Below are 248,392 nucleotides of genomic sequence, written 5' to 3' on the forward strand. Positions count from 1 at the left end.
CAATTCACTCGAATATCACCGATACAAATGTTAAAACAAAAAACAATGGACCTCAAAACATCATATTTGTTAATGATTGGTTAAGTTACGTGACAAGCTAGCTAACGTTACCGGGAGCCGCTGCGCTATTAACGGGAGCTTGTCTGCTTGCATCCGACTGTAGTTATTTATCCTTGGAAAGTAACGTTTGATGTCTTCACTTTCAAACCTCAGAGGTTGACTAATATCTTACTGAGATTGTGACGATTTTACAGATGATTTATACTTCATATCATGTACATAAACGGACCAACAGGAGCTCAGGTAGACCGGTTGTGAACCTGAAATATCACTTTCACAGTCCGGTAACGTTACAAACGTTGAGATTAACTACACGGATAAACTGAACTTGAGTATTTTGCCAACGTAGAGCAACAGAACAGTAGAACGATGGAGCAAGCTAGTAGCTTTGAAGAACGATATTAGTCCTTAGTAATATCTCCATTTAACGATCTTGTTCCTAAGGTTACAGTTAAATTAGCTCTCATCCTATTCAAAGCCTTTATTAATAAGACAAAGAAAGTACAATAGTCTTTTTATTTGTGTTTGTTGTGTAGCTCCATCACATCACTGATCAAAAGGCTATAATCACAGATTGACACTAAATAAGAATTTAACTGGCGCCATCTTTTCTACAACTAAAGTAAAAGTAACAGAATAAATCCATAAATAGCTACATTTAAACTCATGAACCCTGTCAGAAACAATCACATGAACACTTTAATATTCATATTAATAAACTGAGACTTTGGTAAACAAACATATCTCTAAAGAGTGTTGTTTCAGACCTGGAGGGCATTCCTTACTGCCTCTTCTTTTCCTCCATGTTTCTGTTCAGAGAACAAATCAATTCATTATTCAGAAACAATACAATTAGCTGAACATCAACAGAGCTAACGCGAATAATAAAGGATTAAATGAATGTGTTGTGTTCTCGTTATCAAACAGACTGCTGTGACGTCATCACACCAGGTAACAGATGAATGAGCCTGTACAGCTGTGACGTCATCACACCAGGTAACAGATGAATGAGCCTGTACAGCTGTGACGTCATCACACCAGGTAACAGATGAATGAACCTGTACAGCTGTGACTGTCATGCGATTAATCGCGATTCAAAATTGTAATCGTTACCCAGCACTAGTATATATATATACATACAGTTTTATATATAAATATATATATACATATATATATATATATATATACATACATATATATATATATATATATATATACATATATATATATATATATATATATATATACATATATATATATATATATATATATATATACATATATATATATATACATACAATTATATATATATATAACTGTATATTCAGTGTGTAGCTCCATCACATCACTGATCAATAGGCTTTAATCACAGAGTGACACATTCTTAAACTGAGCCATCTTTTCTTCACCTAAAATTAAAGTAACAATAAATCCATAAATAGTGACATTTAAACTAATGAACCCTGTCAGAAACATTCACATGAATACTTTAATATTATTAATAAACTGAGACTTTGGTAAACAAACATTATATCTCTAAAGACCCAGATAGCAAAATTCATCCGGCCCATTGTTGGGCCACATGATTGCATTTCTTCTGGCCCAGTATACGCCCTGGTAACTGGCCAATATACAGCATGACTGTCAGATGAAACGTAAGTGGGCCTGACCTGGCCCGATGCGTTTAAACATATTGTAAAATGCTGTGGCCCAGTTCTGGCCCACATACTACAACATTCTAACTTTTTATAATTAACCCCAGCTTTGGCCCACATACTGATATCAGATTACGGATGTGCTGCTGGCCCAGACCTGGCCTATGTACTGCATTATGGGTTGTCTTGTTGCCATGGAGACCTAAAATCCCACCCCACCTCTGGGCTAACCTCTGTTCGACAGGGTATTTTTGCATTTCTTTCATCATGTGTCTTAAAAGCTGAAACGTGATACTCGTTTTTTCTGTAAATTAATAATATTAATACAATTTCGCTGAGCTGCAGTTTTTAAATGCTAAAATGTTGCCATGATGTGTTTATATTCACACAAAAACATTAGCAAGTGCTAATATGTTGTAGATTGCATCTTGCTTAAAATATAAAGAAAATACCCAGTATCATATTTCAGCTTTTCACAAAGACAGACTAAAGAAAAAGCAAAAACACATTGAGGAACAGAGGATAGTGCAACACAAATTACCCCTGATAGGTGCACAAATATGTTGCACCCATTTTATGTAGCACCCCAACACTCTATAGAGAGTAGACTTACACTGGAATGATGGGGTGTTTGGGTTCTGAACTCCTAAGGTAGTTACCACGAAGGTTTACCTGATTATTGTGAATTTATATTACCCTCCGAATAACAAAGAAACTGTCAAACTTAGCAATAATTAAATAACTGACCACAGACAACTGATTGGGATGAAAAAATAAATACAAGTTTACTGACAGCTTTTGTAAATGTTCAAATAATAATTACCCTTTCCGGGGACAAGAAAAACAAAACAACAATAACACCTTACAGTATGACAGAATACTCAAATTGACTTTAAAACACTCATGGGCCCACACACACTCACTCACATTACAATAACAACACTTTACAGGCCTGTGTAGCTCGGGTGCGGTGCTGCCTCTCGAATCCTCGTCCTCAGCAGAAACAGTTACACAGAAAATCCAAATTCAATGTCAGTCCTTGAGAAAAAACAGTATGTCGTCCAAAAAACCACGCCGACAGCGGAGGTGACGGCCACGGCGGTGAAATCCTCACCAGGAACACACCAACAGTCTGTCTCGGTCCGCAATCGGGTCCTCAGGTCCAGTGACTCAGCAACTTGTACTTTACACAGCAATACTTTTACAAACTCTCCGGGTCGGCGTAAAGGACAAAGGAATCTGTAAAGACAATATATATGCAAATTAGTTAAAAATGTATGACAAACAATTTGCAGATGTGCACTTAATTTGTTTAACGAAGTTTTAAATCATATGAGAAAGTCCTGCGATCATTTTTGTAGCCTGCCTGCTGAGTTCATTGACCAGACACTTTAACACATTTAACTATACATGTACAGCTTTCAATGACATATTCTGACTACCTGGAAAATTATCATCTTACATTAATAGTTAAACTACCTGCATGTTATTTTCTGTAACTGATCGGTGTTAACAATGTCCCTAATCCTATTCCATAACACACAATAACTGGCAGAACGTCTTTCCCTCTCACGCCAACTTTCCACAACAGGCCCACATTGTGTTACTTACTACTGGGCTGTTGTCGGTACATCGTATGTGGCCCGCACCCTTACAGCAGGATTACATTTGATTTAAGTACATTTGCCGCCAAATTTGTCAATGTCCTCAACCAAGAAAATAAAGTAATTATCATGTAAAAGTTAGCGTTTTATAATATGTCATGCCAAATTCAAGTAGCCCTCTGCTTACTTAATGCCTTAACCTTCATTTCTGATTCACAAGTATTGAATTTTACCGACAAACTAAATAATCGTGAGCTAACCGGTGTCTCAAACGACGGCCAGGGGACGCTCACATTTTGGCATGACACCGGCAGTTTTTAATGAGATAGTGTACGTAGCGAAGTACTGAACTAGCTAGCTAGCTAGCTAGCAAGAGTAGCTGCCGCTATTTCAGCTAGCTAACTAGCAATTTCACAATTTCAGCTGAGAAAGAATAGGGATCGAAACTGCAGTTCAAACACACACACACACACTACGAACAGACAACCTTTTGGCTGTGGGAAATAAAATATATATTTTTAACAAATGTGTTTGTACTCACCGATAGTGGACTGACAACTGATGAAATTCACTGTGCACTGAAGGCAAACTGTCGTTTCCCAATCACGGCGAGGTTTTGAGGAGCGCTTGGTATAATTACAAGGGTCTCCCGCACAGGCGGTGGCGTTTGATGTTGTCCTCCGAAGGATTTCACACGATAATCTTTACTTTCTTTTACGACTGTGATTAACTAAATACAAACTAATGGAATAAAACATAGGTAGATGTGCTATTTTATAATGTGTATTTAACTGGTAGTTGGTTGGACAAGACAAATGCATTTTGTGAAACGTAGACATGAGTGCGTCAATTCGGGACAGGCTGTAGTTAAAAACAATGTAATCTTTCCTGTTGCACCTTGCGTAAAAAAATGCCGGGTGATGTTGGTGTAATCGGTTCTGGCCCAGCAACTACATGTATACTTCACAGCAAGTTGCATTCAGTCAGTGTTGTGGGCCAAAAACTAACAACATAGTATTGGGTCATGACCTATGTAACAACCTTTGGCCCAGTAATAGCTTTACTACCAACATATTGTAATGCTACGTCCACCTCTGGGCCAATTCTGGCATATACACAGATAATCTGTCCGTCAGTCAGCCGACACTGGCGGAGGTCAGCCAGAGTCGGCCCAGAACTGACTGCTATCTGGGGAGTGTTGTTTCAGACCTGGAGGGTGTGCCTTACTGCCTTTTCTTTCCCTCCATCTTTCTGTTCAGAGAACAAATCAATGCATTATTCAGAAACGATCAAATTAGCTGAACATCAACAGCGCTAACTAATGATGACGTAGAATCAGCTCAATATCACACGAATACTTTAATATTCATATTAATAAACAGACAAAGTAAACCCACTGGGTGTTTCTCTCTCCGCCATCTCAGCTGCGATCAACACGTTCAACTCTCACAAGTGGAAAACTTTCACCCAAAATAACATCTACTTCCGGTCTAAAAATAAAGCTCCACATGACTGCAGATCTGTCAGAAATAGAAGAAAAATAAAAACAACAAACGCATTTCAGAATAAATCCAAGCAAAAAGTAATCTGCTGTTGAGACAAATCAATAAAATATCAGAACAAACTTTCATCACAAATCTGAGAGAAAAAGACAAATTGGGGGATTTTATTTTGAAGGCCAGTTCAGGAGGTGGCGCAGCTGAATGTGAAGCGTTTTTATTGTGAAATGTGCGGAAATACTTTATTATCTCTGGACTCTGGATACAAACAGCAGCTGCTCTCAGGTCCGTGTCTGTATGTTTTCTGTTTGTTTATCTGTTTTCTGTTTGTTTATCTGTTTGTTTATTTATTTGTTTTATAGAATACTTGATGTTGTAATGTCATAATTCATAATTCATATTTAAACTTGTTTACTTTCTGATATAAAACCTTGACTTCTGTCTGCAGCATGAACACATCCTTTAGTCTAAATTAATGTATATATTTGTATTTATATATTTGAAGTTCATAGTTTCACTTTTCTTTTTCGGTCCTTCCTGTTGGTTCTTTGTTCTTTCAGACGTCTCTCTGTTAAAGGTGGAGAAGTAACACATTCCATCAGAACTGATCAGACTCCATTTTGTTCCCGTCTGACTGTTATCTGAGCACGTATCAGCATGTTGATACACAGAATAAAAAAAAGATGTAAATCATTCTTCATGTAAACATCAATTAAATTAGTTTATCTCTTGAAGTTGAAATGTGGTTTGAAACAAAGTAAAAGCTCTTTTCTCTGCATCAAGCAGCAGTAAATGCTACTGCGGTCAAGTCAGCAGACACTCAGATCTCCGTGGTCAACTCAGCAGACACTTAAATTGTAGTGCACATATACGCTGAAACTTACGGTAAACGGCACAGATCGGGAGCGAGCGAAGAACTTTGCAAAGTTAGCGGAAAGATTAACGTGAGACAACTTCCGGTTTTCTACAGACGAACATCCGGTTTTCAGAATAAGATGGCAACAAAGTATACATATTGCATAATGAAATGAGATTAAATGAATTATATTCACAGTCTAAAACATGCTACCTGCATCTCCTGAGTTAAAGGGAAAATACACCTAAATTGTGCGTAAAGTGTCCTTATTCTTTGATTTGAGGGTTGCTGGAAGTTAATAATACCTGACTGACGGTCAATTAAGATATTTTACAAAGCAAAAACTCTGAACTGAATTTGTATCTTCAAATGGCACATTTTTTAAATGTTTAAGGTGCTATAAAAATGTTTTTCTCAATAATTCCACACAACGACAAATGCACATATGTTCAGGACAAAAATGGGTAATATCACAATATTTAAGGTGCTACAAAAATATTTTTCTCAATAAGTCCAGACAGTGACTGACATATATGTGTTGAGGACATCGTTGACTCCACCCATACTGAATATTAGACATTTTTACTGTCCCAATTAAGAGATATTTCAAATTAAAACTCATACATTTGAACCGAGAAAAAGTATAATAAATGGATATTTGAAGTGTAATAAAAAGTTTTTTCTCAATAAGTCCAGACAATGACTGATATGTATGAGTCGAGGACATCGTTGACTCCACCCATACTGAAAATTAGACATTTTTACTGTCCTAATTAGGAGATATTTCAAATTAAAACTCATACATTTGAATTGAGAAAATATACACACAAGGTGATATATTTCGAGTGTTTATTTCTTTTAATGTTGATGATTATGGCTTACAGCTAATAAAAAACCCAAATTCTGTATCTCAGAAAATTTGAATATTACATAAGACCAATTAAAAAAAGGTTTTTTAATACAGAAATGTTGGCCTACTGAAAAGTATGTCCATGTACAGTATACAGTATGCACTCAATACTTGGTCGGGGCACCTTTTGCATGAATTACTGCATCAATGCGGCATGGCACGGAGGCGATGAGACTGTGGCCCTGCTGAGGTGTTATGGAAGCCCAGGTTGCTTTGATAGGGGCCTTCAGCTCATCTGCATTGTTGGGTCTGATGTCTCTCATCTTCCTCTTGACAATACCCCATAGATTCTCTCTGGGGTTTAGGTCATTCAAGAATTTGGTTGAGAATCACAAGGAGTGAACTGCGGCTGGAGTCAGTGCTTCAAGAGCCACCACACACAGACGTATCCAGGATATGGGCTACAACTGTCGCATTCCTTGTGTCAAGCTACTGAACCAGAACCAGAGACGAACCAGAGACGTAAGAAGTGTCTTACCTGGGCTAAGTTGCCTGAGCTAAGTTACCTGGACTAAGGAGAAAAAGGACTGGACTGTTGCTCAGTGGTCCAAAGTCCTCTTTTCAGATCAAAGTCAATTTTGCATTTAATTTGGAAATCAAGGTCCAGAGTCTGGAGGCAGAGTGGAGAGGCACACAATCCAAGTGTCTTGAGGTCCAGTGTGAAGTTTCCACAGTCAGTGATGATTTGGGGTGCCATGTCATCTGCTGGTGTTGGTCCACTGTGTTTTATCAAGTCCAAAGTCAGTGCAGCCTTCTACCAGGACATTTTAGAGCACTTCATGCTTCCCTCTGCTGATAAGCTTTATGGAGATGCTGATTTCATTTTCCAGCAGGACTTGGCACCTGCCCACACTGCCAAAAGCACCAATACATGGTTTAATGACCACGGTATCACTGTGCTTGATTGGCCAGCAAACTCGCCTGACCTAAACCTCAGAGAGAATCTATGGGGTATTGTCAAGATGAAGATGAGACATCAGACCCAACAATGCAGACGAGCTGAAGGCCGCTATCAAAGCAACCTGGGCTTCCATAACACCTCAGCAGTGCCAGTCTCATCGCCTCCGTGCCACGCCGCATTGATGCAGTAATTCATGCAAAAGGAGCCTTGACCAAGTATTGAGTGCATACTGTATACTGTACATGGACATACTTTTCAGTAGGCCAACATTTCTGTATTAAAAATCCTTTTTTTAATCGGCCTTATGTAATATCTAATTTTCTGAGATACAGAATTTTGGGTTTTTATTAGCTGTAAGCCATAGCCTAATCATCAACATTAAAAGGAATAAACACTCGAAATATATCACACTTTCGATGATATTCTAATTCATTGAGATGCACCTGTATACATCAATCATTGTTTGGAATTGTTGAGGGAATACTTTTTATAACACTTCAAATATTCAGAAATTACCTGTTCCTCGGTACAAATGTATGACATTTACTTTTAAATATCTCTTAATTGGTACAGTAAAATTGTTTAATTTTCAGTATGGGTGGAGTCAAAGATGTCTTGAACAGATATGCATCAGTCATTATCTGGAATTATTAAGAAAACCCTTTTTATAGCACCTTAAATATTAAGAAATTAACTTTTTGAACGTTCAAAAGAAGGACTTATATTTTGGAAAATCTCTTAATTGGGAAAGTAAAAATATTTGATTCTCAGTATTAGTATAGTTAGAGATGCACTAGTCATTGTCTGGAATTATAAAGAAAACTCTTTTTATAGCATCTCAAATATTCAGTTATTGGATATTTCTTGGAACAAATTAATTAATTAACTTTAAAAAAATGTCTTCATTACCACAGTAAAGATTTTTCATTTTCTGTATATGTGTGGTCAGAGATTTCCTCAACTTATATGCATTAGTCATTGTGTGGAATTATTGAGAAAATAGTTTTTATAGCACCTCAAATATTCAGTTATTATACGTTTTCTCAGTTCAAATGTATGAGTTTTAATTTGAAATATCTCTTAATTGGTACAGTAAAAATGTCTAATATTCAGTATGGGTGGAGTCAACGATGTCCTCAACACATACATGTTTGTCATTGTCTGGAATTATTGAGAAAAATATTTTTGTAGCACCTTAAATATTGTGATATTACCCATTTTTGTCCTGAACATATGTGCATTTGTCGTTGTGTGGAATTATTGAGAAAAACATTTTTATAGCACCTTAAACATTTAAAAAATGTGCCATTTGAAGATACAAATTCAGTTCAGAGTTTTTGCTTCGTAAAATATCTTAATTGACCGTCAGTCAGGTATTATTAACTTCCAGCAACCCTCAAATCAAAGAATAAAGACACTTTACGCACAATTTAGGTGTATTTTCCCTTTAATTCAGGAGATGCAGGTAGCATGTTTTATACTTAATGTGAATATAATTCATTTAATCTAATTTCATTATGCAATATGTATACTTTGTTGGCATCTTATTTTGAAAACCGGATGTTCGTCTGTAGAAAACCGGAAGTTTTCACGTTAATCTTTCCGCTAACTTTGCAAAATCTTTCGCTCGCTCCCGTCCTGTGCCGTTTGGTTGCGTTTACCGTAAGTTTTAGCGTATAGGTGCACTACAATTTAAGTGTCTGCTGAGTTGACCACGGAGATCTGAGTGTCTGCTGACTTGACAGCAGTTAAATGCTGTGGTGTGATTTCATCTCAAACACATTGAACATTAGACTCAGGGTCACATGTGACGGATCATTTAGATGTAGCGATCGCATTAATATACAATAAACCTGATTTAGTGCAACATTCACCTCATCATCACACTACAGCTGAACTCTGACTGATAACCAGCAGAGATAAAAGCTGCTCATGTTTTTATTTAATGCTGCGAACCCGGAACTAAAAGAGAGTTCTGTGTTTCCACCACTGATCCACCAGAGGGCGACACTGTATTTAGTCTGTCATGCTTTCAGATATTTCTGCTTGAAGTCGTCCTTCTGAACAAAACAAAGAAGAGCACTCCATGGATTCACTTCACAGCTTTGCTTTGAGCAGCTGTTTATATCATTTATATTTCATTATCATATATATTATTACATCTCCATGACAACAACATCTTGAGACCACCACTCTGTCGCATTCAGCTATTTGGGCTACTATCTATTAGTCTGACATTGTTCCTCACCCTGAGCATCATGTCTGATTCATACTTTGTATGGATGAGCTTGTGAATTGAACAGCCGTCACGTTAAAGAAAGTACAGAACGACTAAACACAAACCTCACCAGCAACATTCAGTCTGCACCCGAGAGATCTGCTCCCACTAATGATGGACTCTTTCTTTCACGTTTTGTCCAGCAGGTTTTGTGTCGCTCAAACATGGATCCAGGTCTCACCATCGTCCTTCTGGGAAACTCAGGCGTTGGTAAAAGTGCTTCAGGAAACACCATCCTGGGACGATCAGCGTTTGAATCAAAAAAATGCTTCAGATCGGTGACAACACAAATCTCTGAGGTCCCTGAAACTGTGTTTGGGAAACAGATCTCAGTGATCGACACTCCAGGAATAATAGGATCTGAGAGGGAGGTTCAGACACGGTGTCAGGACCTCCTGAAGTCCTCCAGACCTTGTGTGTTCCTGGTGGTGGTTAAAATAGATCGCTTCACCATCGAGCAGAAGAACGCTGTGGAGAAAGCTATCAGTGCCGTTGGAGATCAGGACTTCAACAAGTGCTACCTGCTCTTCACAGGAGGAGATGACTTAGACAACATGTCGATACATGATTTCATCAACGAGGATCCAGAAGGTCCACTTCCACCACTTGTTGAAAGGTTTGAAGGGAGACATCATGTGTTCAACAATGTAAATGGAGGACCGGAACAAGTCAAAGAGCTGCTGATGAAGTCAGGCCACCTCGGAATCAGTGAGTAACATTTAAACCACCAATCGGGGGAAGTGTTGCATGTCTCTAAAAATATCTCTAACAAGACATGTCATTACCGCCAACGTGAATAACAATCTTACTGTATTTACGCTTATCCTTAGCCAGCAGTTTTAAATAGGACTCAATGTCGTGAAACTTGAATTAGTTGGTGGTGAACCGTGTGCTTCTGCTTAGACTTATGCTTCCTTCGGACAGTCACCCAGCCTCCCGGCTGCTCGGGGGACGGCTATACCTGAGTCTTTATACCTGACACTCCCACCAGGCTCAGGTGTGTCCCATCCGCTGATAAGCAACAACCTGAAAGACAGAAAGAGACAAACAGGTCACAGACCCTTAGTGGGAGGGAGAGGTCGTCACACGAGCAAGAGAGAGCAGGAGAGGTAAAGCTAAAGTACGGTAGCTAACGTTAGCAGAACTGAACAACGTGTTAACAACTGTTGGATTAAGCGAGAAGTTGCTTAATCCAACAGTCCAACAACCATGTTATTAGCCTTATGTGTTCTTGCTCACTGACCACAGTTTGTTTGGATCAACTCTGTTCTGTTGGTTAAAACCAACACAGAACAGGTTTGTACTGGTTGAGTTCCATGTTGAAAACAAAGGTACACAGAATTTTCCTGCACCACATGAACTACTTCCATCCAGCCGCTGCTCTGAAACTCCTATTGACCTTTTAAACTGTTAACCCCTCATGTCCACTGGATGTGTCTGTCTCTGGGTTAAAAGTGTTTCAGAAACATTTCTTTATTGTTTAGGAGATGTTTCACTGACATGTTCTCATGTTGCAGACTGTAGTAATGAGAAGGTAAACTCATCTGTTTTTAAATGTTGTCTTTCTTCCAGCTAAAGTCTCCAAACAAAGGAGGATCGTCCTGCTCGGTGTACCTGGAGCTGGAAAAAGTTCCTCAGGCAACACCATCCTGGGATCAGATCAGTTCAAATCAGCCTGTAACTTTAATTCAGTCAGTAGTGTGAGTGTTTCTAAGTCAGCCATTGTGGAGGGTTGTAAGGTCACAGTGGTCGACACTCCAGGGTTCACTGATGAAGTTCTGACTCCTAAACAGCTGTACCTGGAGATCATGAAGATGACGGTAATAGCCAGTCCTGGACCACATGCCTTCGTCTTTGTGGTCAAAATGAACAGAATCACCACCGCTGACATCCAACTGTTTGAGCTGCTTCCAAAACTGTTCAACAGTGAGGCTTTGAGGTACTCCATGGTCCTTTTCACTTATGGAGACGAGCTGAAAGACCAGAATGTGGAGGATTTGATCCAGTCCAACTCTCAGGTGTCAAAACTGATCTCCTTGTGTGGTGGTAGATACTGTGTGTTTGACAACAGAGCAAAAAGAAACAGAGAGCAGGTTAGAACCTTCCTGAATAAAGTAGATGAGATGGTCACAGCTAACGGTGGACAACACTTCACTGATGACATATTCAAGATGGCTGAGACGTACTTAGATAAAGTGAGGAAACTGCTCTCCAATGTCGACAATTACATGGCCGAAGCATGGAAACAATTTAGAACTCATTTATGGGATGCAGTAGGCAGAGTAGTAATAGGAGCAGTAGTAGGAGCATTAATCGTAGCAGCAATAGGAGGAGGAGTAGGATGTATAGTAGGAGGAGGAGCATGTGTAATAAAAGGAATATTAATAGGAGCAGTAGCAGGAGCAGTAGTAGGAGCAGTAGCAGGAGCAGTAGTAGGAGCAGCAGCAGGAGCAGTGGGATCAGAAGCAGCAGCCCAAATAAAAAAAGGCCAGAAACAAAAGAAACAGTGATACAGTTGAACTCTCAATGAAGACCACTGACCTTTAGAACAACCTGACACGTTCAAACTCAAACCAGTTTCTCATTGGTCATCTCTCTTATATCAAGCCCAGCAGGTGTCAGGTGTATTTTTAGATTTAAAATCTGTTTGCAAAACATAACCATATTGTTCTCAAATGAAAACGAAGTCAGTCTACAGTGACCCGTTAGTCAGTCTATAGTCACATGACCCGTTAGTCACTAGTCATGTGACTCCCACCGTTATGTCCCAGGATTGTTCTGCTCTCTTTAACATGTGATCAGTTGTATTAATCATCAGGACCCGTGTGTGTTAATAACTTGATCTTTATGAGTTTATTGTTTTTGTCCTTTGACTTCTGCTGTGTTTTTACAATCAGCTGCACTATGAGACATTTAAAACTGTTCACATATATTCATATTACTATGAATTTGTTCATCGTGTATTTACAAGTTGTTGATTTGAGCTTGAAATTAATGATCCGTAATGAATCAATAAATTAATAAATGTTCAGTTTTTAGATGTTTGTTTTATCTAAAATCACTTTGGCTCATTTGTTAAAATGTTTAACATGAATAAAGTTTAACATGAACCTTTTATTTTCCTCATGTCAGTCTTAATAAATAATGATGTCATCACAATATCAACAATGTCAGATTTTGATTATTGATCATTAAATTGGATGCAATCTGACATTTTCTCACTTTGACGACAAAGTTTCTGATTTAATATACTAATAATTCAATAACGTATAAAACTGAAAATGTTCAACTTTTTATTCTGTTGGAGGATTTGTTCAACATGATTCTGATATATTGATAATCTGCTGATCAGTTTGTTTGATTTAATATTTCTTTTACAAATAAACAGAAGTATGTATCTACTTTGTTTTACTTTTCTTAATAAATTGTTTGATTTGAAGCACTGAGGTTTTGATGATCATTTTAAGGTTTATTTATTAGTGCAACAAACTTTAACAGTTCAAAATGTTTAACGTTATGATATAAAACTACAATAAATAATAAAACTACATAAAGTACTTGAAATTAAAGAAAACATTAAACACATTTTAATTGTTGTTTAAGCATAAATAGAGAAGCAGTAGTGAATCTGAAACCATCTGTTTCCACTTCATGTGGACTTGGAGAGTCCTGTGTGGGGTACTGCAGGAATATGGACCTGGGTCGTTGCTACATTTAAACATCACAAACACGTCGACCAGTTTAAAAAGATCAAGTATGAATCAGGACAAATCAAACTTAATTTGAGCAAATATTTGAAACAAGTAGTTTTTAATTTTACTGTCAGATTTCATCAAAGAAAATGAATGTTTAAAAAGTTAGTTCTCATGTTTTTTACAGTTCAGTCCTCCTCTAAACATCGAGTGTAAAACTGAAACACAAACAGAAGCTCAGCTAAAGATATTTTACAGATTAAATTCAACGAAAACTTTTACCCTGACAGTAAATAATCATGTACTTTTACTCTGCTGTGAGTACTAGCACTGAGTATTACTGATACATATCTGAGAGAGGACTTCAGGTTCAGTTTCAGGTTCTGGTTCTGGTTCAGGTTCTGGTTGAGGTTCTGGTTCTAGTTCTGGTTCAGGTTCTGCAGGGCTCATGAGGGTACAAGTAAACAGGTGAGTCTGAGGACACCTGGTGGACGAGTGAAGGATAACAACACAGAGACACACTGCTGTAATAGTACTGCTGTGTTAGTAAGAGTTGAGGAAAACATCAGTGGGAAATATAAAAAAATGATTAGAAAAATATCCAAAAAATATTATTAAACTATAATAATATATTAGTAACATATCCAAAAAGAAATAATGAGTGAAAAATATCTGAAAAGTAAAAAAATAAAATAAAATGAATAGCAAAACATGTGAAAAGTGTAAAATGAACGGAAAATGATATGACAACATACAACAAATAATTAAAAATATAAAAATATCGGAAATATGTGAAATTAAATATATCCCATGCTGCTGTTATTTTTGGTGGTAGTACTTTTCTTTTATTTCTGCTATTAGTATTATTATTATTATTGTCATATGGACATCACATGACATCTATTGCACTTCTATCCATCCTGGGAGAGAGATCCCTCATCAGTTGCTTTTCCTGAGGTTCCTTCCATTTTTCCCCCAGAGTCTTTTGTCCTGTTCTTGAAAGGGTGCAAGAACAGGATGTCATATGTTGCACGGATTGGAAAGCCCTCCTAAGGCACATTTATGATTTGTGATGTTAGGCTATATGAACAAATTGAATTGAATTGAATAGATTATATATTAATGTTGTGTAGTAAAAACAGGTCGAGAGCTTAATTCAGTTGAGGTACGGTATATTTATTTAAAACACAGAAAAAGAGAACAACCAACCACGTTAATGCAAAATATATCAAGAACATAGTGAGCAGATTTTAATTTAAAAGTGTTTTTTCTTTAATGGTTGATGATGGATGTTTACATTTAATGATGCCTATGAACAGTATGAACAATATTTAGTTACCAACGAAAGCCATAATTACGTGTAGCTGCAAGAGGTTTGCTAATTTCATACTAGCACATTAACACAAAGCATTATTTATATGAAAGGAATTGACATAATGCATACATGAACAATTGCATGATACCGGGGCTACTGTCTCCACCAGACAAAGTTATACGCTCATGTTCAAGCCAGAAAAACTACCTTGCCATCAGGTGTTTCTTAGTGTTTTTCTCAGGCCTCAAGAGAATGATGAAACATTTGGGGGCAAAAATGCAGAGCAGTAAACCATAGCTAGAGGCCAGGATTGCAAAAATCTCCACAACAACAACGTACTTCCCAGGAGAGCTAATGTAGGCAGGGACAAAGGCCACCCAGACAGCACAGAATATCAGCATGCTGAAGGTGATCAGTTTGGCCTCGTTGAATTTGTCAGGGAGTTTCCGAGCAAGAAAGGCCAGGAGGAGACAGGTGCAGGCCAGCAGACCAATGTAACCCAGAACCAGAGAGAAGCCCACCACAGAGGCCATGGCACACTCCAAGGTGACCGTTGACCCTTGGAAACCTAGATCACGTTGAGGCACAGGGGGGCTGAGGGACAGCCATGTCACACAGATGATAATCTGGATGAAAAGTAAACACATGTCAGTGTTATCATTTTTTATATCAAGTGAAGAAATGTTCTCATCATTGAATCAACAAAACAATATTCACACCTGTATAGATGTAAAGAGGCAGACACTTCCTCTCTGTTGGCCTGGACCAAACCACTTCATCAAGGCTCCAGCACCAGGCCGAGCTGAGCGGAAAACAGCAAGAACTACTACGGTTTTGACCAGCAGGCAGGAAACACAAAGTACAAAGCTGATCCCAAAAGCTGCCTGTTGGAACCGACAAGACCAGACTGATGGACGACCAATGAAGACCAGTGAGCACAGGAAGCACAACGTCAGGGACAGGAGAAGCAGGAAGCTCAGTTCTGAATTGTTGGCTCGCACCTTGAGGGGAATCAGATTACCAGACAAATACGTGACCACTTAAACAATACAATACCTTTGCACGGACAAAAACAAATTAAAGAAAGGAATGTGGAATGCATACAACACACTCATGTGTTATATTAGTATAGGCTCTTACCACAGGTGTTTGACGGTAACAGAGAAACATCACAAATACAGCTGTTGTCACCACTGCACCAGACACAGCTGCTGTAGTCAGGGTGATGCCCAAGGTTTCATTAAAGGAAAGGAAGTCCAGCTGGCGAGGGATGCAGGCAGTTTGTTTAGCATTGGACCAAAACTCAGATGGACAACGCTCACAGTGAAGGGAATCTGGGAGAGAAAAAAAGAGGAGGTAAGAAAAATAAAACACAAAGAGCTACATTAAGGTTGTTTTATAATTTCCTCACCAGTTTGATTGCTAATCTCCCCTTCAGCACATTGGATACAGTCAAAGCAGCAGAGAGGTTCTCCTTTCCTGTTGGCCTTTCGGGTACCTGGGGGACAGCTCTCACTGCACACTGAAACAGGCACCTGCACAAAAATCTCAATATTCAACATTCTCAATGACATAGTCTGGTGAATCGACAAATCAACAGCAACTTTGTTAGTAGACATGAGACGACTTGTTGATCTGACTACCTGGTTGGATCCTGTGCTCCACTGAATGGTTGATTCATTAAGGTGGAGGTCAAACCCGTCCACACGACCGATCAAAACCAGTTTGAGTGACCCCTCGGGGGTTTCTTGCCAGTTGACAAGGTCATACTTTGCTGGAATGTCGGCACCTTGGAAATAAAACATATCTCCTTGTGGTGTGGTGAAATTCAATTTGTTCAAGTGCTGCAACAGCTGAAATTACAAAATGTTGAAAAGTCTGTTAACATTTAAAATTCTGTATACTGTTTATAAAAGATGCATTGACGATATTAAAAGACCCTTGTGAATAAGATGACTCAGGGACAATACTGTTTACCTCTTTGGGTTTTATGTGTTTTGGAGAAGAGCAGGTGGAGCTGTTGTTTCTGGATGAGCTTTCTCTATCAGGGCAGGAGAGAAGGCTGTGAAGAGCATGAGCTGCAGCATAAACAGCAAGGTAGACGTTATATGCCACCCTAAGCTGGGAGACATCAGTGAAGGGATTCTTCACTCCCTCCAGGGACTCCGTCCCACTGCAGAGTGGCAGAGAACCTTTCTGAGAGGACCCTTTAGCAGGAAAGAGAGAAGCTGCATGTGATCGTGTAGCTCCAAGACTGCATCCAAACTCCATTTCCCAGAATTCCCATAAGAATTTATCATCAGGACGACGCATTGGGTGCAAACTTCTAAGATAATTTTCAAATCCGGGTATTGTTGAACTTCGAATGGCCACACCAACAACACCACTTGCCACTTTGGAGATGTCAAGATCTTGAAGAAGATCATCACTGGTGCTCCAAGCCTCACTGGCCAGAAACTGTCTGTCAGTCACCTACAGTAAAAGGACACTGAAATAAATTACGACAAGAAAAATACATGTCTTTGTTTAGTGATGAATCCCTCAGTCTATACAAATTTTCACAGCGGTTGCTCACATTTATCTTGGCCAGTTCCAGAAACACTTTCTTAATCTCTGTATACCAGCAAAAGACCAGGATCACCCTGGCAGTCGAAGCTTGAATTGTGAGGGCTACACGACTGGCATCACTCACAATAGTTTCTTTAAGGACAGTCTCTATGAATTCGAAACACAGCCCTTTCCCCCGAGTCTCTTCCTGAAATGCCTGGAGACCAAAGCAACAAACATGTTCATGCATATATTGTTACATATTATATATAAAGGATATCCATGCAATACTTTTTTTAAGGCGATTCACTGTAAAATATCAAAGACATACACCTCTATTGCCAGACGGCCATAATCCTTATTTTCAATCACAGCTCCTATCCAAGTCCAGCGGAAGCGAATGGCCATTCGTGCCATGGCCCGGGCTTGGTAAATATCACTGGGGATTGTTCTGAAGACGTTAGGAAAGTTAAGCCTGTCACTCAGACAAGGGCAGCTTGCCATGTAGCTGATCTGAAAGAAAGATGCAGAAATATAATTTTGACACATGCTTTTACAGCAATAGCACCATTGTATCTTTAATCAATATGTTTTCAAATAGTATCAGCCTCTTGATGTATAAAAAAATTAAAAATAAAGGTTTATTTCTTTAGGTAATGAAACTCACCAGCGGCACAGAGAGAGGCCCCAGGACCCTGGACAGAACTATGGTTGATGTTGACGAGGCAGTACCAATGAGCAAAGGAACAGGCTGACCAGCTGCTTATAGCATTAGACATATCATTGCATGACGTTAACCTTTTTATACTTTAATCATATGAGTTGTTGTTGTCATCGACATGGTACACGTTCACTGCATACTTTATTTTATCAAGTCATACCTGCTGTCTCTCCAGGTTGTCCATAAGCTGCGGAACGAGGCGTAGAGGGTGTTAAGTTGCAGCTGCGTGCGTCTCCTCCGACCAGTGACAGTGCAACTTGCTGAGCCCAGTAGGAGCTGGCACAGCTATCAAGTATACGGTAGCCCAGCTTCACTCCTGGTAGCAGGGTGCTGTTTCGATTGATTTCCTCCACTGCAAACGTCATAGTGTATGCATTTTTTAATGACTCTAGATCTAAACTGAGACCACAGGAGATGAAATTAATTAAATAAACTACAATATCAGTGAAATATATATTCACATATATATTCACCGTGGATATGTATATAAAAACAGCAAATATCAAAAAATGTCATTGAGACCAACATAAAGGTATTACAGCAACATTTGTTGAAATCATTCTACTATACTTCTAAATTATACTAAAATGTGCTTATCTCAAATAAATGCAACTTTAACATTTTTGTTATTAATGAAACAATTATAAAACATAATGCATATTATAAACATTATATAACATCATAGCTCAACATTTCTGTATTTTAACAGAAATATATGAGCATGACAATACATATATATATTAATTACAACATAATAATAATAATACATGTTGGGTTTACCCTGTGCAAGGTTCATAATGAGGCAGCATGGTGAATCCATGCTCTACAGCTGAACTTTTGTAATAAAGATTAAAAAGTCCACCAATAATCACATCTCCATCCTGGGAGAGGCTCTTGTTGATCGGCGCTCCCCACCTGGAGCACACTATCGCCTGAACCACCTCCAGCCCTGTGTGTCGCTCCATTACACTGAGAAGCAGCAGGGACAGGGCTGAGGGCGACCACGGAGTGAAGAGCCAGGGGAACCAAGACATCGATGCAGCTGTTCAGAACATTTAACACATATAGGTTATCTGAAAGTCAGAATATGCATCAATACATCCAGTCTGTGTAAAACACCAGTCACATCCAACCTACACCATGAAACCTGACAAGAGTGAATTAAATTCAGAACAAATACCTCAGAGACCAAATTCAACAGCTCCTGTTACCAAAGACAAATCCCATTAAATGTCACAATCCAACATCATGTCAAAAACAGAGAACAGAAACAGATTTAACTTGGTTAAAAAGCTCCTATCACAAGGTAAATAGATAACTCTGAATATGACCTGAACATAACCACCCCCCTACTCTGCACAAGTGAAGTGTTGTGAATATTTATAATAGGTGTAAAGCCTTTTGCAAGGAAGTAAAACTGATGACACACAAGCCAAAATTACTCCTCTCTAGAGTGATGGTGGAAAAACAATTGAATGCTTGCAAGTGATTGGCATGTAAGGTGTGTGTGTGTGTGTGTGTGTGTGTGTATGTGTGTGTGTGTATGTGTGGTGTATATTATGTTTCCTATAATAATAAATAATAATAATACATCGATTTTCTATAGCGCTTTTCAAGATACCCAAAGATGCTTTACAGGGATAGATAAACTACTGGGACGATCAGCGTTTGAATCAAAAAAATCCTTCACATCGTTGACAACACAAATCTCTGAGGTCACTGAAACTGTGTTTGGGAAACAGATCTCAGTGATCGACACTCCAGGAATAATAGGATCTGAGGGGGAGGTTCAGACACGGTGTCAGGACCTCCTGAAGTCCTCCAGACCTTGTGTGTTCCTGGTGGTCGTTAAAATAGATCGCTTCACCATCGAGCAGAAGACTGCTGTGGGGAAAGCTATCAGAGCCGTTGGAGATCATGATTTCAACAAGTGCTACCTGTTCTTCACAGGAGGAGATGACTTAGGCAACATGTCGTTAGATGATTTCATCAACGAGGATCCAGAAGGTCCACTTCCACCACTTGTTGAAAGGTTTGAAGGGAGACATCATGTGTTCAACAATGTAAATGGAGGACCGGAACAAGTCAGAGAGCTGCTGATGAAGTCAGCCCACCTCAGAATCAGTGAGTAACATTTAAACCACCAATCAGGGGAAGTGTTGCATGTCTCTAAAAATATCTCTAACAAGACATGTCATTACCGCCAACGTGAATAACAATCTTACTGTATTTACGCTTATCCTTAGCCAGCAGTTTTAAATAGGACTCAATGTCGTGAAACTTGAATTAGTTTGTGGTGAACCGTGTGCTTCTGCTTAGATTTATGCTTCCTTCAGACAGTCACCCAGCCTCCCGGCTGCTCGGGGGACGGCTATACCTGAGTCTTTATACCTGACAGTCCCACCAGGCTCAGGTGTGTCCCATCCGCTGATAAGCAACAACCTGAAAGACAGAAAGAGACAAACAGGACACAGACCCTTAGTGGGAGGGAGGGGTCGTCACACGAGCAAGAGAGAGCAGGAGAGGTAAAGCTAAAGTACGGTAGCTAACGTTAGCAGAACTGAACAACGTGTTAACAACTGTTGGATTAAGCGAGAAGTTGCTTAATCCAACAGTCCAACAACCATGTTATTAGCCTTATGTGTTCTTGCTCACTGACGACCACAGTTTGTTTGGATCAACTCTGTTCTGTTGGTTAAAACCAACACAGAACAGGTTTGTACTGGTTGAGTTCCATGTTGAAAACAAAGGTACACAGAATTTTCCTGCACCACATGAACTACTTCCATCCAGCCGCTGCTCTGAAACTCCTATTGACCTTTTAAACTGTTATCCTCAGGCAACACCATCCTGGGATCAGATCAGTTCAAATCAGCCTGTAACTTTAATTCAGTCAGTACTGAGAGTGTTTCTAAGTCAGCCATTGTAGAGGGTTGTAAGGTCACAGTGGTCGACACTCCAGGATTCACTGATAAAGTTCTGAATCCTAAACGGCTGTACCTGGAGATCATGAAGATGACGGTAACAGCCAGTCCTGGACCACATGCCTTCGTCTTTGTGGTCAAAATAGAGAGAATCACCAACGATGACATCAAACTGTTTGAGCTGCTTCCAAAACTGTTCAGCAGTGAGGCTTTGAGGTACTCCATGGTCCTTTTCACTTATGGAGATGAGCTGAAAGACCAGAATGTGGAGGATTTGATCCAGTCCAACCCTCAGGTGTCAAAACTGGTCTCCTTGTGTGGTGGTAGATACTGTGTGTTTGACAACAGAGCAAAAAGAAACAGAGCAGGTTAGAACCTTCCTGGATAAAGTAGATGAGATGGTCACAGCTAACGGTGGACAACACTTCACTGATGACATATTCAAGATGGCTGAGATGTACTTAGATAAAGTGAGGAAACTGCTCTCCAATAAAGAAGGGAACCAGAAGGTCGACGATGATGACAAAGAATGGAAAGGATTTATACCTTCTTTATTTAATGCAGTAGGCCGAGAAGGAGTAGGAGCAGTAGTAGGAGCATTAGCAATAGTAGGAGTAGGAGTAGGATGTATAGTAGGAGGAGCAGCAGCAACAGCAGCAGCAGCAGCAGCAGCAGCAGCAGCAGCAGTAGCATTAGTAGGAGCAACAGCCCAAATACAAAAAGTCATGAAACAAAAGAAACAGTGATACAGTTGAACTCTCAATGAAGACCACTGACCTTTAGAACAACCTGACACGTTCAAACTCAAACCAGTTTCTCATTGGTCATCTCTCTTATATCAAGCCCAGCAGGTGTCAGGTGTATTTTTTGATTTAAAATCTGTTTGCAAAACATAACGATATTGTTCTCAAATGAAAACGTAGTCAGTCTACAGTGACCCGTTAGTCAGTCTATAGTCACATGACCCGTTAGTCACTAGTCATGTGACTCCCACCGTTATGTCCCAGGATTGTTCTGCTCTCTTTAACATGTGATCAGTTGTATTGATCATCAGGACCCGTGTGTGTTAATAACTTGATCTTTATGAGTTTATTGTTTTTGTCCTTTGACTTCTGCTGTGTTGATTATTGATCATTAAATTGGATGCAATCTGACATTTTCTCACTTTGACGACAAAGTTTCTGATTTAATATACTAATAATTCAATAACGTATAAAACTGAAAATGTTCAACTTTTTATTCTGTTGGAGGATTTGTTTAACATGATTCTGATATATTGATAATCTGCTGATCAGTTTGTTTGATTTAATATTTCTTTTACAAATAAACAGAAGTATGTATCTACTTTGTTTTACTTTTCTTAATAAATTGTTTGATTTGAAGCACTGAGGTTTTGATGATTATTTTAAGGTTTATTTATTAGTGCAACACACTAACAGTTCAAAATGTTTAACATTATGATATAAAACTACAATAAATAATAAAACTACATAAAGTACTTGAAATTAAAGAAAACATTAAACACATTTTAAATGTTGTTTAAGCGTAAATAGAGAAGCAGTAGTGAATCTGAAACCATCTGTTTCCACTTCATGTGGACTTGGAGAGTCCTGTGTGGGGTACTGCAGGAATATGGACCTGGGTCGTTGCTACATTTAAACATCACAAACACGTCGACCAGTTTAAAAAGATCAAGTATGAATCAGGACAAATCAAACTTGATTTGAGCAAATATTTGAAACAAGTAGTTTTTAATTTTACTGTCAGATTTCATCAAAGAAAATGAATGTTTAAAAAGTTAGTTCTCATGTTTTTTACAGTTCAGTCCTCCTCTAAACATCGAGTGTAAAACTGAAACACAAACAGAAGCTCAGCTAAAGATATTTTACAGTTTAAATTCAACGAAAACTTTTACCCTGACAGTAAATAATCATGTACTTTTACTCTGCTGTGAGTACTAGCACTGAGTATTACTGATACATATCTGAGAGAGGACTTCGGGTTCAGTTTCAGGTTCTGGTTCTAGTTCAGGTTCAGGTTCTGGTTGAGGTTCTGGTTCTAGTTCTGGTTCAGGTTCTGCAGGGCTCATGAGGGTACAAGTAAACAGGTGAGTCTGAGGACACCTGGTGGACGAGTGAAGGATAACAACACAGAGACACACTGCTGTAATAGCACTGCTGTGTTAGTAAGAGTTGAGGAAAACATCAGTGGGAAATATTAAAAAATGATTAGAAATATATCCAAAAAATATTATTAAACTATAATAATATATTAGTAACATATCCCAAAAGAAATAATGAGTGAAAAATATCTGAAAAGTAAAAAAATAAAATAAAATGAATAGCAAAACATGTGAAAAGTGTAAAATGAACGGAAAATTATATGGCAACGTACAACAAATAATTAAAAATATAAAAATATCGGAATAGTTATTAATAAATATGTGAAATTAAATATATCCCATGCTGCTGTTATTTTTGGTGGTAGTACTTTTCTTTTATTTCTGCTATTAGTATTATTATTATTGTCATATGGACATCACATGACATCTATTGCACTTCTATCCATCCTGGGAGACAGATCCCTCATCAGTTGCTTTTCCTGAGGTTCCTTCCATTTTTCCCCCAGAGTCTTTTGTCCTGTTCTTGAAAGGGTGCAAGAACAGGATGTCATATGTTGCACGGATTGGAAAGCCCTCCTAAGGCACATTTATGATTTGTGATGTTAGGCTATATAAACAAATTTAATTCAATTTAATAGATTATATATTAATGTTGTGTAGTAAAAACAGGTCGAGAGCTTAATTCAGTTGAGGTACGGTATATTTATTTAAAACACAGAAAAAGAGAACAACCAACCACGTTAATGCAAAATATATCAAGAACATAGTGAGCAGATTTTAATTTAAAAGTGTTTTTTCTTTAATGGTTGATGATGGATGTTTACATTTAATGATGCCTATGAACAGTATGAACAATATTTAGTTACCAACGAAAGCCATAATTACGTGTAGCTGCAAGAGGTTTGCTAATTTCATACTAGCACATTAACACAAAGCATTATTTATATGAAAGGAATTGACATAATGCATACATGAACAATTGCATGATACCGGGGCTACTGTCTCCACCAGACAAAGTTATACGCTCATGTTCAAGCCAGAAAAACTACCTTGCCATCAGGTGTTTCTTAGTGTTTTTCTCAGGCCTCAAGAGAATGATGAAACATTTGGGGGCAAAAATGCAGAGCAGTAAACCATAGCTAGAGGCCAGGATTGCAAAAATCTCCACAACAACAACGTACTTCCCAGGAGAGCTAATGTAGGCAGGGACAAAGGCCACCCAGACAGCACAGAATATCAGCATGCTGAAGGTGATCAGTTTGGCCTCGTTGAATTTGTCAGGGAGTTTCCGAGCAAGAAAGGCCAGGAGGAGACAGGTGCAGGCCAGCAGACCAATGTAACCCAGAACCAGAGAGAAGCCCACCACAGAGGCCATGGCACACTCCAAGGTGACCGTTGACCCTTGGAAACCTAGATCACGTTGAGGCACAGGGGGGCTGAGGGACAGCCATGTCACACAGATGATAATCTGGATGAAAAGTAAACACATGTCAGTGTTATCATTTTTTATATCAAGTGAAGAAATGTTCTCATCATTGAATCAACAAAAAAAATATTCACACCTGTATAGATGTAAAGAGGCAGACACTTCCTCTCTGTTGGCCTGGACCAAACCACTTCATCAAGGCTCCAGCACCAGGCCGAGCTGAGCGGAAAACAGCAAGAACTACTACGGTTTTGACCAGCAGGCAGGAAACACAAAGTACAAAGCTGATCCCAAAAGCTGCCTGTTGGAACCGACAAGACCAGACTGATGGACGACCAATGAAGACCAGTGAGCACAGGAAGCACAGCTTCAGGGACAGGAGAAGCAGGAAGCTCAGTTCTGAATTGTTGGCTCGGACCTTGAGGGGAATCAGATTACCAGACAAATACGTGATCACTTAAACAATACAATACCTTTGCACGGACAAAAACAAATGAAAGAAAGGAATGTGGAAGAATTTCAAATGCATACAACACACTCATGTGTTATATTAGTATAGGTTCTTACCATAGGTGTTTGACGGTAACAGAGAAACATCACAAATACAGCTGTTGTCACCACTGCACCAGACACAGCTGCTGTAGTCAGGGTGATGCCCAAGGTTTCATTAAAGGAAAGGAAGTCCAGCTGGCGAGGGATGCAGGCAGTTTGTTTAGCATTGGACCAAAACTCAGATGGACAACGCTCACAGTGAAGGGAATCTGGGAGAGAAAAAAAGAGGAGGTAAGAAAAATAAAACACAAAGAGCTACATTAAGGTTGTCTTATAATTTCCTCACCAGTTTGATTGCTAATCTCCCCTTCAGCACATTGGATACAGTCAAAGCAGCAGAGAGGTTCTCCTTTCCTGTTGGCCTTTCGGGTACCTGGGGGACAGCTCTCACTGCACACTGAAACAGGCACCTGCACAAAAATCTCAATGTTCAACATTCTCAATGACATAGTCTGGTGAATCGACAAATCAACAGCAACTTTGTTAGCAGACATGAGACGACTTGTTGATCTGACTACCTGGTTGGATCCTGTGCTCCACTGAATGGTTGATTCATTAAGGTGGAGGTCAAACCCGTCCACACGACCGATCAAAACCAGTTTGAGTGACCCCTCGGGGGTTTCTTGCCAGTTGACAAGGTCATACTTTGCTGGAATGTCGGCACCTTGGAAATAAAACATATCTCCTTGTGGTGTGGTGAAATTCAATTTGTTCAAGTGCTGCAACAGCTGAAAGTACAAAATGTTGAAAAGTCTGTTAACATTTAAAATTCTGTATACTGTTTATAAAAGATGCATTGATGATATTAAAAGACCCTTGTGAATAAGATGACTCAGGGACAATACTGTTTACCTCTTTGGGTTTTATGTGTTTTGGAGAAGAGCAGGTGGAGCTGTTGTTTCTGGATGAGCTTTCTCTATCAGGGCAGGAGAGAAGGCTGTGAAGAGCATGAGCTGCAGCATAAACAGCAAGGTAGACGTTATATGCCACCCTAAGCTGGGAGACATCAGTGAAGGGATTCTTCACTCCCTCCAGGGACTCTGTCCCACTGCAGAGTGGCAGAGAACCTTTCTGAGAGGACCCTTTAGCAGGAAAGAGAGAAGCTGCATGTGATCGTGTAGCTCCAAGACTGCATTCAAACTCCTTTTCCCAGAATTCCCGTAAGAATTTATCATCAGGATGACGCATTGGGTGCAAACTTCTGAGATAATTTTCAAATCCGGGTATTGTTGAACTTCGAATGGCCACACCAACAACACCACTTGCCACTTTGGAGATGACAAGATCTTGAAGAAGATCATCACTGGTGCTCCAAGCCTCACTGGCCAGAAACTGTCTGTCAGTCACCTACAGTAAAAGGACACTGAAATAAATTACGACAAGAAAAATATATGTCTTTGTTTAGTGATGAATCCCTTAGTCTATACAAATTTTGATGGCGGTTGCTCACATTTATCTTGGCCAGTTCCAGAAACACTTTCTTAATCTCTGTATACCAGCAAAAGACCAGGATCACCCTGGCAGTCGAAGCTTGAATTGTGAGGGCTACACGACTGGCATCACTCACAATAGTTTCTTTAAGGACAGTCTCTATAAATTCGAAACACACCCCTTGCCCCCGGGTCTCTTCGTGAAATGCCTGGAGACCAAAACAACAAACATGTTCATGCATATATTGTTTCTTATTATATATAAAGGATATCCATGCAATACTTTTTTGAAGGCGATTCACTGTAAAATATCAAAGACATACACCTGTATTGCCAGATGGCCATAATCCTTATTTACAATCACAGCTCCTATCCAAGTCCAGCGGAAGCGAATGGCCATTCGTGCCATGGCCCGGGCTTGGTAAATATCACTGGGGATTGTTCTGAAGACGTTAGGAAAGTTAAGCCTGTCACTCAGACAAGGGCAGCTTGCCATGTAGCTGATCTGAAAGAAAGATGCAGAAATATAATTTTGACACATGATTTTACAGCAATAGCACCATTGTATCTTTAATCAAAATGTTTTCAAATAGTATCAGCCTCTTGATGTATAAAAATAAAGGTTTATTTCCTTAGGTAATGAAACTCACCAGCGGCACAGAGAGAGGCCCCAGGACCCTGGACAGAACTATGGTTGATGTTGACGAGGCAGTACCAATGAGCAAAGGAACAGGCTGACCAGCTGCTTATAGCATTAGACATATAATTGCATGACGTTAACCTTTTTATACTTTAATCATATGAGTTGTTGTTGTCATCGACATGGTACACGTTCACTGCATACTTTATTTTATCAAGTCATACCTGCTGTCTCTCCAGGTTGTCCATAAGCTGCGGAACGAGGCGTAGAGGGTGTTAAGTTGCAGCTGCGTGCGTCTCCTCCGACCAGTGACAGTGCAACTTGCTGAGCCCAGTAGGAGCTGGCACAGCTATCAAGTATACGGTAGCCCAGCTTCACTCCTGGTAGCAGGGTGCTGTTTCGATTGATTTCCTCCACCGCAAACGTCATAGTGTATGCATTTTTTAATGACTCTAGCTCTAAACTGAGACCACAGGAGATGAAATGAATTAAATAAACTACAATATCAGTGAAATATATATTCACCGTGGATATGTATATAAAAACAGCAAATATCAAAAAATGTCATTGAGACCAACATAAAGGTATTACAGCAACATTTGTTGAAATCATTCTACTATACTTCTAAATTATGCTAAAATGTGCTTATCTCAAATAAATGCAACTTTAACATTTTTGTTATTAATGAAACAATTATAAAACACAATGCATATTATAAACATTATATAACATCATAGCTCAACATTTCTGTATTTTAACAGAAATATATGAGCATGACAATACATATATATATTAATTACAACATAATAATAATAATACATGTTGGGTTTACCCTGTGCAAGGTTCATAATGAGGCAGCATGGTGAATCCATGCTCTACAGCTGAACTTTTGTAATAAAGATTAAAAAGTCCACCAATAATCACATCTCCATCCTGGGAGAGGCTCTTGTTGATCGGCACTCCCCACCTGGAGCACACTATCGCCTGAACCACCTCCAGCCCTGTGTGTCGCTCCATTACACTGAGAAGCAGCAGGGACAGGGCTGAGGGCGACCACGGAGTGAAGAGCCAGGGGAACCAAGACATCGATGCAGCTGTTCAGAACATTTAACACATATAGGTTATCTGAAAGTCAGAATATGCATCAATACATTCAGTCTGTGTAAAACACCAGTCACATCCAACCTACACCATGAAACCTGACAAGAGTGAATTAAATTCAGAACAAATACCTCAGAGACCAAATTCAACAGCTCCTGTTACCAAAGACAAATCCCATTAAATGTCACAATCCAACATCATGTCAAAAACAGAGAACAGAAACATGTTTAACTTGGTTAAAAAGCTCCTATCACAAGGTAAATAGATAACTCTGAATATGACCTGAACATAACCACCCCCCTACTCTGCACAAGTGAAGTGTTGTTGTGAATATTTATAATAGGTGTAAAGCCTTTTGCAAGGAAGTAAAACTGATGACACACAAGCCAAAATTACTCCTCTCTAGAGTGATGGTGGAAAAACAATTGAATGCTTGCAAGTGATTGGCATGTAAGGTGTGTGTGTGTGTGTGTGTGTGTATGTGTGGTGTATATTATGTTTCCTATAATAATAAATAATAATAATACATCGATTTTCTATAGCGCTTTTCAAGATACCCAAAGATGCTTTACAGGGCTACTATAGATAAACTACTGGGACGATCAGCGTTTGAATCAAAAAAATCCTTCACATCGTTGACAACACAAATCTCTGAGGTCACTGAAACTGTGTTTGGGAAACAGATCTCAGTGATCGACACTCCAGGAATAATAGGATCTGAGGGGGAGGTTCAGACACGGTGTCACGACCTCCTGAAGTCCTCCAGACCTTGTGTGTTCCTGGTGGTCGTTAAAATAGATCGCTTCACCATCGAGCAGAAGAATGCTGTGGGGAAAGCTATCAGAGCCGTTGGAGATCACGCCGTTAACGATATTGTTCTCAAATGAAAACGTAGTCAGTCTACAGTGACCCGTTAGTCAGTCTATAGTCACATGACCCGTTAGTCACTAGTCATGTGACTCCCACCGTTATGTCCCAGGATTGTTCTGCTCTCTTTAACATGTGATCAGTTGTATTGATCATCAGGACCCGTGTGTGTTAATAACTTGATCTTTATGAGTTTATTGTTTTTGTCCTTTGACTTCTGCTGTGTTGATTATTGATCATTAAATTGGATGCAATCTGACATTTTCTCACTTTGACGACAAAGTTTCTGATTTAATATACTAATAATTCAATAACGTATAAAACTGAAAATGTTCAACTTTTTATTCTGTTGGAAGATTTGTTTAACATAATTCTGATATATTGATGATCTGCTGATCAGTTTGTTTGATTTAATATTTATTTTACAAATAAACAGAAGTATGTATCTACTTTGTTTTACTTTTCTTAATAAATTGTTTGATTTGAAGCACTGAGGTTTTGATGATTATTTTAAGGTTTATTTATTAGTGCAACAAACTTTAACAGTTCAAAATGTTTAACGTTATGATATAAAACTACAATAAATAATAAAACTACATAAAGTACTTGAAATTAAAGAAAACATTAAACACATTTTAATTGTTGTTTAAGCGTAAATAGAGAAGCAGTAGTGAATCTGAAACCATCTGTTTCCACTTCATGTGGACTTGGAGAGTCCTGTGTGGGGTACTGCAGGAATATGGACCTGGGTCGTTGCTACATTTAAACATCACAAACACGTCGACCAGTTTAAAAAGATCAAGTATGAATCAGGACAAATCAAACTTGATTTGAGAAAATATTTGAAACAAGTAGTTTTTAATTTTACTGTCAGATTTCATCAAAGAAAATTAATGTTTAAAAAGTTAGTTCTCATGTTTTTTACAGTTCAGTCCTCCTCTAAACATCGAGTGTAAAACTGAAACACAAACAGAAGCTCAGCTAAAGATATTTTACAGTTTAAATTCAACGAAAACTTTTACCCTGACAGTAAATAATCATGTACTTTTACTCTGCTGTGAGTACTAGCACTGAGTATTACTGATACATATCTGAGAGAGGACTTCGGGTTCAGTTTCAGGTTCTGGTTCTAGTTCAGGTTCAGGTTCTGGTTGAGGTTCTGGTTCTAGTTCTGGTTCAGGTTCTGCAGGGCTCATGAGGGTACAAGTAAACAGGTGAGTCTGAGGACACCTGGTGGACGAGTGAAGGATAACAACACAGAGACACACTGCTGTAATAGTACTGCTGTGTTAGTAAGAGTTGAGGAAAACATCAGTGGGAAATATTAAAAAATGATTAGAAAAATATCCAAAAAATATTATTAAACTATAATAATATATTAGTAACATATCCCAAAAGAAATAATGAGTGAAAAATATCTGAAAAGTAAAAAAATAAAATAAAATGAATAGCAAAACATGTGAAAAGTGTAAAATGAACGGAAAATTATATGACAACGTACAAAAAATAATTAAAAATATAAAAATATCGGAATAGTTATTAATAAATATGTGAAATTAAATATATCCCATGCTGCTGTTATTTTTGGTGGTAGTACTTTTCTTTTATTTCTGCTATTAGTAGTATTATTATTATTGTCATATGGACATCACATGACATCTATTGCACTTCTATCCATCCTGGGAGAGAGATCCCTCATCAGTTGCTTTTCCTGAGGTTCCTTCCATTTTTCCCCCAGAGTCTTTTGTCCTGTTCTTGAAAGGGTGCAAGAACAGGATGTCATATGTTGCACGGATTGGAAAGCCCTCCTAAGGCACATTTATGATTTGTGATGTTAGGCTATATAAACAAATTGAATTGAATTTAATAGATTATATATTAATGTTGTGTAGTAAAAACAGGTCGAGAGCTTAATTCAGTTGAGGTACGGTATATTTATTTAAAACACAGAAAAAGAGAACAACCAACCACGTTAATGCAAAATATATCAAGAACATAGTGAGCAGATTTTAATTTAAAAGTGTTTTTTCTTTAATGGTTGATGATGGATGTTTACATTTAATGATGCCTATGAACAGTATGAACAATATTTAGTTACCAACGAAAGCCATAATTACGTGTAGCTGCAAGAGGTTTGCTAATTTCATACTAGCACATTAACACAAAGCATTATTTATATGAAAGGAATTGACATAATGCATACATGAACAATTGCATGATACCGGGGCTACTGTCTCCACCAGACAAAGTTATACGCTCATGTTCAAGCCAGAAAAACTACCTTGCCATCAGGTGTTTCTTAGTGTTTTTCTCAGGCCTCAAGAGAATGATGAAACATTTGGGGGCAAAAATGCAGAGCAGTAAACCATAGCTAGAGGCCAGGATTGCAAAAATCTCCACAACAACAACGTACTTCCCAGGAGAGCTAATGTAGGCAGGGACAAAGGCCACCCAGACAGCACAGAATATCAGCATGCTGAAGGTGATCAGTTTGGCCTCGTTGAATTTGTCAGGGAGTTTCCGAGCAAGAAAGGCCAGGAGGAGACAGGTGCAGGCCAGCAGACCAATGTAACCCAGAACCAGAGAGAAGCCCACCACAGAGGCCATGGCACACTCCAAGGTGACCGTTGACCCTTGGAAACCGAGATCACGTTGTGGCACAGGGGGGCTGAGGGACAGCCATGTCACACAGATGATAATCTGGATGAAAAGTAAACACATGTCAGTGTTATCATTTTTTATATCAAGTGAAGAAATGTTCTCATCATTGAATCAACAAAACAATATTCACACCTGTATAGATGTAAAGAGGCAGACACTTCCTCTCTGTTGGCCTGGACCAAACCACTTCATCAAGGCTCCAGCACCAGGCCGAGCTGAGCGGAAAACAGCAAGAACTACTACGGTTTTGACCAGCAGGCAGGAAACACAAAGTACAAAGCTGATCCCAAAAGCTGCCTGTTGGAACCGACAAGACCAGACTGATGGACGACCAATGAAGACCAGTGAGCACAGGAAGCACAACGTCAGGGACAGGAGAAGCAGGAAGCTCAGTTCTGAATTGTTGGCTCGCACCTTGAGGGGAATCAGATTACCAGACAAATACGTGACCACTTAAACAATACAATACCTTTGCACGGACAAAAACAAATTAAAGAAAGGAATGTGGAATGCATACAACACACTCATGTGTTATATTAGTATAGGCTCTTACCACAGGTGTTTGACGGTAACAGAGAAACATCACAAATACAGCTGTTGTCACCACTGCACCAGACACAGCTGCTGTAGTCAGGGTGATGCCCAAGGTTTCATTAAAGGAAAGGAAGTCCAGCTGGCGAGGGATGCAGGCAGTTTGTTTAGCATTGGACCAAAACTCAGATGGACAACGCTCACAGTGAAGGGAATCTGGGAGAGAAAAAAAGAGGAGGTAAGAAAAATAAAACACAAAGAGCTACATTAAGGTTGTCTTATAATTTCCTCACCAGTTTGATTGCTAATCTCCCCTTCAGCACATTGGATACAGTCAAAGCAGCAGAGAGGTCCTCCTTTCCTGTTGGCCTTTCGGGTACCTGGGGGACAGCTCTCACTGCACACTGAAACAGGCACCTGCACAAAAATCTCAATATTCAACATTCTCAATGACATAGTCTGGTGAATCGACAAATCAACAGCAACTTTGTTAGCAGACATGAGACGACTTGTTGATCTGACTACCTGGTTGGATCCTGTGCTCCACTGAATGGTTGATTCATTAAGGTGGAGGTCAAACCCGTCCACACGACCGATCAAAACCAGTTTGAGTGACCCCTCGGGGGTTTCTTGCCAGTTGACAAGGTCATACTTTGCTGGAATGTCGGCACCTTGGAAATAAAACATATCTCCTTGTGGTGTGGTGAAATTCAATTTGTTCAAGTGCTGCAACAGCTGAAATTACAAAATGTTGAAAAGTCTGTTAACATTTAAAATTCTGTATACTGTTTACAAAAGATGCATTGACGATATTAAAAGACCCTTGTGAATAAGATGACTCAGGGACAATACTGTTTACCTCTTTGGGTTTTATGTGTTTTGGAGAAGAGCAGGTGGAGCTGTTGTTTCTGGATGAGCTTTCTCTATCAGGGCAGGAGAGAAGGCTGTGAAGAGCATGAGCTGCAGCATAAACAGCAAGGTAGACGTTATATGCCACCCTAAGCTGGGAGACATCAGTGAAGGGATTCTTCACTCCCTCCAGGTTCTCCGTCCCACTGCAGAGTGGCAGAGAACCTTTCTGAGAGGACCCTTTAGCAGGAAAGAGAGAAGCTGCATGTGATCGTGTAGCTCCAAGACTGCATCCAAACTCCATTTCCCAGAATTCCCATAAGAATTTATCATCAGGACGACGCATTGGGTGCAAACTTCTAAGATAATTTTCAAATCCGGGTATTGTTGAACTTCGAATGGCCACACCAACAACACCACTTGCCACTTTGGAGATGACAAGATCTTGAAGAAGATCATCACTGGTGCTCCAAGCCTCACTGGCCAGAAACTGTCTGTCAGTCACCTACAGTAAAAGGACACTGAAATAAATTACGACAAGAAAAATACATGTCTTTGTTTAGTGATGAATCCCTTAGTCTATACAAATTTTGATGGCGGTTGCTCACATTTATCTTGGCCAGTTCCAGAAACACTTTCTTAATCTCTGTATACCAGCAAAAGACCAGGATCACCCTGGCAGTCGAAGCTTGAATTGTGAGGGCTACACGACTGGCATCACTCACAATAGTTTCTTTAAGGACAGTCTCTATGAATTCGAAACACACCCCTTGCCCCCGGGTCTCTTCCTGAAATGCCTGGAGACCAAAACAACAAACATGTTCATGCATATATTGTTACATATTATATATAAAGGATATCCATGCAATACTTTTTTTAAGGCGATTCACTGTAAAATATCAAAGACATACACCTCTATTGCCAGATGGCCATAATCCTTATTTTCAATCACAGCTCCTATCCAAGTCCAGCGGAAGCGAATGGCCATTCGTGCCATGGCCCGGGCTTGGTAAATATCACTGGGGATTGTTCTGAAGACGTTAGGAAAGTTAAGCCTGTCACTCAGACAAGGGCAGCTTGCCATGTAGCTGATCTGAAAGAAAGATGCAGAAATATAATTTTGACACATGCTTTTACAGCAATAGCACCATTGTATCTTTAATCAATATGTTTTCAAATAGTATCAGCCTCTTGATGTATAAAAATAAAGGTTTATTTCTTTAGGTAATGAAACTCACCAGTGGCACAGAGAGAGACCCCAGGACCCTGGACAGAACTATGGTTGATGTTGACGAGGCAGTACCAATGAGCAAAGGAACAGGCTGACCAGCTGCTTATAGCATTAGACATATAATTGCATGACGTTAACCTTTTTATACTTTAATCATATGAGTTGTTGTTGTCATCGACATGGTACACATTCACTGCATACTTTATTTTATCAAGTCATACCTGCTGTCTCTCCAGGTTGTCCATAAGCTGCGGAACGAGGCGTAGAGGGTGTTAAGTTGCAGCTGCGTGCGTCTCCTCCGACCAGTGACAGTGCAACTTGCTGAGCCCAGTAGGAGCTGGCACAGCTATCAAGTATACGGTAGCCCAGCTTCACTCCTGGTAGCAGGGTGCTGTTTCGATTGATTTCCTCCACTGCAAACGTCATAGTGTATGCATTTTTTAATGACTCTAGATCTAAACTGAGACCACAGGAGATGAAATGAATTAAATAAACTACAATATCAGTGAAATATATATTCACCGTGGATATGTATATAAAAACAGCAAATATCAAAAAATGTCATTGAGACCAACATAAAGGTATTACAGCAACATTTGTTGAAATCATTCTACTATACTTCTAAATTATACTAAAATGTGCTTATCTCAAATAAATGCAACTTTAACATTTTTGTTATTAATGAAACAATTATAAAACACAATGCATATTATAAACATTATATAACATCATAGCTCAACATTTCTGTATTTTAACAGAAATATATGAGCATGACAATACATATATATATTAATTACAACATAATAATAATAATACATGTTGGGTTTACCCTGTGCAAGGTTCATAATGAGGCAGCATGGTGAATCCATGCTCTACAGCTGAACTTTTGTAATAAAGATTAAAAAGTCCACCAATAATCACATCTCCATCCTGGGAGAGGCTCTTGTTGATCGGCACTCCCCACCTGGAGCACACTATCGCCTGAACCACCTCCAGCCCTGTGTGTCGCTCCATTACACTGAGAAGCAGCAGGGACAGGGCTGAGGGCGACCACGGAGTGAAGAGCCAGGGGAACCAAGACATCGATGCAGCTGTTCAGAACATTTAACACATATAGGTTATCTGAAATTCAGAATATGCATCAATACATTCAGTCTGTGTAAAACACCAGTCACATCCAACCTACACCATGAAACCTGACAAGAGTGAATTAAATTCAGAACAAATACCTCAGAGACCAAATTCAACAGCTCCTGTTACCAAAGACAAATCCCATTAAATGTCACAATCCAACATCATGTCAAAAACAGAGAACAGAAACATGTTTAACTTGGTTAAAAAGCTCCTATCACAAGGTAAATAGATAACTCTGAATATGACCTGAACATAACCACCCCCCTACTCTGCACAAGTGAAGTGTTGTGAATATTTATAATAGGTGTAAAGCCTTTTGCAAGGAAGTAAAACTGATGACACACAAGCCAAAATTACTCCTCTCTAGAGTGATGGTGGAAAAACAATTGAATGCTTGCAAGTGATTGGCATGTAAGGTGTGTGTGTGTGTGTGTGTGTGTGTGTGTGTGTGTGTGTGTATGTGTGGTGTATATTATGTTTCCTATAATAATAAATAATAATAATACATCGATTTTCTATAGCGCTTTTCAAGATACCCAAAGATGCTTTACAGGGATAGATAAACTACTGGGACGATCAGCGTTTGAATCAAAAAAATCCTTCACATCGTTGACAACACAAATCTCTGAGGTCACTGAAACTGTGTTTGGGAAACAGATCTCAGTGATCGACACTCCAGGAATAATAGGATCTGAGGGGGAGGTTCAGACACGGTGTCAGGACCTCCTGAAGTCCTCCAGACCTTGTGTGTTCCTGGTGGTCGTTAAAATAGATCGCTTCACCATCGAGCAGAAGACTGCTGTGGGGAAAGCTATCAGAGCCGTTGGAGATCATGATTTCAACAAGTGCTACCTGTTCTTCACAGGAGGAGATGACTTAGGCAACATGTCGTTAGATGATTTCATCAACGAGGATCCAGAAGGTCCACTTCCACCACTTGTTGAAAGGTTTGAAGGGAGACATCATGTGTTCAACAATGTAAATGGAGGACCGGAACAAGTCAGAGAGCTGCTGATGAAGTCAGCCCACCTCAGAATCAGTGAGTAACATTTAAACCACCAATCAGGGGAAGTGTTGCATGTCTCTAAAAATATCTCTAACAAGACATGTCATTACCGCCAACGTGAATAACAATCTTACTGTATTTACGCTTATCCTTAGCCAGCAGTTTTAAATAGGACTCAATGTCGTGAAACTTGAATTAGTTTGTGGTGAACCGTGTGCTTCTGCTTAGATTTATGCTTCCTTCAGACAGTCACCCAGCCTCCCGGCTGCTCGGGGGACGGCTATACCTGAGTCTTTATACCTGACAGTCCCACCAGGCTCAGGTGTGTCCCATCCGCTGATAAGCAACAACCTGAAAGACAGAAAGAGACAAACAGGACACAGACCCTTAGTGGGAGGGAGGGGTCGTCACACGAGCAAGAGAGAGCAGGAGAGGTAAAGCTAAAGTACGGTAGCTAACGTTAGCAGAACTGAACAACGTGTTAACAACTGTTGGATTAAGCGAGAAGTTGCTTAATCCAACAGTCCAACAACCATGTTATTAGCCTTATGTGTTCTTGCTCACTGACGACCACAGTTTGTTTGGATCAACTCTGTTCTGTTGGTTAAAACCAACACAGAACAGGTTTGTACTGGTTGAGTTCCATGTTGAAAACAAAGGTACACAGAATTTTCCTGCACCACATGAACTACTTCCATCCAGCCGCTGCTCTGAAACTCCTATTGACCTTTTAAACTGTTATCCTCAGGCAACACCATCCTGGGATCAGATCAGTTCAAATCAGCCTGTAACTTTAATTCAGTCAGTACTGAGAGTGTTTCTAAGTCAGCCATTGTAGAGGGTTGTAAGGTCACAGTGGTCGACACTCCAGGATTCACTGATAAAGTTCTGAATCCTAAACGGCTGTACCTGGAGATCATGAAGATGACGGTAACAGCCAGTCCTGGACCACATGCCTTCGTCTTTGTGGTCAAAATAGAGAGAATCACCAACGATGACATCAAACTGTTTGAGCTGCTTCCAAAACTGTTCAGCAGTGAGGCTTTGAGGTACTCCATGGTCCTTTTCACTTATGGAGATGAGCTGAAAGACCAGAATGTGGAGGATTTGATCCAGTCCAACCCTCAGGTGTCAAAACTGGTCTCCTTGTGTGGTGGTAGATACTGTGTGTTTGACAACAGAGCAAAAAGAAACAGAGCAGGTTAGAACCTTCCTGGATAAAGTAGATGAGATGGTCACAGCTAACGGTGGACAACACTTCACTGATGACATATTCAAGATGGCTGAGATGTACTTAGATAAAGTGAGGAAACTGCTCTCCAATAAAGAAGGGAACCAGAAGGTCGACGATGATGACAAAGAATGGAAAGGATTTATACCTTCTTTATTTAATGCAGTAGGCCGAGAAGGAGTAGGAGCAGTAGTAGGAGCATTAGCAATAGTAGGAGTAGGAGTAGGATGTATAGTAGGAGGAGCAGCAGCAACAGCAGCAGCAGCAGCAGCAGCAGCAGCAGCAGTAGCATTAGTAGGAGCAACAGCCCAAATACAAAAAGTCATGAAACAAAAGAAACAGTGATACAGTTGAACTCTCAATGAAGACCACTGACCTTTAGAACAACCTGACACGTTCAAACTCAAACCAGTTTCTCATTGGTCATCTCTCTTATATCAAGCCCAGCAGGTGTCAGGTGTATTTTTTGATTTAAAATCTGTTTGCAAAACATAACGATATTGTTCTCAAATGAAAACGTAGTCAGTCTACAGTGACCCGTTAGTCAGTCTATAGTCACATGACCCGTTAGTCACTAGTCATGTGACTCCCACCGTTATGTCCCAGGATTGTTCTGCTCTCTTTAACATGTGATCAGTTGTATTGATCATCAGGACCCGTGTGTGTTAATAACTTGATCTTTATGAGTTTATTGTTTTTGTCCTTTGACTTCTGCTGTGTTGATTATTGATCATTAAATTGGATGCAATCTGACATTTTCTCACTTTGACGACAAAGTTTCTGATTTAATATACTAATAATTCAATAACGTATAAAACTGAAAATGTTCAACTTTTTATTCTGTTGGAGGATTTGTTTAACATGATTCTGATATATTGATAATCTGCTGATCAGTTTGTTTGATTTAATATTTCTTTTACAAATAAACAGAAGTATGTATCTACTTTGTTTTACTTTTCTTAATAAATTGTTTGATTTGAAGCACTGAGGTTTTGATGATTATTTTAAGGTTTATTTATTAGTGCAACACACTAACAGTTCAAAATGTTTAACATTATGATATAAAACTACAATAAATAATAAAACTACATAAAGTACTTGAAATTAAAGAAAACATTAAACACATTTTAAATGTTGTTTAAGCGTAAATAGAGAAGCAGTAGTGAATCTGAAACCATCTGTTTCCACTTCATGTGGACTTGGAGAGTCCTGTGTGGGGTACTGCAGGAATATGGACCTGGGTCGTTGCTACATTTAAACATCACAAACACGTCGACCAGTTTAAAAAGATCAAGTATGAATCAGGACAAATCAAACTTGATTTGAGCAAATATTTGAAACAAGTAGTTTTTAATTTTACTGTCAGATTTCATCAAAGAAAATGAATGTTTAAAAAGTTAGTTCTCATGTTTTTTACAGTTCAGTCCTCCTCTAAACATCGAGTGTAAAACTGAAACACAAACAGAAGCTCAGCTAAAGATATTTTACAGTTTAAATTCAACGAAAACTTTTACCCTGACAGTAAATAATCATGTACTTTTACTCTGCTGTGAGTACTAGCACTGAGTATTACTGATACATATCTGAGAGAGGACTTCGGGTTCAGTTTCAGGTTCTGGTTCTAGTTCAGGTTCAGGTTCTGGTTGAGGTTCTGGTTCTAGTTCTGGTTCAGGTTCTGCAGGGCTCATGAGGGTACAAGTAAACAGGTGAGTCTGAGGACACCTGGTGGACGAGTGAAGGATAACAACACAGAGACACACTGCTGTAATAGCACTGCTGTGTTAGTAAGAGTTGAGGAAAACATCAGTGGGAAATATTAAAAAATGATTAGAAATATATCCAAAAAATATTATTAAACTATAATAATATATTAGTAACATATCCCAAAAGAAATAATGAGTGAAAAATATCTGAAAAGTAAAAAAATAAAATAAAATGAATAGCAAAACATGTGAAAAGTGTAAAATGAACGGAAAATTATATGACAACGTACAAAAAATAATTAAAAATATAAAAATATCGGAATAGTTATTAATAAATATGTGAAATTAAATATATCCCATGCTGCTGTTATTTTTGGTGGTAGTACTTTTCTTTTATTTCTGCTATTAGTATTATTATTATTGTCATATGGACATCACATGACATCTATTGCACTTCTATCCATCCTGGGAGACAGATCCCTCATCAGTTGCTTTTCCTGAGGTTCCTTCCATTTTTCCCCCAGAGTCTTTTGTCCTGTTCTTGAAAGGGTGCAAGAACAGGATGTCATATGTTGCACGGATTGGAAAGCCCTCCTAAGGCACATTTATGATTTGTGATGTTAGGCTATATAAACAAATTTAATTCAATTTAATAGATTATATATTAATGTTGTGTAGTAAAAACAGGTCGAGAGCTTAATTCAGTTGAGGTACGGTATATTTATTTAAAACACAGAAAAAGAGAACAACCAACCACGTTAATGCAAAATATATCAAGAACATAGTGAGCAGATTTTAATTTAAAAGTGTTTTTTCTTTAATGGTTGATGATGGATGTTTACATTTAATGATGCCTATGAACAGTATGAACAATATTTAGTTACCAACGAAAGCCATAATTACGTGTAGCTGCAAGAGGTTTGCTAATTTCATACTAGCACATTAACACAAAGCATTATTTATATGAAAGGAATTGACATAATGCATACATGAACAATTGCATGATACCGGGGCTACTGTCTCCACCAGACAAAGTTATACGCTCATGTTCAAGCCAGAAAAACTACCTTGCCATCAGGTGTTTCTTAGTGTTTTTCTCAGGCCTCAAGAGAATGATGAAACATTTGGGGGCAAAAATGCAGAGCAGTAAACCATAGCTAGAGGCCAGGATTGCAAAAATCTCCACAACAACAACGTACTTCCCAGGAGAGCTAATGTAGGCAGGGACAAAGGCCACCCAGACAGCACAGAATATCAGCATGCTGAAGGTGATCAGTTTGGCCTCGTTGAATTTGTCAGGGAGTTTCCGAGCAAGAAAGGCCAGGAGGAGACAGGTGCAGGCCAGCAGACCAATGTAACCCAGAACCAGAGAGAAGCCCACCACAGAGGCCATGGCACACTCCAAGGTGACCGTTGACCCTTGGAAACCTAGATCACGTTGAGGCACAGGGGGGCTGAGGGACAGCCATGTCACACAGATGATAATCTGGATGAAAAGTAAACACATGTCAGTGTTATCATTTTTTATATCAAGTGAAGAAATGTTCTCATCATTGAATCAACAAAAAAAATATTCACACCTGTATAGATGTAAAGAGGCAGACACTTCCTCTCTGTTGGCCTGGACCAAACCACTTCATCAAGGCTCCAGCACCAGGCCGAGCTGAGCGGAAAACAGCAAGAACTACTACGGTTTTGACCAGCAGGCAGGAAACACAAAGTACAAAGCTGATCCCAAAAGCTGCCTGTTGGAACCGACAAGACCAGACTGATGGACGACCAATGAAGACCAGTGAGCACAGGAAGCACAGCTTCAGGGACAGGAGAAGCAGGAAGCTCAGTTCTGAATTGTTGGCTCGGACCTTGAGGGGAATCAGATTACCAGACAAATACGTGATCACTTAAACAATACAATACCTTTGCACGGACAAAAACAAATGAAAGAAAGGAATGTGGAAGAATTTCAAATGCATACAACACACTCATGTGTTATATTAGTATAGGTTCTTACCATAGGTGTTTGACGGTAACAGAGAAACATCACAAATACAGCTGTTGTCACCACTGCACCAGACACAGCTGCTGTAGTCAGGGTGATGCCCAAGGTTTCATTAAAGGAAAGGAAGTCCAGCTGGCGAGGGATGCAGGCAGTTTGTTTAGCATTGGACCAAAACTCAGATGGACAACGCTCACAGTGAAGGGAATCTGGGAGAGAAAAAAAGAGGAGGTAAGAAAAATAAAACACAAAGAGCTACATTAAGGTTGTCTTATAATTTCCTCACCAGTTTGATTGCTAATCTCCCCTTCAGCACATTGGATACAGTCAAAGCAGCAGAGAGGTCCTCCTTTCCTGTTGGCCTTTCGGGTACCTGGGGGACAGCTCTCACTGCACACTGAAACAGGCACCTGCACAAAAATCTCAATGTTCAACATTCTCAATGACATAGTCTGGTGAATCGACAAATCAACAGCAACTTTGTTAGCAGACATGAGACGACTTGTTGATCTGACTACCTGGTTGGATCCTGTGCTCCACTGAATGGTTGATTCATTAAGGTGGAGGTCAAACCCGTCCACACGACCGATCAAAACCAGTTTGAGTGACCCCTCGGGGGTTTCTTGCCAGTTGACAAGGTCATACTTTGCTGGAATGTCGGCACCTTGGAAATAAAACATATCTCCTTGTGGTGTGGTGAAATTCAATTTGTTCAAGTGCTGCAACAGCTGAAAGTACAAAATGTTGAAAAGTCTGTTAACATTTAAAATTCTGTATACTGTTTATAAAAGATGCATTGATGATATTAAAAGACCCTTGTGAATAAGATGACTCAGGGACAATACTGTTTACCTCTTTGGGTTTTATGTGTTTTGGAGAAGAGCAGGTGGAGCTGTTGTTTCTGGATGAGCTTTCTCTATCAGGGCAGGAGAGAAGGCTGTGAAGAGCATGAGCTGCAGCATAAACAGCAAGGTAGACGTTATATGCCACCCTAAGCTGGGAGACATCAGTGAAGGGATTCTTCACTCCCTCCAGGGACTCTGTCCCACTGCAGAGTGGCAGAGAACCTTTCTGAGAGGACCCTTTAGCAGGAAAGAGAGAAGCTGCATGTGATCGTGTAGCTCCAAGACTGCATTCAAACTCCTTTTCCCAGAATTCCCGTAAGAATTTATCATCAGGATGACGCATTGGGTGCAAACTTCTGAGATAATTTTCAAATCCGGGTATTGTTGAACTTCGAATGGCCACACCAACAACACCACTTGCCACTTTGGAGATGACAAGATCTTGAAGAAGATCATCACTGGTGCTCCAAGCCTCACTGGCCAGAAACTGTCTGTCAGTCACCTACAGTAAAAGGACACTGAAATAAATTACGACAAGAAAAATATATGTCTTTGTTTAGTGATGAATCCCTTAGTCTATACAAATTTTGATGGCGGTTGCTCACATTTATCTTGGCCAGTTCCAGAAACACTTTCTTAATCTCTGTATACCAGCAAAAGACCAGGATCACCCTGGCAGTCGAAGCTTGAATTGTGAGGGCTACACGACTGGCATCACTCACAATAGTTTCTTTAAGGACAGTCTCTATAAATTCGAAACACACCCCTTGCCCCCGGGTCTCTTCGTGAAATGCCTGGAGACCAAAACAACAAACATGTTCATGCATATATTGTTTCTTATTATATATAAAGGATATCCATGCAATACTTTTTTGAAGGCGATTCACTGTAAAATATCAAAGACATACACCTGTATTGCCAGATGGCCATAATCCTTATTTACAATCACAGCTCCTATCCAAGTCCAGCGGAAGCGAATGGCCATTCGTGCCATGGCCCGGGCTTGGTAAATATCACTGGGGATTGTTCTGAAGACGTTAGGAAAGTTAAGCCTGTCACTCAGACAAGGGCAGCTTGCCATGTAGCTGATCTGAAAGAAAGATGCAGAAATATAATTTTGACACATGATTTTACAGCAATAGCACCATTGTATCTTTAATCAAAATGTTTTCAAATAGTATCAGCCTCTTGATGTATAAAAAAATAAAAAATAAAGGTTTATTTCTTTAGGTAATGAAACTCACCAGCGGCACAGAGAGAGGCCCCAGGACCCTGGACAGAACTATGGTTGATGTTGACGAGGCAGCACCAATGAGCAAAGGAACAGGCTGACCAGCTGCTTATAGCATTAGACATATAATTGCATGACGTTAACCTTTTTATACTTTAATCATATGAGTTGTTGTTGTCATCGACATGGTACACGTTCACTGCATACTTTATTTTATCAAGTCATACCTGCTGTCTCTCCAGGTTGTCCATAAGCTGCGGAACGAGGCGTAGAGGGTGTTAAGTTGCAGCTGCGTGCGTCTCCTCCGACCAGTGACAGTGCAACTTGCTGAGCCCAGTAGGAGCTGGCACAGCTATCAAGTATACGGTAGCCCAGCTTCACTCCTGGTAGCAGGGTGCTGTTTCGATTGATTTCCTCCACCGCAAACGTCATAGTGTATGCATTTTTTAATGACTCTAGATCTAAACTGAGACCACAGGAGATGAAATTAATTAAATAAACTACAATATCAGTGAAATATATATTCACCGTGGATATGTATATAAAAACAGCAAATATCAAAAAATGTCATTGAGACCAACATAAAGGTATTACAGCAACATTTGTTGAAATCATTCTACTATACTTCTAAATTATACTAAAATGTGCTTATCTCAAATAAATGCAACTTTAACATTTTTGTTATTAATGAAACAATTATAAAACACAATGCATATTATAAACATTATATAACATCATAGCTCAACATTTCTGTATTTTAACAGAAATATATGAGCATGACAATACATATATATATTAATTACAACATAATAATAATAATACATGTTGGGTTTACCCTGTGCAAGGTTCATAATGAGGCAGCATGGTGAATCCATGCTCTACAGCTGAACTTTTGTAATAAAGATTAAAAAGTCCACCAATAATCACATCTCCATCCTGGGAGAGGCTCTTGTTGATCGGCGCTCCCCACCTGGAGCACACTATCGCCTGAACCACCTCCAGCCCTGTGTGTCGCTCCATTACACTGAGAAGCAGCAGGGACAGGGCTGAGGGCGACCACGGAGTGAAGAGCCAGGGGAACCAAGACATCGATGCAGCTGTTCAGAACATTTAACACATATAGGTTATCTGAAAGTCAGAATATGCATCAATACATTCAGTCTGTGTAAAACACCAGTCACATCCAACCTACACCATGAAACCTGACAAGAGTGAATTAAATTCAGAACAAATACCTCAGAGACCAAATTCAACAGCTCCTGTTACCAAAGACAAATCCCATTAAATGTCACAATCCAACATCATAGCCTCATGTCAAAAACAGAGAACAGAAACATGTTTAACTTGGTTAAAAAGCTCCTATCACAAGGTAAATAGATAAATCTGAATATGACCTGAACATAACCACCCCCCTACAAGTGAAGTGTTGTTGTGAATATTTATAATAGGTGTAAAGCCTTTTGCAAGGAAGTAAAACTGATGACACACAAGCCAAAATTACTCCTCTCTAGAGTGATGGTGGAAAAACAATTGAATGCTTGCAAGTGATTGGCATGTAAGGTGTGTGTGTGTGTGTGTGTGCGTGTGTGTGTGTGTGTGTGTGTGTGTGTGTGTGTGTCTGTGTGTGTATGTGTGGTGTATATTATGTTTCCTATAGATAAACTACTGTATGATCTCATTCAAAAGACCTCAGGTAACTGAGATACTGTACCTCAGGATAAACAAGTGAAAGTGCCAGAAGGCTGATTATCTTTAACCTAAATGAGCTGAAAAGTGGAGATAAAACATGAAAGAAAACATCCAACTTCATGGGTCCTTTTCTCTTAGATGTCTAAGGAATATTGTACTATGATTGATCCAAACAACTTAACAAAGTGCGGCAGTCTGGTATGGGGAGTTGTATGCCCAGAGCAACAGGTGTGCTGTTTGTCAGCTCTATTATACAGTAATTTCATGAGCAATTACACCCCATTATGGTTTAGGTGGCATATGGGGAAAGATTAGGCTGTTTTTGAGCTTGAGCTTCATTCTTGATAAATTATCTGTCGAATGTTCTGTGTAGCATTTTGAGTGAAACAGAAAATAAACATGGAATTTGTTGAAATCAAATATTTCAATATTTTATTGCATTGGTAGGAAAATGCTCAGAGTTCGCCGATGAGCAACAATACAAAGAAAATAGGATGGCGTAACACTGTAACAATAAAAAACAAACTGCTGCTTTGGCCACCCTCCCCTCCTCAGCTTGGCCCACTGTAGTTGTCACTCTGTTTTTTCATTTCATTAAGTTATACAAAATTAAACAACCATAACCAACAAGAGATTATTTTTGCAGTCTGTATCAAAGCAATTATAAAAATAAAACCTTTAAACTCCAAATCTTTCAAATTTGCAATCATGTTTTCAAATTCTACAAATCATAGAGATCAACAAGTCCAAGCAAGGAAGTTAACGTACTGTATTGCACCTAATGCAAAACAAGCCTACATCCTCGGTTGTTTCCAATGCAGCTACTTGTTCTGTGCAAATGTTGTTAGGCGATGCAACATCTATTGTATGAATTGGTGCATAGTCATGCTTGACATGTTCACAGGTAACATGCACAAACAAAAATGTACAGTTAGAATTGGTTCTCAACTAAAACCCATCTCAGATTTAAAACAATGACACATTTACAAATCACACATAAAGGAATACCACTGAAAAGAGAAGGAAGACTTACATCTTTGAAAAGATCAACCCCATCTATTAAAAGTAGCTGTTTGATTATACTACACATTCAAATGATACAAAGAAAGACATTCCCTCTCTGCTTAAAACCCAACTCTTCTTTTTTTTTTGCTTCATAGTCAATGTTCGCAGTTTGAAAAGTACATCACAGGGACAAAGATAACAAGTATCTGTACAATCAGTCTAGGAAGCCATTTGGAGGGAATCAAAGTTCCCAAGTACATTTACACATTAAGCAGAATACAGACAATACACTGCCAGACTAGACCATTCACTTGAATAGAGGACATTTCATACAAGAAATTCATGCTGTCAGATCCAGCTATGGATGACATGTGATGTTTCACATACATTGTACAGACTATATCTTTCTCTAGAAATTGCCCAGAATAAGATTTATTTAACTGTCATGATGGAATCCTACTGGTCTTTGAACATGGGAAAAAACAATGGCTAGTATTTATTTCCTTGGCTTTTGGTGTAATTGAACGTCATCAAGGATCACAGCTTGATCATTAATCTCATTTTAGGTTATGGTCAGATCTAGAGTCTGAGCAGAAAGTAGACCTCAGGCTCTGACTCAGAGTGGTTGGAGTCAGCAGATGGAAGAGAGTCATCTGTGTAGAAGTGATCTCCATAATGATCCCCATTTCCATTACGCAATGATGTACAAGCTCCCTCAGGAAGTCCCCTGTCTTCCAGCTGACCAAGGTAGCCTGCTATGTAAGAACCTGTCGAGTGTCTGTTTGCTGGTGGATTTTGTGAGGCTGGTTTATTCCTCAATACCACCCCACCAATGCTGGCAGTACTATTGATCACCTCACCTGCCCGAGGCTTTAGAGCCTCTTGCAGTCTTTCACGAGCGCGGATGTTGATGTGACGCACTCGGCTTTGGCTCCGAGAAGATAGGCGCCGGGTAAGGAGTGGAGGGGAATCATCTACATCCCTGTGAACAACAGATGCTACACTTGCTACCTGTGGCTGTGGCAGTGGGGTTTTTGCTTCCTGATGCAACTGAGGAGGCTGGGGTCCATCTCTGTCACTGTCATCACCCTCTAGACTGACCAGCTTACGAAGCTGTTCTGTAAGTGGATCACAAGACTGTGATTGGAAAGTTACTTCCCCCATGGTGCCCATCCTCTTTTGCTTCCTCATATGGGGAGTGATGAAACTGCGACTTATAATGTGGTATTTGCTCTGGAAGTTGCATGATATATCTTCAGAGGTCAGATCTCCCAGGGACTTGGACTTACATGGGCTGGGGGCTGTGGGGTCTATGGTACCAGACTCGGGTCGAGTAGATATAGGGCCTACGTTTGAGTGGAGAGAATCTGTGGATTTAGGGTGTGAATGGTGTTTTGTAGTGATGGGGGAAACATTTTGGTTCCAGGAATGAGGGGTGTATGATTGTGTTTGACTTTGACAGTGTGAGTGGGTGTTTTGAGGAGCTAAAGACTCTGATGGGGGCGTAATGCAGTCATAGTCCAGGTGGCTATACACTGCATCGCACTCTGAAGAAGGGGGATATAGGCCTCTCTCTCTACCAATGTTTGTTGACACAGCAGATTGGCCAGGGAGTCTTTCAGAAGAAGAGATACTATTATAAAAGCACTTTACTTGCTCCATGTCCATCTGTTTATACCCTAGCCTATCTTGATGGGACCTGTTTATGATCTGGCTGCCGCTATAGCTCCTCTGTTGTGTGTAGGAACTCTTGAAGTCTCTGCTGTTGTTAAAGGCATCAGAATTGCTCTGAGGAACAGGGTAGCTGTTCAGACGCAGTGGACTAGGGTTGGAAGGTCTAGAGCTGATGGGTCTGTGGAAGGAAGAAGCCTGGGAGAGGTTCTGGTGTTGGTGGTGATTGGCCAGCTGATAGGAAGGTTGATTCATTGGAGTGGGATGCTGTGAAAATGCATGCGGCGGGTACTGCTGTTGAGGATCACGGTATGACAAAGGCTGTTTTTGTTGGGAGTAGTTGGGAGTGGACTCATGGTTTTGGTAAATAGCATGCCGTTTGGTTGGACTTAGGGGTCCCTCCCATTGGTTGCTATGTTTCGGCGAGGTCATCATCATATCCAATGGATCCTCATCAACATTTATCTCTACTTCTGCAAAAGCATTTCCAGCTGAGTCATGGAGAAACTGGAAACAGTTACTGTTTACAGAGGAGCCTGTGTACCTTTTAGAAGTACTTTGCTCTATGCATGGTACTGATGCTAGTGCTGGTGGATCATACACTTCCTCGTACACACTCTCCTCTGCCTCCTCACTTTCTTCCCTCCCGCCCCTCTTTCTGTTCACGTCATCCCAGCCCAGATTGTGCCCTTTGCCTAAACCCTGGACCACCTTGGCCGGAGAGGACCCCAAGCTATTTAAAGGTGTGCTTTCCCTAGTGTCTGCCTGAACATGGACCGTCTGCTTTCTCAGGTTGTACACTGATACAGGCAACAGCACCTCCTCATCCAGAATGGTGTAGACCTCTTCAAGCTCTGCGGTTTCTGGGCTGGAGAAGAGAGCTGGAGAAGGTGCTCCTGCCTGGGAAATCTTGCGCGGTGATCGGATTTCATGATTTGTTTTTTCAGCTACTTTTTGGGGACTTAAGTGGTTCTTGTTAGTAGATGCAGTGATGGTCTTCATAGGTGACCTTAAATCTTGTAGTGTGGTAGGGGTGGTAGGCCTGTAGTTTGAATGACGGATAGGGGTATGATCATGAGGTAATGTGTGTGATTCGTTTTGTTCAACAGTGCTTTCAAACTGACCAATCAGAGCAGATATAGAGCCACATGTGTCTTGCTCATTGCCCAAAGACACAGCATCAATGAGTCTGGAGATACTGCTGTCATGCAAAGAGCTTGGACTCTTCAGATCACAGTCCCTACTGATAGGGGAAAGAGGGGGTAAAGAGGAGGGGGCAGAGGATGAGGATGAGGAGATTGAAGGTGCAACTGTGAATGTTGTGCTGTTTGATGATGTTTCTGGTTTATGTGATCTCATCTGGCTGTTCCTGGAAGACGAGACAAAACACTTTTTCTCTGCTCCTGTGGCGATGAATTTTGATTTGACTCTGTTGTCTTCTGACTGGTAATTGGCGTAATCCTCTTCCTTTCTTACATTGCCTCCACCAATAACCAGATAAGAAGCCTCCCCTGATTGGTCAAAGTCTTTTTTTCTATTGATGTATGTCTTAGAAGGGGAAGAGATGTTTGGTCCAATAGAAAATGAGGATTCGATGAAAGGGTCCAAAGAGGAAGACCTGGGTCTGTTGAAGGGGCAAGCTCCTGTGGACACAGATAATTGAACAAAGAGATTAATAAAGATAGGCTTATATATACACCATTTGATGTAGAACACCAAGCCAACCAACAATTAAATGACAACAACTAACAGTCCAGCCAATACAAAGCAATAGCAATACACAGACGAATGGATCACCAAGTACAACTGTGAAGGGGAAGCTGGAAAATGAGGCTGAGGAGGTTAAAACAAAAGGAAGAAGCCATGTTTGAGGACATCAGATTAGGAAAGAGATGGTCAAATGGGATTGGTTTGGTCAAATGGGATCAAAAGACACAGCAATATATTTCTCATACCACTTTCGGACAAAATACACTGGGTGGACGCAATACTGGTATGTTTTTGGACGATGCAACCTTCAGACAATACGTATTTTAGATTACCTGCTGGAATATCCTAGTCAGTTCTCTACTATAAAAAAGCACAGCAAATGAAGATGGGACAGAAAAGGCATGTTAAGGTATCATGGAGAGTAGGCTGTAGTATGTCAGTTCACATGGTTATTGTACATGGATTTTAGATAGTTGTAGTAGAATAAGTAAAGCAAAGGAGTGAAATTTGAAATTAATTAATGTTAATTAATGTGAAAAACAAGTCAATGCAAAATGCTGCTTTAAGACACACCAAGCGTTTCATCACAAAGAAAGTAGCACTTAAAGAAATTACTTGAATAAAACCGCACAACTGTTTCCAAAGCCAATAGTTAATGCATCAGATTGCTGTGACTTGGTTTGTATTAGTATCATGAATCGTACAAATGCCTTATTCTTATTAATAAATGGACGTAATTTGGGTGTATTGGCATAATTCCAAAAGTACTTAATTCTTTGACTGTGATGATGAAAGGAAAATACCCACCGATGACCGTGTCTGAGCCCATATCACGTTGTTCCTTGTCTGGGGAGCAGAGGGATAGCTGCCCTTGCAGAAGCCTGTCTAAAGGCATGGAGATAGGTCTGTGGATGAGGGGGCCTCGTGGCTCGTAACGTTTCTCCACACCTACTTCCTTCCCTGACATGCCCTCTCCTCTTGCTCCTGCCCCTGTGCCGTTCTTTTGGTCTGATATCGAAGCCACTGACTCTGACAGCCCCATCTTGGTCTTCTTCCGACCCTTTGCTGGGGCACTGTTTGTGCGTCGCAGGAGGTGATCACTGATTGAGCGTTTCCGAGGGCCACCGGAGTTTGTATCCACAGAGGACTTGGAAGAACGGCTAAACAAACCCCGGATACCTCGCAGCTGATGACCCTGAGGGCAGTAGGAACGGAACAGGAAAGAAATAAGAAGTGGAAAAAAAGACAACAAGAAAGAGGCGAGACATGCTCAGAAACACATTATCAACCAAGGTGCACTTCAGACAAAGACTGATCAAAACCTTTTCACACATTACAGTTTGAAATTAAAGTGTCAATTTTCATGAAAACATCAAAAAGACATCAAGTACACGCAGCTAATAATAACAATTGCATGCTTTTAAATGCATTGCCTATAGATGGCACCCTTACTCCTTAAGGTAACACAACGAACAATCTGCAAGAAGCCGTTGAGGATTATGAATGCATGCTTACATTGCAAATGATTCTGTCTTTGTTGAAAATGAGACAACCTCGGTTGATTTTTTCCTTTTTTTGTATTTTCATAATGAGCTTAATAGCAAACTATTCCTCAGTGGTTCAATGTAACACACAAAAAAGTCATTTGAGATACGGCTGAACACAATCTGCACTTTAGCATCATGCATTGCTGTTTCATGCAGCACCACACAGAGCCTTAGGGCATCAGGATACCTTGTTAGATCCTAGAAAGTGCATTATGGTAAAGCTGGGGTTCAGGACTAGAGGACTCCACTAGAAAGACAAAGGATGGGGCTTAAATGGATTCATGTGTTCAGGGACACACATTTCTTTCTGTTTGACAAAAGTGGGTCACAGGGGGAATGCTACAATAAAGACCAGAATACAGCACTTACCTTTCCATAGACATCATGCACTGACACATGCACAAAGATGGAAGCCTCAGTCAGCCCCTCCAAGTAAACATGTCTGTAACCTGTTGTTAGGGATGAAGAGAGAAAGCATGTGAGTGAGATAGAGTGAGCGATAGAGTGAGTCAAAGAAAGATGTGGGTGTTTGTCAGACTGGTGTTTGCGTGGTAGTTGCCTGTGGAGAGGGCATTGGGAGTTCAGGGACTACTTTGATGGACGTAAACAACAAAAATAACCCACCAACCCAAAGGTCTTTTACTTTACAAATCATGGCTCACTAGATAACTTGCCCAACAGCCATAGCAATGCCAAACCCCTAAAGTGAAATCATGTGTTTAATTGAGAGTGAGTCTGGCTGTCTATTTGTGTTAAATAGCAGAACTATAATGATTGTTACTTGCAGTGACAAATTGTACCCCCTCTTAAGTTCAGGTCATTTACACACAAAATACTGAGGAATTCTGCACATACCAGGCATCAGGCTGCTGAAGGCAACAGTCCGTTGACCAATAAAGTCCCTTCCAATTGGGTCATGGTCCCAGACAAGAAAACGCACCAAAACCACCTCAGCCATGTGAAGTGTAAAGGACAGAGTCTCCTCCCATACTGGATTAAAACCTGAGGAAAACACACATATAGCCTTGTTTCATTATAATTGGGATGTGTTTCATCAGTATCTCATCAAAACATACATAGAGTATACAAGACAAAAAAAATAAGAAAGACGGCGATAGTGGTAGTGATGTGTAAAATGATCTATTTCATGAATCAATGCCCTGCACACTAATCTTATAATACTGTTGAGTTCCCAGGGATCGATCACCTTCTCCCAGAGGAAGCTTCACCTCTCGCCTGCCGGGTTCCCTCGGAGAGGTGACAACAGCAGACTCCTTCGTTCTGCTTCTTTTATGCCTCTAATTAAATAATCGGACTTTTCGTCCCAGCATTGCTCTACAGCCGTAAAGTCAAAACAAATTTGAAGTTTGCAGAGACCATATTTAGAATAGACTATGTTCTATAGTATGTAAAGTGTAATGTAAAATATAAAAGTGTGGCTGACCCGATTATCCAATACTCCAATACTTAGTTAGGTCATTGGTCAATTATCAGAGCCCTAGATTAGATTGAACTGGGTTAATTTCATCTATATTGTAAAACTGCCAACAGGGCCTTAGGTTATGATCTGTGCTTTATGGGTAAAACGTCTACAATATAGTTTGTTGCCGTTCGTTGAATGTGATCAATAAAATGTTTCATCAACAGACCATTTTCACACGAGACATGTTGACTTGTCAATAGTAGCAACAGCTCAAGTGTCACTAATGGCATTAACAGAAGCAGCAAATTGAAGTTCTGTTGGTTCATCACCTCAAGTGACCCCTTTCACATTGTCACATTGTTTTCACATTGTCATTTGACACATTGTTTTTATAGTATCCATTATAGCTGCTTTAAGGCTATTTCAAGAGGATATGCATGATATGCTAAAACATTCTGCAGTGGTTCAGTGAGTGCACAGTGTTGTGATGTTGTTCAAGTCTGTGTGTGTCTAACCGTTGTCATCAACAACTCGTGTCTGTTCCTTGCAGCAATCAACTGGCAGGCCGATGATCTCTACTTCGACGAATGGATCAATAATCTGATGAGGATAAACAGCGATTAAAAAACATTAGTTATATATTATTTTATGATGCTGGATATATTTGCAGCTGAAAGCAAGTTGAACATGGCGAATGTGTGCTTTGGTGTGTTTATACCTCTCCACGGTCCCCCAGCATGGAGTCTGGTGGTTTGGGCAACTGCTGTCCACTAATGATCTTGAGAATGAGTTGTTTCTTGGGATAAGCTGGAAGCGGGTCATCACTGAATGGGTTGAAGGAGCCTAGAAGGAATAAAAGACAGCAGAGGAATAACTTTGATTTATGTCATCACTCAATGCCAAAGTCTGATCCTCTCACATTGTTCCTGTTATATGCAATATTCATACACAAAAAAGGTGAAAATAACATAAATACACACATTTCTGTAACTGATCAGATAATGTCGACTGACTACAGTTGTGCTCAATAAGCATGGCATCATAAAGTGCAGTATTATAAACTACATGTGCAGCAAGCCCATGGAAACATGCATGCCTCCCTTTTGTTGTGTAGCTCTCTTTTAGATGGATATCTAATATTAACACAATCAACAGTGTAACAGTACTATACAGTAATGTGGATGAGATCACCTTCATAAACTCATGTAGTGCAGAAAACATCCCTCGAAGACAGCAAATATCTCACATTGATTTACAGGAAAATGTATAAAACTTGATGCAAATTATCAGTTATATCTATTTCATGTAATTGTGTACCAATATAAGTCTGCTGTCTTCTTGCATTTGAAAATACCACATACTGTAGTTTCAATAGAGCACGCAGATACAAAATATACTGTATATGCAATAGTGTAAAGGTTTTAATTCAAATGGAAAATTAAGAGAGTGATATATATATAAATATATAGGTTTCTATATACAAAGTTTTATCCATTTACAGTTCCTTTACACCATATATGTATTTGTGTGAACAGTTGTAAATCAGTCACCCAATATAGTTACATTCCTAAATTCTAACCCGCTATAATTTTACACATCTAATCGCAACAAATGCACACTGATTTGCACATCAGTTTTTAATCGTATGAACAATGATGTGCATGTATGGGTGCTTGTTTGTGTGCATGCGGTATGTAGGTTGCCTTACCTTTACACATGGGAGGAGGTTTGAGGACGTAACCAATACCTCCGTTCACCATGAACTTGGCTCTGTTGAGCTGCATCATCCTGCCCTCTGTCTGGTAGTTCAGAGCGACTGCAAAAGAAACACTTAGTTAGATGCAAAAATTCACTAAACCTCTACTATCTTTAATTATTATCCCGATATTGTTGCAGTATACACAAACTATGAAAATCACTGAGGATGCTCAGTAGTCTGTAGCAAAACTGATTTGACTCATTAATTTATTCATGAAGACTGTGCGTGAATACAACCTTGAAATCTTAATTAGAAAAAACAGATGAGGAAGGAAACCAGCAAAAAGAAAATGGAAATAAAAAGGACAATTCACAGTTGCTTCAATGATAATCTTCTGTGTTTGTTTTTTATTTATCAGTTTTACTTCCTCCTTACTTTCTCCTTTGTAACTGTTTCTATTTTTGTACACCTAACGGAGATTTCCTAGAAATTCAGAGAGCAACACTGCTCTCTGAATTTAATAGATTTTTATTTAATTGGCAGGGACAGGCAGGGATTCCTTGGATGTTGGATTTCCTGACGCTGCTCATTTTAGCAGAGATAAAAAAAATAATCAGTTCTGACTCTTTTTCATTATCTTATCTCCTTTTTATGTATTTATGTATTTCTCCCAAATCCTCACAATGTCCTGTTCCAACTGTAGCCCTACAAATAAACATGCACATACTCAATTATACACAACATGCAAATACATACAGTACACACACATATTTTGCACAACTGAGTTAGTGGTCACACGCATACCAATTACCCTCTGCACAAATGACCACTGGCAACCTACGCAATGTGATATGTGTAAATGAAGTGTGTGGTGTGCAGGCCACAGATAAAATCTGAGTGTGTGTGCGGGCGTGCATGTGGTATGCAGTGTCAGTTAGTGTGTAATGACAGGTATGTGGCTAAAGGGAAGGCACCTGGTGTTCTCATTAAAAGTGAACCTCCAAACAGGTCAAAAGCTTAGAGCGACAGACAGCTGTCTTACCCAACTGACAACCCACGTTCCAGTAGAACTGGGGGTTGAAATTGGACGAGTCGATCCGATAGGCTGAGGGATAAATCCGTGACAGCTGCCTCTGGTTAAAAGCCAGGAATTGTTCGGCTCTGTGATTGACCAGAGACTGGGCTCTGGTCTCGCTGAATGAAAGAACGTCACCTGGAGTACCTGAAGAGAAACAAGGGTTAGGCATGCAAAAATGTCTTCGAGGTAAAGATTGCAATGTGACTATTTGTTTGTGTGTGTGTGTGTGTGTGTGAAGGTGCGAGAGCTTTGTTTTGGTGTTTCACCTTCATTCAGGCACTCCTGTGAGGCAACAGAGTTGGTGAACACCACCAGATTTGACAGATCTCTACTCAGTTTCATCGTCTTCCTCTTCCTTCCGCCCCTATAGCGATTGCCAGATGACAGGAGACAATTGCAAGAGAGGACGGAGGAGAGTTAATGAGATAATTTAAGAAAATATGGGACAGGTAAAGCAAGACGACGTGCACACACTCATCCCTGCGTGAAGATTTTACAGTTGCAAATCAAGCAAAAAGGATTGTCCATCATTGAAGCAGCTCGCAAACCAGAAATCCACACATATACGACACACACAGAGTTGTGCACACGCAGTCTAGCAATCAGTAAGTCAGTCACATAGCCACAAAGACACATGCTTGCAATAATCTGCACTGTGACATATTGATATGCAACCATAACAAAGACAGACAAAGTCTAAGAGAGACTAAAGGAAGGAAAAGACAGCTGAATTTCCGTACTTCTTGCCCAATGCTTACTCACAAAGAAAGAGGGGGGAAAACATGACAGAGGTGTACAAATAATGTGTGTGAAAGAGAACTGGGAGATATTCAGTTCAATTTGTGAAACTATGAGCAGGAAGTTGTGATTAAACAGCAAGGCTTGCAGAATGAACACTTCCTAGCATTCCTGATGTGTTAATTTAATGTAAATATATCAAATATGATACATAAGAGGAGAAGGAATCAAAACCAACCAGTCTCCCCTTTCTTTGCTGTCTGTGCTAGCACTTGGCTTGAAATCCATCTTTCTTTCCCTCAAACATAAATGAATGCTGAAGTGGCTTTAGCGGTTTGCATGGCACTACTTATGTCCTGAACTGTTCAATGCTTCCAGCAATCAGCAACTATCAAACCTCCCAGTTGTCAGGGATTGTCAGTGTTGTGGTGAAGCAGGTCAAATTGTTACCTGTTGAACTGTCCTCCGGCCTCCCTCCCAGACGTCTCCTGTATGTCGTCCTCCTTGTCCATGCTTTGGCATGACAGCCTGGATTTAGAGTGCCTCTGGACAATGGACACACACAGGAATATATAAAGAAAACACGCACACACTACAATAAAAGGTACTGGTTGAAAAGCAGAAAGACATGGCGTATATATCCTTGTCTTCAGTTGCCATCCTGATAAATGTGTTAAATACACAAACATGATACTGCCTGCAGCACAGGAACTCACAGTAAAGAGTTCTGAAGTGGACAAGGTTGATAATGTGTCTTTAGCAAATTGTATGTGTTTCTGTGTGATTCATGGAGAGTGTTATTATTGTAGTAGCAGTTTGAGTGTGTGGTTGTGCATGTTGGTGGTTGTTTTAGATAAAACGTATGTAATTATATTTGTGCGTATTTGTTGAAGTGTGCATTTTTAACATTTCTATTAGGGCTAAAGTGGAGTTGAGGAGCGGATGAGGGTCACAGTAATTACAGGGTTTAGGCCGGTTGCCAACCGACTACATGCACCCATGCATGCACGCATATATACACACACACACGCGTGGGAGGATGCATAATATGCAAAGAGGGAGGCATAAAAGAATGAGGAGGAGATGTGAGTGGGTAAACTGCACATGAAGTAGAGGAAGATAAAATGAAGCAAATGGATGGAGGAAAAAATTCAGAGTGGGAAATAATCAGGCTGAGAAATGAGGGAGTGTTGAGGAAATGTCTTTAACACAACACCCACTGTCGTCCAAACCTATATTATACTATAAAATGAACGATAAAATTAATCGATGCTAACTGCATCTTTAAGAAAAACCCTGAAGGAATAGAAAACATCTTAATCAATTTCACGATGCGAGAAAAACACATACCGTAGCAAGGATGTAAATCATATAGGCTACATGCTTTAGATCTGCATCTGTAATTTACAGATACGCATAGCGCACACATTCAATGCATCGATCTGTAGCGTGAAATTGTAAGATACGTATGGTAATCTTAATTTTGATCTATGGTCATGCTTTGTATAGGCATTTTATCATGTATGAGTTTATGGAAGATGTACTGTATCTACAGAAGAACAGTGAAGCTTCTTTTCTGCTTCCCATAAGTGAAGATCAGTTGAAGAGGCGTATCCCACTCTTAATGTTTGAACTATACACTCAGTGGACAGTTTAATGGGAACTCATAGCAAACAAACTAGAAAAACCACCTTGTGGTTGTATGCCTCAGCCAACCAGTCAAGTTGCAGTTCACATCTATGTCTGTACGAAATATCAGAAGCAGTGAAGCACGTGAAGTATTTTATTACCAACTAACCTAAATTTGCCATTTGAGACCTCACACAAAAAGATCAAGAATCAATCACAAAAAGAGAAACCTCTCTATCGCCTCACCTTTTGTTTAAGCGCCGTGATGAAGGATCTGCTTTGGGATTTCTTCAGAACCCCTTTGGAGCTCTAGAGACAAGAAAACACTTTTATATGTGTGTCTGTGTGCGTGCTTGTTTACATTCATGTGTGTGGATCATTTGATGTGAATCTAATCCCAACTACATTAGCACCCAGCAAGACACTTAAACCCTGAAGCTCAGTAGCTGGAGGGGTTGTATCAGACATCAGCCAAAAAAGCACAGCACAGCTGAAGAAGAGAGTGGGTGAGAAATAACTGAAAAAAGGAAAATGACAGTAGAGAAGACGGGGAGGAAAAGGCGTCAGAGGCAGAAAGAGGGGAAAGGGATCACCAACAAAGAAGGATAGAATGAAGAGCATAGGAAACCCCGATGCACACCCACTGCATTAAAATGGCTGTCAGGAAACTGAACCTTCTAAAAATAGCACAGGAGGCAAGCAGAGAAATTAAATATTAAGTAACACTGCAGACATTTAGTTTCTCATCACTTTCGGTCTGTTTTGACATGCTTTGGATGAAACACCGCTGAGGTGGGAAAGCAGTAGTCCCTTCAGACTGGCCCGAGGAGGTCCTGCTTTACTCTCTTTCTATTTGTATTATTCAGTGAGTGTGTTTGACCTGTGAGTGGTGCAGTAACTAGTCCACTCTTTTATTTTCTCCATTTCCCTCTGTGACTAATACCATGGACTATTTTTACCCCCCCCCCCCCCCCCCCCCCCCCCCCCCCCCCCCCCACCCTCCCTTTGCTTTCTTCTCCTAATCTGTTGACGAGTATTACTCTACTCCATATGCAGCTCCACACAACGCCTCGGGGTGGTACCTGCCGCAGGTTCTTCTGAAGGCCCTGGTGAGTAGCCCTGAGCAGAGCTCGGATGCTGAAACTGTCTGTATCTTCCTTGTCCCCGATCCGAGACTCCTTCAGCAGAGAGTCCAGTTTCTTTCTGATGTGAGATTCCACCTGGTGATGACCATTGTCCTGAGTGAAAGAAGAAGAGAGTCATAAAGAAAGGGAAGGAGAAAGAGAGCTGGGCAAGTAAGTGAGACACACGAAGGTGGTCATTTCAATACAGATGCAAGGACACATACATTGCAAAGAGATGATGGAGAGGAGTGCCATCTTGGTGCAACAGCACACATTGTGACTGATGCGAAGCAGGTTCAACCCAAATCCACCAACTGCAGAGCCACAGTAACATCAGCACCGCCCTTAGGCAATAAAAATAACTACAGCAGCAGTTTAGCATTGCGGATATAGATGTGCGGTATAGAAAACAATGCTGGTGCAATTTTGACTCCTGCTCCACTTGCAGGCAATAACTGTTATCAGTAATTTTTCATAGCTGCAAAAGACGGTGTGTGTTTAATATTTTAAATCTATATTTTAAATCTGTAAAAGTTAACTGGAGTATATTTAGACTACTCTTGAGCTATTGTATGTGCTGAAAAAGCTTTGTTTATGCTCTATTTCATTTTAAATTTAGAAACCATAGAATATCAATAATAATAATAATGTTAATAATGAACTCTTTACAAACATCTGGTTAGTGTTTTACTGCCACAAGCTGAATTGTACTTCAGTGGTACCAGTCTAAACATCTATACAACTATACAGATTCATAAGCTGTGTCCAAAATCACTCACTTGTCTCTCTATATAACAGACACCAAGTAGTTTAGTCTGTAGTGAGCTGTAAATTGATGTTTTAGACAGATTTTATTTGGCACCAGTAAGAGAACACAACACTATACAAGTCTCTCTTTTTCCACAGCCAGTGTTTCATTATTAGACAAAAGCTATATCACACTATTAATGCAATGCTCGTGGTGACTGCTGTGAAAGCATGTCGGTTTAACGAGCTCAATACAAAACCTCTCATCAGTGAAAACCTGCCACCACCCTTTTAAAATGGCAATGATCATCCAAAGTGGCATCTGCAGCCTCATGCCTCCAGCTAAATGTGGAAGAATGATGCCATATTCTGTTACACAACTGAACCATCTGGAAAACAACCGAGTGTTTTCCTGCTTTAAATGTGGTGAGGAGGACCATGGCACTATGAAGGAATAAATAAACAGGATTAAGAATGATTAGAAAAGTGGCACAAGGCAAGTTCAGGAGTGATTTGCACACAGCAAGCAGCGATGATATTCGCTGACACGTTTTACATGTTTCTGAGCTGCTTATCTATTAAAAGAAACGTAAGTTCAGATGCTTGTATTTATACCCGCACCATTAAGCAATGATTATTCCCAAACATTACTGCAATGATGATCAATAGAACTTTGCAAGTACCAACATTACTACCCAATTACTGAGGTCATTACTTCGAGCACAACAATGCCATTAAGATCCCATTACCTTCTGTATGTGGGGGACTGGTTGTATTCTCGAACATTACTGATCAAGCAGCTCTTTAATAACTAAAAGAGGAGCATAAAGGAAAGCTACCAAGACAGAGAGACAGACAGCAGCTGGAGTCAAAGTTAAATTGAGTTACTTTTATGTCTTTGTTTTTTAAAAGGTATTGTAATGTAAAAGTAAAAAAAAAAGAAGCAAAACTTCAAAAAGCAAAAGTTATGTTTCAATCATATTATCTGTTTTATCTATCGAAATATTGCTCTAATTTGTTAGAGGATACATTTTTATTCAAATTATTTCAGTGCTGTTCTGGTTTCAATTGCATGTAGAAAAAACATGATGGCTCTCTGACAGGTGTTCTACAATTAACATTACATTGCATTATTATACATTTAGGAAACGGCCTTCCTGAGCAACTGGTCACCCTGCCAGTATACGCATTAACTGTCTTACTATGATAATAGTGAATAAATGAATGCCAAAAATAAAAACAGAAACTTGACTCCATAGATGGGCACAACTGGCTTGAGAATGACTTGAGTAATGTGAGGTAACGTCTGTTTGGGGGTGGTAACTTGGTTCTTCGTGCATTATTGTGTGCATATTGTCACGATCAGGCTTTGCCCTGTGTGTTCTGTGTCTTTGTTTCTTTCTGTAGCTCCTCACTCACCTAATCAGTTCATTCAGTGCACCTGCCAGTCACACTCACCTCATCAGCTCATTAGTCTCACCTGTTCACTCTGCCTAGTTCACTATTTAAACCCCTGTCTTTCACTCACTCACTGCCAGATCATTGTGTTTTGTTTTCCGTCCTACCCGCCCGTTTTGCTCTTCCTGTTCCCGGTTTCCCAGTCTGTCTGCCCTGTTTTTGCCTGCCTTGTCCTGCCGGATTTACCCCCCTTGTCTCGTCCTTGGATTACCTGTTTTTGTTTCGTGAGTTATTAAAGACCTTTTTTTCCCCTACTCTGACTGTCTGCGCTTGAGTCCACATCATGCCCCGTGACACATATCATGTTTATAGCTACAATCCTCTATCTTACATTGCTGCTCTTAAGCTTGAAGTCGTCCTCAATTTCATCGGCGCTGTCATCGTCAGACACTTCGCCTTCCTCGGCGTCCGCAGACAGATAGGCAGGCAGACTCTTGCCCTGGGTAGAGAGAGGACAGACAACGAGCTGAGAGGACAGCGGACAAACATACATTTTTAAACCATGCACATGTCTTGAAAATCCTCGCTTGTCTCTAGAAAGCCCACACAGGTTGCACCTCTAAGATAGTCCGAGCATAACACAGAAGAATGCAGCATGTTTTAATAATTTACTTAACTGCACACATACACACAAAAATGCACCTTGAAGTTGTCTCTGTTATGCGGCTCCTTTCTCAGTATTTATAGGCAAAGTGAAAGCCAATACTGCCACATACAAGCACACAAGAGGGCACAAAACACACTTGTGCACACACAAACACACGCACAAATTATACAATCAGCTGCAGATTCTCCTCGAAGCTCCCTGAGCAGCTCTTCCTGCAGAGTAGAAAGCCCATTAGTGAGCCATTCTGAAGGTATGAGTGGGAGTCAAGATTTTCTAAGGTTCTTCCAAAATCGATGGCAGACTGCGAGCTTCCCGCAGTACATCGAGTGTCTCACTGGCTGACATGACCGCCCTTGTTTCATCCACTGCCACCAGCAGTCTATCCCTTCTTTCTATCTGTGATTGTCAAAAACCGTTATGCCATATTCTTTTATCGTCTCTCTGGTCTCTTGCTCCACTGGGGGATGGAGAGAGGTTAAAGGTTCTCAAACGAGCTCATAAAGTGGGGGGGGGGGGGGGAGGAAAGAGTAATAAAAAGTGTTGGAGGAGTAAAGGGCTTTATAGAAAATCAATAATGCTCTTTCACTTTCCAGACATATGGCTGGGGAGGGACAAAGCCAGTGATACTTTTTTTCCTGGGGACAATGCAGGCTTTTTTATATTACAGATAAAATAAATTTAATCCATAAATGCTGAAAGCTTTTGCTCAACAAGATGCTCTCTGTGCTGGTGGATAAGGATCTTCTGGCTCTGAGGCAGTTAAAGTGAAAGCTGGTACAAGGAAGATGTTGGGTTTTCGGTCCTTTTGAGGATGATCATATCAACTATGTTTCACAGATCATCTTTTGCTTGGCACCCGTCTTCCTTGGGATTACAACAATAGGTGCTGTAAAGAGATAAACTGGTGAGGCTGGACATGATAACTTGCATACTGAAAGAATAAAAGCAATGATATACGTAGCCTTCGTGCAAGTCTCTTGGAATAATTAAATTGTAAGTCTTCCGGACTAAATGACAAAATATGTTCTTTGTTCTTTTTCAAAACAACCCACACTGTTTTTATGGTTACATTACATGCTACATTACCCGGGTCATGAAGGAGTATGGGCACATGCAGGTGTATCACGCCCAAAGGGGGGGCCAGGTGCAACACAACCGATCTACACACACCTTTCTCACCAGTCCTTTGTCGCTCCAGCTAACACATATGTACATATGTCCTCAACACTCACCCCACCTAGCAAAGCCACCGACACTACTACTCTGTGTGTAGAGCGTGCACGGCAGTGCGGGGCTCTCTTGCCACCTACCTTTAGACTTGGGAGATTTGGTCTGACTGTCACCACGGAGCAGCACGCGACTGGGGCTCCGACAGGGTGGTTATTTCAAACACTCTCTGAACTGAGGTCAGTGAAAGCAACAAAGCTGTCTTGAACGACAACGCCTTCGTTCAGAGGCTTAAAGGGACCCTTCACTGAGGCCTCGAGCCCTCATTTCTACATAATACAGCACAAAGCGTCAACCTGGAATGACTAAAAGCTGCTCCTGCCTCACTCTCTGAGGGGAGGGATGAGGAGGAGCGGCAGAGAGGCGGAAAGCAGCTTTCTAAGCCGTGACACGCGACCCCCAGCATCGCCATGCTGGGACGGGCAGTGGGTGTTGCGGCGGTTGATGGATCTAAACTCTGCTGGGTAACAGTGTGTTTCATGGAACATTTATCTATTCGTCACGGTTAATTGCAAAATTGCTGCGGCAAGTAGCAATTTTAACAAATAATAGTTTGACAGCCCCAACTGACTCTCCTTGCAGGTTGTGTTTGTTGTAAGAAAAATAAAAAACATCAATCTTTTTCTCAATTATCATATGCCAGCATCTCGTCCTTCTCTCCATTCTCCACTATGGTTAATACAATGACCTAGTTTTGTCCTCCCTTTTTCCTCTTCCTTCTCTTCATCTGTTTATGGGCAATAATTAGCTGCCTTGCAGTGCCTCTCCCACTCCCCAACGTCAGTACAGTAACGCACATTAAGTAAAATATGGTTCTCCGCTTTCTTCACTGAAATAAGAGGAAGGAAATGGAGATGTGCAATGCAGATGGTTTGATTTACAAGCAAATGATCATTTCATTTGAAAACATGAACTGTCAGTCCACCATCGCATCAGCAGTATCCACAGATGTGTTCTTACTTTGATGAGTATCTTGCCCTGGAGCCTTTGAGGACTGGGTAGTGTTTTTGAATCTCTGCTCAGTGCATCTCTCACATCCAGTTTGTCTCCAAAGATTTCTCGCAGGTACTGAGCAATTTTCTTCTGCTGCTGGATGCTACAGTGGTTCTCTATGGACAGAATCACTGGGTACCTGTAAGAGAGAAAAAATACCAATATAAATATTCAGATTTCTATAAATTACATCAAAATCTGGTAAGACGGAAAATTTGTCTTGAATGCAGCCATTGGACTGCGACTGATCTGATATGAGTGTGAGCCACATCTCTAACTGTACTTCCATGTCTCAGCTCCAACCAACAGAACAGCGAGGAGGTAAATTATGAAAAAAATACAGCTGCATAAACACCTCTCCACCCATGTGACATGGTGTGTATGTCAAAGTGGTGTGTATATGTGTGTGTGTGTGTGTGTGTGTGTGTGTGTGTGTGTGTGTGTGTGTGTGTGTGTGTGTGTGTGTGTGTGTGTTTTCATTAAGAAAAGGTGAAATGACTTGTGGCCACACGGTAGCGCAGCTCAAATGTCAGGTTTGTCAGACTGACGGCTCTCCCTCAGGGGAAGCAGCCCTGCTCTCAAACCCCACCTTTGATCCACAAAACACACAATCATGCACACACTTACACATACACACACACACGCTCACACACACACACAAACGAGTCCACTGCCAAAGAAAAAAAGAGACAACAGAGAATAGAGCATCCAGTCATTTCACAGACATTGACATCCAGGAGCTTCTCTCAAGTGAAACACTGAGGCGGCTCAATGAGCTGTGTAGTGTGTGAGAGAGAGAGAGAGAGAGAGAGAGAGAGAGAGAGAGAGAGAGAGAGAGAGAGAGAGAGAGAGAGATGTGGGCTGCATTTCAATACAGCCAAGGGGCCATTAATCATATTAACAGGTGACACTGGTGATAAAATATCAGCTGTATGTAAAAGGTGATAACAGCAGAGAGGAGGAGGAGAGATAAAGCATGGGATGTTTAATTTATTCTGCTGGTCTTGCTGTCAGAATTAAAGATTACTAATTAATATGGTGTTAGTTTATGAGACTATACACATATTTCCGGTTTTGGAAAGTGTGAAGGTTTTCTTTCATGGGGAACATTGAGCATGTGGTATTTGACTTAATTTACAGAGGAATACAAAGAAGTTACCCTGAGCAGTGGTGCAACTCAGTCAAACATTTTCAAAGGAATAGACATACCGATACCATTATTTTAATCATAGATAAATCTGCCAATTCATTTCTCCAATCAACTGAATAATCATTTGGCCTATTGAATAATCAATTTAACAACTAATCGTATCAGCTCTTACAGCGTAGAGTCAAAAGACAAGAGAGGCATCTATTAACAGGGTTTTTGTGGGATTTTCTATCCTTGTTATGAAATTAGGCAAGTTAAGTAGGTTGTGTGCCTGTCTTTATTGTCAGTTGAATGTTAACCTATATTGATCTGTAATTGATTGCTGATGTAATTAAATTAATAATTAGACATTTTGGGAAATACCCTTATTTTTTTTCTTGTTGGGAATTTGCTGAGAAGCTCAATACTGTCATTTGTCAGTTAAATATGAATCTACAGCTAGCATATTAGCATAACCTGCTCCGGCCACAGGTTATTAAATCCAACTCAGCTCACTTACTAACACATTTGTGTCACCTGCTGAAAAACCAAAGAGTAAAAAATGACTTTATGGAGTTTATGCTAAGCTAAGAAGCTGCTAGCTTGAGCTTCTGAGTGTTGTATCAATCTTATCATCTAACGCTTGGCAAGAAAGCCAATAAGCATTTTACTCAAAAATCATATCATATATAACCTGCAATATTTAAATAATTACCGTCTAGAAGTTGACAACTAGAAAATAAGATTGAAAAAACAAACAGATGCACAGCCTTATTAATTTTAGTGAAACTTCCAACAAGCTATTGCCAAATGTACTCATCTTTTTAGTTTAATTACATAGATTTAATCTGCTCCAACACTGTCTGTGCCTTTGTATTGAATAGATGGTTTTATAACACAAGCATTGTACTCATAAGTAGTTGCAATAGATGTAAAAGCGAGCCAATGTAGCAGCAGGAAGCTACATCATTCATCACTTTGTTTGGGTATTGCTGGACCCAACAGAGACAAACAGTGGCTCCTCTGGGAGCCAGAGGAAACGCTGCTGAGCAGATGGTTCAGTAATAGGTGCTAATTACTGCCAGGAATCACAATGTTCTCCGAAAAACACCAACCTGGCTGTCTAAATGTTGCAACTTTCTTGTTAAACCTTGTGGGGGAATCTTACATCTTACATCAAATTCAAAAATATTTCATTACATCTGTGGGAGAAATTGTAGTTTGAGACTAGTTTTATGAAGAAAAATACAGTACTTCTGCAGCTTGTGTGTGTGTGTGTGTGTGTGTGTGCGTGTGCGTGCGTGTGTGTACACTTGGAGAAAGGTTCTGCTGTTTGTCCTGGTGCAAAGGACATAATTTGCTCTACTGAATATCAACCAGAAATGATGTTTCAGTCATATTTATATGAATAAGTAAAATGGCATTTCTATTTGGCATTCTGGGCCATTTTCTCCCAGTACAATATGAGATATTGTCTAGTTTCCATAAAGTGTCACAAACACTCGCATGCTATCACACACAACAATAGGGTTGTTGACTCACTGGTTATTTATGAAGGCATATTTATTGATGGTCCCTATGACAGACTTGAACGGTATCTTGGAGGTCAGAGTGTAGCCGTGTTGGACCATCGGCTCTCCATCAGGACCATCCCAACAGTCCACTGCAGGGAAAAACAGAAGAAATGATGCATGAATAACACTCTTTGCTTTGAATATTGAAAAGACAGTCGATTTCAATTGTACTTGACATCTGAGCTATTTCTCATTCTCCTAAGAACACTAGCGTAAAATTCCATTTGAGGGTGAAACAGAGTTTGCTGCAATTATAAACCAGCTTGGACTTTTTTCACAGTAGCCATTTTGACATGCCATATTAGGAAAAGCACAACATTAACGATTACCCTGTTGTATGGAAGTGTCCCATTAAATCATGACAGTGTGACAGTAATGCATGTTACCAAGTTACCAGAAACTGAAACGGCTAAATAGAGCACAGCCAAGCTTTATCTCATCATTTACACCTGTGCTTTTCCTACTGTGACATGTCAAATGTCTTCTGAGGAATAGGCTTAATGTATGCACAGTCATGATTAGATTTGCATACCTTCTACACAGCGGCAGCCCGACTGCAACACCCAGGCATACATGTCGGTCTTAGAGTTGGAGAGTAGCTGGTCCCCAGTCAGGTATGTGTTATGAGAGGAGGCGATGAAGTAGTTACACAGAGGCTGCTCCATGTCTTGATTCACCTCGCGGTGCAGAGGGTTGAAAATATCACATGTTGGACTGCGCATGAAGCTTGTAAAACCTGAAGGAAAATATAAAATGATTGGAAAAAAATAAAATAACTTGGGACTAAAACAGAATGTTGCTTTGTTTCAATTATGTTTTACTGCTTTGAATATTTAATTAACAATACCAGACATTTGTTTTCAGTCGTGTGGATGGCAATGCTGCCTGTCAGTTACTCAGTGTCGGTGCATAATTTCGATCCAGACTAAACTAGTCTGGAAATATGTGTATAGTCTCATACTTGCCATGAAATGTACATTCCCTCCTGCAAAAAGATTTACATTTAGATTTAAATTAAAGTGAACACCGCCACAAAAACTTTTTATTCTTAAACTACCAGCTTCCAGATCATATCATGCACCTTTTAACAGCTTCTAACACTGACATCTACAATATCTCTCTTCAATTTCCAGGAAAATACCAAGGGATGACAGACAAGCACATTCAAACCTGAGCGCTGTGGTTTCAAACTCGAGAAGTGGGGTTTGAAACCATCCACCGTAGGGTGGATAGCTTTTTTAGGTGGTAAAGCATGAGGAGGAGTGAGAGGGAAGAAAGCCCCCTTCATCCAGAGAGGAGGGATGAAAAATGAGACAAGAATACCAAGAGCGGAAAAAAACGGAGAAAAAAAGCCAGAGAGCAAAGCAGACAAGGAAAAAGAAGCAGACGGTTGATGTGGAAACGGAGACTGGAGGAGAAACAAAAAAAATGTGAACATGTGTGAAGGTTGATATGGGAAGTCAGTGATCAGGAGACAGGATCTCGTCATGGTGCCATCATGGCTAAATCCAGTACACAGTAAATGACATAAAATACTGGAGGTACATCTTGTCACACTGTAACAAAGATGTTAATGTGGATTTGTTTGTACATTGCTGTCACATCTGTGCACAATGCATGTTCAAACACGCTGGTCTGATCATTCAGACACACAGTTTTAGCCGTCATGCCTCCAACAACAAGATTAGTCTCACCCTTACTCCTACCCCTCTCATCTCCTCTCCCCATGCTCCCTCCTCTCTTTTCTGTCACACTCTCATTTTCTCTCTCCCACCGCCCTCATTCTTACTTCCCAATTTTCTCACTCCAGCTACCCTCCTCGATCCTCACTCCTTCTTCTCCCTTAAGCTCACCCTTCAGTTGCATGTGGCATTACTTACAATGACACTCAGAGATGAACACTTGCCAAAGACAAAGTCCCAAATCATTCATGGCCATTCTTTTTTTCTATTCAGTAAGTCAGGATTTAAAACACCTTAGGTGACTCAGCATAAATCATGATGAGTGGAATTCACAGTAAATTACAAAAGCGGGGTTAATATAAATGTAAAAAATGGTAAATTACTATTAAATTGCCCTTAAATATCAATTTCATTTTAAAAGGACATCAGTGTTTTTACCAGCTGTGACAGCGACGCTGGTGTTGTTTTCACCGTATGAGTCTGTGTGTGTATCATCTTGCCAAAATGTGGTCCTGGACACACCTACTGTAGCAGGAACTACCACGGCGAGGTATTTATATATCTCTCTGTCTGTCCACAGATTTTGTCGCCGCGATAAAGTGGCAACCATGCAAGATGCAGTCTCGAAACTTTACAGGTGCGTAGTTGAGATCAAAATGAATGGTCCCATCGCAAGTTGGTCTCTGGATGGTTGTTAAAACCAAAGTTAAGGAAATAAATGCATATCAAGGAATGACTGAGCTCAGGTTGAAAAATTGGGGGAGCAAAAATAAAGTGGTAAAATAACAGTGAAAGTTACCGTCGATCCCCAAGACTCCACTTTGTTTATTCTCATCAGACACCTCAAACTTCTCCATGATTTCTGCAACATACTCTGGAGACACATTGGCCATCTAGAGAAAAAAGGATGAACAAAATAGTTTAGACTCTTTGAGATGTAGTACATAACAAAGATTAAACCCCTTTACAAATGCTAAATGGAGTCAGACTGATTTCCTATCTTTATAACATATTTGTGTTGCTATAAATGGATTACCAGCCATGTCAAGCAAGCAGCACAGTCTGAGAACAGTATTAATGCTGAGATTCATAGGCAGGACGCGGTAAATACAGAATGATGAAAAATGACACCATTGCAGTGTAAGAAAGAATTTATCAGAAACACAAAGAAAAACACTGATAGAGAAAACGTGTGAAGAACAAGAAAAGGGCTCCCATGAGACACAATTTTAGGCGTGATAGATTGGCTTAGTGGAGCAGATTCCTCTGGGCAGACAGCTGAGACAGAGGGAGTTAACTTACATGTAAGACTAAGAGAGGAAGAAAAGGAACTGATTAGTTTCTTTTGAGTGGCTGGATCTCAAATTGAAACGGCTTATTGGGGAGAAAGTAGTTTGGACACTTAATCCTGAAAATGTGTTGGGTTTAACTTCACTGTCGGAGTCTTTTATTGCCTCTAACCTGAGACAAGCGTGACATCTCACCTTCTGCTCGTTGTGCAGGAAGTTGGCCAGCTCGTCCGCTGTCAGGTGATCCTTCCTGTCACTGTACGCCATCATCAGGAGGAACAGGTCCCGTCTCAGAGACATCATCTTGTAGAAGACGGAGAACTCCTCGTATGTCAGCGTGCCCTGCTGATCGTCCGTGTCTGCTTCCTGTGAGGACGAGGAAGTGATATGCCATCGGTGACACATCTCAGTTATTATATTTTGATGGTAAGTGAAACTATACACATTAATGAGATTCCAAGTGAAACAACAAACAGAAACTTCTGAGGCTGCTTGTGATACAATTTGTTTACTTAATCTCACTACATTTTGGAGGCCATAACAGATATCCATATTTGAGAATCAAAATAATATATAAGTAAATGAACTATCTACAACACATAAACAACAATTTTTACCAAGGAAACCTACATTCTAATTTGCCTAATAAATCTGAGACAGGATGAAAAAAATTCATTATACATGATTGCAGTAACAATTAACATACAATAATAATAATCTCTGAATCAAATTGTTGAATCAGTGTGACATTTTTTTGCTGAGTACTTCCCGGTACCGCAAATGTATCTACCTGCTAGCTTAAAATTAAAAAATTTGACTTCACTTAATTTTGCATATTCAACAACCAATTATAGCGTGGTATGCAAGAATAAGAGTGAGGATGTCATCTTCATATGTAGGCAGCCATAGCTACCTTGGTACAGTCATGGTAAATAGCGACAGAAAAATAGTCTGGAACAATTTGACACACTAAAGAAGACTTATAGAAATACTAATTATTAAGTAAAAAAAACAAATAACGATAAATGTAAAAAAAACTTTTAGATGCACATACTATCACGAAATAATAACGCCAAAGACAACACATTTTTGTAATGCTAGATATGGCTGTTAGCTGTATGAATATCTAATGTTAGAAGATATAAATACATACAAATATAACCTAATCTGCTTTCATCCATCAACACCAAACTTCCAAATGAAGCGGGAGGAAGGGGGGATCCCTAAGGATACCATGTAAAACCATTGATGTGTCATCTTTGTCATAGAGGATCTTTGCAACAGCTTCCGTGTCTGCCCGATGGCCGGATAGATACGTCACTTGTTATATATTTCAATAAAGGCAAAATGACCTTCGTCCTAACGAGAAATCAGCCACCATGAACACAATGTCAGGCTGAATAGATGTGAGTGAAATAAAATGGCAATTCAGTCTTCTTATCGGGCTATTATATACGGCCAAAAAACAATAATTACTGTAAGTGATAAGCCAATATCAGCCCTGCCTATATATCGGTCAATGCACAGTCAGCTATGCACAGGGGAACAGCTGCGCACATGTGCAGCTGCAAACTGTCTCATCTTTGTTTGTTTTTCCCGTCTCTTATCATGTTTCTCTCTTCCACACTGATACAAACACAAATTCACAATATACCAGATTTAATGAGACAAACACATTACTTCTTCAACCAGTTTTTTTCTTGCCTAACCTCATATCTCACTACATGCTGCCCGAGGACACCCACAGCCGGGCTCGCCGCTCATTCTCTCGTGCCGCCTCGCTCTGCCTGCTCGCTGGGCAGCGTCTCATTTTACCTGGATCTCACACAGGGGCCCATCGACTCCACACCAAATCTAATAATACCAGCTAATGCATCCATCACACTCCCGTAATGAGCTCGCTGTGTGCATTGGGGATTCGATCACAGAAAGAATCTACACACAACCAGCAGGATAAATGGCTGTGATGGACTTCATCAGAAATGCATGGACAGAAAACAAAGAGATCCAGGGTATATTAAGCAACTGCACAAGCTGTTCCCGTTTGCTGCGCTGTAATCTGCCAATGCTTCAATATGAAAGAGATAAATTAATGAAATTTCCCATCTAATCTCAACCCAAAGAGTGAATTTTTTACAGAGCAAGATTATAGTTTAGCCAATTATGAAGAGATACAAAACATTTTTAAATCCACTGTATCAAGTCTAAACTGCTGGAGGTTGAGAAGGCTTTACAATACATACTGCAAGGCATTTCAATTAGAAGGTTTATGAGCTGAATTACAGATATTTAGTGTTCTGTCTTCTATAGTTTTCATTAGGCCTGTATAAATTAATATTCAGATTCTGTTAGAGAGCAAGAATGGGGAGTTCTAATCTATTTAGGAATATGCACGAGGCACTATATGTCAGCTAAAAACCTTGACGTCTTAAACACAGGGTCACTCTTAAAATGACCAAAACTCAAGTCATATGCAGTAAACCTGGGGTCTGGGGGGGGGGGGGGCACTGGAGTCTCCAGGGCTCCATGAATCATTTGCCCATGGTAGACTAGCTTTCCTTATCATGGTTTCATCTGATTAATCAACATCTGACTTTAACTGCCCTGGTCACTCTCATACAGGACTAACCTCTCCTGTTGTTCCACACCTGCCCAGCTGAATGTAGGCCTGTCACCTGACCAGTCACCTGTCTGCTCCCCATTAGCCTTCAGAGACAGCATACTTTCCTGCTAGCATTTACCCTTTCCCACAGACTGTCTTTGTGCCCTTGTTGGCTAATCTTGGCAGTCCTGTTTTTGCTCTGCTTGCCGGGCATTCCTTGGTCCCTTGAGTACTGGGTGGTGACTTCCTTGCAGGTATTGATCATATTTTTGATCTGTTTAACCCCTAAACCTCTACCTTGTGAGTCTGCACTTCATTCATCATTCCTGTGACAGTTTCCTGAACCCTCAAACACCTGCTTCTGAGGGTGGTCAGTTGTGATGGACAAAAAACAAAAGTTTCCTCGTCAAAATTCACCCAATTCACCCAGGTCCAAATTAAAAGATCAAAATAAATATTCTCATCTCATGATTAACTATCAAATTAAGATGGCTGTTGAAAGTCAACCATGCCTGCTAGAGCAAAGGCAAATTTGTGTTTGTGGTCAATAGATAAAAGAAAGTGGAAAAAGTGTTTCTGCAAACTGTAACTCCATTAGAAAAGCCAGCAGACACTGTATGTGGATTTATGACATTACTCAATGTCAGTTTTAAAAATTAAATCAGCCCTCTCCACACACTTCTTCATCTATTTCCTCTTAAAGTGTCTCTCTAGCGCATGAACATATGAAATATTTCTCGGACATGTATTTTAAAACTGTTTTAAATTTTAAACTGTAATGTGACGTCACTGATCTTAAATATTTATACAGAAGGAATTTAATGTATTCGGTTGAAAGCAAACCTAATTTTTATTTAATAAGAGGGCTTCACATATGTATGTACATGTTTTGATATTTAATTTCTATTCACTGACATAGTGATGCCCCAAAAATGAATGTAAGAGCAATTTATTGGATTTGAGATGTAAAGAAATGAAAAAAACAATCGCTTCATATTCTGACCTGAAACATTTGTTTGATCTTCCTGCGTGGCAGATTGACATTCAGCTTGTGGAGAAGTTGGTAGATCTCATCGATGTTCAGGAAACCGTCTCCGTTCTTATCGGCCTCCTCAAATGTCTGCTTCAGCCACGTCAACCACACACATTAAGGAAAATGAGGTGTGTACAAGGTGAAGGCCTACATACATAACATCTGTGTGCATGCATGATTTCAAGTTTGTCAACTCCAATTGATATTATTTTAGGGATGGTGCTCGCCTTTACGCTACTGAGTTTGCACAAACACCCCAGACTCTGAACCACTGAAAACTCTAACAAAGAGCACTGGGCTAAAGGATATTGGTCGTGCGTACGCTGTCGTTTCGCCAGCGAGTCCTCATCGCTGATGCCGGCCATCAGGTAGCGGAGGCCAGTTATCCAGGTTCTGGCCTCTTCTGAGTTTGACGTCACCAGATCAAGGGACTCCATGTGGTTTCCGTGGTACACTGTGAAACAGCAGGCCGAGTCAAAGCTACCGTCTGCATGCCGATGGAAGATGTCTGATTGAATGCCCTCTGTCACTTTGTAGAGTGAATCAATGGTGACTGAGGAAGAGGGGAGCAAAAGAAAAGAGACGTTGTGTTAACTTGAATTGCAACTTAAATGATAAGGCTGGTGATATCCTACGTTTCTATATACAACATGTATTCATAGACCTCCATTAAAAACATATTTATTAGCCACACTGTTGCACTACATGGCAAGTTCCTTTATTACCATGAACGTGGCCAGTAGTAGTTTATTTTGACTAAAGTGCACATGCACCGTCCACTTGCTGTAAATACTCATGAGAGCACCCAATGTGTATTAATGCAGTATACTCCTGTTTGCATATGTTTTGCTAAAAACTACAATGCACAGGTGCTATAGGAAAATATTGGGTCTTTTAAAAAAGTTGATATATACGTGTATTTAAAGATTTACTATTCAGTAGGTACGAATGAGTCTTGGGGCCACAAACCAGGTACGGAAGTTGGAAAGTATTGAGAGGCAGACTAAAACATTGTTGGCTTTCCTACAATTTGCTGACAATAGGAAAAACATAGAATAACACCAGTCTTATCATTTTATACTGTGACCAAGTTCTTGACAATTTCCCATTACAGTATATTGACAGAGGAATTGAGCAGGCAGAATAATGACATATTATTAAAATAGAATAGCAGCAAAAACTGCTTATCGTTGTGAAAAACAACAATGACCACAATTAGTTGAGTTACGTTCTCTCCCTGATTTTCTCTATCATGTGTTTAAAAACAATGGGGTAAGCAGTTCCTGTAGGCTTCAGAGTGTATCACAGTCTGATGACATTGGAGTATAAACTTAGCTATTTTTGATTCTGTGTCTTTGTTAGGAAAAAGCCACAGTCTGCAGTAAACTACATCCTGTTCCGCACACCAGTCTCTTCAACTAGTTTGTTTTCTCCTCACGGTATGTCTCTCACATGTGTCTCATTCAATTAAAGCGATTCATTAATGTCCCTCATCAATGCTCTAATGTGTTTTCCTCAGAATAATGGACCTTAATGATTTTGGAAACATCATTATGTTTGAATAATTGATTAAAGAATGAATTATATGATGAGTCAATTCAACTAATTGCCTTCTTATCCACCCCAAAAATACTTCTGTCATAATCCATTCCAAAATGATCCCTGTCCATTTCCTCATTACACTCTCACTCCGTTACATAATCTCATCTCTGAAATTCTGATATGATTGAAAGTAACAACATGGCAGCCTTATTTTGATCCTGCTCAGATAGATAGCACACACACACACACACACACACACGCACACACACACACACACACACACACACACACACACACACACAGGGGGACATACACTCAAAGAAAGAACTGGGCAGCTGTTTGAGTCACTTAATCATGTCAATGGAGAGTATCTAAGAGGCTTATATAATGCTGACAGCCTACACACACACACACACACACACACACACACACACACACACACACACACACTGTTATTTGAACACATGTAAGGACAGGTCCACAGATGTATGCTTCAGTAAGTTGAAACATAAAACCAGTTAAGTAAAAAAGTGACGGTGATGCTTTGAGGAGGCCATGAAATAAATGATGATAATCCCCTCAGTGCCAGAGCCCTTTGTGACATGATACCTGTCCACTTTTTAGAGGTTCAATCAAATGCAAAGGATTTTATTTAAATTCCTCTCGTAACTGTAAACCGCTCAAATATTCTGTTTCACAAAGGAATACTCACTGTGCAGAAGCTAAAGCTGCTCTAACTTCTGTTTCACTGGGACTTCAAAAATGAATTCCTGTTCACTACTACAAAGGCCAACATGTTAGTTGAATGTAAATAAACACGTCTCGCATGCTTCAAGACACTGCTAGTATCTTAACATAACCATTGAAAATGTTTAATAATGTTGTAGTTCTTGTGAACGGACAACAAAAGCAATGTCATTACAGATGAGTTTAGAATATTTTTTGAATACCACAAAATAAGAAAACACAGGCAGTGGGCAGGGTCTCTGCAGATACAGATGCTGCCAGCGCCACACACTTAGTGGGTCACAAGTGATGATTTAAAGGGATTATTTGCTGTATTCAAAGGTGGATCGGACAGTCAGTCCGTAAAGTGTGATGAATGCTTAAAATAGACAATTTGGTAAGTCATTTTATCGTTCGACTTTGATTTCTATTCCAAAATAAATGTGTGCAACCTGGAGTTTTGATGCTGACTGCTCAATTGTTTTTGCCCCTTTAGGCTTTTTAGCAAAGTAGATACTCCAGTGATTTTGAATTGGACTTTCATAAAGTTGAGGGACAAATGTAGAAAACAATGGTCAAAATTAAAGCAGCAAACGTTGAGATATGCTGGGGTTTTTTTCCCAAGTAAAGGTCAATCTGCAAAAATGCAGAAACCTACAGTTCCCATGATTCAACTCCATAATGTATTTCGAACCATGTCTTTCAGACTCCACACCGTGTATGTATGTGTGCCCATGCATACTCACTCTTGGCCTTCTCACTCTTACGTGAGGGCTTCCAGCGAATGCAGGAGCGATGATCATCCAGGTAGAAAAGTCTCACCAGCCCTTTGGATCCTGCCTTCAGCTTCACCATCTGTGTACCCGACTGCATCACACCCATGCATCGCTCCACTGCGGGAGAAAATGCACAAACACAAACACTGGGGTCAGTGGGGCACTATATTAAGACACAAAGGGAACAGGTGTCTGGCTCGTCTTTTTCTTAGGAGGAAGTAAGGCAAAGTGTCACAGTGTTGCACAATTAGCGAAGCAGCCAGCGGCTGATGTGGGTCAGAGTCCAAACTGCAACAGAGATGCTACTGTGTGGACACACAGGGCTGCCTTTCTGTTCCCCACTGACCTGCTACTGAAAGCAATGGAGAGAAGGAAGAAAGAGAGAGCTCTCATAGAGAGAGAGACAGAGCCGGTGTGTGTCTCTCTGTTCTAAGTTTCACAGAGAGCTTGAAGGCTGTTCAAGAAGAAATATATCGACACATCATGCTGAGGCAGGTGGGAGCTGGGGCTGCATAAAACATAGTGAAATTGTTTTAATCTTGCAACGGCGATTCAAGATATCGGTTTACCCAAACAAAAACAAAAGAAACATCATACTTTGCTACTTGCCTCTGCAGATCATTTTGGTTTTATGTGATTGGATTTTCAACAGAGGTTATTGGGATTTAGTTTGCATCGAAAAAAGAAATTCAAAAATTCAGTAGAAAAATATCTTTCCAGAATCATTGTCCCAGTTACGCTGGGTTATCCTCAAACCACCGTTTGCATTGGAACTATTTCTTTGGAAGAAACTAGTCCCAATTAAATCTGTCCAGTAGAGGTTTGCGGATCAGAGAAACAGGGACACACATTTTGGAATTAAATGTTGCTATTGCATTTGACCAGGGGCGTCGTTAGGCCTGTTTTAGGGGGGCTGAAGGGGGCTGAAGCCCCCCTAAAATGTTCTTCAGCCCCCCCAAATAATTTGGCATTATTGGCTTAAAAAAAAAAATATATATATTTTTTTTTTTTGGTGATGTCATTAAATTAAACTATTGTTTCTCACATGGACAAGTTATTTATAACTCTAACATGCTACATATGTGCGTGCGTTCTGGTTTGTATGTTTTCTCCCCCTTCAAATTACAATCCAATAGCCTATCATCAAAGTTAACGATGTAAAGTTGACACTGTCAGGTCCATTCTCCATCCATTGTGTACGGTCCCTTTAAGAATTAGGATTTGGGAGTGACGCGGATATGAAAGCTAGTTTATCCGTCTTTCCTTTACAAGTAGGACAATTATTTCTCTCTCTTTATTTGAGAAAAGTTCATATTTGTGTTGTCAAATTTCACTATGACCCTGAAATTCTGTCACTCTTTCTGATTGAACCAATCTATGAACTGTCTGAAACAATGGATATCCGCGGCCCCAAATGGGCCCCAAAAAAAATTGCCGCGCACTATGCACGCAAACATGCCACTCCCCTTGGGGCTAAGCCCCCCCTTTCTTTGTATCCTAGAAACGCCCCTGCATTTGACAAATATCAAAACACTTATTTATCCAAAACTATCTGCATGACTAAATACAGGGAGGGTCGGGGTAAGTGAGAAAATCTCTGTTTTTGTTTGTTTTGTAATTTGAGTAAATTCCCCCTTGAATTGAATGTTGGGTAGCACGTTGCATCATGACTGTTTTAAATACTGTGGTAATTATAAAAGTCTCTGCCCCATCAGCTTCAACACCGTCACATCCGCGTGCTGATTGCAAACCGGTGCTTAACATTTTCCCATTGTGTGCAAGCTGATGGCTGACGGCTCACTTCCTGTCCCTGCAATGCATTGTTGTGCAACAGTATCCAGTCAATTTAATACACTGAAAAGTAAATGTAGTTTCTAGCAGTCATCTACAGGCGATGGTTCAATTAAGGACACTCGAATTGAAAAGGAGAAAGAAAATAATGATGGAGTGTTCTGAAGAGGAGAACACAGTGACTGAAATGATGGTGAGAAGTGACTTTGTGTTTGTTTGTTTGCTTGCTTGACTGCCTGGCACTGTCCAGTATGAAGAAAGGATAAAAGACAAAACTTCAAACTTTGTACTTTCTGTGACAGCTTGTGGCAGAGATACAGACAGGGATGACAACAGAGAGATGGTGGGATTTCCATCCTCATTAGTAGAGTATGTGCATGCAAGCCCGAGTGTGTGTGTGTGTGTGTGCACGTGTGTGTGTGTGTGTGTATATGCATGTGTTTGGCTATGAAAGAGTGCACGTACTGTAGCACGTGTTTCAGTGTATACATGCAATATGTCTTCATGTCCACCATATGTTTACATGCATCAGTATACACATCTAGCCCATAATTTGTCTTTACAGTAAATAAAGAGGTTGACTAACATTGTTACCAGATGATGTAAGAAAATGACTCAATACAACTCAATACAACCTTGGCTGTGAAGTATTCAGTGCACCCCACGTCATTATAGTGAGTAAAAAGTGAGTAGCAAATTATGACGAGTAGGGATGAAATCACGTTGCAGCTTGCACGTGGCCACAGACACAAAGCTTTTATTTTACAAGACTCTGTTTTCCCTCTCTTAAACATCCGTTTAGTTTGATTTTCACTCCTGTCTGTAGTGAAAGAACATAAATACATATAGTAGAGGAGAAAACTGCCTGATACTGTTGTAAAAAATATATATATTATATTGGTATTGAGAGATGAAGAAATGCCTGCAGACTGCTTGGTTGTTCCTAATTCTTTTTATCCTACGTAGAAATGACAGACCGAGATGGTCTTCCTTCGGTAAAGACATTTAAACATTAAATGTGAACACAAAATAAACCATTTAGATAGATTTCAGATCTGTTAAATAATACCGGGCCCCACCACTGCTTGCAACTTATAAGGTTGAAGATAGTTGTCCCCTGCCATCAGTGTGTGAATGGGTGAATGGCATGTAGTGTTAAAGCGCTTTCAGTGGTTGGAAGACTAGGAAAGCACTGTACAAGTACAAGTCTATTTACCATAACTGCCAAAACGGGAGATGAGAACTACAAGGTATTACCCGCTTCTTTGAGCACCAGAAATTGCAAATGCAGACACACACAAACATTAACTGGTAGCATAATGTATACCATAACTCCAATCTGAATCCTAAACCCAATATTGTAGCATTTAGCTCTCCTCAGGGTTCCCGTGGCATATTTCCAATGTTTGGGATCAATTAAGATAATAACCTCTGCAGCAAACACCACATTTATTAGTTTCGCTGCATAAATCAAGACACTTTTTTATCATATTGGAACCACACATCAAGGATATATAAAAAAACAATTGCATTTCCTGTTTTTCCAAAATCCCTGGTTAAGATGTTAGCTATCCTACGACTAAACGTAAAGAATGCTTATAATCCCAGGTGTTATTTTCTGCATGAAATCGAAACCATGTTAGCAAACAGGCATGGAAAGTCTGACAAGGGAGCCCAATGCCTCAAAGTCTTCAGGGTTTAAAACGACAAACGATAAAAGACCATTAGCCCCTTGGAAATATGAGTAATTACAAAATGTTCTAAAGTTAAAGTATTTCTAATCTTACGGAAAGTACTCACATAAAACACACACTATTAGACAAAAACATTAAAATGCAAAATTATTGATTATCTTCAAACACAAGTAAATTCAAACCTCTCCAGATCCATTACACATATTTAAGAATACTCAACAGAATACACGCTGAGCAAAGTACTTGTTAACAGACTTTCTGTCCTGAGGATAGGCTTAGCAATGACGCCATTTTTTTCTCGATACTAGATGACATCTTTGAGTTTCCAGGGACAGTATTAAACACACACAAGCATAAGCACATGGCCCTGAGCCCCGTGTGTTATCTCACAAGGTGCATGTGAAATGCATCATAATGGTCACGCAACTTGCTATGTTGATAACACAGTGGAGGATGTGGGAAGAGAAACAACCAGCCATGTAAACAAGAGATTAGGTTTAAGCCAAGTTTGATACAGAAATAACACCACTATGGGCAAATACAACAACTAAAATGAATTAAAAACTATTTTTTTCTGAACCACTTGAGCAAATGTATTGCTTTGTATAATGGATTGAAGCCACATTCATTCATTTTTTTTTACACATCAAGCAGACATAGTGTAACACAGGCATTCATTACGTCCAACACTCACTCTTGCTTTAACTCTGTCTGTGGTCTCCATCAACTCATCAGGGAAATATGTGGCTCAATAGCTGCAAACTGCTGCATTATGTTCACTAGCTTGTCGTTAACTGTCTCTGCTGAGTTGGGTGATATTTCTCCGTGTGCTCGACCCCGTTCACATTATACATTGTCATTTTAATCCATTTTTCTAATATGAAAATGTTGAAGAGTAAAGTCAATATCATTCATATATTACAGTATATATTGAGATTAAAGATAACTCTTGCTTCTAATCATATAAATGATTTGATCATATATCACATTGTAGGAATCAATGCGAACTCCTCTCTGCTCATAATGTTTTGGCAAGTATCGTGTAGCATTGTGACAACTCTTCAGAGCTGCAGAAGATAATGGGACACTGAAGACTCGGGGAAAGAGAATTAATCAGCAAGAAGAAAATAGGTCGTTTTGAATTATTTATCTCACATAGCACCTTCTGAAATTCACAGCTTCATTAACGATGGAATTCAATGGAGGTTACTGTTAAATATGGGTTTACTGTAGTATTGATCATGTCCACAGTCTCTGCTCCAGTGAGCAGGCATGTTCTTCTGGGGTCTTTGATCTCACACCGTTTCAAGCTAAAAAAAAATGACTAAAACAAGCCTACAACACTTTTCCAGTGCTTACATATGTCACGACATAAATCAGGCCCAAAGTGAATACGTGCTATTCGCCATCACTAAAGAGTACATGCACATTCTTTACGGAGTAAAAGTATGTAAGAGTGTTTTTTCCAAAAGGCAGTCAGATATACTATTTCACAAGAAAAAGCTAAAAGGGAATACAGAAGTCTGCTTTATTTTGATCAAGCTTAACAGTCAATATGAACAGAGGACTGACATGTACAAGTATCAATTCATCGTATGTTAGTCTGTTTCTTTGTATCGAAGGATACTCCTTATTGTTGGTTCTGTTTTTTCTCCCGTGGTGTATCTGTCTTTACTCCTTGACATTTCTGCAGGCACTCTACAGTCACTTTACTCTCCATCAGCCTCGATAATGACCATGAAGAGTCAAACCTCAGACCTACTGAGGCCGACGATGGCAAGGCAAGAGACCCAAGGAGAAGCGATTAATATCCGCCCTGGAGAGGGGAGCTGCCTCGTAATCAAAGATGAGAACTGATGTAAGTGGCTCTCAAAAGAGCAACGATGGCTGAATCAAAGGATCAGTGAGTGCCCTTCACATCTTCACTCCCATCTCTTGTCCCATTTTCCCTCAGGCATCAACGCTCAAACTATCTGAGCGTGAGGATTGAAATGTACAGTTTAGTTTAAACTTGCAATTCCGGTATCTTTTTTGGACATCTGAAAAAAAATGAATTGAATGTCTTCTTAACCCCACCTGGCATTTATATGCAGGCTATCCTTCCTCGTGCTTTGCTGTCGGTGGCTACAGTAGCTCTGCTCTGCCAGTTCTCTCCTTGCAACCTCACAGAAAAGACAAACTCAACCAAAGTATTAAAAGAATAGGATTTTCAGCGAGGTAAGAGAATTAAAAAATATATGTAAAACATATTTTTTTCTCGGTCCCACCTCTACCTTTTGGTTCCCATTTCTTTTGAGTGATAGAGTACGTGCGTGTGCATTCACTGTGTGTTTGTCTTGATGTGCGCATTCATGTGCATGTGCCTAAACTCATCATCTCTGTCGGTGCAGAGCAGAGAGAGCACATCAAAGCTTTGTCTTGCCACCGAGGCCCAGGCAATTCAAATATATTTTAATGGGGTAGGTGATAGAGACGACTCTGTGATAACCTGATGAACAAAGCCGTCCTCGCTCAGGTCCATACAATGACGCTGAGGCCGGGACAGCAAACAACAGCATCCACAGCAGTTTCCATTCCTCATTTTCAATCTAAACTGTCATTTTTTTTTTTATCTCAACATGATGAGATGATGATGATGAGCTGTAGCCTTCTTACTATGAGTTTATTATCAGTCAGGAGTAATAATTCAATCCTTGAACAGCTCTGCGTGAGATCTCTGTTAAGATTTGGTCAGAGGGTGATGACTCGAATGGACCACCAAAGATTTATCATAAATTATTCATAACTACATAAATTCATATTCAGCAGCATCTGCCTGATCCTTCATGCACTATTCATGTGACATGAGGCACCACCACCCGAACTATCCAAGCCAGTCCGACTGTTGATGAAACACAAACACGGCAACCAAACCAAAATGAAACTGTCTGAATGGAGGCATGGCATCGAAATTCTTCACTCGCTGCTCTGTTAGCTCTCATGACCTGAAGGTTTGTTTTGTGTGCTGAAGTTTAATCAAGATGTGATTCAGTTTTGGTTGACTAACTGTCCACAGGACACAAATGAATTACATTTACACATGATTATTGCTCTGGTGGTAAAACGCACAGAAATCTTCTCCTGCGTGAGCAACATCTCATTAAGACAAGCTTTACAGGTTCAAAGTTATGGAGGCCGAAAGTGAGCAGTTTTATCGTCCTGGGGATATTCTGATACATAAACATGAGCTCTTTTCCTGTGCTATAAATAGCACCAACAAGCAGTATGTTCAATATGCAGTATGTTTGTCCACACACACATTTAGTCTGTAGACGACAACCTGCGAAATAAGAAAAACACAAGATCTATCAATTTAAGTGTTGAGCGGTGGAAAATGTTTGTTATTTTCAATGGGTTTCCTTCTGTAAGGCACACTGAGTTATAGCGTTTAGACTCACAAACAAACACAAACACACAGAGACTTACCAATTTGTGTAAGCCTGCATTTCTGTGGTACAGCCACGGTGCCACTAATATGGTAGACGTTACGCGCCAGGAGAGTCGCGACTCTTAGCGCAGACGGTTTTTCAGCAGGGCCATAAATAAAAGCGGATCGAACTTTATTCGCAGGTAATGCAGTGGGACCAAAACTAATTTCCTCCATTTTCTCGGCAGTAAATAAGGAGCCAGTAGGAGTCCTCCTGTGCTCAGTCCCAGTGTGCAATACACTCCACCTGTAGCTAAAACCTCTTTAAAAATAAAAAGGTTTTGGTTATCCTCACATCGGACTTGACTCCAGAGTGGCTTCAGACAGAAAACCTTCACGCTCCAGACAACAAGCAATCACACCAAAACTCCTGCTGTTCATCGTCCTCTGTACCGTCCTGTGATCTGTGGCGGCACCTTCAACTGACAGTCTTCTCTGTGCAAACACACACACACGTTTCCACCTTTCTCCTGGTCATCTGTTCTCCACTCCCCCTTCCTGCACTTCCCATCTACCTCCCCTCTCTCTCTGATGTTTGCAGTCTCTCAGAAGATGTGCTGCTATTTCAGTCTGCTGCCGACATGCTACTCTGCACGGACAAAAATTCAGCATTTAGCAGCTCCAGCATTGTTGTGTAGTTTATGGCGCGATTATGAAGAGTGGAGTGCAGCAGATGTGTGTCTCTGCATATCAGCTGGGTTCACTGAGGTCAACCGGTGGGATACGGGGATAAGAACGATGACATAACATTCATGATAATGCCTTACTAAAAGTAAGATTTAATGGGTTGACCTGTGGGATGTGTGTGTGTGCTGTCCATCTGTCCATCGTGAACTAAATGCTCTTCTATTTCACACAGGCTTTGCCCTCCTGAGGGGGAAGTCCTCTTTGCTCACTTTTCCCTATGTGTAGCTTACTGATATTTCCAGGTACTGGATCACCAAACCAGGGAGAGCCTGGTGAAAAGGGCTCAATGGCAAGCTATATCCGGATGCAAATACAAATGGGCATGATAAACAAAATGAGCAATTCTAGCAACCAGGCACAGCCTGACGCATCATGGAAGAAGTGAATATATTACCAGTGGGAAAGTTGTGTGGGGCTATATTTCTTTTTTTGTATTGTTTTTTTCAGATTAGTTTAGCAGGCTGCTTTATTTCTGATATCACTGCAGTAGTGTAAATCAAAGATGGTAAACCCGAAATTACACCTAAAGCAGTCTCATGCAACATGTTCTTACTCCCAACTCGTCAAATACAGTAGCTTGGTCATTGGCCCTGCGCTTGAAACTATGACGCTCTAGCTTCATTTTTGGATGTTTCAGGGACGGCGTGTCATTTTCCGGTTGTCTCATCACATCTTCTTCTTTAATATAGTTCTGAATTTGGGGTTACGTCATCAGATCTCGGCCCCGTTTCGCTGATCCTCTCGGGACATTCAACAGCTTGTGAAATGAAATTAGTCAGGCGCGCACAGCTTCAGCTTGATGACTTCGGGATAAATGTGAGGGGGAATCAGGCTGCAGGATGGATGGACAAAAGCTGGTAGCATATTTGTGACAGTACTGAGCTTGAGCCTTGGGCAAAATCAAAACTCCATCACCTGCTCCACCAGTGCGATGGCCAGCAATGTGACTACTGGGTGGTCTTATTTCTGTTTGTATCTGTTCAGCGTCGTGGAGGCACGGAGCCTCATGGAGCGTGCATTAGAGGTGGAGGGCCAGCCTGAATCAGTTGTAAGTCAGGGCTAACACAGATAGACAGACACTCATACCAGTGGGACAGCTTGAGTCTGATGTGTGTCGTTGGAAGGAAACAAAGAGGAAACCTGCATGAAGGCAGAGATAGCATGCAGACCGAAGGGACTAGAGCTAAACACTAAGCCACAATGTCATTCACTGACTGATTTTTTTTTTTAAGTCAATGAAAAAAAAACAGGGAGAGCGCACGTCCAAAAAATGGAAACAGGCAAACAATGCAACCACTGTGATTCTGATATGTGATAAATTCTGATTGGTGCATCGAAAAGCCTGAAATTTCACTATCAAAATGTCATTATTTGGTTTTCAACTAAAGAATAACACCAGCCTTAGCTGTACTTTCTGTGTAGTGCAAATTAATGGTAACATATTTTCATGTAATTTCTGACTACCTTCTAATACACTGTATAAATCATGAATAACATGAAGTTCTTAGTGACTCTGATAAACAGCTGCTATGACTAGCAGTAATAACAGTTAATCCATGATGATGATGCATGAAAATGGCAGCTTATCACTGGAAATGTTTCCTCACTACTTCAACACTTCACATTCTACAGCAGCATAATGCTGGTGAGTCTTAAATATTCACACCCATAGGGGGACAAATTCAAATGTAAATACCTTTTTAAGCCAACTAATTACACAATACTGCATGAAAGTAGTCAAAACGATGTGTGGTGTACCCTCTTATTAGCAACATAAAAGGTTAGGATGCAAAGGGAAATGATGAGCGAAAAAGCGGGAAAACACACATTATTATCTCACAGTCGCTCACGTCGTCTAATTAAGAGCACCCAGGGCAGCGCTCAAACCAGCCAATGCTACAAATGGGTTTCCAGGTCCCCCCAGGGTGCAGAGGGTTGCGCGACACCGGAATGAAAATAAACACATGACAACTGCAGCATGATAATGCATTCACTAAAGATGCTACCCGGGGCTCCCCGAGTGGCGGAGTTCAGCACTGACATCAAAGGAGGGAACTGAAGCCTGAGTGTGTTTTGTGTGTGACAGAGCATGAGTATGTGTGTGAGTGTGTGTGTGTGTGTGTGTGTGTGGGGGGGGGGGGGGTGAGGTTATGTATTGATGTTCACGCAATGTCCAAGCTTCTTTTTCCCCCCTATCTAAACCAGCCAGGATGACTGTGAGTAGATTGAGACACGGTATCTTTGGCAGCAGAGCTAGACTGATACGCAAACTGATACTAATGTTGGAGTGCTTTTTTTTTTCGGGATACAGGAGAAGCCTGAAAGTGAACCAAGCTTCTGGGTACCTTCTTAATTGCTGAGGGAATGGATGTACATGAAATAAAAGCCAGTGGTTATGTATGATTTGCTTTTCATTTCTCACATATACACCGGAGACACGCAGCCTTATAAAGACGATAGCCTCCCAGTAGGTTTTAGAAGTTGACGTTTCACATTCACAGCCATACTTGATGCAAAAACAAATGTGAGGTGCCAGTGGCTAAGTCAAGATGCAGGGAGACACAGTAAATTGTTGTCCGTGAAATTAAATGCAAAATATGGTGCTTCAGCATCAAAGTGTAAAACACAAAGATGTGTGTTAGTGGCTCCCTGGATATCAGAGATGTGAAGCTAGTTGATGAACAGAGGGCTGGGTATTTTCTAAAATGATTCAACAAAACCTGAGTTTCAGCACCAGTTTTCATAATATTACTTATTTTGATACCTTACTTTGAGCAATTTGTTTTCTGAAAAAAATTGAAAATTGGCAAATTTGTTTAACTAATTGGAACTACCAGATCGGATATTCAACATCAGCTTTTGGCACTTGACAGTTTATTACTCTGTGCTACAGACACATTTCAGTCGCTAAAAGAATTAAGGTTTGATACCTTGCCATAAGGAGAGGAGAAGTAGTCATTGAAATGCTACCTCACTTACTTTGAGAAATGTGCCTAAATCTGCCATGAGCAAATCATAAATCAGGAGCTATTTGCCATTCAGTGACTGCCTTTTGGTACATTACGGCTTTCAATGCTCATACTCAACACATTTCCTTCAGTAACAATAAAGTATTTAGGAGAGGAAAGGAAAGGATATTGAAAATAACAAAAAAAGAGGAGAAGAGCTGAAAGGATGAGAGTGTGTTCCTCCCCTGGTGTCTGTTAGCTGTTTATCTGCCCTGGAGCGACAGAAAGGAAGAGGCAGAGACAAAAGGGGGTGCATGCTGAGATTCATCATCATCAGCAGTACAGGAGAGACACATGAGGAAAAACACATTTTACATGGAAAAGCCATTTCCTCCATGTGGAGGAGATTAGCAGCCATGCATGTGCCTCCAAACATTCCTCCCTGCATCATTTTCTCTCCTTTTCTCTCTCAGCAAGGGCCCGTCTTCTAAGCACAAGTGTTGCCAAAATGAATTAAGAGACAGCCCTCTTGGCCATTGAAGAAAGCTGGAACCTCCCTCTCACACCCCAACGCTCACATAGATAAAGAAAAGGCGCTGTAGGGGTGAAGACTGACAGCTTGACACATCCTGGTTTTTAAGTGCCAGGCATGCGTCATATTTTTGACAGCGTACAGGGGAGAGCAAAGGGGTCACTCTAATAGCCAGGGGACAGTTTGGACTTACATTTTGTCATCAAAGCTCGACCCAAAGCTCTGTCAAAGTGTGTGGTGCTCAACATGCTCTGTCTGGGTTTCAAGGGGTTCATTCTGCTAATGCTGATGACAAAAACAATCCACTGCTGTTACTGAGTTCTGGCATGCGGTAATGCTGTGTGATCTGTAAGTCTCTTAGGCAGCTTCTCAGGCGCTGCAGTGACAGAACCCATAAACATTTTTGTGACCACTGCAGAGGATGCAGGATGGTAAAGAACAGGCACGTCCACACCTATGTGATGCATGATGCTATATGGTCTGAGGGCAGAGCAAGTCTTGTCAAATCAACAAATTAAAAGGCTTGTCTGCCCCCTAGTGACAAGAACAAAGGGGCATTTTGAGGGACAGTTTCCCGCTACTCCAATGATGCTCTTCATCATGAGCTTTCATATCAACTGACAAAAACAGCTTATAAATCAAATGCACATTTAAAAAAACATAATTCGGATGTGTTGTACCCCAAATGTCAATAAACATTAATTATTAGACAATAAAGCCTTCATGCTAATTGGCAATCCTCAATTAAGATTAATTACTCTGCTGTTTGTAACAGCTTGGGGGATGACATTTCTGCACAAAAACAAGCGCAATGGAGAAATTACGCATGGGCTTCCGGTTGCTTGCAATGTGGAATACACATCCAAAGGAATGCATCCACCACGCAGTATTTCACTCCATATGTGACTGAAAGATGAAATAACCAAACGGGAAAAAAGGCTTGAAAATTATAACTTACCCTTCTCCAAACTGAGATTTCTGCAAACTTCAAGTTCTGCCATTTAGGACTCGAGTTGTTGATCTCACAAGCGCCCTCCATGCGTTTTGGACATCATTTTTATCTCCTAATTGCAGCAGCTCAAAAAAACATCAAACCGTGCCTGACTAGTCCATTTCTCCATGATGATTGGACGTTCACATGAAATGCGCCATGATAATGAAGTGTCACTTTTTTTTGTACTAAAAACGAGCCCAGAAACAAGCTGCTCCTCGACATCTGCCTCCCCTGTACGATCTGTATAGTGGGTTCTCAAACCTCTGACATCCACAGCCGCTGCGCGCACATCCGCTCCTCTCACCAGCCGCAACACACAGGCAAAACGAGAAGCGGATTCCTCACACGCTCGTTGGAGCGACGGAGAGTGGTTGTTAATAAGCAAGAGATTACTCAATGCATGGACTGAGCATGGACGCTGCTCTGTGTTAAACGCACAGAGCAGTGGCTTAACCGCAAGAGTTGGACATTTTGGTTCATTTCATCAGCTTTGCCCGACAGTCTGGTTCAGCTGTGTGGCGACAGTTTGAATTCCCACCAAACCGAACTCGTGTCACATACGTTTGTTTGTTTGTTTGTTTTTGGTCCGCCATCCCTCAGTGTATATCCCAAAGAGTCCCCATTGCGCAGGGATGCCAGCGCTATGACCTACTTTACGCTCTCGGTATGTCTCTCGTTTTGTGCTTCCTCAAAGGGGCAGCAGGAAAAATTGAACATGAGGGTAGTGTGCACACTGGGGCCCGTTTCCCAAGAGAGAGAGAGGAAGACTGAGAGCCCGCGAGTTCTGTTTAACTATGTATTTATAGTTTAGCTTTTAAAACGTGTAGGTGTGTGTGTGTGTGTGTGTGTGTGTGTGTGTCCAGCCTCAGATGTATGCTAGTCAGTCCCTTAATGAAAGTTTTGGTCAATCGGGAGCTCCCAGATTAGTCTTCCTCATTGGTCCATGTTAAAGCCATTTAATTTAAGATTGCAGGAGACAATTATGGAGTGACCAAGCACACTCAGCCACACACACACTTGCACGCACACACACTTGTGTTCAGACACTGAGAGCCAGAGGTAGAGGTTACCAAATCGATAAGTGCTGTCTGGAGGAATAAAAAGACATGTCTGACCACCAGTGTCACCCTCAGTCCAATGCTGCAAGACTATGTGTGTGTGTGTGTGTGTGTGTGTGTGTGTGTGTGTGTGTGTGTGCGTGTGTGTGTGTGTGTGTGTGTGTGTGTGTGTGTGTGTGTGTGTGCGTGTGTGGTGTACACTGTGTATTTGCAACTAGACATGGGGCTTTCCAGTGATTGCTCACTTTTGATTTAAATTGTAAACCTCTTTTCATCCACACCTGCCTGATCACAGACAGCCCGCCTCCACCCCCCCCCCTCCCCTCAAGCCCCCTTCTTACACTGATTTATGAACCATGTCCAGACAAAAACCATCAGCCAATCTGTCATTCACAAAAGAGTGGAAACAACTGGAAGGAAGGGAAAGAGGCAGAGTGAAGCAATTTCATGCGGAAAATTGACAGGAAAAGCGGCAAGAGGCAGATGTTTACAAAATGGTTCAGTGTGACAATTAAGGACAAACCGTGAGGGACACAAGCGGGGAATACAGACAGAGATCAGGATCTCAAGTCTGGTAAAGATATACAATGTATTCACTATGTTCTGTTTCTGTTTCCTTTATCCCTTTTAGCAGCCTGGATATAATAAATGTGACTATGTGACTAGATTAGCATCAGAATATGTTTTCTTGTAAGAAAATGCATTGGAGGGGGTAAAGGGTAGTGCAGCTTATTTTTGTGGGAATTTATAAAAATGTACTCCCATTTCATGCTCTGTATTCATTGATACAGCATAAAATAATCACAGATTCTCAAGGAAAAATCTACTTTGACTTGGAAAAACATATTTGCAAAGGGGCAAAATCAATCAATATTTCTACGCATGAACGAAGGAAGGGGAAGCAGACCCTTGTGTTTAATCTCTGCATCAATCAGGTTAATCCATCATCCACAGCAGAGTGAAGCAGGCCTGGTTTCTGTGTGGTTCGCAGACGAGCTAAAAGTACACACTTGTACACAGTCTGCAGGGGTGGGATGTGGACGCTGGCTATCGTAAGTCAAGGTGAGGCGGTCTCTTCTGCTGAAGGTGTGACAGCCACAAAGGCAGACCGAGATCAGAGATTTATTCTGGATTTGTCTGGCGGATCTGTCAGTGTGTGCAGCCTGACTGCCTCGAAACTCATAAATCATGATCAAATTGATGTCTGGATTAATGTCAGCTTTAAGGAGAACGGCAAATGCACTATTTGCTGTTGTTCATTGAACCATACAACATACCGGTATACAGCTTTGCATACATGTGTCAGGTTATTCAAGCCAATGCATGCAAATATTTAGTAGAAAAACAGTACACAAAACCTCTTCTATATGCCGGTTTGTCTTTTTTCTTTATCTTTCCACTGTATGAGTACTAATATGCAGGAATCACACATGAGGAGAAAGATATAGCAATACAACTCAGGTGTTGTAGCCCGCTAGGAGACGTGTTTTTATATTGGCAAAAACACATCATGTCTGAATGAAGTGCTGGGGACAGATTTTCATTCATGACACAGTGATTGGGGTTGAGGTTTTGTGTACCAGTAATAAGGTTTTATTGAGGTCACAAGACTGAATCTTGGCTGTGTTGTCTGCAATATGAAAGCCTGAGCGTTTGAGGCACAATAATGGAGACGAGTCTCCCTCTACTGTTCATTCCCATGACGTACAGTTATCAGAGAATATGGACATACAGTCTGCCCATTATTCTGTTCCACGAGAGAGAGAGAGACTGAGAGAGCACCTGATTCTGTGTGAACCTTCATTAATAGGTTTAGTTATTCAATTGTGTGTGTGTGTGTGTGTGTGTGTGTGTGTGTGTGTGTGTGTGTGTGTGTGTGTGTGTGTGTGCGTGTGTGTGTGTGTGTGTGTGTGTGTCACTGTATTTACCATGAAAGGTGCTGTTGTCTGTCAGGAAGTGCCGGCGGTACTGTGGCTCTCCTTTCCTGTTCACAACCCAGGAGCTCATGGTGGGAGAAGGAGGGACGGGGGAGGATGAACAATTGGATGACCTGTAGGGAGAAGAGAGTTTTTATTTATTTTTATTATAATTTGCTCCTTTTCTGGACAGGGAGACTTTGAGGGGGAAAGGCAAACATTTCAAATTACATTTTCATAAATCGTGGATTCTTGAGAGAGTTAGAAGAAAGTTTAATATTTTTGAACTGAGTGACCATTACAATTACAGAAAATGTTGTGTGCAAAGAAGACAATTTATGCAACTTGAAAGTATATAGAGGGAATTACAACCAAAACTGTCCCTGTATTGCAGTTAAACTTCATCCTGTGATTCCACCATTTGTGAAATTATAAGACGTTTTTGTCCAGTTTTACTTAGTTAGGCTTTTATTTTGAAATGTTGTTTTTTTTAATTATTTTGTTAGTGTCACCACCTCTTCCATGCCTTAACACGTAGTATGTGTTTTCGGGTCTCTTCAAAAATGTTATTGTTATTGTGATCAAAATCAGCATGTAATTGAATGAATTGAATTACAGTGACAGCTTATAGCTACTTAACCTACCAATGGGCTCTTTGCTGTCTTTACAAAAGTCAATCAGAGCTCGAGTCTCAATAAGATCAAGAAAGTGGATCACATCACTCCAGTTCTGAGGTCTTTGCACTGGCTTCCTGTCCAACAAAGAATTGACTTTAAAATGCTGCTGTTGGTTTATAAAGCACTGAATGGTTTAGGGCCAAAATACATCTCTGATCTGCTGACCTTATGAACCATCCCGACCCCTTAGGTCGTCTACTTTCTGTTCCCAGAGTCAGAACTAAACATGGAGAAGCAGCGTTCAGTTTTTCTGCTCCACACATCTGGAACAAAGTCCCAGAAAGCTGCAGGTCTGCTGAGACCCTCCGCTCCTTTAAATCAAGATTGAAGACTTTTCTGTTTGCTGCTGCCTTTAATTGAACCAGATTCAAGGATGTTAATCAATTTCCTGCATTTTACTATACTACTGTATTTTATTTCTTACACTGCTTTTCAGTGTTTTAATGGCTGTTTTTAATGTTTCAATCAATGTTCTTAATTGTTTTTAAATCTCCTTTTCTTTTGCCTTATGTTTTGATGCTTTTAATGGTTTTATGTGAAGCACTTTGAATTGCCTTGTTGTTGAAATGTGCTATACAAATAAACTTGCCTTGCCTTCTACCATGAAAACATTATCCAATCCTCCTCTTTACCGAACTGTCATCCTACAATTTCCCGACCCGCTATCTAGTTCTTCTTGTCCAACTTTTTGTACACTTTGAATTCCTACTTCTTTCTCGATGTGTTCTTATTCATCCTACTTTTGTTTCTCCTGGCCGTTATTCCTGGATTCCCAATTTTCCACTATTTCCTCCTGATCACTTTTCATTCCTGCCAGTTTGACCGCTTAGTGTTTCCTCACCTGTTGGTCATCTGTCTTCCTCTGATTTACTGCATCCCACTACAAACACACACACACACACACACAAACACACACACACACACAGGAGATGTATAGATCCGGAAAGGCTCGGAGCCTCTGAGACAGTTATTGGCGTCTGGTGCCGGCTGACCCGAGAAGAGGTGACTGTCTGGTGGAACACGTAGAGCTCACGGGTTAAGTATCTTTGAGGTGAAAGTACTTTCCTGTGACCCCGCCACCACCTCACTTTAAAACACAGAAGCCTGCTGTGTCTGTGATGTTTATGACATGGTTTATGATATGGGACAAAGACCCACTCATTCTGTGAATATGACACCCATGTCATGGCAAATTAGTGTGTGCATACAGTGCAGAACTCCACCAAAAGCTGGATAACTGTAGAGCATAAATGTATTGTAGTACCAGTTTGTTGTATAATGCAATGAATCTCTGCTCTCTTACTATAGTTGTAGATTAGATCAGCAACGTTTAATATCTGTTCCTTTGAATATTGTAAGACCTTTTTATCATCAGTAATATTTTATCATTAGTTATTAAATATTAAGTTGTACTCAGGTGATGACATGGATAAAAACACAAAGGGGAAAGTGTTCAAAGAAAAACAGCAAAAAGAAAAGTAGAAAAGACCTCTATGACGGTCTCTTAGAGCGAATATTTGTAATCATCCTATAATCTGGTGGTACTTTGGTAGAGAACCAAATAGAGCTTTGATCACGTTGGTGTTTCCTTCATGTTATGAGCATAAAAAGTCATCAGAGGCTTTTCTTCATAGTCATTAAACTCGGCTTCACCTCACGCCTGCAACGCCTCTCTGTTGCTGTGAACTCACCGTAGAGCACGGCCCCTTGTGGCTTACTGCTTGATTATAGAATAATGTTTCTAAATGACTGTTTGTTTTCATAACAGAGCCCATATTTGAGATAGGAGTCGAGGTAGATGAAAGACACTGTTTGAGCAGCTTTAATGGCATGTCAGGTCCCGATACAGCTGGATTATATGAATCCACCATAAACATTGAAGTCACATGGCATAAAGAAGTTACCAGAATGTGCAAGTTAGTAAGCTTTACAAATACTGCATGTAACTGCAAGTTACACAGCAGATATCACCAGAGATCATACAGTGTCTATAATAGTGGTGCAACTAAATTTAACATCTCATTCCACGGTTAATTAATTTTGTGATACTGTCGCAAACATAACAAGCAAAAATGCTAATACTCGAACCAAAGGAAATTACTACATATTTGCATAGTGGGTTGGTATTTACCAGGGAAGGCCAAATACGATCATCCGAATGATACCAAATTAAAAGGATAGTTCGACATTTTGGAAAATGCACAATCTTGCCGAGAGTTAGATGGGTCTGTCCATTAAATATGAAGCTACACAGTCAGCAGCTTGTTAGCCTAGCTTAGCATCAGGGTAAGAAGGGGAAACAGCTAGAATCGTAGTCAAAAGGTAACAAAATACAACTACCAGCCTTCAAAAATGCAACTAATTAACATGTTGACTCATTAGTTCACAATGTTTTTGAAAAATGGCGCGTTGTGGTTTTGCGGGGTGTAATGCGCGGGACTACTTCTTGGCTGGGAGCAGTGACTGCCTTGAGTCTTGCCAAGCAACCAGGAGACCGTTTTTTGTACAAATCAAAGAAACCAGATAGAAGCGAAGCTGATAAGAGGTGCTGCTTGGTGGATTTTGTTAGCTTTGGATAGAGCCATGCTAACTATTTCCCTGTTTCCAGTCTTTATGCTAAGCTAAGCTAACCTGGCTGAGGCTGCTTTGTGTGTGTCAGTCCATGATCAAGGTGAGATAGTAAAACGACTTTGCTCTTCTGACTGTGTGTAACAGTAACCAAGGGGGCCCAAACCTCAGGGGAATGCAGTCTGCTCTTTCCAGACTATCAGGCTACTGGGAGAGAAAGCAGCTTATAAATAAATGTTTCACTGCCAGACTGCCTGATGAGCAACTCTATGTGAGGCCCTGATAGGAAGTAGGCCGAGGATGCCACCAAGTTATAAGTTTTGTTGTCGTAGATATTTAAATGAAACATAACTAAAACAATCTGAAATATGTGGATGCAGGATTTTAGAACTTCTGCTTTTCCTTTCCTCTCTGGATGTAAAACACAGATTTGATCTGACAGGATAGCAATCCATTTCTATTTCATACAGGCTGGAAGTCCATGCACTGCTGATACAGATAATTTTGGTTTTAATCTAACTGAAAAACCATTGGCAGTGGCCTATAAATTGGCACCTTTAACTATAGGGGTACTAGTGTGTCTTTCAAATATTGAGAGTAGGCCTTTGCAGTTGCAGAGGCAAATATAGAATCACAAATTATAACATGAATAAAGGGCAATATAGCCAAAAAATACAATGATTTTAATCAGATTTATCACCTGTAATTATCATATCTTTGAGTCTTTATGTGTGAGACAGTTAAATAGAAATAATAAAAGAACTGCAGCACCTGCAAAGTAGTTACCATTAAGCATAACTATGAACGTAAAACCATAATTCTTTTTAAAGGAGCTGTTTAATATTCATGGCACATGTGCCATGGAACAAATAACCCCTCATATAAGCATTAGTTTGTAACAATGGCCCTCTCATGGCACACATACAGCAGCATCTGTCAACCCATATTGACACATGCCAAAGAGCACTCTATTAAGACATGAATAATGAGATATACAGTATACGATGGGTATTCTTTTTTATGTGACCAGCTGCCATAAATGCTGAGTGATTACTAACCAGTATTCAATATGATAATACGAATAATTTATTTTTAAATCTGCAACTATCTCGGTTGTTATGCCTTTTTGTAAAGCACAAGCACAGGTTTATATCCAACACAGTTATTTTGCTTCCTGTGTCTCGCCTCTCTATCACCGGATGGATGAGAATCCTAATGTCATTCAGCCAGTGAACCACCTTGCTGTTCTACAGAGTCAATGAGTAGCTTGTAATTGCTTGTTAAGCAGTTATCAGAAGAGAGAGTAAACAGTCTTGGTATGTTGATGGCTAGACAGGTTTCCAAAACCACTTCACTCATTCATTGATATATGAAAGTAAAGGGTGTATAGGGGACTAGAGGTAAAAGGCCTTTAAAGTCGTGTGAAAATATTGTCATTCTTGAACATTGTTACAAACATGGAAATGCTTTCTGTAAAATAAAGTTCCTGTTTCATGTATTAGGGGTTTGGGGTGCTCAAAAGTTATTGACTCTCACAGAGCCATGTAAAATATCCATATCACTACAGTTTGTATTTCTTCTAACAAAAAATCAAACTTAATTATTTACTCATTGTCAATTTCTAGACTCTTTTATTTCTTATACTTCAAAGCTCACATTTCTACCTCAGGTTCAAGAAAATCTACATGGAATATCATCCTGTTCAAATCTCTTGAGATGCAACTGAATAATTTTCATTCTTGATTAATTTTCATATTATTTTCTTGATCAATCGATTTATTGTTTGGTTGATGAAATATCTAAAAATAGGAAAAAGTCCACAGTAACATCTTCAAATAGGTTGTTTTTATCTGACCGACAATTCAAAACCCAAATTGATTGAAAATCCGAACATTTGAGAAGCTGGAAGAGATTATTTGTCAATTTTGCTTGAAAAGGTCTAAACAATTAAGCGATTATCAAAATTGTTGGAGATAAATTTACTTATCATTTGAGCTCTACAAAACAGCTTTAGCGTGTTTTCACCAGGCTAAGAGGAAGCAAGAGGAAGTTGTAGCATCTAAATTGTTCAGTGCTGTTTCATAGAGCCTTTGACCTGATAAGGAAACAGAGCGAACCTCGAGGCAGCGAGGTTACTGAGCGGTCAGAGTTGTTACGAGGGGGCACTGAGGCTATCTGAGGTTGCCAACAGACGCTGTAACATTATGGAGTCGTAAAAGCGGCGCAAACTAAGAAATCTCCTCTGCAAAAGTGCTGTGTGACCAAACTGTATACTGTCAAATTTAGCGTCTAGATTTAAAGCTGAAATAGATACCTGGAGAGCACTTAAAAATGAAACACTTATAAGATAAGAAGTTTATAGAAGAGAATCATTAAGTGTCTGAAATTATTAATAAATTCAAAATATGCTATTGGTTAAACATTCATCCATTTTAGGGGGAAATCGTGTCTCTATAGCCAGAATATTAAGTATACGGCATGTTTAGGAGCGCAATCTTATTTTAACTTTGATGTGTGCTGCTCTGTGCATGTGTGTGTGGTAAAACGTGTACATGTGTCTGGGTCGTCTTGCTTTACTGTGAAATTGAGGGGTGGGTAAGGTCATGAGTCAAACCTTCGGATCTATTGCAAGTAGAGCGACCTCTTAATCTCTCCCTCCTGTCCCTATCCTTTACTTTTACTCTCAGGTTTTAGACTGTCTCAAACTGTCTGCTTTATGCCCTCATTGACTGAAGAGAGCTGTTCATTTTAGTATTGGTGAATAGATATGAGTAAGTGCGTGATTGGCCTATGACGTACAGTAGCACAAAGTGACAGCTTTATCATTCCTTGCTTTTATATTTGTGTCTTTTACACATACATTTTCACACGCACACACATAAAATACATACAAATCACACAATTTGGTTCATTCAATCCCAAAGTGTTCACCCTCAGTCCTCCCTTCCTTTCCACCAAAACTCTTAAATTATTCACGAGGGTATCACAGGTCCCACAACGAATCATGTTCCCACTCCTACAACCCTACACCAGCAAGCCGATACACTGTTCACAATACTTCTAGTCACATAATAACAAGGGAGTCACTTTATGGCTGATGCATTCTTGCACACACACACACACACACACACACACACACGCACACACACACATCCTCTACAGTGCATGTGGGTGTGTGATGGAAAAGCTACTCAGTGTTATAGTTGTTTAACATTAAGTGTTTATAGTGACAGCAGGTGACATCAAGAAATGGCCTCAGCTCATGAGAAAGTTCAATCAACAAACTGCACCTGCACATCACAAAAGTGAGTGAGTTTGGACCTGAGGCCTTTATGCCTGTATCAATTTGCAAATAAGCTTCACCAACTCTGCCTGACAAAGACCCTCCTTGTATGAGATGTTGACAACACTCTGTGAGGTTTATCAGGCAGGAGCAAAGATGGAGGGTCACCTTTGTGTTTTTTTGGGGTGCAGTCAGTGTCACACCAGCTCTCTGTCTCTTTAAATCTCTTTGTCTTTCACACCCGGGCAGCTACACACAACCACTCAAATCAAATCAAAAAATCCCCAAGGACCCTGCTCTCGGACGGGGGGGGATTGCCCCATCGCTTTCTCTCTTCAATGGCTGCCGGCTGAGTTTAATAAAGGCCTTTGTTATGCTGCCCTGCTGCAAATCTCTGTTGTTAAGTTAAGGCACAATGGGAAGGAGCACCAAAATGTGAAACGCATGGAGCAGAAAATGCTTTATCAATCACACAGATGAATTATTGCTTCTAGTAGAATACAAGCCAATGTACATGACATATATATACCTGATCACATCAGCTCAGGCAGTTTGTGGTTGTCAAAATGATCCAAGATTAAGAAAATGCTTTTGAGCCTGATTGTCTGTGGCTTTCCTTAGAGGGGTACAATAAAGATAAGGACTGAAAAGTCTTGAGTTTCTATATTACAGAGCTGTGTCCAGGCACACAGGTTTAACAGGTGCACATTTGCTTGGATACTGTACACAGTATCCTGACAACAATACATTTAAAGTGGCAGTTAACTGTATGCTGATTGCTATCGACAGAAAAGTGCAGTTAAGTGTCAGGAAAGTGTCTTTTTAAGTTAGAAAAATGCACCATGTGAGATACAATGTCACTGTTTTCCTCAAAGAAATGTCTTTATGAATCACAGCAAGCATCACAGGTTTACTTACTTCTGCCAGTTCAGTTTCAGATTTTGAAACCACGTTGTCAGCTTCCTCACAAAATATTGCCACTGTCACCAGAACAGTAGTCCTTCAGGCACTGAATGTCCATGGCATCAAGCACAGATGTAATGTAAGCCAGTGATAGTCCCAGCAGTGTGGTTTCAAGCACAGAGAATGTCCCAACAACTTCACTAGTGTGGGCAAGTACCCACCACTACATCAAGCACTGTGCCTTTTCAAATGAGTACTACTAGTGTGTGACGAGTGGAGGAAGGAAAAACCTGGAATGGCTTTCGGAGTGGACAGTTGTTCCACGAGGGACCAAAGAGATAATGGAAGGAATGATTGAATGAGTAATCTAGATTCAACACGAGGAACACAAATAAAGAGAAGATAGACTAATTAAATTCTTGCATATCAAAATGTAAGAACACTGACATAGACCTTATTAACCCTTTTTAGCAGTATGTGACAGTACTTCACTTACTTTGTGTTAATAGAATGAAATGTTGTGATTCATTTTAACATTATTTTGCCCAGTAGTATTTAAAATATGATGAAGAAACAAGTGGTCCTAAATCCTACCTTGACGTTCCAAATTATTTTTAAATAATCTTGTTCCTTTGAAACTTCTTCAAGCTTCAATTTGGACAAATGGTGAGTAATTTACAATATACAGTACGGCAGGTAACCATGCAGCACATTGATGACCACATGACTCCAATAAAATATTAACCGTTGATTTCACACAAAGACATTCCTATCTGCACAAATATTCGATAATCATCTCCGAAAAAAAGACGCGCGCTTTCAGCTTCAGAAGGTGTGTGCCCTTCCTTCCCCCTGTTTCTCCATCTCGTGGTTTCCCTTCCACTCCTCCCTCTGTGCGAGTTCAAAGTCTGGCAGCAACAGCCATCAGCCTGAAATGCACCTTACAATTTAAACCAGCCCACCAATCACAAGCCTCTTTGACCAGTAACAGTCGCTAGTAACATTTGCACAACAAAAGAGAGCTGATTCATCAACCCCCCCCCCTTTCCTTCACTCCCTTTCCCTTCCCCTGTGACTCCTCCTCTGCTGTCTTTGTGCCCGGACCCAAAATCCCCTTCTACCCCTGCGACCCTCCTCCCCTTTGCACTAATCTCCTTCAGCCCATTGGATTGACTGGCCGGTGCTCCCACTCACTGCATCTAGACCCCCTCACCCTGCACCCCACGGGACACACATTACAGTCCGGCTTCATTTGCAGGCCCTCCTCCTCCTCCTCCTCCTCCTCCTCCTCCTCCTCTGCCGTGCTTGGATGAAGCATGGATAGCAACCACAGCACAAGGTGCAATTTCGGCAGTGGACTTGTATTGCAAACATTAAAGACAAGCACATGAGCACAATCCTAGAAATACATGACATCTGCTTTGGGGCTCATTCTTCAAGAGGGGTTGCTTGTGTGTTCTTCATTCATTGCTATAATGACACCACGTGAAATCAAGGCAGTTTACAGGCTGGGTCTCCTTTCTGTTCCATTTAAGGAGTCAAATGTCTTGATCACGTTACGGCTAAAAGGGCCCTCTTTGTAGGTACCTCAAGATCCCCACACAGCCACACAACATGTAAGGCTCCCATATAGAGTTTAGCCTTTGCTTTGTATTTCACATTTGGTGTTTCTATAGTAACAGTGAGAGGGACCCCCCCCCTCTGCATTTTGAACACCATTAACATACCCCGCCTTCGTTTAGTGATTAGTAGATTAGTAGGGAGTCCCACGCACACACACACACAGACACTGCTACAGAGGAGGCTGTGCTAAGCTGTGGTCTGATGGGGTAAGTGAAAGCCAAAGGATTAGTAGGGTTTGAAATGTGTTTTTAATCATTTCAAACTTCTGTGAAACATAGTAGAAATAAAAACACAAAACTAGAGGTTTCTTTGTAAGATCAGGGGAATCCAGCTGTTTTCATTGACTTGATAGGCACATCTATCATACATGACAGATTAGTGATGGATGGCACTATTTAAAGCCGGTGATAAGATTGTTAAGCTCCTTTTGTGTCAAGATATCACAGGTATACAGAACAAATGAGGCAGATCATGTGCTGTCACATCTTAACTAAACAACTCTGTCTTGGAACGATCAGTCTCAGGTCTTCTTAAAGATCCTCCTCATCAGTCTGAGTAAAGCGTTGTCTCTGACAACCTTTGAGGCTCTCTCCCATAGGCTGTCCTGCTTCCACAGTCCCCGCCCCTTCCTCTCAGCCTTGACCTCTGCCCTGTGCAGCCGTTTGAGGAGACGCCAGTAGAGGCGAGAGTCAGGCAGGACCCCGACCACGGGCGCAGCGTGAGCCAGACCGAGCCTGAGGACCTCTTCGTTGATACAGTAGCTCCACATCGACCCCTGCTGCAGAGACAAAGAAATGACTTTATAGAACATAAACTCCTAACAGTCTCACATCAGGTATACGTCTACTATACATGTATACAAGTACTTTTTCAGCCACTGGCTGTGAGACTGACTCCACTGACTCACCCTGCTTTGAGACACCAAACAGTGTAGCATGTCGTCTTCTCGGCTGATAAGTTTTAGCCAGACTGTTTGGGCAGGAGCCAAGTTCTTCTGCAGCCATACCCTGCCCTCTGGAGTCAACTCCACTCCTGCAAGATGCACCAGCATTGGTGACCTGCACCCACCTAAAGAGGACATGAAAGAGCCATTTACCATGCGTGTTACAGTAAAGCATAGGATATAGCTGATCTGCAGTTATGTACACTGTAATACTGAATATCACCAGGGCTGGGTTTTCTTTAATGATTTTTTTTAAGGACCCAATATGATACCTGAGTTTTGGTACCAATAAAAAAAATGATACCTTTGTTTTTTTACCTTATTTTGAAAAATATAAATATGTTCAATTTTTGTGAATTTAACAACAGAAAATAAACTCTTCTAATGTTAAATGTGGTCTAAACAAAGCAGCTGTACAATAACTTTTCCTATATATAATAGTCTAATATTGGAACATGTGATGCCTGCTTCCATTGCAAACCAATTTTCAATACTGTTAGTAGTGACTCATTTTGGTGGTTTGGTTTTTAAGACTCCATTTTTTAGCCCTAACTGTGATTGGCCGAGACTTAATATGAAAAATAGCACACGCAGACCAACCACATCTATGAAAGACAAGTAAGTAAATCCTCTTTGTGTATAGCCACAGTCCCAAACAATGGGTCTAACCAGCTTTAAAACGTGGGAGGTCAAGTAGGACAAAGGTAATATTTGCAATAACTCGACAGGAGCCAATCTGTTCATGTGAGTCCTTCACACTGAAGATGCTGATGGTGTACTCTCTATAAAGCATCAGCTGCTTGATGTTATTGGTCAGTGAATACCATAATTTGATAACACAGATAACAAGCTTACCTGTCACTCTCACTCATGAAAAGATGATGAAATGAGACAGTCTGACATTTACAAAGTAAAGATGTCACAATGACATTTAGGGTAGAACAAGACAAAAAGGTGCTCCTTCAGTAACTTATCATGCTGTTGAACTAATGAGGCAAGCTGTGTGCTGATTGGACCATTTTAATTGTTCAGACTCTTGATGGGTTATTCATGTGTAAGATGGGATGCAAGCTGTAATATGTGTGTGTGTGTGTGTGTGTGTGTGTTCGCCTTCATGATTGCACTCAAAGGATACTCTTACCTTTGTGTTCAGAAAGAAACGGAGAGACGACTGGCAGATAAATTGGGACATGTTCCACTTCAAGTCCTCTCTCTGTGATTGAATGAACTTTCCCACGAAGGCTGACGTTCCTCTCAATAAAACGAGCAGGGATCTCAGACGCGGCTTGAAATTTGGTGACCTGAAGAGGTGGAATGACACGGCTGAGTGGCCACGTTAAATGACTCATTTGTCTGAAAATGTAATTTCATTAACATACAAGTCTAACATTATTAGATGCAATGAGATTTGGAAGAATGCAAGAATCTATAGTTTCCACTTTACTGAGGAGTATTAGTGTCAAATTTGAACCTGAAACAAAGGTTATTACAGTGCAACAGCAAATGCTCATTAAATCCAAAATGCAACCGTGAGCTGAGTCTGTGATTTGAGGGTCCCTTTGCCAGTGTGTGCCTTAATTCTCTTACCAGTTTGATACTCCTTGCAATTACAATGACACCAGCAACTGCCAGTCCTGTGCTTATGTTCTGTGTGAGAGACAAAGGAGCAATGAAGGGTTTAGAGTAGACAGGATAACAGTGGTACCATCAATCCAGTTGAACATGTCTAGGATAATGACAACGAAAAAGGGTCATCACAAAACCCATTGAACAACTGGTGAAGCCTGACAGGATCTGGTCAGTGTGGTGACACCATTTCGTACCGAGGAATAGTTTGGGAGGAACTTGGAAGGTCCTGAATGTTGTTTTATATATATATATATACACCGTCCAGATTTGTGTCATGTTTCCACCCATTGACAGGTTAAACATAGTGGCACGTGGCTCACGCACATCATAGCAATGAAGTGACTACATTGCACGCTCATGTTCAGTCAAATTCAGGTCACACAAAAGAGACTCCTACCCGCACAAGTGTTAAATGATCATCTGCAAACTGAGATATTACAGACACGATGTTACGAGGCGACAGATTTCCTCGATCTCTTTGTTGTCTGACAGTCAGTCCCTCGTCAGTTTCTGTTTCTCCGGAAGACGCCGGCATGTTGTTGACATTTTCGATGCATCCGACGCTCCGCCCACATGGGAGGGACGTACAAACAGTATTGCTTGAGTAAAGTCTCCGCCCTGTGGTTTGGTTTTGATATGACAGGATGGCGTTAACGTGCCAGGCGCACGTTATGTATATGTAATAAAAACAGAAATTGCAATCATTTTCACTTGGCACTGTAAATATCAAAGTTACTCTGCCAAAAGCAAATATAAATGTATATATATACACATAAATATATAAATATAAATATCAATATAAATATCAATATAAATATAAGTAAGTAGTCCATGCCTATAAATGTGTGTATATAAATATATATTTGTATATATAAATGTATATCAATATAAATGTATATATAAGTAGGTAGTTCATGCCCATTGCAACTGAGATTCAAATGATCGATCTATTAGCCTACCGGTGGAATCAGGTCCGCATCTTTGTCTGCACAACTTGACCTAGATAACTTCATACCTGCTGTACCCTGTTTCAATGCACAAAGAAAAAGGCTCAGACATAAAATGTTATGTTCTTCTTATTGTTATGCATATTTATAATAATTAATATTTTGTGCAAAAACGCACATATGTCCCCATTAATGAAAAAAAAAAAAAAAGTCTGTTCTTTATAGCAGTCACATGCAGCAGATGCTGCAAAGTGAGACATGTTTAGTAACAGACATCGCTGAGGAGTGACCACTGACTGTATGACAGATGCACCGGAGCTCTCATCTTGTAAACTGTGAAGTCATGGAGCTACTTGAAGACGGATGACGCCCCCATTACCACAAATTGGCCAATAGGAGTTGAGAGGCAGAGTTGTCCTCCTGGCCGCCATTAAAGAATTCAATCCATGAACTGAAATAATGGAAATCTGCAGGACCCATGGATCTGGCAGAGAAAAGTAGCCGATGAGTAGTGTCGCTAAATTGGCATTTCGTCTGTTTTAGGAGTAGTTTTACTATGACGGAGCACTGTGATGGTTTTAGCGAAAAGGAGGGCGGTGTAGCTAATTGTTTTATTTAGCTAGCAAGCTAGCGCTGGAGCTCTGGTATGTTAGCTTTTGTGCTAGCAGGCTAGCAGAGATCAGGGGGAGGGGAGAGTTCCTTTGCTTTGAAATTGTTTCAGATCAGCTAGCTAGCATTAGCGTTAGCATTAGCATACCAGGGACTAAGCTTTTGGGGTGAAGTTTTTTTTAGTTTTCGAGCTCTTATTTTTATTGCGCATCTAACTTTTCTGGTGTTTGATTCAACGTTGGTCTTTTCGGGTGATGTTAACGTGGACTATTTGGCGTTAAGGTAACGTAGCTGCAAGCTTGCGGCTAACCAGATCAGACAATACATTTCAAATAGGATTGATGAGTCGAATAGCTAAAAGCTTACAGTTGACGCTATCTGGACTGCCTGTCTAACGTTAGCTTAGCGCTGCCGGGCTAGCGCCGGTTACAAGTTGTCTGGTTGACTAGCGGTAGCTAACTGTAGCTAGCAAGTTGGTCAGCGCTTTAACGGGATAATTACGAGAGAACACCGCTCCGCCAGAGACTTAACTACATCAGCTATTGCCCCCGATGGTGATTGAGACAATGGACTTTAACGTTACAACCACGCAGTGAAAGGATGAGTTCGTGCTTTGTACCAAACGGGGCCAGTTTGGAGGACTGCCACTCCAATCTATTCTGCCTGGTAAGTCACACACTGTTCTCTGCGCTAGCTAGCGTTAGCTATGATACTGAGAGGCCAGAAAGCCATTTTGGCTAATCAGGCAACAAGCTTTGTAACGTCAGTTGCAGACTGGCGTGAAGGCATCGGGCCTGCAAATCGTGATCTAACTAACTTTCACAATATAGCACATACTGCAAATTATCTATATTAAAGAGTTGCCCATGAAAATGGCATGCTAGTGTGTTTACACTGCTTTGGTTACAGAAATACCCAACAAGCATTCATGTTAGTAACATGATGGTAACAGGTCAAGCCAACAGGCGAATTATTGAGAACCTGTCACAAACATCATGTCTTTCTATAATTGAAGTGACACTGTAATATTAAATGATACACATTATGGAAGGTAAGTCAAATAGTTACTGTTTTAAATTAGAAAAACGAATCTCATTTTAGAGAGTGGTGTGTCACCAATAGTAATTAATAACTGCTGACTACATTTCTACATGACAGGTGTGATTGTAGAGTCACATGTACAAAGTATTGCAAAACTTTCCAAGATGCCATCAAGTCTGTTTTTAGCTTTTTTCATTCAAAGTGATTTTCTATATGACAGCAGTCTTCAGCTTCCCACTAGTGTGTGTGTGTGTACAGGACAGGAAACACACACACTCTCACTGAGTTATGCAGTCAACAACAGATGATTGGCTTAATGCTGTGCAGCTATGCTGTGTTCATTCTCACTTTGTTTTGCTCTTTCTCTTTAGGCCGATTTGACTGGAATAAAATGGCGGCGTTTTGTGTGGCAAGGACCCACCTCTTCGCCAATCCTTTTCCCTGTGACCGAGGAGGACCCTATCTTGTGTAGTTTCAGCCGATGCCTGACGGCAGATGTGCTGAGTGTGTGGAGAAGGCACCAGACCCCGGGTCGCAGAGAGCTCTGGCTCTTCTGGTGGGGGGACGACCCCAGTTTTGCCGAACTAATCCATAATGAGCTCTCTAGTAAGTGCATGCAACATCTCCATGTTCATCAGAATCAGTTACACTCAAAATATGTTCCATTCCCCTGTGTAAATGGCAACAATATTTTGACATCGACCCTAAATGATCTTCATATTCACATATAATCTTAGCAGTTATTCCAGGGCTTTGGAATTGGTGCCTCAATGTTAAAAACAAAGACTCAAGTGTGTAGAAGTTATTAAAAGCTGCAGGCAAAATTGGTCCATTTGTGAAGAACTGCTGTTCATCTTTAAACTTAGTGTTTGAAGACACTGCCAACCCCTCTAACCTGCAGCAAATATTTTGAATGCAGTTTTAATGATGCATAGTCTGATGACGATAAGATGACGTCGCCTAACTGACTTGTTTCTGTCAGGTCTTTTAAAGTTTAAAGCCTTGTGGAAGCCATTGGCTCTCAGCCACGGAGGTGCAAGTTTGTGTGGTAGCATAATAGCAAGGTGTTGTGCATCAGAGTCACCGAACACAGTCTTGATTTTGGATGAAGGTTTAGGTCTAGCTTTGATAGTCTTCATATTTGTGAAGCAATTCCCCGTAGGGGCTGCCACACTGACCAGGTAGTCTGTCTCCTGTCTTCAGGAGTGTCAAGTGTAACTTGAATACAGCACTGATTGACCATTACAGAGACAGACAGAGCAGCAACACATATTCACAACTCTCAGATGAAATGCAATAACATTAGGAGGGTTTATTTTGTAGTTTGGACTTTGCATTTAGTCTTTATGATGTGTGTTTTTTAATGAAACACCATTGAACAGAGCCGCATTCAAAAAATCCATGGGTAGGCTTCATCCGTGGAACAGATTTAAATCTTTTCACAATAATGTTTCACTTTATATAAGCAAAGTGTTTATTTTTTTGTCTCATAAGCCATTCATGGTAACATTTAAGGGGCTGACTTATTTTATTTTGGATGATGTTATTGTATAACTAATCAGATGAATGTTGAAACGAAATGTTTTGTTTTTTTAATGTTCAAATGGGTCACTTCAGCTACTACTGTGGTCAGTTGTTTACCATTTAAACTCTGTCCCCTACAGGTCAGAAGCATTTAGCACACCACAGTTTACAGTTGACATGAGGCAGTTCCTCAGGAAAGAGAGAGGTCAGTTTGTTAGTATCTGGTCTAATGTATCTGCCTTGTTTCAGGTGAGGAGGATGGCGAGTGGGAGAGTGGCCTGTCCTACGAGTGTCGAACGCTCCTGTTCAAAGCCATCCACAACTTGTTGGAGCGGTGTCTCATGAACCGCGGCTTTGTTCGCATCGGCAAGTGGTTCGTTAAGCCATACCAGAAGGAGGAGAAGACCATTAATAAAAGGTATGCTCCGCTTCCGAACATCCAACAACAACAACGTTTTATGACCTACCATCATTTGAAAAGTTGCAGCCAAGACTCAACTAGTTGTCAAGACAAGTTATAGCTGGGCTGCTTTCTGTTTGGATCTGTGGGAATAACCTGTTGTATTGGTGTTCAACATGGTTTATGCTTTACTCCGCTGTCTGCTGCTCTGGTTTTTCTCTATTTAACAGAAATACTGTTCTCACTCACTGATGGACTTTAACTGATTCTACTTTTGGCACTGTTAAGCTATTTTTAATGAGTCTCAACATTTCCTGCAGATGTTTCACAATAATATCCGTCCAGTAAAAAGGAGGAGATTATGCCTGAAAGGTTTTCATATAAACATGCTGCTGACGACATTATTTTAAAGTGTTAAAAAAGTTGTTCAGAAGTCAGAAACTAGGTCGGCTGAACTAGTGACAACAAGGTTGTATCGATGCCGATGGTCCTTTCCACCTACATCATAGCGGTCAAGCTTACATGTACCTCAAGGTAGTTTGTTTATAACAGAAAAGAAGCTGCGCAATCACTGCAGGTTGATGTGGCAGAAGAGCAGGATGTCTACTTGTGCTGAAGGGCTGAACATTAGTCAGTATTTGGTCTGTAGGTACTGGTCAAGAAGCTTTGCTGCAGTACAGTTGTCTTTATAAAGAGGTGGATTTACTATCAAGCGTGACATATTTGTTGGGTGTTTGAAGCACGCATGCAGTATTTTATGCTTGTTTATGGCCGATGCCTGTGAGTGTTTACTGCAGTGTGTAAAGCCTCACTGGGCAGAGGTCCTCATTGTTCTGAAAGTTGTGCTTTAAACGTCCCATAACAATTCCTGTTAAAATTCCCATTTCCCCAGAGACGGTGCTTGCAACTGTATCGTTTCGACTATCTTGTTATAAGCTGATGGCTGTTTAAGGGAACGAGACAGAATGTCTTTAAAAAAAAATAGCTTAAACAAATGCACACAAGGCTTTCCTTAAGCAGTGTAACCATGACACTAGACTGCATATCTGCTGCTCTGTTTGAACTCGCACAGTTTTATAATCTGAAGTCGGTTCTAACTCGTATTCATTTTAAAAAGCATTTGTTACAAGATCCATGTTGCTTTAAGTCACCAGAATCCTGCAACTTTTGGAGAAACACTGTATTCCCAGAGTTAAATCTTATGTAAAATTGTGATAGAGTATGACAGGATCATTACAATTTCATAATTACATCTTCAGCGTGACACATTGTCAAGCAGAAGTCATCCTGCCTGTTGTATTACTTTCTCTTTCATTTTAGACTTGTCTAAGGTAATAGCAGAACACTTCCAGAGTGATGTTTCATGTACACACCTCCACTTTTACGAACTGGTTTGTGTAGTAGAAATACAAGCTTGAGGTGAACCAGCAGCAGCACTTAAATAGCTAGTGTGTTTCTGCACAGCTGTATTTCCTCACCTCTTGTACACTCGGGTGGTGACATCGCGTTAGCGGTCCCTTGCTCTTGAATGAGGGGGCTGGTGTATCCCGGAGTTCCCTGACAAGCTCATTTGAGCCAGTGCTTTTTGGCTCTGTTGATACAAGCGGACTTGTGTTTGATGCACAGCCCCTTTGGCTCAGTTCCCTCTGGCAGCTTTGTCAATGAGAGTTTCAGCGGCTATATAAAAGAGTTGTCGGTATAGAACAGGAGGTGATTTCTTGCTCGCTGGTGTTTAGCTTATTTTTTTTTTTTCTACATAAAGATGTCTACAAGTTGTGGTGTTGAGGCAGCAGCGCAGGACAGCGAACATAAAAGTCTGTCAGTCTCGCTGTCGCCTGCTCTCTCTGGCTGGTGAGCGGGGCAGTCTTTGGAAAATGCTGAGTGTGCGCTGTGGTTTTACAGCAACCATGTCAACAAGAACTATTTTAGTGCATTTAGCCGCCTGGCCCTCCAGAAGTAAGAAAAGAACTATGAATATTATTATAACATTTCAGGACTATAAAAATCTCCCGTGTTTATTTTTGACTCACATTTTAGCCTGTGAGTAGCAAGAAGGTTTGATAAAGGTTCAGAGTGTGTTGAATCAGAGTGTGTTGCGTGCAGCCCTCATGTTCTCTCACCTGAAAGTATGATTTGGGCCAAAGCCAGATATGCGAGGAATTGTACTTCTCACATCATCTCAACTCTTTTCAGTCCCTTCTTCCCCCTCTGTGTCATTCCTTCACAATAAGTGATTGAGACTTCAAGGGGTGTAACGATTCAGTTCACAGCCCGTGATAGGAGTCATCGTTCAGTTACAGCGGGTAAAAAAAAAAAAAAAAAAATGCATAAGGATATGTTTCTTTTCGCCTATTTGGAACAGACTGTAGTGCAAGTGTCAAAGACAGACAAAATCCTCTTGCTCGAGGCTGAGATCATATTTTTCCCACTGGCAACTTTGGTAAACTATAAATGTTGTTTTCATTCTAAAAAGGACAAATGATTCTGTATTACACTGAACAAACCCTTTCCCAAAAAGGCAACAGGTGACAGTAGGCTATAAACTGAAACGCAGCATGCTATAAAATTGAAAGTACTAAAACAACACCGACGCATCGCCCTCGACTAGCACACAACTCTTCTCCCGTTGCTGCTTTAGCTGACCGGGAACCTGCCGGTGGGTCTTCCACCTCCACAGTTTCATTCACGCTAAACATAGTGGGACTGACTCACACGCCAATCTGTTTCTTGGGCTAACCTCAGCTTAAGTTGCCAGCGGCGTATGGCTAAAGGTTTCTGGGCAGACCTCGCGCTTGGGGAATTTTGGTTCCACATTACGTGCATCAATCTATATCCCATGTAATCTGTGTGCGGCTGCATGCGCCGGACCGTGACGTCCGGACCATGACAGCATAATATGAATGATTTACATTAGCTATTTGGTGCTGACTGCAAAGTGAAGTGTTTTTTAAATGTATGAATTGGTTATGCTTTGGGACAAATCTCTCTAAACTTTACATTGTCTCTTTTTATCTTTGACCCACCCTGCAGCGAGCACTTGTCTTGTGCGTTCACCTTCTTCGTACACGGTGACAGCAATGTGTGCACGAGTGTGGAGATCGCTCAACATCAGCCTCTTCAGCGGCTGAACGAGGAACATATCAGCCTCGCCCAGCAGAGCTCCAGCCCCTTGCAAGGTAGGATGACACCAGCTGTGCACAATGTTAAAGAACTTCTTCTTCTTTTTTTTTTTTAATACATTTTCCATTTGGTTTATTAGTTATCCTACGTAATTATTGTGATTCCTCTCTGCCCTCTAGTCATCCTCAGCCCGTATGGCTTGAATGGGACCCTCACTGGTCAGGCGTTTAAGATGTCAGACCACCCTACTCAGAAGCTCATAGAAGAGTGGAGGCAGTTCTATCCCATCAGCCCCAATCCCAAGCAGGCCCAGGAAGACAAAATGGAGGAAACGGACTGGGAGGACGACTCCCTGGCAGCTGTGGAGGTCCTTGTCGGTAAGATATCATAATGCTGGACTTCATGTTGATGCTATATTTTTCCTGGGTCTGAGTGGTACAGACAGGGTAGAGAGTCGGAAAGGTTTGAGAAACTGACTTTATTGTTTGTAATGTCATGGGATTCATTGCCAAAGGATTTAGTTAGTAAGTATTATATTAACCTTTTTATAAGAATGGGTGATGTGGAGATCAACACATAGCTGCAACTGAGCCCAAAGTGGTTTGAAATATGTAAGAAAGTCTCACTGTTGCCTACTCCAGGTATCTATGCCTGTTTGATTCTTCTCCAGAAGTTTTTGAAATATGCGTGCGTTTGTTTGGTTGCAGCGGGAGTTAGGATGGTTTACCCTTCCTGTCTGGTACTTCTCCCCCTGTCGGACCTCCCTGCTGTGGTCCCTCAGGGCTCCGTCAACACCTCAGGAAGCCTGTGTGGTGCTCAGCAGGGCCCAGCTGCTCACAGAGATCCTGCCATGTCCTCCGTCACTCTGACTCCTCCAACGTCACCAGAGGAGGCTCAGACTGGTAAGACTCAAAGCTGCATATTGACCAGAATTAAACTAACACATTTCTCAGCCTTTATTTCCGAGAGATTCTGCATACTAAGTTGTTTTTTTTGTCTTCTCTTCCCGCATAGATTATCAGCCTTCCCAGAGGTGGCTCAAGTTGTCGTCTGCGACGGATGGCTACAGCTCTAACAACACTCTTCATGGGGGTAAAATCCCTCGGAGGCTGGCCACCCAGATGGTTGAGTCTGTGTGGCAGGAATATAACATTAACCGTACAGGCAACAAGTATGTTTAGTGACATCTCTTCCTCAAAATTATCATTGCCAGTCAAAGTAGTCCCTCCGAGCTGACTGATTATTTGTCAATCTGCCCCTTTTTAATAGGAGGAAGTTTACTACCTTGACCAATGGGACTTGTGAGGAGGAGTCGGACAACACTGGACTTTGGGATTTTGTGGAGTGTACGCACAGGCCACATTGCAACTGCTCAAGGTGTGCTGAATGGAATGCAATCACAAGTGATTCTAGATTTACTGTATGTTTACAATTATAAGAAAGAATCTTGAAAGCATTCTTTGTTCTTTTCCACACAGACATAAGAGTCAGAAACAGCGGTCCAGCAGCACCTCAGGACACCCGCCTTCATCAGGCCAGCCTGCCCAGCCGGCCCCTAAGCACAAGCTGGGCGAGAAGCTAGAAAAGGGGGACAAGCAGCAGAAGAGGCCGCAGACGCCTTTTCACCACCGCAACTCTGTGAGCGAGGAGCAGTCCCTGGAGCCACAGAACCAGAGGCTTTGTTTAAGATCACAGGAGGAGGGCTCGTATCCCAGCCTGCACCACGTGGACACGGTGCCCTCCAAAGCCCCGACGCTGCACACACACGGCCCCTCCGCAGACCTCGTCGGATCCCCGCCTCCCCCTCCACTCAGCCCACATCCCTGCGATCACGTAGAAGGTGACATGACTCCAAGTGAGATGAAGAACTCATCCACGCCCATTCACCAACAGTTCTACCCGCCGTCAGTGGAGCCTTGTCTGCTGCCACAGAAGGGCACATCTGAGGAACCTCAGCTGGAGAACATGCCTATGCCTCCTCTGCCCTTCCCCCCAGCCTACAGTGAAACCTTAGAACCCACCGTCTTTGTGGGTTCCGCCATCAACCCCAATGAAGACTCCACCCACAACCCTTGGAAGTATTTCAACTTGCCCAGGAAGAAGGCATCCAACTTCCTGACTCCCCAGCTACCTGTGGATAAAATACGAGATGACTCGGGGAGAAGCGGAGGAATAGAAAGCGTAGTGTCGGTCACTGAGTAAGTGTTCAATATCTCATCGTTAGCTGCATTAGAACAAACGTAGTTGCTAGTTTAAACAGAATACCTGCATCCGTCTGAGCATCTCTGCACAATTTCTTTCCACTCAGGTTGATGTCGGGCACCACGCAGAACCTGAAGGTGTCCCAGGAGCTGGTCAGGACCTACGCCCAGCGGAGAAACAGCCATCTTGCCTCAGCCACAGGAGACAGAGAACACAGTGAGGAGCCAGACCCTTACGCCTTTGAAGAGGGAGACGATGAGTTCAGCTTCTCCGACAAAAAGGACAAGTCTGGAGCTGAGAGAGAGGGCAACAAGAAACACAAGGTGGGTTCCTGACTAGGGTTGAAATACCAGGTTGAGATCCTAGTATTGGGGGTGTAACAATACACGTTTTGTAGTGAACCGGTCGGTACGAGGCTCACAGTTCGGTACGCATTACGAGCGAATACGTTTGAATCATACTAGTGCATTTGGAAAATGCAGAAGCTTAAATTATGGGAAATATAATGTTCTCTCGGTGGAGCCACTGCGCTCAACATGGCAACCCACCCGACGTGCTGCCTGACACGCCCACCACGGAAGAACAACATTCTGCACGCTATGCCAAACTAGCTTAGCAGGAAAACCAACAGCAGCACACACGCTACAAACTCTCACCACGGCGATTGCTATATTTATAGCCGTGGATAGGAGACCCTACTCTGTAGTGGAACACCAGGCTGTACCAACATGCTTAATGCTATTGAGCCCCGTGACACTACTCATCCACGAGCCCATTTCGCCAGACCATAATTCCTGCTTTGTAAAAGAAAATAAAAGCCCAAACAGAATCAAATGTCCGAAGCACCCGCTGTTGCAAACGGCCGGACGTCACGGACTACACGAAGCTACCTGACTGTAACGACACATCACCTCACTACTGAATGGAGATGAAGAGCCATGTTCTTCAGACACGCCCCCTTGAGAGTCTCACCAGCGAGGATTTGGCATTTCTGCATTGAAAACTTACCGAACCGTGGCACCACTGTATCGTATTGAATCGAACCCGAGAACTTTGTGAGCCGTTACACCCCTACCTAGTGTGAACAGGAGTTCATGCTAAGATCTGCTCCTATCTTCTAGTAAAGTACTGACCTGAACCTGAGATGTTCAGCATCTGGCTTGTATGAAAAAGTTTGTTGAACCACAATATTTGCATTGACCAAAAAACATCTGGTACCAAAAGTCATCATCGAATGCCTGTCACATTCTGCTCTTGTTTACCCAGAGCCTTCCACTTAGCACTTATTGTATTGTATTAGCACTTATTATCATTTATTGTATTGTATTAGTTTGTTTCTGCACTGTACTTTTGCTCTGGTTTTTGCTCTTAGATGCTTGTGTAAACAGGGAGATGCACTTATGACTTCTGGTGACTAGTAGTTCTCTTGAATACCTATGTTGAACACACTTATTGTAAATCGCTTTGGATAAAAGCGTCTGCTAAATGACTGTAATGTTTACTTACTCCTGCCTCGGATATTTACTGAAATTCCAGTTTGGCCAGTTTCAGACCATGTTTTTCTTCAGCTACAGCTCTTGTATACGGCCGGTATCAGTGTTACCACAATAATCTTGATTGTTTTCTCTTTTTTTTTTGATCCAGTCGGATGAAGACACTGGAGCAGCAGACGGTGAGAATGCCTTCCCTTTGTCCGTTTGGCCCCGAGGATTGACATTTAATCATAATTGATGTTTGCAGTTCGGTGTCTTATTCAAGGTCTCCTCTTCGATTGCTTTGCGTTGCAGATGGTCAGGGCGCAGCAGGCAGTAAACCTTCAGCCTCCACCAGCCTCATCCACGAGAACGACTTGGCCGTGTCCTACAGTGACCTGGATAAAATTTTCAATTCGGATGAAGATGAGCTAGTGGTAAGAGCATCTATATGGCTAACGGAAGTGTTTGTTGAAATGTTTCCATCTTACTCTTCAGTGTTGTGAAATACTTGAGAGCTGCTGCTGATGGGGGGGGGGGGGCCTGTAAAGCCTGTTGAAACATTGATATGGATGATTTATTCGGTTTATGTTTTTGCTGTCTGCACAGCCTGGATCCAAAAGAGCTGGTGCTGGAACCGACGACAAGTTTGGCTGTAAGGACAATAAAGCCACGACGGATCCCCTGTCTTGCATAAGTAAGGGGACCGGGCATCATTTCATCACTGCGCATCGGAGCCATTTATCATATGGTTCAAGAGAAGTTATAATGTCTTTTATCTCCAGGCTCAGCAGACCTGCACCAGATGTTTCCCACTCCGCCTTCCCTGGAGCAACAGGGTTACTCGCCCATGAACTCCGGGAGCAAGGACAGCCTGGAAGCAGGGACGGGCCTCACGCTTTTGGACGGCAGCCAGCTCAACAACCACTACAAGATGGAGGTGGAGGAGGGATTCTGTAGCCCGAAGCCATCCGAAATAAAGGTATGACATGTCGCACACCTGCCACGTATGAGGTTTAACATGTTGCCACATCAGTCTGCTTCACCCTTTAAACTTTTTTTTACTTTTACTTTTAGGACTTCTCCTTTGTATACAAGCCGGAGACGTGCCAGTTGTTGATCGGCTGTTCCATGTACGCACCCCTGAAGATGCTACCCAGCCAGTGTATGTTGCCTATCAAACTGCAAGAAGACTGTGTGTACACACCCAGCTGGACCCTGGGCAAAATGGAACTAATACCCCCAGTGACGAATGTCAATCTCCTCACCAAAGACAGGTTAGTGCCTGTAGTGTTCACAGTGGGGAAGGGACCATTTAGGGATGAGCGCACTAACTTAACTAGTCTGTCACCTTTTAATGGATGCAGTCTATTACAGATGTTCATTAACATGTTTATTGTTTAAAAGCAACATATCACTTACTGTATATATTCCTATAACAGCAACTAGGTTTGAAGCTTGTGGACTCGTCCTATAATGGAATAGAAAATGCAAAAGTATTAACATGGCGTTCAGTTTAACGTGCTACTGTCATCTACAGCGATGCATTCAATCATGTAAAATACCTGATGCTTTTGAGTTGCCAGAGAGACAAGAAAAAGTACTTTCATAAGTATTTCTTTTGATGTCATTTTAACCAATTAACAAACTGGAAAAACAAATTGCAGTTTATTGCTGACCTTTTTAAAATAGTGATTTAAGGAGGGTAAAACTTTACTAAAAGTATTTTAGTGGTGCAAATGGTTAAAATGTTTAATATAAATGCAATTGATTTTAATTAAGTAATTTGTTTGAACATTTTGAGACTGATTATTACACTATATAGAAGAATACCTGTAGAAAGTGTTGCACTCACTTGATGTATTGTTATAGTGACTGAAATGTACGTTAACGAGCCACGACACATAATACTGACGAATATCTTCAAATGCAAAAAATCTATTCTGGAAACAGCATTTATGTTTGTTTTTTTCTAACAGAAAATCTATCGGAACCACAATATGAAATGCATGTGAATCCCTGTTCCTCTCTCTGTAACAGCAACGTCCCCAGTGTGGAGCCGGACTACAGCCAGACCTACACGCCTCAGACCCACACGCCCTTCATGTCCAGCAGTGCCCCTCCAAGCAACAGCGGCACAGGCATCCTGCCCTCCCCAGCCACGCCAAGGTTCTCCGTGCCCACGCCTCGCACACCACGCACTCCACGGACTCCCCGCGGCCCGTCAAGCGTCCAGGGTTCACTCAAGTATGACAACTCTGACCTTTACTCCCCTGCCTCTACTGCCTCCACTTGCCGACCGCTCAGCTCCGTTGAGCCGGCCACAGTACCTTCTATCCCCGAGGCTCACAGTCTCTACGTCACCCTTATTCTCTCCGAGTCGGTGATGAACCTCTTCAAGGACTGCAACTTTGACAGTTGCTGCGTATGCGTCTGCAACATGAACATCAGGGGAGCAGACGTGGGAGTGTACCTCAAGGACAATGGCGAGGCCCAGTACCCCTGCACTTGTGGCTTCAGCGCCGTCACCAATCGGCGTTTTGGCCAAACGGCCGGACTGTTTCTGGAGGACGAGCTGGACGTTGTGGTACGAGGCTCGGACGCTAGTCGAGACACCGAGCGGTGTTTCGAAGAGCTGCGATCTTCCACAACGCACAAGGCCGGAAGCCTGACGGAGAAACCTCCGGATGAGCTGATTCTGCTGCTGCAGGACCAGTGCACCAACCCTTTTGCTCCGATGGCGGGCGTGGAGTACCCTAAGCAAGGCTCAGTCCCCAGCTCATTTCTGAGGGTGGAAGAGAGAGACTGTTATAACGACTGCTACATGGCCCTGGAGCACGGCCGGCAATTCATGGACAATATGTCAGGAGGCAAAGTAGATGAAACACTAGTGAAAAGCACCTGTCTTCATCAGTGGCCAAAATGCAAAGGTATGTATTTTTGTATCGCCATTTCTTTGTACTGCAAGCTCATCCTATTACTAACTTCAAACCTGGTAAGTTGAGACATTTTTCTCTTTGTTTTTCCTTTTTTTTTGTAGTGGCAGACATGAGCAAGCTATTCTCTCAGGACGTCCTGCGGGTGTTGTTGTCCCTCCAGCCTGTGCTGCAGGACACCATTCAGAAGAAAAGGAGTGTGCGCTCTTGGGGCGTTCAGGGACCGCTCACTTGGCAACAGTTCCACAAGATGGCTGGAAGGGGATCATATGGTACGCGGGAAGTGTATCCAATCAGTCTTATCTCTAACAAAGTGGGAGATCTATTTTGGAATATAGTGTTTTTTTTGAAAGAAAGATGAACATTTTGTCTTTTCACTACAGGTACAGACGAGTCTCCTGAGCCTCTTCCCATCCCCACTTTTCTGGTCGGTTATGAGTATGATTTTGTGGTGCTGTCTCCGTTTGGGTTGCCCTATTGGGAGAAGCTTCTTCTGGATCCTTTTGGTTCCCAGAGAGATGTTGGATATGTTGTCGTCTGCCCTGAAAATGAAGCTCTGCTCCGCGGAGCAAAGACCTTCTTCAAAGATCTGAGTGCAATGTATGAGGTACGCACCTGGCAGGAAACGGAATCTTCTTGTACCGACATGCCCACAAACGCAGTTCGTGCTCTCATGAAGTGACTCACGCGGTTTCATTCGCATTATCTCCCTTTTTGTCCTCAGGCATGCCAGCTTGGGCAACACAGGCCCATCTGCAAGAGTCACCCAGAGGGCGTATTGCAGGTCGGCTCCACAGAAGGCAGGAGCATGACGGAGCAGCCCCTTAGTGACTGGTTCCTCAAGATGGCTGCCAAAGACGGAAACAATGAAGCCTTTAATAAACTCAAACTATTTGCTCAAGTGTGCCGCTATGATCTAGGTAACATCTTGACTTATAACTCTTAAAATCACAATTTTTGAAAGGCCACAAAGGTTGTAGAAATGATAACTCATTTTTTTTTTTTTTTTTTTACCGTGTCATTTTGTCAGCTCCGTACCTGTCAGAGCAGTCTTTGGATAGCTCTCTACTGTCCCAGCGCAGCCCCGTTGTGGCCTCTTCCTCCTCCCAGACCTCCAGCTCTTCCAGCACCTCCTCAGGACCCCAGAGCACCAACACTACCAGCTCCAACACCAGCTCTGCCCAGCCTGCCCAGATCAACAGCACCCCTCCCTCTTCCACCTCAGGCTCCCAGACTGTCGGGGGAATGGCTTCAGCCAAGCCGAGCTCTTACTCGCCGTTTGGGACGACAGGCTTGCAGGGCAGCACGTCTCAGAACGGACCCCAGTCCAACCCACAGGGTGCCGGGGGGCTGGCAGAAAATGGACCCTCTGCCAACCAGCCTCAAGGACCTCTGCCAACCACTGAGGCGCCAGAGAGGTAGGCTACCACTACGAGAGTCAATGAATCATCCAGATGGAGAGATTACATTTTGTTGCTGGTGGTTTTTTACCACTCCTTGCAAACATTTTTAGTTGTTTTGTTTTATACTTAATACCACTACTGACAAAGCCCTTACTCTTTACACTATGAGAACAACTGAAATCAGTAAATGAACACTCATTCTGTTCTAGTTTAGTCAAAATACTTTCACAGTTTGTGTTATTTGAAGCTGTGACAGTCCCTGCAGTCTACAGCTGTTTGACAGAGAGATAAATGTCATGCATGAATGTCATCCGGTGTCGCATATGTAAATAGAGGACACGACTTTGTGTCTTGCTGTCAGAGATTCAGCCGAGTTGTGGTGCCGCTGTTAGACAGCGAGTGAACAGAAAGGATGCAAATTATGATCTTTTTCAAAACTACGAAAACTTTTCAACATATGGATTTATGACGCTGTAAAAATCTGGCGTATCCCTAGTTTACATTTATCAGGGTGCACTTGTTTTTTGGCCCATAAACAACTCTTTATTTATTTTAAATTAACTGTTTATCAATATGTTTTATATATTATTCTAAACTTTATCCTGTTGTTTCATTTGGCTTGTTTTTAGTAACATATTCTTTTCGGTAATTTTCCAAAATGACTTCCCAAATAAAACTGCTCCAATATTTCTTAGCTGGTAATGTCTCCCTTTGTACTGCGTAATCAAGCACACGTGACATTGGAAGACAACTGTGACATAGAATCTAGTCACTTTGTAATTTAGGCCCTTTGACATACAAAGAATCTCTTTCATCATGAAACTGTTGCTCACGTTTAAGTTTTTATTTTACACGGACCACTCCTCCTTCCCACTTCTTCTGTTAGCCATGTTGTTAAGAAAATATTCCCCGTGGTTGTTTCTTTCGGACTCCTTTCTAAATCATTATGTGCCTTCTTTATCAACAGCACAATGGAGAGAGACAAAGTGGGGAAGCCAACGGACGGAGAATCCCACGCTGTGTCTTACCCGCCTGCCATCGTGGTGTATATCGTCGACCCCTTCAGCTACGAGGACGCCGACAGAGAGGTCCACTCCAGCGCCTACACACTGGGGCTACTGCGCTGCTACATGGAGATGCTCCAGTTCCTGCCGGCTCGCATCAGAAACGCTGTCTCAGTGCAGGTACAGGCCAACAACACAGTCTCAGTGTGTATTTTAGGTTTGGAATGTCTTATGTTGGTATTACTGGATAGACACGTTGAGTCCCAATAGAGCAGGTTATACCAGCAGACACGAGGGGAGGTGAGGAGGAGTAGGGGACTCATTAGCAGACACTGATCAAGGTGCTAACTGCAACACCTGTGGATAAAGTGAAAGAAGATTGCGTCAACATGCCAGAGGGGATCTGAAAGTATTATTCTTTAATAGAGCTGGTTTAATAATCTTCTACTTATGTCACCATAAGTTGCATTCACAGAGGCCCACTGAGACATAGTTTAGCTTTTTTTGGGGGGAGGGTGCTGGGGCTCTTTAGGGGGAACACAGCAGATCAACAGTTTATGCTACGTGAAAGTAGTTTACATCATCTGAAGATTAGGAATCTGAAGATTAGCTCAGCATTGTGTGTCAAGTGAATTGTGAAAGTGTACAGAGGCATTGAACATTTATTATGGATGTACGTAGTGGCCATCCCCATGCTTTATTATGTCTCATAAGTTGTTGCGGCAATTTTTGTGTTGATACCGTTTGTCACACAGATTTGGTGCAAAATTTAAGTATTAAAATATACAGCTTAAATGTTTGATTTTATTTCATCAAAACTGGCAGAAGATCCAAACAATGCTTATAATAACCTATTAATAACAGCATAAATACAACTGACTTAGTCTTTTATTGAAAGCAAAGCTCCAGTTAAAACAGTATCTGAAAGATACTTATTCTGTGTCTCTTGTGCTTTTTCACTAATTGTTAATAAGCCAGTATGCAGGTACACATTTTGAGATTCACAAGAGAAGTGCTGAGCTGCTGTTAGCTGGCTGAAAATGTTACATATTCAACAGTTGGTTGCTCTACAACAGTTACGGACAACATGTGTTTTCACAGCCCCGTTTAAAGTGCTTCTGTTGTTTCTTTCTCGTCAGATTGTTCCCTGCCAGTATCTGCTGCAGCCAGTGCGCAGCGGGGAGCGCCATCTCTACGGCCAGCACCTCAAGTCGCTGGCCTTCTCTGTGTTCACGCAGTGTCGACGGCCTCTGCCCAACTCCACCAACTTCAAGGCGCTGACAGGTTTTGGTCCCGGTCTTGCCATCGATATGGCCCTCAGGAACCCAGAGGTAACCACCACTCTGGCATTGCAATATGGCGTCCTCTGTTGTTTCTTTTTTTTTTTTAAACTAACAGGTTTTCCTTTCTGCGCAGAGACCCGAGTGTCTGCGTCTGTATACGCCACCCTTCATTTTGGCTCCTGTGAAAGACAAGCAGACTGAGCTCGGGGAGACGTTTGGCGAGGCCTCCCAGAAGTACAACGTCCTGTTTGTCGGCTACTGTCTGTCACATGACCAGCGCTGGTTGCTGGCCTCCTGCACTGACCAACATGGAGAGCTGCTGGAGACCTGCATCATTAGTATCGATGTACCCAATAGGTATGTCCCACAGTTTATCGCTGGTTTAGTTATTGATAAAACTGTGTCTGTATACGTGTTAATTAAACATGTTGTGTCTGACACAGGGCCCGCAGGAAAAAGGGCTCAGCCAGGCGAGTGGGTTTGCAGAAGCTGTGGGAGTGGTGCCTTGGCTTGGTACAGGTGACATCGCTGCCATGGAGGGTGGTGATTGGCCGGCTCGGTAGAATGGGCCACGGCGAGCTGAGAGGTACGAACACATCAGCAGTGTTTGTGGAACATGTGGTTTGATTTACATACACGTAGACATACTAATGAGCTCTTCTCTCGTCCCCGTTCCAGACTGGAGTATTCTGCTGAGCAGGAGGAACTTGCAGTCTCTCAGTAAGCGTCTGAAGGAGACGTGTAGGTTGTGTGGCATCTCTGCGGCGGACACTCCCAGCATCCTTAGCGCCTGTCTGGTTGCCATGGAGCCCCAGGGTTCCTTTGTCATCATGCCAGGTAAGAGAAAATAGTAACCTGTTTATTAAGACTTTGTAACAGAGAGACCAGTTAAGTTTGTATGTTCTCATTTCCCGATTTTGTGCCTCCTCGCGTCTTCGTCCTGCCCATGAAGGATGCGAGGAGGAGACAAAAGGAGAGAGGAGTCGAGGCAGCAGGCATTTAATAAAATGAGACGTCCTCGCCTCAGAGCCGACATGAATTACATGTTACGTGTGTCACAGCTGCATCAGCAGTCCATTGTTTTGTTATAAATATGTATTTTATGAAATCTGTCTGATCAGTCTTCATTCTATTAATTCAATTCACAATGTTGCATAATTTGACAAAAATGATTGGATGTCACACATTTATATTTACATTTACATTTGTAGAGTCCAGCTGTGGTTTGCGATCATCACGGCTGTGTGTCACGCCTCTTTATTTGTTTACATGTGCCGACAACACTTCCGCAAAGGATACGCCGGTGTTTCCTCGCTCATAGCTCCTCCGGCAAGCCTCCTCGATCGAGGAGTGGAGGAGGCACAAAACCGGGGAAACGAGAGAGACCCAATGTTCGTCGAAATCTGACGGTCCGTCTTTGTCTCCGCAGATTCTGTCTCGACGGGTTCGGTGTTTGGTCGCAGCACCACTCTCAACATGCAGACGTCGCAGCTGAGCACTCCTCAGGACACATCCTGCACGCACATCCTGGTGTTCCCCACCTCAGCCATGGTGCAGGTCAACACTAACACTTCAGAGCCCATTGACATCAACTTCAATCCTATAAATCCCGGTACGATCTGCAGCTCAAGGGAATGCATCACTTTTAATGTCTGCTGAATGATGAGTGTTGCATACTGCTGAAGGTGAGTCACAAACAAACCCTGAGCTCTCTGCATGTTTGTATTTTCCCTGCAGATGGATCTGATGGAATGGGCATCTTTGACCTGTTTGACAACGACATGGTGGATCCAGACCTCATAAACATCTTGCCCAACTCCCCCACAACCTCGCCTGTTCACTCGCCCGGCTCCCACTTCCACCAGGGGGGGGATGGAGGCAAGGTCGGTCACCTTTTTTTTATTACTCTATGATGGAACTAAAATCAATATTAAAGGTCTATTACAGATCATAAAGTTCATGCTTAAATTGGTAAAGGAGTACAATTTACAATTTGGTGTGAAAATGTCGTATTGTCTTTTATTCCTCTATCGTCTACTGAGATACAGAAACTTCAAAGTTTGAATGTGACCCGTGAGCCTCAGGTGGAGCAGAATGTAACAGCATTTAATGACGTTCTGCTTCTAGATGAAGCCTCATGTTTGGAAATTACTTATTTGAACGACGAATATGTGCGGATGTGCTTAAACAATGAGGTAACTGCTCCTTCGGTAAAGGCAAAATGATTACTATATTTGCCCCGATCAAACTATTTAATGACCTTACAGTGACTCGCACAGTTTGTGGGGCCATGAACAGCATACAAACAGCATATAATAAACCCGGTGACGAGGAAAAGACCATTTACTTTCATAGTGTAGTTCATTCATTGTATCCATGTTGTCTTTCAGGGACAGAGTGCCGATCGTATGGAGTCCCATGAGGAGGCTCTGAACATCCTGCAGCAGCCGATGGCTCTGGGCTACTTTGTCTCAACAGCCAAGGCTGGACCACTGCCTGACTGGTTCTGGTCAGCCTGCCCTCAAGCCCAGAACCAGTGCCCACTCTTCCTCAAGGTACGTTTAGTCACATTCATGTAGGGCTACAACTAATGCGTATTGTTTCATCATACATTCATTCATTCTTCACAAGCAGCAAACAGAGAATTGTTGGTATTTTTGCTTGACTGGTGACCTCAGGTCTGTATCTCTGAAAAGCACAAATGAATCTAAAGACTTAATTTGTGTCTTGATCTTTCTTTTTTCTTCCCAGGCCTCTCTGCACCTGCACGTGTCTTCTGTCCAATCAGACGAGCTCTTGCACAGTAAACACTCTCACCCCCTGGACTCCAACCACACCTCTGATGTGCTCAGGTAAAGTGCTCAGATTAGAAGAGTCCGTTTACTCCAAGGTATATTAAAAAAAGACGAATGATGCAAGATGTGTATGATCTAAACTGCTGTTTCTGCGTTCTACATTACAGATTTGTTCTGGAGCAATACAACGCCCTCTCCTGGCTGACGTGCGACCCTGCAACCCAGGACCGACGCTCCTGTCTGCCTGTTCACTTTGTGGTGCTCACCCAGATGTACAACTTCATCCAGAACATGCTCTGAACTCTAACGGGATCAAACTGCTGAGATATGATTGGATGGCTCGCTCAGTCGAAAACCTTGGATTGCCTGCTGTGAAGGATCGCCAACTCCATCAGGGCAAATGTGGAGGAAGCATTACAGTGCTCACTCCACATCTACATACTCCTCCCCGGTGTATCTCACTCAACACTGACTGACTGACTACAAGTTTCCAATCAATCTATCAATCAGATGCCAAGAATCCATTTTAGCATTTTGGAAGATCAAGGGACATTTCATAAAAGGAGAATAAATTGTCTTTTTATTGACTGTAGATTGCAATCTATGAAATTTTATCTTAATGAAATGCCTGCATATATTATTTATTGTAAGTTTTTAAATGTGGAATTTTTAATGCTTAATATCTTTTATATATTACAAATCCTAGAGGGTGTGTACATCTCACTGTAAAGGAATCGGTTTCAAAAGTGTAATTGTCTCAATTACAACACGGAAAAACCTGTTCGAGTGAATTTGCTGTAGATTGCTTTTAGAATATTATTTTTTCAAAGGGGTACAGACCTTTTTATTGCCATGCTGTAAAAATGAAGTAAAAGCTGGCCTGGGCATTTGTGTCCCACCCGATGAGTGGATGAGACTTACCTCTCTCTCTGCTTTGGCTCCAGAGTCTCTCGCACAGTAACTCAATGAGCTCTGAAGAGGAATTAAAAGGTACATTGTCAGATTATATATTTTATATAACAGATTTAGGTAATTGTGTGTGTATATGTGTACATATAATTGTGTGCCGCTACTGATGGTGCAGCTTCTGTTTTAGGAATAAAGTGCGTCTACATTATGCTCTTGGTTCTTGTTGAGTCGTTTTTGACACGTTTGAACAGCTTTAGGTACGATTCACCACCAGAGAGAGAATATTCCCAACAATTTATTATTGGACATAAATATATATATTTTAAACCAGTCAAAATCAACAAAGGTAAGAACGAGATATACTGAGTCCTTAAAAGAGTATAATATATCTGAAAACTTCATGTAAGACTATCCATCCATTCAGCTGGATGGACTGAAGCGCTGATCCTCTTCGGGGTCGTGGAGGGCTGGAGCCAACCACAGCTGATGTTGGGCGAACGTATCTCAGGGCTGATGCATAGACACAGACAACTATTTATGCTCAGTCACACCTGAGGGCAATTTGTTAACCTATGCATGTCTTTGGACTGTGGGAGGAAGCCGGAGCGCTGACACGGGGAGAACATGCACACTCCATAGAGAAGGACCGTCTAGCCCGGGAACCGAAGGCAGGCCCCTCTTGCTGTGAGGTGACAGTGCGAGCTACCTCACCACCATGCACCCATGGAAGACTATGTTCAAGACAATATTAAAAGTCACAGCATAGTATTTCTCAGAAAGTCATAAAGACTTATTAGAGTATATACTCTATGTAATTATGTAAAAAAAAACTATGTAATCTAGGTAATGTAATTTAATATGTTGAAAAATCGCGAAGTATATTATGTCATGGAAGAGTCCTAAGAAAAATGAATAGTGTAGTTTGTCGTTAAATGTATAATGTTAGCATAGCAGTATAATATGCCATAAAAATATTGTACTTTTTTTTGTTAAAAAGTCAGTGTAGTATGACTAAAAAAGTCACGAAAAATAAATATAATTCATCCAATTTTCATAGTATAGTATGTCGAATAACGTAATTGTATAATGTGTCAAAAAAAAGTTGTTTAAAGTCAAAACAAAGTAATTAAAGTATTTTGTAAAAAGCCATAGTATAGTATGTCGAAAAAAGTAATTGTATTGTATGTAAAACAAATCATAAGACATAGTAAAGTGTGATGAAAAAAGTCATAAAAAAACAATAGTATGTCGAAAAAAAATCATCCAAAAGCTTCACATTGTGTTCAACCATTAAATGAACTGATTTCTTATCACAGCGGAACCACAGGTGCATCAGCAGTATCACTAACTACTAAACACAATGATGAAATGGATGATGGCCAAACACTCCCACTAAGTCACCTATTGGATCAAATCCATGCACTTTGTGTAACTCAGCTATGCCCTGTACAGTGTCCTGTGGTCAGACACAACATGTACCTTTTGTAGCAGAAATATTGACACGTGAGGTTTGATAGATTAATCTGTGCCACTATAGACTCAACAGCTTCCCTCTGAATCTGGGAAAAGGAAGTGAGGGATGACCAGGAAAATCCTCAAATGTATCTTTGGCATTTCCGTACTTGTAAGTCCACTGACACTTGAGTATTTGCAATAAGCTCATTTAGAATGATAATAACGGGACGACTGATTTATCAGCAATCATTGGTCGTTTGCAAATTTGTTGAATTAGGAATTTAAAATACTAGAACAACATTTTACCAGCTGTACATTGAGTCTACACAGTGACTACCGCTGTAACTCCTCGTTGAAGACGCTGCTTTAAGTCATCGAACAGGCCTTGGCACACATGTGAATTATTATTAATTATGCGGGTTATAAAGGGTAATAGACTGTGGAGAGGTGAACACTGTCCCTAGACGGAGCAGCAGCTTTAACCCTGGCCAATACTAACATGATTTAGATGGTTAGTGAGAATGGAATTAGCTAATCAAGGAGAACATGTCTTCTCAAAGCCTCATCCAATCACTGTCTTATGTTCTGCCTAATGGGATCCAATTGAAGGGCAGCCCAATTTGTCTGGGGTGATTCGGGACAAGCTTGAGCCAGTTGCCAAATTCGAAGAATCTGTTGTGAAGCTATATTGGGAGTTGATATGTTTTGAAAACTGATTTTAGTAGTAGAAAAGTCAAATGTTAAAGGAATAACTAACTGTTCTGTAGTTTATAACAAGGTCGTGTGCATTGAGTAAGCAATGACAGTTCAATTCAATTGAAATGTACTGCCATTATATTTATGCACAACAATAAATCAGCTGTGTCCCAGTTACATCCTACATATGAGTTTGAACCAGGTTTTGATGCTGAAAAGGTGAGGAGATTAAGTATCCTTTTGACAGACACTATTATGCCTCACGATGCAATGCAGTACATACAGTACCTAGATATACGGGCATAGCATTGCCACACACACTATTTAGGGATGTGGGGGTCTGCTCATCTATTTATTTCTGTCAGATTGTGTCTAAAGCATCTCCGCTTGAAAACTCCCAAGTCCCAAACTGAATCAGAAGGGTTAAGGGGGCTGATGCGATTAGTTTAAGCCATTAGGAGTAGTTAATGGTGTTTCCTGGTGTCGTTAAGTAACACTGAGTGATTGACCAAGGGGCCAGCCGACAGCTGACACCGGCTCACAACTACCTGTGGTCCCAGCTGAAGAGAAGTTCAGGGTCTGCAAAAGAACAACAAACAGGATTCATTGTCCTGTTAATGTGGCTGATATGTAGATATAGGACCGGACGTATACAAAGCCTTTATCTCTTCACTTGTGTTTTGGCTGATAAACAGGCTGGAGCGGCTGGTTGTTATTCACTGGATAATAACCCTCAAACACCAGCAAGTTGAGATTTTATATTCACCTCGCTTCATCACAAAGGTAAGAAACATATTTCAAGAATGCTGACGCAAACTATGACGGTTCAAATGTTGTGTTTAAAATGATCCCTGCGTATTACTGTCCAACATATATCCTGTGTGATTACAAGGTGTTTTAGTCTTTGTAACTTTGCTTTGTCTGTCAAGCAAGAAGGACATCTGATATACCTTTGTCCCTCTGATATTATGTTCAATGTACAACAATTTATCAATTCATGACTTTTTGTTGTTGTTTTAGGGCTGCAAGCGACAATTATTTAATCATTTATCTACCAAATTATCTATCAAGCCACTTGCTTTATAAGGTGTAAGAAACACACATTTCCAGAGCATGAAGTGGTGGAACTTCACCATTCCATACAGGTGAAGTTTTTATATTTATATCGTTCTGTCAAACCAGCAGTCTGATACCCAAAGATATTTAGTTTCAGATTTATAAAAGAGAAAGAAAATATTCACCTTTGAGAAGCTGGATCCAGTGTTACTGATGTTACTAAAGAATTGTTGCAGATTCATTTTCTAATGAATTAAATGCTGAAGCTTTAACTTATTTAGAAAGTATTTAGATCAGTAGTGTGTTGAATATGAATTATTATTCTGTGAACATCTGATACCTGAAAACTATTGAGAAAGGAAAAAGGCCTCAGTATATCTCAGGAAGTTCAAGCGTATTAAGATTCTTTTGTGTTGGAGGCAAGTACGCTCAGATGACACAGCGAGCTGCCTCTGATGCCTCGTTCACTCCGTTTGCGCTCCTAACAAAGAGCTCCTTTATGAGATTAAGAGATTTCTATGGCACGCTGACATGGACGAAATTGAAAGAACATAGGATGTGTGACCTCCAGCTAATCTTGTCTTTATGAGAAAGGAGGGATCAGGCTATTGGATTAGGAGTATTGGAGCTAGGGCACTACACAACACAGTAACTCTAGCTCATATTAAACACAAATATACAGCATATCACAGTGCTCACTGACAGCAGTAATAATAACGCGTCCTTGGAACGCATGGATCTTAAATTCATTAAATAGATAGGCACGCCGGGTTGTAATTGGATTACTGTCTTTAATGCAATCTAGCAAGATACCGTCATTGTGCAAAGCAAATTGCAAGAAAAGTGTATTAAATGTTTTACAATTTGTATTTTTTAAATGTTTATGTACTGGTATTAAGCTGCAGAAATGATTCTGTTTATAATTCTACTAATGTTAATTGATTGTTTGTATCTTGGCTATGAAGGTGATCCCGAATCAGGAAAGAGAAGAAAGCAAGAGCGGTCTGAACCTGCTGGGGTTCGGCTGCTCTCTTGACTTTTTTCCTGAACAAGAAAAGCTCGACCTTTCCCGTGAACCGGGACACACGTTACTTCATTCATCCCAGGAGCAAACCAACCGATTCCAGTTCCATAAGCTCCCACATAAACACCCCACAGTCAGGTATGACCAGCTACACTCTCAGTTACATGAAAACATCACTTTTTTTATACTATTTTGTTTAAGTTACAGCAAGTCTTTGTTAAAACTAAATGTTCGCCAAAACGTTGATTATTTCCTTTAGAGCAGAGGTTTTTAAATTGCAAAGGCAGCTGCGAGGTGCGCGGCTGTGTAACATACTGTTAGTCTGTCCGGCTGATTTGGCCACAAGCTGTGTCAAAGATGGCACTCCTTCTCGGATGCACAGCTCTGTGAACACACAGATGTGATACACTATGTAGCTATTTTTTCGATTCTGTGTGACTCACAACAAACATCCATAAATCCGCTTACAAATCACAGGAACAGAAAGCTCCTTATGACTCCAAAAGTTGCCTGAGAATCATCACGTCTTTAGGTTTTCATCGAGATCAAAGTAATCCAGTGATAGTTGTCTGTACGTTCTTGGGTACAGTGCAAACATGAGCTGCTAATAGGTCATTCGGACATACTTGAAATTTTATTCAATGCCAATTTGCCCGAATGTAAACACATATAGGCTAAGCGGGGCTCAAGTTGTGTCCCAGACTTTGAAAATCTCTGGCCTAGAGTTTATCTTCCTTCCTGCTCAGGAACTGACAGCACCACTTTCTCCTGTCTCAGCAGTCCACTTTATACGTGCACGGCCTGGTCCATCAACATCTTCACATGCATCAGCACGCTCACCCGCATGCCTTCATTCCCATCCCTGACCAATCCTTGACCATCCTACCTGCTCCAATGGCAGCTCAGGACAGTAACGTAAGCAGATGCATCACTATACTGTGTTTAACATCTACGTGATTTTAATCACAACTTTACCAATTCCTACCTGAAGCCACCGCTGACCTGAATGTAAATTCTGCCATTTTTACCTTTCCGCCACCAAGAATAACGTCAAGTCGTTCTCTTTCACCTCTTGCTACAGTTCAACACGCACCTTCCCAGAGCAGCAGCGAGGCCCTCTTTTGCTCCCGTCACTGCCTTTCACAGAGCAACACAGAAGCCCTTCAGGTCAACAGTGAGTCCAACACGCACCAATCAAAACTGTCAATACAGGCTAAAGATGAAAACTACAGTCTCACTTCTGCTTAGTTTTTAAAAATCAAACATCAATTATGATATTTAGTGACAGTCAACTGTTTGTTGCAAAAATGTTTTCACTATTTTTTCAGAAACGAGGGAGATGGGGCGCACTGCATGTCTGCATTGCATGGAAGATATATTACAACGAACAACTCAAAGTAATAACTAAATGCATCCACATTCTAGTTACATAAAAATAATGAAGTCTGAGTACTTACATTTAAGGCATTTTGTGTCCGTTAAACTGGATTACATTTTTTTTTTAATCATTATAGTATTCTTCATGTTTGGACATAAGTTAGTTGACAGAAAACATTAACAAAATCAGTTTCAATTAGCTAAAAATGAAGAAAAACTGTTCAGAAGTTCAGAATACTCCGGCATCTTTTAGTTAGGACATGTTGTCATTGAGACTTGAATACTTTTCTATCTCATTCCTCAACTTATGTCTTTTTCACAGAAGATGCAGCAAAAACCCAACAGTCTCCATCGAGAGCTGACACCGGAGTACCTTGCAACCAGTGTACCTGGCACGGTGCAACACAGGGAATCAGAGAGGCCCTCCTGCATACACCCACATATCGGTGTGTTTAGAGCCAGCGATGGAGGAAACACCTTCAGCAACAGTATATGTGCCAAATGATCAAAGCTGACCTGCTTCTCTCTTCTTTCTTTCTTTTTAGACTCTCCATGTGGACACTCTGCATACGTAAATACTGCTGACAGGAGAGAAACAGGACAAACAGCCGAACATTTAAGCCACGTCAACAGCAGTTATCCCTCTGACCTTCACACATCTCCACCTGCGTCTGTCCACAGCCATCTGACCAGGAGGGAGAAACAGCCCCCAAACCTGCGCTGGAAGGAGAAGCTTGAGGAAAAGGAGAAACATGGGGGCCAACAAGTCAAAACAACTAAGGATTTACCTCTCAGAGACCACTCTCTGGATCCAACGACGACTCCTGAACTTGACGGCAGACACGGCGTCTCACTTGACAGGAAAAGGAAGCGCGAGTGCGACAGATCCATTAAAGTGAAGATGGTGAAGCATGAAATTGTAGATGAGCCGTTTGATTCCTCGACTACTTTGTACACTGAACCGTCTCCATCTTCACACAGCATGCCAGTGCAAGATACGAACAGAAGAGATTTGTCGGCCATGTACCCTAACAGCAGTAGATGTAAAATGATCAGAACTCCTGGGGGACTCGTGCCTCATCCAGGCGCTGAACTGCATCCCTATCGAAGTGCTTCATGGGAGCCAATATGGGACGCTCACAAGAGAATGGATCTCCACTCCAGACAAACCGTCCTGAAAGACTATTCATTGAATACCTGCAAAGCAATCAGGACGCCTCTTGCAGCAATGAGGCAAAAAGAGGCTTTTCATGGTTTCCTTACGCCACCTCTTTATTTCCCTCTTGCATTGAGGCAGCAGGAGACAGTGTACCTTAGAGGGAGGGAGTTTCTACACTCAAGGCACGAGAACTGTCACCTCCACCGTGCTGGCTATCTGGCAACCTCCTACCTGGAGCCCTGAGTCTCCAGCGTCTGTCTGAAGGAACAGAGGAGCAGCTACTCCCTCATTTAGAGCACGTCTGTTAAGCTCGCTGCTCATTCTGCTCTGTGCATGAATACAACGGCGCTCCGCACTGAAGAAGTATTAAGAGAATATAATTGATGGAGTGGTACAGCTTTAATTAGACAAAATGATTCTTCATAAAACACGGTTGTCTTGATATTTTACATCGATTTCTTGGATGATTTTTTGGCAACTGTACAGTCAGACTTGCATTTGAATGATTCCCTTTGTTAAATCATTTTTAAAAATAAATATATTAAAAACACACATGCTTGCTGATAACAAAGTTCATGTCTGGAAGAAGAAGAAAACCTATTTGTAAATCTGCAAACTCAACGTTTGCTGCAGCTGGTTAAGAGTTGATGGAGTCTGCAGCCAACCCGGTGTCTCTGTGAGCCCACGCTTTGAACCACAGCAGTGGATCAACAGTCCAATATACATTACCAAAATAAAAGCTTACTTGTCTATCTAAATTGTATGTAAAGTTTGTAACAATAAAATTAAGCGATATTCCAAGACTACTTTAAATAAAATGATGTCTTCTGAATTCTTCTGGAAATATAAAATAAAATAAACAACGGGACGTGGGTTGTAAAGAACAACATTGCGAAGCTTTGTAGTGCTTTTAAGTCATCTTATTCATGTAAACTCCATCAGAAACATTAACGGGATTAACAGGCAATCCCACAGACGGGAGACGTCACAAAGCCAAGCTGAGGCATTAGAGTTAATAAGAGCTGCTATATTAAAAGTATAGGTCTCCAAAACCAGTGCAAACATCAGCATTTCAATGTCACACCACTCTGAAAACACTGGAGACCATAAAAAAGCTTTAAAAAAGAAGAAGTTCGAGTCCCCACTGGCAGCTTCACAGCACAGTAAACTACAAGAGGCAAATGTCATTGCATAACAGCTACGAGAGTGGCTATGATGGATGCGTGATGCAGGGCAGGAGTCACACTACGTCCATGCCCAGGCCCCTCGCCACCTCCGTCAGGGCCTGGACCGCTCCAGATGTCCCACTGCCATCGCAGTCCTCCTGAGATAAGCCTCCAGGCTCCTCCTCAATGTGGGGGATGGTGTTCATGACACAGTAGACGGGAGAGTCACTGCCTCTGGGGCTGGGCTGAGACGAAGCGTCCTCGCCTCCGGAGAGCTCCGAGGAGTACGAGGAGGAGGAGCTGGAGGAGGGCGAGGAGGATCCCGCAGGGGAGCTTCGGCCGCTCTCTGGCGTCACCGCGGCCCTCTTGTTCCGGATGCTGGTTCTCTGACTTTTCCGGAGGCTCTGCGGCTTTTTGGCCATGTTCTTCATGATCTCCTTCGTCACTTCCACGGTCTCAAACCGCACCATGTTGACTTTTAGAAAGCCGTCTACGTCCTTTCTGTATCTGTGAAGAAGGCACATGGGACAACCACATATTAAACATTTCTTATTCCAGTCTTTACTCGTGATTACTTGAATAACATTTGATGCAATGAGTGGTTGTTTCAGAGGTGATCGGCTGTGGTGGATTACCTGAAGCGGGAATGTCCAGAGGGCCATTTCAGCTCATGCTTCTTGCGAAGGTGAAGCGTGAGAGTGTAACACCACGAGAAGACCTTATCACAGATATGGCATTTATATTTGGACATCCCCCCGACCTGTTGGTAAAAATGATGTAACGATGTTAACCACAAAGCATTGTAACCGTCTCCGAGATTACAGCAGGTTGACGATGTGACGAACCTCGTGCACTCTCTTGTAGTGGTGGCTCATGGTTTGGAATGTGTGACAGGAATAGTCGCAGCCTTCCACTGTGCAGTGATACACAGCGCCCTCGTTGTGAACCTCAGTGTGCTTTTGTAGATCAGGCTGGTTCTTAAATCTGTAAAAAGATCAAATAAATCATCATAATTTAGAGGTGGTTGTAAGGCCTGATTTTGCAAAAGAACAGCTGTACAACTGGACCTAATCAGCTGTTTGGAAGGTTCTACCTCTTGTCGCAGAAGTCACATGGGAAGGGCCGCTCATCACAGTGGCGGAACCTGATGTGGATCTTCAAAGCTGCCAAAGTGGTGCAGGTCATGTCACAGAAGGGACACTTCACCTGATTCACTGAGAGCAAAAGAAAAAGTAATAATTAAACATAAAAATAGGCTCATCATTACACTGTCAGCTAACCAGCCCCCACTTAGATCTGACCGAAGCATTCCTGAAAATGTAAACAATGAAACAACAATCTAAGATTAGAATAGTAGGAGATTGTTACCGTGCTGACGAACATGATCCCTCAAAAGCCTCTCGCTGGAAAAAGCTTTGCCACAATGTTCACACACCAGCGACTCTGCTCGAAGGAGAAAAGTAAATGTACAGAAGTCAGCATTCGAGCCGACACATTTAGCACCATCAGCATCCGAGAAAAACGAAGAGTCCTTCTCACCTACTGGCTCGGCCTGTCTGTGTAGGTGGTCGAACAACTTTGTGTTGCTGGAGAACATGCTGCCACACGTCGGACAGGCTACAAGTCTCTCCTGAGTGTGGCTCCGCATGTGTTCTCTTAAACGGTACTTGATTTTAAAGAAAGCATCGCAGCCTGTAATAGAAACATGACGTATAGATGAGGTTAGACATGAAGTTAGACATCCCAGGAACATCTGTTTGCCCTCCTCTCACTCAGTCGTACCTGTCCAGTGGCAGAAGAGAGCCTGCAGCTGCAGCTGTTGCGGGAGAGACTGCGGCTCAGCACTTTCAACATGATTGTCCACATGTCGGTAGAACCACTCAGGATTGTTAAATGTACTCTACATGAAGACAAAAAATATAAATTCTGTAATAAGGGTGCTATCAGTCATTTGATGACTGATGAATACGTTTATCTAAAAAAATACCTACATCACAGTGCTCCCACTGGCAAACGTATCCATCTGATCCTTCAGGAACCAGGTTGTTGCTGTGCAGGCCTTGGTTGCAGCTGGGCAGATCAGGACGGGACTTGAGCAGCTGTGACCCGACAAACTTGAGCTTACCGTGGTAGTTGTGGAAGTACGCATGGACCTCCAGCTCCGCAGGGCTACCCATGGACAGAAATACACATCCATTCCAGAGACAAGCATACTCATCTACACAAAGAGAGGGGACGAGTAATTACTGCACTGAAGAGAGGAGAGTTTACACAGAATGCACAGGGAGTTTATTTGACTGTAAGGCTGAGCAAACAACAGAAGATTTAAACTGAATATCTTAACCGACCTAATATAAGTGGAGTCAGTATGCTCAGTAAATTCCTTCAGACTAGCTGTTGTCTAATGCACCTGAAAGTCAATCAGTGTGCACTCATGTCCTTTGCGTTGCTTCAATCATAACAGAGAAATTGAGTCCGAATTTTTCCACCTAGCAACAACAGTGTGAGTTCCATCTAACGCCAACAGAGAAATTCACACAAACGTTGGCGAAACTGCTGTGGGCCCGGGTGCAGATGAGGAAGATTTGGGTACAAATACAACATTTTAACAGATGCAAAGGCAGTTGTGTGGGCAGAACATGGCTGTTGCTTCCAGAGGAAACCATGGAATCTGTTTGTTTCTTCAGTGTAACGTCACTTATCTATTATATTTTGCTACGTTTTCTTATGCAAAACAGACCTTGATCTCAATTAGATGTCCTGACTACATGAGGGTTAGAATGACTGACTTAGTCATATTGATTTCAGGTAATATCTCTCCACCTTACAGGTGACACAGTTTCCTCCTCACTCACCCAGCTCCTCTAAGGTATCATTGTCTCCCAGGTAGTCCTTCAAATGCAAAGACATATGATCGCTCAGCTCCTCCATGGTGCGGCCCTTGAAGTTGCATGAAGCCCACTCACACACCACCTCAAAATTGTCTAGTCTCTTGGTTGTCATCATGATGGTGATCACTGTGTGCTCAGCTGCTGCTGCACACAACCACCGAATAACGGACCACCTGAACAGAAAAACACAGAACTGACATTTTAAGCTGGAATATTAAAAACATGCTAACTGACTGTGAAACTGTAAAATGGATTAGCCGACGTTAGCTGGAGTTAGCTGAGACGTGATATTTCTGGACGATGATTATGTTAACCAAAACACACAAGCAATCGTTTTATTCCCAACTGTGCTCGTAAACGAAACAAGTACCTAGCTAACATCTTATTTCTATCTTAGTATGTTGTGTTCATATAAGTAACAGTTAGTATTTTGGCTGGCAGTCTAGCTAGCGCTGACGGTTTGAACACTACTTTCTCGGACTATTCATCAACTGCTAGCTAACGTTTTTCACGTTTTAATCTTTTAACGTGAAAAATAACTTGACATCTAAATGTGGAAGTCGTAAACACACACAGATGTTTCCGACACTTGCGATACACGGAGTTTTGTAAATGCTTCTTACGAGTATTAGTGTCAGTAGCTTCAGCAGCTCTGTTATCTTTCTCCTTCCCTCCTCTGAGCTTGTCTGGTTTTGTTTATTTCCGGTCAGTGCGAGCCTCAAAACGGAAGTTGGTCTTCTTCGCCTGTTATTGAAAACAGACGAAGAAGAATACTGCCTATTCCTGTCGTGGAGTCATCCAACGACTGACTAGATCTCAAAAACAGAAAAATCCAAACAATTCAATTTTTGAGGGAAATATTAGAACATGTATGTTAATGTGTGCAGTGACGTTAAAATGCATCATTAAGAGCCTGTTCCTCCTTTGCTTTGCTGTATGCGTGTTGTTAAATCATTCAATTCAATCATTTGTTAAATACTAGTTTTCTGATATGTAACATTCTCTTTGTTTTATTTCATTTTCATGTGGAAAATATAATCCAACTTTCCCCGATTGCCACTAATACATTGTTGGACATTTAGTTGAATGTTAAAACGTATAAACTCACACAGAAATTCTGTGAGCCAACATCATCCCAGTTGTTTTTTTTCATGTGTAGCTAATACTCCTGACATAGCCACCCTGACCATGCCACTATGTTGCACTCTCACATTTGCCATGTTTTATTAATAGGTTCTTTGCAAGTATTCAGACGTCATGATATCAACGGAGATAAGAGCCAAGCAGGGAGAGAGAGATAATCACATGTCCCATCTAGCCTGTGGACACCTTGGACACCTTGATGAACTGGATGCTTGCTTACAAGAAGGAAATCTGAGTTGCTTCGCTTAGCCAGCAGCCACCTTACTTTGTATCCTGTTAACGTGATGCTTTGCGATTGTGCAACATTGGCTCTTATCCACTAGAGGTCATAATATGCTGACTATCAGCACCCAAATATGCCGTGTCTTGCCTGTCCAAGAAATATAATATTTCCATGACGGTGCATGTCTCCTGATATGACGTCGATACAACTCCAATGAAGTAACACAATATTGTGCAGTGATATCAACAGTGCAGATGTTCAAAATGCCCTTTCATGTTGTGGTGCACATTTCATTCACATGAGAATTTGTGTCAAACAAAACACTGGAGCAGGCTCTCAAACGTGGATGGCTGTAAATTCAACATGACAACAATGGCCACCAATAAATCATATAGTATATATTTCATATACCTAGTGAAGCAAGTGTATACAATCTCAATTCTACCCTCTCAATACAGTATTATAAGCTATGTAGGTGAGACTGTAACCAGCCAGACAAGTCTGTTAGAGAGGGGACAAAGCTTAGGCAGCTCTAGTGCCATCGCTGATATGTTATTCAATATTTCATGGGCCCATAACAACTGAATTATTCATACAGTTTTATGTCAGGATGACTGATTCACAGGAAAATGAACACCAGCATCTTAAAGCCAGCTAGTGAATTAACTGAAAAAATGATCGAATCATTTTCCCATTTTAATTTTTGAACTTTGAATCTTTTGCTTTAAGATACGGCCATTTTGCATCTCCTAATTATTTAATCCCTGAACTGTAAGCAACATGGAAAAAAACAATGTGCCCATTACATCTCAGAAAAATACTTTACATGGTTCTAAATGTTGGCTGAGTTTTGCAGGGAACAACACGCCTTCTCTTTAAAAATAAGACATACTGTTACTTACATACTGTGCTTACTAGGAGTGCTGTGGAAATACAACCCAGGCCTAGGAACGTTTCGTTAGGTTCATTTCGTATTCTCTGCAATATAACTACCATCTCCTTCGATTTTACTGTGCTATTAAATTAATGCCTTGATATTTTTGTAAATATTCAGAAAAAATATAATACACAGAATATGTCAAGATGGTGAATTACTCCTCATTACTGAAGTGTTCAAAGGCTGCTGCAGCAAATGCAAACAAAATATGAACTACAACTATTCGTTAAAACCCATATTGTCATTTAACTTTGTTTTCTCCAATTCAAAATCACTATTTTAAAGAATATATTTTCTATCATATCAAAGTAAAATACTATTTTTAAATTTATTAAAGAAACACTAACGCCAAACAATGAGTCACAACACAGGATTCTGTATCATCATTTTAATGAGAGTTCATTCAGAGCAAGATGAGAGTACAAGCACAATATCACAACATGTTTGCAGCGGTATGACGTTGTCACAACATCATTTCTCTCCGGTATGACTCCACACAAAGCCCAAACCAGACAGCATACACAATGAAAGATATAGCACCAGGGTGTTGGAGTGAACAGCAGCACATCTAGTGGTTGGGTCAGACTTGATACTAGCAGGCAGCAGGCTGCAGAAGTCATACACAGAAAAGTCTCTCACACTCGCACGCACACACACACACACACACACACTGAAGCCAAAACTGGAAGCAGACACACTGTGGTAGTGCTCGAATGGGCTCTCACACACTGCAGCCAAGTTGGCCGCTAAGGGTTTAAGTACAAACACTTCACGTCATGTTTATAATGAACAGTTTTTTTGCACATTTTCACAGAGCAGCATTTCAAAGAGCTGAACTTCAAGTCCTGGCCCATTCCCTGTCCTTCAACACCTGGAGAGATCAGCCCATTCAGAATGTGTTGAGTAACTACAATAGGTTCTCCCTTTTCAGACCTATAATGCATAATTAGTTTCTTATTTAGCACAATTACAGCGTCACAGCTCAAAGGAGAGGATAGAGTACAACGTCACAAAATACTAAGTCATCAATAAAAACTCCAGTATGCCCATTAAATCGAAGGAGTGGATCTTCATTTAGATTGCAAGAAACATGTTTGTGGGTGAGACCATTTTGCTGGTGTATTTAGTTTATAGCTTTAACAGCCACTAGACTATGATTTTACTTGGTGAATGCACTTTTGTGTCTATGGAGTGGCCAGGATCTATTACAACACATGCATTATATTTGAAAAGGTCTTGCCCCTATATACTTATCTTTAAAGGCTCAATTTACAAGCTAAAATGTGACGGTGACATAAAGTCTGCTAAAATGTTGCTACTCAACCAAAAAACGGGGTCCTGCATGCAAGCTGTAGCAATTCTATTACAGTTCATTTGGTTTCTTAGCAACCAAACTGATAAAACCAGATATCGTCCAGAACAACGAAATGAAAACCAGGACCGTACAGCGGAGGCACGGTAACTAGGAAACGCAACTATAAAACAGATTTCGTACTTTCACAAAACCTTGTATGTGATACAGTCTGAGAGAAAAAAAAGCATCCCTTTGACATTTTATACAATCATTATATTTATCTCAATTGTCATTCAGAGAAAGGTAAAAATGTCCTTTCATACACACGTACACGTGTACTGATGGCTCTTTTTTATCGTTCAATGTCAAACAGAACTCATATAAATAATGTGCAAATGATGTGCTCAACAATATAAAGCGGTTCTGTGCAGCAAAAAACAAGGAATCACACACTTTCACACACGCACGCTCACACACATTTTAAAGTGAAATAATTTGCATTATTCTAAAAGCTTAACACCAGTGCCCATTCGAAGGTGAACAATGTATGACAGGGCAACAAAAACAACAGGTAGGGAAATAAACCAAACGGAAGAAATTTGCCTAATTCGTCAAGTCGCCTTTGATCACACAAAGTGTGGAGATGAACTGCTTTTACTGCTTCGCTTCAGCCAGTCTATTGCTGATCTCTTTGCTCTTCTTTGTGACAGCTCCATCTGGGTTGGCCTCTGGGGCGACCAAAGACGGCTTCTTCTTGGCTGACTGGGAACTAGCAAGCTGCTTCTCTTTTGATTTCTTCACCATTTTCCCTGTTGTTGTTGTTGGTGTCTTTTTTGGTTTGGTGCGAGACACTGGTTTATCCACCTGAAACAGAAGAGAGGTGAAAATCCTGAGAGTAAAGACGAAAACAGTCAATTCAACTTAAACCGATGTTAAGGCAATAGTTTGATATTTCGGGAAATTCACTTGATCGCTCTCTTGCCAAGAGTTAGAATAGAAAATCTATGTTTTTCTCATGTCTGTCCATTAAATTAGAAGCTACAGCCAGCAGCCAATAACTTAGCTTGGCAAAAAAAAATCCAAAGGTTATGGGTGTATTATGTGCTGGACTATTTCTTCGGGTAATGACGTCTTGGAGTCTTCCCATGACAGCAAGACGGGTAGAAGAGAGCAGCATCGATCTTCTCATCTAACTCCTGGTTAGAAAGCAAATAAGCGCATTTCCCAAAATGTCAAAACTATTCCTTAAAACGATTGCTTGAATTATGGAGAATCTAAATGATGTCAGTCATATTTTAACATGCAATACGTACCTTTTTTACCCCGTTACTTAATATAAAGACAGGCAAATGACACCAGATGGTAGAGGTGATGTTTGCATTATGTGGTTTGTGCAATGAGGATAAAGGAAAAAAGAAACGCAGCACAAAAGGTGTATTTGTGCCTTTCCTTTTATAAAACAGTAGTTCGTGCAGTTTTCCATTTAAGTTTTAAGTTTTAAAGCAACCATAACATACAATGTTAATGGCTTGTATTAGCATATGATGTTAGTTTTACGCCTTAAAGAAAGGATATTTTGTTAACATTCAACCATTCATAGTGGTGACAAAACCCTGACGTTTGAGAAGCAGGCGTGTGACTGGAGGATCGCTGGTTCCAATTCCCATACCAACTGGGAAAATTGAGCAAGGCACTTACTTAGCTTCTCTCTGCTCTTGTTGAATAAAAGACTCATGGATAAGCTCCCAGATCAATTTGTATAAATGAGTTGGTGGACAGCAAAAAAGTTGCATGCTCAACTTTTGCTGAATAAATAAAACTTAAAAAAACGTGTAAGAGATGACAAATGTTTGTAAAAGGCTTTCATTTCTCTCCTGACAGTTATAATGAAGGGCTCTGTTTGTGAATTAAAAGGATCTGGTGCTCAGGTGCCACAGACACATCAAAGTGGAATACAGTACGTTATCGGGTGTGGTAGGGGAATGTGTCCTTCATGGCCAAAAAACTCTTAAAGTGTACTCTGCACCATGGTGCTTTTAACAATACAGTCCAAATTAGATTAGACACATATACTCATTTTCAGCACACATTCTTGATGCTGTGGACCTTGAAGAATAAAGTTAGATCTTCGTGGCTGCATCATACTGAACTGCTACGATGCCAATCAGACAGCAAAAGCCAAAAGGATGACATCATCTGCAAACAAGTGTTACCGACGCTTGACACCACTTGCCGCTGTCACACACCCTGCTGTGCCTCTCTTCCCTCTTGTGTGCAGTAAAACCGATGGTGAGCCAATTGTGTGTGTTAGTTTCCAAATGTAAAAACTAAAATACCATTTTGCCAAATTAAATGTGCACCATACACTGTCACCAAAATAGAGCCATAAAGAGCAAAGATCTGTTTAAATGTATACCAATTAAATGTGATATGTTTTTCTTATTGGCCTCCACTGATGCAATAAATCCATCTCTTTTGTTTTGATTCCCATCTGTGACTTGGAAAATATCATCTCAGCTCCTTTGTTCCTCCCTCTTTCATAAACCTCCTTATTTTCATAAAGGCTGGTGGGTGGTGCGGGCTGAGAGGTGGGCAAACGGTGAAGGTGTGGCCGATAGTTTTTGCAGGGTTGCGTCTGGCAGCTGCGAGATACGTGTGACTGTGGCTCGTACCGGCCAAGGCGCATACTGGGCGTGTGTGTGTGTGTGTGTCCAGTATGTACAATTGCGTCTGATCAATTTGAGGTCAGCCTCCATGCCTTCTAGAAGAAACAGTGAACACACCTGACTACAGCAGATTTAGAACAGAGCTGCTCTCAGTCTCTGAGACGTCCTACAAGAATGAGAGAGGGAGTGGCCATATGAACACACTACTACAGACACATTTTTAACCAATTGTCGTCTAAACTGTCGATAACATGCACCAAGATACCACTCTATGTCACTTGCTGCTATAATACAAAGACCGGATATTATTTAAATGTCAAACTGATGCAATACATATGTTTGTTTTGTTCAAAAGTCACAGACTGGCTATTTAAACTTTTTTACTGGCTAATTTATATGCATGATGGAGTAATATAACAATAAAAATGACTTATTTTGTTAACTAAAATGTCTTAAAATTGAAATATGAAGCGGTTTTGTTTTGTATAATAAGTCTGAGAGCCATCGGGCCACAGAGTGACATTTAAGTAGCAGTGTTTCCAGTGAACTCATGTTCAAAAGAAAGTCAAACTTAATCCCAAAGTACTAAACCATTTGGTATAGCGGGGCTTACAAAGTTTTAGACATGACTACAATTCAGTACTCTTAGAGGAAACTCTTAGAATAGTAAATGGCACTGGTATTTTACAGACCTAAACCAACATCAGTGGATCTGTGTGTGGGCATGCTCTCACCTTGGCAGCTTCCTTGCCAGGCTGACTGTACAGGCTGCGTATCCTCCTGCGGTCGATCAGTTTGTTGTCAGCGGGGAGAGCCTTCACCTGCTCCCCCTTGTATGTGGCGCTGTAGCTGGTTTCCCGACTGGTCTCCTCCACTGGGGGTTTATACTGAGATGGAGCTTTAATGGCCTTCACTGGTTTCACATCCTTATATGCCTTGAACTCAGTCCTACAAACAGTGGGGGGGAAAAGCAAGCAGAGAGGTTTCTACGGCCGCAATGTATGATTATTTATTATTAATTCATTTGACAATGAGTTTCCAGATTAATGGATATCTTTGGGCTTTTTGGCCAGTTATTGAAAAGTTTTCAAAAAAAAGCACATCCAACCAGACAATAAGGGCTGGACAGAAGAAACATGTCTGCACACTAGATAACGCTCACATGAACATTTAATTGTTCACCACTAGTGACGTTTTGAGCGTCTAGCTCTGATCCCACTGAAGAATTAGAAAAATATGCACGATTGTTAATTTTAGACAGGAAACAGGTTTTAATCAACTCATAAGAAATTCTAGTTCAAAGATGAACAAGGGTTTCATGTCACCTCTAACGTTTCTTTGTTTATCTTCGATTTATGCGTCTGTGTTCTTCTTCTTCTATGCAACTGCCAATTATTAGCCATGTCATTCATGTAATCAGATTAAGTTTAGTTTTATTGCTCACATCGTAACTCTGCTTTAATAACCGGCACATACATTGGTCAGTTTGAGCTCATTTCAAATAATCCTCTGGAATAACTTTAATTTTAACAAACTCAACACAAAATCGAAGGCACTGGTGTGTTAACTTCAATAAATCTGTGGGGCAGACTGAAGCCATCAAGTCTCGTTTGCTGGCAGGCATCATGCTTCACTAAATCAATTCAGAGGCAGCCTGCAGAAACCACGTTAAGACACATGATTACATTCAGACCCTTTCACTGGCTCTTCTCATTCATGGGCTACTCACTGCATTGATTCGGTAGTACTCTGAGGGGGGATAGAGCAGGAGCAAAATCAATGATGCAACCTTTGTCTGTGGCGGTATCAGTTTGCTTTGGAAATCGCTGGAGATTGTAACAAGAGACCATGCAATACCAAATAAACCTAAGTGTTTTATCACCGGACACAGCAGTGTGGCATGCAGCAGCTGCCTCTGTGGGTTAGTTGTGATAATGTCAGAAATGCTGTGTACTGTGCAGCCCTGTTGAAAGCTGAAAGAAAACGTCTCAGTTGCAACTCTTTATGACGCACAAAGGCTTTTATTTCAATGCTCTGAGAATAAACACTCATACTACACGATCACCGCAGACTCACCTATAGCTGCTAGAAGTCGACATGACCTGCTTGATCTGTATGTTCAGAGCGTCTGCAGCTGCTCTGCCTTTCCTCTCCTCGGCGCTCACGTCTGCGGGCACCTGATCTTCCGTCTTCTCAGCAGTCTGTCTCTCTGCCGACTTTTCCCTCTTCACGCTTCTCTTGGCCGGCTCCTTTGGCTCTTTCTCCTGCGTTTTCTCCTCGATCTCGCTCTTCTCCACGCCGCTCTCGGCCTCGGCGGCCGCATGATCCAGTTTAGCGCTCCCTGCGCTCCGCTCCGGCCCACCGGAGGTGGCGGCGGGGGCGGCGGCGGGGCTGGGTTTGGGTATCCAAGGGTGGTCGTGCTTCTTCGGTATAGGCCAGGACTTGTAATCCTTCTGGTACTGAGTTTTGGTATTGAACGGGGCCTCCGAGCGTTGGAACTCATCCCTGGGCTTGCAGCTGGGCTCGGGGCGCACATTCCACGCCTTGTAGTCTTGGCGCATGACGGACGCTGCAGAGCCATCTTTGCCCGCTGCGGCACCCGTCGCGGGCGGTGCCTTCCCGGGCTCATGCTCGTCGGGATGGGGCTGGGTTTCTATGGCAATGCCTCCGGCCCTCTTCTGTCTCGGCTGCGGGTGATGGGCAAGACGCTGCACGCCGGCCACATCCGAATATTTGGTGAAAACCAAAGGCACCGCCATGTCCGCTTTGTCCAGCTCCGTCCAAAAGCGGTTGATGCAGCAAGCACGCGTGATGCACGGCCATGCCATGATAATGATAAAAACTACGAGGCTGCCGAGAAAGAGATGCGCAGAAAAAAAAGCTCTAGATGGGGGATAAACGTGTAAACAAAAGTCTTACTCACGTCTCGAAGACTTGCAAATGCTCGGTCACTCCCCCTGTACACTCAGTTTGTCCAGTCAGGGTGATCCCTCCTTATAGCTTTATATAAATATGCTCTTACCGATCTTCACCCTTCGCTCTCCTCCTGCAGCCCAGCTGTTCTTACCGAAGTTTAAATGGACTTTGGAGTGTTTTGCACGTTGCTGTCTGGTTGCGCATCAAAGCGACCCCACCCACATTTGTGTGATGCTTCCGAGATGCCCGGGGTCTGAGTTTGCACGGTGAACTATCACCTGAGCTCGTCACCGTCTGGCCAGCGGAGAGGGAGGAGACACGTTTAACCACATGGGCTGCCATGTCAGGAAATGCCAACTTGAAACTACAGAGGATGTACCAGCAGCATGTTGTTGTTCCACCTCGAGGAAATGGCCGATTACTATAAAAAAAAATAAAGGTTTACTTTATAAAATATCAAACTGTAGGGCTTTGCCTTGATGCTTCAGGCAGTAACTAGATGGATACAATCATAATGTATGCATATAACTGAGGAAAGAGGAAACATTTACATAAAGCTCACTCAAAGTGCCTTGATTTTGCTTTCTAGGCATTATTTTTTATTGAACCAAACAGAAAACACATTGTGGAAGTTGTGTAAAAAATGTAAATGACTACTTTGTGTAAAAACAAAACAAAAAGAGAGTCTTCCAATTGAGCATGCTGATGTTGGTGTAACTGCTCCCTCTTGTGCTCTTCCTGCCTCATAGTCAGTGGAAAGGCATAGATGTGCTGTCTACCAACAAAGCGACTTGTGGATTAAAAGCACATAATAAAGAAACGTCAACAGTAAATGAGCCGTTTATGGCAGATTTGCTTACAAATTTTTTTTTTTACTACATACAATAAGAGCACGGGTCATTTCTTTTTTTTTCTGTGAATCATCAGGACTGAACAAATGGGATCCATCATCTCTTAACAAAATCATTAAAATCATTAGTTCTCATATCCATGTGCACATACATCAAAACATAAACGAGCGACCAAATGAGGATGTTTTTATGACCGACAGCATATCTGTTTCCTTCACTTTTGTCCCAGAACAGCTGAGCGAGCTCGGTGTTTGTGTCAAATCATTTCGCCACAGCTTCTTCCTCAGCCACTTCCCCAGCATCAGCTTCAGCCACTTCCCCAGCATCAGCTTCAGCCACTTCCCCAGCATCAGCTTCAGCCACTTCCCCAGCATCAGCTTCAGCCACTTCCCCAGCATCAGCTTCAGCCACTTCCCCAGCCTCAGCTTCAGCCACTTCCCCAGCATCAGCATCAGCCACTTCCCCAGCCTCAGCTTCAGCCACTTCCCCAGCATCAGCTTCAGCCACTTCCCCAGCATCAGCTTCAGCCACTTCCCCAGCCTCAGTCTCAGGATCGTCCTCCGGATAGAGTCTGCAATATTTGTCTACCATGACATCCAAGTCATGTTTCACATGAGTGTTGACGTTCAGCATCGCCAGACTTTTGTTCCACTGCTTAGCGGGCACGCTGTCGAGATGAGCCTGCAGCCGGTCGCTCGCCTTGTCGCTTTTGTTGTCCTCTAGTTTCAGCACCGGCAAGGCGGAAAGCACCTTGAGGAAAGAGTTCACATTGGGAAAGAACTTGACGTCTGGCAGCTGAAGGGTTTCGTGGATGGTGGTGGGCAGGCGCACCTCTTTGCCCCGGTGCTTCCACTTGATTCTCCAGCAGTGGAGCTCTGCAGGAAGCGTGTCCGGGCTGGGGAGGTCGTTGCGGTACACGTCTGCGTAGTTCTCCTCGGTGGTGTTGAACTTCATTTGCCCCATGACGGCTGGGACCAGGGACAGGCACTTGAGAGCTTTGAGGTTGGTCTCGGAGAACATGTCCTCCACCTCCTGCATGATGCCGTGGATAACGGGGACGGTCACATACTCCTTAAAATACGCCTCCGCTTGGATTTCACCCACATCGGCCGCACGCTGTTTCCTTAGAAACAACCTCGGCACCTTCACGGGAATCTCCATGACGTTGGCCACGCTCACCGCCTCCTCGTACCAGAACTCGTGGTAGACATCGATGTTGTCGTTGACCTCGTTTAATGAATGGAGGACAGCAGTGAGGCTGTTGGCGGCAAAAAACACATCGAGTGTTTCCCCTTGCAGATTCCTCCCGAAGGCTCTGGTGAATGTGAGGACATTCTTTAAGATGACGACGGTGACGATGATCTCAAAGTCGGACAGAGTTTCCGCGACTGAATACGCATTCGCTGCAACGGTGTCGGCAAACTTCCCCTCATCATTGTCCCGGATGCCGTCCATGCACAGCAGCAGGGGCGGCAGCATATCCAGCAGCACATCGAAGACGTTGTGCTGCTCGGTCCATGCTGAGCCACAGGCTTGTTTCAGCGAAGCTCCTTTCTCTTCGTTCTTCTGGTAGTGAGTAGAGACGGCTTTTTCAAGTTCCTCCTGTGTGAACGGGGTTCTGAAGAAAGCGCCAATCCTTCTCAGAGTCTCCATGACCACCTGGACATTGGGAAAAGGCAGACTGTTGGCCAGGTGGACGTTCAGTGCCATGTGAGAGCAAGGCATGTGCAACGCCAGAGGGTACTTCTCCATCAGTAACACCGCCACCGCTTTCATCTTGGTGGTAGACGTCCCGGTGGCCTTGTGGGCCTGCCCACGGCAGTCCTCCATGCTGAGCCCCCAGCGGTCGGTCAGCTGGGCCTCCAGCCTCTCCACCAGCGCCGACTCATCGCCATCAAAAGACATGAAGTCCAAAAACTCTTCTCTGAGGACGTTGTGCTGATTCACAAAGTGTACAAACAAAGGCAGGTGCTTCTCGTTGGCAAACTCAACAAGGTCCCCCGACACTAGGGAGAAGAAGCGGCTCTCTCTCACCTCCATCAGCATCTCCTCTCTCACCGTGTTCTCGCAGATGTCCAACAGCTGGTTCTGCTGGGTTGCAGAGACGTATTCCGTGTTCACAGCCGTCGCCTGAAATCTCTTTTTCAGAGCTTCGTCACCAGCGTTCATGCGGTAATCGAGAAGGGCCTGGAAGTTGTTCGACATGTATTCAGCTTCAGATGCTTTGCAGGCCGCTAACGGGATACTCTGCTTTCCTAACATGACCACGACCTCAAACAGCGACCGCAGGTATTCACGACACTCCTTTTCCTCTGTGGACAGTTGCGGCTCATCCTCAGTGGTGCTTGTGCTGTCCTCAACTGCATCTTTTTTGGAAGCAAGCTGTTCAATAGAAGACGCCACTGGGGGGGAAAGAAACAAACAATAAAGGGACACCGATTTCAGTAAATACTGAATAAAATCAACATGTGATTATTTAACTTTACTGGCAACAAATAAGTTCCACATTGACTTACATCTCCTTTCTTTAATCTTCCTCAGATCTTCTTCAGTCTGAAATTACAAACTTATGTTAATTTACAAATCTCAAACTACCAAGGTTAAGCTGTGCATTTAAAACAGCAGAACTAATAAATATTGTTCTTACAAGTTCTTTAATCCGCTTGCGATGTCTGGTATGAGGATTTTTTAGATGGCTTGTCAGATCAAATATGGTTGGAATGGCTGTATCCTTCAACACAGTCCTGTAGGGGCTCTGGAAAGCAACACACTCAAATAAGTCATTTTCTGGGACACTTGTAGTTTTTTGAGAAACAAGTGGAAACATGCTGGCAGGCACTTTAGCATTGTGTTAGATACTCACTGTTTTGCACACCATCGCTGGGTCGAAGTGTTTGGCACATAATCTGTAGTGCTTGTTCAACTGGTCCGATGTTTTCGCTTCGAGGTCTGCTCTGCGGCAGTTCTCTACCCAGATTCGGCATCTAAAAAAAGACAAGACAGACGAGCTTTATGGGACATTTGAAAAACAGTAGTGAACCGAGACAGTAGCTGTGTTACACTTCGTCTAACAACTTCATTTGGGATAAGTGCATTAAAAATGACAACATGCATACTAAACTTTTTGAGGAGACGCACTTATGACTTCTGGTGACGAGTAGTTCTCTTGAATACCTATGTTGAACACACTTATTGTAAGTCGCTTTGGATAAAAGCGTCTGCTAAATGACTGTAATGTAATATAATGAGTGTGGTGTTGACAGGCATCGAAAAAAAACTTTTTTGCCACAACTCAGAATGTGAAGAAATTAAATTATTTGTGTGCAGTTTGCATGTTGGAGCCTCAAGTTACTCCTGGGTCACTTAACGTTACCAAATATCGTTAAACAGCATCAATATGTACCTCCAAGTATCAGTGAACATGGTGGTTTTCTGTAAAACATGTTAACATGAACCGTGCGTTGGTTAGTAGCTCCCGTTAACTTTGCACATGTTATGATTTATCAGTCATTGTAACCTATGAATGCGCACAATGCTACCGGTTGTTACATGAATATTTAGGGATAACGTTAGAGATTACGTTTTACCTCTCTGGGTCACGTGGAAACCGAAAAAAAGCCAAATCGGACTGTGTGCTCTTCCGTGTACAGTTTGGGGCCGCGCAAAAATTCGGCATGCTTCAAGCTAGGTAGCTAGCTTAGCTAACTTAGCTGACTACTATCATCTGCTAACTTTAGCGCTTTCGTAGAGAGACTCGCGTGGAGTCTAACGCAAACGGAGAATAAATATGACCCCAAATAGTGTCCGACAGGGGTTTCCATAAACAACTATCACTCAGCTTCAACTAGATTCACGATCACAAAGGTTCAATTTGGAGGAGATAGTTTTGCAAGACGATGACCCGCCCACAAGGCACCTGATTGGCCATAGCAAAAGTCTGGGCTAAAGCTATTGGTTTCTATCGACCAATTAAAAGACGACTACTATGACAGCTCCTACTGGCGCACTGCTGCCTTCCACTGGGTGGCTCAGGCCACTACAACACAGGAGCTAACGTTAGCTAGCTAAAGGGTAACGATAGGCCCATCGTTTATTGTCCTGTATCCAGGCTATCAGCGATCGTGCGACGGCCGGTGTCGATGTAGGCAATTTAACTGACCGTGTAGAGTTGCAACAGATAGCTAGCTATTCTAGAATACATATAAATTAATTCAGCAATTAATATATTAACGTTAGCAATCGGTAGCTATGTATTAGCGTTTACCAATACCATTGATACCTCTTACTCATTTCCTCCCAGTCGGTCTTAGCTGTCTACTTAACGAGCTTAATTATGTAGCTAGATTGCCTCTAAATCTTTAAAATACGCACAGTGAAATATGATAAAAAAACGTATAACAGTATCTGAATTTATTTAAAAAATATAAATAGATATGATATCCGTATTTGAACACGGCTCGTTGGTCTAGGGGTATGATTCTCGCTTAGGGTGCGAGAGGTCCCGGGTTCAAATCCCGGACGAGCCCTCGGTCCTTTTTTTAAATTGAGAAACATAACATTTTTATTACCGAGAACCACATCACTCTTGACACGCCCAACATCTGAAATCGCGGTAAATAATAAAATAGTCAACATCCCAAAATCACATAACCGCATAATTTGAAAGTAGTGTGTCAATTGTTTTTGCCATTTCCTTCGAAATTACGTTGTAATACGACCAAACGTTAGCAAAGTATTAGTCATCCATCGCATAAAATGCTAAGGGCTCGTCCGGGATTTGAACCCGGGACCTCTCGCACCCGAAGCGAGAATCATACCCCTAGACCAACGAGCCAGAACGTCATAATATAGCATCTGTTCTTTTATAAAATACGTAAACGATAAGTGGTCTGTCATTTTTATTATAGCACCTTTGTGATAATTTAATTTTGTGGGCAGGAAGATTTCCTTGAAGAGTCAGCTCTTCTTGGAAATAAAGAGTGAGCTCTTCTTGGAAACCAGCTAATACAGATGGAGAACAATAAAGACACACAGAAGAATTCAATTAACTTCTTTTTATATATCATACATAAGACTGTCTTAATATAATACAAAGGGCATTGTCATAAACACAGCAAAGTCTTGACTAGATCTTACAATCTGTGGATACATGGACTTATCCTTTCCCCCATGCTGTTCAATTCTATAGTGCATGTTGCATGTACAAAAAAAGTGAAAAAATGTGAAATCAAAAATGACAAGGATAAATTCAAATTAAATAAGAGGATTTCAACTTCTGTTGGGTGTTCAGATATGTCGACAAGTATACGTGTTTGTGTATAACCCACAAACTGACCAGGCTTATGAAAGATGGAACCTTATTTTCAACCATGTGCTTCTCATATAACCAAAAAGTAAGGTTTGTGATGTACATGCACTTACAATATACCCTGTGAAAATTATTAAGGTTTGAAGATCTAGCTTTCCCTGTTTGATTCAAACCCTACCTCATAGTGTTGTCCTGATGTAGTCAAGTGGTTTTGCCACTAAGAAAACAGGAGTTCCTGCCCACTGAATGGTCACCAAATTGACAAACATAATCAACATACCAGCAGGAGCAAGGTAGTGAGTTCTATACTTCCTTTATTAAAAAAATATAAATATATACATAAATTCTATTTCAACTATTAAAAAGGGGCTGCATTTCATGACAACTGCTCTAAATAAGAGGTCAATCAGCATGATCTGAAATAGGCGCACACTTACGAGTCACTGCAGTCAATTTTTTTTCTTTTTCAGTCTTTATTTTTGGAATGTTTAGTACCAGTATGAGAGCCAGTAATAAAACCACTGGCAATTTCTAAATGTCTCAAATTCTGCGGGGTATGAAAAAATGATTGCAAATTTGCAATTAACCTTGACATCCAGATAAAACCCCAATCTCAATATAGGTAGCTTTACATTTGTGTTTGTGGAAATACCAAGCACGGTGTCTTATGATGGTTTCTCCTTTAAAATGGCAACAGCATGACCTGTGGCCTGCCCTTAAATTTGAATGGTGGCTGTGGGCAGGTTTTTCTGTTTAATTTCAAAGCTGGTAAAATGAGCAACAGAAGAAAGAAAGCACTTCAAAATCCCTGATATAAAAAAAAAAAAAAAGGATCTGGTTATTGACTAATGTTTTGAGGACATGTCTGCCGAGGCCGAGCACGTGATTGTGGGCTTACGGACACCCTTTCCCTTTGAATAGGACAACAATCATGGGGGATCTGCCCTACCAAATCAGAGAAATACCATTCAACACAAACTGATTTGCCACAATTATCCTTACCCTGCCAAAGACGATGACGTTAAGTCATGCTTCACAGCAGAAACTAGCCAAGTTGACCAAATGATGTATGAAAGGCAGCAAAACCCTTTGAAATAGTATGATGGGGGCAAAAGAAAAACGACGACACAGAAATAGAACGCATTAGTCTCCTTTTTTTTTTTTTTCTTTTTTTTTTTTTAAACCATCAGCTTCTATCTTGCTACTCCGGAGCCTGCAGAGTAACTACCAAATTTTCTAAACATACCAAAGTTTTTAAAAGACTCCCAAAATAATCTACCAATTAATATGGAAACAGTTTTGGTAAAACGTTGCAAACAAATCTGGCCAGAATACACGATAGCCAACGGTCTCAACAACGGTCTCCAGTTTTGCTAAAGTAATATATTGCAGCTGTTTGTATTGACGTTAAAATAAGATCTTGATAAACTTTGCGTCAAAGTGGTGAACTGCTACATTATTGGTTACAGACACCTATATGCTATAAAACAACTGCTTTGGTATAAAAACATATCCAAAGGGAAAATAAATTCTTGTAAAATTCACAGCATAATTTGAGGAGAAAAAAGGCAGTCACTTAACTCGTTTTTTTTCTTCAGTTTCCATGTTTTGGATGGAGAGACTTGTGCAGGTGGTTCTGATGAGGAACTACATGCAAAAGGGAAAAATAACAAAACATAAAAGGGTAGACTCTGGAATAGATAGTTCTTTCCACTGCAAAATCCTTAACCAGTGAATAAGATTTTCAAGGAAGTAATGTTTAGGAGGTTGTTGTGTACAATAAGACCCTGTTATGTGGGGCCCTGCTGAAGAAGAAATCTTTGTCGAGAAAGGCCTCAAATTACCATTCTTATTTACCTTTTCTAAGTTGTTTTTAATTTCCTTAAAGAATTAAGGGCTGTCTAGAGAGAAAAATAGAGAAAAGCCATCTTAATTCAAATGATAATGTCCAGCTCCATCCCATCCCAAGTCCATGAGTCATAAGGCCAAAGGGTTATCTAGAACCAGCCGCTGACTGTCTTCCTTTACCGGGGCTGGATCCTTTCGTCTCCGGCGCCCATCGCTGCTCTCATCTGTGCCGGGGCCTACGGGGGCCTCTAGGCCTGAGGGGTGGTGCTCCCCCCTCTCTCCTTTGACCCAGTTGGTGTCAGTATCCACCCGCGGGGTCTCCTCTCTCCACCCGGGCCAGCACACGCTATAGGGACTCCACTGCTATGTGCTCCCCTTTAACAGAGTTACACAATACCGACCAACAACAAGAAATATCACCGCAAACACTTCCCCCTCATTGTCAAGCTACAGGATTTACAAGCAGCTTTTTACGAGAAATTTCACTTAAAAAAGGGCAAAATAATTAAGAACCAGTGGAACAATAATGTCAGGCAGTCCACAGTTTGAACCGAAAGAGGACGCCAAGCATTTCATCACCAACAGCTACCTGCAAAACAGCTTCAAACTTTGCTCTGAAATGCTCCTTAGAAGATTTTTGCCACATAATACCATATGGTGATTACTTGGTGGTTACATGAAACTGGTGAAATGGCAAGATGGATGTCTCAATCTCACTATGGTTATTCCGCAGTATTATTTTGTGCCTAATGATTGCAAAAGAAAAAAAAAAACCGGATGAAAATTACATATATACTTTTTAACAAAGCTTTTTCTCTGTAGTAGCGGTTCAGTGATATCTCCCTTCTGACGTGAGCAGCTTTTGTTCTCAACACACCTTGTAGTAAAAAACACCACCTTAAAAATGACGCACAGGGGGGAACACACAGCCAAATGTCAGTGCAGTCACGAGCTGGCCATAGAACTCTGCTGCACACACACTCCAGTCATTGGAGACTCCTCCCGGTCCATGCCCTGCCTCATGCCCAGGTGGCCCTCCGCTAGGTAGTGGGCAGGCCCCGTGTTCGTGCCCATGGAGAATGCGGGGTGCGCCGCCATGCCCGTCTCCTGCCGTGGGTTCGAGAAGGCACCTAGCCCCATGCTCAGCCCACCGTTCTGACCAAAGTCAAGGGCTCCGGCGGGCAAATGGCGGAGCTGGTAGGCCTGGTTGCCATGGTTCCCAGTGGAAGAGGACGATGTAGAGGAAGAGGAGGCAGAGGAAGACAGGGAGGTCATGGACAGGTGGCCGTGAACCACCTCCATGGAGTCCTGTGTTGAGGAGCTGTGTGTCGGGGAGGTGTAGTGGCGTGGGCGTGGTCGTGTCGCCATCATCTGCCCGTGGTGGTGATGAGCATGTGAGTGGGGATGCAGGGCCTTAGGGTGCTGAGGGGGGACATGGAAGGTGGTCTCCTGGACTGGGTGAGTCTCTCCAGTGACCGCCTCTGGTCCAACACCACCTCCCCACACCAGCGGGGGTGGGTAAGGCTGTCTTGCCTGAAGAAAGTCAAAAAGATAACAAGAGTGAGTTGTTGAATATGGCCGCACCATTTTTAAAGGTTTCAGATAAGGATTTATTTTATTGTTATGGTCATGACATAATACCTCCCAATTTAGGAAGTATACATGTTGCATTCATAAGATCCTACTTTAAGACCATAGTTTCTGAATTTCATTTAGTTAACTCAGCCAAAATCAGGGGATTTATATATTAGTATTAACCTCTTTAAACTGTTCTGAAAATATCTTTATTAGGAAAGCTTAAAATAAAAAGGGGCAGCCTCCATGCACATGCTAAATGAGCAAAAATGTACTCAGATTTCAGAAATAGAAAAAAATAATATCACACTCAAATGATAATTTACCACCATCACACTAGCTCCCCTCAGTATCAGGTGAACATACAGATGGTTCCGGGCTTCTCACTGACCTGTGGGCAGAGGCTGTCACCGTCGATGGTAGGCAAGGCCGCGCCAAAGTGTCCTCCACTGTGCAAGTGGTGATGGGTCGGGTCTGACCTGGCTCTGCCACTGGTACTAGTCCCAGATGATCCTCCTAAGGGTTAAACAAAAGTGTCACAACAAGCGATACACACAATTTCTTTCACTACTTTACGTGATCGGACAGCCGAGCAGCAGGGTTCTCAGGTGGACAGTTACCTGAACTAGAGGAGGTGCTGGAGGTGGTTCCTGAAGACTGGGACTGCTCTAACGCGGGGCTCGTGGACACGCTGCTGCTCGTATTGGTCCCCTCGTCCGCAGTCTTCTTGAAGAAGCTGTGCTGCAGGGCATAGTAGGGCTGGATGCGGCTCTTAGGGTCATAGTCCAACATCCGGAGGATCAGGTCCTTGAACTTCAAGTAGTCAGCAACAGCGTGGCCAGACTCCCCCGCCCGCCGGCCACCTGGACCCCCTGTCTCCACACCCAGGATGGAGTGGAGCTTACGAGAGGCTGGAGGCTTATACTGTTTAAAGGCAGAGTACACAAAGATTAAGAGATTTACTCAGCCATGCCTGCTGTATATCATCACTCACACATTTTTCAGTCAGCAATATAAAACTAAAAGAAATGAGCTCACCCTTTTGCCATCTTTGGTCTTCTTAACACTCCATGTACCATCTGAAAGCTTCTCAAAGAACTTCCTGGCTTTTGGGGCTAGGTCCATTATGTGATTCGGTGGGATACCAAGAACCTCGACTATTTTGTTCATCTGGTCCACCTGGGGAACAAGTTATTCATCAGGTTACTGTAACATTTACACTCGACATCTTAAGCTGACTTAATTGTCAGAACATTTAGGCAAACGGCCACCATTACTGGAAACAACTATTTGAAGACTTGACAACTAAGTGCTGTGTGATGTGGGTTAGGCTTGATCTTTGAGGCCTAAATGACATTCGTAAGCTACACATCAGGGGGAAGAACTACAACACAAAGTATTTCAGCTTCTTATACCTCATTAGCTCCGCTAAAGAGAGGTTCTCCAGTGTGCATCTCTACCAAGATGCAACCCAAGGACCACATGTCGATGGCCAGGTCATAGGGCATTCCCAGCAGCACCTCTGGGGAACGGTAGAAGCGACTCTGGATATATTGGTATATCTACAAAAAGAAAGCACGGACAGTCAGACTTGTAATCTCTGAATGACCTTTTCATTACACCCGACGTCACAAAGCAACAACCATCGCACACTTCTCAGAGACATTCTTGCATACATTAATTTTATTGCTGATAAGAAAAAGAAAACTGCAGCTAGATACCCTTTGTCCCAGTTGGCATGAGCTGCCAAAGTCCACTATTTTGATGGCACTCCTCTTGGGGTTACAGAGGAGAATGTTTTCAGGCTTCAGGTCACAGTGGATGATGCTGAGCTCAGGCGTGGCCAGGAAGAGCAGCGCTGTGCATAGCTGCTGGGCAAACTTCCGGGTGAGGTTGAGTGAGACGCCGCGGAAGTTGGTATTTCGGAGTAGGTCGTACAAGTTATAGGAAAGCATCTCAAACACGAGGCAGAGGTGGTTCCGGAACATGAAGTGACGCTTCAGGTGAACTGCAGAAAAAAACCAAATTGCCCCCATGTTAGTCAAATACAAGAAAGGCCTTTTACATTTCTTTTATACGTCTCATCAGATCTCAGGCGAGTGGATTACCGATGTAGTATTTCATCTCGGTGTCATGTTTGTTCATGAGCTCTAGGAGGCGCACTTCAATCTGGGCTTGATTGAGGAAAGCTTTCTTGTTCTTGATGATCTTAATGGCAACCCATTCCTGCTCAGCACGGTCGTACGCTTTCACAACCTGAAGATGCCGACAAGAACACATTTGAATCATCCCCGACGGATAAATAGGAACGGCTCCTTTGATAACAAACATCTACATTTGAAAAGTTAACTGCACATGAAAATTCTTCAGCAAGTAGCGAACATCTTGCTGTTATGTATAGAGAGGAAAATTAAACCATCATTTGTTTCTCCAAGTTCAAGACAATTGTCTCTGTCACATGCTCAAACTAAGAGGGTGTGTGTGTGTGTGTGTGATTTATAATTAAGCACCTGTCCAAATGATCCTTTTCCTATCAAGGAATCAATCTCATAGCGGTCCATCCACTTCTCCCCATTCTTGACGATGTAGTCATAGTTATCATCGTCATAGCCATCATTGAAGACTTTCCTCTCTTTTTTGTGACTGGAGTCTTCACCCTGACCCTGTTGGTGCCGTCGCTTCTTTTTTGCATAATACACCTATAAATTAAATAAGTGAACAATTCCCATGATCACATTTGAAGACGTTTCATATTACTCTTGAATTTTCAGCATTTTGCAAATCTTTACAATGCAACATACAGATGATTTAGAGCAAGGCATTTAATCGGGAAAACAAACCTCATTGATGTGTTTGTATGTTTTGATAAGGTCAATGGAGAGCTTCCTCAGGGGAGCTGAAGTTGGGTCACGAAAGCACTGGGGCATGTGCCTCTGAAGTATCAGATGGGAAAGTCACAACATTTCAGAAACAAACAATATGCACAGCACATTTGTAAGTAGCAGGGCTTATTAAAATTGCTTATGGAAAAAAATCTTAGAGGCCATTTATTAAAATGTATAAAATATATATTGCACAAGTTTGAAATGGCTAGACTGGAAGAACATGTACAAGCAGCTACTCTGCCTGGTGACAGCAGCACAGAGGGAAGTATACTTTCATATCACATTGAGTATTGCAATTCTTGTAACACTAGACATGAAGACGAACAGAAGTAAGAGAGCTAGGGGTAGGGTAGGGGTATTGTACCTGATTGGCAGTGAGCTGTGGTGTCTGGTCGCTGTACGGTAAGACCGTAACAGATTGGTCAGTGCTTGGCTGGTGGCGGTCACTGTACTGCTGGTGCGTATGGGGCATTGGAGCAGCCATCTGAAGACCAGCAGTGTGTAAAGAAAAAGAGGGCGCAAGCCGGACGGACGAAGGTTTGCATGCTGAAGTCTCTCCTCCTAGAAGACATGAACACTGCTATGAGCTGCACATTACCTTAATTCAACATTAAATGTAACAAAACACACAAAAGGAGGAAAAAGGCCAATGATCTTTATGTAAAACGGCAGTATTTCCTCTTCCATACAGGCAGTTAACGGCCTAAAAATAAAACAGATAAAGATAGTTGCTTCTTATTGTACAGATTTAATATAAAACTGCATTATTATAATATATACATATATATATATGTGTAAATGCAACGTATGCATTTGTAATATTTACATGCATGTTGAAATGATCACTAAAACAGACAAAATGATCATAAGATGTTGAGAACAATAAAAAGGATTAATTTATTGCTAAGAGAAATCTCAGATAAATACTAAGTTTCTTTTGTTAAACATGTAAGGTCAGAAAAATGCATCAAAGGATAACATACAATAAATTATAGCAGTAATATATCAACCTTTGTGAAGAAAAAGGAGCAAAACAGCAGGTTTAACAGTGAAAAGGGGTGAAAATAAAGCATCTCCACACTACACAGTGAATCATCCTTCATTTTAAGCCAGAAGGAATCAAAAAAATATCAAATAGCATGTGCAGCTATCAGCATCTCTCACCAGACAACACAATTCACCAGTGCTACACAGTAACCACTATTCAGAATCCCAGCAACAGCACCTAATTAGCATAGCCTATCACCACAGAGATACAGCGTGATTTGGCAAGCCCATCAATGCACAGACCAATCACAACGCAGTATGCAAATAGCCTACTTTTGTTGCCAGGGCAGAGCTGCTCCCATTTTCCAATGAGAAAACAAGAAATAAACAAGAAATAAAATTGAACTTTGGCACACTTAGACGCTGCTTTCAACACAAGAGCCTGACAGCAAAATAGCTGCACAGCCCAAAACCTGCACTCCATCTGAGAGCATTAGAAAGCTGACCCAGCTCTGGAAAAGGAAAATATACACATCCACTGACGGAAATAAGAGGAACTGTAGGGTGGTAGAGCACAGTCAAAGCCTGTATTTAAAAAAAAAAATATATATATATATATATATATATATATATATTGTATGTACTATATGTTTATCTGTCTGTAATATATATTTATATATATATATTTTTTTATTGTTATTATTTTAAAATAAAATAAAATAACTTTTTAAAATAAGATCTTGTGTTGCAAGGATGGTACAAGTGATACTTTAAAAGTAAAACTAATGTGGTTTAATTAGATAGGCCTAATATCCAATATTCTTTACTTTTATCTTTTTATAGACAAATATATTTAAAGCACTGAAATGATAGGACTGATATTTCATTATGACGAGTGTGTCTATTTTCAGCGTGTTCAGCTGAGACCTGAAAACAATCATTTGGAGCTCTGTCATTAAATGTAAAGTTAAACTACATTAAATTGATATTTAAATACTGCATTGACCAATGCTAATAATGACTAAACATTGTTTGATTGTTTCCCACTAAAGAATGTCCTAAAATGTGTACGTCTGGATGTCTGATTCAAAACAGCCAAATAACTAAAAGAGAAGATCTTGGGTGCACCACTTCCCACCAAAGGGTTAAGGCTTAATATATAGCATGTAAAATGTAATGTAAAATGCCATATCATCCTGGGAGAAGAGTCCAGCAGCAAACCACTACTCACTACAAAGAATAAAAACTGATCATCATTGTGCATCTTTGGTGGGGATTTAACTTCATAGTAGTTAAACTTTTGTTGAGAAGGGACAGAGGACCCCTGGAGAATAGAGGACACCCCAAAACTTTGAAAAGTGTGCTCGGGGTAAATGGTGGAACTTTTGGGGATTTTTAAAAATAATTATGAAATTCTGCTGCTTGTAGATCAACTGTCAAAAGCAGTTAATGCTGAAGACAGTGGCATTTATAAAACACAAAAGATCTGAAGCTCTTATGAAACTGTTAAAAAAGGAATAGTTCACTCAGAGTGGCACAGAGTACAATTAACAAAACAAATGAGGATTAATATTACTGTCGACTTGGTTTTGGTTCTCCTCTTTACATGCCTATAGTTAATATATATTTGTAATTATAGTGGATTTTATGACATGAAATATACTTTAAAAAATAGGGAGCCCAACTTAAGTTACCGTGCAAACGTCATAATATAGTACTGTACGTTGCTGTATCATTCAAATGAACAAATAACTGAAAAGGTTTGGTTTGAGCTCATTTAAGAAACAGAATACCTGATATCAGACTAGCTGTGGAGTGAATTTGGCTTTTTTTAAATCACTAACCCTAATGGGAAAAAAATCCAAGCTGTATTTGACAATAAAGCCATTTTGCACGCGCATTTGTAGCTCTTTACAAAACGTTTGATTATTCTTCATTTTCAGTACTGACATATGAACAGTTCCTTTCCTGGCTCCACTCACCACGGCATCAACGGGCCTATTTAGGTGTAAATATAACGACAGCTAGCATGCTATTAGTAGCTGTATCAGAAGTGATAGCTGAAGACCTCTGTAACGAGCCTGTGTGTCATCTTCTCACGCCCAACCGATACGATCCAAAAGATGAATCAAATGCAACCCGTCCAGAACAATTAAACGCCTAACGTCCGTGCATGAAGACGGTGTAACTCTGTACTTACAGATGATGGGGTAGATCTCGTCATGGTTGGAATTTAGAAAGCATATTCAGTGTTAATTCGCGTTCTCTCTTCCTACATATTGTTCGTGTATGCCTCTAATTCCAAACGTATTCACGCTCACGTTACCGTTAGCGGTCTAACTAGCTAACGCTGTCGTCGTTATAACGTTACCGTGAAAACTGCGGGACAAGCGAGCACATCTCTCACCAATCCAACGTTAACGTTAGCTAGTGACGCTGCTGGGCCCACTCAGCTGGTTCGTCAACAAGCCGTTAACCATTAGCCAGGTTAGCAACGAGCTATCAGGCGTTAGCCAGGTTATCGTTAGCTGGGTGAGCAACTCTAAAACACAAACTACACCTAACGTTGATATTTACACAATAAGACATTGCATCCGCGGTAAATCAAACAGGGCTGTTAGCTAACACAACAGCTTAAATGGTACCTTGCAATGACAGTGTGTTATATCGCAGGGTGAACGTTAGCTGTACCGTTCGATTCGTCCGTTGGACCCTCCAACTGACAACAAGCTACAGAACTGTTCTGGATTCCGATTCAAATTAGTCCGTTGACCTACTGACTGGACTAGAATGTTAACGCTGGCTTCACCGCCACAAAATGTAAGCTAGCCGCCATACCATAAGCTACTATTCTCAACTTCACTGTCGCGTCCATCATTGTTAACCATTCACGTTACATATATATTTATATATATACACAACTGCAAAAGCGTTAACGTGACATTTTAAACTGATGAAGGCTAGGGTTAAACGTAAGATTTAACAAATGCTCACCTCTGATGGCACGATCTTCATTTAAAGTCCAATAACCTGTATGATGAGGAAACTTATCCAGCTTGAGATTCTCCCCTCCCTGCACGGTTAGCGATGATAACGTTAAATGCAATCCGCGTCCTCTGATCGGCAAAACTCTAGAATAATTCGCCAGCCAGATTTAATACGCTTTTCATATCCCAAGCTTTGGTGAACAACATTGGAGATTGAAGCAACTTTGACTAACAGCTGATGACTAGCAACATGCTAACGTTAACTAGCACGCATAACTCACTAGCTAACCTTAGCGAACTGGCTAGCTAGTTGACAAAATGAAGCTAACATTAGCTACCTGCCCTGGCTAGCTGTAGCTTCTTTGGCTAGCCTCGAGCTAACGATTCTAGCTACCGCTAAATAAACGTTATGCCAAATTCCGATTTTACCGTGTCTTTGCAAATTTTGCGTCGGTCACTTCGATGGTTACGACAATACAGTTAAATCCAGAGTGTTGCAAACATGAAACAGAAACCGTGTCCTCTGATAATTTTGGTTAAGAATTTTGTGTCAATTTTCACAAAATGGCGCGCGGTCCAAACCTGCGCAGTGAACCGGCCCGGTGGACCAGAGACACGGACAACTGAGTTAGTGCGGCGCCGCCTAATTATTTCAGCTATGTTAAAACGTCGGCCTCTTGATCTTCTTAATCCGGTCCACTAGACGCATTTCGATATCCAAAAACGTCAAATATATATCCACTGGCAGCATTATTCCGGCGGGAAGGGAGAACATTTGAAAAGACTGAGCTGGGAAAAAAAACCCTCCTGACAAAATGGCGATGCTCTAGCTTGTTGCCATGGCAACTGTCAATCAAAAAATGAAGTCCCCGGATGTACCAATGACGAATAAAATCTAACTGGCTAGAGTTACAGGACACACATAAGTCTTGTGGTCTCCCTGTGTGTCTTGTTAACCGTGTCTGGCCTGTTGCTACCATCCAGAAGAGATGTTTATTGACAGACTGAGTTTATTTTTACAAAATGAAACTACCGTAGCCTTTTAAGATTGTAGCCTTATTATGCCTTACTTCTCTCACACTTAGTCAGTCTATGTTCTCCTATTTTCTTTCTGTAGCGTTGTTGATTTAGAAAAATAACATAGCTCCATTATTGATAATATGGAGCTGTGTTAATAATATTAATCATGTATATTAACATGTATTATTATGTATCATTTTTTGTAAAACAGCTATATTTCCTCTTGTACTTTACAGTCTTTTTAAAATAAAATTCCCTCTTTGTGTATCCACAGACAGTGTCACCCTGCTGAACTGCAGTGGAACAAAAGTAACAAAACAGGGAATTTTTTACTAAAAAAGCACAATAACTTTGGAAGGTATCCACTATGCGTGTGTACATCTGAAGCCTTTGAAAAACCTCAGATAAACATTGGAATATATTTTTGTAAAGACAGAGATATACTTACTTATTTTGTCCAGGAGGGGATCTGTTAATGGCCAGAATGGACAAGAATGATAACAGCAAGACCATCGTGTTTCAAAAAAACATATGGACACCTGACTATTGCTTTAAGACCTACATTAAGAATTGTGAACCCATCCTTTAATAGCCTTGACACATCTTAATTCTAAAGATGTGCTAAAAGTTTTTAAACTTTAACCAATGTTTATCCCAGATGAGTTTGTTACCTGTAATAAACTCATTGTATTTCTTCTGAAAAGAAAAAAAGGAAATACAATTTTGCCTAGAAAAACGGTTAAACTTTAAGGCTTTAAATGTGAGGTTTAGAGCTAAAAGCACAGAATAACCATTAAAGGTTAAACATTTAACCTCTTGGCTATCCCTACAATTACAAAAAAATATGTCAGTGCAGCAGAATAAATAAGGATGCTTTAATTATAATGAGTGAAAATAAATTTTATTAGGGTAGCTTCTCTGCTGCAGGCCTACATTTCTCTCAAATTGATAGCTATTGATCACAAGCATTCTTCACATAAACTTTATTGCTTCCCCAAAACATGTGTTATTACATCTGAGACTGCCACTACTGCACAGCAATTATTTCCATGTATCCTCCAGGCACAAGAGATATCTGTGATCTGAGTGAAATTGTCAACTTATGACATCTGCTGGCTGTGTGCAAACCCCATAGGGTTTTTTGTGTAGCTACAATTCGAACCAAAGGGGGCAACATGATGACTTTCCATCCCCACAGCAGTTACATAGGACTGTCTGCCAAATGGGGACACTGACAGACAGATAAAGGAATGGACATAGCTGCTTTCCACGCTTTAATAACATTTTAAGACTGTATTTATTTACTCAAGAAGTGGAGTTGTCAAATGTAGTTTTGGTTTTATTCCTATGTGCTATTTTTTGAAAGAGCTGTCCACCCTGATTTATTTGTAATCAAAGGATGTATGTTGCTTTATTGATGACTTTATAGGTTTCTAAGATATAATATAAAGAAAATATAATATAAAAAAACGCTGTCTTTACCAAAAGTTTTGTCCAGCATTTTGGAACAATTAAAAGACTTGTGCACGAGGATTTGAGGGGCCGTCCTGGTTCATAGATTGCAAGCATGTCAGACAAATAGGCCGATGCAAAACCATGAAGTGGATTAAAGACAAGTTAAATAATTCTAGAATCAATACGAAAACTGACAAGCAACCATTGTGAGGACTTTAAAAATAGGTGTATTGTGTTCTCTCCTTCTGGTCCTATCAGTACTCAGGCAGCAGAGTTCAGAATCAATTCTAACTGATTTCTGACTTTTTTTGTATAGACCAGATAGGACAGCATTGGCCTGCTCGATATTAAAGCTTGCATTAGGTTCTCTGCACCTATAGAAATGACCACACTTTAGTTATGTTTTTGAGAGGATAAAATGCAGATTTGATGACATACCGATACAAGCCCTAAAGTTTAGTTCTGAGTTAAAGACGACACAAAGGTTTCTTGCTGTTGGCTTCAGGTAAGAGAATTGGATTTTGTGGCCAGTATCTCCCTCTTATACTAACTTATAACAATGTTTAATGTCCGTCTACTTCTCCTCACCTGCCAGAAAAAAAAAGATTAGCTATAGCTTGGTAGCCTCCAACAGTTATGGGGAATTTATGTAAATAACATACATCCATACATTCTCTGAACAAAAAAAACGTAGTGTGTTGACAGCACTCTTTGGGCAAGTGGTTGGGTACACCCTGGAGAGGTTGCCAGTCCATCACAAGGCAATGTGAGAAACACGCTCACACTTATCGACAATTCACTTATCCTGCCTGTGAGGATACTCTTGCTGACACAGGATAACATGAAACATTGCACAGAAAGGCCCATCCTGTAAAACATTAGCCTTGTTTTTGTTGGGCACCAGTGTTAATGACTAACGACTGTCTAGTCCAGAATTTCCCCACTGAAGAGGACAACACAGATGTGAATGACATTTACTCCGTGGCACAATCTAGACTGCGATGGAACTCTCAAGGTTTACTGTATATGTACCTCTACACATTAATACTATTTAATCAAAATCAAAATTTCTAGAATCTATTCATTGTTTGTGGACAGATTTTTAAAAAATATGTTGATTTTATGAAATATTTACTTTAGAAAACCATGTGTTTAGTTAACATTTAACATTAAAAATGTAATTAAATGTATTTGGGGTGGAGGCCGATTGTCATACCTGCATTGGAGAAATATCTCACTGCTGATGTAAATTGAAGGCACAAATAAAACACACCCATCCTTCCTTCTGTTTACTACCGTTGGACCAAACAACAAGCAGCACACCCCACTAAGCCTAGTTTTGAACGTTTGCAGGTCTATTAGAAGTGTCCTAACTCATGGTGGAACAATTTGATTTTTAGTGTCTTACATACAATAAGTATTGTTTCCATTGTCTTTCCAGGACTATATTTCAAAATACAGCAGGTTCTTTATATCCCCAACAGTGTTGTAACACAGGTTGAGATGCCACTAATAATGTGTTGGTGTTTACCTGCCCTTTTTCCCACATTAGTTAGTAGCAGTCATCAAGTTAATCACACCTGCTTCTTGGCCAAGACATTAGCTGAAAGGAATACTTCATCCCAGATCTCTCTATTAATTCAACTTTTTTAGTAAGGAATTTTTAACAGAAGACTTTTGAGAGAAGAACTTTGCTGTTAAACAACAGCAAAACAATACATAAATAATACTAAAGCTCATCAAATCGCAAGTGTAGCACAAGCTTTGTAAGACATATATACTCTTGCATGCATGCATATAATTTATTTTCCCTACAATTTTGCCACTTCTATGTCATTTACTTGCTCAAAATTATAGTCACAGGGTATATCCAATGCAGAGTGTTGGGTGAGTGCTATCAGTGAGTGATTGACCATAAATTGTTACTTGCAGCCCACAACAGCCGGTCTGCATCACTTGCAACGACAACACACAGACCCCAGCAGTCACCGCAGAGACCCTAATGCACATAAAGCCACAGTAAACAATGTTTTGCAAGATGAATACATGACCACTGTCAAACCACAAGCTTACAGTTTACCCCTGTTTCTGCCATCCTGGGAATTTTGAAAGAAACAGAGGGTTTATGACATTTCCCTACATCTGTGTAAAATAGGGCGATTAGGATGTCAGAGAATCAACAAATGATGAAAATGCTTTTGTAATTAAAATAATGGTAAAGATTTCACCAATGACGTGAACGGGTGATTCAGACACATTTGCTATGTCAGCACATGGTGTAAAGTACAGATGTAGGTCTAAAGTCTAGAACATAATGTGTGTGTTGTTTTTATATGTACGAGTGATTCGTACATGGAGAGAAGGATAGACTTTCCAGTTTGTGACAGCATTACAAATATGGGTTTAGTGACGTTATTGTCCGTTGCTTATGTCAGTTAGTATTGTACTCGTTTGGCTGCTGGTCCCTGTTGGGTTTCACTAAATTAGTCTATATTAGACGATATTATTCAATCCAAGACTACGTTAAACCTAAGACTGCTGTTAACCTTGTCTGAGAAAGATGATTGTTGTTCAACAAATACTGTAAGCATTGATTTGCTACATATTTTCAGACCATCGCATTGCATGTTCCTCCAGCTCCATCTGAAGTCTTTAGGGCGCAAATTCTCTTTGCCACCTTTCTGTTTGACTGTCAGAGGACTGAAGGCCACAGAGGTCAGTGTAGTTTTATGTTTTGTTGTAACATGATCACAATATAATTATCCATGAAATACTGTTGTCAATGTGAAGGAATTATCTCAAAATGTAGACGCACATTTGAACATACAACCAGCACGTCTAGATTCTCCTGTGGTGATCTGCTGTAATCAAGAATCACAAGTGACCCAAATAGTATCTTAAATTCTGAAACAAATGATTCAAATGTGTGAAATCATTTAAAGTTTCCTTTCTATTTCTATGAACGAGACAGCAGAGAAAAGTGTCACCATGAACCCTCTCAACCTTTAGTATAAATACCCAGAGAGAAATGAATCAATTCATTAAATATATTCATATATTTAATGAATACATTGGATCTTCTTTATGTTCTCTGTCTTTCTGTAAAGGTGTTCATGTTCAACTTGGTTCTCATCTACCTGTGAACCAACATACGTATGAGTTTGTCATACATTGTTATTCTATTAGGCACTGGAGTTGGTATTTCTTATCATACACAGTTACTCTTGTTTTTATTCTCATGTTGTTGTAATTTACGTTTCTATTTATATTTGACTTATCTATCCTATTTCATCTTAGCTCATGTTCTCAGACTTCAGCTGTATGAACGAGGTTTTTATTCCCAGAAGGAAACACATCACACAGATATGTTTCCTTGACTCCAACACTGGTTGTTACAGTCATTTCTTTGAGCACAGGGTGGCAGTAGAAGCTTATTTTGTTTCGTATTATGCAGACCATCTGGTGATGACGTCCATGCTTACATTTCTTAGTATACACTTTATTTGGAGATTGTGCATCAGCTACTATCTGGCTGAGTAGAAGCTGGTTAAAGGTAATGACTAATCATATGCAGAGCTATCAAGGCAATAGTCAAGGGACTGAGCCCACTGCCGACATTGGCCTTTAAATTACCTTAAGATAAGATCATCTTTTACTCGCATTTCATGTGATTACTAAACAATTAATGTGTTTATAGACTGTATGAAAAAGTACATCTATATCTCCAGCTGAAGTAGTTTTAATCAAACCAGGGTGTTCTTTGTCCTTGTTGGCCTTCATGTCTCAAATCCAGAATCAGTCAGATTTAACATACCTTTTCTCTTTAGGCGTGTCCTTATTAGTCTGCTCTGCTCCCGTCAGTGAATTGAATGGTTTCCAAGGATGTTGTCCACTTTGACATACTGTTAAAGCCCCTGCAAAGACACCACTACTGAATCAAAATAGATTCCAAAGATATTGTTTTGCCATTCTAAGTTAATGGCAGTGAAGGAAAGAGTATTCAGATTCTTTATTTAGTGGTAATATCATATTGTAAAAACACTGCATTCAACATGTTTACTTCAGTAAAAGTATTAAATAAAAAGCATGATATAAAGTACAATATTTCCCTCAGAGTTGTGGTGGAGTAGAGGGATATAGCAGCACAACATGGAAAGTAAAGTACAAGTACCTTAAAGTGTGTAAAGTAAATGTACTTTCCTCAAATGTTTGGTGGTGAAAGGGTTTTGAATCTGATATGGACACAATTCACATTTCATACCTATCCGTCCATCTATTTGTTTTCCAGTTGTTTGTGGTCACACTGGCAACAGGATCAAGGCCATTTTGGTTTCTATTTCCTGAAACCTCACCTCCTTGAAATGAGGTTTAACCTGATATCGTTGACAAAACAAATGATGTTGCAGTAACAATGCAAAATCCCATATCAGTTTTTGGTAATTCATTTTGGATCAAATCCAAAATCCTGATCAGTTTTGTGCCGAGATTATAATTGGACAAAAATATTTCATTGTTGAAACATAACAATTTAACATATTTACAATAGTTTCTACCACAAATGAATTTGAACACAGCATGGCACGTCCTCTTTGTTTGATATTTCTGTACCTCTGATGCAGAAACATTTTCATCACATTCCAAGATTGATTCAAACACATTTCCTCCTGCAGAATACATTACTTATATATATATATACTGAAATGACATTCGTTTCCACTCTGTTATAGTCTATTTTCTACAATATTCTTAGTCTTGTAAAACTACAGTCATCAGTCATCATACAGTCATTTGACGGCAAAGCTTTTTCTTCCCAGAAGTGAAAAACATTTGGAAACCGTGTTGCTCTTTATTTCAAAAGATGAAAAATGTGAAAACTGTAACAACATAATTAATATTCAGTGGACATAACTTTTCCAAATGTACACTTTATTTTAAACAAAAGTACAAAAACAAACATCGGGTATTTACAATACTTGCATGGCAATGTTCACTTTCTTTGGTCATTCTTCCAATTTGATGGTTTTACAAACAGCAGCTTGGAGGTCTGAGATTATCACATGCTGAACCTAGTATTCAACCAGACGCTGAGCAGCCGACTGATGACTTGTAACTTAATTACACGTTTGTAACGCCTGCAAGCAATTTACCAACTGTTTCAATCAAAGTTATGAATTCTACGGATATTATTGAATTTGCCTACCTGGACATTTTTTTACAATATAAATAGCAAAAAGAAAATTTAATTCACACACTTCACAATTACATCCTGTTCTTGATACATTGTCAAATTTAGTAAATGCTCTTAAAAAGGACCAAATTTGTGACATGTACAGCTGCGCGTATTCCATCGTATTCTACACAAATCTGACATGAAAACATGAAGCCTAGTGCACATCACAAACTGAAGCAATTACAGGTAGATTTTCAAAAGAAGGCTAATTTATCATGACGGCTACTTTGAGATAAACGCATTGTCCTCTCTGTGTGCTCCGTCACAGAATTATGCCATAGCTACACAATAAACAATCATACCTCAAACACTGATGAAGAACTATTTGAGAAGTCACTCACAAGCCTTGAAACTTTCTTTCACTGCTCCAGGCTCAATGAGTTCTCCTTGCGTGAAAACAAACACTGGCTTTATGTAAAACAATCTGTACAGCCAAATTAAAGCCAATAGTGTGAGCTGAGTTACCCGAAACGTTCTCTCAATAATCTACCTGCCTGTGTTACACAGTGGTTATGTCGAATGTACAGTACATTTGAAAAAAAAGAAACAGGCAAAATGAACTGAGTTTCTGTTGTTTTCTGTCAAAGAACACAAAAAAAAAATCATGTAATGCCAAAGAACTCTGTGCTACATCGCCTACTTCCTGCAATGTAAATCATATCACCTTCTATAACTAATGCAGAGTATAACCCCAATAACCCATAGCCCTTTCAGGAATTTCATCTCCATTTCAACATTTTTTTTTACGCCTAAATGAACAAACTGAAACAAATGCACAAATAAACAGATTTAGTACACTGATGTTGAAGGCAGAGGTTGTTTTGACTGTGATGACGTGAAGCTAAAAAGCGATGGCGGCGACGTCCCCTCGGCCCCTTGCTATGTCTCCGAGGGCCAAAGAGTCAGACTAATGCAGGCCAACACATCCTTACATCAAAGGCAACTGGTCTAGTAGTAATTATACTTGCATCAACAAACAAAACCAAAAAGATCTGAATTTTCTCAGTTTCCCAAATTCCATTCTAACAAACACGAGTCCTAATAGTAGACAAGTTTACACGTGTATCAGTAGTGCAGACAAGTTATGTATATCACATACGGTATCCATTCTTTGTTTTGTGTTTTTTAGGAATGGAGGGGTGATGGTTTGAGTGGTGAGGGGGGGGTGTTTGGATATGCTTTTTAGTCAAATTTTCCCTGAAACCAAATCCAAAGCGTCTTCGTCCCAATGTACACTTGTTTTTTTTCCCCAAAGACAAAGGTGAAGAGAAATGTGCAAAAGTTCCACGTTCCCACTGTAAGGAAGAGAATGAAATTGATGTTGTTTAAAAAGAGAATGACTTTGCTCATCTTTATTTCTAAGGCATACGATGGAAATGTTTTCTACCTTTCACATTTCCAAAGCACGGCTGCCGTTTCTTTACACCTCAGCTTTTTGGCTGTTCTCCTCCACTTTCTCCTCCAGTTTTTTCTCCTCCTCAGAGGACCCGTCCTCATTTTCACCGGTCTTCCAGCTTCCTTGCCTGCTTAGAATGAAACATTGTTACCCAACGTGCTGGTATTTCTTCCCTCTACAGTCATTTGTATGAAAAACAAACTGTATATGGTTGGACGGTATGTGGACTAGACATGTGCTACATAATATCTAATATTCACTGTTCATTTGCACTTGATGGGAACTTGGTGGTGACTTGGTATACTCAAGAGGAAAACTACTATCTGTATATTTCACAAAAATATCTGTATATGGATTTGCATATTCGTTTTCTGCTGTAATACTGCTCTTACGTACGTATCAGTTTCGATGCCAAAATATACAAAAAAAGTGTAACAATATTTAAACCTTGTACCTTTATCACATAATAATGCACGTCTAATAAAAGTCATAGTTATACAACTGTATTAGGATTTGTAGAAAGGTCAGTGTTCACTTCTTACTTGGATTTCTTCATGTAGACCCAGTATGCCAGGCCAATAACCACCGTGGCGAGGAGGAGACCGACCACAACTCCAACCACCACCTTGGTTTGGTCGTTATCATCTGATTGGTCTGTAAGACAAAACAGAAACATGAGAGACCTGGGAGACACATTTCAGTATGACACCCCAGTCTCACTGCATACTAATACAGGGAAGCAAAAAAAGTCATGATGTGCAATAAATGCATTGATGAATGGACACATCCGCACTGTACATGGTTATGACTCATTGAGTTAAATGTTAATGACAGATATTCATTAACCAACGGGGTTATGGACAATGTTGACATTTTGTCAGGATGCTGGTAGCTCCACTCCTCTTAGTCCTTCATATCTGTGTTTTATTAACGACAACACACTGTCCAAAGATTGGTTTTTCCAGTTGTCCAAAGATTGTTTTTTCCAGTTGAAGAGTCCAAGGTGATGTTAAAGGTAAATATTGAATCAAGAGCCTTCCTTCAGTGAGCAACATTTGATTCCCCCCAAAGACTTCACCCTCCCCCCCCTCCCACCCATTCTTACAAGCAAGAAGACCGCTACAACTTACCTTGTTTATCCATTCTCACCTCCTCAATTACTGAAATCAGATATAAAATAAAATTAACTTCCAACAAAAAAGAAAAAAAATCAAGCGTTGACGTCCAGAAAAAAAATACCACTCTAACTCTATTCTACTTCTGCATGCAAGAAGTTCAACAGAGGGAACAGATTAAATCCAGCATCCCAACATACACACCACTGAGTGAAGAGGGGAGGGGGGAGAAAAAGATGAAATGCTGTCCCAAACGCGCAGGAATGAGTAAGCGAGGGAGAGCAACGGATGATGTTAACACTGTCTACAAAGTGCTAAGAGCATGCGATGATGACATTTGGACACTGGTGAGATGTTAGAAGTTAAATCATCAAAAGGCAAACAACTACTTATGTCATGAAACAGAAATCTGTTCACACTTTAAAAGAGGCGAAAATAATTGTATTAAATGATTAAAGTAAACTGATTGGGTTGATTGTACAAAGCAGTTCTTGTATCATAAAGGTTTGTGTCAGCCCAAAATTCTGCGATTATTTTATCCACCGATAAAAAATAAAAAAAATCCTTAACGATGTGTGTTTGCTCTCAAGCACATACCTGCTAACTTGGGGTAGTTTTATTCAAAACGTTTTTTTGCATTATGTAAAGTCGACATGCAGACAGAAAGAGTTAGTGAGCAGAGTAGAAGAAAACATCGACAAAGGCAGGTTAAGAGTTAGTCTTTAGGAAAAACACGAAGCGGAGAGAGACGAGAGGACCGTACTGCCACTTTGTACTTACGGGATGACACATTTATAGTCCTACTGTCCGCGCCAAACTCATTGGACACCGAACAAGACACGGTAAGATTTACAGCAGGCACAACTGTGATCTTGTGTGTTATCTTTCCGTTGACGAAGGGACTCTCATCAAGCTGAAAAGATGGGAGAAAAAAAGCACAAATGTTGGTATTCACATATCTAACTTTATTGTTTCTGATCCTGCCACACACGTAAGAAGTGTATGTTTCGTACCACTAGGGGGCGGCATTGGATTGATATGAGCCTTTCCACAACAAAGACGCAGCGTGTGCCTCTGGGATATAGACACTTAAGTCCCACAGGAAAACCCCAGACACAAAGACGAACTGCCAACACCCTTTTCTATGTCCTCTTCATATACAAGAGGACGTGGCAATTTTGTAAATACACATTACCGAGTCTGTATTCAAGCCTTACATTATCGTCTCTGTGAATAGGCTTTAAAGGACGGGATGAAAGGATTTAAAATAAACTTGGACTGAAATGTAGAAATGTGTGTTATCTCCATGAATTCATTATCCTAAAGTGAATGAGTGCTGTGCACCTTTGGAGTTGATTAATTATGACACACACGTTTTGGTTTTGAGGATAGAAACTGAGTGAAAGGGCTGAATAGAATTGGTACCATCCCACACCCCCTCAGGTTAACGTGAAATTCAAACTGCTTCAATGAGTGGTTCTGCTATCAGCGTGCACACAGGTACACCACGGAAACAAAAGAGGGGGAAAAAGGGCCCATTAAAAAAAAGAAGAAAAATTGTCTTTATGACTGGTGCAAGCAAAACACTGTGTTTGAGCCTCAGAGAAAATGAAGAAATGTACTCTTTCGAACCACTGAGCACAACCGCCTAGAAATGTTTGGACTAGATAAGTGTGGTAGCTGGGGAAAACACTAACAGTGCAAACGGCTATGCACATAACAGGGAGTATTCACTTGATGGCAAAAGCAAACTGTCTCAGGAACAAGACACTGGCAAACCTCGGGCTTTTTAGCTTCCTCACAATGGACGCAGGCTTAAACAGATGGGTTTGTTTTGAGGGAAAAAAGAAACGCCATCTCACTTTAACAACCACACGAGCATCTCAGTAGTTTGTCAAGCATCACCTGCTGCACATAGACATCATCTACAATACGCCGTTGATACTTTACTGATAACATTTTGATGCTGTTGCCTAAAGATCTCATTGCAGACACTGTACTGCAGGACAAACAAGTTGCCATCTTACACCGGACGACCAGTGTCAGAACATGGATTTATATGACAACCAGTATTAAACAGTGAAGGGGGGACTGAGAGAAACATTCAAAGCATTCTGAATGAAAACTTTGTTTCAAATGTGATTCTAGGTGGTCAGGAGGACCCGAGGAACAACTGCTGGTATCCATCCTGTCTAATCAATAAACTGTTAAATCCAAATGTGGCGGAACACACAAGTTAACGAGCACACAAGGGAGTCGCTTTCTCCATAATCTAGGATTGAGAAATTGGTTCGTTTTGGTTGCATAAATTCTGAGCTTCAGTTATTGAAGTTATGCTTTGGCCAATTTAGGACATTTTACAAGTTTTGCAATAGCTGATTCTAATGAAGCAATGCAGATTTCATTCCAGTTTAAAAGTTATAATCCTTGAGATTTTAATGAAAACAAACCCTTTTTCTATGTCAGCATTTTTTTTTCAGCAATAGCCCTCCAGTGTATTAATATTCATTAATATTTTTAGAGTGGAAGAGTACACCTAACATAGACTTACATTCACAGCTCCCCAATAAGTTAACATCCTATAACTGGTCAAAATACCACGTGCCTACAGTTTACTCTTTGTTTCAACGAGTTTGTGAGTTGCATCCCCCACTAAAACTCTGAGTCATCGCTCTGGCATAGACATCATAAAAAAATGTTCCTCGAGTACCAGCGAGTACATTAAACGGTTCACATTCAACCTTACACCAAATCTAATTCTGACCGTGTCTATCCATCTAGAAAGTCCTTCGTTTAACTGTTTTGGGAATCTCACAGAATCTTGCGAGGCACGGACGACGTCTGATACCTTCAACCGTTAAAAAACCCGAGTGTGCATACCAAGGTGCCGTTGATGCTCCAGGAAACAGCTGGCTTTGGAGATCCTTCAACCTCACAGATCAGGACTTTGTGTGTGCCGTCGTCACCGCGTTTTTTAGACAGCTGTCTGATAACTGGAACACCTGCAACAGGACGTAACTCTTCAGATACATCTGAATGAGTGCACGTGTGGCGTGAATGGTAGCATTTCATTCATGCACGCACACGAAATGACGGAAGAAAGTCTTACTTAATTCCTACTGAAAAGACTAGTTTGACATTTTGAAAAAAAACAAAAAACGCTTCCTCTCGTTCTTGCAGAGACGCAGACGAGAAGATTGATACCATTCTCAATGTCTGTATTTCCTTACAGATGTCGCAACAGCCAGCAGACAGTTAGCTTAGCTTAGCATAAAGGCTGGCAAACCTTGAAACTAGCCCGGCTCTGTCCAAAGGTAACAAAAGGTGCCTATTAGCATCTCTACAGCTCACTAATTACACATATTTTAACATAACTTGTTTTCTGTTCCCTCGTGTTTCCCGTATCTAAGCTGAACTAATCTGACCTGCCGCTGGTTGTAGCTTGTACAGCAACTAAGCAGAAATCTCTGAGTTTCCTTTAAGCCCTTACCTTCGACAACCAGCTCAAGAAAATCTTTCTGGCTGAGGAGCCCCATGGTCACCTCACACTCATAGCGGCCGGAGTCAGCGTAAGTCAGCTTGGTGAACTCGGGCTCTTTGTCCAGTTTAACATTGTCCTGAAACAAATGAAATGGATACCAGCACGGTCAAAAACAACCAGAAATGTTTCTTCGCTGATTCAGACTTTGTTGTATCAATGATTGCTTTTACCTTTGTCCAGGTGACCTTGGAGTCTCCAGAGGCATTAATCTGGAGAGTTAGATCCAAAGCCTGACCGGCCTTCTCCACGATGTTTCCAGAGGGGCTTAGATTGATGTCTAGGTCTAACAAGAGAGGAGAGGATGGTCAGGAGATTGTTCAGAGGCATGACAAGGGTCGAAGCATTCCTGTTGTTAACCGCACAACCCTGCACTTGGCTCAGGGCCCTGCAGATGCAGCTTATTAGCGGCGGAGCGGTTAAAACAACAGCTCTCTTCATAAAGCACAGTAAGACGGGTAGGCTGGCAAGGAAGGACATCAGGATGTTCTTTTCATTAGCAAATTAGCTTTTATAGGAACAAAAAAGATTACAGGTAGAAAAGGAAATTACGCTGACAATTACTCTGGCGTGTGGCAAAATTGTAGTAATTTCTACTTTTAAAATAAACACAACATGTTGTGGTCTCTTACAGCTGACTGTGATGTCCTTAGATGATTCCATTGTTGGGTCGTCCACAAGAGAGCATTTGTATTCACCGGTGGAGTCACGGGACACATTCATGATGGTGTAAGTGTCTGCGTTTTCCACTTTCACCAACTCTCCCTTCAAAGACATACAATCAAACAACGGTGGGTATTTGGTTTTCAATGACTTATTGAAGAGAGACAACACAATACATGCAATGAGCATGAATGGAAGACATTTGTGAGCGTCTCGATGAGATATTGATGAGCATGTGTACCTTAAGGTGGAAGTTAAAGGCGGTAGGAGCCGGGTTACCATCTGCCAGACACTTCAGAGTCACGTTGCCTCCTTCGACAAGAGGATCCTGAGCAGTTACCTGAAGGACGATGTTCTCTGTGGAGTCTGTGCAGAGGATAGGAGACGGAGAGTCAGAGAGGTGATGTATGTGAGGGCGGAGGGCGCGTTAAGTAAGGCGCGTGGCCCCCAACAGCCGACCGCGGGGACTGCAGAGATCGGCTGTGTCAGCACGCTACAGAGAGCGCTCAGTATTTGTTATGACCAACGTAAAAATGCAGCTGAAAAGACGATTGAATTGTGGTCATATTCTAAGGCATTAGACCAAACAATCAATGTTTCTGCTCCATCTGATACAAACTCCTCACATTTCTTATAAGAAAGTGGCACAGATAGGTTTTACTTTAAAAGGCCAGGTTGAGCAGATAACGTCAATATTTAATGCTGTGTTCGGTATAAATCCCACTACAGAGCTACAGAATCCACAGCTCATTTTTCAACTGTCACTATTAAAAGGTGCTGCTGCTGTTGTCTTTCTTGGCTGGAAGCAAAAGAATGACATAAAACACTGTGAATATATCCTGGAAGAGGCAGTCTGTCTCCACTGGCTACAGCTGGGCTTCATAAAAGAGATTTCCTTAGTCTTTGTTGAGAGCTTGTGGGTCAGGAATGTAGTCCAGTCCTGAAGAGACACTGTGAGTGATGATGAAGTGATACCTTTGACTGTATTTTAAAATTCACATCATGTCATACTAAGTAATGTTTGCAAGCAGTTAACTTGCCAAAAATATAGAAAAATCACATCGCAGTATATAGAAACCTTACCCCTTAAATAATTGATTTGAACTGAAAACAGTGTTTTGCTTATCAATATGCAAAAGTAGAGATGTTAATATGTGGGGGGGGGGGGGGGCATGGAGATCAACCTGGTATAAAATGATTGTGAGTGATTTCCTACAAGTGGAGAAACCTCCTGCTGCACTGTTGTTTTCCTAACCTTTCAACAGCAAGACTGGAATTCGGTCAGACAGAAACCACCTGCCTGTCAATTGTTTTTCTGTTTTTAAAAAGAGGAAATATTTATAAAATTCTAGTCTGCGTCTGGATCTCGACCAAAATACCCAAGCCGATTTACAATTGCTAACATACTGCGTATTCACTTTCTTGCAGAGAGTTTGAGGAGAGGATTGATGCCACTCTCATATAGGTCTGTTCAATATGAAGCTACTGCAGGAGACGGTCATCTTAACTCGGCATAAAGACTGGAAACAGGGAAATATCCAGCCTGGCTCTGTGCAAGGGTAAACAATCCTTCTACCAGCACCTCTAAAGCTAATTAACACGTGGTATGTCATTTGTTTTATTTGTACAAACATTTTTTTTTTACCTATGAACCTTGCCAGGCTAGTTGTTTCCCCCTTTTTCCCTGTCTCCAGTCTTTATCCTCAGCTAAATGAACCAGCTGCTGGCTGTAGCTTCATGTTTACAGTGCTGCCATGAGAGCGGTATCGATCGTCTCATCCAACTCTCGGCAAGAAAAGTACTCAAAATGTTGAACTAATCCTTTAAGAAATCCTGGAAAATGTGTGGATCCTGATCTGTAAAAACAAATAATAACCCAATGCACCTTGGCACATGATGTAACTTTAGATTAAACATTACTTTAAGTCTGTGAGCTGGTTTTTGAAAACATGCTTACAATTCAATAAATATATGTCCTTTGGAGAGGTAAATAAAAAAACGGACAAAAATATCATCAACTAGCATTATTTTAGTCTTTCATTTTGTGCAGAAGTTAGTCTGACAACAGCTCGTCTGCAGACCGAAGCGGGTGTGCAGCAGTGAAGGTTGCTAGCGGGGTTAGCGGACTCACAGGTGACAGTGAAGGTCGCTGGAGAGGACACCAGCTCTGTGCCCACAGTGGGCTGAGTGCTGCAGGTGAACTCAGCGTCCGTGTCTTCCTTCTTGGCCGAGAACTCCAGTGTGGAAGAAGTAGTTGAAAGGCCAGTGACGGGGTCCACCAGCACTGAAGCTTGGATGGAAATCCCTAGACAGGAAACAAACAACTCTGTTTGAAAACTCTGAAAAGTAGAGAATGGTGTCCGGACCAAAACACTGCATTTCTCACAGTCAGCGAGTTCAATTCATATCACTGAAGGATGATTTGCTGTCCCTGTCACAGAGAATAAATACATCTGTGTGTGTAACATTTAAAAATGTCAGCCCTCCAAAGAGTTGATTTGTTGGCATTTATAATCATCCAACCGAATGAAGAAAACGCACCTTTCCCATCAGCCACCAGAGGTGTGCTGTTCTTGAGCCATGTGATATTTGCAGCTGGATTGGAGTCTTTTGCAACACATGTCCCAAGCTGTGGAACAAAAACAAAAACAAAAAGAACACAACTTGAGAAAAATAGCAAAAAAAACTACACTTGGAAACAGAAATATTGAAGAAGAAAAACATTTTATGAATTTAGAATAAATCTGCATCGTTTTAAATGACCAAACATCTGTGCAAATTGGCATTTTCAGAGTCTTTCCGACCATGAAATGCCCTAAAGCCCCTCAGATCCTTTGGGTATTTTAATTGCAGTAGAGGAGACTCTGCTCTTTAGTAATTCATGAGAATCACTTCAAAGAACTCATTACTGTAGTAACACGGTCTCTGCAATGCCTCAAGTTACCTTAGCTCAAGTGAGGGATTTCCCTTGATGGTTTACTGCGTAAAATAATGTAGATATAAGCAATGTTTATCATAAAAAACCCACCTTAGTAAGTTTGCCAATCTCGAGCTCGTCCGCTTTGTCAGAAATCTCCAGGCCTGCCGGCGTCTCTACAATACATTAAAAAATGTCTTAATTAATGAACAGGGTGTTAGTGTGGCTGATTTGCGTGCTGCACGTCAGTCATTACAGCACTTTAACTGAAGTAATCCAAGTTATTTCAGACGCATGCCAGCTTGCACTCACTGTAGATCACCACGTTGACTGGATATTCTGCGATGTCTGCAACCACCACCATGCAGGTGAAAGTGCGCTGGTCAGTCAGCTTGGCTGCAGAAAGCAGCAGGCTGGAGTTTGCGCCCATGCTGACGCGACCCTTGTATTCATCAGTGGCGCTGATTGAGACATCCTGGCCTTTCTGCTTGACCAGCAGGTCTCCCGAAAGACCCGCTCCTTTGTCCTAGAGAGCAGAGCAGAGTGCACTTGATACATGTCTGTCACACATGGCATTGACTCCCAGTTCCAATAAGAAGCGCACAGCGTTTTTTGTTCCACTCTGTTCATACAGCGTCATGCGGAGGGACAGATGGGCGGCCTAATGGACACGGGCACTCAGACTGGGCGTGGTTCAGATAAGTGGGTGTCAGACGGAGATCACCATGTTGAATCTATTGACCTTCAGTGTGACTTACATATTTCCATTTAGTTATCATGATGTCTTCTGCTTTCATGGCTCCGATGTTGCAGGGGATCTCGAATGTCTCCCCATACAGGCCGATAACAGTCTCCAAACCGCTGACTGCGAAAGAGAAAAAAAGAGAAACAATTTTCAATTACTTCCTCAGAGGGGCCGCTCTGGTCAGCTCCAACACAGCGTGATATTCTTCGAGGGAAAATTGAAATCCGTTATTATTCTGAATGCTTAAGTCGTCCCTTCTTTCTGTACATATTTGACTGCCATTTATCAAGACCACTTAGTGTTCACTAAGAACAGCAGTTTCTATGGAGTTCTGATCATTTTACAGCCCCCGTGGTAAAAAAAACAAAACAACCTGAAAAACCTTGCCTGCCCTAAATTTCTTTAAAAACATCGCCATGGAGACAAAGTGCTTGAGAGGGGGGGATGGGAGGAGGGTGGCAGCAGAAGAGTCTCAATGGGCTGCGGTGAGGGGTTAGAGCCAGAGGGCTCCAGGGAAGAAGAGGCTGCCACGGCCCGACTGAAAATGAGCCGCTGCTCAGTTTTTGGTATTCAGATTCACATTTCAGACCTCTCTGGGTTCAGGCTGAGTTAATGCACGAGTGGGCGTGTGGAGACAAAAGAAAATCTGACAGCTAAAAATCCAAAACAGCTCATCAGCTGCTCAGCAAAGTGTAAGAGCGCAAAGCAGCGGCCAAACCCTATTCCATCTGTTGAATCGGGGACAAATAATAGTTCGTCGATTTTACAGGATAAGTGCAAAACAATGCGTGCATTCAACCCTGAAATTGTGCGATTGTATTCACGCACAACAAAACTGCTGCAAACTGTAATGTCCTTTCTGCACTGCAACTAAAGTTTTAGTCTCACGTTCCCTCCGAGCTCCACGGACATTTAAAGGTTTCCTCAGAAGTGGTGCAAAGACGGGGCGGCACATTCATTTGCTGTGTGCGTGACACTCATTTGAATCCCGTTTGAATGAAAGTAAATACTTCTACTATGGTTACCATTGTCTACATCAGGGCGGGGTAACAACTGGGACCATTGAGGCGAAATGGCAGAGCGGCTTGTGATGTCAGGATGAGCACACATGTTCTGCTTCCTACTCCGTCTGTTTTGTTTTCCCACAAGTTAAACTCCCTCCTGTCAAGTGTCATTTTCACATCAAGACAATGAGACACGTTCCTAAATGGCTGGTACTCTTATAATGTTGTCACAACTCACAACAATATCAAACAGTTAGCCTCAACTAAACACAGTCTGCCGTCCTCCTGAGACTGAACAACTTCCCACTCCCGACACATGTCAGTCATCTTTATGAGGTGTCGGCTCTGAAACAACATCGAGCCCGACGCTGAACTAACCAGAGCCAGTAACGCCTGTCAGGAAAGCCAATACAGCAAGCGGATGACAAACAACAGACAATTTAGCGTGTCCTGCTGTATGTTCAGCTCTGATGCAGTTTCTTTTGAATTTGTTTCCTGCCAGTTTTGTTCCTAATGCGACTGCCCTGCCCTGTGGCCACTACTCTCATATTAAAGTGAGAGTTCCACATTTGGGAAATCTACTTATTTCTTTCTTATTTCTCAACACTCGACTAAAAAAGCAAGACGGTGTCCGTCCAAAAATGTCTTTCCCCTTAATATCTACAATAGCTTAACCTATCACGGGCTGCTTCATGCACATTCATTCACAAGTAGAATGCCCCATTTCACAATCTGTGATGTCATGAGAGGGAGGGTCATCAACGGGAGATGCATCCCCTCCCGGTGGTTGCAGCAAGGACTAGAACCCATCATGGCATCGGGGTAATAAACTACAATTCCCATAGTCAGCAGGGCAGCCGGGGCCAAGGCGGCGGCCCAGCTGAAAGAGAGGGGACTGATTACCCGGGAGGTGTTGGTGTGGGAACAAAGAAGGAAATGTTTTGAGAGAGGAGGAGGACAGGAGCGCACAAGGAGGAAGAGAGTTTTATTTTACATTAAAGACAACGAACCCGAAGAAAACGGAAGATACTTATGTTTGGTTTTTGTAGCGGCTTTCGGCTGGAATGAAGTTTACCTTCTGTTTAAAGATTCTAAATATATTATTTTGACTTAGAACACAACTGCTTGTTGTCTTCATTTATGCACCCACGCCTCACAAGCTGATCCCGACCTCTCAAGACATCACACATCTTTGTATATTTTGTTCAAAACAGGAAAAGTGGATATAATCAAACAAAAGGACTGAACTGAATAACCCTTTTTAGTGTTTGCTAATTCACTATGACATCCATTTAGAGCTAGATTGATGGATGCAAAAACATGAGGAGTTACCCATACAGAGACCAGGAAACAAAAATATACACAGAGGAGAACAACATGACTTTAAACATGCATTAGATAAAGCTGTGGTGATGACTGTAATCAGGTTTTTTTAAAGCTTTATCTGTGAGCATCGAAGCAATGTAACACACAATAAAAACCTATTAGACACTGATCGTCCTGCACGTCACCCACATAGATACAATTCCTGCATTTAAATAAGGCTCAGCGACATTTAATAGTGACAGCAAGGGATGAAAACAAACCACCACATTTCAACTGCTGACAGTTTCACCAGGAATTCTTCACCAAACACAGGGATAAGCTGTCACTTGTCAACCGCAGCACAATTAAAACCATCTCCTGCATTGATTCCTCTTATTATCCATGATGTGCCACACCTACAGCCGGCTCCTTTCACATCATGAAGTGAATTCAAAGGATTACAAGCTTCTTTAGAATCAAGTCAAGATTTGATCGGCCTCAATAAGTCATTTTGCTTACATTGCATTCCGGTATTCACGGGTATGCCATAATAGCTCTTTACTTAATCATTTGATGAAATCTATGCAATTGTCTACGGGCAGCAAATGTGCTGTAAATGTGTGCCTGCATTTCACAGAGTCTTAGTCACATCGAGATATTGGCAACTGGGTGTGCATCAGTCCCAGCCACCTGAAATGGGTGATGCAGATTACTGGTGCAAACACAGTATGCTAATGTGGCCGTCCAACACTCCCTTGTTCCGTCTTTCTGATGTAAATCTAATGAAACTGACTCTCATGCTTGAATGTGCTTTAGCTACACGTGCAGGTTTGTGGTCGAGGCATAAAAGATTGCACACGCTGGGGCGGAAAATGGAGACTTTGTGAATCTATTAGGAGGTTGAGTTAATGAGCTCTCTGTGCAGGACATGGACACATGTTTTGCATATGTGTCAAATCCAATGATAGCCCGCCACATTTCATATTTGGAGTTACTTTACAGTGCCAAAAATAATCTGTCAGTATAGATTATGTGTCACACCTGGGTACGTCGGTGCCAGGATGCTCTAATGGTCGAGGAACCGTCCAAACTGTTAGAAAGTAGCTGGCATCGGAGTCCGCGCGTTCCCCCAGTGTTGAGCCTCAAACTTCTCAGGAAAGTCCTGCACAACCTGCTCTGCTGAATCTTACAATTGTTAAGTAGCCAGAGTCAAATATATTCGGGTTACGTTGCAAGCACCGCAGGGCTGGAAAGGTTATCGCACTTCCTGTATAATAGACTCCTTATATTTCAAATTCAAATCGGCAGTTTTGAATATTTAAATAAAGCTGTGTTCAGCCTCTCTGAGAACTTCATAAGAGTCCGTATGAAGGAAAAGGCTCTATCGGTGCAGATTACACTCTTACACAATGAGAATAAATCGCACATGTTGAGTTACAGAAGACAAAGCTCCTGCTGCTTACTGAGATAAGGTAATCCTTCGCCACAAAAGTAGGTGAACAGTGTGACTTTACATTGACAAACACGCACGCACGCACACTATGCATCGCTTCTACAAGTTGTCTATATGATGAGGGAGCAATGGATACAAACAGTCGGACCCTTGTGTTTTGTTGCGATTGGCTTTACTTCCAGATCCTCTGCAAAAATATTAATAGTTATCATAATTGTAATTTCTTTCCTTTTTTAAAAACTGTTAATGCTAATCACAGAGACAGATCACATGAAAACCCATTGTATTTAACCATGTTTTAAAGCTGGGCTTTCTGAAACTGCAATCTGACGTTTTTCTTTGCAGACTTCTGAAACAGGTTTAGATACAATTCTAATAAAACTATTAAAAGTAATGAAAAGTCAAGCTTAACGATGTTAATTAAGATGAAGACGACTCTGGGTCTTTAAGCAACACTATATTCCGTCGCACTACATCTGTGTCTTTTCAAATCATTTATTGGCACTTATGTCCTCTGAACCCAAAATAGCTAGGTTTGATTTGAATTTCTCTATACTAGAAAAAAAAAAAAAAGAGTTCTCACACTGGACAGAAATAATTGCTAATATTTTGCTGCGGGTAAATCAAGTAAGAGGCGAGTGACAGAGACAGGAGGCAGCACCACAGGAGACACTTTCATGTTCCTGATTAAGGCGCTTCTATCCCTGAGAAGAGACAGGTGACGACAGCTCAGATATAAACCCGCCAGGGAAATCAGCTACCGTCCCACACTAGTCTCTATATCCCTGTTTTGCAACCTTACCCCTCCCGTTTGTGTGTGTGGGTGTGTTTGTGCGCAAGTCAACATCCAAAAGAAAACGGAGGCACAAACGTATTAAGAGCTGAAAATGAGGATTGTGCAGTGAATGGAGATCCCATGGTGCATGTCCACAAAGACTTGATGGCAAATAGTCTCGCTTCAGAAGCGGTTCAGCGGTGAGGGAGCAGACAGAACCACTTCAACTAGATCGATAATACTTGAGGAAAGGCGAGATTCTTATAGTGAACGGCGCTTGCATAAAGAGCGAGAAATCAAAGAAAAGCCAACCCTCCGTGACATTCTTCTGCTCGTCCTTGTCTTTCCTTAAATAATTAAACAAGTGCTGAAAAGAGGAGAGTTGAGAGATTCAATAAGCCCAAATTTCTCATTATTTGCCGACAAGAAAAATAGAAGGACTGCTGTCAAATGGAAAGGTGCGGAATGTTTCGGAACGATTGCTCCGTCTACCAGCAGGTTCCCCGAAGCGTCCTTGTAGCCATTTAATAGGCTGATATATGAGCTCTATAGGCTGCTGTTTAGTCAGCTCACACCCTTAGTTCATATTTCACCATGAAAAGCACACGACTGTATTCGAACAGTCTGCCGACGTGTTCCAGACCAGCTTGCTGAACAGGGTTTTTACTTAAAAAATATCGAACAACATCCTCACTACCTCCGTCCATCTCTGTCTCGAGGGAAGGGGTGCACTCATGTCAATGATGGATAACTGACAGCACACTTACACAACATTCCTTGCAGTTTCTCTTCATGTTGCAGGCTGAACCACGGAGGCCCCATTGCAAACGTCAACATTGTGTGCTCTATAATTTAGCTTTTCCCCGACTACTGTAATTGCCTGTCAGTGTTTTTATGGCGTAAAACTAAGGGCATCAGCTCGTATTTTTTACCCGACTGTCGAGAGCCGTTCGGCAAAAAAACACTATCGCCCATATAGCTGAGTGACTCTATCTTTGACGCATGTAATGAGGACGCATGCACAACAAAGTGGTCCTGTATGTTCTGTTCTGTATGTTGCGGTGAAAGAAGGGTGGTGGTAGTATTTCCCCAAAACCATTAGGCCTCTGTCGCTTGTATGTGCAGGCTGTAAGCTTGTTTAGCCATGGTAGCAGCATCTTGTGACGACAACGTTGGTCTGTCAGTAAATTGGTTTGTTTAACTTTGGTGTTTTGAGTGAATCTTGACAGTGCACAGACAGTCACGGTTCCTACATGATGAACCCTAATCCCTTTGATGATCCCTTAGCTTTTCATCTAAGGATAGCATTAAGCTCAAAGCAAAGCCGTGCCAAGGAATAACCCGAAGGAGCTCGTCGAGTCTTATAATCTTAGTCAGTCGTCCTTCAAATTGCTGCTGATTTGAGCTGCAACAAGCAGTTCTTATTCATAAATCTGCTGTTGTTTTTCTCAATTAATCGGTTTGTCTAAGAAATACCAGAAATCGCACATTCATAGAGCCAAAGGTGACGTCTTCACCCTTCAGCAACCAACAGTCCAAAACCCAAAGGGATTCAGTTTATTATCACCTATGACAAAAAAAAACAGCAAACCAGAGAATATTTGGTATTTCTGCTTGACAAATGACTGCAATGATTTAATGATTATTAAAATAGTTGCTGAATAATTGTTGAAAATTGTTTCAGCTCTGGTGTTGATGATGTTGATGAAGCGGCCTCAATGCAGCAGGCACGAGTTTGTGGAAGTACTTTGGGGTCGACAAGAGCCGCATTGTGTGAAATGAGTCGGTGACGTGGAGATTTCAAGCCATTTTACAAGCCTCGTTTTTTTTTTGCTGCACCATCTGTTCCAGAAAGCTTTCCAGCACCCTAAAGATGTCTGCCTGCACCTCTTTGACCTTCAGAAGGGTGAGAATCAATCAGAAAAGAAGGTCCCTTTATGGATGGAAACACTTGGGACAAAGGTTTCATTTTGTGCAACGTTACCCACAGGCTCCATCTGCAGTCCAGCTCAACCATTCTTTGTTTTGAGTGTTTTTAAGGTCCTGCAGATTCTTATCTAGAAGTTTCGTAAGAAACATTGCTATGAGTACAACCTATTTATTAGTTTTACGGCGTAGAAGAGTGTGTGATTAATAAAAGTGAAAAATATTGGAAGGGGAAATTATTCTAGATAATTACCATCAAAATGAAACCACGGTGACGTCTTTAAATGTCCTGCTTTGTCTGATCATCAGTCCAACACCAAATATATTGTGTTAATGAGCAGAAAATATAGAGAATGTTTGGAGTTTTTGCTTGAAAATCACTGTCAAAATAGTTATCGTTAATCAATAAATCTACTTCTCTATGATTGACTTGTTTTTTTTTGTGTCAAAAACAGGACAACCAGACTAGAATAAAATAAAAAGCTCTCATACTTTCCCAGTTTACACTGAGCAGAGCCATGTTTGTCACCTCAGGGCAAAGCGAGCCTGTGTGCTGCTGAGGAGAATGGACCGCAAATGGAGAATGATGTACAACACACGAATATGATTAGTCTGAGTATATTAAGCATAATGGCTCCACTCCTTTTTCAGAGCACTGCGCGACCAAACCAACAATAGTATTCATGCTCTGCAAACTCATGCTAATGCTGCATGTTACTCAGGAAAATAAGGCAAAAACTGTAATGTGTATGTAGGTGGTTTTCACAAAACATAAGTACGCAAAAGCGCAGAGGAGTAATGCTCACCGAAAAAGCCCTCATCAGTGCTCTCCATGCATCTTTTTTACTTCAACATACCTGAGCAATGAATAGCCTAAGCTGCTTTACACTCTCCCTTCCCGAGATATAGAATGTGGTTTCCAGTGTGAAGCGTCTCGAGAGACTGAGGGTGAGAGATAGCTCTCTCCCCCTCAGGCTAAAGACAACAATGTTCATTTGCCGCATCATGTGTGGTCAACAGACACCTACAGACGACAGCAGGCGGGAACAGGGCTAATGCATTCCCTGCAGTCCCACCTGTCGGGTTCCCATTGTTGCCTCGTAACTAGAAAAAAACAAAACATGCTGGCTTCATTTCCTCTGGTTTCAGACTAGTCTGGAGAAGGGCCTTCAGTACCTGTGCAGACCTGCCTCTGAGGGATCAGGTTGCTGCTTCCGCCTCTCGTCGGGGATTGAGACGAAGAAGGAGAGAAGGGCTCAAGGAGGAGGAAAAGATCTCTTTTGCCTTCAGGTGTTTCAAGCGACTTGTGTACTCGATTGCTGCTTCCCTAAAAGAAATGCCACGTTGTTACAGATACATCTTTCATATCATAAATCCTTGACTCTCAATGCCGGTTCTAAAGAGCCTCAAAACATATTTTTTAATCAGCTTCTTTCTACGACTGATAGCGTCTTACATGAAAAGAAGATTTTCTGCCAAAGTTAATCCAGCTTTGCTTATTTCGCGCGTTTTGTTTTTCTCTATGATTAGTTGGCTGGTTTGAAGAGGGTGAGGCTTAGTTGGAAAATGAGATATCACATACCTCTGTGCACCAATCCCAATTCAGCGATATTTGAATCACAATGTGATGACAGAGGCAGATAAGCTGAGTTGTTCACTGTTAAATCCTTCTTCTTTTTTTTGCCGGATTGCATAGCAGGAGGTAATTCAAGCGAGAGACCTGAGTGCACAATACATCATATCTTGTTTGGTTCCACCTCTTCGATTTCCTACAATTCCCAGAATACCTGCTGACAATCCCCAGACAACAGGTGGAAACTCTTTTGCATCAGCTGCGGGTTATTCGTGTGTAGGTGAAGACAATAAAAGCGCTGGAATAATAAGCCCAAAGGGAGCAGTGAGTCCTCAAAACACAGGGTGTCTTGTGTCCAAATTGCATTCTGGTCCTTTAAGGACGCTGTCCGAGTGACTCACCGCTTTATTGTCTGCGTTGGTTTGAGTAATGGAGAAAGGATGTGATTCTGAGGGACTGGTATCAAAATGTTGATGTATTAGAAAGTTTTCCGTTTCGTTTAGGCTTCAGTGGAAAAATATCTCGACATGATGACACGTCTGTGTTTGACTCGCTATGTAAGGTAATGAGAAAAAATACGGTGCCAAGCCACAAGATAGACCTCAGACTGCCAGGTAGATTGCCAAACCCTTGTCCCATTAGCGTCTCCCTGGAGAGATTGCTCTCATAACGTTCCAACAACACGCAGAAAATATGTGCAATCTCAATTTCTGCACTTTTCCGTGCCTACTCTGACTGACTAACATCAACTGGCATTTAAGCCTTGAAGCTGGATAAAAGACACAACATAAAGATTTACAGAATACAGGGAAAAATCTGAAAAAAGAAAATTCCAGAACCTCTGGAATTTTTCCCTTTGATTAGCAAGTGAGTTTAATGTGAGATTTTAAAAGGGAACCATTGTCAAGAGTATTTAATAAATGATGTTCAAGTTCGTTTAAATAACTGTCTCACTCTAAAGATGCAGACGGCACAATCAAAGCAGACAATGTGGCTTTGATTTGGCTTAAATTGTTCTGCAAAACTTCAGCAAAGCACTGAAGAGAGCCAATATCTAGAGGGGAAAGTTTCTGTTGGTACTGGAAGTAATGGGAGCACAAGTAAATGTTACCACAAGGCTTAAAGACGTATGTATACACAATTATACACATATTTATATAGTGTATCTGCCAGAAAGTATCTAATGCTTTGCCTCTGCACATTATTGGCAGTATCACAGAGTCATTTTGTTACATTTTTTCTCTCAGCGAGACAGATGGCAAAGATAAAAGCACATTACAAGAAGGGTGATTATCACTCTAAATGACTTGCCATAAGGTTTCCTCGAAATTGATCTTGTGGCACGATCATTAGTCTTTGAAATGTTCTCCTCTTTACACTCGACCACGCGAGCCTTCGTAAAAACCCTCTTAAAAACTGTCATAAATTGCGTAAGCATGCGAGCTGCCCAAGTGCGGGGACTGCTCTTAAGACAGCAGCCTGCTGCCGGAGTGATCGGGTGCTAAGTGCACTCAGACATCACGTCCATTATATCGTGAATTATGTATTTGAAGGGCGCAGGCCAGGGGACCGGAGGGGAGAAGTGCTTGTGAGGTGCCTGTGGGTAGACTTGGGGCAGATCACAGGAGAGCTCACAGTCCTGACTCCAAGCGTCCGCCAACAACTCCCATTAACGATGTGCCATTAAAGGCAACATTAGGCCATTAACAAAGCGCAACCACACCGCTTACTACTTATCCATTAACCCGTCCTAATGCAGCGCGGTGCCTAACATTTTGGCAATTAGTTCATTTTCCTGTTTCAGGAAGAGCGGACATTAACCCAACCATAGGCTCTAGGCTATGAATGAACAAGATTGATTTTCCAAATTCCCTGTCAGTACCTGAGACTATAGGGGGAAGCTAATGGATTCCCATGTCTAGACTGTGTGCCATGATGGCCGTGTTTCTCAGGTAAGAGTTAAAAAAAACTCCACCTCTCCAAGGACAAAGCAGAATCAAGTATATACTGTGTCTTTGTGTTAATATACAAACAAAGACATAATTCTCCGCCTTTCTTCTGTGAAAAGAAACTGAGTTCAACTGACATTTAATACTCTTTTCACTTCCATACCTAAAAGCACCAAAGCAAGGACGCCTATCAAATTTGCTTATGAGTTCATATCAAATGCTGCTTTTGTGTATATATCGAACCTGGCACCTATTCACTTTGAATCCAGTCAGTTTAGACGCGTGATTAGAAACCACTCATTCATTCTTAATTATTGCTGAGTGATTTCAATGTGATAACTTTCTCAGATGCCAAAGAGGCTTCAAACCATATTATGCTGGAGGATCCCACAAGCGTTATTGAATTTGTCCTGCTCGCCCGTGCCTAATGATGAGCTTGCATCCACGCGCAACAACTCTGCCTGCAATCGCAGAGGCTTTGAATCAAAGTTTACTTCGAGGAGGTACTTTAGGGGCTAAAGTTGAGCTCCTAAAGAAACTTGGTTGAGTGCTTAACAACGTTTCAGCAGCACTGATAGAGCACACTTTACGAGAGTCCTTACAAGAAAATAACACATTCCATCAACTGCAGCTCGGATTCATGTCTGTAGTGTGGGATTTTAGTGTATCCGACTGCACTCGCAGCATTTTGGGTGCATGCATTGGAGTTCGGCCTTAAAGCCGGTATATGATCACATGGTTCAATGGTTTCCAAATGTTAATACTGAGTTTGAGATTATGAGGCACAGATCAATGCACAGAGAGGGTAGGACTTGCTGTTTGAAAACTCTATTTACAGCCGATGTAATTACAATCACATAGCCGTTTCCTCCAGCAATCACTGGGATGTATAATCAAGCCAATTAAGGCTGAAAAAAATGCAGTCACACTGATAATGAAATAAATGTTTACAGCCTAATAAAATAAATGTAAGGGTTACAGAGGTGCAGCAGATGGTGTGACTCTAAAAGTGAGAAACGCTTCTCACTAATGAATATAGTGCCCTTTGAATCACTGACGAGTTTGAACTGATACTCATAAATCGAAGTCCATGAGGTGAATCTTCAAGTTCTTATAACCTTTTCCGGGTTTTTTTGCACCCTGTGCAGCTACATGCGTTAATAGGCCGCTTTAAAATATTCCTGACACATTCAAAACAACCTTCTTGACATCAAAGTGCTCGTCGTTTCGGCAAGTCTCTTCAAGAGGTATCACATCAGACGGGAGGTTTCAGTTTTATGCATACACTCCGTAAACCTGCGAGCCTCGCTTGCCTGAAGCAACTGGGGCTACTAGAGCGGGACTGACTTCCAGGATGTCCGATTATAGATTGGACATCGTTTGTAATCGGTTATATTTATAGCCTAAAGGGTCCTCGGCACGAACGTCATACAGCAAAAGAGAGAGAAAGAGGGAGCGAGTCTGGTACTGTAACGATTAACCGATTACAAAATTAATCCATTAGCAGAAAGTAGTCAAAAAAATGTTTCTGTCATTTATCAAGCAAACATAGCGCTGAATCCAACTTTTAAAGTTGAATGATGTCTCTCTTTTGTATGCTCTTTGTCAGACAAGCCGAGCAATTTAAGGAATTTAATTAAATTTTCATACCTAGAGATGAATTAGTTAAGAGAAAAAAGGATAATCAACAGCTCGTTTTGTATTAAATTGATCACTTACAGTCCTAGCTCATTACAAACCCTCTTGCTCAACATTGGTGACTAATGAAGATTTTGCACTGATTAATAAAATATAATCAAATCATAATTGTTTGAATAATTGTTCGGTCTTGGAAATGTCAGACCCTCTTGCTACCTTTCTCTGTTTTATATCATTTGGACTGTTGGCCAGATTTGCACACGTCACTTTGGGCTCTGGCAACATGTGAAGGGCATTTCCTCTATATTTTCTGACAGAAATGACAGCTGAATCTGTAATGATAATGATAGTTAGTTGCAGCCAAGACCCATGCCACACCCTCCTGCTCCACATATTATATATGCGAACAGACAAAGCACTACAGCAGGGTAGGTTGAAACATCCACTGCACCATCAGACTAAAAGCATCATCATACTGGTAGAAAATTCCGTCGAATTAGATTATGTTTTTTATTTTTAAACATTACCCCAGCTAGCAGCTGTACACATCCCACTATTTACCCCGACTGTAATAAGCTCTTTGTTCAAGTACTTGCATGTCTGTCTCCACCACAAGTGCTCCCTTTCCTGGAAGCGTGGCCCCGCCCTGTCCTTGCCCCCTGCACCCCCATAAATAGGAAGTCCTTTGAACATATGCGGCACATTGGGCCCGGGGGAGCACTTGTGTTTACTATTATACTATCTGTATGAACATATTACGGTTGCAGGTGCCTGAGGATACCAATCAAACCTGCTGCCACAACAAAGCCCCCTGTTGACGGTAAAAGGCAGCCTTGTCCACACAGCATTGCTGGCTCCAGAGCCACACAGCGGCCCTGACCGGAGCGGTGGAGTAAGAGTGGGATGAACTCGCCTAGAGCCCATCACTTCCCTACGCGGGTAAACAAGAAAGCATCGACTCATCGATCTTAAAGTGCTTCGTTAGACACCGCATGTCACTGCGGACCACTATTTCCCCCCCCCCCCCCCCCCCGACACAAAATGGATGATTAGTGGAAATATGTGCAATAGTTGTAGTATTGTCTCAATGTACTGCACAGCACCTACTTTGCCGTATCAATAATGCATGCCTTGTGACGCTGTAAACAACAGAAAATATTAACAGGTAGATATTTCCATTTGTTCAGCAGATGGCTTTGTGTAGCTTTCATCACTGGTAATTGCCGCGGCGAGGCTGGTACTTTCGCATTAGTTGAGCAAGGAGTCATGTATGCTGTTGTGTGCACTCATAATGACAGGCCTGACCTTCTAACCCTTCACTGTGAAACAGAGCAGGCAATGCTCCCCATTCTAAATAAGCCAAACAGCCTGGTTGGTCTTAAGAGGGCATGACGGTTTCAAATTGTGTCCTGCTTTAGCTTCTCGCTCCGGGGGGGTCCTAAAGCCTCTGCTGGCTAAACAGAGCAGAGAGCGATGGAAGGAATACGTGGAATGCAGATAATACATACAAAGGATTATGTACCTGCTTGCACATCAAATCTGTGTGGTTTCACATTTAATACCCATGAACCAACGTCTGCTTTGATGGCAGCGCTGTGAAAGGTTGGAGATTAACGTGCGCTGTCCCACCACTGAGTCTTTCTGTGACTTTAGGACGTTCAGATTTATGTGGCGGGATAACCGCCGACATTATTCGGCTGAAAGGCTTTACCAGTGTAAACTCCACTGGCGCCAGGCTGGTTTTTCTGTACGATGAATTTGTGTATTCTATAACCTTTGTTTATGTGAAATAAATGAACTTGTGTCCGAAAGACAATTTATCTTTCAAAGAAAGGTCACTTTAAGTGATATCTTACTTTCTCTAAAGACACATAACAGATAGAAATGTCAATCTTGCGCTTTTGTTTCTGTCTTTTGTTTCTGTAAAATGAGATAACCCCTCTCAGTTTATGTCATTACACATATGTCACTGTCGTCTTGGGTAGGCGGGTCCTTTTAAGGCATGATAATTTCATTAGTAGTGGCTATTGCATTTTCTTCTTCCTCTATGACATGAGGGGAAGCCATAAATCAGGGTAAGTGCTTTTAACCATCCACCCTGGCGTAGTACATCTCCCACTCTGTGGCCCCAGCCAGAACAAAAGCACAAGAAGCCCTGCAGATCTAACTGATAGTGAGCAGCACACAAACACAAAATCTGTCAATGAGCACCTCTGAGAGATGTCTACAAAATATCTACAATATGGCCTCGTGAGCTCGGGGGGTAAAACATCTCCATGGGACTGCTCTGCACAGACTATCCCCCCCTCCAAGCAAACTGAGTCAACACGCTGTTCAGAAAGTTCCCCGGAGCAACGAGCCGCTTCGACTGCGGGGTCAGACAAAAATGCAGGAGCTCGGGGGGCAACGGCTCCTCTGAAAGTACAGAAAGGGCTATAAATTACAACAGAACAAAAGGATCGCTGATAAATGCAAAAAGGACATTTGCTGTGATGTTAGACAACAACAACAACAAAAGACATAGTGGTAGAAACTACACACGTATTTGGAAATACGTCATGCAAATGTATTTCTAGCCACGCGGGCGGCATGGCGCTACAGATGGAAAATGTCGGTGGTTTGGGCGACCACTTTGTTCCAGACTGAATATCTCGACAACTGTTGGATGGATTGCATTGAAGCTCGGCACAGACTAGAGCTGTGGAGTCAATTGTTCGATTAATAGATCCACAGAAAATGAATAAGTAATTCTTTTGATATTTAATGAATCATCACTTTCAGTACAGACATTCATGGGCTCTCCTCAGGATGCATTTTAATTTCTTCGGGGACCCCTTACCTTTCCCTGTAGTGCTTCTTCGGGTCACAATTTTAATTTGTCCGAGACGTTAATGACCAAATAACTGCAAAAATAATGGCTTTCTCGTCATACTCGTCTGCACTCAAGTTTTTAGTGTCTTCCGAATCAGCAAATGTTGGCATGCTAAATGGTTAAACCACGACGATGATAAACATCATACCTGCTAAACATCAGCGTGATGGCACTATCACTGTGAGCGTGTTAGCATGCTGTGCATCTAGTCTTGTTTTATAGCTCATTAGAACTTCTCAGCAGAAGGAGGAAACAAAAAGATGTACAAACTGAGCAAGAGGAGAGACAATCGCATCTAAAAACAAACTTCTTCGCCGCCTTCTCTTACGTGTTCAGTTGTTAATATTAAGAACATGCATATTGGCAGATGTAATGACCTGAGATATGGAAATGCAATGAACACAAGACATTACCGAGGACAATAAGACATATATTCATTCAAGCATGGTATCAGAGGACATGGCAGCCTGAGCAAGAAAGGTGACAATTATTAGAACCCCCAGTGGGAGATATCACTGGGTGAACAAATGACAAGCGGTGGCTGTGATATCCTCTTGGTTTGGTGTGTCCGTTGGTGTTGGCTCTGTTTATACATGAGCGTGCTGTGGCAGCGAGACAGGTAACCCTCACATTTCCTCAGAAAAGAGCACCGACACTCACTAAAAAAAGTCTCTTTTCAGTGTCTTTGCTGTGTGACCAGACCCTGCACGAAATTAAATCACTATCATTACATGAGGAAATGATGCGTCATCTCTTCCTGTATCCACTACTTGCATGTGGGGGGAAATGAATGAAAGTATAATGGGTTATGGCATCTTCATTACTCGAAATTAAACCCTGCAAAGTTCATTTAACAATGTCCTCACTCTAGACAAGACAGGCACTGTAATAAAGCAACTTTATATGGCAAGAGCCTGCTTGTGAGTGTACTATTAAACGCTCCTGCTTTTTATTTTGCGACCACCATGCCGTCGAGACACGGTGATATAAGAGTCGTGCGCGCTGTTTTCCTGTGCCGAGAGTATAAGTCAGTGCAAAATCCTGAGTCTAAAATGCACCAGCGGGATGTGTAATGCATAGAGATTCTCCCCGGGAACACAGGGCTACTTGACCTCTTAAGACGCCCCATTAGAAAATGAAGTAATGCATCTAATTAACAGACAAGCATCTCTTCACCTTGCTTGTAAGGTCTGGCAGGAGAAGAGCTGAATACTTAAGAGCAAAGAAGAGTGTCTTATCATAAAACATCCAACACCTCCACAAGTAATTTGTCTAGTTAGTACGAAATCTGATGTTGAATCCGAGGACGAACTGCTGCTCTTTCTGGTGATTTTTTGCTCACAAGATCGTTTGGATACAAGGATTACCTTTCTCCTCACTTCATCGTAGTTTTTCCAAGAAGTTGCACGCAAGAACGTGGCCCCGGGGCCAGAGTGGAAGTCTAAGTTTTCAAGGTCTGGAATGTGAAAAGGTCTTTCATCCAAAGGGGAGTGTGGGGGGGGGGGATTACTGACTGATGTACAGTTTAGAGCGAGCAATGCTCCCAAACAGGGTCCAATAATAATCTACATTTTAATGCATATATAGAGTAAACATGTTCTCTGGAGCATCAGTGGGTTGTTACAACAACATCCAAAGAATATTACAATACTGCTGTTTGTCTATTACTTTTAGGTTAGTATTTCAACTGTTTAGCTAAAGGATAAACTGTTGACATAATTAGCTAAAAGTATTATATAATTGTTTTATCTGGTTGCTAATGTGCTAATTTTGGCTGATCATTTAAATGGCCTATCCATTATTTTTGGCTATATGACCTGTACATTAATGTTAGGTAAATATTTTAGGTAAATATAATGTGAATCTCTTAAAGGGCCAGTGTGTAGGATTTGAAAGCATCTAGTGGTGAATCTACAACCATTCCTATTTTCAGGGGATCCGCATCACATCAATTGGGAATCTAATAAATAGAGCAGCTTGAAATCCAGTAAAAGAGTAAAGCAAATTCTTTTTTTTTAAAGATAACTACCATTGTAAGAAAAACACGATGATTTAAAATTTCAAGGCCGGCATCCAGCATGTGAGAATAGACGTGGGCTTTCCTCCCCATCCCATGAGCCTATTGTAGACCTCCATAAAAGGTTCAAGGGTAGTCCCAGGTGTATTGATATACGGATGACCCAGAGCAGACGAGCCAACCATTTAATCTTCTATCTTTTTCACACTTAGGCCGTAACAGAATGCCAGGCTTTTAATTCCAATCAGAGATATCCTCTTGCTATCCCCGGTAAAGGGAATCCCCCTGAATGAGAACTCCTGTCTCCGGCAAGTTCAACCGAAGCGGTATGTAATCAAAGATAGCTCCGGGCACTCGCAGACTGCCGCAGTAGTCTATGAGGGAAGAATGGTGGACATCAACACAACACAAAGAAACAGCTTTTAAAATGGCGAGAATGTGAATACCGAGGTCAAATGGAGACACAAGACTGTTCTGTTGAGTCCTGAAGGCAGTGCGTAACGGGGAGCCGCACAATGTTTCGTCAATGAAACACTGCTAAACAGCGTCTGAATGAATAGAGAGAATTCTCAGTGTTGCGGACGAGCTTTTGGCCCAACAGAGGATGATTCAGAAAGGAATGGAAGACAAAACTCCATGTCATTTTACGAGTTGGCCCCAGGCTCCAAATGGATGTTTCACCTTTTGTACAAAAGCTGTGTCAACCCGCCTGACTTCCATGATACTCAGACAAAGTCAGAAGAAAGGCCTGACGCACTGGCAATCTCCTGTCTTGCCACTTGAGCCCCATAAATAGGCAGAGATAATGATTTTATGGCAGCAGAGGCATAAATATCAGAGGTTCACTACGAACCCCCCTCATGGGTCAGTAGGAGCCCCTGCTGCTGACGCTCTGCTGTCAGTGGTGGGAAAAGGGTCTTTGTCTTCGCCTAATCTAGAAGACACATTTTAATGAGAAAAAGAAGTTCATTAAATGTAATTTACAAAAACAAAAGCAACATAAGCACCCGCCCTCTTGACTTTTCACAGGCCCCTTCACGGTATTCCTTAAATATTCTCTGAGGTCGAAGGATTAACATCACAGTTAATGGAGAGCGCTCAAAGAATTCATTAAAACAGAGCAATGACTCTAATGGAGAATTTGAACAAAGATCCAGGCCCTGCTAGAGATGGGTGTGGCCCCATGCCTTTTCATATGGAGGAGAAACCCCCACCCCCACCACACCCAGTCATGTTGCACATGTGAAGTGCAGGGAGAGGCAGCAGTTACTCTGTGCCCTCTCCGAGGGGTGTGTGTTGTTCCATATTAATGACAAAGAGAGGAGCGGGAGCAAGAAGTCGCTATCATACACTCATTTGTTAAAAAAAGAGCCAGCATCACAATACAGTCGGCGGGAGTCCACAGGAAATCCAGTGAAAGCGGGGGGCTGCGTCAATGACAAAAGAGAGATACAACCTCACTTTTTGTCCCAGAGACAAGGGCTGCCCAATCTCAGAGTGCTGTTGGGCTTTCACCAAAACCAAGGATACCTTCATGCATTTCAATAGGGGTATTCCTGCATAAAGAACGAAGCACTACTGCATAGCACAGTCGTCCCTCTCCTGTTGTTAAGCCTTTCTTTACAGCTGAAACAATAGAACTCTGGTCCCTCCCCTTGGATAACAAATAAACCATTATTTTGCACGGCAGAGGGAGAAACCTGTGTGCACAATGAGGAAAGTGAGAAAATGGCCGAAGCGTAAACTGAGATGTTAGTCTGTTTGGTAAAACCCTGCGATGCTTTCACTCACTTTACAATAATCACGCCTCAGTTTAACCATGTAAAGTGTGAAACGGCACGTATGAAAAGTCAACAAAGGGCCCAGTTCAACCGGCCTTTCTTAACCTGGCTGGGCTGAATAGGCCATTTTAGTCGAGATTATGATAATTAAATATATCTCACACTCGGGCTCTAAAAGTGGGGCAAACCAGTCACCAAAGTGTAATTAAGATTCACTTGCTGCTGTTTTACAGATAATTGTGTGCGTAAAACTGTCACAGGCGAACAAAAGGCCCTTTTCTCATTGAGTCATTGCCTCGGAGTGATTGCTTTTGCCACACAAGTCCTTTCATTTTCTCAAGGCAAAAGCGCTCGTACATCTCCCTGCTCGGTGAGTCCGGCAGAGAGGGAATTGCTCCCTCTGACATGTAGGAAACTCAGCATGTTCATGTGGTAGCTCATATTTCTCACTACATCTAATCTAAAGGTGAAGTTGGATTTAGTGATGAGCCTTTTGGAGCAAAAGTCTATGCAACATTTTTAGGGCTTTAGCCATAAAACGACTCCCTCTGAAAGTTATAATCGAGTGACCAATGAGGCGAAAACTGCCACAGTTTAGCTCAATGTGAGTGACGGGAACAAACTGGTTTTTCAACAACTGCACACATGCAAGAATCATAATGAGACAGTCGGCCTCTTCGCGGCCCTGAAAACCTCCCCCAACTCCTCCACCTGTTCAGTGTCCTGGTGGGACAACCCACTGTGTGATGGCGGACAGACCTAGAGAAATCCCTTTTACATGACTATATTCAACTGTGTTACCTCAGAATTACAGTTTTGTCCAATTGTACTCTGGTTTGCACAATCTAGGACCATTTGTTTGTCTGTTCAATTCACGGTCTACAGTATCTGAGCAGCTAGCACACCATATGGTCCAGATGCATATGTTATAAGCATCATTTCTCTGGGGACGAGCTGATGCAGCGGCCTAGTTTCTTGTGAATTGTGGTATCCACAGATTTGTCCGGTTAAATGATCGACGCTTGTATCGAATTTCCGAGTTGCGCTAAAAACCTGCTCTTGTGCAGCATCGAAGACTATGTAACCGCCATGTTTTAATTTCATCGTAACTTCAGGTTATTTTTAGTTGTACGTCACCCTTAGCTTCCTCTTTATCTTTATTCATCAGTGATTTAAAGCTGAAGTTACCATGTCGTTAATTAAGCCTGAGCCCCACATCCTATAAAGCGCTGCTGCCAGGGGCGCTAGTAGGAATCCTGCAACCCCACCGCTGGGAAGTGACACTGGGCTCCCCACCCTAATGCTGCTTTAATTTACAGTACAACCTCGCCCATGAAAGTGTCCCCCCCCCCCCCCCTATTTTCTCCATCAACAGCACATGTGCTTAGATTTTCGCTGATTTCATATTCCGATCAAGGCTTGAGGAAGAAATAATACATTTGGGGCTATTTTAGGCGTTCTAATTCTGAGCAGTATGAGGAACTATTGGATTAATGGGAGCTCTGTTCCCTTTGTTAGTTTAAGATCTTTTGCACAAACATGATAATCAAATCTTTAAATGCTGCAGATTTTCATACTACCTCATGTTTTTCCTCAATTACTCAGACAGTTAAACTTGATTACACGATTTGATTAAGTTCTGGAGCTAGCCATTTGCAAAATCCGATCAGGAAACAACTAAACTATTTTCAGAGAGTAAGTATTAAAGCGATAGCACCAAGGAAAGACGCAGCATTTCTATTCAAAGCCATGATTCGGCTGAGTTGCCATACTTCTCATGAATGCATCTGAATTTTGCATGAAGGGGATACAATACAAGTCACAGATAAATCTCTTTTCAAAGAAGAAACAACCACAAGCAGTCTTCAAACATCAAACGGAAAGCACTTAGAAACAAGACCAGACGTGCACACGCACGCAAATACATAGTTGTACACAATCTCCCGTCTAACTCAAGTGTACAATTAAAGCCGTTCTTTCCTGTTCCTGTGCATTAACATCACGACATTCATGAGGCAGGTCTGGACATAACCTAGTTAAAGATGAAAGAAGGGAGACAGAATCTATCTCAGGTGAAATTGGGTGACCCCCGCAAGAGATTAGTCCATTAGCAAAAAGGAGAGCCCCACTCGCTTGACAAGTAATACCAGCTGTGACACCGAGCAATGCCTGTCTGTTCAGGCGGGAGGGGGGGTGGTGGTGGTGGTGGGGGAAGGGTGGAGACATGGTAGTGAACAAAAAAAACAGATGCATCTTTCTGACTGTTTGTTCTAAGAGTTATTCAGAGCTCTGTTTTTCTGTTCTAGCCATTGCTCGGCCTTCACCGACGAAGCCCCGGGAGCTGTTATTTTTTTCCATCAGTTCAAATATAATAAACACACCCCTGGTTTTTTTTTTTATTACAAGCATCGATGCAGTTTTTATTGCAAATCCCAAACTCAATAAAGCCTTTCAGTCAGATTTTTTAGCATTGAGCAAATTGAAGAATCGCAAACATCTGTGTTTTGTAACAGCCCAAGAGAAACCTTCAGTTTTTGCGAGACTGACCATCTGTTGTGTAGGCAAACACACACACACACACACACACACACACACACACACATGTTTCGACCATCACTTCAGGCAGCATGCCAACTAAACACACTGCTGTGTTGGACGACCATAAAGTCTAACCTCATTACCAACTCAGTGCACTCTCCTCCTGTCTCAAGCACACAGCACTGCAGCGGCACAGCGGTGTAAAAACACCTTAAAAGGGCCATTCATTTCCTCTCAAATAAACCACCTGAGCCTGACTGATAGGTGCTGCATGGTGTTAATTTTCAACAACAGGCGCCACCGGGGTGTGACGAGGGAGTACAGTGAGATCAACCTCTCCGCCCCTCTCCTTTCCAAGGGAGTACTTTGAGCTCCTCTGCAGCTTTGCTTAATGGCCTGGCTGAGTGATGTGAGCACATGGTGCTGCTACCTGTTGGCCTGACAGAGCAGACAACAAGGAAGCCTGGAGAAAGGCAGTCACACCTTCTGCACATGAAACACCGAGCATAAAAGTAGGACTAAGAGTTGTTCAATAAAAGAAGCATACATTGTCCAAATTTGAAATAACACCACTTAATGGCAGGATTGCTGCATTCACATCACACCCAATGAACCTTATTTATTTGCTTGGACAAACCATTACAACTGTTCACATCCACAATGAATCCAATCCTGCATGTAATTACTAGTGGGAGACTGTCAGGAGCACTCCCCCCCCCCCCCCAGCCAACAGGCAGCCCATAATTACAATAATTCAGACAGGATGTAAACGCAGCATCATTCTGCTCAACAGCCTGGTTAACAGAAATAAATCACATAAGAATGAGGCATCATGATGACATCATGGCATGAGCACATGTGAGGACTGGGTGAGGATGACTACCCCACTGCCTGCCTCTCCCATCATGTGGTGGGGGGGGGGGGGGGGGGGGGGCAAACAAAAAAAGGGTGGCACAATGGACACAATTTCATCTCGCATAAGCCGTTTATACACACAAAACTTTTATAGATATGACCAGAAATGTAATAAAACATGTACTGAGGTGAATTAAGTTAAAAGAAACTGCTTGGTCTTATTTATCTGGACTTTATTTCATGCATTATAATTAGATGTAGATTTTCTTTTTATATAAGCTAACACAATTGCCATGGATACTAATGACCACTGCATTATATGTGGCATATGGTGGTTTATAGCAATAAACAACAATAAGAGAATAATTTTTCATGACTTGTAATACAAAATACAGAAAGGACTATTCTCGCATAAATTCATACGCAAACCATATCCACATAAATTGAGCATCCATGACTAGATACTTGATACGAGTAACATGAACTATATTACAGCTCACTAACTTAAAACCAAAAAAAAACACGAGGGTCACTGCTCCACTTCTCCCCGGGAAATGTGATCGATAACCCAGGCTGAAGTTTCGGTAGCACCTGCGTGTGACTGCTGGGACTTTCCCCCTCTCATGTAGGCTGATCTGCGGCTACAGTGCACGGGCGAACCCCGCGTGAACGCCACCGCTGCCCGGATATTGGGACAAAAGCTTACCTTGACGGAGGAGCGTGGCGAAGAGGAGGGCACGCACGCAGCTGGCGGACAACAAGTGCATCCTTGCGGGTCTCTCAGATCCTCGGTCGGCTGCTTGTTTCGGAGGTTTGTTAAACCACTTGGTGGAGTTTTCTTTTTCTTTCTTTTCAAGGTGGATTAAACTCAAATGGTCCTCGCGAGTCCCTGTTGCTGGTGTTCAGTTCGGATGTTCTTCTCTCAACGTGGCATGTGCTCGCCAATTCGCGCTCACATCAGTGCAGTAGGAACAGGTAATTGCGTGGAGCGCACAGACGAGCACGAGGGCGGGGGATACTGTCTGCAGCTCCGCCTCCCCCCCCCCCCCCCCCCCCCCCTCCCCCCTCGCCTCTCTCTCCCCCTCCCTTTCCCCCTCCAGCTGCACCCCCGCCACCATCCTCCCACACACAAGTTCACCCACCCCTTTTCTTAGACCCCCCCCCTCCTCCCTTTCACACCCTTTACTCTCATCTTCAACTCCTCTTCCTTCCCCCCATCCTTCTCTCTTTCCAACATGCACCCTCACTCTGTATTCAAGCACACGCACACACACACACACAAACACACTCACACACACACACACACACACACACATTCACACACACATACACACTCAGGGAGAAACATTCAATCAAGCAGCACCTCAGACTTGTTTCATGCAGAATACCCAGAGGTGCAATAAATACTCGAATCCCAAACCTGCATTTAAAACTTAACTGACATAAAAGTACATATTAGTACTTGAGCTTAGAGTCTAGAAAAGCTCTTTACAAAAATGATTATTGTTATTATTATTATTGTTCTCCTTCTTCTTTGTATAGTATAGTAGTTGTACATATTTGCATGTATTTAGCAGTAATCTCAAAATTATTTTCTGAATGAATCAATGGGAAGATCAGTTGGTCTATTAAATGTCAGAAAAACAGCAAACTCTCATATTTGAGAAGCTGGATCCAAAGGATGTATCATTTCTGCTTTTAAACAATTAATCAATTCTCTCTAAAGTTGCAGATTACTTGTTCCAGATGAGCTGAACGATTGCCTTCCTCCTCAATTCAATGCCAGTTCAATGTCAAAAAGCTATACACGTGAGAGAAGTTGACATTTAGATTTTTTTCATTTTTTTCATTCGCTATTTTTACCTGACGACAGTGACATTTGATGAGCTTATCACAGTGAGAAATCTGCATCTGGCAAAGTAACTTGTAGTACCCACATCCATCACATAAAGGCAGTGAAGTATACCAAGTACAGCGTCTACATCTGAAGTGTAGAAAAAGTAGATGTCTGCCAAGATTGAGAGTGACAGAAGCTCAAAATTGTACTTAACTGCTGTAACTGAGTAAATGTAAATGCTACTTTCCACCTCTGCTGTCTCCAACATGCACACACACACACACACACACACTTCCAGATGCATGCCCGTATACATACACACACACACTGACGTATACTTTCAATCAGCCCCCGCGCTCCAGACTTGAGGCATCACATGACTTTGTGCCTCACAGGCAGAGGACAGGAGGTTCATGGTAAAGCAGGCTATAGGATGTGGGTCCAAGGTTAATTCTAATGAGGAAATTTCCACATAAATAATTTAGCTGTAATTAATTATTCAAATCATTTCTCACATCTTCTTTCTTTTCATTTATTTCACAGAGCACATTCAAGAGCAGTGCCACAGTAATTAATATCCATACAATAACTGTGTTCATAATCAGGATTGATGTGAGTGCTTTGGCACTGACTTCTCCACACGTGCACTCGTTCACGGCTCTGTGTAATCTCATAGGTGTCTGTATTTACGTGCATGTCGTGGTTTCAAGTCGTGGTTTGCCGTGTGATGACAATTAGATCGTGACGATAGATGAGGGCTGTTTTCTGTTCCACGCTCTAAAACGGTCACAGCAGTGACAGTCTCATCGAGTCTATTTCAGAAGTTGGTAAAAATAACAGCAGAGCAAGTAAAATGTCATTTAAACCACACTCGCTGCAAATAAAATGATTTACTCCTGTGCTGTAACTGCATGATCATGCTTGTCTGATCACGAAATGTGTGCGTCTGCGCACAATGTGTGTTGGGCAGGGGGAGGAAATCTATTGGGGTGAAGAAGTAAGTATTCCTCACCCTGGGTGCGAAATTCATGTAGGTCCGTGATGGTTTGTGCAAATGGAGTGAGGGCACAGGCTGTGAAAAGCTAATGCAATTTGATTAGAAGTTAACCGCAAAGCAATATTTTTTCCTGCCTCGGCGCGCCGAGTGCAAAAGAGAACTACTTTGCTTTTTTTAATTTATTTTCCATGTCGGTGAAAGTGAATGAGGCTGAGTGATGACCGAGTCTGGAGCGTGGCGTGAAATTCCCAAACAATAACTTCTGGGTCATAATTGGGAGTTCAGGTTGAGGCTGGTCAAGGAGTACATATTGAAAATACACCAAAAACCAAAAAACAGAACCTCAAAACCATGTCACCAACACGTCTAAACCTGTGAAAAAGCTGTGCTAAAACTCCAGAGGAATGAAGGCAGCTGAAGCTCAGATTTACTTTGTATTCTCAGGAGACCATTTCCCGTCAGCTCCCATGACTGGAGAAAGAGATTACACACAGACTAATGAATTACAATTTATCATGTCATATTGGAGGAACTGTAGCGGCTCCAGCTTTATTTATTTGATGAAAGAATGAGCGCTCCTATTTTGACATCTTGTGAGACATCTTGTGACACTGCTCCTGCTACGAGCATGGAAACAAACAACCTCACACTGCTACGGACTCAGGCAATGAAAGCACATATTTTTGACATTCGGGAGATGCTACAGACAGGAAATCTTTCTTTTCCTCCCCCACCCCAACTGGCTCATGCTGCAGGTCTACACTGATTATCATAGCTGTGTTTCAAGTATAAAAATAATGAAATTCAGCTTTGTCAGAATGAATGGAACAACAGCAGTAACCAGAAATGGCGGTACAGCCTAGGTTACTGAACAGGACACTACTCGTTTACAAACCTGCGGTGGTCAGTTCTCTTTTCCAATGTGTCCTTTTCACCCAGTTGACGCAGCAAATATGGCACACGTTAGTTTGGCTCTTCTTCAGGTGTTGTGAAAATCAAATTCCTCCCCTATCCCTTGGAGGTGTTGGCCACTTCACAACAGCTCCTGGGAGGCAGACAAGTGATTAGTCTCCCACAGATTGGGCTTCAGTAAACTGTGTCAAGCAGCGAACACAGTGACCCTGACATTTTCAGCATGGCCAAGAGAGGGGAAGATCCACTTAATGGCCAGTCCTGTGCCGGCCAGCAGCCAGAATTTGGATCGATAATTGCTTCATTAGATAATCTGATTGAGTGAGTGAGCAGCCTGTAGTCGATGCAGAGTTACCTCTCTTTCTGTGAGGACTCTGCGCTTTATTGATTTCATTCTTCTCTGCAGAGCCTAACTTTTCCCCCCAAATGATCCTCACATTTACACAAAGAAAAGGAGAATGGATCTCTTTGTGTGAGCTCCTCATGCCATCCATACTTCACTTCTATTAAAGCCGATCAATAGTAACTGCTTCTTGATAGCAACAGTAAAACAAACGAGGAGACCAAAAGGCATGTCTTATGTTGCTAGGTTGTTATGTTTCTGTTGGTTTAAAAGGGCAACTGTGTAAACAGTGTTTAGCATGCACAGAATGTCCTGTATATTTCTAAGCCGTAACCCATGGTATAATTTGAGTGGGATCTAATGATGGATGTTTTGCGTGTATCACTTTACTAACTGGTGTCATTCAGACCACATAGTTTCAGTGCAGGACCTTCAAAGCTGCAGTGATAGTGAAGGTGATATTCTACGGCCACTTGGGGGCAACTGAAGTTGACATTCACGAGACAAACATTGTAGTTAACAGTTGCCTATTTCACAAGTACAGCCAGTAACATTAGTGCTCATTAGAAGTTGTGTTTCTGGCCACCTGATGAATGTAAATCCAAAATTCCATTTGATTTAGCTCCATTTTGGTCTCCACCATATCTGGCTTTTTAGATGGTCGGCTGGCATTGGCTTTTATATAATATATACTCGTTCTCTATCTATCACGGTTCTTCAACAGTGTATTGTCAAATCTAGTTTGAATAGAGAAAAGTGCTGTTGCATAACAATACCATAATTGTAAAAAAAAATATATATGAGGTTTTGTGACACTGGTCTCCTTTTAGATTACAGGAAAAGTGTTTTGGAGCGCATTAAGGCGTTGAAAATGAGCGTGTAATATCTTTCAAATCACAAACATGATAAACTACATTATTCACTATATCATCGCATTAGTGCTTTGATGTGTTGTTGGTGCATATTTAGCCTTTAAACCTGATGTCACACTGGTACAGTTTCTTAGTTTTGAATTTAATTTCATACATATTTCATATGTTTTTTCACCATGTGTGGGTTTTTTTCTTTTTGTCCTGCGTGTCAGTTAATCCTGTACTGTGGAACCGTGTTGCAGCATGTCAGCGCAAATTCACCGAGACAAATTCCTTGTGAAACCATTGTGTTTGGTGAAAGAAAGCGATTCCTGCAGGCCCTGAATGGAAAGATGCTCCAGAGAAACTACGGCAAGTATTAGGAGCAAAAATTAGTAAAAAAAACAACAACTCTAAGACTACTTTGCTGTCTTTAATTGTATTTAATGATCATATGATATAGTTTTTCCGAGTGGGAAATTACACACATTTATACTGGGAGTAAACAAAACACTTGCATGAGACATTTGCTTTATCCTGACATTCAGATCAAGGCACACAAGCAAGACTTCAAAGACTGCAAAGTCTTGCTCAGCAGTGATGATTTGGATGAAAACATATTCATATTTGTCGTGTTTGTTGAACCAGTTTCTGTGTTTCAACACTTTCCTACCGAGCAGGAAGCCCAAAAATATTAACTGATAACATTAAATCACATAACATGGATTATTTTAGGAATTAATATAAAGGGCAAGGAAACCAACTGGGCTGATTGTGGATAAAATCTGCGAGGCAGAATCAATTACACCGAGGGCTGTGGGGGAAGAAATAGAGTTCAGATGTATTACAGGTGGAATGATCACAGTCTGTCTCTGCCTGCATCCTGCGTTGGATGCAGCTGTGGGTGTGCGATATATTCAACGAAGTCTGGCAGGCTTGGCTGCTAGTTGTGTCTTTTTTTTGCCCAATCACCTGGTTGCGAATGCATAAATGTAATTTACTGGCAACATGAAAGGCAGAGAAATTATTCATGAAGATGTAGAGACCATTCTGCTACAACTCAGGCATCTGTCACCTGTCAGTATTGTTTATTTCTCACCTAAGCCTGAAACTATTTGTTGGTTTGTCAGTTAATGGCAGCTCATTGCCGGTGGAATCGGCGGTACTTAAATGCCGCCTGCTGCAGGCTGATGCTTTGAGCAACAACCCAGAATAAACACAAATTCTTGTTATGCCTCTTTAATATGGCAGCAAACGTTTCGGGAATACGTCCTCTGCCACTTGCTCATAATGACGCGCGGCACCCAAATGTTCCATGAAATTAACTCTTAAACAAAAGATAAGTCATGTTATGGCAATTCTGTTATTAGAATTGAAAAAGTCAGAACTCCTCGCATGCGTAGGGATTTCAAAGGCAAAGTTAATAATTTGTCATTTGCTTGTGATTTTTTCTCTCTCTCTCTCTTTTTTTTCCTTCACAATAAAGTAGTGAATGCAGGTTGACATTCTATCGCTGGTTAATCTTTAAAGCAGAAGGGCTAGATACCAGCCGAACTGAGATACAATCTAGATATATTGGAGTGAAAAGGGCATGTCAAAGATATCAGAAAGATGACAAAGAAATTAAATATAAAAGATTGGGGGGGAAAAAATTCTCCACCAACAAATTAATCAGGTGGTGCCATTTATGGTCCGGGAGTAAAGACTGCTGGGATTTCATTGAAATGTAGTTTGTACAGAATAGAAGAAGAGTTACTCCTGCTTTCTGACACAGTAAGTTCTGTTTTGAGCTTTGCATACATTACAATAATCCTGCTCTCATTCAGCCGTTGGAAAATGTGTCACCAGACGACGTTTTGAGTTTGGAAGGTTATTTGTTGTGAAGTAGCTATATAACAATTGATTGTTGTCACTTTTAGAAATGAGTTAATAGCTTAGACAAATTCCCCATACCACAGCCTTCACAGCCTAAGCTAGTTGGGACTTCATACAAATACCCACAAGAAAACAGCACAGTAATACAAGAAAGATTGAAAGCACTCTATCATCTATGACTATCTAATCCTGACGAATTGCTTCAACTTAAATTCCGACATGCAGATGGATAAAAAATGTTTTAGAATATGGCAGCACAATTCCCCTGAGATGCCTCTGAGGGACAGCACCAGGAAGCCCAAGAGGTTTCTCCATGTCACTGAGTGCCTGAGGAGCCTGGTTATGTTGACATTTACATATTTTAATAGTTTAATATTAGCACATTTCAAATGATGATGTGAGATCTTGATCTATGCCAAATTTTAAGAAGCGTCATGTACAAGTTGCATCATAACTTAAAGCTGTTTTGCGAGACTTTTCCATATAAATGAACGTCCGTTTCATTAAAGCCCTTCCCCAAACAAGGTCACACTTTCTGATCAGGCCTATGGCCACCAGGGAAAGCTCTGGATTTTCCAGTATACCAGAGTTGTTTTGTCTGGGGTCTGTGGTGAGTTTCCTGTGCTGGCGTGCTAGAAGGGATGCGTTTTATGCCAGCCAGACAGAACTAAAAGGGGCAGGGAGCAGGACGCGGGAGAGATGATAGCGTCGAAGCAGCAGCTATGGAGTATGGCGGTAAATCCTAAGAAACGTCCAAGAAAATGTTGTGGGGTGTATGCTTCAAATAAAAATAGAAAGAGGAAGGATTAAAGCCTATTCCTGTTTTATTAGTATAAATCTCCACCTTTACAGGGATGTTGATGCTTTTACAGCACCCATTCTTGATTTATTCCAGTTTGGCATGAAATAAATATGGAGCTGTGTCCAAAATAGCCGGCATTCATCTCCAGTGAAGCTGGTTTGCAGTGAAAGAAAAACACATGTAGCTCCCCAACCTTCACAAAATTCATGTTTGTCTCCAACTGAGAATAGGACTTGTCTTTTTATTCTGAGAGGGTGTCAGAATTCTGAATGCACCACTGCTCACAATCCTTGTGCAGGTCCCAATTGGCGACAGTCGCACACAAATACAAACACATTGCATTCATTAACTATACGCATTTTTCTTCTCTCTGAATTAATTCGTTGCGTGTTCCTTAGTGGCGAAGCAGTTTTGCTACTCATTGTGCCTGTTTATAACATGAGGTTAGAGTTTCCTGATTTCTGTGATTCCAAAGCATCTCTGCTATCAGATGGTGTTTGATTTCTCCCCAGACTTTTCTGATCGCTAGATGTTTGCTAGATGTCTGAGGTGAATCCCTCGCAAAACAATTACAAATGAAGCATCTTCCGCATCCTGCAGTGATCAAACCAGTCAGTTTGAAATGCCAGGGACAGAAACTAAACAAGCAACCGATCATTTTACAGACAGAGCTGAATTGAAGTATGTCGCGTTACCTGAGGATTTCTAACTATAAGAATGGCAACAAATTAAACTTAATGAGGGATTATACTGAGCTAATTAAAACAGAGTTTTACTGTAATCACATCAGCTTTTAGCTGAGATGATAACTTTTATATTTTCTGGTTTTAATGTCTTTATGTCTCTGTGTCTTTGCATATTGTCTTATCTGTCAATCTCGATGTCCTTCCTTTGCCCTCGGTCTGGAGAGCACTTTGTAACCCCTGTTTAGAAAAGCACCACATATATAAAGTTTGCACACTGACTTCCTAATACCTTGTTTGCAGGGTGTGAAAGAAGAACCTTACAGGTGTCACATTACACCGCTGCTGTAAAGCCGGTCATTGTCTACAGCAACAATGCAGATCCAGCCCTACCATCAACAGTCCAACACATAGATCTGATTAAGACTGTTTAAACACAGGCGGTTGCACTGCAGAAGAGAGACGACTAAAGCCCCCTGACTCTGGAATGTGGAGGGATCGGAGCCTCTTTGCCCTGAAGGTTTAATGCCGGTCTGGGGCAGGAGCAGTGGTCTGTCGGCCCACGCCGGGCTGACATTTTCACTTCAACGCCCTCGGGCTCTGAATAACAAGCCATTGTGTTTATGCTCACAAGCGGTGACCTACAAGAACATTAGTACAATTAGCCACACCTACATTTACAACACACCTCCACACAAACGGATGTTAACATAACAATCGGCTCTGCTTCTAAAATGTTTTCCCTTTGCCTCATGCCGTGCCCATGACAATGCAACTTCAGCTGCAGAGAGAGACAGCTGGGTGGTGCAGAGCTGGCGTGGTAGCGTAGTAGAGCGTTGTAGAGTTCCAGCTCGCAGTAGAGGACAGCGCGGTGTTTGGGATTGTTTTATTCTTGGACTATTTCAAAGAATGCAAATGACCCTGAAATCTGCTCCAGGGCAAAAGACAGCACATATCTAAAGTCTGGCCTTGCATACACTCCCTCTGTCTCTGTTTACTGTTCACATGTGTTTGCTGTGTTGGTCATGTTTACATTTAAATAACTGTTACGTGCCTCAGGTAAAACTGACTTGTTTGATTTGTGTTGGCTTTCGGGTGTACTTTTGATGACATCATGTTGTTTTGGCTAGTCTCTCTGTGAATGTATTCACTGTTATGGGATGCAAATATTAAGATCAAATTACTCCAATGACTAAAAATGGTTAGACATGAAAGACTTTAATGATCTTTTTAATTTAAATACTCCAGGCTCGATTCTGCATTCTCAAATCTCAATCTGATCCTATTTATGAAATCAACATGGAACTCATATTGCTAAGCTTGTACTGTGGATTTGAAAAGAAAAGGACACATATTAGGCCACTTTGGGCCAAAACAGCATCTGTGTGTGAACTCGTGGGACATTTACAGTGTAGTTCATTATTGACACAAGCTGGCGTGTCCCTGCCCTGTTGCCCTTACTCTCTCGGGCTTATTTTCTCCATGCCTTACTCTAAACAATTACTCTTTGCAGCTAATTTTCCCCTTTGTTGTATGCATTTCATATGTATATTAGCTAGCTGTGCCATTCAATCCAAACCTGCTCTGGCAAGACAGCTCTGCATTTCATAACTTCTTATTACTGAGGTGGGCTTGCTCTACATAACCTTTTAGAAAGTAAAGCAACTGGCAGCAAAATCTGATCGTCCGAGACACAGAATGTGTTTATTTGAAAGACTTGGGTTGTGATGCATGCCTGTCATTGATAAGCAGCTCCTGTAGCCAGTAGTTAAACTTCTAGATTGCATAATATTATTTTTGATGAGCGACCATTGATTGGAAACCATTTCACGTAGACTTAGATCAAAATAAAAAAAACAGTAAAAACTTTTTAATGAATCTGCTACCACCAACTAAAACTGACCCCCAAACCCATTCATAAGTTAAAATACTCAGCACTTTGTTTAAACAAACTGCAGCAATAATTCCCTCTTGAATGCTCCTATGGTAGATACAACATGACGATGAGGTGTCCTACAGGGTTCCCTTCTAGTGGAGAAAACATGGTGAAGTGCCCTCTTTGGTGCATTCAATGTAGAAAACTTTGAGGTGCCCTTATAGGTGCCCTTTCAGTGCTCTTTATATTTTTTGCCTCCACCTCTCAGACAGCTTGAGTCCACTACTGGTCATGAGTGACACCTTTCACAATAGCAACGATTTGATCGGAATACAAATATACAGATTTATGCAGCTTTAAAATGTTTTTATATATGTGCTATCATATCTGCAGTGTAAAGCTATCTTTACATTCATTAAAAAACATTTCCGACTGATGCATTCTGCACTTGCACTTCAAAAACAAGTCTTGAATTCCTGAAGTGGAAAACATTTAAGGTCACCTGAGTGTCTAAAGGCTTGTCGAGCTGCTGTCAGGCTGAATCAGGAGGTGCAGCTTATCATGCACTGCAGAGAAAGTTTCTGCAGTGTCTGAGTCAGCCATGCAAATGTCAGTAATCGGAAGCAAACCATTTGTCTCTAAAAAAAGATTCAACAGTCCTATTTTTAAAGGTCCTTGATATGAAGGATACAATTTTGAGATATCCATTAAAAGCTCTGCTTTTAAGGTGCCCGTTACAACTGCTAAATGTAAACCTGCATTGGCTTTGTCCCTGACTTATTTCTGTGATAACCACATTTTCTAAATTGAATTAATTAGTCAGTAATTCAAACAGCTTAACCCTAAATTTTTGAAAGGTCTAAAACAGGGCAAACAATCGCTCAAATTTGTATTTTGATCCACTCACAGGCAGCTTACTGCTGCAATTAAGTGCAAGCAAATGCATTTGCAAAGTAAAACAAGATTAGCCATCTCTGGTGAGGCTGGGTTGCTCTCATGGATAATGGGTGGCTTACACCTCCTGTGAACCTGCCACGCCTCCAAATCATGTACACCACCAAAATATTTAACATCAGGACTAATTTCACTGCTGCTGAATGAGATTCTCCTTTAAAGGATCATAATGGCTGTTTTGTATCCTCCGTCTAATGAGCCACAAATCATATATACCGGATATTTTCCAGAACAAACATGCAGATTGATTTTCTATCCAGCCAGCCATTATTTTCCATTCATTTCAGTGGACTATTAAAATCAAATTGCAGAGAGACCGGTAATCCATCACTGTGAACAGCTTGCTGCTTCTGATTTAGCTTGAGGTGCTAAAAGATTATTTAAAAAAGTGACCATTTGTACGATCAAAGACACTCTGATATCTGATATTTAACATGTTGGTTGGTGAACTAGAGCTGAAACAGTTTTGATAATCGAATAATTTTTTAATGAAGTAATTTTTCAAATAGAAAAGACAAACGTGCTGGTTTCAAGTTTTCTAATGTGAAATGTCTTGACAACTATTGGACGGATTGCCTTTTAAATTTGTTACAGACATTAAAGTCCATGGCCCCGTCTGGATGAATTGATTTTACCACCACTTTGCCTAAATAGAGCTTTAAAGAGATGCTATATCGTGGCTGTGGACTTCTAGTCTTGTGTAAGTGTAAATTTAATATTTTGGATTAAAGGTAGCAATTTTAGAACATCATCTTTGGCTTCAATAAACGAATCAATGTTGAAAGTAATCATTTGTTGCACCCCTATGCTGAGCATTTATATAATAAAAAAAACAAGGAACCAATTCACATCGTCATATTCTGGTTTGATCAGCTGTCAGACTCTTTGGCTACATCCACACGACTACGTTTCTATTTAAAACCGGGGTTTTCAAAACAAAAACGATCTACGTCCACACGAGCATTTCAGCATCGTTTTCTAAATGATTTCCGTCCATACTAGCACGCCTGAAAACGACTATCACATGACTATTCACATACAGCGGGCATGTTGCCTGTGTAAACAGGAAGTAGATTGGTTGCTTGGTTACAGAAAATATGACATAGTATTATAGTACTGTTTAATAATAAAAGGTTGTGCTTGATACTTAAGATCTTCCTCTATAATCTTCCTCTATTTACTCAAAGGGACGAATTTCATTGAAAAAGGGCAGTTACGAGGCTGCAGGTCTTGCTCTATATGTCTCTCACACACACACACACACACACACACACACACACACACACACACATTAAATATACTTTAAAATGAAAGTTGACCAGATTATGGGTCAATAAATTTGGTCAACACACTTCTCTCACTCGTTTCCTCGGTTTCGTTGTTGTTTGTCACACTCGTATAGCTCTGCTGGGTGGTTGAAGTCCCTGTCGTACTGGAAAGCATTTATGCTTTTGTTCATTTACAGTTTCTTTGTGAACTTCACAATAGTTGTACAGAACAAAATAAGCATTAATAAGAAAAAGGAAAGTCCTCCGTTTTGTATCCATTGCCCACCTCAAAGCCGCAAACCAGGACTTCGGACGTCCGCTCCGTAGGGCTGATATGCAGCTCGCTAATCGCTCCAATAACAGTTTGCTTCCTCTGTATGTTAGCAGTATTAAAATTATAAAATGCTGAATTCAACTGCACAATAGCTGCTAGCATAGACAACAAGACCAGGAACTCTGGTAGTCTTGGCTGTTTGCTTTCTTACAGAAAGGGGATAGTGATTGGGGCATGACGAATCAGGGTACACGTTGTTACTGCTAAGACCCAATCAAGCAGCGAATGCGGATGTGTGCGGCATTGTTTTCAAATCTATCCGTTTCTGCCTGTCCACACTACGAGGTAACCCTGGAGCTTTCAAACGTACCCGGGCTTCGGTAGTTTTTTCGAAACTCCTTCGTTATCGGTGCTCGAAAACTCCGGAGTAGTGTAGACGCTCAGTGTAAACGTAGCAAAAGATATGTGTTTTAAAATGGAAGCGTAGTAGTGTGGATGTAGCCTTAGGCAATTAGGTCCCATTTTGTGATAAATGGAAACCAAAGATTGCCGAATACAATAAAAGCCATCAGTATTTTCATTGGCTTGTCACACTGAGGTGGTCCATCTTACGTCCCGCTCACACCTATTGCACATTGCTACAGTACGTATGGGAGATAGGGCTGAGGGGTAATCCAATTACTCACCACTGTCAGCTCTGTTTTCATGTCGGGTGTCTGTATGGATTGATAATGACGAGGACTGCATATCTCTGTCTCTAATTAGACAACCTCTTTAAGCCCTTCTTTGTGCATTCCAGTGTCCATTTTCTACAGGCACAAGTCACATTTCATTCATCCTCCAGCAGCCTTGGCAACTGCCACAAGGACAACAAACCATTAATCTGGTGTGATACGTGAGCAGCATAAAGGCCTGTTTACATTCTTGAGAACACCTACAAATGCCTCTGCTCTCGATAATTTCTAATGTCTGATATTAACCAGAATACCAAACCGTGGTCTGTGTTTGTCCTTTAACTTATTTCAGTGAAAACAGTCTGAATATATTTGAAATATATATTTGTCCGAAATACAATTCCTGTGTATGCGGAACCTGCTGCAGGTATGAACATCTGACATTACTTTGAGCAATTGTTTTGAGTCATATTTTTACAGTTTTTGTCATCAATGATGTTGGTTATGAAACATTTTACTAACCAGCTGCTTTGCTACATATAAGGGCCTGAAATTTCCCCGTAGATGATCAGACAAATTGTAAACCCATCCCCAGTTTTATCTTATCTTTAAAGGGACATTTCATAAATTTTACACCTTGAGATTGGTTTATTTCTCACGGGGTGTTCACATCATCTGAAAACAACTATAGGCTACAATGTTTTCTGTGGTATTCAAGGGAGCTTTGCAAAGCTTTCTAAGAGTCGAATGAAAGATGCCACCGTCTTTGGGATCAAAAATCAGGTTATCTCAACCTTTGTTGCACCAGTTTTCACTATTCACTTGCTTACTAGCAACCCTCTTCCATGGTTAAAGTTAGGAAAATATTAAAAATTATAATAATAAATGACCTGAAAAAAATGTCACCAGTGAACGTAATATTCAGGGGGTGATGATGGTTCCTTCACAACATGTTTGGCAAAATAACGTTGTGAAGAATCTGTGTGCTAATATCAAAGCTCATGCTTCTTGTCTCACTGGACGCTATTGTAGTGTTAGAGCTGTCTCGCCACAATAACATTATTGAGTAAAATGTTTTTGTAACCTTGAAGGAATCGTGACCGAAACTACAAAAATGAGACAGGTTGCAACAAGACGCAATTTCCTTGAATGTCACGATATATTATCTCCAGTAAACGATCCCCAGGGTAGTATCTCTGCTTCCAGGAGCGGTTTAACTACTGAGGCCCCTGCATGGCCTTCTGGCACTTTCTTTTCCCTCTAGACAAGGTGGCCTCCTTGCCGACATTGCCGCATTCCTTTTAAAAGGGGTCAGAGGTCGGCTCTCCAGCCTTCCCTGAATCCTGACAGCCGAGAACCCTCTCTAATTCAGAGAGGAGACCTTGCATTTCTAAAGGCTTTAGTGCAACAATCATGTGCTTGTGAGCAAGTCCATCAAGTGTCCTGAGTACTGAATCACCGTCCACCGTTTCCACATTCATCTCTCACTTACTCACAACTGCAAACAGCACATATTATTAAAAAAAATGAACTTAGCCTGAGGCTAACCCTCAAGCTTGTCCGCTGTATTTAATATTGTATTTCACATATTACTTTTTGCTGAGATGAGCTGATTGTGTTGCTCTTTGAGGAAATACTGCTGGACAAATAAAAAAACTAAATTAATTAAAGAGCTAAATCGGTCAGCCTGATTCCTGACGATGCTCAGCAAAACATCCCCAAAAACAATTTTACATCTAATAAGGAAATGTTTGCGTTGACATATTCATCTTGTACTTGCTCATTTATATCTTGTGAAAAAAAACAGTGGAACTTCCAAAAGCTTTTACTCCTGCAAACCAGCCGATAATTAAAGGGCTGAGAGGAGGATTTGCATTTTGATTCTCTGACGGCGAGAGACCAATTAAAAGTCACAGTGTTGTCCAAGGCTGCAGGGCACAGACAGACTGACACCCTCAGGTGGTTATGAACCAATAGCCTTTAGAGCAAAAGGACTCCTCTCATGCATCATCAGGGTGTGATATTTAATGATTTCGAGGAGGTAATTTGTGTCTTTTATATTTATATTTAATTGCTGTTGTACTTTTTTACCTCATTATGCCTTTCTTATTTCAACCTCAGTTAATGTTTTCCAGAAATACTTTCAACATTCCCCACAGGATTTGCCCGGACATGTAGATTTAGAGACAACTGTAGTTCTTCCAGTTAAGAAACAAATGAAAGTAACACATCATGCTTGTGGCTACAGTGCATGCAGTGACACTAGATTACAACCCCCGAATTACTGTGTAGTTATTTTGTACATACTGCAAACATTTTTCATGACAAATCATAAAAGTAGAAGGGAAGTATTCAACAGAATAAATAATACAGATAAAATATTCTACAAATATGACTTACCAGGTACAATAAATTACACTGTAAGTATTTTTTTAAAATATTTGCTGAGTACTTACTTTATAATTACAGATCACACTAATATTGCTACCGGGTAGAAGACAGAAGACGCTTTTCAGTTTCAGTGTGACCATGGCAACAACCAAAACTACAGCAAGGAAAAGGTGCAGCAGCTGATTTAAGAGTTCCCGAAAGGACTCACCCGTTCACCAACAGAAAACAAACGGATCAGTGGAGAGAAACAATATTGGAGCCACGTCAGCTTCACAGTTCGACTATCCGGTCTAGGACAGTAAACAACGCTGATGCTTGTTTGCAAAGCTTGAGACTTAAACCACATTTCATGGCAATCCACCCAATAGTTGTTGAGATATTTCCATCTGGACAGACGTGGTGGACTTACCGACCGACCAACATTGTGTGTCACAGTGTTGATATTGTAATGAAATTAGTTATGGTATGTTATTCTAAGGTCATAGCTGTAAAATATATGTTTTTAAAATGATAAATTCTGGGGAACATAAGTTCAATGTAGGATCCATGTGGTGACCAAAACTATAGTCAGAGTCTGAGTGTAAATTATGAAATCAGTGATGGCTGAATTCCATTTAGCTGCTTCAGTTGTATGATGTTGTAATTGCTGACTCACTCTCAAACTGTCATGGCTTAGTGGGACACTTGAACATAGCAGAGCCATCGTTAATGTTATTAGTAACACCTGTGCTTTTCACACTATGACAAGTCTGAATGTATGCTCGGAAAATGCCTTTTTTGAAAAGGACATGGCTAAACCTGTTGGTCCTCTGTGTACACTGTATTTACTTAAGTGCTGGGTAATTAAAATAAGTACTTATGGTGGAATTTATTTTTGCAGGCCCCTTCTAAATTAAAAATAGTTACCCCCCCCTACTGAATATATATGTGTTACAACATATTCACAAAATTATTTACAGTATAAATTGCAGGATGTAATTTAAAGCGTAATTATGTACCTTTGTTAGTAGGGGGAACGCCTGTTCTCTTAACTTCTGAAGGACCAGCTAAAACATTTGACATGTACCATGTTGTCCAATGTAAGAACATTGTATGACAGCTATACTGAACCATCTGGATGTTAACATCAACTGGCCATCCGTATGTCTGTTATCTGAGGTAACCAGAAAAAACAACAACAAAATGAATCAAGGAATCAAGGAATGCCAGGTGCATCCTCAAATGCACCTTTAACGTTTGGGATTCTGCTCCTTGCAGGTCATATTTTATTCACCTTTGTTAAATGTGTCTAGATGCACTGCCATTTCTCAGAATATGATATTGTGCTTCAGGATGTTTTTCACATAAATATGGCTTGATTAAAAGTATCTAGTTTATTGAATGAATTTTGAGGGGGAAAATCCACACGTACAACAATAGTGGACTGTGGTTTACAGACAGTGCTGAGCCATTTCCAATTCAAATGCAAATTGGCTGAATGGAGGCTTTTAAACATTTGTTTACAATAGAGAGTCAATGGAGTTCAACTCCGGCCCAATCATGCATTAAGTGGAGATTATCCAAACCTCAGAATCAATAGAATTTAAAAAATGTAATGATTTTTGCACTGTTTCAATATGTGAGAAAATGTAAATACCTCTATTGCCCTCCATTACATCCTTTATTACTGCATATTAAACTCTGCCAAACTGAATACATTTAGTGAAAATCCACAACGCTTTTGTTTGACATTCTAGATGCTGAAAAAAGTAGCAAAACAATGGAGACAAGAGCCACTCCCTCACTACAGCTCTCAGCAAAACGTAGGAGATATGGTTTGCTAAAAAATGAGAGAAAACATGTCTGAAAGGGTATAAATCTTTAATCAAATGGTGGTGATGTGCCTTGCCTCCAGCACTGACAGTGCCAAGCTGGAGAGCAGATGCTGAGATCTCAGATCTTGCTTCCCCCAAAACAGGATAAATCCCCTTCTCCAGTACAAATGCGTCATGGGAGCAGCTCTCTGTGCACTGAAGCTGCTGTGTTTCGGGTTCCCTCCTCAAAACCTCCCACAGGGACCCTGCACTATTTCAGCATTTTAAAAAGGGTAAAGAACAGGAGGTAGCGAAGCACATACTTAATCATTTTGCCTCCAGTTACAAACATAAAAGACTCCTCAAAATAAAATTGAGGACTCAATAAATAACTATAACTTAATAAAATAAGTTTACAGCAGATTGAGCATGGGCTGAATATGGAAATGATACCGGATATGTATGTAGGATTCATGAAAAGTATATTTTACTGAGTCGAGTCATGATTTTGCAAACAGATATAATACTTCTAAACTGAGCTTCTATTTCATACAGATCTGCCATTTTAAAAGGCAATTTTCACCCTTTTTATTATGTGGAAATATACGTTTTTAATTTATTACTTCCTGGAGTGCTGACCACAAGAGTGTCTCTCTCCTCAGTCGTTTAGATTACCGGCGTCTTGACAGTATATAGATTTTATGATAAGTGCTGCTTGCAAACGTGCATTACAGCCGCAGTAAAAAGAGGAAGTGATTATTTATGAATGAAACATGTTAATGGCAGCAAGAGATGGAAATTCCAGCAAGATAACCATGTGGTTCATTAGACTGTAGACATGGTTTCATACGGCGATGCTGTAACCAATGCATCAGTGAGTGCTGTTTGTATTACCGCATTCACGCAAAGTGTTATGATGCACTGACGATACATTCATCACGGTAAAGTATTTTTGCAAAGCAGAGGCACTTAGTCACATTATGGCGGTTTCATGGAGCTCTAAAGCACAAAAAGATTGCAAACTACACACTGAAAGGCAACATTTCTTTTTCCTTGTTGATGTGCTGGTGCCATTCAAAAACAACGAACTTACTAAAAGTACATCTTTGCAAATAATCTGCTTCACACTAATTCGTTCAAACACACAATATAACATGCCATCATTTCCCTCAGTGAAGTGAACAATGACTTCAAAGAGGCTGCGTTCTACTCACTCAGAGTGCTTGCTTTTGCAAAAATCATATGCACATAAGAAAGATGAAAAGGGAACATACATAGCAAACACAGACGTTTGGATTTCCCTGTACTTATGCAAATAAATGTGTGCACAATTTCAATCCACATGTATATAGTATTAAAGGGGGGACTTGGGGGGAGAAGGGGTATACAGTGGTCTAATCAGCAAGCAAAACAACTCAAAAGAAGCTGTATCAGAATTAGTATGCATATAAAAACATTTAAAATATACAGAAAGTATTCAAAGCTAAACAGAAAGGGACAATTAGAGACAGATGCTGCAGGTGGAACAAGGAACATAAAAAAGGAAGTCATTGAATGTTTGCAACTCAAAGTGAGAAGTCCCTCTTTCACACTCCATCAGAGAGAAAAATGAGAGGATGTTTAAAAAAATGCTGATGAAGACAGAAGAGACAAATGAGGAGCATAATACGCAATTCATCATTCTGCTCGACTAAAGGTGGAATCAAATATTTTAATGTGCGAGAGAGTTATGGAGTGTGTGATCGCCAGAAAAGCAAACGTTCCTACTTTGTCAATCTATGGACGGTAATGGAAATATGTTATTAGCTGTTATGTCCGCTGGTTATTGTTCGCAGTGATAGACACGAGACATTAACATCTTCTTTGTGTCTGTCCTTCCCAATAAAGCACAAGAATCAGACAAAATCATCAAATGAAATACATGATTTGAATCGATTGAAAGCTTGGAGGAAATGCCAACTAGACACAAAGAGCTTTACATTACAATAAATTATTTAAAGCAGTGCAATAATAATAACGTATTAAAATATCGTATTCCATTGGCCCCACTAGAACATTTGTCTTTGACTTTGCACATGTGGAGATCAAAGTGCACAGTGACCACCAGACTATAGCGCTGGCAGAGTCAGTGCCTTGCTCAAAGACACTGCAGCAGGTCCTCATGGTTGTGAGGTTGATCTTGCTTGAGTTCTGCACAGCACTAAGAAAATCTGTCGTAAATTCTGCAATGACTGATTTCTGATCACTTTGAGGCAATGCAACAAGCTGTAGTTGTTATATAATCACATAAAGTGAAATATGATCACCTTTTAAGTTGATTCAATTATGCTCCTTAAAAAAAAAAAAAGATCGCTAATCAGCTGATTGCATTCAGGAATAAAAACAATCTTTTTTTAGAGGTTTCAGTCTCGCTTTCAAACTCACTGTTACGGAAGTCCTAAATGGTCGTCTTTTAAAAGCATCTCTTTTGATCTTTTTAGACCTTTTGACACCACTGATCATGTGATTCTCCTTGACAGCCTCAAATTGCGTGAAACAGCTTTGGAGTAGTTTGACTTTTTCTTTTAGTTGTGAGCTTGATCTTTTCTGGAGTTCTCCACAGCACTAAAACTGAGAAAATCTGTCATAAAAACTGCAATAACAGATTTTGTATCGCTCGGAGGCAGTGCAACAAGCTGTAGTAATATAATCGCGTGAATTGAAATATGATCACCTTTAATGATGATGTTAAGAAAACAGTGACTTGTTTATTTTCACATCCAGCAGATATAGACCAACAATATCATTCATTTGGATTTGCATTTCTGGCCACCTGATGAATGTAGCTTCAACAGTGACTTTTGTTTTAGTTCTGTTTTTGGTCTCCACCAACTCCTGAGAAAATATATAGTTCTATAGCTGCTAAATGCACAGCTAGTCGCTACCTGCAGGTAGTGTACAGTAGAAAGAAATAAAGCTAAAAGACACTGAAAACATCGATAAAACTCTGATGGGGTAACTGCAGAGTTGGGTTCTTCATTATGAGGGACCCCTTTCACATCATACAAAATCATTATTTGATCCATTGTTAACATAAAAGTATTGATTAGAGCAGCTTTAAGATGTGCACCAGCTGCCAAATTTGAGACCTAAAGCTATACTTTGCTTAATTTCATCCATGACTGATGGTTAGCTTACGCATTGACTATACGCTCTGTATATTTTCCTGTTCCCACAGGACATCCAACACATAATAGACAGACATTTCGACAGTCAGAGAAAAAAAGACAGACATTTTTTAATTAATTAGATTTGAAAATGACGAAACCCAAAACCCTAGCCTTTAACCTTGTCAGGTTCTGGTTGGGTTGCAGAGCTCTTGCTCACCTGCTTTGCTATTCTACCACCCAAACTATACTGGTTAAGATAAAGATATAAATTCAATACAACACAACTCTATTGTCCACTGTAGTGGATATTTGTCTTTGATTATACCTCAGCAGCATAAAACGACATGGGGTATTAGAGACAACATGCACAACTATAATTTTAGACATGACTTAGGTGAAAATATAATGTCATTTAATAACTCAGCCTCCAAATCATTTCCCATCTCACTTAACTCCTGACAATGCAGCTCTGCAGGATATAAGAAGCGGGAGTGTGACTTCACTAATGGGGTTTATCAAAGCCTTAAGTGCAGTTCTGTTTGTGACTGCTTTACATCCTGGGAGTTCTCGAGCTCATTCAGCTTAATCACTGACCTATGTATACGCCAAGTGGAGTCTACTTCACCTATAGGAGTTTATGCAATTACTGTATATTCTGCATATCCTGCCTGCCCAGAGAGTGTGACTGTGTGCACATCTGACGCAGCTAATAACCCACATTCACGGCTCTCAAAAAATCACAGAGCATCCAGCTTTTGCTTTCTGAGTCTTGGTGTCAGAGATCCAATGCATAATGAAAAAGGGCCTGCCTGGGGTTGTCTCTCTCAATATGTAAGGCTCCCTTTATGAATTATGAACCATGATCCCCACATGCTCCCCTGTGGCCACAGACGGATTGGGGGCAAAGCTGCCCATCTCAGCCGGTGGTGTCGAAGTGTGTTTGTCTTGTATGAGTGGATGCTGTTGTTTGTGCAAAGGGCTGCATGTCCCCTTGCCCTCTGTGCACCGCGTTGATGTCGGGTTATAAGAAAGGTTAAATGGGCTAGAGATTCCTTCATGGGAACAGGTGTGACTACTGTTTGCCCCTGGCTTGCACTGGTAAAAGGATGTGGGTAAAAATGTTTCCTGGCTTTTTGATAGTGAGCTGTCGGCCACCATGGATGCCTGATATTAGGTTTATTCCAGGTCACTATGTCTGACCAGCGTGAAGCTCTTCATCCAGCCTGAAGTGAGCCAGAGAGTCAACTTCAATCATGCTCCTTAAAAAAAAGAAGAATGAGATCGCTAATCAGCTGATTGCATTCAGGAATAAAAACAATCTTTTTTTAGAGGTTTCAGTCTCGCTTTCAAACTCACTGTTATGGAAGTTGTAAATGGTCGTGATTTATAACACGACGGAGGAAAAACAAATTTTTTGATCTTTTTAGACCTTTTGACACCACCGATCATGGGATTCACCTTGACAGGCTCAAACATTGCGCTGCCATGAAACAGCTTTACAGCAGTTCCACTTTTTCTTTTACTATTGGAAATTGTAGATCCTTCCCAGTTGAAAAGACTCTCCAGCTTTCCGCTTCAGGTCAATTTCTGTGACACCCACTTGGACGCAAAGACCTTCAGCTCTTAGGCAGATGATACAGCTGCACCTTTTGGTCCGAGCAACAGAGACATTGTTGACTCTCTCCTTCACTTTCTTCACGACCGTCAAAATTGAATGTCACAGCTTAATACAGATAAATGTGAGCTCCTCATTGTAGGACTCAATAATATGATTGTCACAAATGTCAGATGGTTCCCGACAGATGTCACGTAATGTTGTCTCCCATTTTAGTCGGTTCACCACTTAGGTCCAGACTGAAATCTCAACAACTATTGGAAGGATTGCCATGAAATTTGGCATATCCATGGTGCTCAGAGGATGGATTGTAATAATTTTGGTTTACGACTAAATACCTGCAAAAGTACAGCCTCAGTACAGTACAGCCTGCTTCGTGCTAATTAGCTGTGTTTGCTGTTGTCCCAGCTTCTCCTTGCTTTGTTTACATAGCCCATCTGTGCATGCTTTTAGTGCATGTGTTTGTGCATGTGAGCATGCCTCACTGGTTAGCCGATGGCCATTGCTCTCTACTGCTCTCATAAGGCGATTAAAGCTGATAATGCCGTCCCTAGTAGGTAGTAGGCTCTTCAGCACCTACTACCCTTTGCCGTAGTTGCACTGTGAGCGCTGTTAGCACTTTTAGCCATGTTGAGAGCCGCTGAGAGGCATTCGAAATGCTCCCAATCTTGGATCTAGCACTTATAAAGCATTTTTATCTGGTAAAAACTCAGAAAGTGTTCGTCCTGCTTCCATTACATCCCATTTATATCACAGCAGCTTTCTGTTCTCTTTCTGTTGTGCAAAATGTTTGTGCAAGTGTTTTTGCTGGTACAAAACAGATAACATCATCCACAACCAGTAAATCCTTGCCACTGTTTCTCTTTCCATTTTGAGGTCGATATTGATTACTTTTAAAGTCCAAAGCCCATCTGAGTTTCTCCACGAGCTATGAGCATGACCTCTATAATACCCATTAGATATTGTGTTTAGAGATTCTTAAATTAGGTGTCCTGAAGTCAAAATCTTGTTTTGCCATCTAAGTCTTATTTTTAACTCTGAAAAATGTCAGATTGTACACACAGTTCTGCTTCAGTTCGACTTCTACTCAAAGCAAAAACATTTTTTTTAGACAGTGTGTGTAAATGTACGACATGGGTGATAAATAAACAAAAAAACTATGACATTCTTCTTATCTTGCTTTTGACATATTCTGCGGCACCAGGGCTGCGGATCCAGAGAACAAAACAGCTCAGGAGGGCTCTCAGACTACACAATGACGCTGCCATGCGACAATGAATACAAGGATGATACCATACATGACTCAGTGTAAAGATCCAGAGATAATAAACCAATAGAAAGACCATTTCTATACCGCAACAATGCCCCGGCTTTTACAAAGCACTTTTAGCAAAAGGCCTCCTCAGCTGTACATTATTGATGGGGCTTAAATTGAACACGCCTTTGTTCCTCCATCGATGGACACAAGGCGTGTGTCTCCCCTACATGGAGAGCAGTGGTGAGTGGTGGGGGAGGGGAGCAGGGGTGTGTGACTCACCCCCGTCCCATCATGCAGCAGGAGATTCATCCATCACATTAAGAGGTGCTGCATCAATCATTAACAAGTAGCCCCCTGTTGAAAGGATGATGGACAGCTTGACAAATAAGTTAAGATGAAGTGGGACAAGGTGATGCTGGCCTTTTTCACTTTTCAGGCAATTTATTCGAGCCACAACAATAAAAATATCCAAATGCAGGCAATGAAATGATCCTGAATATAAATTGCCATGATTCTAAGCGGAAGGAAAAAAGGGATAATGGGTCCTCTCTCAGAGAGCTTTAAATTCCACTAAACTGAACTGTTAAAGCGAATTTGCAGACGTTTTCAGAGAGAGAGAGAGAGAGTCTGAAGTGCACTGGCACAGACGAAACTTAATACTTTTGTCATGGGTGGCCAGCTCTTCTTAGAGAAATTCCAGTGATTTATTTTGTACTCACCCAGGTGTAAGGGATGCATAATCTGATAATCTAGCAGTCCTGAAGAAACCTTTGAGGGAATTTTAACTGAAGGTACAGAGAAGGACTGGAGTCGTTCATCCAGAGTAGGATTATTCCCCCTTTTGGAGGGATTTGACATTTAGCTGTCTTTATTCTGACTTACGTTTGCACGAAGACCAAAACCTCAAATGTGTTTGTCCTCAGTCAACACACCTAAAACCTGCACCTACTTGTAATTTTACCTGATGAGTTGTGTAATCAGGTGCGAAATAGACATAAAACATTCGTATTTAAAGTGCAATGTATCAAATGACTGTGTATAATGTGAAAGGAGTCGGATAATTATTACCCAACTTTGCAGTTTCCTTGTGCTCTGCACAGCCTTTTGGCATCCTTCAGTTAATTGGTTTCTACTGCGTTACACTTTATTGGTTTGTTTCACTCTCAATGCTCTCATCAGCATTGTTATCATTTGCCACAGGCGGCTCTTTTCAGAGAAAGTTCTGATAAACCCACTGTGCATTACCTGACCAGCACTAAACGGCAGACAAATTAGTGACGAGCTGGTTAACTTAGTCAAGCAGTCAAAAATTTCACTCAGGAGTTGGTTGAGACCAAAAACAGAGCTGAAAGAGAGTGTTTATTAGACTTACATTCATTAGGTTTACAGAAATTACTTCAATGAATAATAACGTTGCTCATGTTATTATGAGCAACATTTTAACTTCAATAGGTGATTATATGTTAATGTGGTGTGTTGCAGGGCCTCCAAGTGGACAAAAACGTAAAGGTTATAATTCCTTCAACAACAGTGAGTTAGTCCGTCTCTCAATACTTTCCAAGCCTCGTGGTTCCTACTGAAGACAACATCTTTAAAAACAGGTCATCAAATTATACTTAAAATATTTAAAAAGCTAAATAATTTCCTAAAACAGCTGGGCACTGATGTTTTTAGCAAACGTTACTCAAACAGGAGTAAATACTGTATATTTTAAGCTGTGGGTTAATGCACATTTGGGGCGATAACAAGTATTTACGGCAGCAGGACGATGTATGTGGGACTGACTCAAAATAAATCACAGATTGGTGTTTTAAATGGCTATTGCCTTTGGCACTGAGAAATAAGCTATCAGGCTTTGGCTACACTGACAATCCTTGGATCAATTTATTGTTGTTGGGGATTAGTTTACAATTATAAAAAATGACAGCAGGCTTACCATTTAAGGGTTTTATGTACAATTGTTGTTGTTATTTCACAATATAGTTCACGTTATTGTGTCCATTTATAATCAGAAGATGAACACGTCTAATCAGGGTTTGTATATGTATATGACACTTGGTGTCTCGTGTAAAAAATAAAGTTGTCAAAATGTATTTCAGGGGCATTGAATATAAGTAAAGTTTAAGTTGACTAAATTCTAAATGCATTGCTCAATTGAACAATCGTCAGCGCTTTGCGTCACTGCCAAATTTCCCTGCTCATTTCGGCAATCAGAGTTCCTGATTTAGAGCCAAGAAGCTTGTCAAATCCACAAATTGAAACACTTTTCGAAAAAGTATTTTGTTAGTGATTTTAAATATAATGACTCAAACTTTTCTTGCTTACATAAAAATGTACTTTCACAACTAATTCCAGTATTTGCATTTAACTGAACTGAACTCACTGGAATCTGATTGGCTCTAAGTTTACTCTATATCCCTTAAATCATACAAATCAAGATTTACTCCACAGCAACTGATTCATTTTTCAAGACGAATGCTAATCAGAGGCTCAAGCTCTCATATTCACACATCACACATTACACTTCAAGCTACATGCTAATCAAACTGTCTTCACGGTAAACTCAGACGTTCTTCCCTTGCTTGGATTACTATTGTTGTCTTACATTTTGCAGTGATCAATGACAGGAAATAATCTTAGCGAGCACCAGCATTGGCTTGTTTGTTGAATTTATCCCACAACACCCCCTGAAGGCCCACCAGTATGTTCTGGTGTTATACATTCACCTTATTTTACACTAACGGTGGCTCCAGCTCAGCGAATTGTTCAGCTAACAAACTGATATGACAATATCTTCTCATCCACATAACTCAGCAAGAAAGCAAATAATAGTATTTCCTAAGTATCCCCTTAAACACGTACAGGATGTAGCACAGAAACGGCGTCCTGTTCGCTCTTCTTCTGCTTCGTCCGATATGATTTGTACGTGACATTACACTTTGTCCACAGTTTCACTGTCTTATTACAAAAGGTTAATGGAACAGCTGGACCTTCCAGCGTGACTTTGCCTGCTCAGCAGTCCAGCAGAGTCTACCTTTGTTAAGTTTTCCACATTTACCTGCCTTGAACCCATCCCAGCTTTATTTATTTTTTTTGGCACATTAGCACATCATCAGCCCTATGGCACCACCCTGACACTGTTTATTCAAAGTCATCATATTCCAAGTCTTCATGTTCATATGCCAGCCCAAAATTAAAGGTGATCCATCATTTTTTCATGATTGTACTGTCTACTAAACCTAATGTATAGCCCACAGACAGACTCATATGCATATTAATTGGAATGGAAATTACAGGACAATTATTCTTTCAGCTGAGGACAAAACCGGCCAAAATGTTAAGCCCTCACAGGCAGAGATTTCATGTTTTTTGCAGATAATAGTCTGAAATAAATAGAGTTATGATCGCAGCTATACACAGGCTGACAACAAAGATGTATCACAACATGAGTAGACTTTAAATATGGTAATATACAAGAAAATATGCACTGTCCGGAGCAACAAACTGCAATAATGAGCATAACAAATTTCTAGTAGCTCTTCACTCCGGTTCCCCCAAGGTTATTACCGTTATAGAGAGTGAAGCAGCTGGATGCAAAGGTTAATGTCCACACCATTAGAGAGCGACAGAGCATGCATTTATCCCTGTTGGTTTAATTAAATTACAGCGAACTCATAAAGGGGGGATTTATCCCGGACATACAGTTACTGCAGTCCTAATGGAGCACTACCTTCCAGCTCAGCTGATTTATCCCAAACACGTTTCAAAGTGGGTCGTCTTGTCATGGAGTTTGTCATGGCCTACTTAACAATACAGGAACTCATAATTAGATAATTTGTCAATCCAGCTGATTGCTTTGCTCGTTATTTTCATGATGTACAGGAGGACACATCTCGCTTATTGCTGGGTTACATAGAAAGTCATCAATCTTACATTCCCATGACCACATAAACTGGATATGTAGGCAGCTTGTGAACTTTCCGGCCCTTCAGAAAGCTGACATTAGGGTAAATAACCGTGTATTGCAACTTGTTAGCAATGAAACTAAACTCATCCTGGTTGACTGAAAGGTTATATAAGTAGTATTTTGAATATTTGTGGGTGGTACACTTTCCACAAAATGTATTAATTAATGGAACTGTAGACAGAGTTACTTGAAAATCCCGAGCCTTCAAAAATATAAGATGAAAAAAATGGTGATTAGACACCCTCTAGTGGAGGGTCATTACAAAAACATCACTCCACAGACATCGACAGAAACCTTCTTTTATCCTCTGTGCTTCCAAAACCGAGCACATCAAACCTCCAACTGAAGGAAACTCCTGAAAGTATGCATTTTGAAAGACAATATTCATATTGAACAGCTCCACTTTTTGTACGATCTACATTCCTCCAGTTATAAAACAGCACAGTGCGCTTGTGTGCCAGTTATACTCAGTTTGATGAATTAATCCGTTTCATTTCCTTTAAATTCCAAGACTGCACAGAAGACAACCAAAGCCGTCTTGTATGTCAGGAATCGTTTCATGTGGACTGTGAAATGCACTCTAACATAGGATAGTATACTGTCGACTGAAGTTGAGGTGGCTGTTGGAAGACACAACCTCTTGTTTCATATGTTGTAAGCTTTAATAGTAATAATAATACATTCGGGACATGGGAACATGGCACAAATACATACAGCAGCAGTCATTCAATTTGTGGAAATATACAAACGTTCTAAGAACAGTTGCCACAGTGGATTATACATTATTACAAGTATTACAACTCAGTAAATTCCCCTGATATAATGCAGGCTTGAATGCATCATTTTAAACAATCAAATAAATAACTCAATTTACCCACTCATTCTCTTGGTATGGTTGCCTTTCATGTGATTGCACATGTGCTGCTACATACAACATGTCAGCTCTGGCTTGCACAACAATAAATAATCTACGTTTCTTGTAAAACCATCAACAGTAGATTAGAGATTGTTACGAGGCGTGCATTCCACTGTTTGTATCATTAATGTTCATGATTCATACACAGATTCATTTATCAACAAGACGTCTGAGAATCAAAGAATACTTACGCACTGACAATAAGCCATATTTAATGTAAGACTGATAATTATAATTGAACGTTTTTCTTTCTTTGACCCCGTAAGTTAAAGGAAGAGTTCGACATTCTGGATAGTATGCATATTCACTGTCTTGTCGGGAGTTAGATGAGAAGATCTCTGGCACTCTCATGTATGCACTTCCTAGAGATAAGCAAAAAAAATGTATTTTCCAAAATGTTCCTTTAATTCCTTTAAGATGACAAGTGAATGTCTTTCTTTCTTTCCTTTTTACCATCATGAAAGGTGCATTATTCAGACTTCAACCTCCATAACGGCTAACAATCTGAGAAGGATTGGAAGGAAACATAAAGTGCTCCAATCAATAGTTTGATTCAGTACAGCAGAGTCCTACATACATACATTATGCACCTCCACCAGTATGTGAATGTCAGCCTGTCAAACTCATAATGTCATTTAGTCCGTGCTGACCTCTGAGCATCAACATTAAGAGCCGCTGCGAGCTTAAACGTTTCAGTTTTTTCGATAAAAAAGATGCCGCCATCTAAATGGCTCCCACACCTATCACAAGGAGGACGGCCACAGCAAATCCCAGGCCAACAGACGTGCCCTTGCCATCAGACTGGCCACCAGACAGCACTGTGCACAAATGAGAGGGACATTATGGGATGCACTATTCCAGCGTACAACAGAATACATTATTGACTTGCTGCCAAAAAGCTTTTCTTTTCTGGAGGAATGTAATTAGTAAAACTTTGTGAAAGGCTCTTCTCATGGCAGTCAAGTTAATAAATAACATACTTACCCTCTTCTTTGGATGGAATGGCTCCAATAATGACAAGGAGAGTCAGTGTCTTATCATGCAGGGATTCGTATATTTGACAAAATATTGGAAAAGTTAATTAAATTACAGAGGGAAAGAGAGCTAAAGCAGGAAAGAAACGTCAGAATGTTAAAATGTGCCGAAAAAACTTTACAGGGACTGGACTGGAGTCAAACTATTTTTTTCTATGCTAACCTTTATGGATCATTTAAGTGATTTACGTATTACATTTCAGTTAATGTTTGTGATGTAGCCTAATAGACGCAGCATGTTCTTGTATAAAATATATTATAATATTCTATATTATTTTTCTCTATATTAGCTTTTTTTCTAGAGGCATACTTTGTCAGCCATAAAGAAAGTATCTGTCATTCACTTTCTTGCCGAGAGATAGATCAACAGATCAGCTAAATAGGAAGCTACAGCCAGCCGCCGCTTAGTTTAGCTCAGCATACGATCTGGAAAGAAGGGGGAAGAGCTAGACTGTCTCTGTCCAAAGTAGAATAACTATCCATCCATCAGCGCCTCTATAGCTTACTACTTAACATTTAAAATCTTGTTTGTTTAATCCATAAAGAACAGAAAATAATCAACATTGTGGTGTCTACGCAGGATGTGCTGGGAGCAGTAACGTCCTGCCAACCTTGGGGTGAAAACAAAAGTAGAAAAGTCAGCAGGAATTAATTTTTCGCTTTGTTTCTTTGCTTCAGACGTAGATGGATTTGGTTAGAGCCTGTTTCCAGTCTAAGCTATCTGGCTGCAGGCTGTAGCTTTAGTCTCCACTCATGAGAGTGGTATCGATCTTCTCATTTATGTCTCAGCAAGAAGGCTCATTAGTGCATTTCCCCAAACTATTGTCAAACTATTCCTTTGATTGTGCATATCACAATGTCTCTACATTTGACTTGTTTACTTGACAATGATTTCTGTTACAGAAACATTGCTTTCTAAAAATCTAGTGGATGCTAATATTACAGTGTGCAGATCTTCTGTCTGACTCCTTTAACTGCTCATATGTACACACACAAAAGACGCTTGTGGGACGTACAGTTGTCTGTATTGGTCTTTATGGCCACTGTGAGCACAGACGGCTCGGTGATGCTCTGCTGGAGAACCGTGGTCTCCACACTCCTCTTCTTCCTGTTGCATTGCTGCGGATCAAACCAAACGGAGAGACATGAGCTTGTGATGTCCAGCTGGAATTGGAGATGTCTGCTTGAAATGCATGCAGTGCCTTCCCACCTTGAAGGTGCTGCAGGTGCTGCGTTCGCAGAGTCGAGTTATGCAGTGCAGATAGCAGGTGGAGATGGTCGCATTCTGCTGCTCGATGAAGCGGAAAGCCGGGAAGTAGAAGCGGGCCTTTTGGCTATCCCCGTTCTCTAGCATGGTGGTGAGCTGATCTATGGAGCACCTTTCAATAAAAGGCATATCTCACAAGGGCCCCATTTGCACAGCACACAGATGCATACAGGCAGGGTGATAGAAATACGGGGAGGCGAAATCAAAACAAGGGCTCCCTTTGGATGTAGAGATAGCTGTGGTGGACTTATTTCATGGAAGAGAGGAAAACCTGTAGATATGTGTAAAAGTTTGAATTTAAACTGCTGGACCGAGAGATAGAACCTATTATAAAGCCTTGAAAGACTGGAAGAAATTAACTAATTACAAAAAGTGGGAAGCTTACACTTTTTCTTTAAAATAATATGTTTAAACGTTTTTTTCTGACTTACGAGACAAAGAGATTAAAGATGGTGGCGTCGGAGGGCTGTGGAGTCACCGAGGCGTAGCACCGGTCCAGAAGAACAAAGAACCTGTGGAGACACAATGAGGTCCCCATCACCGAGTCAGAGACTCCAGGTCACAGGTGGAATCCTCACATTTACAATCTATCAAGACATGGTCACGTGGTTGGAGACAAGGAGATGGAAAATGTCTTTAAATTTAGACATCCACCCGGGTTTCTATGAATGCAGCCATCCATGACCGACATCTAGGACTTGCATTGATCGACCTGCTAAAAGTTAAACTTTGGAAATATGAAAGTTTAACTTCTTCACTTTAACTCCTACTCGCAAACTTGAGAGTGAAAGCTGTTTACCAAATTTCCTACAGCTAAAAAATATTTTTTAATTTAAGTTCGAGGTCCAGGTCTGAACCAGACAAAGAAAAGGCTGCAGGTGTCATATAATGTTAATGGTTAATAGACAAGGGGTGTGGTGTAATTTATATCCTGGCAAAGGAAGGGAATATAAAAACACTATACACTCTCTTACATAAGATTGATGACTTTGTGTCGGTGCCGGGCATAAATGAAGACATGAGTAGTATGTAAGTTGGCACCTGGTACAAAGCCATGCTGAGGGTACTGATGAAGCTCCCATTGTTGTCCTTCACCGCAATGTAGGAGGATGACCTACGAGGAAGAAAAGAATGAGATCACACTTGGCATACAAGTGAAATGTTAGAAGCCTTAGTGTATTTTTGAACCCACATACTATAACTGTACACGTACACTTCCACCTCGGTGTTGTTGATGACATTCTCCAGTGGATAAGCACATGAATAGTAATACTTGAGCTCTGCGTTGTAGGTGATCATCCCGGTGGTGGGGTCAAAGGATCGGACCACCCCGCTGACGTTGACCGTCTGGATGTTGGAGAAGTCGGAGAATATTCCCGTTCCTGGCGCGCTCGTGGTCTGAGGAATTATTTAATGGAAGCATGATTATTTCAGAAATGCTTAAAAATAAATGTTGGCCAACGTCTCAGGCACAGCAGGCGGCAGCAGTTAAAGGAAGTGGAACAACTCTTTCATTCTCTTCAGATAAGGAGAGTTGTGGGATTGCTTGTGTCTGTGTTATATTAAGTCACAAAGCAGTCTGAAATTCTCTTATTTCAACCCTCTTTTCATATCTTCTTATCTGGCTCAAAACACAGAACTCAGATACCCTTTCAGCTTCCTAGATCTGCTCTAGCTCTCCTCAGCTAAAGGTTAACATGTCTCACAACCACCACCATAACATGAAATCAGGACACTTTATTGACGCAATACTCACCAAGACGTTACTCCCACAGGCATTTCCCTCTCTGACGGGGAAGCTGAATCTCACCACAGGAAGGTTCACTGAGGTGTCCAACGTCCCCTGACAGTCCACATTGTCCCGGATGCTGTTAAGGATCAGTGAGCTTGAGTTGTATCCGGTGTAGACAACCGGGCAGATTTGAATCGCCAGGTCGATGGCAGATGTGCCACACACCACAGCAATATCAGTGTATTCTGATGGTGATAAGATGGCATCGTTATCTAAAGGTACCGATCTGAAAAGAATCGTGCCAATCCAAACTACTGTTCAGCCCCAAAATTCAGACAGAGGATTTGTTCTGAAAAATGATTGTGTTACAGGTGGACCAATTTCATATAAAATCTATTTCATATTAAAAATTACGTATACATTTCCTCTGGAAACACATTTACCAGCGCAATTAAAAGTCTTTCAAGTGTGGTAGTTAAATACAAGGCGTGAACTAAAGTCAATATGGCCTCCCTATCTGAACTAAAATCAATTCAACCCCTTCAGTCCAAAACAAGTAATTAAGATTGAAGGTCACGCTAATCTTATCTGGTCGTCTGGCATACGCATAGTCAGATATGTCAGATAATACACAGGGAGGTCAGGATGAGGAAGCTTCAATAAAGCCATCTCACTGCTCTGCCCTCTGTGAAAAAGCTGAAGCAAACACACAGTTGTCAAACACAGAAACTCCTAATGAATCCAGCACAATGCAGAAGTGCAGTGAGGCCATCTTAACAATATGGGTCCACATTAAGATGCTTAATCCTGTCAATGAAGGATACTTTGTTTGCCTCTTGGATCTTAGCTCCTACGTCTCTTTGCTGGTTTAGGATAAGAGAACAGTGGGCTGGTTTATATATGGTGAGTATCACCGTCGTTTGGTCACAACACCTCAGTTTGCGTAAACAATTCACTTTTTTTCATCCTCTCCTTGAGGCAAATGATGAAACCCAACACAGTCCCCTTCAAAGTTACATGCTCCAACAATGTCCATATATAGCTTTGTGACTTTGTGTGGGAAATGCAGCCCCCTTTGCCTGCTAATATGAAACATAATAAAGTAAGTATGTATGGTTTCTATTCACCTGGGGCCTAATAGAGGAAAGAGGAATGTCCCGATTTGACACAATAGACCTTTTATATGATGGCTTTTGGTGCTCATAATCTCGTGACATGTTATCATAAACAAACATGTTAGTCAGACTGACGATGTGACTCACATTTATCATGTTTAAGCCTTGTGAATGTCTTATACATTTAAATTGAATTAAAATTAGATTCATGTTGAGGTTTAACTCAAAGAAAATGATTGAAGGACAGTTGGAAACCTGATCTTGTCATGTGAGCCACCTGGGAAGAGAAAGCTCTGATCGGGGTCAAGGTGGGGGATGGGCGTCCTCGTCAATGTTTTGTCAAACGTATGAAACCACGATATCAAATACAAGACACGTCATTATTGTCACGAGTTGACACTTAAACATTCCATGAGTCCTTCTGTCCCCTCGCCCACACACACACACACACACACACACACACACACACACACACACACACACACACACCATCACATACCTTCATATACATTCCTCACTCAGGTCTTTAAAGAATATGTTTTCTCTGCTCTTGACTCTCCTGAACTTGGCTACGGCATTCAAAGCCAAATCCCAGCCTCATTTTCCATTTTGGGAGGTGGAATCAATTATCGCTGGTAGTAAATTGAGAGGGGAGGAATGATAGCGATTATTCCTCTCCTTTCAGTTATCTGTGGCCATTGTGGACACTGAATACATCACAAAATGGCTGTTGAAATGAAGGATTAGAGTGATGAAGAAACAGTGAAAGCAGCAGAGCTGTGTGGGTCACAAAAACAGCCGCAGAGTCAGACACATGAGATGCAACTGCCGCCAACAGACATTTATATAGGTCATCGGGAAAGAAAATCAATACGGCAAAAATTGAAAGACTAATTCCGGCAGTCATCAAAGGAGCTCTGGCATTGTTTGGTATTTTGTTCATTTTCCTGGAGATTGGACATCAATGAAGTCGTGACATTTGAAAAATTTTCACAAATATGTACAATACAAATGTGTGTCATTAAGCAGCCATTAGGAGACGGTAGGTTGTGTTTACTGATATTGTAAAGACTGGTCAAAGTCAGGTTGTGCATACAAGTGTACAAATGAAATGTATTGTTATATCGATATTAAGCATTACATGTGGTTGCTGTCATGTGAAATCTCCAAAACGTCAGATTTTTATGTTTTAAGTTTTATCTTTTTTGTACCTGTAAAGTACATATTTTTATTGTTTGAATACAAACAGTTTTTTTTTACACATGTAAATAACATCATGGTCAGATATGAGCACACTGTATATACTGTCATAATCACCTACCTCATGAATATAAAGCAGTTTGTTACATTAATCATCCCATATCTAGTCCAGTACCCTTTGCACTCTGGAGAGGTTATTTGGACATAGTATGTAAATTTTAATATATAACTCTTGTCCAGTTTTGTTGTACTTGTTTTTAGCTGCTTGTCTATTTCTGTTGTTTTAAATGTATGTATTAGGATAAAAACCTTTGAGATGCACCATCTCATTTTGAGGGGGTCCCAACATATGTCACAATCACTACATGACAGAGGGTTGACTGAATAAATAAACTATCAATCCGGCAATGTACAGACTAAAGAACAGACAGAAAAACAACAACAAAAAAGACATTCATTTCTATGAAACAAAACAAAAGAGTAAAATTCCTTGTATGAGTACATTATATTCTCACTGAAGGCAAAAGTGGCCCAAATCAGATTTTTTTCATAATTTTATTTAACAGTGAACAGTACAAATCACATGGAATCTGATATTTGTTTGCAATGTGACCTCAGTCTAAACAGTCAAATCGGAATTCACACGACTTTTACGTCTCTCTAGATCCAGTTCTGTCTAAGACTCTGTGACCTCCGTACATAAGTAGAAGTCATTGCTCCACAAAAAGACAAACTGAAAAATGTGTCTCTCTTTCTCATCGTCCGTGTTATAGTCTGCCCACGAATTTGCTGGCTTCCACTGCAAATCGATTTATACATGAAACTATAAACCCCGACTTCAGTGGCCACCGTGTTTTCTTTCGTACGACAGCGTGCTGCCTGTGGCATCTTTGTTTTTGTTCTTTTGCAGAGTCATGCAGGTCAGTTCAGGACCGTGACACACTGGAATCTGATATTAGCCACATTTGTAAAGAATAAGACCAAATTTGTCGAAATTAGTCATTTTCATCAAACACAACTTAATCACAACATCTAAAAATTAACTTTTACGAGTTTAAATCTTCTGTAAATACTGTGATTGTCAAAATAATACATGACAATGAATAACAAGAATAATGAGGTACTGAAGGCAATAAATACACAACACCTACAACAATAAAATATACACATTTAATAATGCGTTTACAAAGAGAAGCACACATGTACACTTTGTTCAGTTTGTGTACCCAACATGTGAAAACATTCTGCATATGTTGTCAATACCAGGATGTCATTATTTACAGATGTTTACTCATTTAAAGGTGGTGTTCCAAACACCTGAGGCTGTGGTTGTTGGGAGGCGGGACTTCTGCAGGAGGCGGAGTGACAGCAGGAAGAAGCCCGCACTGACCCCACCCAGGATGACCACGCCTGAGATCAGCGCACTGGTCACTGGGTTTAATGGATGGGTGGGGTCTCCTGATGCTGGTGGGGCGGAAAAAAGCAGAAACTTAAAACAGACATGTTCTTTGACAATGGCTTAACATGATCCGAGTTTGTTTATTTTAGTTGTAGCCTTAAATCATCAATTTCCATGGGTATCTAGTATCTCTACACCTGTCAGGACTTAGTCACACGTGATATTTTAAACCTTTCTCTGTTTCGTAACATTGCAGAAGGGAGCTTACCAAGTTGGGAGTTGTTGACAGGAGTTTCATCTGGAAAAAATATTTTAAATCGTTTTTATTATAATATTTTGCAGATATTTCAATGGCTCTGTGGATGCATTGATCTATTTATTTAATTTAAAGGAACAGTTCAACATTTGAGGATATACACCTCTTTGCTTTCTTGCTTGGAGCTATAAGAAGATTGATACCTCTCTCATAATTGTCTGGTTAAATATGAAGTTGCAACCGGTTAGCTTAGCTTAGCGTAGAAACTGGAAACAAGGAAAACAGTTTGCTTGGTTCTGTCCAGAGGTAAGAAAAGTCTGTCTATCAGCACCTCTAAAGCCCACTATTGACACGATATATCAGGTTTCCCAGTCTGATCTCAGAGAAATACGGGAAATAATAACCACGACCTCTTAAACAGCGCATCACTTGGTGGTGGCACATCCGGTGTTAAAATTATATGTCAGCACCACAGAAACAATGCCAGTGGAAAGACAAATAGGATCCTTTGACGTGGTGGACACACAAATGAAACGCATCCACCTGAATATGCAATGCTCAGAGCTAGTGACATAGTGTAAACAGTCAGAGGACTACTTTAGCTGGTAGGGAGAGGAGGTGGATGGGTCAGCAAACATTCAACAAAGGACATCGTTGTCGAAGCACTTTAAATTGAGGCTGTGGCCATGCAACGTATTTCTGTGAGATCACATTGGGTTTCTTTAATCTGCAAAGAAAACCAATGTGCAAAAATGACAAGTTGTATTTGTAGAGGAGATTATGTGAGAGAAGGGAGCAAAGCGATATTCCCGTTTCCAATCTTAAAGTTGAACTAAACTGACCAACACCTAACTCTCTGACAAAAAGCAAAGTAGTTAATATGTGAGCTTTAGAGGGTCCCAGATAGTATTACCTTTGGACCTGTTTCCAGTCTTAAGCTTTCTTGCAGAGAGCTTGATAAGAAGATCAATACCACTCTCATGTCTATCTGTTAAATATGAATACCTCTAGCCGTTTAGCTTAGCTTAGCATGAAGACTGGCTTTGTTAAAGGTAACAAAATCCACCCACCGGTCCCTCTAAAGCTCACTAATAAACACAATATGACATTTATTTTAATAATTTTGTTGTACAGATTTAACAAACAAGATACAACAAGTTAATAAGTGACGTTTAGTGAGTCTTTATGATAAGCTGACTTAATTGGCTGCTGGCAGTAACTTCATATTTAACAGTAGGTGGTATCAGTCTTCTTATCTAACTCAACAAGAAAGCCAATAAGCCTTTTTCCCAAAATGTCAAACTATTCCTTTAAGAGTCCGTTTATCATTCATACCACTCCTGGTGATGATTGGTCCAGCTGTGATGACAGCAGTCCCAGATGCCGCTGGTGGGGAATCAAGGCTCTCCTCTCCATCCCGCCTGCGCCTTCGCCCACAAATCTGCCAATCACATCATCAGATTTCAGTCCTCATTGAGGTCACAAGTAACAAACTGTGGTTCATGATTTTAACCCTCACCGGCATGAGCATTATGCAGTCGTCTGCCCGGCAAAGCTTGGTGACGCAGTGCAGGAACACAGTAGACATTTTCTGGTGTCTGTGTTTAACAAAACGGAAAACCTCGAAGGAAAAACGGCCCGACTGACTCTTTCCATTTTCGAAAACTGTCGTCTGTGGGTCTTTGTAGCAGCTGTGTCAAAAGAGAACAACTTACATATACACATATATGTACATGCACACACTGACAATGGCAGATTTGACGTTTAGATTATGCTCAAGCAATAATTAAGAAGAAGAAAAAAAATCATTTGGGATCAGCCCTTTGGAGAGCCTGAATAGGTAATGACTCCCTTTTGTGGTTTATCAAGTCATCATCTTGACAAAAAGAAAAAACGAGATTACCCAAAGAAAAGGTCATAGCGGAGTTCATCATTAGGATTCCCTGAGGGGGTTGTGTAACAGTAGTCCATCAAGATGTTCCACCTGCAGAGGGACAAAACTATGAGCCGGGATGGAGGATAGAGATCTAACTGCACATGGGAAAGCACAGATCAGGGCTTTCTCTGCTGCAGACTGGCGCCTTCATGTAGAATAATAACATAATAGCATAATGAATGTAGGCTAACCATAGAAAAAAAGGACTGAATCCGTAAAAAATATGGTGGGAAAGATGCTGTGATTGACCAAAATATTGTCTCTACTTTACTGAAGTTGTTTACTGAAAATGGTCTGCTACATGAGCAATATTCAAGATCTGAAAATTAGATCTTTGGATATAAAGATTAAGTAATGAAAAATGCAATGGTATCTTGTACCGTTTGTCTAAGTTTGTGGATTTCACAGCAGCAAATACTCTGGTTTTCAGAGCCAGTCCAGCCATTGGAATAGCGAGAGGTTGATTGTATGTTGAATCCTGTACAGAAAAAAAAGTCAAAGTGAAGAAAAAAAGGATAGTTTTTCCACTCAATACATGAAATGAGACACTTGAAATTAACAAAGGGGCTTAGTCTTGACATAATGAGCATTGAAGGCTGGCAATATTCCAAGGTTGGATTTTCCATATGTTTGTTCTTGCCAATTAATTCCTTGAAAACAACAAAACCAAGAGCGTGTTAATCCGTCTCTCGTTACTCTCTAACTTTGCCAACCTTTTTCTGTCTCAGTACCGTTTGTTTCTCTTTAAAGGTGCAAATTCCCAAATTGCACAAACATGCATGTGCAGTCGGACCGGCTACGCAAACAAAGTGAAGAGCAACTTGGATTATAACACACACAGGAGTGTGACTTCATTCTGTAGACATTACTTCACTATATCTTAACATATCAGATGACATGATGAATGCTCTTATAATCAAATTTAGCACCTTTAAAAACACGTCACAAAAATATATTATTTATCGTTATTTTTCAAGGCTTATTAATTCCCTAAAACGGCTGGGCACTGTAGTTTTAAGCCAGCATCACTCAAACAGAAAAAGGTGCATTATATGATGGTGAGTATTTGCAGCAGCAATTCTTTTTTATTTTATTTACTCCAAATAAACCACTGTGCCCATGTTCATTGTAACTAAAAAACAACAACATTCAATTAATTGTTGGTTCTGATCTTTTCATGGGATTTGTTGATAAAAAGATCATTTGTGAGGTTAAATCTTGTGATATTTCAGTCAGCCGCCGTACTGTCTAAATGTCATATACTTTTTAAACAGTTTACAGATTCATTAAAAGAAAACATTAACTTGGTTCAAAGATTATGAACGTTAACATCCTAATCCATAACTTCAAAGCGCATGCATTGCAAGGGAAATGATTGCATATAAAAAGCTGAATGCAGCTGTGTACTCACGTTGTACAGAATCATACTCAACGTGCTCACAAATGTACCGTTGCTGTCCTTGACGGATATAGCAGCAGAGGACCTGTGAATAGATTCAAGACATTTATTTCAATGCTCTACGTGACTGAACATTTAGAAGAATGTATGCATGTAAACTAGCATCTAAATCATTAAGAAAATATCCATATTTTAAAATAAATGGTTCTCAGAATACCATATGACACAAACCCACTCAGGCTTTAAAACCAGGCGTTAATTGTCATTGCAGTTTAGGAGAACAATAAACAAATCTTAATTAATTCCTGATTAAATGAATAAATCTTAATATGAAATCCACTGTGTAACTCCTGAAGGTCAAGCTCTCTTTAGCACGGGAATGTTTTTGGTTTCAACTTACGATGCCAGCTGTGAGTTATTGACCAGGTACTCCAGTGGGTAGCTGCAGCTGAACTTATACAACAAACCGGGCAGGTAGCTGATTATAGTTGGCGGGTCAGGGGTGTCGATATAGCCTGAGACATTCCCAATTTGTACCAGAGACATGTTCCCATAAGCATTGGCCCCATAGGCTGTGCTGACCTGCAGAGAGGAACATCTCAGCCACATCACTTTGCTTTCTCCAAAGTCAATAAATAACATGGTGAAAGGGCTTATTGATTATATTAACACCATTGTGTTCGTGTATTCTTTACCACCAGGCTGTTACCGCAGGCCTCCAGAGTGCTGAGACTGATGCTGAACAGGACCGCTGTGGGGAAGGTGTTGTTGTTGATGAAGCCACGGCATTGGGCGTCAGTGTGGCGACCGTTCAGGGCCAAATCTGCGTCGGTGTAGCCGGAGAAGAGCACGGGGCAGAAGTTGATCTTCAAGGTGATGGTCTGAACCCCGCAGTACACACTGATGTCCCGCTCACCTGGAGGGACAGAGGAAGAAGGGTTAACATTTAAAACAACAAACAAAGAAGCTGTTAGACCAGTGGTTTACGATTCACACATGAGCAATGGAAGGAATTACACTGCTACCGGAATGATTGGAACATTTGCAGATACATTTTTGAGTCCTAAGCAGCTATCACATGTTCATGCATGGGCCAGAACTCCACTTTTTCAAAAACAATGTGCGGTTTTGGTGAAACGGCCCCCCCGGTCCTTGTCACTCAGAGCACTGCTGCCAAGCTACAAGCATTCATCTGAAATCTCAGGAGGAAAATAGTCCCTGATTAGTTGGTGGGATTGAACCACAGCAGAACCTTTAACTTAAATACAGTGGGCTCAGAAAAAAAATACTTAACTTCACAACCACTGCTCAAAGGCGAGGCATGTGAGCCTGAAGTCCAGTTACTGATATTCACTAGCTGTTAAAGAGGTTTGACAATCAGCACTTTCATATGCACATTTTCAACTGAATATATGAGACACCTAATGGAGCTAAAATCATCCAAATTAGAGAAGCAACCAGAGAATATAGTTAACTCAAAGTTTGTCCTTATATAATAAATATCTTAATTATTTACTTTGTAGGACATTATCTCAGTATCCAACAGTAAAACAATTGTACTTGAAAGCATTATCAGGAAATATACTTTAAGTAATCAAAAGTAATGTACTCATCGTACTTACCTTGTTGATACGCATCATTTTGATGTTGCAGCTACTTAAAGTGGAGAATGAATGATATGATGAATGCATAACGTAATATAACATAGTTGCAGTATAGTTGTAGTTGGTAACATAGTTAATCATATGTAATAAGTTGTCTTATTAAGTTTTAAATGCATCCATAAACATTGATTTTTTACATGCGTATAAACAGTTACTAAAGGCTTTATATCACACTGAAAGCCCTGTTTATGTGTGTAATCATATCATATGTTATGTTATTAAGCATCCATTAACTGTTTAAACATCAGATATAGATGCATTCTAGGAGGAAGTTATTTATATATAACTATAATAGTTATAATTGTTGACAAATATATAAAAAATTCCCTTTGAAAATGATATTACCGTTGCCTTATATTTGCTTACAACCACTATTACAGTGTGTTATAAAGCATTATAAAACATGCATTAACCTGTGTTCCTCACCAGTCGGCAGAAGATTGTCTGTATTGGAAAGAGAAAACATATTATGTGGTAGTATTCTCACCAGGAAACCTGCTGTGGTAGCTGGCGTCACAGTTGTATCCGTTAAACTGTGTGGCGACCGAAGCGGCGTTACTCATCAGCAGGAAGAAAAAGCACATTCGTGTCATTTCTGCACCTGAGAGAGGTTTGCCCATTGTCATCTTCAGAAGGTCAACATTGCATTACCCACATTACTCAGGTTCGTGTTAAAAAACAGCCCTTATCTCAAAATTTGATGTTCAAAAACAATGCCCCCAAGCTTCGCCGGTTTGCTTGACTGCTGCCCGCTCTGACCTCGATCAAAGTAGTACAACCTTCTTTCCTCAGGTCCTCTGATCCTTCTTATCCTGCTCCCTCTGCCCCCTTTTAACTCAGGCGCTCATGTTCAAACCACATCACCCAACCCCTTTTAAACTGAGGTCACCCCTCTTTCCAGCTCATTTCATCCCCACTCCTCTTTTTTCTTCACCTGTTCACCTGTTTCCTGCCTTTCCCAAAGTAATTGGATGGACCCCCTCGTCCCCTGGTATGTGACGAGAGAAAAGTTCAACACTGAGGTACGTAGTTTTTGGTGGCATCGGGGGCCTAAACTAAACACAACATCAGCCTTACGTGTATCTGTTTAGTGTGCACAGATGAGAAAGATAGAGGGACTCATTATCCAAACACTTTGACAAAACCCCCGCTGCATTGCGGAACATGGGAAACGCCATCAGATATGAATGGCCTGGACAAATCTTTTCACAGCGCCCAGAAACCTGAGCATACTCGGAGGGTTCCCACTCGTCTCTCCTCGGTCTGATCTCCGTCTGTCAGCTCAGACAAACGGTGGGCCTCAGCAGGGGGGGCCCATCCCTTCAATTAAGCTGTCATCGGCTGCTGCTGTGGCCTACATTCACATGAACATAAAAGTCAACTCACGGTCTGATGCAGGGCTGTGTGTGGGTAATTGTGATGCACAAGGCATCACTTAGAGTAAAGACATTCAGTGCTGTGTACAGCTCCAGCACGGTGTGTTCAGCGGTGCAGACGGTAAACGTGAAACCGTGTGTGTGTTTTATGGTTTGTTACTCGAGATAACAAACTCACCTTTTGTTTTACTGCAGTCTACCAAACAAAAGTTGCTTTAATATATTGAACTGGTAGAAGAAAGAACTGATCTACACAAAGAGGTGTAAAAAGAGATGTTGGAGCCTCAAACTAATGTCTTTTTGTCAATAAATCCCACAAAAAGACCAAAACCACCTTTCCAGCTTCACTATACGATCTGTGGACCTCACTCAAAGCACATTGGTTCCTATTGAGGACATACATCTTTAAAAACAGGTCAAATGTTTGAATAAAGAATAAAGGCCCAACAGTTTCCTAAAGCAGCTGAGCACTGTAGTTTTTAGCAAATGTTACTCAAACTGGAGTAAATAGTGCATTTGTTATCTCCGCCAGGTGTAAGCCTGGGCAGAGGTTATGTGTCCGGCCGTGTGTGTGACTGTGTGCGCCCGTGACTGAGTGAGTGTACACATCTGTTTTTGTCCACTGCTGATCTTGCATTCTGCTCCAGCAAACTGTTCAATATATATTGGTGGCCAGTTATGGCTGCATGCTCAAGGTCCTCTCGTGGTTGCGGTGAGTCGCACTTTCTCAAAACACCTTTTCTTACCTTTATATTGCCATTGACTGCCTGCTGACTCCTCACTTCGCTAACAGCTAACAGCTAATGAATGGAACTACCAGTACGCCACTCAAGGTTAGTGAGTTTACCTTTTTTTAGTTTATTAGCTTTTATGGAGCTTCGTATCACATTGTGTCGTATCACACGATCTTCCACTGCAGATGGAGTTTCAATGTTTCTGTGCTCTTAACTGTCTTCATTCTCTTATGTTCTCTGAAAACAGATGTAACATTAGACTCATCTGCAGGACCAAGAACTGAATTTAAAAAACGAGAAAAAATAGTCATCTTCCCCGAGGCCCCAGACTGTCTGGATGACGAATACTTTGTGTTAATTTGTTTAATTACACATTTTTAGGTAATACACACTGGAACACAACACTGGAATGGTATAGGCCCTCAGGAGGCTCCAGCTTTTGTATTTTTTTTGTGCTTTTTTAGTCTTTGATGCCTATATGTCAAAATACTGATATCTGAAATTCTGCAAAACTCCAGATTACTCTGATTTGTTCAGAGTAAAAACAACAAATGCTGGATGCGTTGCCATGCAATTTGGTGCAGACATTCATTGTCTGTTTGAACTTTGGTGATCTCTGACTTTTCAATATGGTCAACATGTGTTCAGTATGTTTATCTATCTAACAGTTTGGTTTTCTCAACAATGAGGATTACAGCCAGACAATCCGCTATAGCAACGCTGTGGAGTCAACGTTGTGCAACTACAATGCTTTGTCCAGATTAGGAAAATATTGTGGTTAATCACAAATGATCACAAACTAACTGACATAATAAAAAACATGGAGTACTTTGACACTTTGGCATTTCACTGTAGAATGCAGTTGTAAATGATAAAATGAATGATGACTGACTGATGACCGTTTAGCTGCTTCAGTTTCAGGTTCATGGTTTTGTGCATGCTGGCGTTTCTATCCATCTGTTTTATGTGCATTTCCAGTTTGTACATAAAGAAATAAAAACCAAGTGGAAAGTGGAAACAGACTTACATTTATCAGGAAGCACACGAAGCATGTGACTAAACCGTCACTTTAATAAGACGATACCATCCTCAGTGCTATTAGCTTGTGCTTGTGCTGTTCACACTCTGACAAGTCAAAACGTCAGCAGTGAAAAAGACCTATTATTGAGAAATAATGGTTGTTTTTTGGTGCTCTGGGCAAAATAGTTTGGGAGAGTATTTGTGTGTGTGTGGGAAGCCCACAGCTCATTTGGCCTGGGGCTTCACAGTGCATCTTTCTGAAACTTGTCTTTTTATATATACACATACATATATCTGTGTATATCTATGAAAAGAAAAGAGCACATAGGAACAATATATGCTTGGATTGTTGTTCCTTATGCCTTCATCAAAAAGATCTCCTGTGTGTCGCTCGCTCATGCTGTTGCCTCACATGTCACAAACAGATCTGGACTTGAAGCCAATCAGACGCCTCATGGCCCTACAGAGCCCTGAGAAACACATCTGGCTGCAGGTGTTTGCTATTCACTGCTGCTGCTGACCTGCCCCTCTGATGAGGTATATAGGGCTGAACTCAAATATGAAACCTTTACAAGCAGACAAATGCCATTCAGAGCAAACAGGATCAGATGGCTACCTACACATGAAATGAATACATATGGTGAATACATTACCATCCTGTATATTTTACACATCCCACCCAGCAAATGACCTAGTTAGCCAATGTTTAGTCTACTTTTGTGCTTGTGTTTCAGTCACATGACTTTCTTTAAAATGTGAGGTGAAATCATACACTTGTGGTTCTGTGGCACACATTTGCACATACACACAAAACAGCTCTCAATGTCTTATCAGTCATTTTCCTCATGCATTACATGTTAATTTGGCATTTAAACCATTGCAACATCCACTAGAAGCTCCCTTATTTCCCCTTATGTTGGACCTCATCCCCCAGTTGTCATGTTTGCAGGAAATAACTTTTGTTATCATACAATGTGCAACCCCAGTGACCTCTGTGAATGTCTCCTGAATGTCGCTGTGCTCAGAGACTTCTGATGGCTCAGGAGTGACCGCCACACTTAGATGCGTCTGATGGAGCCGTCTCTATCTGATCAGCCTGAAACATCCACACATTCAAATCACACGATCTGGGCTGCACCACAAAAACCCGTGAGAGTGCCGGCTGTAATGTGACGCTCCAGTTTTAACACTGGCAGGAAAGTTAAGCCCTCATCAAAGGCAGTGCTGCGACAAAAGCCAAAAGCCAAAAAGCCAGAAAGCTCAATTTTAAGATTGTTTATTTGTTGTGGTTTATGATTATTAGATGTCAGATTATTAGATGTAGATTGTTAAACGAACGAGGTTTGTTTCTCAAGGTGATTTCTTCTAAAATTTTAAATACAAAAACTGGTTTCATTTTACAGGGAGATGATTTTGAAGTCTCTGTCTGCATCCTTTGGTCGGCTGGAAACTTGCGAAAATTCCCAGGTGAGAAGGAAAAACAACAGGCTGGCTTATTGTTTATATATGAGACCCAGACCATGTATCAAGAGAACAACCAGTGAGGAGCACTGCTTTTCTTTAACATGACCTTCAGAGGAAACTGTAGACATATGTTTCACACAGTTCATGTATCCACGAGCATACACATGGACTAAGGAATTCAAGATCAGATACAGACTACTAGATAAAGTATCCAAAAATACGCTGAATAAGTTCCGTGACAACTGAATTTGGTTTAAATTAATATTCAAGCAGAAAAATAAAGTTATTGTGAAAAATCAAAGGAAGAACTGGAGGGATTTTCAATTCTTAATTATTGACTGGATTATTTACTGTACACTCTCTGTCACAACAGTTATTCCGAATTTGAGAGTCTGTTTCGTTAATTCATGAAGTTTTGACAATTTTATCCGATCCACAATCCATAAGTGAGCAACATGACAGACTTTAACGTTTGGAGATAATCGTGGCACTGTGCTGCCCCCCTGTGCTCACTGTGTCACGCTGCAGAACATCTGACCGCTTTCAAATTATGAATACACAATATAATCAACTCATACATTATGATGCATTATTATAAATTAGTATATAAAGTACTTACAATTAGCGGCACCTTTTCCAGATGCAACATCAAAGGGATGCTTTCACATTAAATGCATCAATAATAACAAACTTCTGAAATGGGTCATTCTGCATTGCAGGTATTTGGGACTTTGGTACATTTATACTTTAGTTATTTTGAATGCAGGACTTTACTTGTAACAGAGTATTGTTGCTCTTTCTTCTGATTAAGATCTGAGTACTTTCTGCACTGGTTCAGTCAAATTTAATTTTATGTTAAATATGTTAGTGCCAATGAAAAATTGTGTATGCATTTTAAATCTTTATCATAAGCTGCTGAAATGAAGGTTGAATGAATCTTATGCAAAATAAAATGTATTCAGACATTCAGTCAGCATTACATTGATGCTTTCATTACAGTTTTAACTGCCACTGCTCTGCCTCCATTTCCCCCTTGCCTCATTATGGACTGTTTTAACCTAATGCATTAGAAGAATAGACATATTCCCAGAACTTGACAGTTATTTAAAGACAACAAATGTCTGTAATGTCAGACTAAATATAGTTTCAATCTTGTATTATTTAGATCTTCACTAAATCTAGGGGTGTGAGGCACCTGATATACTTTAAGAAACCAATAATAACTTTCAAATCAAAGTTGCAAAACTGCATCACAGGAGAAGGGACAAAAAACACATATTAAAACAATCAAATAACAGAGATGATTGGGACTAAAGGAAGAGGTTTGATCCATAAAAGGACACATGCAGAGAATAGAAAGACCACTTACATCAAAACCAAGCATACAGACTCATATGCATTAAAAATCTGAATACACTGACAAAAAAACAAACAATCTACTTGTTTAATTATTTTACAACTTCCTATCGTCGTAGAATAAATCGTCTCTGCCTCATCAAGAGAGTTTTGATTTAATTGTCTCCAACTGGTAGTCGTTTTGGGGAGATTTTTGATTTAGTTGTTCCACGACATCATTTTT

The 248,392-nt window shown here is 41.1% G+C and overlaps 15 protein-coding genes and 2 non-coding genes across 27 annotated transcripts; 3 read left to right on the forward strand and 14 right to left on the reverse strand.

Moving 5' to 3' along the window:
* The first annotated feature begins 5,065 nt into the window (after positions 1-5,065).
* On the forward strand, positions 5,066-13,907 carry LOC142959390 (GTPase IMAP family member 4-like). Its single transcript, XM_076100643.1, has 4 exons — positions 5,066-5,103; positions 9,910-10,471; positions 11,336-11,979; positions 13,854-13,907. Exons 2-4 carry the CDS (start codon positions 9,928-9,930, stop codon positions 13,905-13,907), a joined length of 1,242 nt encoding a protein of 413 aa, XP_075956758.1. The 5' UTR covers positions 5,066-5,103; positions 9,910-9,927.
* Positions 13,908-14,973: 1,066 nt separating this feature from the next.
* On the reverse strand, positions 14,974-19,072 carry LOC142959391 (extracellular calcium-sensing receptor-like). The gene is made up of 12 exons (XM_076100644.1): positions 18,819-19,072; positions 18,235-18,437; positions 17,985-18,076; positions 17,651-17,830; positions 17,346-17,534; positions 17,026-17,242; positions 16,748-16,962; positions 16,414-16,623; positions 16,182-16,305; positions 15,911-16,104; positions 15,490-15,771; positions 14,974-15,396 (listed from the first exon to the last, which is right to left on the reverse strand). The coding sequence occupies exons 1-12, from the start codon at positions 19,070-19,072 to the stop codon at positions 14,974-14,976; spliced, it is 2,583 nt and encodes an 860-aa protein (XP_075956759.1).
* A 5,057-nt stretch (positions 19,073-24,129) lies between these two features.
* Positions 24,130-28,218, reverse strand: LOC142959393 (extracellular calcium-sensing receptor-like). The gene is made up of 12 exons (XM_076100646.1): positions 27,965-28,218; positions 27,393-27,595; positions 27,143-27,234; positions 26,818-26,997; positions 26,513-26,701; positions 26,199-26,409; positions 25,915-26,111; positions 25,581-25,790; positions 25,349-25,472; positions 25,078-25,271; positions 24,647-24,928; positions 24,130-24,552 (listed from the first exon to the last, which is right to left on the reverse strand). The coding sequence occupies exons 1-12, from the start codon at positions 28,216-28,218 to the stop codon at positions 24,130-24,132; spliced, it is 2,559 nt and encodes an 852-aa protein (XP_075956761.1).
* A 3,159-nt stretch (positions 28,219-31,377) lies between these two features.
* On the reverse strand, positions 31,378-35,455 carry LOC142959396 (extracellular calcium-sensing receptor-like). Its single transcript, XM_076100647.1, has 12 exons — positions 35,202-35,455; positions 34,630-34,832; positions 34,380-34,471; positions 34,055-34,234; positions 33,750-33,938; positions 33,430-33,646; positions 33,152-33,366; positions 32,818-33,027; positions 32,586-32,709; positions 32,315-32,508; positions 31,894-32,175; positions 31,378-31,800 (listed from the first exon to the last, which is right to left on the reverse strand). The coding sequence occupies exons 1-12, from the start codon at positions 35,453-35,455 to the stop codon at positions 31,378-31,380; spliced, it is 2,583 nt and encodes an 860-aa protein (XP_075956762.1).
* Positions 35,456-40,509: 5,054 nt separating this feature from the next.
* LOC142959397 (extracellular calcium-sensing receptor-like) lies at positions 40,510-44,607 on the reverse strand. Its single transcript, XM_076100648.1, has 12 exons — positions 44,354-44,607; positions 43,782-43,984; positions 43,532-43,623; positions 43,198-43,377; positions 42,893-43,081; positions 42,579-42,789; positions 42,295-42,491; positions 41,961-42,170; positions 41,729-41,852; positions 41,458-41,651; positions 41,027-41,308; positions 40,510-40,932 (listed from the first exon to the last, which is right to left on the reverse strand). Exons 1-12 carry the CDS (start codon positions 44,605-44,607, stop codon positions 40,510-40,512), a joined length of 2,559 nt encoding a protein of 852 aa, XP_075956763.1.
* Positions 44,608-46,791: 2,184 nt separating this feature from the next.
* plch1 (phospholipase C, eta 1) lies at positions 46,792-91,393 on the reverse strand. Of its 2 annotated transcripts, none has more exons than XM_076100420.1 (23): positions 91,315-91,393; positions 76,187-76,333; positions 73,482-73,725; positions 73,143-73,272; positions 69,733-69,903; positions 69,048-69,141; positions 67,099-67,302; positions 66,535-66,655; positions 63,831-64,002; positions 61,368-61,475; positions 58,790-58,945; positions 57,954-58,016; positions 56,529-56,623; positions 55,607-55,704; positions 55,305-55,484; positions 54,272-54,379; positions 53,282-53,406; positions 53,079-53,163; positions 51,996-52,142; positions 51,510-51,589; positions 51,328-51,387; positions 50,401-50,788; positions 46,792-49,526 (listed from the first exon to the last, which is right to left on the reverse strand). In XM_076100420.1, the coding sequence occupies exons 1-23, from the start codon at positions 91,391-91,393 to the stop codon at positions 46,792-46,794; spliced, it is 5,790 nt and encodes a 1,929-aa protein (XP_075956535.1). The 2 variants fall into 2 exon arrangements, with proteins under 2 accessions (XP_075956535.1, XP_075956534.1); XM_076100419.1 differs by lacking the exon at positions 91,315-91,393 and adding an exon at positions 83,167-83,344.
* An 8,682-nt stretch (positions 91,394-100,075) lies between these two features.
* Positions 100,076-104,009, reverse strand: c18h3orf33 (c18h3orf33 homolog (H. sapiens)). Of its 2 annotated transcripts, none has more exons than XM_076099840.1 (6): positions 103,888-104,009; positions 103,326-103,546; positions 102,887-102,946; positions 102,441-102,600; positions 101,264-101,424; positions 100,076-101,131 (listed from the first exon to the last, which is right to left on the reverse strand). In XM_076099840.1, exons 2-6 carry the CDS (start codon positions 103,461-103,463, stop codon positions 100,877-100,879), a joined length of 774 nt encoding a protein of 257 aa, XP_075955955.1. In that variant the 5' UTR covers positions 103,464-103,546; positions 103,888-104,009; the 3' UTR covers positions 100,076-100,876. The 2 variants fall into 2 exon arrangements, with proteins under 2 accessions (XP_075955955.1, XP_075955954.1); XM_076099839.1 differs by having other exon boundaries at positions 100,076-101,134; positions 103,888-103,998.
* Positions 104,010-104,284: 275 nt separating this feature from the next.
* On the forward strand, positions 104,285-124,783 carry LOC142958854 (mediator of RNA polymerase II transcription subunit 13-like). The gene is made up of 30 exons (XM_076099838.1): positions 104,285-105,150; positions 105,897-106,131; positions 107,299-107,467; positions 110,480-110,625; positions 110,749-110,946; positions 111,277-111,471; positions 111,584-111,740; positions 111,839-111,946; positions 112,048-112,767; positions 112,878-113,094; positions 114,416-114,443; positions 114,559-114,680; positions 114,853-114,940; positions 115,029-115,225; positions 115,321-115,520; positions 116,284-117,173; positions 117,284-117,451; positions 117,563-117,786; positions 117,904-118,099; positions 118,210-118,597; positions 119,550-119,766; positions 120,726-120,917; positions 121,003-121,226; positions 121,313-121,455; positions 121,548-121,706; positions 122,299-122,481; positions 122,607-122,752; positions 123,260-123,424; positions 123,621-123,721; positions 123,832-124,783. The coding sequence occupies exons 1-30, from the start codon at positions 105,085-105,087 to the stop codon at positions 123,962-123,964; spliced, it is 6,375 nt and encodes a 2,124-aa protein (XP_075955953.1). The 5' UTR covers positions 104,285-105,084; the 3' UTR covers positions 123,965-124,783.
* Positions 124,784-131,720: 6,937 nt separating this feature from the next.
* Positions 131,721-136,113, reverse strand: LOC142959251 (histone H4 transcription factor). The gene is made up of 10 exons (XM_076100486.1): positions 136,021-136,113; positions 135,362-135,570; positions 134,498-134,724; positions 134,289-134,406; positions 134,046-134,198; positions 133,875-133,949; positions 133,600-133,720; positions 133,352-133,490; positions 133,142-133,266; positions 131,721-133,013 (listed from the first exon to the last, which is right to left on the reverse strand). The coding sequence occupies exons 2-10, from the start codon at positions 135,510-135,512 to the stop codon at positions 132,581-132,583; spliced, it is 1,542 nt and encodes a 513-aa protein (XP_075956601.1). The 5' UTR covers positions 135,513-135,570; positions 136,021-136,113; the 3' UTR covers positions 131,721-132,580.
* Positions 136,114-138,073: 1,960 nt separating this feature from the next.
* On the reverse strand, positions 138,074-145,436 carry map6b (microtubule-associated protein 6b). The gene is made up of 3 exons (XM_076100454.1): positions 143,737-145,436; positions 142,395-142,608; positions 138,074-139,858 (listed from the first exon to the last, which is right to left on the reverse strand). Exons 1-3 carry the CDS (start codon positions 144,486-144,488, stop codon positions 139,649-139,651), a joined length of 1,176 nt encoding a protein of 391 aa, XP_075956569.1. The 5' UTR covers positions 144,489-145,436; the 3' UTR covers positions 138,074-139,648.
* Positions 145,429-149,344, reverse strand: thap12b (THAP domain containing 12b). 5 transcript variants are annotated; one of them, XM_076100450.1, is made up of 7 exons: positions 149,015-149,343; positions 148,831-148,859; positions 148,566-148,601; positions 148,291-148,411; positions 148,075-148,182; positions 147,944-147,980; positions 145,429-147,829 (listed from the first exon to the last, which is right to left on the reverse strand). In XM_076100450.1, exons 2-7 carry the CDS (start codon positions 148,848-148,850, stop codon positions 145,689-145,691), a joined length of 2,463 nt encoding a protein of 820 aa, XP_075956565.1. In that variant the 5' UTR covers positions 148,851-148,859; positions 149,015-149,343; the 3' UTR covers positions 145,429-145,688. The 5 variants fall into 5 exon arrangements, with proteins under 5 accessions (XP_075956565.1, XP_075956563.1, XP_075956566.1 ...); XM_076100448.1 differs by lacking the exon at positions 148,831-148,859 and having other exon boundaries at positions 149,015-149,344; XM_076100451.1 differs by lacking the exon at positions 148,566-148,601 and having other exon boundaries at positions 149,015-149,342.
* Positions 149,345-149,881: 537 nt separating this feature from the next.
* trnap-agg (transfer RNA proline (anticodon AGG)) lies at positions 149,882-149,953 on the forward strand. The gene has a single exon. It is a non-coding gene; the product is annotated as a tRNA-Pro (tRNA).
* Positions 149,954-150,189: 236 nt separating this feature from the next.
* trnap-cgg (transfer RNA proline (anticodon CGG)) lies at positions 150,190-150,261 on the reverse strand. Its single transcript has one exon. It is a non-coding gene; the product is annotated as a tRNA-Pro (tRNA).
* A 205-nt stretch (positions 150,262-150,466) lies between these two features.
* dyrk1ab (dual-specificity tyrosine-(Y)-phosphorylation regulated kinase 1A, b) lies at positions 150,467-161,851 on the reverse strand. 5 transcript variants are annotated; one of them, XM_076099846.1, is made up of 12 exons: positions 161,447-161,851; positions 161,025-161,103; positions 157,408-157,604; positions 156,999-157,091; positions 156,669-156,857; positions 156,267-156,414; positions 155,880-156,166; positions 155,574-155,720; positions 155,197-155,337; positions 154,779-155,082; positions 154,550-154,674; positions 150,467-154,116 (listed from the first exon to the last, which is right to left on the reverse strand). In XM_076099846.1, exons 3-12 carry the CDS (start codon positions 157,525-157,527, stop codon positions 153,529-153,531), a joined length of 2,142 nt encoding a protein of 713 aa, XP_075955961.1. In that variant the 5' UTR covers positions 157,528-157,604; positions 161,025-161,103; positions 161,447-161,851; the 3' UTR covers positions 150,467-153,528. The 5 variants fall into 5 exon arrangements, with proteins under 5 accessions (XP_075955961.1, XP_075955964.1, XP_075955960.1 ...); XM_076099849.1 differs by lacking the exon at positions 161,025-161,103; XM_076099845.1 differs by having other exon boundaries at positions 161,025-161,851.
* An 8,291-nt stretch (positions 161,852-170,142) lies between these two features.
* Positions 170,143-201,549, reverse strand: LOC142959399 (CD166 antigen homolog A-like). The gene is made up of 17 exons (XM_076100651.1): positions 201,489-201,549; positions 186,736-186,814; positions 186,152-186,201; positions 179,110-179,216; positions 178,664-178,877; positions 178,463-178,527; positions 177,976-178,063; positions 177,566-177,739; positions 175,676-175,800; positions 175,404-175,536; positions 174,945-175,057; positions 174,724-174,850; positions 174,114-174,235; positions 172,014-172,146; positions 171,249-171,278; positions 170,661-170,772; positions 170,143-170,245 (listed from the first exon to the last, which is right to left on the reverse strand). Exons 1-17 carry the CDS (start codon positions 201,547-201,549, stop codon positions 170,143-170,145), a joined length of 1,836 nt encoding a protein of 611 aa, XP_075956766.1.
* A 28,391-nt stretch (positions 201,550-229,940) lies between these two features.
* Positions 229,941-235,691, reverse strand: LOC142959400 (zona pellucida-like domain-containing protein 1). The gene is given in 11 exon segments (XM_076100652.1): positions 229,941-230,035; positions 231,268-231,370; positions 231,462-231,630; positions 231,950-232,093; positions 232,412-232,449; positions 232,560-232,632; positions 232,732-232,916; positions 233,275-233,490; positions 233,834-233,873; positions 233,875-233,904; positions 235,687-235,691. Coding segments are annotated over 11 exon segments (1,098 nt in total).
* A 1,165-nt stretch (positions 235,692-236,856) lies between these two features.
* zpld1b (zona pellucida-like domain containing 1b) lies at positions 236,857-242,845 on the reverse strand. Its single transcript, XM_076101042.1, has 10 exons — positions 242,707-242,845; positions 241,251-241,471; positions 240,956-241,137; positions 240,568-240,640; positions 239,537-239,634; positions 239,124-239,204; positions 238,740-238,911; positions 238,556-238,661; positions 237,233-237,262; positions 236,857-237,029 (listed from the first exon to the last, which is right to left on the reverse strand). Exons 1-10 carry the CDS (start codon positions 242,843-242,845, stop codon positions 236,857-236,859), a joined length of 1,275 nt encoding a protein of 424 aa, XP_075957157.1.
* Positions 242,846-248,392: the final 5,547 nt, after the last annotated feature.

The sequence above is a fragment of the Anarhichas minor genome, unplaced genomic scaffold (genome assembly GCF_050575085.1).
Source record: "Anarhichas minor isolate MPS153535 unplaced genomic scaffold, ASM5057508v1 ptg000026l, whole genome shotgun sequence".
NCBI lineage: Eukaryota > Metazoa > Chordata > Actinopteri > Perciformes > Anarhichadidae > Anarhichas > Anarhichas minor.

Excerpts from the sequence above, each read along its gene's own strand:
- LOC142959390 (XM_076100643.1), top strand. The coding sequence starts at position 9,928 with ATGGATCCAGGTCTCACCATCGTCCTTCTGGGAAACTCAGGCGTTGGT. Across the intron at positions 10,472-11,335 it reads GTCAGGCCACCTCGGAATCA|CTAAAGTCTCCAAACAAAGG; the intron begins GTGAGTAACATT and ends TCTTTCTTCCAG. Across the intron at positions 11,980-13,853 it reads TGAGGAAACTGCTCTCCAAT|GTTCTGGTTGAGGTTCTGGT; the intron begins GTCGACAATTAC and ends GTTCTGGTTCAG.
- LOC142959391 (XM_076100644.1), bottom strand. The coding sequence starts at position 19,072 with ATGTCTTGGTTCCCCTGGCTCTTCACTCCGTGGTCGCCCTCAGCCCTG. Across the intron at positions 18,438-18,818 it reads CATTATGAACCTTGCACAGG|TTTAGATCTAGAGTCATTAA; the intron begins GTAAACCCAACA and ends CTGTGGTCTCAG. Across the intron at positions 16,105-16,181 it reads GGAGATTAGCAATCAAACTG|ATTCCCTTCACTGTGAGCGT; the intron begins GTGAGGAAATTA and ends TTTCTCTCCCAG.
- LOC142959393 (XM_076100646.1), bottom strand. The coding sequence starts at position 28,218 with ATGTCTTGGTTCCCCTGGCTCTTCACTCCGTGGTCGCCCTCAGCCCTG. Across the intron at positions 26,112-26,198 it reads ATTCTGGGAAAAGGAGTTTG|GTGGGACAGAGTCCCTGGAG; the intron begins AATGCAGTCTTG and ends TGCCACTCTGCA. Across the intron at positions 25,791-25,914 it reads AACACATAAAACCCAAAGAG|CTGTTGCAGCACTTGAACAA; the intron begins GTAAACAGTATT and ends TTGTACTTTCAG.
- LOC142959396 (XM_076100647.1), bottom strand. The coding sequence starts at position 35,455 with ATGTCTTGGTTCCCCTGGCTCTTCACTCCGTGGTCGCCCTCAGCCCTG. Across the intron at positions 34,833-35,201 it reads CATTATGAACCTTGCACAGG|TTTAGATCTAGAGTCATTAA; the intron begins GTAAACCCAACA and ends CTGTGGTCTCAG. Across the intron at positions 33,367-33,429 it reads GGAAATGGAGTTTGGATGCA|GTTCTCTGCCACTCTGCAGT; the intron begins GTCTTGGAGCTA and ends CCTCTCAGAAAG.
- LOC142959397 (XM_076100648.1), bottom strand. The coding sequence starts at position 44,607 with ATGTCTTGGTTCCCCTGGCTCTTCACTCCGTGGTCGCCCTCAGCCCTG. Across the intron at positions 42,492-42,578 it reads ATTCTGGGAAAAGGAGTTTG|GTGGGACAGAGTCCCTGGAG; the intron begins AATGCAGTCTTG and ends TGCCACTCTGCA. Across the intron at positions 41,309-41,457 it reads GTTACCGTCAAACACCTATG|GTCCGAGCCAACAATTCAGA; the intron begins GTAAGAACCTAT and ends ATTCCCCTCAAG.
- plch1 (XM_076100419.1), bottom strand. The coding sequence starts at position 83,344 with ATGGAGGAAATTAGTTTTGGTCCCACTGCATTACCTGCGAATAAAGTT. Across the intron at positions 67,303-69,047 it reads TGGAGTCTTGGGGATCGACG|GTTTTACAAGCTTCATGCGC; the intron begins GTAACTTTCACT and ends ATTTTCCTTCAG. Across the intron at positions 55,485-55,606 it reads ACAGGAGTGCCTGAATGAAG|GTACTCCAGGTGACGTTCTT; the intron begins GTGAAACACCAA and ends GTTTCTCTTCAG.
- c18h3orf33 (XM_076099839.1), bottom strand. The coding sequence starts at position 103,463 with ATGCCGGCGTCTTCCGGAGAAACAGAAACTGACGAGGGACTGACTGTC. Across the intron at positions 102,601-102,886 it reads TTGCAAGGAGTATCAAACTG|GTCACCAAATTTCAAGCCGC; the intron begins GTAAGAGAATTA and ends CCACCTCTTCAG. Across the intron at positions 101,135-101,263 it reads GTTTGGTGTCTCAAAGCAGG|CAGGGGTCGATGTGGAGCTA; the intron begins GTGAGTCAGTGG and ends TTGTCTCTGCAG.
- LOC142958854 (XM_076099838.1), top strand. The coding sequence starts at position 105,085 with ATGAGTTCGTGCTTTGTACCAAACGGGGCCAGTTTGGAGGACTGCCAC. Across the intron at positions 110,947-111,276 it reads AGCTGTGGAGGTCCTTGTCG|CGGGAGTTAGGATGGTTTAC; the intron begins GTAAGATATCAT and ends GTTTGGTTGCAG. Across the intron at positions 115,521-116,283 it reads AATCTCCTCACCAAAGACAG|CAACGTCCCCAGTGTGGAGC; the intron begins GTTAGTGCCTGT and ends TCTCTGTAACAG.
- LOC142959251 (XM_076100486.1), bottom strand. The coding sequence starts at position 135,512 with ATGATGACAACCAAGAGACTAGACAATTTTGAGGTGGTGTGTGAGTGG. Across the intron at positions 134,725-135,361 it reads TGATACCTTAGAGGAGCTGG|ATGAGTATGCTTGTCTCTGG; the intron begins GTGAGTGAGGAG and ends CTCTTTGTGTAG. Across the intron at positions 133,014-133,141 it reads TCTGGACATTCCCGCTTCAG|ATACAGAAAGGACGTAGACG; the intron begins GTAATCCACCAC and ends CCTTCTTCACAG.
- map6b (XM_076100454.1), bottom strand. The coding sequence starts at position 144,488 with ATGGCATGGCCGTGCATCACGCGTGCTTGCTGCATCAACCGCTTTTGG. Across the intron at positions 142,609-143,736 it reads TCGACTTCTAGCAGCTATAG|GACTGAGTTCAAGGCATATA; the intron begins GTGAGTCTGCGG and ends CACTGTTTGTAG. Across the intron at positions 139,859-142,394 it reads CTGGCAAGGAAGCTGCCAAG|GTGGATAAACCAGTGTCTCG; the intron begins GTGAGAGCATGC and ends CTTCTGTTTCAG.
- thap12b (XM_076100448.1), bottom strand. The coding sequence starts at position 149,103 with ATGCCGAATTTTTGCGCGGCCCCAAACTGTACACGGAAGAGCACACAG. Across the intron at positions 148,412-148,565 it reads CTCGTCACCAGAAGTCATAA|ATGCCGAATCTGGGTAGAGA; the intron begins GTGCGTCTCCTC and ends GTCTTTTTTTAG. Across the intron at positions 148,183-148,290 it reads CAGCGATGGTGTGCAAAACA|AGCCCCTACAGGACTGTGTT; the intron begins GTGAGTATCTAA and ends GTTGCTTTCCAG.
- dyrk1ab (XM_076099849.1), bottom strand. The coding sequence starts at position 157,527 with ATGGCTGCTCCAATGCCCCATACGCACCAGCAGTACAGTGACCGCCAC. Across the intron at positions 155,721-155,879 it reads CATGCCAACTGGGACAAAGG|ATATACCAATATATCCAGAG; the intron begins GTATCTAGCTGC and ends TTCTTTTTGTAG. Across the intron at positions 154,117-154,549 it reads GTGACAGCCTCTGCCCACAG|GCAAGACAGCCTTACCCACC; the intron begins GTCAGTGAGAAG and ends GACTTTCTTCAG.
- LOC142959399 (XM_076100651.1), bottom strand. The coding sequence starts at position 201,549 with ATGCACTTGTTGTCCGCCAGCTGCGTGCGTGCCCTCCTCTTCGCCACG. Across the intron at positions 175,801-177,565 it reads AGCGACCTTCACTGTCACCT|ACTCCACAGAGAACATCGTC; the intron begins GTGAGTCCGCTA and ends TCCTCTGCACAG. Across the intron at positions 171,279-172,013 it reads GACTATAAATGTGTCATCCC|TAATTGAGGAGGTGAGAATG; the intron begins GTAAGTACAAAG and ends ATCTGATTTCAG.
- zpld1b (XM_076101042.1), bottom strand. The coding sequence starts at position 242,845 with ATGACAATGGGCAAACCTCTCTCAGGTGCAGAAATGACACGAATGTGC. Across the intron at positions 241,472-242,706 it reads CTACCACAGCAGGTTTCCTG|GTGAGCGGGACATCAGTGTG; the intron begins GTGAGAATACTA and ends CTGTCCCTCCAG. Across the intron at positions 239,635-240,567 it reads TGAGTATGATTCTGTACAAC|GATTCAACATACAATCAACC; the intron begins GTGAGTACACAG and ends TTTTCTGTACAG.